Genomic DNA, 252636 nt, shown 5'->3' with positions numbered 1-252636 from the left:
CAAGAGGTTTTCCAGTTTCGCTGTAGCAGTGCAGAAGTGACTCTTCAGCAAGCATAGACTGATCTAATAACTTAAACAAATGGTTGAAGATAAAAACACAAACTATTATACTTACTATTTGTACTTAGCCTATTTGTTGTTTGACTGTATATAACTCAGATTTTATTCCATGCACCCAACCCTTTTCCTCTCTGTGCTTTTTTTATTCTTCACAATTTGCTTAAAGCTTCACTTTTTTACAGATCTTTTTTCTTAGCGTCAGTTCTTTGACAAACAGTTGACAGATTAAAAAATGTCAACATCTTTAATAACGTTATAAACTTGAAACAGACATTTCAAGATCTTTGGTGATTTCCTTGTATCCTTTCAATTGTTTTCATTAGTGATAACAGCATTTGTTAGGCTCTCAGACAGCACTTTTGTCTCCATCACAAGTCTTTCAGGAGGATAGTGTTTGTTCCATTATTCTGCTTGTAAACCAACACTTACCACCTACCGAAACATTTGTGCAAAGGGATACATTCTATAATGGTGATGTAATCTGTCAGTGTCAATGTCAAACTCTTTAGGTGAATAATGCACTCTCCCAAATCACAAAAATGCTTCATGTTTACACCCCAGAACTTGACCTCAATCCAATCAAGCATCTATGGGATGTGCTGGAAAAAATAAGTCAGATCCATGAGAGCAACACCGAAAAAATGATCTTTGGTGCGGAAGCAACACGTGGAAGCAACACAAACTGTTTGCTGTAGAAATGAAAGCTCATATCAGCTGCTGCAAGCTGGCATAAGATGAGGTCACATACAGTTTAGATCGTGATATGTATGTGGATATGGAAGACCGAACAGTCATGAAATATTAATGCATATAAAGAGAAAATGCATTACGAACAGATCAGGCCCACTCTATTCGTTACAACATTGCTTCAGTTCATTGAGGTTTGCAGCATTTCTTTATGCACAGCTCTATCCATTAGAGCACTTGTGTCAGGTTGAGGTCTGGACCTTGACTGGGCCATTGCAACACCTTGATTTTTCTCTTTCTCTGCAATTCTGATGATATTTTGCTGCTGTGTATGTAATCACTGTCCTTTGGCTGTCAGACAGATGGCTCCACACGTATAAATCATCAGTCCTCCACCACCGTGCTTGACAGATGGTATGAGGCGTTTGCGCTGATATGCTGTGTTTGGTTTTCTGCAAACGTGCTGCTGTGCGCTATGACCAAACATCATCCACTTTGGTCTCATCTGTCCAAAGGACATTGTTCTTGAAGTTTTGGAGTTTTCTCAGATACAGCTTTGCAAACCTGAGCCATGCTGCATGTTCTAAAGTCTCAGATGTATCTTTTTTATAATTGTTATGGTGATTATTATCATTGTCGTTAGTATTTCCTAATACATTGCATCATGCATCAGCATCTTAAATGTTTTCCACTTGTGAATAATCTTGCTCAATGTAGAATGAGGAACTACAAATTTTTTGGAAATGGCCTTATTACAATTCTCACATTGATGGGGAGCAGCACTTGTTTCTTCAATTAAATTCAATTGCATTCAATGGAATTCAGTGGTGTTCAATGGTATTCAATTCAATGATACTCTATTGGTCCCTGAGGGGAAATTATATTGCTGCTGTATTCATTGTTATTAAATATATGCTATTGGTATGGATAGATAACAAGCTAAAACACAAATCATGTAGTGGAGGAAGGCATGGTAGATATCTTCTAAGGTTAGCTGATGACTGCACATGCAGCATTGGTAGGTGACGCAGATGAACTCACTCAATAAACAACATGGACAGAACTCACAGCCAACCGTCCAACAACTGGGATGCAGAGGTGCTCCTTTTAAGTGACACCACCATCCGTTGTAAACAAGCACTGTAATCCTGCTCCTTTACTGTTACCTTTCTCTCTGCAGTCTTTCTCTGCTTGTAGTCCTAAAACTGAGTAGGGAGGTCTAAAAAAGTAGAAGTTTTATGCTAATAAAGACAGGCTGATTTGATACTGCGAGGCCTTCTTTTGTAAATATGTGCTATAAAAAGAGATTAACTTCTGTGTACCTGTAAGTTATATAGCTGACAAGAGAAAGTTGTTTGTGAGCTCACTTTGAGAAATATGCCTGTCCAGAAATGTTTGGATGTTTTGAGAAGCCCGAAGAAAGGTTTCCTGTTATTTAGAGCTTATGTAGCATCCTAAATTGGAGGCATGTGTGTAATTGTGACAAATGATGAAACACATCTCTAAATGATAAAAGCGGAGATGGTGGTATCGCTGTTTGAAGAAATCTGGCTGGCCCCGGCGTAGCATGACCAACAGTCTCTGTGAGGAAAGTTCCCGATTTAAGGTTCAAGGTTTAAGGTGCATTGAAATGCATACTATTTTCTTTTAAATGTATTGATCCAGCCACAGAGTATATGTTGCACAGGTCTGGAGTTCATGTTCCAAAAGTTTGTGCCAAAGAGAAAACATTAGGAAGGAGGAAATGATCACTGCCTGAGCCAATGCTGTCCCATTTCTCTACTCGGTTGGCTGCCTTTTTCTTTTGATCATTCAGAGGTTCTTTTTCTCTTTTTTTCCTCTTTCCTTTGTATAATAACTCCTAATGTGTGTTTGCTATTATCAGACTATTATCCTGCTGAATGCCTGTGTGTGAGATGCTTGGGCTGAACACCAGGTTCTGGCCTGCAGACATGACTAGGATCCTGTCTTCGGCCATCACTGAGCATTTGTTTACAGCACACTATTACGCTTACTCACATTTTCAAGGCTGCATTTCTTAAAAGCTTTCATACTTTTTTTGCAAACTGTGGGCAAAACTGACAATTTTCAAATTATAGTCACAAAATCTCTAACTTTTCTCGCATTATCAATCAATGGCCTCAATATAGTTTACTTTAGAAGCAAATTCTGCACGTCCAGATCCTACACGCAGCCAGTCAAAATAAGACACTACTCAGCATTTATCACATTATATAGAAAATTTTAAAAAGTGTAGAACACACGTTGCTCTAAAAGAAGATTACTGTTTTTATTGTTTGTAATGTTGAAATATGTATGTATAATTTTCAAATACAGTTCAGATATTGCATGCCATCAGTGGCTTCTCTCAAAAGAACAGTTACTCAACTTACAAAAATGTGGATGCAGTAAAAACAGTATGTTTCCTGTTGGCAACATCAAGTACAGAGACATCTGTATACAGTAAATGTTCAATAACAATACTGATTATATTAACCACAAATGATCAGCTGAGATTGGGTTGCACTCACTCGTTGTCAGTTCATGAACGAAGAACATGGTTGATGATAGTTTCTTAAATTTCCTCTGAAATCACTATGCTTTGTATTGCTTTTCTATAGAAAACCACTATGCTATAGTCTTTCTCCTCCCTCACACCCAACACCCTTCAGACTGCATCGATCAGTTGTTGCAACCAGTTCTCAACTTGTATGTGCAACTTTTGGACTCTAACCTGATAATTATTATCTTTATCAAATCATTAGCAATAAGTGTGAACAATTTGCAGTCACTGTGAGTAAGCAACTCTCTACTGTCACTGAGTTAAGCTTGTGCCTCTTCTGGTTACCATTATAGTCCACAAGTGCATCACAGAAGTGTAAGCATGTGTTTAGGGTTTTGGAAAGAGGAAGAATTTAGATTAGATAATTGTGTCTAACAAGAAGAAAATTGCACAACAATTTGTCAACACAACATTTCACAAACCACAATGACATATATAACATATATTTAAATCTGGGCCAGTTAAGAAAATAAAATGATCATTTAAAAAACCCTTTCCCCAAAAAACATAATTTCCCATACCAATATTTCAGTGCCTGAAAAATCTGGACTGCATTTGTGTCTCGTGATACAAGTGCAGATTCACAAATGCTCGTCCCCAAGGAAGCAATTGACTCTAGCACACTTTTCCTGCGGCGCCCCCTCAACACTCAGCATTGCTGACATGGGATCTAAAAGCCTTAAGGAGAAAGAGACCAAGGGAAGGCACACATGAAGTTTCATCAGCTCAGTGTTTGTAAATGCTTGTGCAAGTGAGAGCTCTGTAAATGTAATTCCCTCTGAAAGAATAAATGGTATGGTTTTGTATTAGATTACATTGTAAAGCGTGCTCTTTTGTGCCGGCATGCATCCATATGTTGAGCATGGGAAATCAGAGATTGTGAGTGATAGGAGAAACTGAAACATTTTTTAAAAGAGAAGAAAAACTGAAATGCTCTCAGAGGAATACATTTTGTATTGGATTTGATATTAGATCAGAGATAATTATTCCTAGTAGGCTCCTGCTTGACAGCAGTGTATTCTCAAGAAAAGGCCTCACCATCTCTGTGCGGAAAAAGCACTCCGCATTGATCCGTTACTGTAGCTGCAGCCATTGACTCATAGCAAGTTCCTTGGAAGAATTGTGGTATTTACCATGAAAACATGACTCTTAGCTGACATTGTCTGCACTCCATAAACTTACATGTTAGTTTTATTACAAACCAACAAAAAAAATGCTAATCTCCAGCTTTGTGAACTCATGCATTTATATATTTATCTGTTATAAGGGCTCATTTCTGGAAGAATAAAGAAACAGTCCAGACATTACTTACCAGATCAGTGTGATACAATAATCCACTGACACTCTATAGGCCTCCGTGTGACTGTGAGGATTAGTAAAAGCAGCAGTAAATTATTTACGGCCAATTACTTCCAGTAAGGCTTTTTGCAAAAAACATTGCTTGCCAACTGTTTAAATATGCCTGATTTTATTATACGGAAAAAGCTAAAAAAAAACAAAACTCTTCAGATCGTCAAAGCAAACAGTTAGTGAATTAGAACATGATCAGTTAGATAACATGATATGATTAGCTGACTGCAGATGAGCAACTCATTGTGAGTAAGAGAGGAGAGTGGAAATAACTAAAACACATGAGGGAAACCATAGATACAAAAGGTATTTCTCCTGTACAATACAGTCTAATTCATACAAGTATACAGAGTATGATACAATACAAGAGATACTAATTTAAAAGACAAAAATTATTTTTCATTTTAAATGAAAACGAGGGATTTAGATAAGTTATGTTGAATGGTTATGTTCAATAAAAGACAAGGTACATTTCTATGTTGCATCATAGCTCAGCAAAAAATGGAAGAGAAAAGGGTCACTTAAGAAATATCATATCATTTTGTTGATCATTTTATAACAAATACAGTAAGGAACTTACTTATTTAAGGTCATAAATATTTAGCAATAAACAAGACAACAGATGCATCACATTTCCTTTAATTTTGGTGAGTTGTAGCTAAATTGGAAAAAGTATCTTAGATTATTTATATGAAGTGGAGTCTCCATCAAATATCTGTCCTAAAGCGCCCTTAAAGTAATCCCTAAATCCCTGTTTTGGCCTACTGTAGAGATATTCTTGCACAGTAAAATAATTCAACCACAGCTTCTTTCTGCAACCTGGAGTTGGACCATCCTACTCCACCCACATCCAAGTAATGTTAGTTTTGAAGCCACACCCACTTGTCCCTAACCCTAATAAGTCACATTAGATGTTAGATGTAGGCAAATTTGGATGATTCAGATATACTTTAAAAACCCACAGAATAGCACAAAGAAAGTTTTCATATAAATTGAGGAGCCTTGCATGGCCAAAGGTAATAAATCTGTGGTAGTAACAGTACTGAATAGAAAGAGCCATAAATATGAATGTAAATATGTGCTTAGCATCAGCATTTTAGCATTAGCATGATAATCCTGCTGTTCTTACTCCAACAGCACTACCTGCACAACAAAATTCTGGAGACTCTGACAGACTGACTGGTATGCTGCATTATATTGATAATCCAGATCAGTGCGGGCTCTTAGTTATTAAAGGAAATTTATTTGCTTTCTTTTGCACAACTGTTTTTAATTATTCACAATGACATTGTAGTCAGCAGCTTAGCTGTGGTTTAAGGTACTTAGTGTAGCTGGAGACAGGTTACAAAGTGTTACTGCAATTACGACTCCGTCTTAATCTGCATGACACAACACAGAGCAATGGGCACCCACATGAAGGATCAGACAGGCTTAAAACAAGGCCAGTTATAATATCCACTGGATATAGTTGGAGTTAGACAAAATGAATTTCAAATGCTTCAGAATTTTCTTTGGAGTTGTCTGAACCATGACACACGTAAGCAGATTGATATTGTCATGGTGTGTGCAGAGGGATATGATGAGGACCTAAATGTAGGCTCAGAGGGAAGCCAGAGGTTAAAGGAAACTCAAACTGATTTATTTCAAAACTACAACAGAAAGTGCGGCCAATCCGGAACACCTAGAAACTGAACCGACAAAACAAAAACCAAAGTGCCGACAAACTGGTGGAAACTGGACAAACCATGAGGAAGAAGATGAGGTTGTGTTGGCAAGGATCTGACAATGACTGAAAGAGCCCGGGGAGCTTAAATACTGTGGGGGAATTGATCAGTGAGTGACTGGAGCTGAGGATAATGAGGATAATGGACAGGTGTGGCAGGGGAGCTAATAGCCAGACAGGAGGGAACTAAGGAAAACTGTGGTTGAGAAAAAGGAGCAAGAAACAAAAAAGAACTGAGATAAGACAAGACTAACTAACCAAAGTAAAAATAACAAAGACAAAATATGAGATTAACTAAAAACAAACAACTAAAGACTAGACTAATATAAACTAGAAAAGAAATCCTGATAACAAACCAATAACTCAGGAACACAAACAAACTAAGCTTAAACAAAATCCCAACTTAGAACAAGAGCAGAGCACAAAAAACACAAACCAATACTAAACAAATACAAGCAGAATAAATCCTGATACCGACCAATAAAAGACAAGAAAACTGAATAGAAACAAAACACAGAAAAGATATGAAAAACAAAGTCAAAGTCCAAAAATCCTCAAATCCTTAACAGACTTAAAAAATACAAAGAAATGAAAAAAAAAAAAAACTTTTTTGTTTGGGGCAAGTGTTTGTGTGTGATTCTGAGTTCATCTCATAGATGATGCATAAGGAAATAAGATAGAGGTTGACTAACCGATTAGTTGATTAATGGCTTAATTTTCACAGGAACTTTGTAATTAAACTGTTTAGCCTTTTGGGATAGACTGACTTTGCAGTTATCCCTTTTTCATGAGAAGTACCTTATCCTTTACATTTTTAAAGTATTCTATTTTTAATTTTTGTGGCGTACCAGTAACCTTGCAAGTATATCACGTATATTATATGCTCGTGGTATGTGACAAGTGAAGAAACCATTCCCATCGTCTTTTTTCATGTGTAGCATTTTCACTTGTCCCCTGTGAACTCTGAGTTCCCGTTACATCTTGATGACAGAGAAGAATTGTCAAGCCTCACACATGAAACAGGATATTGTTTGTGGTGTAATGTGTACGCATAGACATATAATAGTATGCTCACATACATACAGAAGAACACACTCATCACTCTCCACTTTTGTAACAAAATCATGCAAATAGGAGTTTATGCTTAAGTGAAATGCATGTATTTTTCTCTGACATGTTTTTTTTTTTTTTTTAGACCTTGAACTAAATCCAACGTAGAGTTTACAAAATCAATATCGACTTCTTGTAACATTGCCGACAAGAGGAAATCAAACAAAAATCTGAGAGGAGACCCTAAGACAACAAGTGGGAGAAGAAAAAATGTTGGCAGAGACCAGAAAAATAAGGAGTATCGATAGAAAACAAGATAAGAGAGTGCTATGAGAGCAGATGGTTAAAGGGCATTATTGTGTCCAATTTCTGTGTGATTACAGAGGCCATAAAAATGTGTCTGTAGACTCACCAGTAAAGCACATTTCAAAGGGAAAACCCCATGTTAAGAAAAAAAAGGGAGCTGTGTTACTGATAGAAAACTCATGTTTTACAAACTGAGTTTGGACGACTTTTGACAAAGTTTGATTTATAGTTAATAAGCCCCACAAACTGTTGCCATGACAGTAAAGTTCACAACAACAGCACAGCATATATGACAGTTGCTAATGTTTTACTCTGAACTTTTTTTTTTTCATACAGAGGTACACAAAATCACAGTGACCAGTGGCCACCGATGTGCAAGATATCTCAACTGTTGCAAAATCTTTCATCATATCAGGACATGAATAAGAGAATTTCTAAAAGACACAGGCTGTGTTCATATATAGCTGTTTGAATCTTTTGAAGAGCAATTTATTTGATACTTTTCCATCAACTGGTTTGATGCCAATAAACTGGAATGTATAGTGTTCATAGAGGTGGATGACATAGGCTACAACGCTAGTTCTTGTAATTCAGTAGAAGAAGCAGTTGGCTGAACTAGAAACAAACCTGGTAGAGTGAGAAAAAATATAGCCAACAAAAACTGAGGTGGATATCTACAAGATGAAAATGTAAAGAGCTCTTCTTCAGGAATTAGGTATCAGGACTCATTCATGTGAGTTTATAGTTTTTCTGGCTGGGACCAAAAACAGCTGCCGAGTGACGTGATTTGCTGATCTTTGCCAGATTGGATGCAATTCATATAGTTAATTAATTCCCTTACTGTGCATCAAGACTTTTTAAAAACTGACAAAAACCACCTCAGGCGATGAACATCTTTTGCCAATAATGATTTTTTTGTTTCTATTCAACATTTCTTATTCACTTCCTGTAAATGAGAACAGAGCCAGCAACTAAGGGTTGATGCTAATGCTGACTTATTGCACAGCTCCTTATTGTGAATTTCAGTTTTCTTATCTTTTCTACCTGCTTAGAATGCCAGTCTGGGTTGTACCTTCCTCTTTCCAAGATGCAGAATTTGAAAAATTGTTAGATATGCATCTGAACTATATCTGAAACTGTCAGGGTTTTTTTTTAACAATGAACATGTTGGAGACAGGTTCTGTTGTAGCCCTTGTTTGAAATAGTTGCACCCTGGCTACAAAAATGGAGCCACCATGGCTCAAAGAACAGATGTTTAAAAACAGCTGTTTTTGTTTCAACATACTTAATTGCTTTTCACAGAAGACTAATTCATAATTAGTACCATGGAGATTATGATATCATGGCAGTTCAAGCTTGATTAGATGGATACCAAAAAGAGGAACGGATGCGCACAGACTTGTGTCATAGTTTGTCATTGCTGTGGAGAGATGTCAATAACCTTGTGTTCTCATTTGCAGAAACCTTTGCTGTCCAGTGAGAGTATATACTGTCCTGTCAGTAGTTGTTTTGGTGACACCCAACTGTGAATATGCACTACGAAATTAGCTTTGCTTATTTGATACACAAGGACTGCCTCATTTGACTTTATTTCTATATAAAGTTATCCAGGAACTCAGGAAAAGGAAAATTTGCACAGTGTAGGAGTCAGGCTGTGTCTGAAATCTATTTCTATTTACTTTGTTGATGCAACGCTCCTTTCCACCACCACTGGCCTGCAGTGGCAGTGCACAAGTGTTTGGGTGGCACATGGGCTTCATTGCCCACACGTGAAGTATGGAGAAAAAGGCTCAGCTTGAAGTCACGGCACCTCATTCTTTTGCACTTTTTCCCTCAGATTTAAACCTGCACATATAAAATATTCTCACAATATGGAATTTATATAGCTCTACTGTTCAAATTAACATAATTTACAAACTTAAAAAGCATACAAATTTCATGCAAAGGCCATTTGATAAATCAAATTTGTTATGTCCAAGAAACACATTTATTTTCAAGCTCTGAATCGAGAATAGACTCTATTTTGAAGAGTTTAAGGGAATCCTAGTTTTTTTTACAACTAATGTTAACTCATTTAAAATTATATTTTGACACACAGTTCTCGGGAGAACCTAAACTGTAACACACTCAGGCATTCCTCAAGATCACTTGTAGGTACTTTACAAACAGTTGTGAAGTAAAACAGAACCACAACAGCCTCAGTTGATCTGTAAAATGTAGCTCTGTTGATGTTTTGCACTGTGGATTTTGGTTATGTTTGTGAGGAAACAGTACTAACCACTAACTAGACTCCCTCAGTCACCTTATCATGACCTTATTTCCCATTTCACCACCTCTTCCTTGTCCCTTGTTAATACACCTGATCCTCAGTGGTATAAATTCTTCTCACTTAGCTTTACTATTATTCTCCTGGATTCTGGTTTTCTTGCTCTTTTGATTTACTAATAAGTCTTTCATGTCATTTTAGATTTATATTTGGATTTCCTGCTTTGGACACTTTTGATTTGCTTGTTCTTTTAATAGAACATTCTTCTGTTTCTGTCTCCTCTTTGTTAGTCTGATTCGATTTTACCTTCAAACAAATGTGACAGCTGCTGCAGCCAAACCACTGTTAAAAGTTCACTTGTACATGCTGCCGATGTACTGACAGCTTTAAATTTATAGCAGCATACGATCTGCTAGTCTTGCTTGTTTGGTTTTACTGAGGGAAGTTATTTTAAGCTATAATACTTTGTCCACTGGTTCCTTCAACCACAACATTTAACTTGAAGATTTGAAAAGAACATTTAACTCACTTTCCAAATATTAACGATATCCCTCAGTCTGCCTCCCAGCCAGAGCACAATACTAAAACAACAGTATGAGCTGTAACAAATTATTTTGAATGGCCAAAATCCATGAGCAGTTTTTCTTTTCTACTCCGGGGAACTATTGGTTTCTTATTCAAATGTTGCCACTGAGCTGGAGAACTCATCTGAGGAGACTTTTTTGTCTTAATATTATTTGACAATTATTTGCTATTAAAAGTTGTGGGGGGGTTTTTGCATTCCCGTGGGTTGATTTTCAGCTCGTTTTTAAATTCTTTAATGCCTATAAATACTTAAACTGCAGAACTTACTGATTATTTTTTACAATCTACACCTCAGCTAATATACTTTGTTTTCTGACTATAACTACATGCTGAATTCATTTTCTGCCTTGTTGATGTTGCAAAGCCTTATAATACTTTAATAACTGAGAATAATGTTTGATCTCTTGCTTATGGCAGGAATGTTGTCTCCATACATTATCTTGTAAAATGATTTATTGACTTATGCTGCTGTGCTTTCCTTCTGCTTTAAGCAAGTCAGTTTAATCCACAATTCTAGCGAATACAGTGCATGTAATGAATGCAAAAGGCTGCTTATACCTTAAGCCAAGGAAAAAGAATCTTACAATTTTCATATATAAAGGCCAGGAGATGCACATTTCAAACCTAGAATTCCTCCATGACTCCAAACTACCTAGCTATGCCATCTAGCTACCTCAGTATTCTACCATTATCACGGAAATGTATCTTTTTTGGATGCCAAAATTCATAGAACTAGTAGAGTTCCTTACTTAAATTAACTGTATCAATTTTGTGACAGAAGTTGTTTGCAGGTTCACTCCCCATCACAGATTCAGAATTATACTCAGAAGATTGAGGGGCCAAGTTAACTATTTCATACCGTGGTTGTTAGGGTACCATATGTGCACACACTTAAACCAGAGAGTGCTCTGCTTGGCAGATAAATTATTGCCACATTGACTCTCTCCGTGTCTGCCCATGTCCACATGTCACACTGACATTTTGGCTCCATTGTCAGCAGGACCTGCAAGTTTAGGCTGCATCATAAAAACGCCTTTCTCATCTGCAGAGATTGTTTGAAACTTCACATCGAAGCTTTTTGGCTAGAATTCACTCATTTCTGTTTGCTTGGTTGTATGATTCAGTCGAGCTGATCTGAAATCTGTCCATCATCAGTTCATCGTGCTTCCGATGTTTTAGACCAGGGAACAGCACTCATTCTTTTATGATTTTGAACCTCATTCTATGTACTTGGCACTTGTTTTAATCATTCACTTTTTGCACAATTTCACTCTCTATCTTTTTTTATGTAACAAACTCAGAGCACTTACTTACACGTACAGCTTTACTCTGACTTTAAAGAAAGACCAAAGGTTAAGGTATTAAGGACAAAGAACATTTTCTGAGAGCCTCTTGTTAAGGGGCAAATGAAAATCACCTGACTAAAAAAAAAAATTAGACATACAAAGTTTTGGCAGAATGTCAAGTTTTCATGCACTGCTGTACTCTGCAGCACCATCTGCACAGATATGACGTCATTTAAGAGTTATTGATCGGCACAAGAGACATTTATGTTGTAGATTTAATAATGGATTAAATTAAAAAATGGTCACACTGTATGCAAGAAAATAACAATGACAACAGCAATTTTCTTTTAGAAATTCTGAATATATATTTGATAACCTCAACAGGGGTGAGCTGAAGGCGTTGCCGATGTTTTCACTGTCCGCTGATATTGGAAAAAGAAATGAAAATTTTTTGGGAACACCTAGAAGAGTGTTGCATGCAAGACAGTTTAAAGGAGTACACCTCAAAGGGAAAATAGGCAGAAAATAACCTAAACCAGATTTTAACAACTGTCAAACTTGTCAAACAAGATGTTAATAAACACTGAAAAGCCAATCTTTCCAAACTTTTGCTTTGGATCTTTTTCCTTTATTACTTCAAAACTGTAAACGTTGGAAAGAAAAATAAGTCATCTTGCTTGATACTGAAGACATGCGTCATTAACTTAAATTTTCATGGAAAGCTATCACTCACTGCTTTTCATTTATTTGCTGGGTTGAATGAGAAAATCTGACAGGAATCTGATTTGATTGATTGGTGAAAAAATATGCCAGAAAACAGACTTTCACCCAAAAAGCCACAATAATGTCATGAACAACGCATGTTCATACAAGGTACAAACAAGGAAAAACAAGGAGAAACTTAACATATTTTCATTGCAGAACTCTTAAGCTCAATGTTCAAATGTCGAACAACTACAAGAACAACAGTCTTCCTTATAATGACGATAATGTAAATTTGTGGGAGTTTTTCACACTCATTACATTCATTTACATCCGATCGCAATTATCGGATGAAAGAAAAACATGAGATGAGAACTTATACAGAGGATGTGCGGGTGAAAATCAGTGTTCTGTGAGTTTCCAGGAAAGTAGAGAAGTATGGAACAGATGGCAGTGAGTTAGTGTATCAGTCATTGATATATTATGCCTTTTCTGATCCATCTTCTTTAACTTCATCCAAAAACAAGCATGAACACATATGCAAACACACGCACACCCTTACTGGTCATGAATGTTGTCTCGCAGAGTGTGTAGGGGTGGGAAGGCTAGAGAGAGTGGGAGTTTTTTTTTTTCCCTCGACAAGATTCATGACATACAAGTCATCTCATAAATTCACTCTGTCTCACCGCCCCGTCCACTCCTCAGTAAGAAAGGACATCACTGTGGCATTAGTGTTCCACTCTGTGCTTTCATGGCTTGACGGAGAAGCATTATGAAAAAAATGATGATACAAGGGAGTTCACAAAAGATGTGCAATGACATGCTGGAATTTTAGGGAGTAGCAGCAGTCTTTGTTGTTAATCAATTTCATCGCAGGGAAAACTGTGCTTTGAAGCAAAGGCATCTTCATACAGCCTGCAACAGATTTCCCTAACCCTGAACAATGATTGTTACATTTGATCCCAAATAATGTGTTCAAATCAAGTAGTAAAGGCGGCCATTGTGGGTGATTTTTCTGCCTGTTTCTACTTCCCTGAATTACAGTCAAGCCAATTATAAACGTCAGTCTTCTGCACTGTGCATGTAAACTTGGCGGTCTACGGCACACCACAGCTATTTGAGACGGATATATTTTGAATGTAATGTCAAAGCCAATATATTTTGCACAGTATGAATTTAGATCTTTCATCAGTTACTAATAAAGGTTTGTAGTGTATATAGTGTTGGAGGTAAGGGAAAATAAGAACTTATTTTGCATGATTGTCCTTAGAATGAGGTCACTCTATTAAAAATAAGTTCCCTAGAAATGAGAATGTTGAAGAACTGTAAAAGGTTCTAATGCAAAAAGTGTTAGAAAGCACAATTATTTTTCTTTGTGGTGATCCTACATCACAATGTTGTTGGATCACCACCTGGAATTACATAGACACATAGTTTGCTTTTCCTCTGTATTGGCCCGCTGTGCTGTGCTTGTCACCAGGCACCGCAGTTAAAGTCATGCTCGGTTGAACTAGGTGCTGTTGTTACCTTTGGTCTGAATGTGCTGTGGCTAGTCTGTTCTGCATAAGGAACAGGTTTAGAATAGGAGGAAACTCAGACTGAACTGGACAAAATCAAGAGAACATAACAAAAGCCAGTATGGTATGTAGCTTGCTGTATAGTTAAGAACAAACACCCTCATGGATTTGTCTGGTGTGCAGGGTTAATTTTTTGGAATATATGTTATAATATTATAGGATAATTAGAGCTGCTGTCCCTGTCAATTTTTTTAATAGATACAGAACAGCCAAAGTATATTATGAACACAAGTACATGCTCACAGATTTATGTTACTAAGCTTTATTTCACTGTTGCAGACAAAATTACAACATGCATTACTGATCAAGTCATAGCACCACTGGTGTCCATGGCCTCAAATGTGGTCCAGATGTTCTGGCGTTTGTTTAGGTAACAGAAGAAATGATAAATATCTAGTGCATAATTACGCAGCAGTTTTATGTCCAAGTAGTGTCAGAAATGTAGCAACAGCTGCCTGCCCTTATTCTCCAGTGAGTTTCCCAGCAAACACTATAGAGTGAACGAGTTAACAATCTAAACAGCCTCACAGGCTAAACACTCGGACACTGGCACATAATTAACAGATATCACGGTGGTGGGTAATCCCAGGAGCTAAAAACACAGGTTTGTAGGAAGTGTTTAAAATTATAGGGGAGGCATTTACAAAAGGAAATATAGCTCAATGAATTGAGCAAGACACAATTTCTCATTAATAGCCTCGTAATTGGTGAAATGTTTGCTCTTGTACCCCCAAGTCATTTAGAAATTGTTTTACAAACAGGATTACATCAAATTAGTCAAAGTGCTCATGGTAAATAATCCTTATAGAAACACAAAGGGCACTTTGATTTTCACCAGATAGTTTTTGCTGTAATCTTAATAGCATTAATAGTTACATAAATATATCGTTTGTTTTGTATAGTATTAAGACCTAAATTGCAGATGATAGTCTAAATTCACTGAATGCATCTATTATGGACAATCACAAAGGGAAAGATGTTTAAACAACCTTTTAACATTTCATGTTCTGTTGATTTATCAATCATCTCGTGACTGTCTAATGTGGCTCTGTGCTCGATCATGTGTGACAGTGGTCATTGGGAGGATAAAGAGAATTCCATTAACAGCCTGTGGCTCAATTTAGGGGTTGGACAGTGACTGCATGTTGGCCCTCCTCTGACACAAACAAACTCCCATCTCTCTTTCCGTCTGAGCTGATAGCTTTTTTCAGCAACTTACGCAAAAATTCAGCCAGACACAAAAACTACACTGGCATGGGAGAGCAAGAAACAAAAAGCAACCCTTTGCTTTAATTGGTTTTGTCTTGAAAAAACAAAATAAATCTGGTGTTATTATGGCGTTTTTTTTCCCCGAGCGTTTTGATCCTGATAGATCGAAGCTTGACGTTGACCAGTGAAATTAAGAATATGACTGACGCAGTCACAGACTCCCCAGACAACCCCAGTTTCTCTGCTTAAATGCTGTCAAAGTAAGACACCATCAGATAGAGGGCGACTGACAGTTGTGTACACAAAGAGATGTAATATTCAGGCTCTGTGGAACATAACAGAGCTAAAGAAACTTACTATACGTTAAACCAACAATATGTCATCTTGTCTATGTGTTGAGACGGTTTTATGTGTAGTTATAAAACCTGTCAGCTTTTAAAAGCACCGCCATAAACTGACATTTATACTAAACTGAGTTAGACAGTTTACATGGTAATCAAATGTACAGACATCATAATGATACAATACACACGCAGTAATACTTTCTTCCCCCCAAATTGACCTGCTTTTACTTTCAAGCATTGCAAATTAAGCTATTAAGTTGTTCCGATTCCGAATCACTGCAATATATAATATCACTTCTTATCTAAATAATCACAAAGACGTATCACAACCTCTCTGTTGTCAGGCTCAACATGATGTGTGTCTATTGGTTAATGTCCTTCACTCGCCACTCAATAAAAAAAAATACACAAATAAAAACTGAATCACAGGTGTTTTATTACTGTCTCGTTCAAGTTACTTCCACCACTCAGCACAGTTACATGCACAGATCAGTCGGGCATTGGTTACAGTGTTCCATTTAATTTTCGAACCACCATCTTTGTCGCAGTATATATGCATAGGAGCAGAATCTAGTTATTAACCAAAGTATGCCTGCATCCCCAAGGCTGTGGACAGTAAGAACAATCAATGAAGACATTCTGCTGCCTCTAACCTTCTCTGCGGGAGATCAACTCACATGGAAGTATAGTTACATTTACTGCACAAATGTTGTTTTTGAGTTACTTAAATAGTGATTTTGTCGGATTATGCTGTACTCATAAAATCAAGACCACACATGTGGTGTGATGTGGAGGCAGCTATTAGAGTAGCACTTTGTTTTTTAGCCATATAAGTTAAGATAAGAGATATGTTAGTCCTTGTCACCACTGTCTGTCATGCCAGGTGAGATTATAAAAAGACTGCGGCGTTCCTTGGATTCCCCACCAGTGCAAGCCCAATGAAAAGCCTCATTATTTATTAACGAATAGGTCAAAAAATTGAAGAGGATAAACATTCCACTTTCGGAAGTCAGGTAAATGGCAACTGTTATGAGAAGATGAATAATGCAGTGCAACCAAAAGGAATTGCCTGAAACACAAACATGCAATCACCAAGTGTTTTCTCTGCAGTTGTCACTTGTGTTGTCTGTACATATCTTATAGTGTGTTTTAGTGCTTTTAAGTTGATGGAAAAATGAACACCTTTTTTTTAATCAGCACAAATATTTTTTAATATTTCTACTTCTTGGTGCTTGATTTAGTGACCTTTAATGGGTCAGTTAAAAAAGGCAGATCTTCATTTCAAACTTTGGCTTTCATACACGTTAAAAACAAAAAAGGAAGTTATTACATTTATAGAAGCTGAACAGCAAATTTTGCAGTTCAACTGTCTTCAGTTTTATTCATTTATTCTTATTCCGCAAAGCTAAGTAGACGTCTTGCCTTTCTGATCAGAGAAAAACAAGAGCGGCTCTTCCTACTAAACTCTGTAAACAAGGTGAAGAAACATGCCTCCCCATTTTTAATCTTAGACTGGGTCTACATTTAGTAGAACTGTCTTTTCACCACACGTTCTCTCAGGTTTCTCTGCCTCGTCTCGTCTTTCCGTCTCCTCTTTCCATTCCTGCAGCGCAACTCTTCGCATCCATTTTCTCCTATTCTCTTCTACATAAACAGGGCAATTTTGTGCCTTTACATCAGAGGCTTACATTGTGAGAGCAGAGTGTTGGCAGAATACTCCTGTCACCCAAACAATCAATCTTCTTGACAAACTATTACTTGATAATCCCACTTTTACAAAGCTGAGACCCACATGTTTCTCAGCCATAACAGTAAACATCTATCGTGCTTGAAAGATGTATGCTTCCATTTTTCAGTCCTGAGGAGATGAAAAGGGAGATGTATGAAGTGAAAAGAGAGATAGAAAAGGTCAGGCGCTGAAACACCAACTTTGGATAAGTATTATAAGAAGACAAATAATAAGCAGAAGGTACCAAAATAACCTCACAAATGTTCCTTCACTGAGAACTTATACTTCTCATCATATTTAAGTATGTGTACATCAGTTCTAATATGTCTCCCGAGATTGTTTTAACCACAAAACATATTGTTTGCCTTCCAGTCAAACATGATTGATTTTAAAATAGAATTATAAAAAGATCAAGTTTAAAAACTGTTACACGGTTCCTCTGTTCTGACATGTAGGGGACATGTCTGCTGAGGATGCTTAACAGCACGACAGGGGAATAGTTATGATTTGGGCTTGTGTTGTAGCCAGTTTTGAGTGGAACATTTTGCTGTTGTGAAAAAGAAAGCTGGAAACAGGCATCCATCCATTCAGCCATTCGATTTCAATACCCATTAATCCAATTCAGGGTCGCGGGGGTGTTGTAGCCTTCCATTGGGTGTGGGGGAGAATAGACTCTGGACAGGTCACCAGTCCATCACAGGGCAGAAACAGACATCACATCTCAAAATCGCCCGTACTCAGTGACTGCAAGAGGCATGGCAGAACCTTTTCTCCTACTTTCCCAAAAACTCGAAAATCTGTAAACAATCCTCCAAAGAGCGATTCACAGAAGTTGGCTTATGAATCTCAAAAAACTAGAAGCTTTTTGCAAAAACAATGTAAAAAAACCTCCAAAAAGTGTCAAAAGGTTGTGATACTTACCTCATCCCGACTGTTATTTTGTACCTGTAAAAGATAAAAGCAAAACATTTGCTGAAAATATTGATTTAACAATTACTTTATTTATTTTGGAAATCAGCAAGAGTAAGAGCTTGTGGTTATATTACATGACCTCTAAAATCTGTTAGAATTTACCCGTTAATCCCTGAATTAGTAGGTTGAAGTTCATTTTCTCCATTTGTCTCGCAGACTGTAATGTAAGGCTGCCACGAATGAGATGTTCTCAAAGGTCTTCAGAAAAAAAAGACATCTAAACATCTGCTAATAAAGATTATCTGCCATCTGTTGTTCATAAGATTTTCTTCTCGGATGTTGTTTTCACAGTCAAGAAATTTGAATCTCCTGAAAATCTTTCAGATGAAACAATCTGAGACAGAAAAAATATACACAGCTGGTTTCATGAGCTCATTACTAGACATTGATTCACTTCAGAAGGTTAAACTCACAGAAGTAACCAGCAGATATACTTATGAAATTGTGCTCATTTTTATCTAACAGATTTATGCCCCCTGCTTCAGATCCAATTCACGTTATATGTAGATAAAGGATTTTTTTCAGGGATGTGACAGAGCAGTCATTGTTTTGTTTAGCATAGTGTGAGGTCTTGTGGACTTGATCTTACTTCGTAGCATTGAATCCTCTATGGCTTGAGCACAAAAAGTAGTCTTGTTAATTCTAAATTACTCATCAGGTTGATTTGCAGGTCAGCAAGATGCATTTTGTAATGTTTACTGCAAAGCCTTCGGTAAGGAGAATCATCACATGAGCAGCAAGCTATTAGGTGTGCAATATATTTCCATTAGCAAATGTCATCTTTGATATTTGTAGTATTACGGGTAATGAGTGTTTTTGCTATTGTTTCTTTCTGGATGACTTTCTTTACTTTTAGTCCGTCTGAGTCATCATGTTGCGTCACAGGTTTCAGCGTATTAGGACATCTTTGGCTTATCGCATTTGCAATGACATCCTTCCTGCTGCGTTCATTCATTTGAGTTTTGAAAAGTTAATGTCATGGTTTTCCAACAAATGCTATTATCTTGGAAATTCTATTATGGTGGCGGGTTGGATAAAGCACACAACCAATGTTTTTCTTTGACTAGATGACAAAGAACATCAGCTGCAAGGGCTGATACTGCTATTTATCAGCCATGCATACTTGTAGGGTGTGTGTACCCAGCTCTGTGCATGTGTATGGCTGATGAATGGGTAAATATATCTTCTGAGGGGAGAGACGGCGTCTCATCTGTGCTCATCATTGACTATTCCAACAAATTCTTCCCTCTCTGAAAAAAGGGTTGTGGTATTTTCTTTCTGGCCACTGAGGTCCCAACATCCCTCTTTCATCTCCCCTTTCATCTCCGTCTTCACAGGGCACACACCCTTTTCCGCTTTCGGGAGGTGCTGTAGGTTACTGGTGTTTGCAGTCTATCTTGTAGTGGGAAATTAACCTGGTGGCAAAAATGTCTTTGCAGGGACAAAACATCAGGAAGAGAAGGTCTCCACATCCCTGACGGAAACCTCTGCAAACACGACTGGTGACGCAGGAGGGAAAGACAGAACTTCACCCTTCCTGACAGACCCGCCAGAGACTTTGATTTAATTTGTCCTTTGCAGATGCATTACTCTTTTTTATGCAAACTGTTGTCTCTGGGGCTTTATGGTAGTGTGGTGGTTAGCACTGGCATCTCGGCCTATCTGCATGGAGTTAGCATGTTCTCCCCGTGCACGCACGGGTTCTCTTTGGGAACTTAAATAGCAATCAGGTTAATTAGCTATTCTAAAGCAACCGTTGTAGTAGGTTTGAGCGTGCATGGTTGTTTGTCTTGAATGTCTTTATGTTTGCCCTGTAATGGACAGGCGACCTGACCCTGCCGATTGATGGCAGTTGGGATAGGCTGCTGCCCCCCTGCGACCCTGTTTAGGGTGTATAGATGGATGAGTTTTATCTCTGCATTCTAAACAAATAGAACGGTGTTCATTGTTTTTTTATAAAGCATTAGAACTTCATATATATATGTATATATATATATATAATATTTAAGAAACAGGTCATATTTGTGTTTTAGTAACAACACTTAAGCCTTCTCAGGGGCCTCAATGGGTCCTCTGTGTGCCCAGAAACTCCACAACTATGTGTGGGTGTGTAAATAGTGTTTTTGTTGGTGATGGACTGGCACACTGGCCAAAGCCTACACAAAGTGTTCTTTAACACTGTTGGCTCCAGCCCAGATTAACCTGCAAAGGAAAGATAAAAAGCAAAATGAATGATTGGGAGAGACTGAAGTTGGATCCGGTAAGGTTAAGAGGAAACTTACTGCTCACATGAGTTATGTTTGCTTTCTTTTCCCGAGGCTCAGATAGAGAGAGGAAATTGAGCATTTTTTTTCTCTGTCAATTTTCAGGTTAAAAAGCATTAGAAATGTCCTAAAACTCCCTGAAAAAAAATAGTTAATCATTTTGCAAAATAGTCTGATTTGCTTTCACATATTAGAAGACGAGGGTGTATTGTTTTCATGCCTTTAGAGTAAATATGTTCCCAAGGGCAGCGGTTGTTTGTTTTTCCTGTCAAAATGATGGGAAACAGTGACTACCATTCCAGGTCTTTACAAAAAAAAAAAAAAAAATACCATCAACACCTCTGCAACTGAAAAATTAAACATTGCATTTGTTTCAAGAAATTGTTATGGATAATAGCATAATTAAATAAAAAAGAATGAGAGATAAGATAAGATAAATACAGTGGAAAGATTCAAAATCCCAGGATGGAAAACAGAAAATCCTGTGTTAAGAATCTGATTTAAACAGACAAAGTGGTATTCAACACTGTATGTCATCTTAAGCTGACATACATGGTGAAGTTGAGATATAACCATAGCCAAAAAAGGTTAGCCAACTGTGCATGTAAAGTCACTCGGTGACATTAAAAATACATATTGTGTCTTCACAGGTAGGAACGGAATCAATTAATCCACAAAAACTGATGTGTGAAAGAAACCTAACAAGTTTCCATCATGTCTGTATCAAGCAATTTCATGTATATAAACTGACTTGGAAAAAGTTGATTCAACTACCACTTGTGTTTTAGATATCATACCTATTTCTTTTCATGTTTTCTTCACTTTTTTTCCTAAATAACGTTTTCAATGTTTCTAAAGATTTTTTTTCTATAGCAGCCAACTGTAACTGTAGATTTTGCCTCCTCTGGGTGGGTCATCCTGATCTCACTTCAAGACACTGACCGAGAAACAAAACGGAAAAGCAGTGTGCATTACCCTTTCACTGAGAGAAGAAGACCATGCATTCACCAGTCTCTGCCTGTGGTGCAGAAGAGGAAGGAGTCGTGCTGAGGAAGAGCATCCTATTTTCTTACGTCAGCCAATCATGATTAGAGTATATGTTGTTTAAAAAAAAGAGTAACTGATGATGGAAGATACAGAACAGGATAAAGTTAAAAGCAACTGTTTTACATCTACATGTGCGTAGAATGAGTTCGTCATGTTATAACCCTGATTAGATTAGGTTACTGTGAGGTCAGTAATGCATGATTTATAACAGGATCAATGTGACAGTTTTGTCTGCTTTTTTAAACTCTTTAATCATTTTGTTTTTGGAGACACCCTGTCTGCTCCTTAGTAAGACTGAAACTTCCACAATCCGAAATGAATACATAAATAAACCTCTCGATAAACAAATTCATGTTCCAACAAACACTACTGAAATAAAGAAAAAAATGATTCATGCAATCATTATTTGATATATTGTATAGAAGAGTGAAACAGTCATAATAAGAAATAGCTAAAAAAAATATACATAATGGCTAAGTTATTGCATTCATACAATAATTAATGGATAGGATGTGAAACAAATAGATTCTTCTGTTTGTGGTGTGGTGGTTAGCACCGTCGCCTCATGGGGTGACGGTTCCAAGTTCAACTCCTGGCTGGGACCTTTCTGTGTGGAGTTTGCATGTTTTCTCCATGTATGTGTGGGTTCTCTTCATGTACTCTGGCTTCCCCCCACTGGGATGTGAAACAAATAGATTCTTCTGTCTCAATTTCCACATATATTGTTATGTTAGTTTAATTAGTGTCTCTAAAATCGTCCTTAGGAGTGAGTGTGAGCGTGTGTGGGGTTGTTTGTCTCTGTGTGGACTGGCGACCTGTCCAGGGTGTACCCCGCCTCATGCCCGATGACTGCTGGGATACTGTCTTTTCACCACACATGAAAAGACCCGACCGATGAATCAAGCGAATAGAAAACGGATGGAGGGCCGTGTCCCCCCAGCATCTGCTCCTGGGTGCTGTGAATGGCTGCCCAATGCAGAGGAGTAGTTTCATGTATCTCTCTACATTACAATAAAGTTTCAACTTGACTTGGTGGTACTATTCCTGTTTTTATTAGATTTAGGGATTTATTTTCATATCTATTCCTCTGTCCCTGCATTTATTTGTCTAGTATGTATTTATCTTAGCATTACCCTCCACTTGTTTTCCCAATCTTATTTATTTATATATATTCACCGTTATTACTGAATTTTTTTAATTTAATCATTACGCATTTTGTCATCCAATTAATTTCCCCAAGGGTAATTGTTTCCACCTCTCCTTTCTCTTTCTTTGTTCTTAGACTCCTGTGTGCACTTTTGCTTCATTATGCAAATGAGAGGGCTGTCTTTGCGCTATTTTTACCACACAGTGAGACAGACATACAGTCTTCCAAAAAAACTAACAAAGCATAGGCCCCAGAGAAGACGCAACATGTTGATTGCAGCTTGATTGGCAAAATGCTATAACATTTAGAAGTGCATTTGCAAAGGACCAGTGGAGAGCATACAAAGATCGGTGTTCAGCCCTTTAGTTGCAACATGTTACTCCAGCTGTTTCTTTTGAGTAACACTTTCTTTTCAAGCCTTTTGTTATTGCCTGCCCAACTTTCTTTAGACGTGTTGCTGCCATTATTTTCAACATGAGCTAAAATTTATCATGACAGTAAGTCTCACTTTCATCTATTTGAAATGTTTTCTCTACCAGGATGCAATTATCTACAGATAAGAAAACAAATTTCATTTACATTTTTCATAGTGATAGGTCCTCTTGATGTTTTATCATTGAAATGTACATTCTCATCTGTTTCTGTGAACCTCACTACTCTTTGATTCATGTCCTCTTTATTTGAACAAACTGATCATTCTCACTGCATGTCCTAAGACTCAATACAGGGAAACATGGTTGCATGTAAACGTACTTGATATATTTACTGGGGTTATTACTTAGCTTCATTCAGCGCAAAAAAACTATTATTAGACATTGCAATGGTCGTGGGATTATTTTTCATTAGAAAGAAAAGAGCTAATCATCCAACTTATCTTTACTCATGTTGTTTTTGTGCAGTCCTGCAGAGAAAATAAAAGACAAGAATAGTATCATCATCTCCAGTTTTGTCAATTTTAATCCTAAAGACACATGGATATTTCAAGGACAGGAAGAAAAACCGAGGCCCTTCTGAGACTAATCGATTTTCCTCACATGAAAGAATGCTTGATTTACGATAAATTATTAAGATAAATAGTTGCACCTGCCAAGTCAATCTTTATTTTTAAAATACCTCATTTTAAGCTACAAGCAGCCAACTTGGCAATCTTTCCAATCGAGTTTGTGATATCTTTTTATCATAAAACCACATCACGGATAGTTCACTTTTATAAAGTAAAGGGGGCTTGAGAAGGAAGATCTGGTGTTGAGTGTGTATTTCTAAGTGTTGTTCCTCCTCTTTTCATGTACCATTGTAGCACAGTTACAGCCAGCCAAAAACCACATCAGCTCTCATTAATGTGTTGAACGTTGTGAAAGATGAAAAAAAAGGATTTGATTGGCTGATTGTGTTTTAAAGGATAACATCTGGCTGAGGAACATGGAGGATGAAGAAAGAGAGGCTGGGAAGATAAGGGAGATGGTAGAGCTGGGGGATCAGAAAGTGTCAAGTTTTCCATTAAAATGTAACATTTTCCTCTGTACTCTCTTTGTGGAGAAAAGTGTCTCCTATCTGTTTCAACCGATGAGTCATCATCTTCATCTCCATCACATGTCCAGGATCTACAAGTGTCACATTAGAAGCTCCACGCAGAACATTGTAATTTTCACTTGAGCTCTGAGAATCTGGCTTCATGTGAATCATTCTCCATGTCCACCCCTGGTGACATTTGCAGATGTACTTTCTTCATCTTTGTGTAAAGTTGGGCATAGACTACAATCTAACACTTTGGCTTCTTCCCAACCAGAAAGCCTTTAAAATACTCTCTGTGCTCATGTATCTTATGCACAAATTTAATTGTGAATAGGAAGCAGATGGGGGTGAAGATGGAGGTTTGGGCTGGTCACAACCATCATCCAATTTAGCCAGATACACGGCTATGGCTCATTATGCAAAGACTTTTCAATATTCAGATACTTAACACCTTCAATCAGTGAAATACTCACATATTCACTCTATTAAAGGTCCATACAGATAAGCTTTCCTTATATCAGAGAGAAGAATGAAACCTTTGGTATAATTCATAATAAAGCAGTGGTTTTCATTGAGAGTGACATTTGATGTTATGGGGCTTCTAAAATTGATTTCCACTTATGTAGAGAGCACAAAATAAAACACATACCAAAAATAAAGAAAACGTGACAATATTTCCCAAAGTGCAACAGCAAAATAAAACAGTCAGCAACAACTAGGAAAGCAGTTGAAACCCAGAGGACAAAAACAAAAGCTACACAGCAACTCAGATAAGAGAGCAGAAAACACAACACCAGCAAAGAAAACACAGATCTTTGTTTGAAGAAAAGTTATTGTGAAAGGATTATTAACCAATAGCTCCCTTTTCTCTCTGACAGAACCGACAGAGGAAGTGAAGAGGCATCTTATTCTGACTGACAAAGTTCTGTAATTCATCACAATAATGGGCTATGATTCATGCATTTCAGAGGGAGCACCAAATTGGCATAAGTGACAATGGAGACACTGTCCCTTGAGTGAACACGTTGTCCAGACATGTTTGAGAATGGACGTTAATAAGCGCATTTCATTCAGCAGATCCTCCATCCACAGCTCCATTTTTATGCATCCAGAAATTATTCTCCTCCAGGACTGTGGGACAGAGTGTAAAGTTGACTGTCTTCAATTTCCCTTGATAAATACACAGTTAATGACCTTAGATATTTTTTGGTGTTTTCGTAAGGGTGTTTGTGTGAGTCCACCCATAGATTTATGACATTATGTTGGGAGTTTAACATACTTGGCTGCATCTTTTTGGAAAGATGCAGTAATCTGCCCCTTTGACAAACTGGGGGCAACAGCAGTGTCTTGCTCCATGAACTTAACATCTAAACTATAACATTTAAAATTCTTCAAAATATACAATGACCTCCGATCTCAAATGAAAAATGTTTCATTTTTATGGGCTGCGTGTTTCAACATTTCCATCACATCAACACCTCCGGATCTCTTTTTGGCCGGATCGTGCTTTCCTCCCCAGCACCTCTTTTGTTGCAGTCTGGGTTTTGGCAAAGAAGTGTTTGGGTGAAGAGTTCTGGGTCCATATGGGGGACCAACTTTGTTTCCAGACAGCGAAATGGAAGTCAAAGACAGGACATTTAGGTTGATGAATTGGGTGCACAACAGGACAAAACATGACTTTTGCCACTGGTAAAGACTTTGCGTCCTTAGATTTGTTAGTGTTGTGTCTGCAGTGCCAATACTTACTTAAAAAAAAACAACAACAAAAAAAAACTTTTATTTGAATGCTGTAATGTGGTAATAGCTATTAGGAGAATGCAATCCTGAGTGTTAAGATCCTCTAAGTTTATGTATGGATTCTGAATTATTATTTACTGGGTCAAGGAGGTTTTTACTTTCCCATTATTTGGTACCAAAATTAAAATGACCTTTCCAGTAGACCACCCAAGATGTTAACATATATGAACACTGACTGTCATCTTTTCGGATCTGTCAAGATTCCCCTTTGATTTATCAATAAAGTCTAGGATTATCACTGTGGCTTACACATCTGGCTGAAAAAAGCAGGATTTGCAAACACTAACATGCTGTAATGAGCAGTATGAAAACAACACCAATATTCATCATCAGCCCAGCGTCACTGCCTTTATTTACTGTCTTCGTCATGTAAGGGATTTCTCAAGAACTACATGGCCGAAACAAATGCCCAAGATGCTACTGGATATCTATGATTTAGAGAGGAACCGAACACTGTGGGAATGCTGGCGTATTCAATAACAGTTCACAGTGAGTAAATCGAGGTGGAACTCTAGGGAGTATTACGCTGGTAATGATCTCACCTGAAGCATTAATCCAACTATATCAGTTGATCTGTGTTTTTCCTACAAGCACACACATCTGTCTTCAGAAATATTTATTGATCTCACCTGAAGCATAAATCTCACAATATCAGTTGATCTGGATTTTCTCAAAACTGCAATAAATAGGTTTCCTTCCAAGAATGCACATCTGTTTTCAGAAATATGCTGCTGCATGAAGTGATAACGCAGGATTCCTTTCTAAGAAATGATCTTGTAACTGGAATTCACTTCCTTCTTCAAAGTACACCCTCAGACAAATAGTTCCACATCTTCTTCTCAGAGTTTTCTGACTTTAAAGCAAAATCTCACACAAGCTTCTTCCTGTCTTTGATTTGTCGTCTTTCCCCAGATTCTGATTTATCTCTACGTACTGCAACCAAATTCATATTTTGGCCCCCGTGCTGTGTTTTGAAATTTCCCCCAATGCCTTGTAATAACATTAACTCCTTATCCAGAAAAATCATTTCTCAACATCCGAGAAAAATTGGGTGAGAGTTTTTGAAATAGTAAAATTTTATTTGAGTATTTTTATCAGTAACATAGGGGAATAATTCAAATCATCATTAATATCGGGGTAAATGAGGGGCAGGTCAATTTAAAAACCTCACAATGTCATGCTAGAATTCCATTATTTATCACAATGTTTTCCAGTAGCCAATCTAAAATCTAAGGATGATGAAAGAAGGTGATCATCGTCTCTGTGGACTATAGAAACTGATACAGGCTGAGTGATGACTCACTGGATATGAGTACAAGAGTGACTCATGAGTTCAAGCCCTCTGTGGCTTTTAGTCCGAATCCTGGAGACAGACTGTATTTGATGTAGCATGGAATTCATCAGCTCAAACTTTGAGTGATATCATGTATGTATTGTAAATGTCATATTGTATGACTTTTCAAACTGTTTTTGTCACAAATAAAAGCAAATTGGTGACTGCATTTTAATCTTAAGTGGAAAGTAACTGGATTTATACATTCCCTCTGGGCATGATACCAAAATATGTCTATATAATCATGCATATCACACTGACATATTCATAAGCACACACTGAGTGAGTCATATATCGCTCTGTCTTTCTTCTCTTTATTGCATTACAGACCATGCCCGGTCAGTGTGACTCAACCAGCTGCTATTACACAACACCCCCACCAGGTTAAAGTGCTCGGCACTACAGGGCTTAAAGTAGAATTCGACCCCTCAGAAATGCTTACAATATTCTACAACACAGTCTGGGACAATTTGGGGACTGACTATTTAGGTAATGACCTAATCTCAAGTTGTTGTGTGGGGATGCTACATTTTAGGGGGGCAGTATGCCAGTCGTCCTATAAATCCTGTATTGATGTACCAGTGAGTCAGATTCATATCAAGAAGATTGTTTTATTGATCAGCACATTCTCTTTAGTAAAAAGCAGCACCCTCCACTTAACAAGTGGGAGTGATAAGATGCTGTTGAACTGATACAGCAAATTGTCTCAATAATAACTTAAATAATGCAACGGTTAAGATGGACATACCTTGATATGTTAATGGAATAAGAATAAGGAAATTAGCATGACTTTATATGATACATGCCCATTGTAAGTGTTTTAGTTTGTTTCCTGTCTATAAATCTTTCCAGAGCCAGAATGAGGTGACGGAGCACCTGAGTTAAAGATTATTTCCTTTCGGTGTGCATTCAAGCACCCCCCCACCACCACTCTGTGCAGCACTGTATCTATCTGTTTAATTCCGATTTAACTATTCACAAACATGTTTACTGTGGTTTAGAAATGTGCTCTCACCTGTAAAAGATGCATATGATCCCACTCTGTGAGAGTGTGCTCATGTGAGGATTGTAAAGCTATTAAAAGCTGTTGAACTGTCTTCTAAGTTGAGATCAGACTGCAGGTTCATCTGGTTTTTCATCAATGGTGAGGTAATATGAAACACCTTTAAGATTCAAACCCCAAAAAACGGGTGAAAATATTTGATGTCTTACTCAATCTATATTTAAGCCCTTCTGGCGTGCAGGAATGTACATTCACAACTTTTGCAAGATTTGTGCAAAAGTGGTTGGAACTGCTCTTAATGAGCATAACACTGAAATAAACACAAAGTCCGTGCCAAACATCTTTACCAGTCGATTATACAACCACAGATGTTGAGATCCTCAGCGGGAGCCAAAATAAACTGTATAGAAAGAGGCCGAAAGAACATTTTGACAGAAGGTGGAAAACACTGTCCTCATTTCCTCTTTGTGCTCCAGACACAAACTCACAGTGGCCTATACACCATCTGTTTATTCTCTTTCTTTTGTACAGAATAAAACATGATCTTCAGGATTCACTGGCACTTGGTCTGACATGCAGTACAATCAAAGACATCATGGAGAGATGCATCGCTCATGTCTCTGTGTCAGAGATGTTCTTTATCAGTTTAAAATCGATCTTCACTAAGCAAAGTGAGACATCTGTGAGTTGTATGAATGGCTTGCAGGTGCTCATCTTCAGTGGAACTGCACAATGTGTCACAGGAGACAAAGCATTTTTCAAGCATTAAGACACAGAAAAACTAGTTTATATTTTATCCAAAAAATAAATAAAAATACAAACTAGACAGGTACTGAATGACAATTATATAATAATAATTTCATTGCATAATTCAAAAAGTGAGATGATGAATGGGCAGCTCTAAGGTTTGCTTAAAGGATCTGATGATACATTGCACTCCTTTAACATTGTCCTCCAATAAAAACCTTCAACTTTTTTGTGTTCCATGGCAAAATTTGGTGCTTAAATTACTCACAGTGGGCCTGAAAACAGTCATGTTGTATTCTGGCTATTCATGCAAGCAGCTCCTCAGTTACTCCCGTCAGTCTATCCTGTAGAGCTCAAACAGGCCTATAGGATAGACTGCATTAGTCCACACAGACCAGGGCTCAGCTTGAGGATTAGGTAGAGCAAACTTAGGCTGTGTCCTCATAACGAAGAAATGTATTGACTTAGGAGTACATGAGAAAGAATGATTCTTAAACTCGAGTCTATTGAAATCAGAGATGTTTTAGAGTAAACCCCGAGTGATCCACAATGGTACTGCACTTAAAACGCACTGCCAAGTTGGCATCACTTTTCACACCTGGTGTCTACGTCCATCACCTATGAAGTCTGTTGTGTAGACTAACTTGATATGAATCCGCAGCTCTTCATTTCAACTGGAGGTGTTAATGTACGCCTGACTGATTTTGGAAAAAAGGCGGTATGAAGAAAACATTTGAAGTTTAGATGTAGAAAGTGAAATCAGTTCTTGGGTAAGAATATTGCACTGTGTTTACATCAAACAACCATCAACATGTTACCTGATGAATATGATGCTCTTATCAAATTATACAGGTTTATACAGTCAATCACACACGTAACATGTGGTTTTTATAACTAAATGCTTCAGCCCCCTCCCCCCCATAAAGTTTTGACTTCACAAAACCTGTGTGAACCTAGCCATGACTCACATGTCATATGATTAATCTTTGATAAGCATGTCATTTTCTGGGCAAGGCTCCCCTAAACGTTTCTTAATGCTCCATTAAAACATTTGCACTGTTAAATATTTTCTCTGACAACAACTTACTACATTTAGTGCCCATCTTATCAGTAATGTCATAGCAAACTCTCCTTTGCTTTTGATTAGCCTAGAATCAATTATCTTTCTAAAATGGTCTGGAAATGCTTAGCAAGGGTCAGGGTTGCTTTTTTCCAGGAGTGCTTTTGACACATGGCACGATGGATGTTCATGAAAAATTCCTACCCTTTCATTGACATCTCATGCCAGAAATCGGGACTATTTTGTACGCTTCTCCTCCCTTCATTTGAGCAACTTGTAGATCTAAATTCTAAATCAAACTAAATCTAATTTATATTATTTGAATCTTGTAACCGATTTGACTCAAAGTCCAGTACATCCTGTGCTCTATATTGCACTCCACAACTCTACCTCGTGAATACTGCGGTCCTCTTTGCACACCTCCTTATAACAGGTGTTTTCTCTTTCATCCAAAGTGTTTTCACCCTCAGGACTGCAGCTGACTAGATGTCGTGCAACGCCCTGCTCTACATGACAAAAACGAAAAGCAGCCATGTTTGTGATACATGAACTGGTGAGTTTGGCCGTTTCACACAAACTCACACCAGTCTTTAGGTGAAGAGAGGAAAACAGCCCGCTCAAACTTGGGTGGGTGCTTTTATAATCTTTCACTTATGCATACCTTATGTTTCGGAGAAGTTGAGCTGTTTGCATCAGTTGAGATGTCCGTAAAAAAAGTGGTGACACATGCTTGTGTGGTACACACGCAACGTCTGTGTGTGTTTAACACCTGCTCTTGTGCACCAAAGAGAGGTTAGAGTGCAAGCTTTACAGGCCTAATGTCTTTGGGGGTGATCTATTTTTTTTAGCTGTCAAGGAGGAGCCTCCTACGCACGAGATAGAGACTTGAGTCTCCACACACTCACATCACCACCTTCAACCAAACAACACACCCATTCCTCTTCCTCCCAGTCCTACTTGATAACTTCCAGTGACTGCAGTCCAATCGCCCACGTTCACACTTAATGCATCCTGACAGATGAATGTAGGCAAAGTATGCAAACGTATATCAGATTCATCTGAAAAAACAAATAAGGAGCGATATAGATAAAATAAAAACAGCAGCGCGGTTGGGGTAAGCTGTCAAATCCCGACAGAGATAACAAGTGAAATATGGAGTGCGAGTTGAGGGAAAAGTCTCCCAAGGTATAGACAGCTGCAGGTCTCACGTCATTTAGCCCATGCTGCCGTCTAGTGGAGCACCATCATTCTCACGCAGGGAATTTCTCTGAAGGAATAAAGATAGCTTTATACGTTGCTTAGAAATAAGTAAAATAATAAACAAATAACATTTGCAGACCGGTAGCAATTTTAATTCTGTACTGCCATGGCAATTTCTTTTCAACAGTTCAACGGATACATTTACACTACTGACAATCTCAGTATCTCAGACTCGTGCCCCAACCAAACAGCTAGAGTTGATTTACATTGTGGCTGATGAAGGCGCCATGGCTTTAGAAGAGAGAAAATAGTTTGGTGCAAAAAGAAACTTGTGATTCTACATCAACAAATTCATTTTTTTCAAAAAACCATCCACTGTAAAGCCAGTATTGTGTCCGCGCACAAGCCTTTTCTTGCCTCCTCTGTGACAACGGGGGATGCTGCTGTCTCGGAGGACAGCTGTAAATGTACAAAGAGAGGACTTGAGAAGAAATTCACTGGCTCTTCCTACCCCAGAGGAAGAGGGATCACAGTTTAGAGCTGGATAGTGGCTGGTTGGAGTTCCGCAGAGTGCGTACAGAGAGCTATGGAGGATTGGATCCTGACACACAGAGAGGGCATTCATGAAACATCCCACCTTGCAGGGACCTGCGGTGCCTGGGGACATACTGTCAGGTCATGTTAGAGGGCCAAAAGGAGCGCCTACTGGATTTGCTGTGAGATGCAGTGAACTAGATGTACCCTGCTCAAGAGCTGAAAACAAATGTATTGTGTGAAGTATAATCATTATAAAAGCATTTGTTTCACTTGTGGATGTTACGAATACTTACACACGACAGTGTAGCGACATAAAAAGAGCAATCATGGATTTTTATGGAGCCTCATCAATCATCATTGTGCTGGAGACCAAAACACAGCAACTTCCGCGGTTTTGATTTTGCAAGATGTCCTACCAGCTCTATGCTTTGGCTCTATGCTATGCTCATGTCTGACATGTCAGGGCAAAATGTTACTTCTTCTCTCCGTGGTTTAAGTGCTGCTGTTTTTTTTTGTTTTTTACAGTTTCAAAACAAAACTCAGGGCCTTGGAATCAACAGCAACATAAAATTTATCAAAGAAAGTTCTATATCTTGCACACTTTAAAGTAACTTCAAATACAAAACAGTATGTGTCCTTTGGTCTTCACAGTGCTACTCCAGCATCTTTCAACAGCCACCACCAGAAAAAGACATCCATTCCTAACATTATCGACTCCAGAAAACAATCCTTTTAAAGTCATAAGAAGGAATTTGCTTTGCTTTTCCAAAATTCAGGATTAGCAGAGGAGAGGTTCTAAATTCCTTCAAGCGAAGCCCATGTATGGACATAGGTAGAAGGCTCAGTCACTCTTTTCTCGTTTTTCTCGGCGAGCTTTTCTCTTTAGCTGCAGTGTCTTCAGTTCAGTCATGGTGGAAAAGGTCCTGTACACCCACACCATCTGTCAGAGAGGAACACGAGGACGTACACATGAGTTGGTGTTCACTCTGCACACACCTGCTGTGTGCGAGTGTTTCTGACATTTCATTTGATGTGATAAAGTTGGAGGATAAAGATGGAAACGTACCACAATAATGACTGCATTGAGCAGAAGTGGAATCGAGTAGACCAGTGATATGAACATGCCTTTGGAGTCAAAATACTGGAAATTAGAAAAGTACCTGCAAACAATAATAAAAAAAAAAGTTATCTTAACTACATTACTTGATACACATCATACAACAAAAATACATGTGAACGGATTTCTTACCTCCAGTTCATGGCGGCCAACTCATTAAGATATTCAGCGCTATAAACCAGGCCGACTGTGGAGAGAAGTAACATCGGCTGGTTAACAATGAAAAGTTCAGAATGGTAATATGCACTAATATATAATTACCTTCCCGCTTTCATGCAGGTATCTGATCATTTATCTTTGAGATTAGCTTTTGTTGAACAAATCTAAACAAGTTATTCAGGAATAACTGACACCCAATCTGCTAAAAGTCAGGCTTTGAGCTCATCTGTATTTATCAGCCTTTACTATTAAGTAGTATCTTTTTTTAAATTAAATGGTGGTCAACAGGCCAAATAATAATATGCTTGAGGGGCCTAAAGATGTGCGGTGTCCTGAACCTTTGCAAAACACACTGATACAACAGATACAAATGGTTTTCCATTTTTCAGATAAAAGTGATTTGAATGTCATTTCATACTAAGTTGCAAAGTAGTCAATTAAATAAATTGCTAGAAAGTTCAACAATGATCACGTCACTTTTTCCTCTGTTTAAAATCCTGCATCCATTCAATGTGCGCATTAAGAGTACAAGCATGCAGCGCATTATTGCTATTTTTTTAATAAACTTCCTTATCAAACTAGTAACTAAGAAAGCCTTTCTGCTCGTGTGTTTGGGACATGTGATTCGCTCTGCAAGTTGTCACATACAGCATAATGGGAAGGTTGAAATGAGTTGCAGTGACAGATGCTGCACACTTGAATTATTTCTCGCAAACTGCCCATAATCAAGGTGTACTTCGGATTTTCTGAGCATTCTTAAAACAAGTCCTTGCTACGCTGATAATTGCTGGCATGCTCTGATACACGTACCTATGAGCAGGAAATGACAGATCTGAGCTCTGTAGTATTTGCAGGTCACCGCAGTCAGGAACAAACACACAACGTGAAACACCAAGAGCCCGATAAGCCAAGACTCTGACCACTGCACCTGCAAACCGCAAAAACAGATGCAGCTGTTAGCAGAACTGCTTACTGAACAAAATAAACGCAACGTTTATTATCAAACCCCTCAAAAGTCATGTGGTCTATTAGATGTGAGAGCTAACAGGTAAGCTAAGCTTGCCAGCCTCTCAAATGGGAGGAAAAATATTTACTTACAGACATGAGAAACGTCCATATCGACGTTATCCTCAAATTGCTGTATCCATCGATGGGAATCGAGCTGATATTGTCTACTTTCTGGTCTGTCATCGTCATAAAAACACCAAAACGGACCGCGTAAGGCTGTAGCTTCACTAAGTGTAACGTAAACAATGAAGAATTGCGGAAGTCGCACAATAATGACGTCAGAGAAGAGACCAATCGTGTCTCTCCAAGCATAAAGTCACTCATTAATAAAAAAAAAAGTAAATGAAAAAGTGCACAATTGTAAAATACACAAGCTCAAACTGTTTTCCATTTTATTGCTTTTCTGTTTCATATATTTGATCTATGCTAACATACATCAGATAAAAATTTTAACTAATTTTTATTACATGCCATCTTACAGAAATCAGTACTTCCAAAATCTTTGCAAATAATCAAACTTACAGAAATTCCCCAAATCATATCAAACACTTTAGAGGTCAGCAAATAAGTTGCTTTTTGCGATGAAACTCCTAGTTCCCTTTGCACTGTGCAGGTCTTTATTTTTCCAGTCGTTCACTGAAATTAACTTCCTTGTTGTCTTTCAGACATCTTCAACAAGAATCTCTCAAGTCATTTTCATCTAAAGACGCATTTCATAGACTCATTGCAGTCCTGCTGCAGGTGCCACATGCACATTATCCCTCTGCACACATGCACAGCCCACCCAGATGCCTGATGAAGGCCATTCTCAAAGTGAAATAAGTCACTTGTGGATTTCTCAGTGTAAGCTAATGGTTAGAGAGTGCATTAACAACATGGAGAGTTGCTGCTGAATCTTTATACAATATGTCTCTATTTCTACGATCTTAGCCCCATATAGATGCAGATGTCTTTTTTTTTTCCCCCATGGAAGGCATGAGAACATATACTATCACAACAGACAAATATCAAATGCGATTAATAAAAGACGAGATGAGAATACATATAGAGAACATATCGATAACACTGGAGCATTTCCAATATTTGACAAAGATAACTTTAAAACCTTTGAAGCCATACTGTGTTACAATGTTATTTCAAATACACAAACTTTATAGACATAAAAATCTTTGGTCAGGGTCCTTGGTTTACATATGTGTGTATATATAAATATATATACAGCAAGGCTGGAGGAGATCCACGCAGCTCAGCTCAGTTCAGTTAAGTTCAGGTCCTGTTTCTGCTGGGGTGAAAGTCAGGGACAAAAGCAGCAGCTATTGTCACAGGAGTAGAGTAACCGAAGGCAAAATTGTACAAACCGAGCTTTAGACACTTCCAGGTGGAGCGCAGCGCCTTTCTGACATTCTAAAAGAAGAGGAGAATTGTTAAATTGTTGCCCCACACACTAAAGTCACAATCATATTCAGTCCCAAAGCATTCAGATGATAAATCCTGCGTGAGCTTCCAGTGAGTTCAGAAGAACCAGGTCAGAATAATATTAAGATCTGAGGCAGGACATGATTTCAAGGCTAAATACGAGTTGGTACAGAACAAAAGCACAGTAGGAGAGGAACACTCTGCTCCTGCCTTAAACATAAATCCAGAAGTCATGTGGAGTCCATTGTCTTGTGTGCTCAACACAGGAAAGGACAGAGGAAAGGCCTGCTGCGGAAACAGGAAGTCAGATGTTTAACAAGACCTAATCTCTCAAAGTATGTAAACTGTCTACTAGTTAAATTGACCATAAGATTGTACATATATGCAGGCAATCCTCATTTTAGATTTGACATGTAAATGAACAGATAAACGTATCTAATTGTACCTAGTTACTGCTGCCTTAGTAATCTAGTATTCCTATATCTCATATTTCTTTATAAATCACTTAACATTGCTTATGAATCAGTTTATTATCTCAGAAACTGTAAGGGGTTTCGCCTTTTCATGACTTTATACTCTACACTGTGTTACACATTTCAGTAATTGGTGAGAGCTGAATTAGATTCAGTCTGATAGGCATGTCCTGCCATTTGTTGGGTCTTCCTTCTTAATAGGACTCCGAGCCTCTGGAGTGAGAAACTTTAACAAGGTACAATTCCTAATCTTTGAAGTGAAGGTGAATATTTTCATCATCTTGGTTCAACTTGATCAGATCATATGAAATGTCGCCAGTTTGAATAAAGACTTTTGTTCAGTATTAACTTTGAATCATCAACATAATATTAAGCAGTGTAAATACATTTGCCACATATCAAAGGGGATGTAGTAAACAGACCGCTGATGTAATAGCATTTCTCAAAAATTAAAGAGTCATTAACAGGGAAGAGCAGCCCAACAAAGATACACCCAGCAATTAATGACTGAGGACAGGGCTTTAAGTTCCCTCTCTCCGAGTTGTCTCCTCTGCAGCAGAGACCACACATATGAAGCTTAAAACAACTTAAGTGGGCATAATCTCTGGCCTTAGTGTGACCAGGTCAACATGAGCCCAGAGTTTATGCCACCATGCAGAGATGAACCGGCGCTGGGTTTTGCCATAATGAAAACACATTAATACACCCACACTGACAAAACAGCAGAAAAAAAATTACATTTTTAAGGGCGCACACACACACATGAGTGTGTTCGATACAAATAAGAGGAACACCAACCTTCTTTACTTTTTTGTAGCTCTCTTTCTTCCTTTTTTTCTTCTCTTCTTTTGCTTCATCATCTATCAGTAGCTCATACTTCTCTTGCGCAAAAGCAAAATGCATTTCTCTGGGCCACTTCTCATTTTGCCCGCTGTGCTCAGAAGATTGCTGGCCATCATCATTGGGAGGCTGATCAAGCCTCTCTGAGTGATCTGCACAATCAACATGTCGTTGATACTTTGCAGCACGGCCACTTAAAGTCTCACCTGACGATGCTCCTGAATTCCTGTCAAACAGCCTTGATGGAAGAGATTTGGGCTTCATCTTAAATTCTTACTGCGGTTTGCAGAGATGCATTCAAAGGCGCCAGTTTTCTCAGGAGGTCAGGTATGTTGTCGACAGGCGTTATGTGCATGAGTGGAAATGCATTCCACCGGTCTGATTTGTGTGGGGGATTTGGCACAGAGCCCTTAAAGGTGCAAATCCTTCCTCCTCACTGGGCTGACCTCAGAAGGGCTCAGGATTTGAAGTGGAATGTCAGGGTTAGTGGATGAGGTGTAAAGCTGAGGACAGAGTGGGCCTGTCCCAGGAAACTCAACTGTGGCTATAAACAGTAAAGAGAACCTTCACAATGCCACTTGCAACACACATTGCACTTAATGTGTACTTATTCACCCAAGAAATGACCCGTGGTTAGAAGTAATGTATGCTTTTGTGGTTCCTTCCCTGTGAGGGCTCTTGTGCCCAACCGCCAACACAAATGTCACATCCTGTCATGGAAAAATTCATGAACCGTAGGACACTGTAGTATTCGTATGCTGATTTGTGCTGTGGAGGACGCAGGACAGGCAGCGGGGACTTTTAATGCACCTTCACACACCAGTCAGAATTCTTTCTTGCCACTGACTAATTTCTGCTCTCCAATGGGCCTCTCCTCTGTCGGTCTCCAAAAAGATGGCCAACGTGCAACGCAAACAGGAAGAGGAAGCTTTGAGGGCAGCACAGAAGAGGAAGAACCTTCCAAAAAGCATTCAGAGCCAAGTGTATCCCACAATTCACCATGATCCTCCGTACCAGACTCATCCATTTACTGGCAGTTTGGCAGCGATGCCCCTGTTAGTATGACTTCATACACTTCATCAGTCTTGTTTGATAAAACTTGTTGTAATGCAAAATTAAACTTCTCTAATCTTTGATACATTGTGAGATAATTTTACTAAAAGGAACCTATGTAAGAAGCAGGAGGGAAGGCTCACTTTTGGGTGGAGTTGTCGAAAGTTCGTAGAAGCTTTCCGCAAGTGGGCAAAAGCTAAAAACACTTCTCAGACCAGTGCTTGCTAATGATTACAATATTTTATTTGTAACCGCATTCAGTTGAACAATTCCACACATTTAACACACATACAAAACAAAACACCTGACCATAGTAAACCTTCCTTGGAACTTTAGTGCGCTTATTAAGTGAAGAACATGTGGCTGAATCTATTCAACGTCAAAGCGGTCCCCTAAAAACAGTCGTCACCATCGCAAAGTCTTATCACCTCATTTAATGGTACACTTGGATATTACTGGACCTCATTTTGACGTCTTTGAGAGTCGTTTTGTCCGCGATCTGGATCTTTGAGACGGAGGATGCGAATGATTTTGCTCACTGGAAGAGAACTGGAGGGAAAAAAAAAAAAAGAGAGGATGTGAATGTGCTTTTTTAGGTTGTGTGGACAATAAAGCTATGAATCTTTGCTCAAGAAATGAATTCAACTGGTAAGAATTAATTTCAAGTAAAGATGCATCTGAATGTCTTGCATCCTCAAATGACTGTATAACCAGACAACCAAATCCCCAAAAAGCATTGGGATGACATGCTGCATGGATTGGAAAGTTATTCACATGGTATATTATTAGACAAAGCTGATTAATCACAGGCAATGGCTGCTAGCAGTCAACGATCTTTACCGACCAAATCCTGTGCCTGGGCTGTAGTTTTGACTGTAGAGTGCTGATGTAGCCGTTTCTGTAAAGTGACGTTTGTGCTGGGAGCTTACACCATGGCTCCGAGGTTTTCAACAGCTGGCGTAACCCACGCTACTCTATGGCCAAACGAGTCTATAGATGCTCAGATATGAAAGTGCCAACGGATTTGGTGATTTTCTTCAATTTCTCAGAGTTTTGGGCACAAACTTGACAGCGCCTTGATAGCTCTCATCTGATTATTTGGGTTCACGATTCATCTTGAAGTTGCAGAAAGAAGTCAAGGGTGAAAACAGCTCATGCGGTTCCTCATATCAGTTGTATTTCTAAAGAACTGCATTTTTGCAAGTCAGATATCACATGCAACGTGTGTGTCATCCAGTTAATTTATTCCTGGTAAGTTCCTAAAATCTGGTGCGTGACTAGATATCCGTTTTATAAATATTCGGTGCGTTTGAATGACCAAATAACAACTGTAAATAACTTTGTGTAGGCTGATTAAGTCCTGTCAATGCATCAATGCACAATTGCTCACGTCTGCATCAAGATGCATCTTTGAATCAAGACATTCCCAGAGTCCTAGTGGATGGTGCTCTTAAAAGAAGCCAAGCACAGTGAAGTCACACAACCTTTAACCCTGAATGGCTTAGTCCATCAGAGTCAGTAAATCAGATTTACTCATATGAATATACAGTACTTGAAACAATAAAACACATCTGGGTGGTCCATCTGCCTTGATACACGGATAAATAAACAGATGTTACGTCAGTGGTTACCTCATGTTTTGTGGGGTGAGGAAGATGAACTGTCGGTAGTGCTGACCAGCAGCCACCTTCAGCATCATGTCCATAGATATCCTCCTGTTCACCATGTCCTAAGAAAAACAAAGAATCAGGGACATCATTACCTTTAAATACAGCCAAGTATACGGAGACAGTGCGCATGACATCTTCTTCCCTTTTCTCAAGTCTATTTGTGATTTCTGATGACTATCTCAGATTGCAATTTGGACCTTCAGCATGCATCTACATCCAAACATAAAACATCAATAAAACTGTCGTTACCATGTAAACATCAAATTCGTCAAGACAGCGGAAAGGCGCCTCTGTGATGGCCCAAAGAGAGAGGACAAAACAAACAGTGGAGAAGGAGCGCTCGCCTCCAGACAGAGACCGCATGTCGCTCAGGTCAGCCGTGTTTTCTTGGCCTGGCTGCACCTAAACAGGATTGGAAAAGCAAACACTGTTAGGTCTTGAACAATAAATCAAGTCTGGGAACATATGACTTATGATTGAATGACCATGTGAACAGCAGGAGGATCTAATTTACTAAAAATCTTAGGTGATTCAGCATTTTACACATTAAAATGTTTATAAAAAAAACTCCCACCAAGAGTAAACGGGCAGCAAATCTGTTTTCACTGCTTCTATTAACTATATAAATGAGAATGAATGATATTCATAGTTAATTTTTGTACATTAGGAATGGAAAAATGAGTGTGAAGTGCACTCTGATGAATAAAATGTTCTTACTGAGATGGAGAGGGTTTCATTCTTGTGGTCAAAGGTCATACTTCCACTGTAAGCTCTCTGAGCCAACATGCTATTAAAATAGTATTTACAGCGGGCTGAGAGGAACCTTCAACAACAGGGAAAAGGAACAAAATTATTACTTTTGCAGGTTTACAGGGGAAAAAAATACTTAATTCCTCTTCCTAATTTTCAAGAAGAGTTCGTCAACTTCAGTACACATAAATTTGTGGCGCACCGCTGCTACACGAGCTTAAGGTTCAGCACTTACCTCCTCAGGTCAGCGTAGACCTGGAGTCGGTGGTTCATGACACTGTCCAAGCTCTTGATGAAACTGTTAAGGTTCTTCATTTGTTGCGACATGTTCTTGTAGTTCTCCATCGCCTCTTGGTACTGCCTTGATGTAACAAAGAGAAGCGTGAATAAGGTGAGAGAACCATTTGATATTTGGTGTGGTGGAAGTGCTTCATTTGACACAGAAAAATTTAAAAAATGTACATGGCAGTGTTTCCTGGCAGGAACCTTTAAAATATTTCCACACATACGGCTGAACAATAGGAACCAACATTCAAATCCCTGTATTTCTTGGCTGAATGGTGACAATTTATACCTGTATTTCATAAGAAAGCACTTTGAATTATTATATAAAATGATGTGATATAACTAGTTACTATAACTTACATTACTATAACTGTAAAAACCCTTCCAAATCTTCTCAGAACTTTTTAACTACATGGCTGCTTTTAAAAAAAAAAAAAAAAAAAAGTATTTTTTAATTGAATCACTAACTTGGCAACATTGAGGAGCATTTACAATCAAGTGCAGCTCAGTTTGTGGCTCAAACCAGAGAGAAGGGTGGGAGTGGGCCTGTGCATAAGGATAAATACTCCCAGATGACTTTACAGAGTACAAAGACAGCTTTAAATTATACTGGTATCAATGGTACTGGAAAATTTCATACATTCTTTGAATAAAAATAGCTGTACAAATGAAGACGTTAGTATACCACCCAGCCCTAGTCCAATATGCTCATTAACAGATGCTAGACTCAAAGCAAAATACCTGACGATCTCCTCCCGGTCCCCCTGTTGCTCCTGTTGAGTAGTGATCTTCACTTTGAGGCGGTTAATCTCACTGTCCAGACTCTTGGCTGATCGGCGGACTTCAATACGTTCCGGAAAGATCTTAGTGGCCTTAGCCACAGACGCCTGGATCAAAAAGTGAGAGGAAGCATTCATTTTTAAACTTTAAGGTGTTCAACCTCCAGCTTGGATAAACAGTTAAATCTTAATTACAAAGGCTTAATATCAAAATGAACCTTGCTGATAGATCCCAACATGGCAGAATCTAAAATTGGTTTAGCTAAGGGATGGTCTTAAGATAAAACACATACTCCTCAGTAGAAATCTGACATACCTCCAGTTCCTCCTCCTTTATTTTTAGTTGTGCTTCAAGAGTCTGGATGTTGCGGAGATGGGCACTGCGTTTCTCATCATAATGTTTCTTGTGGTGTTTGCACTTCATCACCTCCTGGTCGGTTTTATTTAGATCATCCTGTGGTGGGACAAAGCAGTCGAGGATAAAACACATAATCTGACGAACATCACCTGGAAGCTGACACGCGATGAGAACTCTAAACAGAACTGAAATGACCAAATGACAGAGATGCATGAAAGTTTAAGTACGCTATAACTATGACACCAGTTTGCTTGTTTTCACATCCAAAATAATTTGCTCACATAAAGGTATGATGTCGTCTTCCTTTTTCTCTCTCACACACTGCATAGCCTGTCTGAGTAATCACAAGAAATACACAGCATGTATGCAAACACCTGCGGCACAGTGCTGTTTGCTTATGGATCTGTTCCACAGGCCGCACAGAGTAGATGAGCAGAGACGTGTGCCTACCAGCTTTGGTGGGATGGTACAGTAAACCGTCTGTCTACAAAGTTGTCACCAGGTGTTTAAATAGAACAAAGCCCATAGCTAAATAAAATCAAGAATTTATTTAGCAAATGGAATATCCAAATTGAACATTGAGGCCCAGCCTTATTTATTTGGCAGGGAAATCATATGCAAACATCATCTGTCGTCAGTTAAAGCTTTCATGCTCATCCTTTTCTCTTCTATAAACTATAGTCTCCATTTAAAGCATTTGCAGTATCCATAATCTGGATTTAATGCTTGCATATATTCAACGCTTCCTCTCGTTCTTCATGTAGGATTATAACATCTAAAATGTTGTTTTTTTTCCCCCCACCAGTAAGATTTATTTACTGTAAAAGGAACAGCATTTACCTTGACTGACTCCGCTCCTTCAGCGACGGTGTTGATTTGCTCTTTGTGCTGCTTGTATTCTTGCTCTGCCTCGTCATAGTCGGCCTTGAGGCCGGCCATCTGGGTCTTTGCTTCCTCGTACTCGGCACGCTTAGCTGAAATCTTTGCAATAACCTCCTGCAGCTCCTCCTCCTGTTAAACCGCAGATTAGAAGACATTTACAATGAGTTTCTTTCTTTCTCTTATGTATATCTGTAGCAGTAAACACATGTGGGAGTACATTATATCAACATTATCTGTACAAACCAGAGGCCTGAGGTCCTCTGACTGAGGCTCTTCCACATTCTGTAGGTCTGTCAGCTCAAGCTGCAACTTTGTGGCCTTGTCCTAGAGCAAATATACAAAATTCATTAGCAAATTATCTCAGTATCAGAGTCAAATTTGATACAGGTGTCCATTTGATGATTCTGCAGCATTGTTTTTCAATGTTCCAACTGATGTTGAAACTGTTTATTTGGGCTTTTTGTAACTAATATAAATGGCCATAATGTTGCGAAAAGAAACAGTATGGGTTTACGGGCAACTTGTTCTCAAAGATGAATGAAACCCTATTTATCAAAGGGAATCAGCTTTTATGTCCTGTAATATCATCTCAGTATCATTGGCGGTTAAATTAACCATAATTTCAAAGTGAATTCAACTTTGCATCCACTGCAGACACAAGTGAATAATGATGAAGTATAGACAGTTACTTTAGTGGTCTTTTGCTCATTGTGAGCTCTTCTCAGCAGCCCATCGTTTTGTTTCATGTCTTCGTCCAATTTCTTCATTTGTTGTTTGAAACGAGCTACTTGAGCTTCCTGGTTCTCCAGCTCCCTTCCTAGGTGCCTGAGACAAGAGAGGACCCGGAAAAAACTGACTGACACTGAGAACATTAAAAACAACCAAAAAAAACAGTTTTATCTGTAGAATGCCATGAAATTAGTCATTTTGTATCAGAGTACCTGGAGCTAATTAATTCTGTTGTTATATTTAAAGAAATGATGCACATGGAAATCTTTTTTTCAAACACCATGACCCTCACCTGATCTCCTCCTCAACATCTCCTGAGAGATATTTTGCTCTGGTCTGATCAGCAGTGTAACTACGGTTACTGAATATCTGATCGCCGTCTTTAGAGAAGGCCTGGGTACAGTTCATGGGCGGATTTCTGCCCTGCATCACTCTTCGAGCCACTGTGCGATCCTAAACACACAGACGCACGCACAAAACGAAATTCATATCAATACATCCCCTTTGAACTCAAAAATAGCGTATAGAAAATATTCAATAAGTTTGATATTAATATGTTTTTGGCAGTTAAGTTAATCATTTTCTCAGACTTTTAGAAACCCCTCTGTGCGCAACGACCTGGAAGCCTACCAAGTAAAACCAGGATGAACCTCAAAGTATTATCTCAGGTGGAATTTTCCATAAAAAGGTTAAGTACAAAATACACATTTAATCGGTCTTTGCTGATCTTTTGAACTAAGTGTTACAAAAAGCATCAACTATATGTTACCTTTATGAGCAAAATACTCTCTATGCCCTTTTGATCGATGAGGCAGTTGGCCACAACTGGGTCCTCAATTTCCAAAGCTTGAAATACAGAGGGGTAATCAGGGTGATTCACACCCCTGACAAGAGAGACAAAAAAAAGAAATCTCATAAACATTTTTTGTAATGTCAAAGTTACATTTCATGCTAATTGAATCTGGTCTTACTTTCACCTCTATTTATCTTTGGCTTGAACTAATATCAATCTATGTTTTCTAACAACATGTTATACTTTAGAAGATGAGCATCTCCAAACCAATCCTGCAGAACAATAAATAAAGGATTTCTAAACCCTTTAAATTGGCACTTTTGGTCTGTGTGTTGCAGTATCGACTAAAACATTGCTAAATACAAAGTGTCATCATTCCTTTTGTTGCTGCAGTAGAGACCTGTAAATAACAATAACAGATTCTATCCAAAGGCATCTTTTCTTTGTCGGAGGCTTTAAAAACCACATCATCAAAATTCAAACAAAGGTTTATATTTCTTGTATAATATGTGGCTGACTTTACCTCCTTCTTGTATCGTGGACATGTGGGAGGAAAGGGCTGGTAACAATAGTAGGCCTACGGCCTGCAGGAAACGCTCTGGCCATGAGGCCCTGCAGCACCTTCTCATCGTCGTAGTTGTCACATGTGAAAGCCTGCAGCTGGCCTTTAAGACATACTTCTACAGCAAGGGCCTGCTCTGGGTCCTTCAGACTAATAAGGTAACCTATAGAAGGGACGGAAATATGAGAAGAAAGATTAAGCAAGAGGAATTCTTTTTGTCACATACGTTGCTCCTATGTTGGACTTCTGGCTCAGGAGGAAGAAGACTGGAAAAGAGCTAAATATGAGTTAAACACCACTTCATGAAAAAGAAAGTGAACTACACCAAGGTGTTGGCATTGTTCAGCTTTCAACAAGAGAAGGAACACATCTTACAACATATTTATCAAGCAAAGTGTTCTGTAATAACTAATAACTGTAATAACATGACTAATAAATAAAAACTTCTAGGTAGTTACAGACTTGGTGTGCCTGACGTTGCTGTGAGAACAGTTCAATAAGATGGGAGCTCTAATGGAAAAGGATTGATCTTATTTTGTCACAAGCTATGTTCTGAGAGTAGTAGCAGCAGGGCACTGTCTGCAGATCTCACTGGTCAGGAGGGAACATACCTGCTAAATAAGTCTGAGATGTATTTGGTGCTAATTTAAGGCTTTAAATGTGAGCAGGAAGATTTTACAATCAAAATCTAACAAGGAGCCAGTGCAGAGTGGCAACCACAGGGGTAATGTGTTCGTTCTTTTTGTCCCAATAAAGAATCAGATGAAGACAACAGAGGAAGCCCAGACAGATACCAGAGTTAAGTGAATTCCAGTAGTCAAGAGTGCTAAAAGATCAAAACGTGCATAAAAAGTGGGTACCGAGTCTTACCAAGAGGTCCTCGGGGTATTTGCTTGAACTGACGCCTTCTGTGAGCTTCTTGGATGGAATCGAGCAGAGCAGGCATTTGCTCCCCAAAACGTCGAAGCCGGTTAGATCGGCTACTCTCCATTGTCCTCAGGTTTATTTTGTTGGCTTCAATGGACCTCTGGAGCACTTCGTACTCTCTCCTGGAGACAGAAGAAGGTTAAAGTTTGATTTGATAAAGAATATTTATATCTTAGATATTTGTACTATAGAGTGAAACCAAGGTATGGATCAATCCTTTCGAACTGGATTTATTCAGCAATCACAATGAGCCAACTGTGTACCAAAGCCTTGTTTTAAGAGGATCTACTCCTCTGGTCCTACTGAGGAGACATTTTATTATTGATGAACAGGAAATCAACAGTTCTGCTGACTTAACATATTCAAAAGAACATCAAGAAATAAAAATTGAATTCACATAGAGACCCACACTTCATAGCCATGAATAGAGGATTTATCCCCCTTTTGCAGAGTATTTCCTTACTTCATCTTTCCTTGTTCTTCTTTGGCACGGCTGTTGGCGTGTTGATACTGATCGATCTGCTGGCCGAGAGTTGAAATCTGATGTTTCAGGTTTTCCAACTCAGATTGGATCTGCTCCACACGCTCTGCCCTCGCCTGGCTTTCTGCACCCGTTGTCTGACTGATGCTAAAGGGAAGAATAGGTGATTAAAAAAAAAAAAAAAAAAAAACACTGGAAGGAGTCCAAAAGGCATAGAAAAGACAGCACAAAACTACGAGAGCAATCTTAACCTACATGGAGAACAGAAGGAGATGAAAAGAAGACACACCTCAGTCTGAGATCTTTTATCCGTGAGGACAGCTGAACTTTGTCCTTTTCCAAGTCCCTGAGGCTGGCTCTGCATCTGTGGACAGTCACCTGGGGCCCACACAAAAATGAAGGATTAAAACATTGGCCATTGACAGAGTTGCATGACAAGCATCTTTGATATATGATCTTCCATACGTCACCAAAAACTAAAAAATGCCAAACGCTATGTATATGCAGATGTATAAATACAGGATAACTATTATTTCGCTACTGGCGGTAAACATGTATTTGGTCGACAAAACTCTGGTCAGTTTAGCATCTTACATCAGGCCATTTGTTGGATCCAGGTGCCCACAAAAGAAACAACACAAACATGTGGACCATGCATTGATCGAACTGACCTCGCTGGTCTTGAGAAGGCCGTTACGTCTCTGGGCCTCTGCCTTGAGTTCAGCACATTTAGGCTGAAGCTCCTGTACTTCTTGGGTGATCCCCTCCAGCTGTTCCTGAATCTGCTTGTATTTCTTCTCTGCTTGCTCAACTTTATTCTGTGTGACGAAATAAGAAAAGAAAAAATGATCAAAAAGGAAGAAGAAAATCAAATAATTAGCATTTGCTGCAAGAGAGAAGCAAATACTGTTATGAGTATACCACAGATGTGTCATACCTTCCATTCATCCACTTTCTCATCATATTTCTCTGTGGAACGTCTGTCTGCCTGCAGCTTCTCCTTCGTTGGCTCAAAGTCCCTCTCCATCTCGGCCACCTGCAACATTTAATGTACATTAATATTTGAAATGACCTTTTCACCCTTTATTGTACTGACACAGTTTCATAAGTGCTGAGGACAGAGTGAAACATGTTGGTATTGTCGACCACTAAAAGGAATTTCTCACCAAAGCCCAAGCCATCTGTTTCTGTAATTCCTCCAGTTTGGTGTGCATTTCATCAAGCGATGCCAAGTTCTTGTAACGGTCCTCTTTCTCCAGGTACTTTCGCTTCAAGTCTTTTAAGCACTATTAAGAGCAACAACAACATGCATGTTCATATAAAGCTTGGTTGAAAGGTGTACCAACTTTAAGGCAAATGGGTATAAATAATGCTATGTGAATGAGTCGATATCATTCTGCATCAATGTAACTTGGAAAGTGAAACCAGTCCATACTTCACTGTGCTGCCCGACTTTATCCTCTGTTACATGCTTCGTGGTTTTGATATAAACAAAGTCCTCTCTCATCTGTTCCAGTTGGGTAGCTTTCATAAAAAACTGCAGGATTAAAAAAAATAAACAAACAAAAAAAAAAAACAGCTTGAAATCTGCTTTCATCTATAGATGAAATCCATATTACAAAAAGTGCTTCATGCTCATAACACAACAAGCTCATAAGCTAACAAGCTCATAAATAAGCTGTGTCTACCATGTTATCTACCTCAGTTGAGCATAGAGGGGAGAAAAAGCATCAAATAGCTGTGGCTGTTCTATCCCTGGCCGAGACCTCAAATTCTATGGCATTTTTCACTTTTAACTCAAAAATTTCAATTTATGGGTAAGCACTCCAAAAAACAAAAAAAAAAGTTCATGGTCTGGCCAATTTAATCAAAAACCATCAAGATATTTCACCCAAAGCCTACTTATATACTTATAGAATAAGGAAGAGGACCACAGAAATGGGTGTGATTCATTCACTGTAAACCTAAAAAGACCCATAAAGAATTCTCACAGGAGGCAGCAGGGGAGAAATTTTAACATGGCAAGTAACTTCAAACAAACCTTATACTTGTCCCCCTCTCCTTTGGAGTGCAGGAAGTATTTGCTCATCTCCTGAGTGAGAACTGATATGGGATTGTTGACCTTTGGAAGAAAAAAAAAAAAAGTAAGACAATCTAAGTAACACTGGTTTATTCTGCACTTACAATACACTATAGTGGATCATCTGTCACACATATGGACAACAACCATATGTGGAATGGCTCAATATGATTTCATATCAGTCATGCTTAAACAATACCCACATGTCTCATACCTGAATATTGAAATTGTCCAGAATGCAAATAAGCTCTTCCTTTTTCGTTGAAATAATCTGACCTATAAGAGAGAAAAGTACATTTATTAATCCCTAGCCAATCAGAAGTAACAAACAACTATGAGGCTTGAGTTATGCAACCAAAAATGTATTACAACTGGTTGTATCAAACTGTGCCGGGGGTTTCTTTGAAAAGAGTTAAAAAAAAAAAAAAAAAAAAAAAAAAAAAAAAGAAGAAGAAGAAGCCCATACGTCTTCATGGCCCTACCTGATTTATTTCTGAGTTTGTAGGTTCTCAACCCCTCTCGTGTTATTCGCAGGTCTATAATGATAGCGGGGCCATACACCTCAGGTTTGTAAGCATCCCGCCCTTTGTTGCGCAGGGTGACCGATACATCAGCCGAACTGAGGGAACAGGAATACACTGTGAATCTATTAACTTTAACAAAACTATAAGAAGGAGATCAAAAGAGAAACACCATACAATTCTACATTAAATGACTTGAAAGTCTTCCTATCTCAAAAAAGGAAAGACAACAGCTGCATTCTCAATAAGCAATGCAAGTCAGCAAAGTAGTCGTGTTATTCATCTAACAAGTCAATAAAATCCTGTCTGAGAAACAACACGACACAAAAGAATGCATTTCCCGTTATGTTTACCTTTCTCCTTCTTTCACAAACCCCTTGAGGGACGATCCTCTGTTTGTAGCCTGTGCATTCCCACCCAAGGCAACTATGAGAGCTGTCAGAATGGCACTCTTTCCACCTGTTACAAGCGGTTTGCACACAGAGAAAGGTTTTTCATATTTCAAGAGGTACAGGGAAGACAAAAAAACAAAACAAAAACAAGTATGACACAAAGACAGTTTACCTACATTAGAGAGTTCTACTTAGATTCATGTAAATTCAACAATTTTAACCCAACATTCAGGTTCAGGATTTTAGTTTTTCATTCATTGCAAATGCATCTGCATAACTCAAGACAACAGGGCTGAAAAGTCACGCAATCATCAGATAAATTTAAGATGGACATCTACAGAGGAAACTATGATGTAGATGATAGCGGAGCAGAATGAGTTCAATGTGTGGTATGAGGCAGAAACAGACAAGGGACAGACTAAATTGACTGTTTGTGAATTTCTGTGAGGGCCGGTATCAAACGGTAGGAAAATAAAAACTAAATAATGCTGCTATGAAAACTGTAGTCGAGTGTATGCCTCTTAACAGGTCACAAAGTAATTTCCATATGTAATTCCTACATTTTCAACTTAGCAAAACTTAAAATAGTTTTTCTTTTTAAATTCATAACAGAATATTTCCAAAAGATATTTTCCATTTTACAACTGTTTCTATAAAAACTGACAAACAACCGTAAAAAAAACAAAAATGATAACCACCACCCTGTGCAGTTAAAAACAAAAAGGCTTATCAAATTAGCCTGCAATGGCTTGATATTGATATGAACCATAAATACAAGTGTATATTCAACTGGGCAATCTGAGACATGATCATAGTGTAGGTACAGTATATACTTATTAAAGAAGCTGGAAATTATTCAAAACAAAACCAGTTCTGTTAATTTCATTTAAAAAAATCATCTGATCATTCCGGCAGTTGAGGAGGCACACTTACTTCCATTGTTGCCAACAACAAAGTTGACATTGGAACCAAAGGCAAATGGACCAAGCAGCGAGTGACACATGAAGTTTCTGAGAGTGATGCTTTCCACAATCCCAGCATCACTAACCACATCACCGGCTAACTGAAACTAAATGCAAGTGTGATACATGTCAATGACTGCAGCACGGTACTGTGTAACACACAAAGGAACGGCCAATGTCTATAATCTTTCGCATTCTAAGGTAATCGAAATCAACAATTGACCGATACGACGTACAAGTAGATACAAAAAAACAAACAAACTAGCGTTTCTTTCTGCAGGACAATGACATTACATACCCGTTTATTCAAAGCATGGTCTTCCTGGTCACTATCAGCAACGGCTCCCTCCTCCTCATCACCCTCCACCGCGGATTTTCTTCGTTTGTTTGGGTTTTCATTGACAGAGGTGCTTCTCCGTTTAGACATCTTGGGCACCCAACGTTTCTTTTAAAGCAAAACGAAACTGAAAGAAAGCTAACACTATCAGTGTTAGCATAAAGCCAAGCCTTAGGCTGATCTTCACACAACGAATATCAACCCAAAAGTGCAACTTGCAAACATTTCCTTCGACGATAACGTTTATTAAGACTTACAAGTCACTAATAACAAGCTAATCCTTGATTATATAAACTGACACTAACTTTACATGAAATTAGCCCCGTTACTGAACTAGCATAGTTGGTAATTATCGCGACATGCTCGAAAGTGAATTCAAACGTTGGCTGAGCTTGTTCTGGCTCGTTTCACGTCGTTATGGGTATCTAAAAAAGAACTCATACTTTAGCTTGCGGTCTGTCTTCTTACCTTGTTTATGAGGCAGTCGCACTAACACAGCTGATACGGAAGACGACCATACTTGTGATCGAATCCGCGCTATTTTCGTAGAAATCTCGCGTGAATAAGCGATACTACTCACCAATTACACTGATGCAACTTACTTTGGATATAGCAAAAATGAAAATAAAAAAAATATAATAAAAAATTTAATAATAAAATAAATAATAAATAAAATAATGAAATAAAAAAAAAACGAATTCTCCTATTTAATGGTAATTTAATTTGACATGATTATAAATAGTTAGATTATAAACAGGCAGCTCCAAAGTGACATGGAAATACAGGCAAACAAATATGACAGAATCAATTGAAGAAGCCTTTTTTTCTGTATAAAAAAAATACAGTGGCAGACATTAGTCCATATTTACATCAATTTGAAGCGGCAGCTGTATGTTTATTTTGTTATATCAAGATAATACAGCTGATTCTACTGCCATGGCTATTCTACTTATAGTGTATATAATGTTTTCTCTACAATCTTCTCTGTCTATGTACAAAAAAGAAAAGTTGAAAATATGGTCCCAGCAAAATGCATTTGTAGTTCTGATGATGTCAGATGCTTTATTTTGGATTTGAAACTATTTGTAAAGACATTACATTTACTACTTTTCCATTGCATTTTAGATGTACAGATTATTTCACACATGTTAAACACAACAACAAGCTGTGCTCAACAGTGCAAAACAGGTAAAACTAAAGAACATTGTTGGCTCCTGAGACTCCCAACGCAAGGAACCTGTTCAGTTTGAACTCAAAGTCAACAGGACATTCACTGGCATGTTTGTAGTTCCCTGTCATCACTGAGCTCAGGTAAGGAATGAGAGCACAGTTTTCTTCAAACGAGGCAAGCTTCTTTTTATACTTCTGGCGGGTGTAGTCTGTGCTTTTGCGATTGAAAGCTATGGAAATGAGAAACACAATCAAAACAAGAACTGTAGAGTAAAACTGATCTAATTTTGACTTGCAGCACCCAGACAATCTGCTTACCTTTTAAATAGAAGCCCACATAAAGGAGAGCCGATCTTTGTAAACTGAGAAAGGGATATTTTGGTTTGAAACACCCAACAGCTGTCATGGCCTTGATCACAGAGACTGCCACTCCCTAAAAAAGCAAAGTCAAGTAAAGTCAACATCACAGCAGCGCACATCAAATGAATGCATTTGGAAATTGTAATAATTGTTAGGCAGGTTTCAGTGTCACTGTGTCTGACTTGTTCCAGGTAACCCAACGTTGGCAGGGAAGTCAAGGGCACAGGCTCACAAAGAGGAGGAACTTTACTGGGCAGCTTCAGGTCCCAGTAGGTTTCAGGAGTCCTTGATAAATGATGTGTGAGCACTAGGTTTCAGTGAGTAGACCAACATTTTTCATAGCATAATATACCATGTAGGTTTAATGGGGAAAACCTATTCGATCCGTCTTAATAGAAATATGATGTGAGAAGCTAGCTCATATATTCTGAAATAAACACATACCTCAAAAACATGTCCTGTTTCTGTTTTGTTTCAAAAATGTAGATTCGTTCTCTGTATTCCACAGCATATTCCATCTTTCCTCGAACCAGAGCTTCATATCTAGAGACAAATTAGACTTTTTGTTAATACAAAACACTGTAATATGTGGTGAAGAATAGATATAATGAAAAGGAAGTTTGTAATTTCTTGGCAACTTGATGTTGATATAAAATAAACAGAATATTAAAAACACTTGTTTTCAATAATAAATGAAAACCTCCCGTAATCTATTACTATGTTAACACCAGTGAAACACTGACATTTAAAGTGTACAATTTTCGTCACAGCAATCTCTTTGCACTGACTTTTATGGGGGTTCTTTGATGTATTCTTCAGACAGCTACCAATAATGTTTGCGTCAAAATTACTTTCTTTTTTGATATTTCGAATTTTCAGCAAAAAAAATCTACCTTTGCTCTCCATCCAGGTACGTCACAGGACAGAAGCCCTTAATTTCAGCTTGCTGTGGGAACTTGCTCTTCACCTGAATCTCAGTCAGCTTTTTTGGCAGCAGGTGGGCTTGTGGGAGAGTGTGCGGGCAGCCAGGTGCCACAAATTGATCAGGAGATAACAGGAACTTCTGTTATTGAGAGAGCATTATTACATATTTTTTCAATGAAAAACGGGGGGAAATGATTAAGTTAGGGTTTAACAAACACTTTAAAAGAAAAAAAAAGAAGTTGAATCAGCTTCGGTGGCCATCTCTAACATTTTCTTACAATTGACCATTTATGCAAATAAGTTATTGCAAATTACAACTGAGCATCCAGGACACTGACCTCTAGATGGTCTTCGCAACACAAGTTGTAATAGTATCCCTTGTACTCAGCTGCGTGAGTCAAGGCTGCAGATTCTGAGCCGTCCACCAGATGGTGATGAAGAGCCAGGCAGACTGGGCAGTATTGGCAAAACTCGCCGAGCCGACGCTCAAACTCTTTGGGTGTGATACACAGCCTGTTGATGCAGGCTGCTTTGCCTATGAAATATATGTATATGAGGCTGAAGGGTTCTGCATGCAAAAATCTGAGTTTTCATAAGCACTGAAACTTACTTAAGTCTTAGATTAAACTCACTCAAACTCATAGTGGTTATATTTGCTCCCATGATACTACAGCAGCACAACACTTTGGTAACCTTGGTTGAGTACATTAACTCAAGCTTTTATAACACTTACCATTTTGCCTCCTCTCCAGGTAAGTGTTGATATATTTCATGCTGATGCTGACCTCTTTTATAATGTTGTTCCAGAGCCACCATTTGCTTTTTAAGCCATCAAGGACTAACCAGTTCTGATATTGTTGCTGGAAGTAATTCCGTATGAACTCCACCTCCTTCTTGTAACTGGAGTTACAAATGTGGAGGATCTCTAAGCTGTCATGCATCAGATGATGCCTACAGTGGTGGAGAAAGGGTGAGTGGAACATATTTAGTTTGTTATATTGCGACTTTAATCAGGTGCCAAATCTGTAATACTTAAAGAACAAGACGTTTAATGTGTGTTCTCTAACTTATTGGACTTCATCTTGTCTGCGAGGCCTCTCTTGAGCACCTCCACTGTATCCAGCTCAAGCTCAATTACTATCATGGGGATGAAGCTCCTGGACCCCATCAGTTCTGCCTGCTTGAAGGTCATTGGAAAGCCATCCAGAATATACCTGGAACATCATTAAAGTAAGAAATGTCTTCATATTCCAACTCAACCTGGACTTAGAGAATAAATTATGTAGAGTTCTTCGTTATTGTAATATAAAAAGAGCTTCTTTTTGAAACACCAAAATGAATGGTATTTATAATGATTTTTTAAAAAATGTGTGAAGATAGTCCTTAATTGCAATAGTGATAAATAGATACAGTAATAGTAATAAACTCTTTGTCTTACCCATGAGTGTTGCAAACCGAGCTCATGAGGGCCACCTCCAGACACTGAATGGCCAACTCATCAGGCACTACGAGGCCCTGGGTGAGATAACTTTTCATCTGGACAGCAAGATCGGTATGAGCCTGATTGTTCAGTACCATACGCATGACACCACCGATGGACAGCCGAGCCAAACCATATTTCTGAGCAAACCTTTGTGCCACTGAAGATGTGAATGCAGAACAAAAAGAAAATAAAGACTGTGAATTGAAAAAAAGGTCAATTTTTAGCCGTATCAAGTCTTACCAGTGGTTTTTCCAGATTTGGGAGGTCCGATGACTGCCATTTTAATAGGGAGCATAGGGGAGGGTTTTGGCTGCTTAAGGTACTTTAAGGGGTTAAGCATGAAATTGTTGCGGTTCTCCTTGGTTGAGAAGAAGTAGATAAACTGGTGCAGGAGGAGGGGATATGCGGTGTTAAGAGGCCACAGCAGAGACTGAATCGTGTCCCTCTCTTTATATTGCTGTATATCAAGGTTGTACAAAGAAAAACATTTTTTATAACAAACTAGTTAAAGGAAAATTGTTTCTTTGTTTCACATATGAATACAGAACAGAGGACACAGGCAAATGCTTGAAATGCTGTCTGAAACTTTTAGAGAAACAGTTGCCATTCCTAAATTATGTCTACCTGGATGGGGTCCCAGCAGCCAAAGGCACTGTGGAACTTGTAGGAGGAGAGTAGCAGTTTGTGTGCCAGGTTGTATGAGATGGATTGGCATGTTTGGAAGAGTGACTCCCTGTTGGTCCACAGAGGCTGTATTTTCTGGTGCAGCTGATTCTGAATGATCTGAAGCTTGCTGGAGGTGTTGATTACTAGTTTGGGTATTTTATGTTCACTCAGTAGTTCCTGATGAAAAAAACAGCACAAATAAGAAACATTTTACAGTCACCGTGGTTACATGCACATTTGAGTCGAGCTACAGATACAGCTCGACTTAGCCATTAACCTGAATGCAGTTGTTGTGAGAAAATGTTTTGTGAGAAAATGTGAGAAAAACGTTCTGCTGATTCTAACTTTCACAGTGGAAGATCACTGTGCATGTAAGTATAGCCAAATTCACTGCAGAGACATTGGGACAAGTTGAAACTTGAATGGTGATTTGGTTAGATGACACTGTGGTTATAAATCACAATTTTATTAGAGCGGAGCAACACTGTGTAAATGCTTTAAGTGACCGTGAGTTGATTTTCAGTCACAATTTCTAATGTTTTTAGCTGTCTGACAAATGAAACAGAAAAATATGTGAAATAAAGCAGCTTTACTGGTAATTTGGCTATATTAGTATTGTATTTACTTGTGCTGTATTGTTTTTAGAAAAAGATGCAACGGTGGGACTTTGGAGCATGTGTGTAGCACCTAGGCCTTGTTTGCAAACTGTATAGCTTCCTGCTATACATACAGGAATGATTCAAGCTCCAACTGCATTATGTGGATGTGCTAGTCTGGTTTGGAGAAACTCAGACAAACACAATCAGGATTTCTTTCTAGATTTCTTTCTAGTGTCATTCAAACATGCTTTCATGTTTGTCCTAAACATGAAACATTAGGGGAAATTATCAGGATGTGACAAACACGTCATAAGTGCCTTAAAGGATTGTGTCTTTGTACCGTCAAAGCTCCAAGGTTGCTTTCATCTGTTCCAAAACGCTCTTCTATTTCCATCTCGAGCCTCTCAATGGCAGCGTCCTCAGTCTCCTCATTCTCCTCCTCTTCATCATCTTCTTCTAAAGGAAATTCATCCTGCAGTATGGCCTCAATCTCATCTTCTATGTTTTCTGCATCTTCGTCTTCTACGTCTTCATCACTACCTTCTCCAACTTGATCCCTTAACTGTTTTGTTAGCAAATGGTGAGTAGAGGGTAATTTAGAGATGCATATATAATAATGCTATGATGAGTGCTCACCTCTGTTTTGGTTTCCTTGTAGTCTTTCTCTGCCATAAGTTCGGCCCTTCTGTTGGAGACTTTCTCCTCCTACATAAAAAATAAAATCTGTTAGATGTTCATATAACCAACAATAGATAATCATATACATCTTTTTTCTAAACCTACCTAATCCAATACATGGTCGCGGTGCTGAAGCCTATCCCAGCTGCCTACAATTATAACTTTCTTACCCTATTTTTCTTGCGCAGATCCTGAAGGAATTTCAGCTGTTCTTTACGATTGTTGCGGAGCTCACGCCAATTCTCAAGGTAGACTGGCAACAGACGCTTCTGAACATCCACTACGTCTACTTCCAAGACTATGACAAAATCAGGGAAAAGTTGTTGGTCTAACATGTACTGGACCTCCTCAGCATCATGAGGGAAGCCCTCTAAAATGAAGCCCGTGGACCTATAAAGGAGAATATCTCAGGGTAAGAAAAAATGTTTTTACTGTACATACATACATACAAAAGAAGGTAGGAAAAATAAGTGAAAAATAGGTAAGTCCAGTTCTAAATGTGAGTGGATCTGTAACTGTTTTTAACAACGGATAAAAGTAGAGAAGGAGCATTAAAGACTGATTTACTAAATGATGACTTAGACTTTTTGGTACATATGTTCATGCCCTTTTTTGGGGGATTTGACTATATACCAAACTATATCAGCCACAACAGTAAAACCAATGACAGCTAAAGTGAATAACACTAGTTATGATGGATCTTGTCGAGGTTTAGTTTATATGAGATACCGTGCTCTTGAGGTGGAACTGTTCGAATAAAATGGAAAGGCATTGGGATTTGCACAATTTTACAGAGACAGAAACTGAATATACAATGCATCACTGCTTGCAATGTATGCGGTTTATTTGGTTAATGTACTGATGCTGAACTTTATTCACCATCAATAGTGCTTACAATGAGCAAGCAAGACTCACAATTGGAAATCGAAGTATTTGTCTGTTCTGACAAAAATCGCTTTTTCCATTGCTTTACATGGGTTGACACGTACCACCAACCGAAGCATTGTTGCAGACTATCGTTGGAATACCTTAGCAAACTGTATTTTCTGAAGGCAGCAACTTGATGAAGTGTCCAGCCACAAAGAAAACAAAGAGAAGTTTTCTTTTAAAGAACAGAATGAATAATGCACCATTTCTATTTATAAGCAAGCATCTGTGGGGTGTGCTGGAAAAACAAATGAGATCCATTGAAACTCCACCTTTCCTCAAGGCTTAAAAAAATCTGCTGCTAATGCTTTGGTGCTTTATATCGCAGAGACTCTTCAAAGAGTCTACATATCGATGTCCAGAAGTTGTTTAGGCAGTTCAGTGTGGACCTACATGGTATGAGGCAGTTAGTTTTAATGTTGTGGCTGACACGTATAAGACACCATTTACATGTTTTTTAGCTAAGTATGAAGCTATTACATGCAGCCAGTTGACCGGCAAGAAAGTTGTTATTGGGGACTTAATGTTTTTATACTAAATTAAAAGACTTTTTTAAAAATTAAACAACAGAACTCTTTCAGACAGTTTAACGTGCTTTAGAGTTGGTCTAAGAGGTGAATTTTGTTACCTTTGGACATAGCTAGAGCAGCTGTTTCTCATTGTCCCAAGTGTTTGTCCAAAGCTAAAGTATACAGCTTCTGGTGGCAGATAAGTCTTCAAGTCTTACTCTCACAGACAGTAATTTAAAAAGTCCTAAATCCTCAAAGATGAGGTTTTCTTTTAAGAAGGGTTAAAGCTGAGCAAGGAGTCGTGGTGTGTACCTGTATGGTTCTTGTTTCCAGTATGGTGCGATAACCATATCCAGAATCTGTGCACTCAGCTGCTCTCCAACAGACAGGTAGGTCTTGATGGCTATTTCCTCTTCAGTAAGAACAACCTCCTGCTATGGAAACATAAAAAAACAAAGACACAAAATTCATTATCTAAAAGCATTATAGTTCAACAAGAAAGTGTTCTCACTAAAAATAAGCAGAACAACAAAACACTGAGAACTGTCCAAGAAAAAAATGTCTCCGAAGCTGACCTCTATGTCATTCGCGTTGTCAGAGTTATCCTCTGTCTCGTTCCCACGTTCCTCCCTGGCTTCCTTAATTTTGGCCTCCAGGTCGTTAGAATCATCTTCTAGAGACACTACCTCATCAGCAAAAGGGACCCGCTTCTTTGTCTTGGCCATGATCAGCATTTGGAGCAGCTCTCTGAACTGAATGTGGAAGAGCCCAAGCTGCTGTGCGAGCCATTCACCATGAGTTGACTTGCCTGAACCTCTGGCACCCAGCAAAAAGATTCGCAAGGCAGGAAGCTGAAATGGATGGGAAACAGACGAATGTGAGAGAATTTCTGCTCATTTAACCACAAACAAGTCTTTTTCTTTGTCTTCATATGTCATCTTGCACCTTTAGAGGCTCATTCTGTGCTACAAACTGTGCAGGGTTTTGAAGGAACGAGTCTCTAGCATCCAGGCTGGAGAAGTAGAAGGTCCTCTCACGGTACTTGGCGGCAATTTCATCTGAACATGGGCACAGGACGTTGTGCGTTTTTAAGGCAACAGGGCAGAAATTCTTGGTATCTCCCAACAGTCTTTTAGATGTAATGTCCCCCTTTAATTTTTAAGAGATTGTTGTTAAAAGTTTGTTCTTTTACATTCTGAAAAGCCTCGTAGCATCACTTTAATGTGAAAACACTTATCAATATACTGACTTCCTCCGTCTCCTCTTCAGCGCCATAACTGTCATTGCTTCCTTCCTCAGCTTTCTCAAGCTCTTCCAAGGCCTCAATATCTTCTGCCTCTTCGTCCTGATCCAACGCAGACAACTCCCAGGACATATACTGAAAGGGTTCTGAAAAGAATGCATGCAAACCAAAGTTTGGAGTAATTTTTTAACTGCATGTGGCATCTAATACATCTGAATGCATTAGATGGAATGTATCTGACTCAGCATGTGGTGAAACACATTGATTTGAAAATATACATATGAGAAATCAAATAACATTAAACATCACTGATTTTTGCACTCACTCTCCATCTCATGGATAATCTCTTGAAGCAGGTTCTCAGGGCTTTTGCTGCTAATCTCCAATACACAGTGGGCGACTGTTAAAACAGGCCACATTTGCTCCCATTGTTTGTCAAACCTTTGCATTTGCAGTTTATACTCATTCATCTCTGGGCCTTCTGGATAGCCAAATTCCCAATCATCCTGTAGGGCCACAGCTTCGAGCCATGCGGAGGTAAGCAAAGAAATATTAGATTTTCAATATTTATCAGTTTAATTCTACTTTACTTATCATTGTATACTGCACAGAAAAGGTATGCAGGATTTTGAGTGAAAATCCCAGAACCAAATGATCTTTTTTTTCTAACCTAAAGTATTCTTAAAAAAAAACTTAATTTGTTGATCTTATCCATGTCCACCAAAACTAATTTTTTGACTGGAGAGTTTTCACACTCACCTTTTTACTGCATATTGATTATATCGATAATTTCCCACTTAGAACAAACAGAACATGCTTTTCCTTTTCTTAGAAACAACAAGCACCTTTTCTAATGTTATCATGCCTCACCCTCCTGTTTTATTGTGTCAGAATCTGCAGGACCGGTTACATCAGACTCTCCAGGATCCTCTGCTAATGGAAATAGTGCTTTAGAAATAATACAGATTAAATTTTGCAGGCTCAAGAACAGTATGGGAATATAGTCTGCTTTATAAACATGTAATACCATCAGTCTCTTCGACAACTGTCTCTAGATTTGACTGTGCCTCTGAGTCTTGGCCGTTTTGCTTTCTTGAATAAAGAGAAATAAAGCACAAAATAACTGCTCAGATATAAGATACTAAACATAAGTAAATAAATAATTCAAAGCCTGATTGCATCTGAACTTACAAGAGTTGTTTTTTCCTCTGAGACTGTTTGTCCTGCAACTCCGACCTCTCGGATTCGTTCACAGGTTCCTTATTCATCTCATAAACTCTCTTTAAAACTGCTGAATACAAAGTGTAATGAAGTGGGTGCAACGTGTACCAAACGGTATAAACACAAAAGGAAATTCAAAGCAAGAAGTGTGAAATACAATTTTCCTACTATGATGTCCATCAATATCTTTGAGACAGAAGATGATGTCCGGCGAGATTCCAGCTTGGTTTAAGGCTTCCATTTGGGAAACATTGTTGGGAAAATTGTCAAGCACCCACCCACTGACGTCATTGGCATCTGAGTCCACTTCTTCCATCTGTTACATCAAATGCATCATCAATTATTTTGGCTTAACAGTAAAATTTACAATATATCGTGAAAGTAAGTCTTGGTGTTATGCCTGTAAGTATGTTTGTTAAATTTTCAATTAAATTCAATTAATTTCAGTTTTATCTATATAGTGCCAAATTACAACAATTGTCATCTCAAGGCACTTAAATAATATAGTCCAATTCAAGCCAAATGGAATTCAATTCATTGTAATCAAATTTTGTGCAGCAGGTTGCACAATCTAATCTACGAAACACATCAAATAGTTTCTGACATATAAGAATTGACACTGTTTAAAAAAAAACTGTGCAGAATCACAGAAGTATAGAGATTTGTAAACAAAAAGGCTCCCATCCTGTTTTAAATGGAAAAAGCCTTTAACATACCACTTTTATATGCTTCCCCAGCACCTCAGGATACAGGTCAATGGGAGATGAAATCGCTAGTTTGGCTTCCTCAAGTGCACTAAGCACCATGGCCTGTACCTCTGGATGATCCTCTGTCACTGAACGCAGCAGATCACATTTGAGCAATGATCAATGAATGTATGCTGCCTAGTGACCTTAAATTACCACCTCAGATATCTAATATACATTTTACATGAAAGAAAAAAAACCTTCTTACCTTCTGCAGAGCTGGTTTTTTTCTGGTTAATTAAAATATCTCTAAATAATCTATCTAATTAGTTCATGACATAATGAGTCACATTTTCACAAGTGTGCACAAATAATTCTTCATACTTTTTGGTATTTTCAAGGTCTTTTTTCATATATAAAATAACCTGCTTGTTGGAATAGGAATTATAATGCAAAATGTGAATAACAAAATGTGGTAAAGTTATCATAAATATAATATCATGTATATAACTCATTAAATATGAAGTTGAAGCTCAACTTGCCTGAATTTTGTTCACCATCTTGCTCCATCTTCATCTTGATTTTCTCGATAGCTGCCTGTGTTGTCTCCTCTCTGATTTTGTCAAGTTGTTCCTGTTCAGCCATTTCTACAACTGGCTTACACAGCTCCTCCGGGTCAAGTACCACTGCATTGTAGTGCTGAGCTAGAAGCTTACATATAGTGGTCTTTCCAGCATGAGGAAGGCCAATAATGGAAGCTCTGCAAGGGGGCTTTGGCATTGGAGGAAGCAAGTATTGTCTGGGGTTTGTGACAAACTTCTGGTAGGCCTCCTGAGATGAAAGGATGTACAGTTTGTCCTGGAAGCTGTACAGTTGAGATAAGAGTTGGTTGACATTTCCATTCAGTTGCAATTGGAGTCACTGGGAATTATCTTTCTCTGATAAGCCTACAAAACAGCACTCACCCTAAAGAAAATTCAGGCCTGCCAGGAATGATCTTGCCCTCCTTCAAAGCAACAGGACAGGTTCGACCCCAGCGGCTCCTTCTCCAACGAAAGCCGGGGACCACTACCTTTTTGCATGACATAATTCTCAGAAGGTCCTCCTGGACAAAAGATAAGACTCCTGGTTTAAGGGACTGTAGTTCAATTTGAAGTGGTTTTATTAGGAAGGGATTGTTTAAATGTAGATTCCACCAACATGTAACCATTTATTTGCTTGTTAGCATTGCTTTGTAGCTCTGACAGTTTGAAGTATCATTTTGATGCATATATGTGAGTTTAAATTAAAATATGACGACTGCCAGACCGTGTCGACGCTCTCTGGCAATTCTTCATCATCACTGTGGTAGAGGAGGACAGGAACAGCAACAGGCTTTACAGCCATGGATTCAAGACGGGACATCACACACTACAGGCAAAAGTAGCAATAAGATAAAGTCAGCCGTCAAAACACATTTGCTGGTGAACGCGCACATTTATGCCAAAACATACAACTGATTAAGAAAGCACTTCAGTCTACCATTTAAGACAACACGCAGTCTAACATAGTCCTGTTAACCTTAGACTTATTGATGCTAACTAAATCAATCACTCATATTCATCAAAATTGACACAAATTTATTGTTTTACCAAATGCAGCTCTTCAGGTGTATTGTTTCCATTCAACTCCAAAAGGTAGAGTGGGTTGTGGTCTATCATGTAGTCCTGAAAATATATTAGTTAACTTCCACTCTACTTGCGAAAAGCTGTTTGAGCAACCGATGTGGGTTATTTAGGATCAGGCTTTGGCCATCTGTAGCCCCATCTTTAGTCCTAGAAACCCCATCTATGTCCATCTGATCAAACATGATGATATTTGTTACTTTATTACCTTAAAAACACAAATAATGGGGTACTAACATATTGCATAAAGTTCAAGAGAATGAATCAATTTGGTCCCGGACTGTAATGTGTAAATAACTGCCCTGATTACACCACCATCACTGTCTGAAAGTTCTCATGTGCCTGCTTGCAAAACTAAAGCAAATACAAAAGCTTTTTGTTTATCTGTGAGCAATTCAGAACTAGCGAAGGCTGACTTACCTCCAGCGGTCTGAGCATTGTATCCTTGAACATGTTGATTCTAATAAATGCATTTCTGGGCAGATTCTCAGGCGTCCAGACCATCTGCTCAGTTATACTCTTTGGAAGTTCATCCTCCTCAGCCTACAAGCAGAATGAACAATTAGTCTGTATCAAAGAAATCTGTGACTTCACAGCTTTCTTGTTTAAGGTTCTACGTTTATTGCTGTTAATGGGGTTAATAACTTGAAAGGCAAAGTTTATAAAAAAAAATCAAGTTTTGTAAAATGGATATGGTGACACCATCATTCATATTAAACATTCTAAAAGTGGGGAGGCTGTGTGGTCTTCAAGGATTTTCTTCTTTTAAGAAAATCATGTGCATACACATTTAAATTTATATATTTCCATTGCTATGGACAGAGCTATGACATAAAGTAATATGTAAAAGGTTAGACTGACCTAGTTGTAACAGTGGTTTGGGGACTATTGTACAACTCCAAAGAAATGGCTTGTTAACCCACTGTATTTCAAATAAAAGTACAACTCAGAATAACCACATTACAACAGTAATATATATATATATATATACATATATATATATATATACATATATATATATATATATTAATGCCATTTCAACCACTATATTCACTGAAGGTATTTCTGCTTCCACAGATAGAAGCCTTCACTTTTTGTCAATATGTATTATCTTAAAACAGTCATTTTTAGAACAGACAAAGTCATTAAATGTGATCATATGGTTCAGCAGCCATTATAAAACCTCAAATGTCAACAAGAAACACTCATATTTGGGTTAGATTGTCCATATTTGTCATTTCTACATTTATGTTAAGTGATAACATAATATTAAGTTTAAACTGATATTTATCAGTAGTAGAGAAATACAGCTTTTCCAAAAAACAAAGAACTCTCACAACACAATATTGATTTTGCTGTGTTAAAATGGTCCCGTCCCTTTTCAAATCATACAGCATACAGTTAAATTTCATCAATCCACCTTGTTTCTAACAGAAAGCACATAATGGGTTTAAATTGTCCCTGGTCTCCGGTAATCTTGATTAGTTTGTTTTTGTTGCAAACACTTAACATGGTAGAAAGCAGTGGAGAACGAAACGACAGGATGAGTTGATTTATGATTTCCTGAAGCAACAGCTGAAGGTGTGGGGGACAAATAGACCTAAGGCTGTTTTATTTGGTTGGTCAGTGATGAATAGTTTTACCATGAGCTCTACCTGCTCCTCCTCATCGTCCACCTCCTCATCCTTGCTCTTCTCCTTCTTGCTGTACACATCTTCACGTTTCCACTGATCCTTCCTGTAAAACCGCCCTGTCACTGGGTTCTGTTTCAAACCCGACAGCCTTTCCACCAGATCCTTGTCTGCACACTTGTGGAGGGTAAATGTTTCTTATTTAGAATTAATACAGTCACAAAACAACAAATCTTTGTCATGATATCAACTGTCATAAAGAAGATAAAAGACAAACTGCAAATTGAAACCAAAAATATCTGAAAAACTACATAAATGCAACTCACAACCCTAAACAGAATAGGAGAATAACCTTGATATTGATGATGAAATCAGGTGCCAGCTTGAGGTTTTTGATCAGCTGAATCTGCTCATGGATTTTCAGACTCTCCTCTGACATAAATGGCAGGCAGCTCAACACATATCCTGTACACAACACACGAATGGCAGAGCAGCGGCAGAAAACAGTGTCAGAGCCCCTAAACTCTGCTTTATTGAAGGACTGCTTGCTATGCAACCATCATCATGCTCATTTAACACATTCTGGTCATTCATTTAAACTTACTGTATTCACACAGTACAAAAACATTTGATATCTGAGTCATTTTTGCATACCCAACCACTTTAGAGAGCTTTATTATGTTTGTTAGGTTATTAGAGTACATGATTTACCATAGTGCTCAACATCAGGGGAGTTAAGCCTGGCGAGAATCAGTTGCAGAACTACATCTTCTGGTACACTTCTTCCTTCAGATAACATGTCCAAGAGCTGGTATTGTCAGACATGGTGGATATAACGGTTATGAAGAGCACACGTAAACACACTGAAGAAGAACAGTGACCGTTCTGTGAAGTGATGCAGAATATGTCACTCACCTTTAAGCCTTCCTTAGTTTTGTTTTTTATGTGCGTGTTGAGCAGGTCAGTATCTGAAAGATTGTAGAAGCAGAAATATCTGAAATGATGCACGTCAAGTTTAAAAGCTAAAACACCTAAAACGTACCTACCATCGATGAGGATACATTTCCGGGACTCGGCAATTATTTGGGCCAAAGTGGATTTGCCAACTCCCTGTCACAAAATGGAAAATATGAAACCGTTTACACTCACTGTACAACACTGTAAAGTGTAAATAATATAAATTCCAGTCTAGTATCACACAGTGTTAGGGGTTAAAATTACAATGATCAGTCAAGATAGTTGTGATCAGTTACATGTAATTTTTGAACCACAGGTAAAAAAAAAAAAACAATATTGGGATCAAACTGACAAATGTTGAGTAGCAGGCTTAGACTGTGAAATTAAAACTTTCAGACTTGCTGTACAGTTTAAAACCATAAATAGACAAGTTATTAAAGAGCAATTTGATGAAAGTCATTTACATTTCATTTACATTTCATTGTTGAAGCAACAGTTAGTTAGTAATCTATGAACTGTTAAATATCAATAGTCGCCTTTCCAACACTGGTCAAGGATATGCGTTTGAAATATCTTTTGAAAATTATTTCCATTGTGTCTCCGTGAATTTAAGAACTTACCGGCCTTCCAACTATGATGAAGCAGGCGGGTTTAGCAAGAAGAATCTGTCTCTCAGCTTCATCCTCTATTAGGTTGTCTACTAAATCCCCCATTTCAGCTTATCGACCGCAAATGGACATAAACAAAACAAAAACACGGTATTGGTACCAAATTTCAGTGGTTAGTGATCAAGTGCCGAAACTTTCATGCTATACTCTGAATTAAGCATAATTACTGTTAATTAGCGTCCTTTTATTGTCTTCAATCCGTTTATGACCCCAGGAACACAGTCTTGGGTAACCCTAACCCTCAGCACACGGTTGCCATAGCAATTCACAAACTTAAGGGCAGTAAATGGGATCACGTATGTCTCTTTAACGCAACGGGTAACCTTTGGAAGTGAAACACCTTTATGCTTATTATCTTTATTTTTTTTTTTATAAATCACGGAACAACTGTAAACTCCCAAAATACGCGGGTGAGAACGTAGTCATGGAAACACGAAACGTCAAGCTTTTGTTAATCGCGTTTTCGCGTCTTCGAGCTTTTTGACTGTGCGAGACATTGTACCACCTGATAGTCGTTCATGACAGTCACCTGACTAAAACAAATTCCTGTTCCATGGTCTTCTTGTATGCTAACTGAATTGACTTGGATAGCCATTTTTACATCTGCATTTGATTAAAACGATCAAAGTAGTCGTTTGACTGCTAGAAGAGATGCAGATTGTTATCCCTGGAGGTTATTTGTAGCTAATGCGGCTAGCTGGTGAAGTTATCGGTGAGTAATGTTTGCTTGGACATCATGAGGGCCAAGATAAGACATGTATTGGAGACAAGTGTTAGATATGTAAACGTTACATTTGTGTGATTCCATGGATTTCTAGATCACGCTTATATCCGGGTTCAAGCTCTCTTGTTGTTTCGTCTGCATTGGGACTGAGAACACCGGAATAAAATGCCTCAGACGGCGGCTATCATCAGTGGGATCCAGAGGATGGTTCTGTATGAAACCAGAGCAGTAAGTCTAATATAACCTTGTCCACTGTCATCGTAACTCTCACAATGTTTAATCAGGCTGACTGTTCTACAAATGACTTGCATGTCATCTCAATCATGTTCAAATACAAAATGGTATGATTAAGACAACTGTGTTCAAGGAAAAAAATATTTTACTAACCCCTCCTTTTACCAACTGCAATTTAAACTGATCATGTCTGTTGAAAACTATCCTGCTCTACTTTGTGCTTTGAGTCTGTAGTTAACACGAGTGACATAAATTACAGCAGTGACCAGCACAGCTGAAGCCTCTCTCAGCACAGGTGGTACCGTCCTGTGGACACACAATGTTAGTGGCAGTCATCACACCTGTTAAAACGTTCTGACTTTTTCTTGTGGCACTTATGTAAGCTATGTTTAATCTACAATTAGATCCACATTAGATTCAACAAAGTAATGAATGGTGAGCTACTGATATAGAGCTGTAAGTACTTGACAGCAAGCACTAGATGGCAGCAAAATATTCTTTGTGATCATTTACTAAGCCATGCATCTGGTCCATGAAGTCAATTTAATAATGATAATGGACAGTAGACATGTAGATTTAGTCGATTTAACTACTACAGTTAAAATGAAGGTGTGATCAGAGTAAGCGATTGACACATTTAGACAATGAGGTAGGAAAACACATGTCACAGTTGAGCTATAATGTCTCATTTAGTATCTGTCTGATCATTTCGCTTAACTTCTCAGACTGTTTGGCTGTTGTGAAAATAAAGGGGCTACTGGGAATTGTAGAAAAGGACAGAATGGCTCTAATGGTCGCAGGCTGTACTAATACATGATGTTCCAAATCAACTTTCTTTACTGGACTGAAAATCTTTGCCCATTTCGTAACCCAGCATGTGAAAAATAATGACTTTAAAGGAAGAGACACGGAAGGAAGACACATATCTCTCTGAACAACGTGTTACAATGTTGCCTTGTGGTCAGATATGTGCTGTATCCACATGAAATTTGAACTGATGACATTATATTGTTCACTCTTTTACAGGTGGTAATATTAAATAGTCTTACATGAATCTCATTCATGAGAAAGCCTCCTTTCACAAAATAATAAATGGTAACTAGAAATGGGTTTGTCTTCCTCACTATCAGAAGCACCTATGCAGGGATCCTTATGGAGGCCTGTGTTATGCAATGTACTGCATTCAATACAGTAATGTATTCAACATTTTATATTGTCTCTTTCAGAGGTATTTTTTGGTTGGAAGCAATCAGGCACAGACCAAACATCGAGTCCTAAAGATTGACCGCACTGAACCAAAGGACCTGGTAATAATTGATGATAAGGTAAGCAGCGAGTTTCCACCAGGCCTAGTACAGTGTCAGTGTATATGCTTATGTAATACAGTACAGTGCGCTTAAGGGAAAATTGTCTAATCACTTAGTCTGTCCCAAGTGTATTGCCTATAAGTGAACCCCCATTTGTCATTCAACTGATTGTTACCAGAATCTGTGGGCTAGTCGTTGATTTGTTTATTCATGTTGCCTGTGATTATGATGATGATGTTTGTTATTATGAAGCATTCATGGTTACAGTTTAAACAGCTCGAGCTCTCAATCCTGCAAACTGTATATTACACTGACCCCATGAAACTATTTGTTTTCCTATTTCAGCGTATCTACTATTGTAGAGTATTGTGTTATATAATATTCACATACTGTTTAATACATTATAGGCAGTAAAAAATCTTATGTCATATCTCATTTTCTATCAATTCACATTTAAAGAATGCTGGGGCTCAAGATGGAATAAATAAGCCGATTAAGGATATATGGAAAGTTTGGAAAGCTTAATTATTTTACATTTCTATGAGCCTATGAAGGCAAAGTTTGGGCGCTGTGTAATCTGTAAAGAAAAACAAGATGCAGTGATTTGCAATCTCAAACTTATTAAACAGTTTGTTTTTAAATCAACAATAGAATGTAGATATCATCTCAAATTCTAAAAGTGAGAAATCTAATTTTACTATAATTAAATTAAACACATCTCAGAAAGTTGGGTGGGACAGGGTCAACAAAAGGTTGGAAAAGTAAGTGATACAACAGCTAGAGCTACATATTGCAACTAATTTAGTTAGTGGGTAACAGGACAGTAGCATTTAAGTGGTACATTAGCATTTAAGTGGCAGAGTCTCTCAAAAGTCAAGATGAGCAAAGGTTCAGCAGTCTGCAAAAAAATACTGCATCTACAAATTATGAAGCAGTTTCAGAATAATATTCCTCAATGTAAAAGACTTTAAATGTTCCATCATCTACAGTACATAATATCAACAAAAGATTCCGGGAATCAGGAGATATCTCTGTGCACAGGGCTGAAAATTAATACTAAGCTGAATGCTTACCAAAAAAACATTCATCCATCCATTTTCTATACCCGCTTATTCCAATTCAGGGTTGCGGTGAGTCTATCCCAGCTGTCAATGGGCGAGAGTCAGGGTACAACCTAGACACCCGTCACCAGTCCATCACAGGGCCACATAGAGACAAATGAGACAAACGACCATCCGCACTCACACTCACTCTGAGGGTCAGAGACACCAATTAACCTGGCATGCATGTAGCCGTAGAAAACCCACACCAAAACACATTTAATTTGTAGATATTTAATGAGTACAGTTCATATAGGTAAAAAAATAACAGGCGTAATATTTTTAGTGAATCATTCACATGATCTGCTGAGGATGATTCTAGCAGAGATAACCACAACCATGACAAAACAAACGGCAACAACAGAAGTCAGTTGAAAGTAACACTGTGAATACGCTCTATGATCTCTTTATCTTTCTCCGTAGCATTTGTATACCCAGCAAGAGGTGCGGGAGTTGCTGAGCCGTCTGGACCTGGGCAACCGCACCAAAATTGGCCAAAAGGGTTCCTCAGGCCTATCCAGAGCTGTGTCAGCTTTTGGCATTGTGGGTGAGTACAGTCCCACCACTTGCCTTCCCAGTGGCATAACAGCAACCGCTGCAGTGCTCAATGATGGCAACGTGTAGCTCAACTCTAAAGTACTTCTGCAGCTTGGTCTGTTGACCTGTTTTTGCCTTTTTAAGAGCCGGAAATGGAAAGGAATTGAATAAAAAGGACACCTGGCAGTATTATGCAGTTCCCTTCAGTAAAATGACAAAAAGTAAACATAAATTGAGTATAAGTATTGGGTCACCACGTGCTGCCCGAGTGCACCTAAGCATAGGTACCACAAGTGTTTTTATGACGGTGGTAGAGAATATCATTCTGAAACATCAGCCCAAATGACCTCACGAGGTCCCAAGTTGATCAGTGCCTGATATCAAGTTAATTTGAATTCATTTTACTCTCAGTTTAATTCAATTAAGTTCAGTTCAAGATTCAGCAAGGGGTCCACAATCAAAGGCATTTCATGAAAAGTAGATCCCCCAAGCAAAGGCTTATAAAAGATTGCTCTTTAGATTTGATAATATAATCTTTCATAATTCGAATAAAGATCAGCATTTTTAGACTCAGTTGCTCCGGGTAACTTGAAATACATTTGTTTTTACTTTATAAACAGAGCAATATATTATGAGGAATAACAACAATCTTTCTTGTGAATCTTTCTTTCATATGAGTCTTGTTCAACCCTAGAAGGCTCTAAACTGTTTCAGACTGGAAACATGATGGAACATCATAGAACAGCCCAGTTTGTCAAAACATGCGTAACCATTTAGATGCTATATTTGCTTCTGTAGACTCAGAACTTCCTTTTGTCTACATGCCAGCTCAGGACACTCGGGGAAACGGGACAAACCAGGAACAGAGGAATGAATGACAGCTCAGAGTGAAACTGACACGGAAATCTAATTTTGTGTGATGATTTAACTGGTATTAGTCAGAGTTTCTGTGCAAACAACATATATGTTGTTCATACATAATGTACATTTTTCACAAAATGCTATGGAGGCAAGCTGCTACATTAAGCTTGCTGTCAAGTTCCTGTACTGAGCTGGGTAGTGTGGTTTTAACCTATATCACTGATGGAGACAAATTAATAAGGAGCAACGGTGTGATTTCTGTGAATGGCAAACTTGATTTTGCTGTTATGCGTCAGGCTTTATTCTTTTTGGACAAAGAAGGCTGATTTCCTTTCTCCCTGTGTTCTGCACAGTGCCCGACAGACCTAATTACAGCTCATTACAATCTTGAGGTTTTTCTTTTGTTGTTTCTCTGTTGTGGCTTTTTGTTTCTGTTGATCCAGTTCATTGAACACAAGTCGCACTCAATTTCTCAAGTGAATCTTGTTCTGTTTGTCTACCCCAAATTGAAAAGAAAAGGCTTTGTCTCATGAAAACTTTGAGAACTTAATCGATTGGTTGACTGGTTCTTTGTCATATGGCGTCACTCGGTGTGACCGAGTGATGGATTTCACACATACAATGTGCAATCAGAGTTGTTGTCCTCCAAACATAAAGGTTGGCTGCCTCTTCCATGTGTCAAAATGTCCTCGGGCAAGACATTGAATCCCACGTGCCCCTGTATGCTCATCAGTGAGCTTTTGCAGAGCAAAAACACTTGATATAGAGTGAATGGGTGCAGAATTTACAAAGAAAAAAAAAGCAGGCTTGTTCAGCTTACACAAAGGAGCTCAAAACCTTTACTTCCAAATGTCAAGTCATGCTGCAAACTGCAAGTCCAAACCAGGGTGATTAACACATATACACAGAATACACCACACATCAGGCTGATGGGGATCTGCAGAACCTTGGTAGAAAGAGAAAGGTATGAGAAAGGGCCCAATTAATTCTGTTAGAGCAAATGACGCTCTCAAAGCACGCTCTCAGTCGTACTGTCAAAAAAAACAATGCAAAAAATTATTAAAAAAAACAAAACACAGCTATTATAACGTGTCCAAATGCTTGTTCCACATTTCGCAACAGTGCAGCCAGTATTTGTTGCTGTATTTCACTGAGAGACACTGATGGATGTACACAAAACAAGCAGCTCTTTAAAGAAATTTTCCTCAAGAAGTAATGTATTAATTTGATTCTTTTACTGTCCGGCAATAGCACATTAAGACACTGTGAAAATTTGTCGCTGTTTATTTCCATAAAATACTACATATTGATGGTATATTTTAAGACTTAATTCGGCATAATTTGGAGGTAACAGATGAGCCAGTCACAGTGACTCTGACCGATTCTGACCTTAACATGTGCGAGGATGAATTAAATACTTGTTATTCCTGTTCCGTCTTTGTTCATGTTATTGAAATTAGAGAGGTGCAGCCATCTAGAGGACAGTCTTATCTGAGAGACCCTTTGCCTGGCACCTTTCCCATTACAGTAAATAATGAGTCTCATTATTATAAGCATATTTTTACTCACTTTCATTTGCCAGTTTTGTCAGTCTGACCCATCTCTTGCGGTAAGAAATTCTGTGAGCTGAGCGGAATTTTCTGCCAGCAACGCCACGAGTAAAAGAATATTAAGTGAGATGTTGAAGTGCAGTTTGCTCTCACATAAGGCCACCGCTCACACACACGCTGGCATGCAGTGAATTATACCTTAGCTGAACATTTTTTGACATATGCGCCCATATTTGCACAACAAAATTACACAGCCCACCCCATTATGCTGCTAAATGGTCAGTAAAGCTGGGAATATTTTACTGAAGTGTAATTATCCTAACATAGATATCTCTGATAAGAGTGGGCGTTGGGGAAAGGTGACTAATCCTGTTTGGGTGGTCGTGTTGCCTCGATGAGATATTTCTAAAAATATATTGATATAATCCATGTCAGAGATGAGAAAGTAGGTCTTTCAGAGATGAAAGCAAATCATTAGCCATGTTGCATGATACTGTCTGGGTCAGATTTGAATTATGTAAGGATAGATGGATTGGATGCATATTGTGAAAAGTGACTCAAAGATACTCTTGATCAACCTGTACAAAAGGAGTTTTTTACTGTTTTGTAACACCAAAACGGTAGCTGATTGGCGAGCAACAGAGAAGCTGATCTAAATATCAACCTGTTCAGAGACTTTCTTTAAAAAAATGTTTTTCTCAAAGACACTCGTGTCACCGCCAGTGAATGAGGGAGGTTCTATCAGTGGTGAAGCACATGTTCCTGAAGAAGAAATGTATTTGATCCATTTCTGATATGAATGTTTTTTTCTCATCAACAGGTTTTGTTCGTTTTCTTGAGGGGTACTACATCGTACTGATCACCAAGCGCAGAAAGATGGCCGATATCGGCGGCCACTCCATCTACAAGATTGAAGACACCACCTTGATCTACATTCCCAATGACTCAGTCAGAGTTACACACCCTGATGAAGCAAGGTATTGTTTGACCTTTTCTCTTACTACTCTCTTCCATTGTGGATTATTTTAAGGGGACCTTTTTAGACCCTGTGGATGTTATCCATATCTTTCATGAAGTGCAAATGCAGTACATGCTGCCAGTATTAAAGACGACCAGTATGTTTATCCTTATTGTCCCGTATGTATGTAATGTTGTACGTTGGTCTCAACATAGGCATTGATTCAAGTCTTCAAAGAAAACGATCCACTCATGGCCAAAAATGCCTTAGATGTTTCTCAGTACAATTACCTCATTGTTTCTGGTGTGCAGCCCGTCCCTTTATAACCCCCACTCACATAATTGCTTTTAGAGGAGAAACAGCACTGGTCTACACTGTCAAAGTTTGTGTCCTCTATTAACAGTGAGGAACTGAATTTGTAACTCAAGACCATAGAGAAGGTGCTCTTAAAGTGTCGCCATGAAAAAGCAAAACTTTAAATGGCTGAAGCGTGGAATAAAATGCAATACAAAAGATGCACAAAAGGTCAGTGAGTTAGACATCTTGTACCCAGACTGGCAGTTGATTCCACAGCAAGTTAAGCAATGCCAGAAACAAAATGTCAAGGCCCTATTCTGAAAGTATCCTGAAATTGAAAGAATCTGAAATTCCTGGGTGCCTGTGGATGAGCACATGCACATTAGGCATCAAAAAACAGATTGTAATCTTCCATGAGAAGGAATGTGATGAAGATGTAACACTGAATGTTGCCACTTGAACTGAAATATCACCAAACATAATGGCTAATGAAGCAAGAAAAGACTTATTGATGCATTCTTTCTCACTGATAAAGACAATTCTATAACAAAACGAAATATTCTGACCATGAAAGGTCTTGTATGTTTGTATTAATTGTGAATCACTGATATAAAAGACGAGTACCTCTGAAGTTGTCCAGCTCCCGTATATTAAATTCATGTTTGCTGACCTGCTTTTCATTTTACAGATATGTACGAATCTTCCAGAATGTAGACCTTTCCAGCAACTTCTACTTCAGGTAAGGCTTTCATCCACTCATCGATTTTCCATTCCCAGTTGACCCCATTTAGGGTCACCGGAGAGCTGGAGCCTATCCCAGGAGCTATGGGGTTACACCCTGGATGAGTCACCAGTCCATCCCAGGGCCAGTACAGAGACAAACAACCTCACACACACTCCTACGATCAATTTAGAATGACTAATTAACATAACATGCAGGGGAAAAAAAAGATGGGGTCCTTCTTGCTGTGAGGCGAGAAGAGTGCAGCCTGTAAGGCTTTCAGCATCTGCCCAGCAGAGGTCTTAGATAGAGTTGTGAAATAGAGGTTGAATATATATATATCATTATTATTAGTTCCATTATTATTAGTATTATTCATTTTTATTGCTCAGAAAACTTCCCAATATTCCTGTAAATAGGGTTTGTACATTAAATTGTAAATAGTGTGAAATGGGAATTGTAATGATTTACAGTCTCTATTACCAGAATGTTCTGGTAAAGTTACAACGCTCTGCTTAGTTAAGGCCTGAAAACATCTCAAAAAGCTTTGTTGACCCAACAAACATGTCATTTGGTGTCACAAGTCTTGAATGTTTTTTTTAAATGTTTTTGTGGCAATTCATTCGGAGCTTTTGTTCAGTAAAATCTAAAAAGATGGGAGCCTCTTTTAGATTGTGGTAAAAGAATCTTTTGGGACTCGTTTTGCATGCATTATTTTTAGAAACGCATGTTTACTCTGGAAAAAGAAAGCGTTTATGGTAACAGCCTAAACGTCTATCTGGCACGGAATACACTTGATGACTCTTATTGTACATGTTAAAAATAGTTTGCAAGTCTATTTCTGGAGCGGTACCAAATTGAAAGTGCATTATGGGGCAGTACAGCCTGTACTTGTTTTATATGTCATTGCCTTTGTGCCCTGCAGCTACAGCTATGACCTGAGCCACTCACTGCAGTACAACCTGACATTGCTGCAGAGACCTTACGAACGGTGGTCGTCAGCAGCTTCCCCTGCTGAGGAAGAGGTGCATGCTCAGAGCAAGCAGGACAGTTTTGACATCTTCGAAGATGAGGGTGTGCCTACACAAGGTGAGCACAGGTTAATCACTGTGACTGTTGCTTATTTTCTCTCTTTATTCTCTTTAGTCCGCAGAAGCACTGCACTCCACTTTCCAACATGGAGACTGCTACAGCGAATAAGACGAGCAACAGAGAATGGATGATAAAGCAAGCTAGAGTCAGAGAGTCAAGTGGATGGATGAGAAATTGAAAGAAATGGAAATAAGAGGCTTTTTGAAATCCTGTAAACTTACAACAGAGCGCCTTTCATACTCAGAGAGCCTATCCCAACTGTCATTGGGCTTTTTTTCCCCTTGATAATGAATGGTTTCAGCCGCTTCCTCGTTTAGTTATGTGGACTTCAGTGTCGTACAGAAGTACTTCGCCCCTAACCAACACCTCGTGCTCATTAGTTTGAGGGGTCCTACCTTTCTTGGCGGGTTTGTTGCGCTTTCATATTCATTTCACTTCCTAATATTGAATCTAAAGGTGGGATATCCAGAGGCTTTGACATGTTTCTGTATCTGTACTTCTCCAGAACTCTTCATTGTGTTGCTTTCTTAGTGGCGTTCCAGTCTCTTTGGCATGTCACAACAAGTATGAATATACAGAGATCATCTTATTTTTAACTAGGTCTGCAAAGGCATTATATAGTCTGTTGGAATGTAGGCAAAAGTTATACAGTCAGAGCCATAAAGAGCAGCCACAGATAGGACCGTATACTTTAGCTGTGAGAAAATCAGGATAATTTAAGGGATCACACAAAAACACCATATGAACTAATGGAAATTGGATTGATAAGTATGGGTATAGAAGAAGAGTGATGCAGCCGAGGACATTCGTAATCTTCATACATAAGATGGCTCGGGCAGCATTTGGGAAAACAATATGTGCAAAAAGACAGCAGCTTTTGGAGAGGTGTGTTTTTCTCAGATTAACCCACGTGAATCTGATGGTAGAGTTTGTGTGTAGAAAGCCAGGAGAATTCTTGCCAGGTTGCGTAACTGATGGACTGAAGAAAGGGACTGGTAACTTCGAAGGGAAAATGTTCCTATGACGATGTCAAGTTGCTGATATATTTGCTAAAATGAAAAGTTTCGATGATCTGCTCTGCAGCAGGTTTTGTCTTCATCATGCTGTAGCCACTGAAGTCCATTTTTTTAGACCTTAGCTTGCATTCATTGATGTTATGTATGATCTGTGTATTGTAACACACTCTTCTCTTCCTTTTTTTATTTTCAGTTTTCTGGCTGATTATTTGGACTGATCCCAGTTTAGCAGAATGACCCAGTGGTTTGATGTGTTTCTGTTTTTCCACCACAGTGGTTTACGGCCTCCAGAACGAGCCGTACTACAAGTACGTGTGGAACGGGAAGCTCCTGGAGCGGGTTAAGGACATCGTGCATCCTGACTGGCTCATGTATATAATCCATGGCTTTTGTGGCCAGTCCAGTATCCTTTAAGCATTGCCAGGACAGTTGTGTTTGATAGAATGTGTGACTGCTGCTTTTATTCAAGTGAATTTGTGATTTTTATTTACATATTTGCAGGCACAATCCACTTGTTTCCATGAAAAAAAAAAGCCATACAAACTGCAGACCTTTTTTGAGAATTTCTTTGGACATGACATTTGTCGGCACTGACTGATTCAACAGAGCACGGAGGAGTGGAAGACGCAGCTCTTTCCTTTCTCTTTTTTTTTTTTTCTCCTTTTGTTGACACTACTCATCTCTCAGCCCCATCAGAGCACGTGGAAGAGCCTATGATTCACCACAAAATTGCAGGTTTTTAGGGTTGTAGCATAACAAATGTGGCGGCAGTGACAAAAGAGTATATTCGGTCAGAATAGCTAGTTGGTCTTTTATTTGCATGTTTACATGTTGTGTACAGGCATTTTTGCAGGGTTTGTTGATTCATACTAAAACTTCAATAACTCTAAGGTACTTTTAATCTGAAGTTTTGACTTCTGCAACTTAGATCTACATAAATACATGAATCTCATCTAGACTTCTGAAAAGCCTCTATTATATTGATGTATGATTTAGTGCTGCTGAGAATAAACAGTCTGATATATGAGAGTTAAAGTCTCCCCTAGGCTGAGGTTTTAGTTTACAGTCGTTTGTCATCTTGTCTGCCTTGCACAAATCACATTAAGCTGCGTAAAATGTTTGCCTTTTTGCTAAATTCTGTCAAAAACAGAAATTATTATTATTTTTTTTTTTATAGTGTTGCTTTATTTTTCAACCAATTATTATTCACAAGCCAGCTTTTGTGTTTTGTTTTTCCAGTGCTAGTCCACAGTGAAGTTAAACCCACTGATGCACAGAAGTACTTTACTGCACAATGCTGTTGTCTCTCTGTTCTGTGCTGCCACAGTTATATGTGTGGGTGACAATCGCTAGAAACTGTTTGGCCTTCACTGCGGTTTTCTGAGAATATGAGAGGTCCCGTGGGTACAATATGATGAGGGTCAGCTGATAGGTTAAATGCAAATGTTTGTAGCCGCTGGGAAGCACAGACGCACGTGTAGTTAAAAGGAAATGCAAGAATTTCAAACCATAAAACAGCAGCAAGAACCGACTTGCCATGTGAAGATGTAGAGATGTATTAAAGCACTTACTGGAGGGCACAGTCTCCCGCTGCCTGCCTCATATTTTCTGCTCATAAGCTCTCTCTCTTTTTTCTTTTCTCCAGACAGTCCAGCCACATGCACACAAGCACACGTGTCTCTTTTCGAGTGAGCAAAAGTTGCAGCTAATCATCCACTGAATAACACACATTCTTCAGTTGAAAAGACTCTGACAAAGACAAGGAAACCATCTGAGTTCAAGTCGGATTGTTTGTTTTCAAATAGAAGGATTTACATAAGCTGTTTGAAAGGCTGCACTTCAGGATTCACTTTTTTGGTTGATTTTATGTTGGAGTTGGTGCCGCTTATATAGATGTCTAAGATTGCAGAGATGTTTTAGTGCCATTAAATTCTACATGTTGCGAATATTGTTATAATATAGTAAAATGTCTCTCTTTTAATGTTTTCCATCATCCACAAATGATCGCATTCTGTTTTTAGTTACAGTTTTACAGGTTACCAACCTTTGTGGACCTGAGGTTGTCTCTAAGAGACGTGTGACAAGTTAGAAATTTAAAAAAAAAAAAATTGTATCTGTGTGTGTATGTATTTATCCAAGTGATGCTTATTGTTATTGCTGCTATTATTATTAGTAGCATTATTCCTCCTTTACCCATTAACTGCAGAATTGCTGATCTATGGTCGACCGGTTCACATCACCCTCATTGCAAGACGCTCCAGTAAATTTGCTGGGACCCGCTTCCTGAAAAGAGGTGCTAACTGCGAGGTAAAGCAGTTTCTAACGCAACTGCTGGGAGAGTAGATGGTGGAGGCAGGACCGAGGCCCATCAGGCTGTTCGAGATGACTCAATTTGATCACAGAGGGTTAATTTAGTCCGCTGAGTCTTTACTCAGTATTCATGAGTGCCTGTGTAGGTGTGTGGTGGGAAGGATGACCTTTGGGTGCAAATGTTTTTGTTTTTTTTTGTCTGTGGCTGTGTTTGGACTCTGATACTGAGAAATGATTGCACTACATTTTCAGAATTTTCTACTGTGGTGAGCAGATAAACGAGTGGTTTTGTAAAACCTGTATATTTGTGGCATATATCCCGATGATCAGTTTTTGCTTTGTGTCAGTTGGTAAACTCTGCTCTTTGTGCTGTTGGTCTGCAGCATTATTTGTAATATAATTAACATGTTGCTTGGCTTTTAAGTAAGTTCTTTATGCATTGAAACTGAAACTGAATGATCGCCTCGGTTTAGTCTCAGAATATGCACCAAATCTCCCCTTTGTTTGCATACAACCTCGCTAACAGGACTTTCTAGATGTTTGCTCATATGTGGAAAAATGTATTCTTTCTTGATCAGGGAAACACTAACTTTTGTTAACCGTGTTCATGGCTCCATTGTAGTTTTCCTTTCTTTTTAAAATTTTCCCAGGGGGACGTGGCTAATGAGGTCGAGACTGAACAGATTGTCCACGATGCCTCAGTTATGTCTTACACCACAGGAAGTTACTCCTCGTATGTCCAGGTGAGAGGTTCGGTTCCACTCTACTGGTCCCAGGACATCTCCACCATGATGCCGAAACCCCCAATAAGATGTAAGACTACTTTAACAAAACTCTCTTTCTATCAACGGCCTTCTTTATGGTTGCGGATGAGAAATGTTCCTCTTTGTGTGATGTACAAATAAACATATAAACTGAGATTTGACATTTTAATAGCTGTATTTATGGGTGTATAATTAAAAAGAGACATTTTTAAACATTTTTTTGTATTATCCACACTTCGCTGCCCATGACCAGAAATAACCCTGCTCGAAAAGGAGAATGATTTCATTAGAAAAACTGCATTAAAAAAAATGGTGGCTTTTATTTTTTTTACCAAGGCTGTTTTTTCACCCTTTTCCACCACTGGCACAGAGATAAAACAAACTTAAAAAAGGAAGTAGTTGAGGGCAGTATAACCCCCTTTTGGGATTCATCTCTGCATCTCTCCTGTAGTCCTATTCTGAGCAGGATAAAAACACAAAACCAGTGGCAGCGGGAGGTGATCAGATCCCTGAGACTGACGAGACTGGAGACTGCTGTGCGTGTCTCTGTGTGTATTCTCTGGAATACATTAGTGCTTCCTTGTTAACAATTCCTGTATAAAATCATAATCTTTGTTCCCGCTGATTTGCCCTTTCATTTATCCCCAGATGACATTTATCATTGTGAGATGCATGCTCTGTGTGTCCCTAAGTTCCATCTGTGCATTACTTTCCACATCGATCTGCTCCCGCTTTGATACTGAAAGACTGTCCTCACCTGGCATTTCTGAAATGATGCCCGAACCTTGCAGCATCAGTTTTCAGCATGTGTGTGTATGTGTTGTCTGACACAGTATGCCTTTGATATTGAAATCCTCACTGTTGATCCTTGTTCAATCATTCATGTACTGTGCAGACGAAGAAAAGAAATCACTAAATTATTCATGTTTGGTGTAGTTTCAAGGGTCAGCAGTTGAATATCAGCTGCATGTCCATATCTGTGTTTTAAAGAAACATTTGAATATTTTAGGAAATTTGTTCTCTTGTCAAAAGGCTAGATGAGAATAGCAGGAACTTTACCCATGGCCTCTTCAGTTTTCATTTCAGGAACCAGAGGCTAAGGAGCAAAAATCCACCTCCCCAAGTTGGGAGATACTTTCGGGATTTGAGTGAATGCAGCCTCACTTTGTCAGTGATCTGCACACAGCTGTTACATGGCAGTGAAGAGACACGTTATTTGTTTTTACACCTTACTAGTTTGCCCAATCTTCCCTTTACTTTAGGCGATGGTGGAAAAGCAAAACTGAATTTCTGAAGTAGCTTTTTCTACCAAGACTTTAATGAAGAAATACCTTTTCTGAAAAGGTCAAAAATGCAGTCTGCAGCTTATTTCCGATAGGTCCATTATTCATATTCACACCGTTTATAACATTAAGCAAGAACTACCTCCCATTTCTATGACACAGGCAAACAGAAAAGTGGCAATTAGTAAAATATATTCAGCATACAAATGTGAACAAAGCTTATTTAGATGAAACGGAAGTTGCAGCAACTGTGGTACATAATGCTTCAAATGTTGAGGTTTTCGAGATGAGCACTCAAGATTAGTCAATTAATAGTGAATCCATACGCAACGCAGTTGTAATATTTATCTTATTTTGATGCTGGCTGACATCCTTTAGACAGCTCTAGGCTCAACCATTAGTCAAGGCTAATGGTTGTATAAGTGTATGAAATGTGTTTATGGCAGCCGCACAAGTTGACAAATGTCATGATTGCCTAGGAGATGAGATGGATGGCTTTCGTTCACCGTCGTCATCATTATCAGCTTTTTGGGCAAGTGGTAGGTGTGGGGCCCCTGCGTGATTTGCGGGTACTTTCCAAAACATCATAGACAACACTTTTACAAGACAAGAGTTGGAGACTAGACTGTTTTTTACCTTTTAAAAAAGACCAGACTGTCTAAGGTACACATGCAGGGTGATTAAAGGGCTTCGCATGTAGTTTGTTCAAAGGAGAACTTGCTACAGTTCCTCTGTGGATTAAAAAAAAGTCTCATTTGCTTTTGTCTCTTTATGTTATCAAACACTTTTGCTCTCAGGGCTCTCTGGGTGCGATCTGTTACAGGACTCATTATTCTTCTTGTAACTGAAGATTCTTTCTTATGACTCTGGCTACATGTCTGGGATCATTGTCCAGCAGCAGAATAAACTTTGAACTAACTAGATTGCCTACATGATGGTATTGTGTGACAGATAAGAGCTGAAACCCATTTCTACCACTGCGTGTTTGTTGGCTTCAGACAGAGGATTACCTTTTATGTAGGATTAGATCCATATTCTGAAGTCATGACAGACTATGTGCATATCAATCAAGATGGTTTTCATTCTGGTAACCGTCTAAATGATTAATATTCAAACATTTTCGGAATAATTTTCTTCTACACTTTGTTTTTCTTTTTTTAGTGGACCAAGCAGATCCATACGCCCACGTAGCTGCCCTCCATTTTGACCAAATGCTTCAGCGGTTTGGCTCACCCATCATCATCCTCAACCTGGTTAAGGTAACAAGCACTTTAAGAAACTCATATAAGCTTTATTGGCTTATAGCCAAATGGCATAGATTTAAATCAGCAGGGGATTTGTAAAACTCTTTGAAATTGTGATCAGTTGCAGTGATTAAGGAGAAATCCAAGGTTTATAGAGTGAAGGTTGAAGCGCAGAGTCTCTTTAAACGTGCCGTCTCATGTTCACATGCACTACACAGTCCAGCGTCCAGTTTAGATAGATACAAATGAAACATTCATGGTAGAATGATGAGACGGAATTATCTGATTCTCTCATTTTCCTTTGCTAAAGAAGAAACTAAAGGATGTAAAAGAGAAGCATCCTTTCCTTAGCATTTAGAGAGTTTGTTCAGCTCTCTTCATCTGCAGTTTGATTGTCCTGAAACTGTTACAAGAAACTGACTGTGGCTGTGACATAACTGCAAAGCTCCCGAGTTTCTTCCTCTAACCTTTTTACACAAACCTTGCTGAAGGACACTTCACAGGCCAGAGTACTTTATGTATAGCATTTTGATAAAAGGAAATCTTCGATCATGTCTCGCAAGGAGCTGCTGAACAACGATTTTGTATGTTGTCAGAAATAATCTTTGATAAAGTCTTTATTTTCATTAGACGGGCATTTTGGTGTGTAGATTATGCATATTTTATTCATGTATCTTTGGATGAAATGTATCTTCCCACAGTGGAATCACTCAACAGGTGAAATGGAGCAAGGTGAGATGTGTAATCTACCAAGCACTTAATTGACACTAGTTGTTGAGATATTATTATCTGGAGAGATTTTCTCAGTGGTTTGTGATTACCAGCTGTTGAAATTCTACCTTTGGTATTGATTTTTGCTGCATTGCTCTGTAAACAAACGTGCTGCAGTGAAGGGAAGGGAACATGCCCCTGCACACAGAAAAAAGGCAAACAAGGATTCCTCCTTGAACTCCTTGTCCCTGTCAGTCACTGAATGCTGAAATAATTCATTTTTAAAAACAAACACGGAAAGGGACTGAGTATCATCAAAGTATGAAGTTAACAAATGCTTTAACCCTTTCTGCCTCAAAATAAAGTGCACACGAGATATCTTTATGTATTTTTTTTCCTTCCCTATTTTCATCCTGTTCTGCATCACGTTAGACCGCTTCGATTGAGCTCATATGATTTGTAGCTTGAATTTCAAGCTCACGTTGTCCCTCACAAGGGAAGCCGTGAGATGAGGGACCAATCACAGGCCGCAGAGGTTCCGCACAAGCCACAGCCATGTGAAATTTGCAGACCTTGGGGAATAAGGGAGGGGACTTCCACCTGTGCGCAGTACACCCTCACGCTTATCCTGGAGAGAAAGGAATTGGAAATTAACCACAGAATCTCCACAGTGCACCTCTCCCAGGTGGGACCAGCAGGTGGCCTGTCAAGTCCGGGAAATATGATTTTATCATAGGCTGCTGCGTTTTTTCCGAGTGTGTAAGAAGGGAGGAGTAAGAAGCGCACATGGCCAAACATGTGATTGTGTTTGAAACAAAGCTTACCTAAATGCAGTCTTATTTGTTTAAATGCCTGGGATAACTTTTGCTGTTGCCACAGAGATATTTTGCAAACAAAAACCTGTGCATGCACATGGAACTGCATCATGCTTCTGTCACTGCACTTTCATCCACCAATTACTACTGCGGTGTGTGCTGGTTTATACCTCCGTGAGCATCACATCTGTGCTTTTGTGAGAGTATATTTGTGTGTAGTGTCCTTGTAATATGTCATCTGTGCTTCGAAGGTGTGACTGCATGTGCGTGTGTGCCAGACTGTGTGATTCGCTCCGCAGAGTGGGTGAGGAAATGTATTGGTAATTTGACTGGCTGCTGTGTTGCTTCATCACCGCTGGATGTGCGAATTCAGATATGAGCTGCTCCATGATGCATGCATGCATGCCCATTATTGCCAAAGGTGATAGGTCCTAAAGGCACAATTGAAAAGTACAAAGAGACTTTAATGGACAGTATGACTACAGATCACAGAGAGTCTTAAGTGAGTGCGTGCACTTTATCAACAAAATAATAATTGTCAGTTATATCCACTCAGTTGCGAAAAATTAGATGCAAGCGCCTCCATTTATTTATGGAATTGCCCCCAATTTAATGTATAAATGCCCACACAACATTCTAACATTTCCTTATTGTATATTTCAGAGTCTCAGCATTTTCCCCCATTGATGCCTCGAGGGAACAAAAAAAAAAAAAAAACAAGCTAGCATTTGCACACCAACCCTCGTCACTGTCAAATCCAGCTTCACACCCTCCTTGATCTGATTCACTATCAGAGCGGGTAACAGAGTGGTGATGATCACTATTTTCTTCTATCCACCAATTCCCCAACGAACCAGAGGAGGTAATTGATATGTTTCCTGTTGTGTCATCAGCAGGTCGCTGTAAGGGCTGCATTCCACGTGGCTGTAAGAAGTAGAGAGGTTGCATTGTAAATAGTTTTTCACTATATAAGATTTTCGTATAGGACGTAAGCTGTGAATATTCACCTATGGTTGGTTGGCTGAAGTAGTTATGTGGTTTGTCACATGTCTGCAGCATCTATCCTTGGTTATGTGCTTGCCATAGCTCAGTCTCTACTTGAAGCCTCTCCCTTGCTTCACGCGCCTTTGTCATCTTTTTATTCATTCTCGGTGAACACACACAGAGGATAAACGACACGGTCACGTTCGACTGTATCAGCTCCTGTTGACATAGAAACCTTTCAGCGAGCAGAGATCTACTGTGACTGTATTCTAAAACCACTTGTGTATTACACCTTGTCAGCTGTTTGATGATGGCAGGCATGTGACTTTGTGCACGTCTCTTTTGATTTACAGAAACGTGAAAAAAGGAAACATGAGAAGATTCTTAGTGAGGAGCTCTACCCGGCTGTGATCAACCTCAATCAGTTCCTCCCTCCAGACCACTGCATTGACTACATCGCCTGGGACATGGCCCGCTACACCAAAAGGTTGGAACATATTTCGCGACATAGTGAGCCTAGCTTTTCTTAAAGGTGTTGATAGAGTTGTGTTTTTGTTGTCAAAATTCCTTTTGGAGAGAGGGGAAAAAAAAAGTCCTACTGATTATGATGGAAAAGGGTATTCTATCATAAGTCAAATTTAGAGCAGTCATAGACTGCTCAACCAAGGCTGAATAAAGCAAAGCCTGGATCTTAATATAGGCTGACATCAAAGTTTAATCACTGCTATATCTTTCACCGTGCAATCATACCAACCCCGTAACATTCTTCGCTTCTTGGCAGAGGGGAATAAATGAAGTTCTTGTGAAAGTTACAGTAAAAAGCTTTGGCCACAAGTCAGTCCATTTGGACTGGTGTGTATTGCCTTTGAAGATGTATTGAATATGGATCATTCAAAGGTGTGCCCTGACGACATTAATGTGATCCTCCATGTCCTCTTTCTTTTCCAGCAAGTTATGTAATGTTCTGGACCGCTTGAGTATGATCGCAGAGAATGTGGTCAAGCGAACGGGTTTCTTCATAAATCGCTCTGACTTCTACTGTCACACCATCAGACCAGATGACAGGTGGGCCTCGTACTCCGAGCTTTTGCCGTGCAGTTGTCTCATTCCTCGTGAAAATGGAAGCAGCTGAAATGGGCATTGTTTGAATATATTTATGCCTTCAGTCAGCTCTTGTGCAAAATAAAGCTTGCGCATTTTATGCTGTTATTTGAAACCAGCTATAAAAACAGTTGCGGATTTTTGAACATGTAGTACTCACACTGGGTCTAAGTTAGAAAGTTTAGCATGTGCACTACCAGCATTACACCAAACCACCATGTTTTCTATATTTCTATACAAGTTCCAAGTGCCATACAAGAGAGTGAGTGACTTGTCCATTCTTGTATGTTCAGAATCATACTTCAATTACTTAATTTTGAAACTCTCAAGATGTTAATTTTTAATGGAAATTCTGCCTGTTGGCAGGTTTACTGCGGAGAGATTTCCGCTAATGAGCTGAGTAAATTGCCTTCCATGTACGTGGAGCCTGCCTCTGCCATTGTCTGCTTATTTTATCACTTTCACTCTTTATAACAGTCATGTTACATAACCTGAGGACTGTGCCACAGACTGTATTTATTAGCCTTTCTTTTGCATTACATAACACTATATCACTCTTTTATGCCCAACAACGCACCGATCCATTGCTCCCATGAAGACAAACACATTCATCACAAGCTATTGTGAAGATGAACAAATCTATTGGTCACATGTAGCCTTCATCACATGAAAAAAAATGGTATTCCTCATGCATATGTTGATGGACAGTTTAACTACTACTATGTCACCAACTTCATGCAACTTTCCATTTTAACCGTTGACAGGTTTTCTTCACAAGGCGACTTCCTTATTGAGACTACTGAACCACCTGACAGATTTAATGAAGCAAAACCTGAAGTCAGAAATGCAGATGCTCAGTATCTGACCCTGACTGGACTTATATTTTGAAATATTATGATTTAAAGAATAGGTAAAAGACATATGCTGGTCTAATATTTGAACCAATAGCGAACCATGACTCTTAGACCTTGGCCCCTTTGACACCTGTGTCTTTCTCTGGGGAAAAATATTGAAGGCTAAAATTGACATAAAGTTTCCTTGATCAAGCACATAATGTTGATATAATGTACTCTCTCACGATTCAGTTAGATTTTAGTATTAACACTGTTTAATTAGGCTTAAGAGAAGCTTCAAATTATATCTCCTGTTCCCTCCTGTTCCCTCCTGTTACCTCCTGTGCCAATGAGGGCCTTTTCAGTACCATACAAAAAGGATAATGTTAGCTGAGGTGATTTTGGGCATCATTTGCCTGAGTTTGTACAAACAGCTGGCAGGGACCAAGTAGAATATGACTGACTGTGGTTATTTCAACTGCTGAGTATCTCTTTTTCACTTTCAGTCTGGAAATATTATCACAGTGATCATGATGATAATCATATTTTCACAGTGTGATTGTGGGGAATGGATGAGGGAATTTGCCTGCAGAAGAGTAGAATCAATAGGGTTTTTTTTCTATGTACATCCTCTTCTAATAGTTTATTCACCTTGCTGAGTTTGATGTTTTTGTTTCTTTTGTTTTGTTTTGCAGGTGGGGAGATCTCGGTGGATACGTTACATCCAGTGGAAGACTGCAAGTATGGGATACTGTGATCAGAACTGGTTTTCATTTCATTATGTGAAGATTATCTTAAGCTATAAACCAAGTTCTGAATTTCTGAAGATTGCAATATGGCGAATAAGATATTTCAGTACAAAAAACGAGGGAAAAATTCAACTGAAAATCCAACAATATCACAACATCGCTTGTAAAACAGTAATAAGTCGAGGAAATGAAAAACTGTTTTCTGAAATAAGACAGAATAAAGAATTATTCAGATATACGAAGGGCTACGCAAGCCTCGGATCCTCAGAGCTGAGGGTTCCTGGCCACCCCTGACTGCCTTAAAGAAGCTAACATACTCAGGCATCACCCAATAGTTTCTGGATTTGTTTTTTGATGCCTCAAGCTTGTTATCCATCAATATTTTATTTACTTTAACTTTTTGTTTAGAAGCTACTCATATATAGGTTTATAGACTTTTATCATATCGGTTTCCTGCTAAAGGTTTGACATTTGATGTACATATATTTTTCTTTTTTAAATACTCGGATGGGCTGTTTGCTTTCGGTTCTGTTATTCCCCTGAAAGCATACTCGTCTAGTTCATATTTGGCTTTTGGCAGTACATAAACGGCTTGTCGGTTAATCCAAACTTTGTTGCTGCAGACCGGCGTGTTACGGACCAACTGTGTGGATTGTTTGGATCGGACCAATACAGCCCAGTTTATGGTGGGCAAGTGTGCACTGGCCTATCAACTTTATGCCCTGGGAATGATTGACAAGCCCAAGCTACAGTTTGATACCGACTGTGTGAGGTAAGGTTCATATATTTTATAGCCACCAATCGCCAAGTATTTGAATGTTTGTTCATGTGTATTGTTGAAAAAAAAAACAACCTCCATACCAAAGAATATATGCTGTTTACCACTCAGTGAAATAGGTACATGTATTTTGGACAAAATTAAAGATATTCCCACCAAAGCTTTAAATCAATATGTGCCCCAAAACTCGCTTTTTCAGTCACAAATCATTTTTCACCAAATTACAAATAATAATTCCTCCAAAACCCCCACTGACCACATAAGTAGGATTGAAAACAACCGAGATTCAGTGACCCTGGTGTTCATATGTGCGTCTCTGTTTTTCATGTGCCTCTCAGGTTGTTTGAGGAGCTGTATGAGGACCATGGAGACACTTTATCTCTGCAGTACGGCGGTTCTCAGCTGGTCCATAGAGTGAAGACCTACCGCAAGATCGCGCCCTGGACACAGCACTCCAAAGACATCATGCAGACACTGTCCCGGTACTACAGCAATGCTTTTTCAGGTGTGTGTTTCACAGACGCTCCCAGGTGCATTATCATTCACACATGATTACTTAGTCATTTTCACCACTGATTTTATCCTGCGAATAATCCATATTGAGATTGCCAAATGGATCTCCCTCTCATGTTACAGGTTACCTAAGAAACTCAGCTTATGCATACACAAATACTGTACACTCTGTACACTGCATGTGTGCAATATGCTGCATAGACAAAAAAAACAGTACAGTTTCCAGGTAAAAAGTATAGATACTGTGATGGAACACAAAGTTTGAAAAAGACAAATTGCACAACCTGCTTAAAAAATGAATATTGCCAATGTACATTAATACTGCATATTGTGCACAAATTATTGGTGCAAGCATGCAGGAAATAATGTAACTCCCATGTTGTAGTTGATAGTTTGCACAGTTTGCTTAATCTGTACTCAGGTTTGTGTTTGAGACATCACAGGTCATCACGATATACCATCCCTTTGAGCCCAAAGCTAGGATGCAAAGTGAATGGAACAGTCTCCTCTTTGTGTTGCTGGGCCTTCTGATTTACACATCAAACACTGAGAATACAAGAATATATGAATATAGGACTTGTATTACTGGTTACTGGATTGTATTGTTGGTTTACTGTTCAAATCCACTGGAATGACAATTGCAAGGTTTTTATGAAATCTTTTAATTGTATTGTTGATTGCTTAAAAAAAAAAAAAAAGCACTTGATAAGCTATGTTGTTACCTTGCTGAGTTTGATGTTTTTGTCAATAGTTACACAACTAGGTCAGTTGTTACCTGGAGACATTTTTATTACAACAATTTGCAACTAGGATACCATTTAAATCAGTTGCTGACTTGGATAGGTCGATAATACCTGCCTTTAAGACTTGTGATAAATATAAATGACACCCTGGTTTGTTGTGAAATTACAGTGTGTCTGTAAGAAAACATGGATGAATGTACTCAGGTCTTTCCATGTCTCACTAGTCACTCATGTTTTAAGTCAGAAGAAACAGAGCTGTACTACTTGACCTACTTCGTCTTCCCGTTTCTTTGCTTTTTCTTCTTGTCATACACTCGATGTTGAAAGGTGGTATCATTGGCTAGTTCGGGAGAGGAGCCAGAGTTGTTTAGCCAGAGTGAAATGTCAAGTGACAAAGGCTTATATGGTGCAATACACACACAAACAGACAGTACTCAATATTTTCTCAAGTGCACACTCAATAATCCCATGACCTACATGAGTTCCCTTGATTTGATGTCCCTGACACAGATGACTGTTGCTCTGCGACTCCGAGACTGAAGAAGAGTGCAAACCTATAGAAAAAACAAGAAATGCCTTGTCTGAGGACCAGCTGGTGTCAACACATTGTCTTACAAGGACACAGTCATAGATCGAGCGAGTAATTCATTTTCATGATGTAATTCATTTGCAAAACAAACTTTGATGTTGCCAAAAAAGGGTCACGCTTCAAAGCCCTTTACCAGTACGTATCAGTTTAATCCATTCATTGTTTCCTTTTAAAAATGCTTTCTCTTGCACCCTGAGAAGCTATGACTCAGTTACTTGAAGGAGTGTGTCACCTAAAAAAGAATCAATCCGCATCAATTACTGATAAAGTGTAGTCTGTTCTCCTCTTGCTGGGTGTGGGATTGCACAGTGGAGACTATAAATGGGGCTCTTAATTCTTAACTCTCAATACAGTGACGGTGATCAGAGACCCGTTTTAGATGAAGATGCCTTTACCAAATCCACTTTTGCCGCAGTCTAAGTCTAAGTTTGCTTAGCCGATGTCCGTCCTTAAAAGAAAAATGGCAAACCGTTGTTCTCCTTGGCATTTTGCTGGAAAAAAGTTTGATGTCTTCAAATAAAGAAGACCAACCTTTCTCTTAGACTGATCTTTAGATAAGAGTCGTAGGCGTACCGAATCTGATTTCACGCTATCGCACATCAGGGGCATCAGTGAAAATGTCTTTAAAACCTGCTAAACTTTCTGCATGATCAGATATCGATTGGAATCGGGGAGAAAAGAAAAACCAAATCCACTATTTAAAAGCCCGAATAATTGAATGTGTATGATAAGTTCTCAGATTTTCTTCCCCTCCTGCACGTCTTCGTTGCAGCCATTGTTTCCTTGGTCGAACAGGATGAGTCCCGGAGGTTGTTTCGTACCGGATCTGAAAATTATTTTTAACTTGTCTGAAAAGAATCCTCTGTTCCAAAGTTAATGACTTCAAATCGCCTGCTTTTTACACTTTATTTGAATAACTGTGCCATATTTACACACGTGTCTGGAAAGGTACACGTTAGTGCTCATTTTACGGTAAATTGTGCATGCTTTTGCATCATTTCCAAACACTCCTCTCTGACTCACAGACGACTCTGACTCTCTGACTCAAAGCATAATTATAGCACATGCTGCCATTTGCTTTGCAAACTCTTTGCAGCAATTGTAAGTGCTGTAAAACTGAATGCTTTAATGAGACAAAATGTCCAATAATTACTATGTGCATTTAATTCCTAGTACATGTTGTGAAACCAGGCTTTTTTTGCCAGCTATTTCCCTTACACGTGTGTATTGTGTTCACGGATCATCCCTGGCTCTTATTTAGTGATCTGCGGAATAATTCTCAGGCTGAAAAATGACCAAGAGAAGAGACTTTGTGGGCATGCTTTAATAGACCTCAATTTAGCTTCTAATTATCTGTTGTGACTGCCGGTGTAGCTTCCACGTGGCTTTACAGGTGGGCGGTGGAATAAATGGCATCTGACTGGGCAACATGCAAAACACGTGCCACCTGCTGAACCCACAGGCGTCGTTGGAGATTATCTTATACAATCTCTTAGCCAAAAATGTTTTAGTGCAGTCATTAGGAGAGCTTTTAGAAGTACCTTTGGTTGTGATGTGCATGAGACACACGGTGAGTTCAGCTTTACCAAGATTTTATTGCTCTGCAGTGCTTTTCTTTGCTTTATGAGTGGCTGGTGAAATGTGTCTTCGAAAGCCTGGAACTTTAGGTGTAAGTTATGTACAAGTGTGAAGTGATTTGTTTGTTTAGGTCACTTTATTTGTTAGCTGGAAAACCACATGTAAAGTGAGATCATAAGCTTGACTTTAATGTTCACGTTAATCATCTGTACTGGGAGCCACTGCACAGAGGCACTTTTGGTTCAAATCTGCTGAACTAAATGCGCGTTATTACGATTCGAAGTTTGTTCTAACAGATGGCCGTTTATGACAGAAAACAATATTCAAAGTCACCGTTTAAGATATTTTAGCATCAAAACAAACCAAAATTGGGAAAACACAGGAATCAAAGGAAAAGGCCATAGAACAAAGATTTGGCTTCAGTGCAGTTCCACACTGTTTTTCCAGCCACATTCATGTCTTGAAGCAGTTTGAGATGCCAGCTGCTATGTGTTATGTTGGTAGATGGGTGGGGGGGATTTATTGATTTTGATGAGATCTGGCCCGTCTGCTATCATTAGCTCTTCCTCCTCTGTCCTGGAAAAGATGGTGTTTTTGTTACTTACTCAGACTGGGTGCATTTGAACAGGAAATATTAATAAGAAAGAAAAAAATGTAGCTTAGTTTTGTGGGTTAGTTTATCTCCCAAGATGTTGACCCTCCTCCTCCTCCTCCTCCTCCTTCTCCTCCTCCCTCTTCACCTAAAGCAGTGATAGGAAAAGCACTGATGATTCATTCGCTGATGCTTTTTTTGAAAAATCAATAGATTAAAGTTGCTTTATTAAATCCTGAACAAAGCAAAGTATCATCAGTGGATGTACTTAGATATCTTAATAAAATACCAACACCACTTCCTCTAAACTGGATGGTTTTAATGGGAATATTTTGTATTTTTGCTTGAAAAATAATTCAAATAGTATATCAGAAAATGATTCCCTGTCAAATGCTTTTGTTCCCTGTATATTCTTTGTATGAAAGGGACTCTTGTCCAATTTGATGGGCTTTTTAGTGTGTTGTGTATGATTAATGTGTTCAACGGGCTCTTTCAGATGCAGACAGACAAGACGCCATCAACTTGTTCCTCCAGGTTTACCAACCCTCAGAGTGTAAGCCACACCTGTGGGAGCTGCCCACAGACTTTTATCTGCATCAGAAGAGCACCATGGCACTTCCCCATGACAGACGCAGGTAAGCACACGTATGTCATGTACACTCGTACACACACACATTTCAACTCACTGACACAAATGTTCCATTAATCTGAAGAAACAAATCAACTTTTACTTGAACGTGCCTGTATACGCAACAAACATGAAATTTATGAACTTTCAATTGCACCCAATGCTTTTGGAAGTGCTCACAAAACTGCTCAGTGTTAATTTTAAGTCCAGGCTGTTGCCTGTTTGCCGAGGCTGTTTACGCAAGTCCAAGGAGTCCAAGTGGTTTCAGTGAAGCCTCGTCAACTTGACAAGGATCGTAGAGTTTTATCCTGAAGGTTTGATTACATGGGTGGTACTCCCAAAGTGAGCTTTTCCGGCAGCTTCAGTATCTAAAAGTTTAAAAAAAAAAAAAAGGATCATGCAGTGGCTCAGCAAAGCTCAAGCAAATAGTCAAAAACGACCAAAACGATAGCATGTCGTTCAATAATTTCAGGAGTGTGTGTAGCATTTGATCAAAACATTGCACGGTCAGTGCACACAATACAAAGGTTTACAGAGCTCATTACAAATTAGACAAAACAGCATTTTTTTCAATAAGAAAATGACCAAAATGCAAATATATTTTCAGCAAAGTAAAATGACAAGTAAGCCTTTGCTGTTAGCAAACCAAAAGCTGTGTATCATAAAGAATAAAACCTCACTTTACCGTACTTGTTAATAGGTTACATTTTTAAGTGTCCTGAAAGTGCTGCGCTGTTAGATTTGATGAGTCCATTTGCTGTTACCCTCGGCACCGTGTGCCTGTATTTATGCAGGACTGCTGTTGAACAGATGCAGCTGCTGAAAAGAGATAGAAGCTGTTTTTCATATATCGGTTGCTACTTATCTGCAGAAAAAATAAAGACCTACCCACCGCTGATGCCAAACAATGGCGGCAGACCTGCATCGAGACGGGCTGCGTGAAAGCTGTGCTTCACAAAGCCGGCTTGCCGCTCTGTCCCTGACTTGGCTCAGAGCAGCACGTCAACTTATAGAAAATATCTTTCTAGGCATTTCAAGGTATGAAAGCAGGGGAAGGAGAAGTGACAAAGATGTAACTGAATTTCTACGTTCAAATAGTCCTCTTTCTGTTGGATGGTGGCTGATCAGACACACATGCATAACGCCGAAGGTTGCAGCACAAAAATGACCCTCGCAGGGAAAGAAGAAACTAGGAAATCTACATTGTCCCTCGTCACTGAACCCAGTTTGTTGCTCAAGAAAATGTACATTAATATCAATGCCCTCTCTGGGCCTGCGCTCATTGAAGATGGACCGAGGTGAAGTGAATTACTGTCATCCGGTTTAACAAGACAAAGTTTTGGAATTCATCTTTGGAGGTGGACCGGGGGACAAGGAAAGAAGAAGAGGAAACGGAACGGAAACATAGAAACAAAAACCAGACAACCAGCTGCTATACCTGTAAAAACAAAACAGACGACAATCCACGGCCTCTGCTGGGAATCCAGCGTTAGCTCTTCCAGGAGCACCTGAAAGCAGACAAGCTGAGAAAAAACAAACAAACAAAAACAAGCACAAGTAGCGGCAATCGCATACAACACAACTGTGGATATAGATAACCTGAAACCACAGGATAACACTTCAAGTGATTAGCGAGCATGCTACTGGGCTAATGTGTGTGTGTGTGAGAACATGCAACACCCGTGGCACAGGACCTACATGATAACCCTGCTTAATTATGAGTGTATAAGTGTACAGAGCCACAATCCACAGCCCCCCAGCAATCAGAAGCAGGCAGAGAAGGCCACAAGACCCAGGCCACCAGCAGCCCCCACAGAGCACAGAACCCAGGAATCCCACCGCAGGGACAACCACGCAACCACCCAGAAGACCGCAGAGGAAGCCCCCGGACAGAGCCCCCATAAGCATAGGGCAACGGCCCACCGACCCCGCCAGGCCCCGTGCACCGGACCAGGTCCCCAGGAGCCCGACCGCCCCCAAACCCCCCGGTAGAGGCCCCACCCAATACCCGAGAGGGCCAAGCGCCCCAGACCAGAGCGCACCTGATCCTCCTGCCCCCCCCCCGGGCAGCAACCAGGAAACGGGGGTGTGGGAAGACCCCTCCCCTCACCCTTCCGACTCTTCAATATTTTCTAATAGTGATCGATTAAAATTGAGGGGCAGCCAAACTTGTAGAACTGGGAGCGCGGCCCTCTGGGCAGCCCACATACCCAAAGAGCCCCGCCCACCAGATGCAAATCAGTGCAAACCACCCCCCAAGACCTAATATTCACAGGGTTTTTTTTAAAAGAAAAGCTGATGTAACATGGTGGTAAACGGACTCCTCCGTCCCAGTTTTTTAAACATGCTTTTGGCTTCACACTCAAAATGAGTATCTATAATAACATTTATAACAATATCTAATAACTTTTCTTAGTTTCTGTAATTGATATCTTGTCTTTGAACTAGTTTCTTGGGTGTTAATTATATGCACAAATTTAATTTAACTTGCATTTTTCACCGTGACCCAACTCTTTCTTCTGAACCGTAATCGTGTTTCATTTCGGGTTTTGACCTAGAATCATTCTGTGCCTGTCATTTCTGTGCCTGTAAGTGAAAATGAATTCGTATTTCTTGCTTTTCTTTCACTTCAAGCACATACAAAAGTTGACCCAGTTTCCTTTCACAGGCCACTAGTTTAAACATCCAAAATGGGTCCAGGTGCTGCAGCCATTATTCTGCGAAATTAGCATGGCTAGAGCTAAATTGAATTTGGCAACCACACATTGCACAAACTAGCGTAAGTAGCACATCACACACTATACTAAATCACCGCGAGGGCATTCATTCAAATTGCTCACATTGAATAAGAGTCTGATGTATTCACATGATGTACAGTAGGTAGTCCAGGCAAGCCCATTTACAAATCTAGGTCGTGCAATGCTCCAGATGCTAAATGCTCTTATGCAAGAGATTGCTACATTTCTATGTCATTTTTTTGTCTCCAGCTACACACTTTGGTGGTCAGAAGGAGTCCTGTCTTACCTTCCCGTTCCCTATGATGAAGGTATCTTCAACACAACTTCGCAGATCACTCTGCAACAAATCACTGTTATAAAAGTCACAGATGTGGCCACTGCAAGTCTAAAAACAAGTCACAAAATTACACTTATTCAAATTAAAGCCGAAACCATTTATTAAAACAACGGCCGTTTTTGACCGACATCACCCTTTAAAAAAAAATGTGATTGGATTTGGCGGAATTTAATGGATTGAAATTGTGTGTCGCGCCTGCAGTGCCCACATTCCGCCTGAACATACAGTGCAAAGTGATGACTCATTTATGTGATTGCATTGGTTACCTCACAGCAATTATGAGACGTAGCTTGCTTTGCGTACTCCTGACAGTATTTGTTTCTCGCGTTCTAAAATGTGGATGTGTGTCTTGTAAAAGTTTGTCTTCGCTACTTCGTCTACTTTTGCTTCACTTTATGTGCAGTCGCCTGTGAGGAAACGATGAAGAAGGTCACAGTGAAGAGAGTGAGCCGCTTCGACGAAAGCACTGACATCTACACAGAATTCTTCAAACCTTACGAGCTCACAGCCTTCGATGACACTTTCTGCATTGCCATGACCAACTCTGCAAGGTGCGCACACTGACATGCACGAGAAAACCCGCACGGTATCGTTTGACATTAAAGGTCTCGCCGGCTCCGGTACATTTGTGTAGAAATTCCAGAACGAGAATGTTCTTAGCAGCTTACCAAACATTTGTTAGCTTTTAATATCGGTACAGGAGGATGCAGACTTCTAATCTTCATTCTTATTTGTCTTCATAAAGGGAATTTATGCCAAAGTCAGTGGGAGTGGATCCAAGTCCGTTTACAGTTCGCAAGCCAGAGGAAACGGGAAAATCAGTGCTGGGGTAAGTGCTACTTTAACTATGTGTGTGACCACACTTGGGATGTTTTTGTTGTGGTCTTTTTTTAAATGTGCAATAAATCCCATGTCACCATGCCCTTATATACACCACTTCATTAGTCATCGTGTTCTCAGGTAACCAAAAACAGCACTCTGTCCTTTTCCCTGTTTTTGTCAAGAGGACACGCTGATGAGTTGTTTTTGTATCCATGTAATTTTTTTTAAATAAAAGCTAATCCATATAAACACTCTACTAGGAAAAAGATTAATCTAAAGATTGTATTCAAGCCACTGACTTCATGTCATGGTGGCTTTTAATCGTTTCCACATTATTGCAGCACAACATGACCCATTGTACACTATACATGTTCTGTGCTGATTCACTCTTCTGCTTTAAAGTTAACTGGTAAGGTCAGTATGTTCATTTTTGAGTAGTAGAAATATAGCTAAATTATTCATATAATTACGGTCTCCAATTTTGTGTTTAATCATAGCTCTCAAATCTAATCAACTCATCATTTTCAGGTCGCAGGGCTATTCCTGCAGGTGATTTGAGCCCATGTTTTACTATACATTGGTAAAACCCTCGGTATTTAAACAATTAAACACAGTTTTGGCTTTGTAAAAGATAGTTATGGTGTCATAGTGCTTACTTATCGAATCTTTAACTTGCAAAATTGCTGGACAGCATCTGAGCATGGAATTGAATGGTGTCTTAGATATAGCTATTGTGGAAGCTCGCCTGTTTCCCATCTCCATGCTTTACCACACCCTTGATGAAAAATAACTACTCTCTTGCAAGTTAGATCCTTCCATTCTTATTGTAGCTTTTATTTCCATTGGTCTGTAGTCTGGTAGTGGTGGTTGATCTCTGGGGAGATCTTTTTCCTTCTAGTGTAACTTTATTATTGATCAAGCAGTTCAGTCGGAGGTGCTTCTGCCTGTGCCACGGAAGACTGTATCTTATTTAATTTTTTCTTTACTATTAATTGGTTAGTCTTAAGGACCAAACAAGAGTTCATCAGGTCATCAGGAGTGTCCATGAATTAACTGCAGGAAAAATAAACTGCAGTTTTGACTCCTCCCCAACAGCCGCGATTGTGATCTTGAGAGCTGAAGTCGGCTGTAAATGAACGGTACTTTCAGCCCTCGTTTTCAACCCTCCATAATTATCCCATGATCTGAAGAAAACTGTTCAAACAGATAACGGGTTGATTAAATTTCACCTGAGGAAAGCAAGTTGACACGATTGTCTTTTTTCTTTTCTCACAGACACATTCACTCTTTACTGTGAGACCAACAAGCGGATGCAGGCTCCCGAATCAATCGTTTGCCAGTGCAAATATGTTGTTATTCAGCTGTGATGATGCGCTTGCTCACCATCAGGTGTTAAAGAAATATTTCACCTGTCAACTTCACCTCCCTTAAAACTTTAATGGTAAAACACACCTGACCCCTCATCACCGGTTACAGGTATGCACACTGGAGGCGGCTATGAGTTCTTTTAGAAGGAAAAAGTTCGACTGATTCCTGCCAAAAAGTGGTGCAAGTAAAGTTTTGAAGCTTTTTCTGCGTTCACCCACATGCACGCATACACTTTGTTCATCCAAATCGGAGTAGCAGGTGGGCGGTGCTTCCGGGGGAAAAGATTACGAACCACCGTTACAAAGCATTTTTATTTTATCCGTGCGGCGAGGCAGAGGCACAAATCTGTGGTTTCGGCCTTAGAGTTGATGATCTTGGCTCTGTTGTGTTGTATTGTACATATGAACCTGCATGCAAATACCAACAAGTTGACCTAAGCTTTAAGTAGTCCATACAGTATCTACTCCCCCACCATCAGTATGAAAACAACAGTGAGAGAAAAAGCTACGGTGAAAACAAGGCATAGTTTGGTTGTTTGGTTGCCATAATTTACCTGTATACTATGGCTAATTGTATGTGTTTTTTACATATTGTGATTTGTGTTTATGTCTGTGGATATTGGCAGCAGCAAGAGCAACAAGGAGGAGACAGTCCTCCAAAGGAAGACAGCAGCCAGCGCACCTCCACCCCCGAGCGAGGAGGCCATCTCTAGCACATCAGAGGACGACTCTGAGGAGGACAGGGACGACGAGGGCTCTGTGTCTCAGCGCTCCACCCCGATCAAACTGCTGACAGATTCTGGGGAGAGCAATCGCATGCAGGAGGTAGGAACCCACTTGCCATGCTATGTACACATCAGGTAAACACTTTTATGACAATATTCAAATGTAATATCCATTGAGATCACATTTAAACACCTCCAAGTGGAACTGAGAGGAGAAGTAGAAAAAAAAAATCAATTACTGTATCACCTCTGGGCCTAATTTTACAATTGCTCCAAGTCCCTCCAGTCATGCAAAAATAAGTAATGTCTTGTAAAACCTTAGGGAAATGTCTTGTATTTTTGGCCTTAAAGGGATTTGCCTTCCACTTTCAATAAGTCACCCTTATTGTATTTCTTCCTGCTCATCTCCCTTAAGTGTTCCACAAGAAATTAGTTCTCTGCTTTTGTTTGCGTCAGACAGAGTCAAGATATCACTTTAATCAGTCGATTCGATAACAACAAAGGCACGAAATGGTGTGGGTTCGTGCTAATGTTGGGTTTACAGAGAATAAACCAGATGATGCTGTGTTAATGAGATTATTAACCGGAAACGCTTCTTCCTCATTGTTTGTCTGTTACTTTTTTTTTAATCTTTTTAGCTTGAAAAGTAATGACATTTCTTCCAAATCCCGATTTTGATTGTTATGTTGAGGATGTGCCTTCGATGCTTTTATCGAGTCATACTGGACCAGAATGCTACATTATCACCAATTCTGGGCATACTCTGCAAACACAGCTCAGAAGGCAGCTGAATATGTGTCCCTGTATGACTCAAAGTTATTTACACCATGAAAATGACCTACTGCGGTGTGCAAAATGATGTTGTTTCCACTGAAACTGGCATCTGATTGAGTCAGCGATGTTGCAATCGGGGCACTGTGGGGTCTCAGCATTCATCATAGGGCATCCTTGAACTGGCTGTGTATTTGAATTTGTTGTCAGTGTTCGTAGTGTGTATATATAGGATCGATCTTACTGACTGGAAACAAATTTGAAGCAAGCTTGAAATGAAGCAAAATTAGAAAATGCTAATATTTACATTGTTCTTACATTGTTTACGTGTTCTTGAGTGAAAGAGAGGATAGGGAAGTGTGTTTTGTGCAATTAAAGCTTATTGCAGAATACTTTTTGTCTTTTAAGACTAAAGATAACTCCTTTAACAAAAATATTGGTCACGGGGAGCGTTTGACTTTGCATGTTTTTTTCTGCCTTGACTATCAAAAACTTAAACAGATACACATTTAATGCATGTTTAGGTAATTAATAATTCAACCAATCGGATCAACAAAGTGAAGCTGGTTTGTAAATTGCCTTTTTTCCAACAACAAGAGATTTCAGAGTGATTTATTTACCCTATATATACCCACCTATCACTTATATACCCGTTTTTCCTTCAATAAAGAATTATTCTCCAGTTCTGAAATAAGTGTTATACCACCATCTCACCCAAAACCCACCTGTAGCTGCGACTGTGGGATGCCAACTGGTCTGAAGCAAACGTGACTCGCTGATGGATTCTTAGGAATCTTGACACTCTTTTCTGTTGAAAAGTGTGCGGAAGGAATTAACATTATGAAGTAATTAATTCCATCTTGCATAACAAGATGGTGTCTCAGAGCTGCTTCCTTAAGAGACGCCTCTCAATATGTAGTTGAGCATATGATGTGTGTGTACATGGTAATTGACAAGTTTTTACAACCTTGTTATGTCTATATCAGTATCTGTTTCACGCCCCAGGTGGACTGGTCGCATGTTTACGTCTCCGATTGACCCAGATTTGTTATGGAAGCAGTGACGCCGAGCACATTAATCAGCACAGGTAGAGGGTCAATGTGTCAACAGGATTTATCACATGCACAAGAACACAGCCTACTCCCTTAATAGCTCAGTTTATAAGAGATATTTTCCATCATGTGTAAGAAGCTCCCAGTGATTTGAAGCTCTTTATTGCAGCTTCCATCCTGTTGCTACAGTTACGGACGCTGTGATGGCTGTCGTGACATCAGCAAGCGCGAGGAGAGGCATTTTTCCCCCTCTGTCCTATTTACATAAGAATAACTGTGATTCACCCTCATTCATGTTTCATTCATGTTCAAAAGTTTCTCAGATGAGGATGGTCGTTGCCACAATCTCGAGCGCTTTCATGGCTGGTGACTCAAATGTGAGGCAACGCAGTGGGAGCTCTGCCTGTTTTCTGTGCATCAGGTGGCAGCAGGGCGTGTGCTCCATAAAAGAGATCCTCATCTGTGACAATGGAAAGTGATGAAGATGTCAGACACTGACCCATTTTTTTTTGTCACTGTTAGTATGTGAAATTTCAAATTAATTATCTTTTTGGGGATTTAACCAGGAATGAAGATGCAACTTGCCAGTTGGCACTTGAGTCAGGGGGGTTGAAATGCTGAGAGAAGATTGGTATTGAAATTGTTTGAGGTATCCTTTGAAGTTTTTTCGCTTGTACAGCTATAAGGTTGACAATTATGTTATTGGGTGAGATTCTTTAACATTGTAAAAAGTTTAGCATGCCAACTCATCTCAGGTCAGCCAGGAATTCACATCTCAGATTTTATAGTTTGAAACCTTGTTGAATGTCTCTTTTGTGTGAAAGAAATCCTAAATGTAAGAGCATGTAGGGATCCATTTATTTTCTCTAAACAACCATTCTTGGAGAATGACTATGTTTGGTTATATGAAGCTACTTAGAAATGCTGTACCTTCACCTTCCATCTTTACTTAGTCAGACAGGACACAGGACAAAAGTCAAAGGTCATCGTGAATAAGAAAGAGAATTCCTTTGTGGAGATGGTAGAACCTTACATAGGGAGGATTTGTGGGTGATTTCTGTCGCTATGAGTGCTATGAGACTAAGTGAGGAAAGAAGGAAAGATGGACATAGACTTATGTGCTCCATGTAAATGTCAAGTAAACACAGGGTTAGCGACAGTAAAATTCAGTGAAAGTCATAGAGGGACTCAGTACGAGTTTGGACCTAAACTCAGAATCAAGTTTGGTGTGCCAAGCTTATAGGATCACTTTCAAGACTTGAGGCTGCCTTTGTTGCCAAAGGTAGTATAAGTGAGTAATAAGTGAGGGCTCTGATATCCTTTAGGATAATTTATTTAATTTTATTTTTTAAAAATTGTCTGTAAATTAGCGGCACATGTGATTTGTCGCCTGCAGTAGGGTGTGCCAAATGATGCCGAAATGTAATTAGATGCTCTTGTGGAAGAGTCTGAAACATCATCAACGTAGGAGGATGACAAAGGAGCCAGAAATAGTCTTAGTTTTTCATATGTATAAAGTAAATGTAAACGTTTGATTAATTGAGTGTGCTAGAGGAATTACAACAGGGCTGTATTTGATGCTCACACTTCAAAAAGAAGGCATCCTCTTTCTCCCCATCCATCTGTTTCCCCTTTCTGATTTGATGTATTGTCCTGCGGCCCTCTGTCTCGTCAGGGCCTTGACAAATGAGCCTGTAATGAATACATGTATTTCGAACTGGACATTCTAGCTCACGTGTTGGGCACACACATCTCGTTCCACTGCCTGCGGGTCTGTCCCTGAGAAATGGATTGAGTGCCAGAACGACACACGACTGCTGAAATATTTAAACATTAGATCATTACTGTGTTTGCCGTGAAATTACACATACTCATTTAGTTAGTCCACCTCAGCGCCAGCTCGCATAGATCTGCTGTGTACGTGGGGGTGTGTGTGTAAATACAGGTTTACTCGTTGTGTACGAAAGCTTTACCGCTGGAGCGCGACTCTCGCCGTAATCTTGGGTTTGTACGAGGATTTGTGTATCTTTGTGATCATGTTTACGTGCCTGTGTGTGTTCACAGCTGCCGCTTCTTGGACGCGGTCCTGTTGCACCCTGATTCATTCGAGCTTCTCTGCAGCTCAGATCAATACAGACACAGTGAAAATTGAAAGCATCACGGTCAGCATATGGCAGCAGTGTCAGAAAATAGTCAGAGAAAAGCCCATATGTGCTGTTATATAACAAGCCTCTGGCTGCTGGTCGGAGGTTATTTGAGGAGAGCAAAGTTTGCATCCAGAATTCATGATGTGTCCCAGGGACCAGGACACTTTAAGTAACTCAGAGAATTACAGCTCTCTCTTTCAAAGTACTAAGACAGCTTCATTTACATCAGTTTTATTAGTTTTCTGGTTGAAAAACAAGTGACTACAGGGCTGCTTCGTAGGATTATTGCATCAACAGTTTCTGACTAGATTTCATCAAGTATCTTAATGGATTTATCAAAATAACATGTCGCACAAGTGGCTTTTCAAATTAATTAATTAATTAATTAGTTTCACTGCCATATTCAGATGATGCTCAGCAATAAAGAAATTTGCCAAGACTATGTACCATGTGGATTCATGCTGCTCACACACACTTCATACCAGCATATAGACGCAAAAACCTTAGGCACAGATTACGCTCAGTGACTCGCAAACACATTCAGTCCCCATGGTGTTTTCCCCATGTAGTTGCATTACAACTTGTAATTTAAATTCATATGCTTTTACATTTCATGTAATACGCCTATATAGAATAGTCCTAATTGTTGAATTGATATTAAAAAAAGAAAAGAAATGCTGTTTTGATAATAAGTCATAAACTACGATCTGATGCTGCCTAGAAGTCATGTTACCAGTTAAATTAGTTTCAACTGTGTGCAGTCTAGATTTCACATGGCCTTTGTGTATATGCATGTGTGAAAGACTCCAGAGTCTGCAGCATCACAAAGCTCAGTGACAACTTAAGTTTTGCATACAGGTCAGGGCTAAAGATCTGGAGAAGTACAGGTTAAAAAAAAAACCATTAGCAAGAAATGGACAGAATGTCGAACCCCAACAAACCTGCCAATAAAGGGCAGACTGACCACCAACTGTCAGAAATGTAGTGTCTCAAGACTTCTTCAATCTATGGGCTTTATGGAGGAGTGGCCACCAAAAAAGGCATTAAAGAAAAAAAACCTTCAAAAGACCAGACCTCATTCTTTTTTGTTTTTGATGTGACTGAAAGACTGCTGCACACCGGCACCGACTGCTCCAATCCAGCTTGAAGAAGCTTGCTGTTATTATCTTTTGAAACGGACAAAAATCCCAGTGAGTGGACATACCAAGCTTTCCACGAAAGCTCTCAAATCAGTCGGCCTCGTTTATGCAGCACTATCTCGAACACCCCGAAAGGCTTCGCAGAGCAAAAGGAAAGCCTGAGAAGCGCAGGCATTAAACAGAAGCAAAAAGTAGATTAGAATGTGTTCACTGTAAAAGCAATATGCAAATAACAGTGAACTATTGGTATAGAAAGCAAGTAAATCATTGTCCTTGCGAGGTTTCTTGATGAATTCTGCTTTAAAACAAATGATTGAATGATACTGCCTCAGTGTGGTTAAGCTGTTTTTGTAAAACTAACTTAAGAATTGATCGTTGCTTGTCGACAAAGGGAAATGTCTTTTTTTTTTTTTTTTTTCTTCTTTTCTTGTTTTATTGATTACGACATGGCCTTGTGATGAATTACATCTGCTAATCATTTATATTTGATTGTGAATAATCCTCATTAGGACACGTTAATGAATTGCATTTTTCATTTAGGTTTTCAAATGTTTCCTTTTTTTTTTTTAGTGCTATCAAAGCCTCCGTTATACCTTCAGAATGTATTATTTTTAAGTGAGTGCAATAGTTTTTCATTTTCTGGTCCATATTTTTGAGCTACATCTTTCATATTTTATTTATTGGTATTCATATACAGATGTATTTCAGTTTTAGTTAATCTTCACATTGAGAACTCGATGCCCTTTTTCCTCTCCGCTTTAACCGCTCTGACCTTTTTAATTTGATCTTCTGTTTATTATGATGAATATATCTCTACAGACAGTGGACACTGCATGCGAGAACCCCAGGAGCCTACTGCTCCTGAACATGAAAGAACATTAAAACACCTCATCAGACACCTACAATCAAATTACTGTCAAAGTTGCTTAGATTACACTCGTTCAGCCACCCTAATTACTGCATCAGTTGTGGAGAAGCAGCTGAACCTGGTGATCTCATCTTTAAGATTTTTATTTCCTGACTAGAGCCTCCTGGTGGTTATCTCTTCATACCATTCATTTCAGAAGTCAAATTTAATCTTCTGAATAAGCCTTTTCATCCTTTTTTTCGTGTCTCGCTCACATTTGCAAATAACCGCTTTTCTCACCTCTTTAGGAGATACCGCCACAGCAAACAGTTAAGGAGTCTTACGGACTTAATCTGGCTGAGTTTCCTGCCGAGGACGACCTGCTCATTTACGAGAGGTAACCGACACAATAGCAGCACGTCCAAGTCTCTTCTATAGAAGCTGTAGAAACACTGGTGTATAATTAAATTAGTTATCTGTGAGAGAGGCTGTGGCTCGTGAAGCTGAGTGAATCGCCCACCAACTGGAAAGTCTGTGGGTTGATACCCTGCTTCTCCGGTCCGCATTTCAATGCGTACATGGACCAGAAAATCTCTATATAAAGGCAGTTTATTTACCCTTTTTTTGCTAGTTACTTGTTCCTCTGCTCGCTCAAGCAGATATCTAAACTGGCTTGACTTTCAGTCACTTGACTGAAAATCAATGCTTGTGGGTTTTGTTGTATTTGAAAAATGATATGGATAGAATAATATATTCTACACCATATTCCAGCCACATTGCCATCAATATAATCAGTTTAGACAACCTGTTAGTCAGAAGAAGTAACTAACACAGTCCTCTGAATACATGTATGTCTTTCCTCCTCCTTACCAGCTGGAGCTGGCGTCCGTTAGTTTCTCTGGCCTGCGGCTCTCTGTGTGCTCTTTGTCCTGCATGTGTCAAATTTTCTGTAAATGGGAGAGCTGCAGTCTTCTGTTCTGATTGCTTGTGTCCCAGGAAAATTAAAAGGTCCTGTTTTATTGTTGGAGATGATGTGCTCAGTGCCCAAGACAGAGAGAGGGCAGAACAAGCAGTTTGAGCCACCCACAGTGACGTGGGTCATTTTGAGAAAGGGGTCAAATATAGTCAAATATACCCTGCTGTGTGCATTGATATTCTAACCTCACTGCTTTTTTTCTCCTCATTCACTTTTCTGCATGGCCTCTCAATTTCATTATGACATTTGTCCCCAGTTTCTCCCACCAATGTTTTATGAATAGTCATCCTTAGACTCTGAGATTGAACATTACTATATGTTCTTTGGAGGCAAACAGAGTGTTTGATACTGTATGATGCTTTCAATGGAGCTTTTTTTTCCTCACACACTGCTTTTCTGAACCTAGAGAGTATAGCTTGTCCAGTCCATATTTCTTTGAAGACTCGATTGCAGGCTGTGTTTTCACAAGTAAATAATAAGAAACTCGGGAGAAGGAATCGTACTGAATTAACTGATTCCTTCCTGATAAACTCAACTGCACCTCTACATTTTACATGAACTACTTAATGACAAAGGGAGACCTATGATAGCTGACTGTCGTGCAGTTTCCTCTTTAGTGACCTCTTACCTTAAGCCCACTGAACATTTATAACGGCATCTAAAGACTGAGAAAGCCATGTCTTCCCAATTGTCGGGTTATTTGAACAAACTTGTGGAGGTTGTGAGGACTCGAGCTCAAACGTAAGACCTAACAATGCTAATATCTTCTGAAATTCCCGTGCAAATTGTTAATTTTTTCTCAAATTGTTAAGCAGATGTTACGATATTTAATTATAATTGAGGTATTGAATTTCAAATTTATTCAAACCACAAGTATCTTTGCAAGTGGTCTCAGATTTTGGACCCCTTAGATGTTGATTGTAAGGCCAATGTTACAATGCAAGATGTTAAAAGCAATTTTTTCAGGATGAATCAGAAACAAAGATTCACAAGCACCTGCGTTTCCCCTTTCTGATGCTTAATGTAATAAAGACTTGTGACTAAGAAATAAAACAAACCACTGTACTTTCTTTGCAGACACCTTCGATGTCTTTGTTTGTATCTAATCCAAACTCTGCTGGTAGGCACAGAGATGATTTAGGCATCGGAATTAGCTCCCAAACTGTTGTGAAGAATGCTGTTCATAAGCTCCAACTGTAGTGGCACATAATAAGATCGAAATTACATTCATTATTGAAGTTGGAGCGGCTCCAAAATGTTAGTTATAGCCAGAGCTCTGATAATCAATGCATTAATATTAAAAACTCATGTGGAACAACCAGGGGAGCGCTCAGCTGTAGCACATTACTTTGTCTTTGTGAGAGAAGAATGACCCACGGGGAAAAATGTGATACTTGACGATGATGAGATCTGAACATCAGAGATCTCAGCAGACATGTTTAGCAAAGAGGATGATATGAAGCTGAAGTGCAAAGTGTTTTTGAGACTCCTAATGACTCCAATTTCATGTTGGCCCTTTTCAGCGGCTGTGTTTTTTTTCTTCTTTCTGCAGGTTTGCACGTCTTGGGGAGAGCCAGCACAGAATGGAGAGAACCGAACGCATCAACTTGGCAAACATCATTTGTTTGTGAGTGACACAAATAATGAAGCATAAACCAAAAAAAAGCACCCAAAAACTCATAATCCTGTCTCACGTGTAATGTTAAGCATTATCATATTGGTTTTTAGTCATCATTTGACCTTTCAGAACACCGTTTAACATATTTTTCACGTTACCTTGGGACAAAAGTAGCTCTAAGTGCTTCTGTGCAAGGCCTGCAGCTGTCTAATCGTCATATCATATGACTAATAATGCTTTCTTCATTTCTTCTTTTTTAATTATGCCAATTCCCACTTGGTGTCAGCCTTCATCCTTCATCTCCGTGTATCCGTGACCCAGCTGGACATAGATGGAGTTTCTTCTTCTCCTTTTTTCCCCCCTCAACCAGAATCAAAGCTTAGAACCACACGTGTGATGGAAATGTGCAGCCGTGGAAACCCTTTTTTTTTTTTTTTTTTTTTTTTTTTTTTTTAATTTTTAATTTTTTTTTTTTAAGTTCCAAAAGCACACACATACCCACACAAAGTAAGCACTGAAAATGCCTCATGAGATGATTCTTTTTCTTGGTATCATGCCATCTTCTGCTTATATCAACATCCCTGCCTTCTTTGCGTCTACTTTGAATGTTTTTTAGGAATTTGTTGACACACACGTTTAGTCCATGCTGCACCTTTTCTCAGAGAATAACGCAAATGAATGAGACAACAAGGGGTTGGCAAATCCATTGTCAGACACTTGTGGAAATAGTATTATTTATTTTCGTTCTAAGCAAATAATGAAGAAAGTAATATGAGGTGATTTTGCTGGGCTTCAGACGATCTGAGCGCACAAAAGTTCAGACCACTCTGAACTGGTATCTACAGGCAGGTTTTAGTCGTGAGGACAACAATCGATGGCAGCTCCCATTCACTCACCTGTTCTGTGTTACACTTGTGTCATCTGATTGTTGAAATTTGCCTCTTGACTTTAAGTAGGTACTTTATTTATTTAGCACACCTGAAACATTTTGTACATGTATAGGCCGCACCAGATTATAAGCCACAGATGTCCACATTGTAATATGAGATATTTACAAAGAAAGATGTTACACGTGAGGACTTTTAAACTTTTGATTAAATGCATATGGTAACATAAACGAATACATACTGCAAATACTTTTTTTTCCGAACAGTGCCAGTAACACCGATGGTTTTAACTTAAATACCTATCAGTAACACACAAATACGTGGCATAAATGCTTTTTTTTCCGAACAGTGCCTGTAACACAACTGGTAAAAAAAAAACAAAAAAACATGAAAAGTCATTGATCGCCTTCTTCATCTTCCTCCTGCGCACTAAAACCATCTAAGTCATCTTCTTCAGTGTCCGAATTGAACAGCCTCAGAACTTCGTCACTCATTTCAGTCTCTTCGTTGTCGCTCTCACAATCTCATCTCAGATTGATCGCCGTAATTTAAAAGCTGCATCATGTGCATTTCTTTGTTTGTTTTCCATGATTATGCTGCCAAAATGTGTTTTGGCAGCATAAAAAGAAAAGAAAAAAATTTATGGTATCTATTATTTATTAGGAAATGCGGGTGTTTGGCCAGAAACCATCTGACATTTGTTAGGTTAGGTCAATGCTGCTTTCATATCTGTGTGTCTTCTGTATATTTGATATCAGATTCAAGTGTCATAATGACCTGGATTAGCTGAAATTAAATTGTTTTTGGTCTTTCAGAGGACGGATCCCAAACACCAAATGCAGTAAAAGGTCCATTGTCTGTTGTAATGGGAACGAGCAAAATCTTATAAATCCAAGCTTGATCTACTAAGACTTACTGCACATCAGCACATCAGACTACTGCAGATTATAAGATGGTACCATCCTTTGGGGATCTTTTAGGACTTGCATAAAGACAAGATATATATCTTGTCTGCACTTAAGGAAAACTCTTGTGTGTTCTCTTGCGTCTGTGCTGAGTAAAGGGAGGTTTAGTGAAACTTTTGTGTATAAAATGTACATAGAACACTCAAAGATTGCATAGTTGATGAATATTGATGCTCCTTTGTAGGTGGGTTAATAGGAAATTGCATGGATAAAAATAAGCAAAGAACATGCAGTTGTTTGTTGTACAAGACGCAATTTAACAGTGCAACACTGACAGGAGACTGCTAATTTGACCTTTCCACCAATCATCCTTCAACAGCCACCTAATCTAAACCAGGTTTGATGCGTTTCCTCTAAGAAAAGCAGAGAACTGTCAGGGCCTACTGTAGTCTAAGACTTATTTGTTAAACATCCTTGTTTATAACATCAGCATGCGAATTGCTGATTTGGACATTGGTTTCTAAAGAAATACATTTCTTGAATTGGTCCATTCAATTTCACCATTGTTAATTTATTAGCCATGCCTTTCTCAATGTTAGCGTATAATGAAAAGATTTTTCACCAATGAAGACTCAACTCGGAGCTGAATTTTGGAGTATAAAATGAGGCTTTTCATAGAAACGGTACTCAACAGGGTCACCAAAAGACGGGCTTTCCTGATGGGATGAAAACTATCTGTCACAGAAGGAACCTGGGCAAGAAATCTATGTTAGTAAGTTTATCCATGTCAGCCCATCACCATCTGCTGTTCTCACTCTGATCACCGGGTCCACTGTGGCAGTCTGTGTTTAAGTTTTTTGGACAAAACGGTCATCATGCTTCTCCAGTGATTTATTTACAAAGTTTCTGGTTATGAAGCATCATCACTCCTCTCTGATAACTCCTGTAACTGGTAACAGTTGTTTGGGTTCTTTTGTGTGCTGCCACATTGTGTCCTGTGTTTGGTATTGTGTCAGCTGGTCTTTCATTGAGTTGTATTGTGCTTTCGAATTCAGCGCCTGAGTGCACGTTACAGTAAGTTTTCTTTTCTTCTTTTTATCCTGTTGAGGGTCAGAGGAGACAAGGTTTTAGAGGCACAGTTTGCTGCCAGTGGTAGAAGCTAGCTCTGCAAAATTGCTTCTTTGGGATTGGCTACCACAAAAAAATGTTCAGCTATTTTGATAGGAAAAAGTAAAAGTTGAGCAATATCATAATCGTAAGGTTTGGTTCTCAGCACTATCAAATTAGGGGCTTATTCTCAAAAGGCCGAATGGCAGATTTGGCACCAGCATCATCCTGATTGAGCAGAGATGTTAGTCTCAGCCTTGTCCCAAGGCTACTGAAAACATTGAGTGTTATTTAAAACTAAATTGTGACAAGCTGTAGCAGCAAAATGCTGTCACCTGTTTATTGCATCAGTCGATATAACAAACTTCTTAGGGAGGGATTTAATATTGCATTGTTTCTGCTTTTTTGAATATGAATACTTCTGAATACACCACCAATTTCTTTACAACCGGCAAAGGTCAGGGCTGTGCAAACAAAGGCAAGAACTGAATTGTTTGGAAAACATTGTTTTTATGATTTGCTAACCTTCCCTTTACCTTCAAGATGCGTAAGAACATGCATTCATTCATTCATTCATTCAGTCTGCTCGGTCTTCTTAGAATATACTAGTAGGTACGCAAAAGCTGTTTTTGCTCTAAAGGGACGTTCACCTTGGGCTGGTGTTGTACATCATTCATCCACGGAACATGCACAACAATTGTGGATTTGATGTTTTTTTTATAGAATGGAAAAAACATCACTTCACGTGGCAGTTTCTCTCTTCTGACAGTGCTGCACGTTGCCGTGTCAATGCACAGGTTGTACATAGTGTGCACGTGAAGGGGGATATTTGTAGTCCACCAAGTGGGTAAGAGCAGACCATGGGTAGCACATATTTTCTTTACCTGTTATTTCTGAATAAAACAGACTGAGTCAAAAGTGGAGGTCTTTTCATTGGAGGATCGTAAGAAGGCCATGTGAATCTTAGGTCTCTTTCCTCTTTCCTCCTATGTCGCTGCCTTTTATCTCTCTGAGCATTCATTAGTTCACCCATCCTCGTGTCGGATCCACAGGTGTGTCAGTTGTTGTGCAATAGTGCTATTCTCAGTTGTTACAAATGTTTGGCCGCAGTTAGGGGTCCTTTAGTCTGATACCTTTCTCTGTGTGGTTCCTTTATTGATTCATCAGGAATAGGCAAAGCTGACTCAAAGTACCGTATATGAATACTGCGACCACTTCCTGTTGAGAAACATCACTCGGGTGTAGGGTGATCTATCTTCCTTCAGTCATAATAAGAGCCTTTGTCTCTTATATGAATTAACATACAGTTGTATATGAAAAAAGACCACTTGATTTCCATGTGTATCTATGTGTAGTTTAAGTATTTTCCAATCCTGTCAGCAGAAACATTAAACATTCAAGTTGGAACAGGGGAAACAAAAGGCTGGAAAAGTAAAAAGGAGAAAAAATTTTAAATCTATTTTGATGCCTGGGATCTTTAGGCTGTCGGGTAGCACTGCATTGAAAACTGTCATAGAAATCACTGCATGGGCTCAGGAACACTGCCAGAAATCATTGTCTCTGCCATTCACAAATGTTGGCTAAAGCTTTATCATGCAAAGAAGAAACCATATGTGAACTTCATCCAAGAAAGCTCCTGTCTTATCTGAGACAAAGCTCATTTAAAATGAACTGAGGTAAAGTGGAAAAGAAGCGGGTATACTACACTTTTTATATATATATATATATATATATATATATCTTTTTTTTTAAGCCGTAGAGCTGCCATCAAATTCAAGAAGGGCTCTTTTATCAAATGGTAAATTGTCTCATTTTCCACATGTTATATGCATTCTGTCTTCTATGATGATTAAATTTGGTTCATGAGATTTCAAAATCATTGCAGTCTTCCTAACCTCAGATCTCACATTGAATGGCCATGTGACACTATAGATATATAAAAAGGAGGCAACGTCTCTGTGTACTCATCTTCTTTATTCCACGTGTGGCACTAACATGAACTGCCCTCCGTTTGGTCTTGTGTATCAGTTTGTTTTTGCCCCAAACCTTTAGTCTCCTGTTGAATTATGTGCTCGTACTGCAGTAAACTTGCTGTTTAGTGTAGTTGCATTATTTATTTATTTATTTTATCTAGAGGCTTCTTCAATTCACCAGAGCCTCAAACAGTCCATTGTCAAGGAGCCATGTGTCTGAGCAGCTTCTCTCTGGGCCCCAGCTGCTGTAGAACTGGCTGACTGAGTGGATGACCTGACAAGCATGCTGTTGTTAATCCATTCTGAAGATGAGGAGACATGCTTTACAGTTTAGTTTCTGAGAAAACAGGAGTAATTCTGCTGTAAACGCACCCATTTGTACCATCCTCTTGTTGTTTCCATTAACAATTCTCTTAATGACTCATCCTCAGCAGCAGTTTTCCACAGATTTGTTGGTCGGATGAAAATATTTTCCTTGATGCTAAAAGAAGCCAGTTCTTGTGCCACCACGTGAGTTGTTCCATCCCTCTCATTGTTTGCATTTTTGTTCCACTTCCTCTCAGAGAGCCAGTCTCCCGCTTCCCAGAAGACAGCATCTACGGAGTTTCCCCTCCCCAGGTAGACAGAGACAGTCGCAATGTGTTCGAGAGCCATGTGCTGACGGGCCAGGGCCAGGTGAAGGCGCTGGGCAGAGAGGACATGTTGATGTACAGGGAGTACATCAAAAACAGATACATGTGAGACGGAGATCTATTACCAAGGTCAAGGTCACGTTTATTTATAGAGCACTTTATAACAACCTACGTTGACCACAGTGCTTCACATAAATAAATAATAATAAAATCCAAAAGATAAATTTAACAAAGAAATACAATCACTGTCAAGAGTGACACCAAGGCTCTTCATGACAGAGCAGTGTTTTGAACTAAGAGAAGGGGGCAGAGCATCAACACAGTCACTGTAATGGCGCCCAAACACTGTGACTTCTGTCTTACTGTCATTTAGGTTTAGGAAGCTGAGGCTCATCCAAGTCTTGATGTCAGTTATACAGGCAAGTAGAGTTTGTACACTGTTCATTTGTCGGGGGAGATAAATCTGAACATCATCAGCGTAACAACAAAAAGACACATTATGTTTGCGGAGAATGGATCTAAGGGGCAGCATGTACAGTGAGAATAATAAAAGGCCTAAAATAGATCCTTGAGGCACCCTGGAAGTTAGAGGTCACTCGAGAAGAAAAATCTCCCAAATGAACTGAGAAGCTCCTGTCAGTCAGCATGAAGGCAGCACCCTTGATACCAACGTACTGTTCCAGGTGTGACAGCAGGGAGCTGTGATCTACCGCGTCAAACGAAGTTGTTAAATCTAATGTTACCATGATGGCAGCACACCCAGAATCAACCGTTAAAATAAGATCTTTAACCAGATTGGAATTTTTCAAGAATGTCATTTTTCTCAAGAAATGATAACAGCTGGATGGCCATTATTTTCTCTATCACCTTTGACAGAAAGGGAAGTTTAGAGATATGCTGAAAGTTAGCGAGGATAGCTGGGTCAAGGCTAGGCTTTTTGATTAGTGGCTGCACTATGGCAGAAGTCCCAAAGTCTGCAATGAAATCCTCCCCAAGTGTGTGAATAAGTCTAACATACCCCTAACTGCCTCCCATTGTTGTGTAAAGAAGCCTAATTATTGAGCTGTGTCCCTGCCAGCACCCCACCCCCACACACAGGATATTCTGCAGGTCAGCAACTCTGATGTGCCCTTCTGTAAGAATCACTGGCCATAAAAGGCACATAACCAAAATATTTGCCATTTTTCCACTATAACATTCGTAACAAAAACCGTGCTGGCATTTGACAAGGGCCTAAGACAAATTATGTTACCTGAGAAATAGCCTCTTTCAAGTTGACTACGTGGGTTTGATTATAGCTGATGTGCCCTTTTGTGAGACTCAATGGGCATCATACAATTTAGATTTGATGAAGGAAGGGAGGGGAAGGGAGTGTTGTAAAAGCTGTGAATGTTGTGGGCGAGAAACGACCATAGATAGGAAATGCCTGGCACGCAGACCCTGATTTCATGTCACAACCAAGGCAACCAAGAAGGATCAGTGCTCAGAAAGCTTTAGCAGTTCTACAGAGCCTGTCGGGCTGTGAATCTGATGGTGGAGATGTGGACCTCGCATTTCAGAATGAAAACATTGTGACCAATTCATTAAGTGATGAGGATGCGACTGCTCCAAAGACACACCAGGAGACGGGTGGTCAAGTATGTCTTTGAGAAGGAGAGTTCAGACACAGAGGCCACGTCAGATGAGGAGGAACACACAACGCACGTCAACCCCCCTTGTAATAAAAAACAAAAAGTTGCAGATGTGGACATAACACCTGGATCCACAGAGATGGCGAAAGATGGCACTTTATGGTTCCGCCACAAAGTTTGAGACTTTTCTGCTCATTCAAACAGCAGTTTGACCTTTGTCATTACAGGCAGCAACCTCAGTGAGGGGTGCAGTGGCTGTTCACAATACAATGGAGACAGTTAGCACCTTGAGAGGAATACACAATTTTTGCAGAGGGGAGGGGGGCATGCAGCAGAAGTGAAAATCTCTGGGCCTGCTCAGGAACTGGAAAACAGGCTGAGCTAAAACAAGCATGAAACGATAATAATAATAAAATGAATGAGCCCACTGAATTAAAACCAGAGCTAAAGGCCGGGACGACCAGAATTTCAGCTTTAGGACACAGAAGATGTTTTACACTTTTGTTTGTGGTTCCAAATGAGGGCAAGAGAGGTTTTGTTGTATAAAGTTAAAAAAAAAATGTTTTCTCCTCCTCCATAGTGATGATTAAGGTAATGGGACATGTAAGACCCACATGCAGCTGTATCTGGACTAAATAAAGAGAAAACAAAAAAAGAGAAGATGGATTTTTTTTTTTAATGTGTTATAATTGGCTTTGTTCTTAGACATTATGTATTCATATTCTGTATTTTACTAAATAAGCCATGTTCCTAGTTTGTTCTTTTCCACTCTGCTCATACTACACCACAGATGACCTTAAATGGTCCAAGACTTTAAGATAGCATAACTAGTCTAAATAACTGGGTCAGATGACGCTTCTCTGTCTTGTCAGACAAACTGATGCACGCCTAAAACAACACACACACACGTTGTTTATCACATCCAAAGAACACGACGAGGATGGTGGTTGGCCTGCTCATGTCACAAAAAAACTGGGCAATTGTACTCTGTCGAGTGTAAGTACAACCAATATGAAATGTTTCCGGATATCGGGGCTCGGCCTGATAGATTTCCTGCGAAATGTTTCGAGTCCAGCGCTGCCATACTTTACATGTGACCACTAATAAATACTTTGTTTAACTTAAGATCCGGCTTGTTCTTGGACTTCCAATGAAAGGCTAACAAATGGAAATTGTGTTTTAATAGACTTTCATCTATCAGTCATTTTATAAATTGATGTCTTAAAAGACTATGAGTATGTTTTGTTTTTTTGTTAATTACATTGGTTTAATTTTTATCACAGCTTTTTAAAGACCGTAGCTATTGTTTATACATATTTTCATCATGTAAATTGATGCGAACAGTTATGAATCTTAAATGCTGGGACCATAACCTGTGTGCACCTGCACAGTTCCATAATGTTTCATTTCACTCTGCAGGAATCTCGAAAAAAGCCTGAGCTTTTATGATTTTTTTTTTTTTTTTTTTTTTTTTTTTTTTTTTTACACAAAGAATTCTTTACAAACTTGATATCTTCTTCCACGGCATGACATTTTCCACTTATTCTTTTTGTTGGATGATATTCAAGTTCATTGTGCCTTTTAAATGATCATCTTTTTTAAAAGTGTCTTAATCTCTGACCCTTTCTTGACACCTTTTCTCATATTTTAAACAGTGGAATTACCACAGTTGTCAAAGTTGCACATTGATTTTATATTGTATGACTATATTTATGAGATGTTATTAATTATTGTGTATAGTACTAAATTAAACTTGCTGTTGCCTGTAAGCGGTCTTTGTTCTTCATTCTACACATACAAAAACAAATATTGTTCCTTTCATACAGCCACTGTAATTGTACACCTCCCTCCACTCACCCACACTCTCTACTGTCACTTCCTCTTTCGCTCAGTCTTTACACTAATTATGAACCCCTTTTCTTTTTCCTCACACTTTCCCTTTTCACCCTCCACTCACACTCTTTTAGTACTCGGGTTTCAACAAAAGGTGTCAGAAAATGTGAAATGTGATGAATGACACTGTAATACGTGTACACATTTGGTCGGTATTCTGCTTGACCACTGGTCTCTGCTTTTGTGCCGCGTGAGTTTGATGATGGAGGAGAAGGGGGGGGCTGGTTTAGCATGCGATGTGATAAAAATGGTAGTGGAATTGAATAGAAAAATTAATTTTTTGACATATTTGAAAAAAACATTAACCTTAGAAATTAAGAAGTCGAGAGGAGCAAATATGTCTAATCGGTATTCTTTTTTTACACTCGAGCACTGCCATGATAATTGGGATTGATAAAGATTGCACTGCAGATATATAGAATGCAGCAAGGACACATAAAGTGACACAGAAGGTCTCTGCGTTGATGGTTGTTATCTTGAGAGCAGTGGAGATGTATGAATGATGTCAGGAGGCTTCAGTGTCACAGCTTCCCTGATTTTTCTTTGTGAAAAAGTAGGATAGCAACAGTGCTAGCACTGGTCCACTGTGATACCAAAATTCACACAATATCAGCCACACAGCAAATGATGAGATGAGACTGAGAAAGGGAAACATTTTAGATCTCAAAAAAGAGCTTTACTATCTGATTATATTTTCTGTACATCTCCCTACTTGAAGGTAAATACGCTGCCAGGAATGCATTGAACTCCTGTGCAGTGTGATTTTAATGTCGAGAGTTATTGATAGATAAGTAGAATATTTCGATCTAAAATAAATTCTTGAGGACGTTTTAGTGAAAATCTGGGCAACAGAATAGAAACTACATGCAACTAAAGACCTACAGCTCTGATCAATGGCACACAAGTTAGAAAGCATCTGTGATTTCTGGCCTAATAGTGAGGAAGTCACGATGAAATTAACTGTTAACATCTGAACTCTCAGTTTGGACTTCTGCGTAATGTATATCAGCATATTTGCACGATGGATTCCTGTAGAAAAGAATTACTGACAGGATAAAGAATGTGAGACTTCACAAAGATGGAGTTGGCTGCACGAAGCTCGATAACCAACTAAACCTCAGCTTCAGCACAGTACCACTAATCAGAGATGGCAAACCATCCTCCTATAATTATTCAATGGACAGTGCTCTTACACAATCTAGCTCTGAAACACATGAAGGCAAGATTTGGCACTTTGGTTATCAATAGAAATCAGTACTTCTGTTAGAATTCAGACAAGGCTGCTTAACAGCACATTTTACCCTGCCTCTCATCTGATGGCAGCTGGGACTCCAATCCCCTCCTCAACCTTGAATAGCAAGAAATGGGTACATAAAATTATTGAATGCATGAAGTGTACTTGTGTTGATTCAAGCTCAGTCTCATCAGATTGTCACTTAATATCTTTTGACTGTCATTATAAGAGAAAATCTTCATACAGCTCCACAGCCTGTAAAAGTATCTATCAGAAAAAATATTTAAAAAATGCATAAAAAATGTTTTTGATTTAGAATCAGTTTTTCAAAAATTACCAGCTGTATTTAAAAGCTGATCTTAATATTCAACTAATCGTTTACATTCAATTTCATTGAAAAAAAAAATGGAATAAGCAAGCTTTTAACAGGTTTAATTATCACAGAATCAAGGTCATGATGACATCTGTAGCAGAGCTGGTACAAAACAGTGGGTCACACATATATCTGAATATGTGACTCCTTCTGTGATGGACCTACTCATTTTGTGGGAGTGGCATTGTGTACACGAAGTGTCTACGTATCCCTACATGAACACAGCTGCTTTTCTTGTGAGGAGTAAGTCAAATCTGGAAGTAAATTGAGGTGTTATGTCCCTGCAGTGTCTCCATCCAGCTCTCACAGGCAGCTTTACTTCCTCTCTCTCCACGACATCCACCCCTACATCCACTTGACTTCTGTCACTTTTACTCTGGGCTTGTTGAGCCATCCCCCTACTTTGTTTTATTTTATTATTTACATTTTCTCTGCCTCAACTCCTTTATTAATGACCTTTTCTCTGCCAATTATCATCCCCGGATTGTGTTCCAGCAAAATATCATTATAAGGGTACTTTTAAATTCACGGGTGAATCACTGTATCTGCCATGTGTTTGTGTCCTAGTGTACAGGAACAGGTGTGTGTGCTTGAGCCGCTCTGCTGTTTGTGTTAGTGGCCTGTCAATAGTTGAGGGGCTGTTTTGAAGGAAAGGAGGCTTTTTATGTAAAGTCCTGTTTTTTCCTCATGTTTTTATGTCTTAAATGGCAGGTGTCTCATTACACTGAAACCTCTCAGCACACATTGTTGTGTGTGAATTAATGCATATATCCACTGTTATTTTTAAGCAGTTGATACCTGGTAGTCCCGACAAAAATAGCACAAAGGTGCTTTGCATTTGGCTCCAGCGGTGTTGTGAATCTCTTTTGAGGTTTCTTTTAACTAGCTTGATTTGGCCATCGAAGATGATATGAAATAAGTTTGAGGTTTATTTATTTTTTGGTCCTGTATGATGATGGATAACTGTTTAGATCTTTGATATGAGTCACTAGGCACTTCATGTGACTGCTCACCTTATGAATAAAGACAACCCCCTCTACAGCTCCAAGCCCACTGACAAAGGATGACCAAACAGCTGTTGCCTAGAAACCAAAACTGGTTACCATATTGCTTTGCAGCTTTGAATCTCCCAACATCTCATCTATTGTCAGCAGATAATTAGTTGAAGTGTAGCATATCCCAGAGTCCTGGTAAATATTCCACTCTATAAAAACTTTAAAAAAAGCAACAAAAAAAAAAACGCAGATGAATATTAAACAGCTCAAAATAAATTTTTTTTCATTTTTTCAGTTTGAGAGACAGTTAGAGCAACTGATAGAATAAGGACAGCACTACCAGCTTCCAAATTATTCCCTGACATTTACATGATGTACCGAATCATGTGAGTCTCGATCACTGGAACCTGAAGTGGGTTTGAAGAACACACCATGCTCTCAGACACTGATCTGTTCCTGCAGAACTTACATACACATTGCTGTCCTGTACAAGATGCTGTCCTGAGATGATAAATCCACCATACCCAAAATTAAATCACTGATTTTTCTAAATCCTGTGTTGGACATATAAGTTACACTTCTCCTGGAGTGTATTACCCTGTCAACCAGTCTTTTTTCCCATCTGTTACACCTAAACCTACACAAATGTTTCTCTACTTGCTTACATTGGCTCAAATTATGTCTTTCTTTCCTCTTTATCTTTGTACCTCTTGTCTGCACTCTGTTAGGGCTTGGAAGTTGAATGTGGCTAAATCCAGGCTAAAGAGGGTCCTATCGGCTTGTTATGCGAGCCCACTTCAAAACCCAGCATCATTGCTGGTATGGCAGAATGTCAGTGCACATGGCAGCAGTAACTACATGGGTCGAATACATTATCAGTGCTGTATGTCCATGTTTTTGGGGAACAGGGTGGTTGTATTGCTTTCAACAAGAAAATGCTAAACAACATTCTGAAGAATATATACAAAAGAATATAAACAAAACTCACATAAAGAAGAACAGCTAGAAAAAAATTGGAGACAAAAAGGCTTCTGCTGGCTCATGGCTCTGTGAGATTAAAGATTCGGGATGCTGACCTGGTCAAAGTAACAATATACCTGCTTAAGTCATATTTACCATTCTCTCTGTCATAGTTTCCAACAATTTCTAGTTCACACTGAAATTAAATTGGCCACTGAGGCTGATAGGGCTGCAAGCATTGTGGCTAAGGTTGAGCTGTAGACAAGTTGTTATCCCAACCTAATATCCATTATACGTTTATTAATTTAAAGGACACGCCTTTTGTTCTTGAAACGATTGCAGTGATTTTATTGCAATTATGTTTGCAATGATATGCAAATATCATAAACAAGAGTTGTTTTCTTTTTCCTGATTGAACTTAAAAAACATATACACTTGAAAATTAAATGTTTTACTGTTTCATGAAAATCCTGAGCTCATCTTGGATCTCATGGCTGTAAAATGTCTCAAAAAAAGTTGGGATGGCGGCAACAAAAGGCACCATAAGAGAAGAGGGGATGCTACATAGTGGTAAACATGGTCCTAAAAGCTCATTTATTAGCTTTAAGGCAACACATGACATGCACTGAAACTCACAAAAAAAAAACGTTTTATTTAAAGGGAGAGAAATTAAGACAAAACAACTCTCCTAAAATGATTGCTGCTAAAATGTAGGATGCAATTGATTTTCTAATTTACATGGCTGATGCACCATCTGAAGCATTTTCAAGCTGTGTCAATCTGTCAGCAGTTCTTTAAGGGTTCGCTTCAAATCCCTCCCAGGATCTTCTGGATGGAAAATGCGGGAACCTTCAGAGAATGTTCCCTTAAGGTTACTGTTTGCAGTTTTGATGCAAGGGAGGGACGAAGAGTCTGCCGTGACGTTACCAGGGTTTAAAGCTCCCCTGGCGTGTCTCTGGTCGCTCCCCTCTAGTCCTCTTCTTCCTCTTACTCCTCGTCACATTCACCTTTCTCACCAAGCTGAACACCAGCCAATGCTTCACACCACTCTTGCCCTAAGTGTGCGTCCCATGCCTGGGAACCACAACAAAATCAAGGGCTTCACTTGAGAAGGACCAAAGAGGCGCGGCAAAGAGGAAACCGTGGCATTATCTCGTTTTGAAATTCATATTTTCACTCCAGGCGAGGGGCACAGATCTAAGCGAAAAGCTCATCCCAAACCATTTTGTCACGGAGGTAGGTATTCTAAACTTTTCAGAAGTCGTCTTCCAAACCGAAAGGTTATGAGAAGTACAAGTTTGTACCGGTAGCATATGGTGTATTTTACTTTAATGTCGCTCTAGAATAGCAGCGTAGGAATTATGAATTAATACCGTGAGGTATACTTTAGGGAACCTATTTTATTCTTTTATTTAGAGGGCACTGCAGAGCATGGAGCGGCTTTTTTTCATTGTTTAGTGGATAGATCATGCAAATATTTCTTTGTAGTTACTTGTTGCCAACCACACTGTAGGTTATCATCAAAGCAAAAAAAATAAATTAAAAATAGTTCATAGACTAACTATAATACGGGCGAAAAGACATTTAATGATGTTGAATTCATCCTTTGCCGTTTTCTGTGAGAAGAGTTGGTGGTGCTTCAGAACCGCGGATAGCTCCGCCATCATCGCAAAGGAAAATTCACCCCACAACGATTATTTTTCTCTGTGAAGTGATTAACTGGCAGTGATTCCATCCTCTACCAATTTTATTATTCTTTCTTTTTTTTTAAAGTTAAGAAAACGTCTTATTGAAAACTGTTCAAAGACACTGAAAACCGGGACATTGAAATTTGGCTTTCCATTGGTTTTGTCTGATGGAAGGCATTCCGTCAGAATGCATTTTATTCTAACGCAGGGCTTTCACATGTGAAAAGCCAATATATTCTTTTTTAAATGTCTCGCTATTGAGCAGATATCAAACGTGGACTTTCTGAACAAGTTTTGCATGACTGTCTTTGAACAGATGGTCTACCATTGATTATAGAGTCCTTAAATAATTAAACAATCCAACTCAGCTGTTAATTTTGATTCTAAATCAATTTTTTGTGTGATTATCTGTACCTGCCATTTGTGAGTACAGTTGCACTTACTGTTGCAGGTCAGTTTAAGCTTGTAAGCACAACTGAATAGAACAACTTAACCCTACCACCTCCACTGCTGTCCTTTTACCTCCTCAAAAAGTGATGAATAACATAATTCATCAACACATTCAACACATTTTTAATTTTACTAATCATTCTACTTGCTCTTCCTCTGCCCACAGGAGCGAGAGACGACAGTGGGGAGCTATGAATGAGTCACTGTTGGTGAACGACTCCTCTGCGACTCCTGTGAATGGACAAGCTTTCCCATGGATGGCTGAGTCTTTGGACAGCAATGGTAGCTTGGAATTCTCCACAGCCCCATTAGAATTCCCTGTCAACCCCTGGGACATTATGCTATGTATGTCAGGCACTGTCATTGCCTGTGAAAATGCCATAGTGGTAGCAATCATCTTCTACACACCCACTCTAAGGACTCCCATGTTTGTACTGATTGGGAGCTTGGCCACAGCAGATCTGCTGGCCGGCATGGGATTAATCCTGAACTTTGTGTTTCAGTATGTCATCTCATCTGAGACCATCAGTCTCATCACTGTAGGCTTTCTGGTGGCGTCCTTCACTGCGTCCATCAGCAGCCTTTTAGCCATCACTGTGGACCGTTACTTCTCCCTCTACAATGCCCTGACATACTTCTCAGAAAAGACACTGCAGTATGTACATTTGATGTTAATAGGGACCTGGGGGGTGTCTCTCTTGCTTGGCTTGCTGCCGGTGCTTGGCTGGAACTGCCTGCAAGAGCAAACCTCCTGCAGCATTGTCCGCCCTTTGACCCGGAGCAACGTCATGCTCTTAGCCACCTCCTTCTTTGTCATCTTTGTGCTTATGCTGACCCTCTACTTCAAGATCTGCCAGATTGTGTGCCACCACGCCCACCAGATTGCCCTCCAGCAGCACTTTTTTGCCACTTCACATTATGTGGCCACCAAGAAAGGGGTGTCCACTTTAGCCATCATCTTGGGGACTTTTGGTGCCAGCTGGCTTCCCTTTGCCATCTATTGTCTGGTGGGTGAAAGGGACTATCCATCAGTTTACACCTATGCTACACTGCTGCCAGCAACCTACAACTCCATGATCAACCCCATCATCTACGCCTACAGAAACACAGAAATCCAGCGTTCCATCTACATGATTCTCTGTGGCTGCTTTCAGGCCAAAGGGACCTATAGGTCCAGGTCCCCAAGTGAGGTCTAAAAAGGTGCTCTTTCAGTGTGTATGTGTGTACGTTTGTGTGTCTATGTGTGCATGAGAAAAGACAGAGCAAAAAGACAAACCATCCTTTGATCATTGACAATCTGCTTACAGTTGACAGTGAATGCTTTACAGACACAAAATGGGGCATGCACACTGTACCTGCACTTGAATTTTTCTCAACACAAGTTAGGGTGAGAGTTTAGAAATGCTGTGAACAAGACTTCTGGTATTAAAAAAAAAAGACTAAACAAACCTGTGAATGTATTTAGATGAAAAAAAAGGAATTGAAAATTAATCTTGCACTTTATTAGGTGTTTTTTCCAAATGCCAAAGCAGTATTGTACAGCTCTCAATGTCTTTAAATGTTTGATATGTATACCTTGTGCCATTTTTCTATTTTGTATTGTACTGTCTTTGATGTCCATTTTGTACAAGACGAATAAAGACATCCAATCCAATTATCACTCCGCTGTGTGTCTCTATCTTTGCACATTTCTTTGAAGGAGTGCACTTCAACTGACTTGTTTTTCTTTCTTTTTTTTTTTTTACTTCCTCTTCATCTTGTGTCAGCTTCTCCCTCCGGAGCACAGGTGGGTCTGTTTGAAGAGACTAATGGCTCACTGAGAAAGCAAATACTTTGCACTGGAAAATAGCTTCAATTTACCCCCAGACACAATCGACTGGTTTTCTCAGTCTCTGTGTGAACAAGAGTGAGGCAAATATAGAAAGATACCTCAAATATGTGAAAACATGTTCCGTGTGGAAAATCTTTTGAGCTGTTTTGCTTATCTCCTCTCCTAGTTCAGTAAGTATGATATAAGCTTGAAGTCAAAACTATGTAGCTTTACTGGCCTCAATAGCTAGTTACAAGAAGAAAAAAAAGGGTATGATGTGCTGGGTACAAGAAGGGTTGTATAGTCTGTAGCCTCAATTCCCTTCATCTCAGCAACATCTCCAGTTATAACTTGGTAGTAAAACAGCTGCATGCACGTGTATGTGTGTGTGACAAATCAAGTGATCTGTAAAGACTCCACAGCAACAAATACAGCAGTTTATCTGGCTGGGGCTGTTTAAACAGGTAGCGGCTGGCATCAGAGTGCCAAATGGGAGCGAGGATACCGTTGTAGACAAGGAGACCTAAAGAGAAAGACTGCTATCTGTTCCTCATAAATGGTTTTACATGCCAGACCGATGCTGCTTTTATTAAATTATTTCTACACCCAGCAGTACATGTTGGTGGTGTTGGTAGGACTAAAACTTCATTGTATGTCTGTGTTTTTTAAATGTGGCAACACTTAAATTACATCTGTAGTTGATATATGTTAGATGAAATTAAGTGATATTTAGCAATGGAAAACTAAACAATAAATACAATAAAAATAAATAGCACGTCAAGTTCTAACTGATTTTTTGGGGGTGAACAGAAAATGTAATGGTGCCCCTTTTTCCTTTCCCCTTAACAGGACTTTCCTGTAATTTTCCTGAAGCCCCTCTTGCGTTTTCTTGGCAGTATGCTTTGTGTTGCTGTCTTGTTGAGTTTCAAAGTTTGGAAATGTTTTTCTGTCAGGGCTGCTGTATGGTTCCAACGAATAAATTTCCCTCAATCCTGAACAGGATCAAGAGAAGCCCCTACTGCAGAAAAACATCCCACAAAATAATGCTACCATCACCGTGTTTGCCTGAGGGAATGGTATTAATGAGGTGACACTTAGTGGCTGGTTTCCTTCATACAAATTGTTGGGAAGATAGATTGTTAAATGTTTGTTTAATCAAATCATTAATTCAAGAAGCCCTTTGTACACTAGAAAAGTACCTTCTGTCATGTTTGTGTTTACAGCTTTAACTGGATGGAGGATAATTTGCTTGGAATTGTTGGTAGGGCTTGATGTCAGTGTGTATAAAAGAATCAGAGGTAACCAAAGTAGAAAATTTGTACACGTTAAACTTTGTATTAAAGTTTGATTCAACTGTTTTTAAGTCATATTCACTAACGTGCAATTCAATTCTAATGAAGTGGCCACGGGTTACCTCAGACAAATAATAGTAATTGTGAACTTTCCAATAAATGACTGGACTAGTGTAAAGCTGCAAGAGATGCCATTGATTCCACAGACAAGCGGCCAAGATAAAATTCACTGTTACATTGAGTTAGATTATGGATTTCTCTAGGTTTTCGTTTGCAAGCACAGTTGCGCTCCTAAAAGCTTCACTGCAGTAAATATTACATTGTTATTTCAGTTCACTGCTGACATTCACAGGTATGTGCTTCAGGTCAGCTCTAGTTATGTAACAAAACTTGATTTTATATTCTTTGTAACTCTTATCTTTTATCTGCTGGGTGGCATTATTCCCCTCAGACCTCAACAATAGCTCTCACACAACAAAACAGTGATCCCTGCTTGTGATCAAGTGTAACAGTCTCCTCTGTGGAAGCTGCCTGCAGTCAGCCCAGGGCTGATGACAAAGTGGGGGAAAGGTGAGGCACGCTGAAGGCCACTAATGGACCGCACGCTGAGGCCGAGCCACTCTGAGAGATGTTTGTTCACCTTGTTTTTTGGGTTTTTTCTCCACCTCAGCAGATGTTGCTTTTGATCAACCACCGAATCAGGCAAAACCCTATTTCTTTACAGGGCTAGAAAGTCAAACACTGAAAAAGGTTGCAGAATAGTGTTAAGAGCTTAAAGTCATAGACTGTGACATTTCTAATGAAAATGGAAGACGATTTGAAAAAAAGAGTGTCACTCTTTTTCAATAGGAGACTACTTCACGTTCAAATAACCATTAGTCAATTACAACCAAAAAATTAAATTCAACAACATTTTGGGGTGGACAAAATTTTATTATGATCATTTGTGATTCACGGTTGAATCAAGCAGCTGTTGTTTGTCCCACTGTCACAAAATAGAAGTTGTTCATATTTCATATTGTGGACTTCCTGTGCCAGTTTAGTCCAATGTTTCTCCCAAGTGTTTAGCTTCAAATGATGTTTGAAGAAACAATTTCCTCTAAGACCTGAATAGCTAAATTCACAAACACTATTTGGGGCAGAGGAAACAACCTGGGACATGTTGTCATCTTTGAAGCCTAGTTTGTGATTTTGTGAGCAAACAACTGCACCATTTGCACATATTCTGCCTTTCTTTTTCAATTTTTGCTCTCCACCCAGATGTGATTTAGATTACATGTATTTTTAGCTGTTAACTGCTATTTTAACAGCTAAAAATACTTTTATACTTTTATAATTTTATTCATGGGCTGGTTACTAACATTCTTGTTCTTTTACATTTAAGCTGAGAGCGGATTAAACCCAGAGATGTCTATACAAAAATGTGCTGCACCACATTTCTAAAAATATATAAATTAATCAGTGATGGAAAGTTCTTACTTTGCTTAAGAAAAAAATGGAGGTACCCATGCTTTACTTGAACTTCCCCTCTATCACATTTCAGCAGAAAACAGTATACTTTCTACTTTATTACATTCACTTGACAGATTTAGTTAGGCTTCTTATTTCTTTAAAGATGAACATTTCAAATAGTGGATGATTTAACAAGCTTCAAACCCGCACCACCTCCCACAGCTACAATAGTTGCAGGCTTATTAAAGCTTATCATTAAAGCTTACTCTAAAGTTTTAACTTCATTTTGATGCTTATGCACTTTTACTTGAGAAGGATTTTTCATACATGCCCTTTTTTAATGGAGAATTCTGATGAATCAATATTTTTACTCAAATAAACTGCTTTTAATCCCATTTAAGAACATTAGTTCAAGTTTGTATGAGGCATTTGTTGAATGTGTGCCCATCATCTCTACACAGCCCTCAGCTGAATTTGTGATGAGTTCCAATGTTTTGTTTTTTCTGAGTCACTTCCACAAAGTATGTTGGCAATTATTGGACCCAAAGGTGGTTCTACGCATTTATCAGTGTTTTTTCCTCTAACAGTTATCTTATCACACCTGGGAGCTGTGTGACACAAGGACTTGTTAGACTTTTTTCTGCCCTCAGTATGTTTATAGTTTTGTCTTGACAGCAGATGGATTTCAGTTATAGGACCACATTCTATGTTATATTCTACAACTAGTTTTGTGAGATAAAAATCATGTAAAACAACTGTCTGTGTCCTCACCTTGGACAAACAGACTCTTTATCATTGCAGAGGCTAATGTTAGCAACGCTGAAATCCAGCTATGGTCCTTCACTTTTATATTACATGCATTAGATCAAATAGAAACTGGTAGCACCGTTTGAATTATGTAATGCTCGGTCAGTGTAAACCTGCGTGGCTTTCGGGGCAATTACTAAAGTACACAGTTGAATGATTCCCTCATTAATAACATTAATTACAATGGTGTAGCAAATGCACTCCAGTGTTAGTCATTAGTTTGATGGAAAATCCTCTGGTGCTATTGATTGTGTAATCGCACAAGCAGCTGGTTTTTACTCCCCTTCTAGGCTCTCATTTCATATTTATGTGAAGGTGATGCCACAATAATTATCACACAGTGGATTGTACCATGATAAACACACACGCTCACATGCACACAGAGCCGTGTTTCCATGACATCGGAGGATAATGCTGCATGTTGCCTTGCATGTATTTCTCTTAAACTTACGTAAAGTACTTTTTTTCATAAAATCTAGTTCTTATAGTACCTATAACTTAGGAACTTGCGTTTTATTTCCATAAAGATAGCAAGTCACCATAATGTTACTGTGTCTGTTAACAGATCTAAGTTCCTGCAACTTGAGCAATACACGCCTACACCCACCGAAAGCATAAAAGCTTTTACCGCTAAGCAGATTTTCTGTATTTGATAGAGACTCTTATCTCTTTGTCAGAAGATGCAATATCTGTGTGTAATTGTGTGTGTGTGTGTGTGTGTGTGTGTGTAGGCACGTATTGGCACAGGACGGCGCCTTATGAGTCTGCTTGTTAGCAGCCTGGCACCTACCTGGATTTGTCATGAGTGAATTACCAGACTGAGGGTGGGTGTGCATGTGCTGCCTGTATGCTGTCTGTAACGTGTGCACAGCGCTCAAGGAGTATGTGAACGTATGTGAGTGTGTTTAGTAGAGTGTTAGAGAGTGAGGCAAAGAGAGAGACAGAGAGCAGCCATAAACCCTCAGTCCTCACCCTCTGCTTTCTTAGAAAAACATTGTGTGACGTGGTCAGTGTGACTAAGGGACATTTTTCAAGGTACAATGGGCTCAATTAGTGTTGTGGACACTCAGCGACATGCTGTTTAAGGTTTGTACTCTTGGAACCAAACTATGTTTACTTTAGAAGTTAAACAACACATAAAAAGGCAGAATGTCTTTTATAGATAGATAGTACTTTAGGTATAGGTACACTGTATTTATACAAGGCTTAATCAAAATTATGCCTGATGATCACTGATTATCCCCCATGTTTTTATTCCATTTTTTAAGAAGTTAAATATTATTTAGTACAGTTGTCGGAAATGCATTAAAGACACCATTAGATTTATTGCAGCACAGACTCTAATTTGGGCCAATTTAGCCACTGCATTATCAGTTCAGGTGAGGGCCAGCTGTGGACAACAGCTGATTTTCTTTCAATTCAATTCAATTCAATTCAATTCAATTTATATAGCGCTAACAAACAAATCTTTGAGGAACATAGTTATCTTTCCTGAATTATCAATAAGTTACAAAAAGAACAAAGGTCCCAATACAATGCTCTTTTCTTAGCATGTAAAAGAAGAAGAGCTACTCAAACAGCTGCATCACTGCGACTTCCTTCTGATGAATGTCAAGTATCTATAGTGACAAAAAATTAATCAGAAACTTCTGTGGTGAAATATAAAACTGGGCGCAAAATCTGACATTGAAAGCAAGATAAAAGTTCATATGCAATTTCTGGTCTTTCGAGTGGATCGTCCGATAAATGGAAGGTTGGCGGTTCGATTCCCACTCTCGCCACTGAAAAGATTGGTGAAACTGACAGCTGGAGGGGCGTCAGTCCATGTCCTTACCCTGGCACAGATGCCCTTGAGCAAGGCACCATACGCCCATGTGAATAGCTCCCCCCGCCGCTCCAGTGTATGGCATCTGTCTCTATGAGTGTGTGACCCTGTGCATGTGTTCAACAGGTGCCAACCTGGATGAGTTCAAAGCAGAGGAGAATTTTCGTGTATGTTCCCTGTAATGTGCATGACAATAAATCTAATCTTAATCTTAATCAGCGTGGGATTGGAGTTGAAGACACCTGGATCTTTTGATCTTTCATTTCCAGTAACACTCAATTGTGAGGTTTATCATTGATGGGCAAGAATCTAATACAGGGTTAACCACTTTGTGGCTTGGTGTGGGAACAATCACTTTATTTTGAAGTAAACAAGACATAGAGGTCCTTGTGGGTTTAACTTAAACTTCTTGGGGAAGCTTAGGTCATTCACCATTTGCTGAGTGATGTTGCATGTCTTCTCTAAGTCTGTGGTGGAGAGTGCAGTCAGCTATCTGTTGAGGTAGTAGCATCAGAGCCAGTGATTCAATCTGAACAATCTGATAAAAAGGGCTAGCCTCATAATGACTGTCTGAATAGTTAATCTAGAACCCATTGACATGGGTCCCCTCCTTGTTAGACTGATGTTGACTGATTTGCCATGAGCTACCTATTAAGGAGTGGAAGTGGATGGGGTGAGGTTTTGTTGGTTCAGAGCCATCGATTGTCTCTTAGCAGATATCAAATTAAATAGATAAATCACAGGGCCCTGCCTCTATCGTGCAGTTTGCCATCAACAGTTGTGCTTTTTGTATCATGATGAGTCAAAATGTTTTCAGTGACACCATCTTTGGTCTTATTCATGGTTCACATTATGTCACCAACTCTGTAGGTGTAAAGTGGCATTTTTCTATAGTGACATGAATCTTAATTTTTAAGTGCAGCTGTTGTAATTTTGGTGTCTGAAGTTCTGTATTTTTGAACCCCCCCCACCACAGAAAATTCTGTAAATGCTCATGATCTTGGTAACCAGGACTGGAGTCAAATCTGTGAGTAATTACTGACTATTTCTAAGGGTTATTGGGATTCGTGGTGTTCTCTGAATGACAGCACAGCTCTTAGAGCTTTTTCTCTGCGTTCATCTGCATATCAGATAGGACGGCTAAAGTTATGTGGCCACCCAGCTGTTGATAGATGAGTCCTGGATAATAATGCTGTAATCCCATAAGATATCAGGCAAGTTAACACTGAGCTTCGCTGCTCGTCTATTCCTCTGTTTTGTTTAAATTCTAAAAGGGCAAGTTTGATAATGTGGTTTATATGGGAAGGGTTTTAAAGATGTTTATGAGTCCTGTGTTTAACCAATAACTGCACTGAGGTTGTTTGGTCTTTGTACTCTTTGGAATAGATTGGAACTTAAAAAGACTCCAAAAAGTAGTTGTCTTAAATGCAATTGGCTACAGTTTCTGCAGTGGGGACACACACAAAAAAAGAGTGCAGAAGCATGTGTCGAGGATTAAGTTAAATTCCACATTGGGTGATAATACTTGATAAGAACATAAAATATGTTCAATATTATACAACATGCCTGTTGTGTGTAGATCAAAATAAGGAGGGAGGGCAGGAAAGTCTCATCAATGCTGTTCCTCATAACATCATTTTGTAATTTGTTTTATTACTGAGAGTGAAAAATTGTTGGGAAAAGTGTGTATGTCCATGCGTGATCAAAGATCAAGCACATTCAGGCTACAACCGAACACCAATTTAAAGTCCATTTCCACAGCGAGGTCAGAATGACCAAAACATTATCTCAGTTATTCTGCTCAGTGACGTAAACCTGCCGTTCTCAAGAAGAGTTCCTTACATTTCCTCAAATGAACAGAAAGAGCATCATTGTGCAGTGTGAAACAGGTCAATTTGACCTGTAAGAAAATAAGACAGTTCAGAAGATAGATCAAAACACAAAAGCTGAATGTGCTGCTTTTTAATGCGGCTGCAGACTATTCACATCCTGTCTGGTGAGTCTGGTTTACTCACCTTACCTTCAGCCTCATTACCTGCCATCAGTTTCCACCGTCTGACATTAATCTTCTTTTCCCAATGCTCTGTGAACCTTAAAATTAGGTTAGTACAAAGTATGGCAACCTTTGTAACATGGCAGCTCAACCCCTCTGAGGCACTTTGTGTTTAACTCTGTCCCTCACCATGAATAACCTCCATCACCCCACTATCCTCCTCCTCTACTTGACACAGCCCTCATCGTCTTTTCAAGAGAACCGTTGGGAGATTCGTCACCTCTTTAACTGCAGCAGTGATGACTAAAGCAGAAATGATCTGTGAAAGGTATATTCAGCCAGGACCAGACTGAGACTCTCAGGATAATGTCTTACATGATTATCCGGGCACAATGACTGAAATGCTTACCATTAGCCCTTTTTTTAAAGCCGATCATTTGAAAGAAATGAGCTTCAGATGCTTTTACTTGTCGCTCAAAAAGCGACATCGTGTTAAATGACTAGAGTGGAACTGCAGAAATGTAGCAAAGTAATTCACATCCAAATGAATGTATGCGCCAAGCCAAGGGATGTGTTGTAGCTTAAAATATAATAAGTCTGAGCTGCTGCTGTTAGTTCCTGCAATGGCAACAGAAATTAAACGGATGCTTGAAAGGACCGAGAATTATGTATGTTAGAAAATAGAAAATGTAGACACTCAAACAGCATTCCTCAATATGTTTACAGTATGCATAACACTGCTTATTTATAACTACTACTCACAAGATATGAGGAGAAACAATGGAAGCCTTGCAGTGGGTTTTATTCAAGAGCTTGGGTTGGATGCATATCACCTCCATTCATGGAAAATATCCAACTCTAAACAAATATCCTTCTAACAGCTATGTAGGGTTGGAAATTAATCATATGGTTTTCATATATGATTAAGGTTAATTGCTGACTTGTCATCTTGCTAACTTCCTTACTGAAAAAGGCTAACCCAACATCTAAATAACCTTTTCCCTGGTGATAGCATCCTTAAAATAACATGTGCTAGCTACCACATACTGGCCTCACGTCTGTCTTGCATAAACATAAACTGACACAAACTGTCTGCAGTGACAAAACAAACAAAATGTCCCAAAATGAGTTTATAGACTCAAACCGGATCATCGGCTCATGAAACACGATCCCCTGTTGCAAATGTATCCACCATCTAGCCTCTAAAATGAGTTCTAACTTCATAAACTTCGAGATTATGAAGCCTTAAATATTCACACCTTTGTCAATGATATTGCAATAATTTAAAAGAGTACTGTCCTTCATACTGAGTAGTTTGATTTTGGCATTTTAATGCTGCTGATAATATGCCTGCATTTTTCAAATTAAAGTTTCAAAGCAATAGAACATGTCTTATCATGATAGTTATAAAGATATAGAAGATTCCAAAGCGTCTTCCACCAGTGATAGAAAACACAGAAATGTTCACAATGCACTGCCGCTGCATACATTTAGACATTAATCATACTTGTTGGAAAAATCTAACTCAGTACAACCGAACCTGATATTAACCCAGATTATGTCATCAAGTGAACCGATCTTACATAATGACATCTGGCCTCACTGTACACATTGGTCCTCCTCTGCATTGAGAGCACTTGAACATCAGTTGTGTCCTTTTTCTAACTAAAGAATATGAAAGCTAACATGAGGTCAGAGTCTGACTTTGACCTCTGTATATTCAAGGAAGAACGTTTGAACCGCCAGCAGCTGACCAAAAGTGAGGATATTTTGTGTATTACACGCAGATGGTTTTGTTTTCACGTTGCTGTTTTATCTAATATGTGTATTTGTTATAAACGCTTACATTTACGTATACAAGACCATCAACACATTACCGAATAAGCACACTTATTCAGGGCCAGTAATCATCTTTTAAATCCCGCACAAGTGTTGCATAATGGCCGTGTTTACATGCATCTTATCTGGGGATGAGAGAATGAGCATGTGGAGGTGTGACGAGGTCTGTGTCAGCGATAATAATGTGTAGGAGGGTGGACACACAAACAATTCCCACCACGATGAAAGATCCCCAAAAGCAGCATATTACAGATTACTCTGATTAAATGGTTACATACCATATTCTTTATTCTCATAAAAGTCTCGTAAAATGGACTAAAATCAACAATGTGTTGTCTGAAACCACACTGACAAACAACAGTGTTGTCTGCGTGGAAGAGGGATGAAATAGCGTAACCCCACAGTCACCCAAGGCCATTTAAACACAGTCCACTTTGCTGCTCTATTTGTCTATTACACATACATTTAGGTAAGGTAGCACAAGTTTTCAATCTGCAAGGGAACTGGGAAAGTCTAGAATTATAGTAATATTAACCTCTTCCACAGGAGTAGCATGCGGCAGCATATGATGACCTCTCTTGAGCCTGCTTTGTGTGTGTGTGTTAGTTTAGTGGAAACTTCTGAGGTTTAGAGTTGTGCATTCAGTTGTAGATTGTGCTCACTTTTGCTTGTATGAGTGTTAGTGCTTGTGTAGATTTGCTTTGGCGGTCTGAACCTTGTAAATTAAACTAAATGAACTCGTATTTGTATGGCATGTAATTAAGCTGTTTTGTCCGCTAAGAGTGTCTTTAGTTTTGTGACGTCATCGTGGCCTTTGATTTGGGCATATTTGTCGAAGAGCGGGATGCTCAGCAACTCTTGAGTTGTACAAAGAATGACCAACACTCTGTTGCAGATCATTATGGTGTTAACTGTTTATCGCAGTCATAGCAACAATGAAAGATGATTCAACAGGGTATCTCATGTGGGACATTTGAGCAGGTGCATTACTTAGGAGTGTTGCCTCACAGCAAGATGGTTAACACAAACACGCTGGTCGTCTTGGGCTTTCTCCGGATTCTCTAACCACGGACCATAGACATGCATTTTAGGTTAACCGGTGAATTAAGCAGGCTGTAAATGTGAGAAGGCATCGTTGCCTGTCTGTGAGGAGTCTGAGACCTGTTGAGGCGATCTGGCCTTCTCTTCCAATGTCAGCTCTCAGCATTTTAAATTGAGGATTAAGTGGGTATAACTAAGGGATGGATGAATCACAGAACCACATCTAGCTACTTCATCATATTATACATAAATCCAATCATATAATGGACAAAACATCACTTAAATGATAGCAGGTAGGTTGTTATATGTGGTATTTCATTACATGGTATATTGTGGTATGAATATATATCATGGGACTCGATGTTTTGCTGCTGATCAACTGATAAAAAAATAGAAAAAAAAGCTGCAGCCAATATTTTACCCACTGAATCAGTTTCAGTCCTTAATGGTAACATGGTTTATGTAGTGCAGACGTGCCAAAATGCTTCTGACTTTGTTCCTTCAGCGACTCATTATGAGCAAAGTATAGAGAATCAGTGTCAGGGATGTTGTTAAAGTTCTCATAACAGGGAGAAGGCCCTACGGCTTTTTTAATTAAACGGCTTCCTACCGACCACATCCTGTCCGTATTAGTGGGCGGGCTCCACCAACATCAAACTTCACACTTTTTGCACACATGAAATCTTATCTAGTGTCGTTTCATCAGCTGTAGTAACTGTTGGTCGAGTATGATGAATTCCAGAAAAGTCCAAGCTGTGACGTGTCGGCAAAATAACTTAAATAGTAATGCACCACAAACAATATGTTCCAAAATGGATACAAAGTATTTAATGTATTCGTGAAAAAGAATGACACACACAAAAAAAAGGGCAAAAAAAAACCAAAACTTGACACATTTCTTTTAAACAACACATTTATGAGTGTTAGGCACGTTTTCCCAAGCTCTTGTTAGGACACAGGTGCATGAATAGCACAAAGTAGTGACACAATAAAGAAAAACATTCTTTTAAGTTCTTTGCAATTCACTCTTACTGTATAAAGACAATCAAATGTATCATACATCAAGTTTACCATGCATCATCGCACATATGGCTGAAAAGAGGACACACGCCTGACACCATGTCATGAAACCTCTCTTTCATATATTGTAATTATAGGCTGCTTTGCGGAGGAAAAGCTTTACATTCAGCTGGTTGATGAGGCTATATGTTGAACGGCAACAAGCTCTTTAAGCACAAACAACATGCTGTCAATACAGACAAAAGATGCTAACTCCCTTCAGGTTAAAGTCAATTATTTGACGCACACATCTAACCAGGAGCCCTCTTTATCGGTTCACATAAGCACATGCGGCATGTTTTGATTTGCAAGATAATTATTAAGCTTCAAGCATGGTTCACAATCCATATATGCAGTTAATGAAGCTGAGGTTGGTTCTGACAGCACAGGGTGAACCCTGCTTTATGGCCTGAAGAGATATTGAAATGGCAATGATGCCATCTGGAGGCAGAGTTTACCCATTTCATCAACACAACTCTTTGGCTTTTGTTCCGCATGTTTTAGTCCTTCCCCCTTTTCCCAATTCCAAATTTTTAGATCTGTGATTGCTTTCCTCGACCTTTCTTCTCATGCGTTCGTCCCTCCCTTCAGAAATGTGAACAGAGGACGCAAGATAAGACACGAGGAAAGGGTTAATCGTTTCTGTTAGGCAAGCTTTAAAGCCGTCTGTGGTAGTGCCTGTAAGAGCTTTATTTTCAATTTACAAAGTGAGATTAACATGTCAGGCTCCCTTCAGACACTGCAGATGCCAAAAAGACATGAGTGTATGCTCGCTTACAGCTCCTACAGCAAAGTTGCTTTTTCCTATTAGTGCATTTTAGGAGCCAAGACTTGTTTTAAAAACGTTTCACTGAGATTGATTTCTGAGTCACAGGATGGAAGAGAATGGAGACAAAGTGGACAAATGAGACGAGCCCCTCGTGTCCAATATGAAATCCTTAACAACATCAGTCCTGAGCTTGTTCCCCGTAGCTTCCCCTGAGATCCTTGGTGGTGTCATGCCTCATCCTCGTTGCAGAAAAAGATATAGTAGAAGAGAGCGCTGACAGCCAGCAGAGCGACTGATAGCAGCATGTTCCTCCTGTTTTCACCTCTTAATGACTCCAGCTCCTTGCCTAGAGACAAAAAACACAAAATTGGCACGAGGGTGAAACGGTACGGCAGACTAAGCCATAAGTTGTTTCTCCAAACAATGTGGCCTAGCAGGTCGGAAGAGACCTTCCTGGTTTTTGTAGTAGTTTAGATGTTTGCATATTGTATTTTCTCCTATTTGCAAAGAAGAAATTATTCAAGAGAAAAGGAAAAACTCATTTCTTGCACATGCTCACCCAGCTTTTGCACCCTCTCGTTCATGATTGCCATTTCATCCTCTAGTTCTTGTCTGTGCAAAAGAGAGGGAGAAAAAGAGAAAAGGCATCGTTATCTGGGTTTTCACTCTCTGGCAGCAAAGTAAGATGGTCGTAGATCAAATCTAAAAACTGGAGGCTATATTTTCTAACCCACTGTGTCTCTCTGGTCTGTCTGTGCCGTCACTGACATTTTGAGACTGTTACAGAGACAAATGAACAACACAGAGTAAAGGAAACAACCACAGATAGAGACAAACCACCCCAGAGATGAGGGAAAAAAACTACAAGCAAAGAGGTAGGGAGGTAAAATAGTCACAAATGCAAGAAATGCAAGAAAACTGCTGACAATACAAGCAGTGACTTGTTACAGATGTTGACAGATGTTAAACGACCACATAAAAATGCCTTTACTGCCTCAGTCTGCCAACTTCAATCAGTGTAAGAGTTCTTGTGGCTTTTACGCACCCAGACGCCCGCTTGGTCAGAATCCCTCCACTGTATCTATGTAAACTGCTGTTTGTACATTTGTTTATGACGCATCAGTGCTCCATCCTCACCTTTCATTTTCAGAGAGCCTCTCCTTCCTGCTCTTAAACTCCGCCCTCTCCAGGTTGTCGTGGCAACGTGCCAGTTTCTCCTCCAAACGGTCAATCTACGGTAGTCACAGGTGAGACATGAAGCGAGGTTAGTGTAACCTGAAATAGACCATAAACCCTGGAGAAGGAGCAGGCGGCACGGTGAATGAATGTCAAGCACCAAAACAAACGTCAACTTCACAGCCACAAGCGAGCAAGTGCAAAGACGAAGCTGAAAATACTGTACCTCGGTTGCGATACTGATTTTCTCTCGCTTCTTCTCTTTTAATTTAGCCATTCTGTGAGCAAAATGAGAACTGATAGTACAACTGGCCAACACTGGCTCACAACTCACGCTCTGACTATGCGGAAATGTTAGTCTTCTTCGCTATATTTACCTCTCTGTTGTAACGCAGCTCTCATTTGGGAGCTTTGGTGCCCCCTGTCTGCGAAATGCGTCCATAAAAATGAACGTGACCTGTGTGCGTGGACGTCGCGTTTTGGGTCAATCATAAAACACAGCCGTTATTACAATAAAGCAAGAGAATTATACACCAAAGAGGTTGCCACCTCCCCTCTAAGTGCACACTTCGCAGTGTTCATATGTTCACGGGTAATTGAATTTAAGGGGTTGTTGTTGGTCTTTACTAATCGGATTATATGACCTAAGAAGACACAACTTGACCAGGAGGTGAGGAAAGGAACGAGAGCAGACAGTCTGCACTGCGTTGGGTCATTTCCTTGTGGGACAAAATGCCTCTTTTTATAAACCGTGACCAAATATTTGCACATCAGGTGCACCTGTTAGAGCACAAACTGAGGGTAAGTGATTGTGTGCGGCTGGTGATGGTGACATGGGGGATTATTGCTCGATATGGCGATTTGAGTTGATTTAAAGCTCCATTTGTGTTTGCTTGTGATATTGTTCGTGGACAAATTTGACTGTATTTCAGAGGAAAGAGGAGCGAATACTTGAGCTGGAGACAGAGAACGCTATCCTTCATTTAAGACTTGCTGAGGTAAGGAGATTGCTGCCATTAATTACATACAGGATTAAGCTTCCATCCATCAATTTTATTTTATTATTTTCTACTAAAATCACCTTATTATTACGTTCATTCACTCGTGTAGAATGATGTATGCATATTTATATATATGATAGATTTTTTTCTGAATTAACTTTATCTTTGCTGATATTTTTGTTGGACTATCTTGCCTCTAAACACCTGAGTGGGATCGTGTGATTATTATTATTTTTATTAATTCAATTTAAGAAGAATGTGAGTATGATGAGCATGACTCTCTTGTAATCTTTTGAAGTGGTCTAGAGATCTCCAGACTTTATGGAGGCTTTCTCACTGTTTTTTCACTAATTCTTAGTTTAATTAGTTTTCAAGCCACTTATAACTGATTTAATTGAAGAACAATAATCATTAGGCACTTGTTTTACTAGCAGTCTGTTGTAAAAGACACATGATTTCTTCCCATTTCTATTGTTGCATCCATGAAAAAATGTCCGATAACTTAATTTCATAGACATTAAAAATAATTTGCACCAACAAGGGGATTCCCAAAGTTGGCATATTTTAGCATGGTTTGCAGTGTGTATGCAGAAAATCCCTAAAATGACTATCTACAGCAGATGACAGTGTGTTAAAAAACCTCCAGCAAAGACCTGACACAGGAACAGAGAGTCGGTCCATTTACTGTTCACTGAAGCTTTGTTAGATATGATCTCCATGGAAGGATGGTTATCAAGAATTCATTCTTAAGGAAGGGGAAACGGGGAGAAATGGCTTGGGTATGACAAATGACACGAGCTGGACTGAAAATCAGTGGAAACAGGTCTTATGGAGAGATTGATCCTCCCTAGAACCTGAACGTTAATGTTATTGAAGCAGTGTGGGATCATCTTGACAGCATCCAAAGAAGAGCTTTGGAAAGTCCTTCAAGAAGCCTGGAGAACTATTCCTGAAGACTATTAAGAAATGACAAGAAAGCTTGTCTAATAGGGTTCAGGCTCTGTAGAATAAAGGTGGTCAAATATACCAGATATTGGCTTTCGGTCTAACTGGAATTTTACAAACTCTATTTTTGCTTTGCATGCTGTATTTCCAATTCTGTTTGTAAATGCTTTACTAAATCACTGCACCTTTTGTTTTATCCTTGTCAGTGTTTAGGGAAACTACGCCGGAACCATGAAGCGGACAGTAAGGCCGAGAGCCGTCGCCTGCTGAAAAGGAACATATCCCAGTCAGCCCTTGTAAAGCTCCACTCTCAGGTCCAGGTACATGTCTGCTTTGTACATGGAAGTTTCTGCAGGTCTGAATGTTAAAAAAAAAAATCCAGGTGCAGGTAATCTGAATACACACACAGCGCACACACACGAGATTTGTCCTGTGTATCGATGGCAGGCTGTGAAGCAGGACCTGAGTGAGGTGTTTGCGGCGTACGTGAGCTTTGCCTCAGAGTTTGAGGAGCAGAGCAAGCTGCTGCTAGAGAAAGTCGAGCAAGCTACCTCTTGTCTGAATGGTCGCCATGGAGATGAACTTCAAGGTGAGTGTCTGAATGTGTGGAACCACAAGTTAACATAGATGTAGCATCTTTTACATCTCCTGGAGGTCACATGTCTGAAATAGCTTTCTTTAGCTGACACTTAAGGTTAATTTCAACTACTTGTTACTGTCGAAACCTTGAAAATTTGGACTTTGGGAGGAATCCTGGGTGAAGATAGATGGAACAAAAGAGCAGCCTCGCTGATTTCCTTTTCTAGAGAACTTTAAATTAACTGTTAACTGTGCAAGTGTTACTTTTACTGTGAATTCATCGCCTCTCGGCGTCCTTGTTCGATCATCGTACAAGTTGGATAATGGAACACGCTGTTGCTTTTGTGCACAGAGCTGAAAATGATGTCTTCATTCAGGGCTGCGCAAACATGTGGGTAGCTTCGCAATTGAAAGAGCTCACATACATCCATATGAAATTTGCACTAGTACAAGTACAATATACAATTAGACAACAGGCATTTGACTTTACACAATGCGAAGCACTGCAGATGAATTGCATGGATATACAAAGCCCCCCATAAAATATGCAAAGTAACTCCGAAGAGCCAAAATGACCACTGATTCAAATGTTTATCAAGAAACATTAAATCTATTCTGATCTGTTAAAAAGAGTTTTTTTTTTTTAAAAAAAATCTCATATGCCACTTTTGGTTTTTAAATCCCAGCCAGTGAGTTTAAGAGCTCCTCAGTCTGAACTTGTTTCAAAAGAGGGAAATGTTTTCTGCCACTCTCTTCCAGTAATTTGCTCAATCTGTGCATCTTTAATTCTGAAGTGATTCACAAGCTACATGCTTCCTGTTTCTCAGTCAACATAATCCTCTCAAGCAGTCCCTCCCCTTCGCTTTCTCCCAACCTGTCCTTTCAGATCAGTGAAGGTGGACAGCTGTTCTGTACTATACAATCCCACTAGTCAGCTGGTCAGCCCCTCTCACACGATTGGTGGAAAGTGATCTTGTCACACACGCCAGTCAAGCTAAGCCTGAGCACACATGCACCATATGTACCATAAGCTGCTTCAAAGAAAATGTATTTTCTTGAGGTCTCTTTGTTGATGCTAGTTGATAAAGTTGGGGAGAAGTGAGAAGTCCAGTTGTTATTTTCTGCTGTTTGCTCTGTTTAGAGGATTTCATTTGTGTATCACTTGGGATTTTGCTTTTGAGTATGTTCTTTTTCTCAGACTGTTGGGTGATGTTTAATGGCTCCACAACCTCTGCTTTGTACTGAGCTGATTAGGTGTCCACACTAAGAATTAGTCACAAACTACTTTTGTATGATGTGTGTACATGTGTGCTCAAAGGTAAAAGACTTGCCTGAATTCAAAGATTTACTCAGAGTTGATTGTTGCATATACAAGCGTTTCATTTGCCGAACTTTAAATTGATTGAGCTGTAGGTTTTTAAGATTGCAATGCATCAGATTTCTCTCTAGAGCTGATCCAGTGTTCGGTGCGGTGTAAAAACAGGCAGATGCACTGGATGTTGAATATCTCTGTGGAATCTCATGATAGAAGACTCGTGTCCAGATCTGCAGGCTCGTGTTGCAGCTTTGGAGCACTCTCTGGAGGAGGAGAGGGAGAGGTGCAGAGCGGAGAGGCAGAGGAGAAAAGAACTTCACAACGCTCTGGTGGTAAGGAGAGATGTTTTAGTGCAAGAGCCTGTGTTCTGTTCATCAGTCAGGGATGACAGATAAACGCAGCTAATCTAACAATGCCTTACGGTTGGTTTTGTTTGCTGCAGGAGCTGAGAGGGAACATCAGGGTTCACTGCAGGGTGCGCCCTGTTCTATCTTTCGACCATGTCCAGCCCTCCGCCTGTGGATCAGGGTTCGTCATCATGTCTCCACACTGTAAAACACAGCCTGAAAATGTAGACATCAGAGCAAATCATGCTGGAAAATTTGTTTATCATTGTCCCTGTCTTTATCAGGCCCGCATCATCAGAAGAAGTAGTCCATACAATCAGTGATGTGAGTTTTACAGGCACTCAAAATTGCTTCCCATTCATTGCTGCTCGTCTGCTGCAGTGCTTTCACTTTGTGTGTTTTTGCAGGACACTGTGATGGTGAATTGCCTGAGAACAGGGATTCCAGTGCAACACAAGATGTTTGAGTTTGAGAGGTAAAACAAAACGCTGACATAATGATGCAGTGTGTGTTCTGATTTTTCTTCTTTTCATTTTGGCAAATGTATTTCTTCTAGGGTCCATGGACCAGATGGCTCCCAGGATGCTGTGTTTGAGGAAATCAAGTCACTCTTTACATCCCTGTTAGACGGGTGAGTGTGCAACGAAAAGCACTTCAAGTACTTCAAGTCATTCCGATACAATCATTTCACAACATGAAAAAAGAACAAACTGAGCAACATGATATGACTGCAGGGCTTCACTAATAGTTGAATATCATCTCTCTTCGTGCTTTGCAGCTATAATGTGTGTATCATGGCATATGGGCAGACAGGCAGTGGGAAAACTCACACCATGATGGGATCCCAGCCGCTGGAGGAGCACTCAGGAATGCAGCAGGAGGCTCAGCAGGGTATTATCCCCAAGGCGGCCGCTGAGGTCTTCCGGTGAGAGAAATGCCTGCCAAATGTTAATAATTATCATAATTACTCTCTTCCGTGGACACCACTGTAGGATTTTGTTCATTAAATGTTTTTAGTGCACATCTAGAGCTGAAACTCTTTTATTTTATTTTATTTTATGTTTTTCAGGCTTATCTCTGAGAAGCCACCAGAGAGTTACACTGTGGAGGTGTCGGTGATGGAAGTGTATAACAACGAGGTGTATGACCTGCTTGCCAAAGATGAGCAGGGAAACGCTGCGGGCCAGCGGCGGGACGTCATCACCACCTCCTCTGGTACCAGCCAGGTCACCTGCCTCACATATGAGTGAGTACATTTAGGTCTTAGGTGACTGTGTGGGTTATATTTAGAGATATCAAAGCTTTTGATTTTTTTTTTTAAAACAGTATTATGCTCTTTCTTTCCGCCAGTCGACACAATTTATTGAGGTCTTAATGTAATGTATGTGACATGCTTTGGTAAAAATTCCACAAAAAGACACCACCACTGCATCCTTTTCAGCCATGAATTTACAAAGTGTAGAGTGAGTCTCTTGATTCCACATTCTCTTCTTTGGAGTCTGCCTCTTTTGAGATCTGCGGTAGTCAGTAACCCATGAGGCACTTTATTACCATATGAAAGCACATACAGTGAAAGCCTGAAAGCTCACACCCAAACACACCAAAGTGATTACTTGACTGGCAGTTTGATTCTCAAATACTTACATTTTCCTCTTCTGCAGTTTAAAGACAGTCGCATCAGGACAAAAAACTCAAAGGAATAAAATGGTCCATGACGGTGCTCCATCCTGCAAAGCTGAGCTGTGAACTGTTGTTAAAGAAAGTTGGAACCTGACTGAGGAAGAATATTGTTTTTCATTTGTAAATTCCATGCCTGAAAGATAAAGTACTAACTGTTTATTTTTTTTTTCTTTTAACATCCTCAGAGGGGGACATTCTGAATATGCTTCTACTTACACATTTAGTAAAAAGGCAACAGAAGAATAGCTATTTGTTTGGGTGTAGTTAATTATTCTTGACCTAAGAACGCCAAACTTTCTTGGAAAGAACAGAAAATAATCAGGTTATTCAATCAAACTGTCAAATCATTTCATAAAGAGCTTCCTGTATTACAGAGAACTGTGAAATTAAGAGAGAGATAATTGCTTCTACAAAAGTGGGGTTATTTAAGCCCCACTTGTGCTTTTTTTCTTATCTTTTATAGCAGGATGTTATTGTCATCTCTTTAAATGCAATTGTCTTTTGTTTGATAGTACAATGGACCACACAAGCAATAGAATTGACAAGAAATCCTTTGCAGGCGAGAGTGGCTGCAAAGCCACATTCAAATAGAAAAAAAGAATATTGACGGCATTTTTAAAAAATGTTAATGAATTTCACTTTGTCTTACAGGCCTGTGCGTAATACCTCTGAGGTGATGCAAATTATCAACAGCATTCTGAAGCTCAGGGCTCACAGTCCCACCCTCATCCACAGGGACTCCTCACGCTCTCACCTCATCGTCACCCTCACCATTTCCTCCAAGAGCCTCGACGCACTCGCCCTGGGTGAGACACATTCGTACAAGCGCTCTCAGAATCGTTTGCGTTTGCACCAATGACACATTTCCTGCATTCTTCACTCTGTCGTTTAGCACGCAGGCTCCAGAGTGCCAAAAAGGACATGCAGGGCTCCACTCATAAGGAGTGTTGGAGTCCACGCTGTCGTCGTGCCAACCCCGCTGCACGCCACTCACCTGACAAGTTGTTTGCAAGCCCCGCCTCCTCTCCATGTCCTTCCCCTTGTTTTTCTCCTTGTCCTTCCCCAAAACACAGCATCTCACAGGCTCCGTTCAGGACTAAGCTGCAACTGGTGGACCTGGCAGGAAGCGAATGTGTTGGTAGGAGCTCAGTGCTGAAGGATGTTCTTTGAATTTGTAGGAATTATAGGAACATAGGTCCATGAGTAGTGTTGGATGCATTAGGTAATAGTTTAACTGGTAAATGAACCCATCCTAGTATGGCAAACTGCAAAATAGGGCTTGAGGTTTTAAAACATGATAATTCTGCAGCTTAAAACTTATATGGCAACATTTCAGTCTAAACAGGCTGACGCCATTTGAGTTTTTGATATCAGAATTTCCGTTGCCATCATTTGGTGTTTATTTGGGTGGAACATGCTGCTTAATGGAGATTTAAATCTGCTCAAATTTAACATTTTAACAAAAGTCTGAAGCATGAAACATGTGGTTATTCCAACAATGAGACTTCAAAGCATATGTTCAAAGTTACAGCTTTCTGTAATTGCCCCTGACCTATTAACTGTTTCACTGAACAGATCAGCTAACTTTCAGTCATCTAAATGTTTGAGCCAGGTATGACTGGAGGTTCGGGTGCAGCTTTGTGGGAGGTGTCATGTATAAACCGCAGTCTCTCAGCTCTTTCCGATGTCCTGGGAGCTCTGGCTGAACAGAGACCACACATCCCCTACAGAAACAGCAAACTCACACATCTGCTACAGGATGCCATAGGTGAGACACAAACTAATGTTCATTCTTTTTAAGGACCAATGACACCTGCTAAGCCACTGGTAAAGAGATATTCCACCTCACAACGTCCTCATCCTGCTGACACATCACACATCCCGACACTGCCTCACTAACACCACTGTGGAAGTTTGTAATTAGATATGAAATCTTTTTATCTCATGTTCGAATTCAAATCTGCTCATGTTCTTCTCCATCTTGTCCACCAGGTGGCGACGCCAAGCTGCTGGTGATGCTGTGCGTCTCGCCGACGCAGCGCTTCATCACAGAGTCCCTGCAGTCTCTTGCTTTTGGCACACGGGCCCGTCAGGTCCAGAAGGAGCGACCCCAAAGAAGAACGAATGCACTCAAAGTTAAGTGACAGACAGTGGAGGATGTAAATCTTTGCAGATGTGGCGGCAAAGCAGATCTTTTAGCGATCATGCAGGCAGAGAGAGAGAAAGAGAGTAGAAGTAGAAAGCGACATTAAAGGGATGAAGGATCCTTCCTTATGGTCGTTATCTTCTTACATGATGCAGCGTTAAGTGTCAGAACTGTTCATTAGACTGTATCTGTGGAACCTTAAACTGAGAAATCAAACGGATAAACCCATTTTCACTGCCTTGAGCAGTAAATATTTCTGTGGTGCGATTATTGGACATCTAAAGACATGTTTTGTTTTTATTAGCTACATTTTGGGTAAAACTAAAAAATACTGATGTATTTTGTTTAAGTACAACTTGGTAGAATTTAGAATAGAAGTTTTTAGCATATTATAAACTTCTGTGTGTAATTAACATGTCTAATTTGGGTTACATAATACTGCATTTAGAACCTACTGATTTCCAATTTAAAACTTGTGTTTATCTACACCAGCATTAATGTATAGATCATAATCTTTGACGGAGCTGCACTGTATGATGCAAAAGCATTGTAGTCTGTATGTGCTCATTTATTTTATTATACCTGCAGCTGCTTTGCCTTCAGACTTTTAGAATAATCGGCTGCAGTTATGTTAGTATTTATACACACTGAACGTGTAATCGCATTTTTTTTGTGGCAAATCTTTCAAAAACCTTGCTAGAGTATAAAACTGTGTATCAGTTTTGTTCCAGCACTTACTGTCAATAGATAATAAACAACAGTGCTAAAGTACATTGTGCCGTCTGTCTAAAACTAACCAATTATGTCCCCTTTATGACTCACAAAAGGCTTTCTATCCAAACCTCTTCTTCGGTGGGGAAGCTGTATGCAGATTGCAGAAGATAACGCGGGGCGCAGCAGTGTTATTTCTAGCTTTCTCTTTTACAGTCACTCGATGGGAGCTGGCAAGTAGAATATTTTTGCAAAAACACATTTCTAGTAGGGGGCTGTAAAACTGTCCGCTGTGGAATCAGAGAAGTACTTTAGCTGTTGATTATTTGCAAAGGCAAATATATTCTGTTGACTCCAGTTTAATATTTCAGTTGAAAACAAGTAAGGCTATTATTCCCTCTAAGGTGAAACACTTGGAAACCATCCCAGAGTAAAATAACACTTTATCTGCTAATTAAATCTTTTTCATCACCTCCCCTTAGCTACACATATTCTCAGCTTTTTAATCAGCCTCCTCCTACCAGCACTCTGCAGACTGCGCTGGGTGTATTGAAGTTCTAATCCATGCAGTCCCAAAGCTGACATGAGCCACCCAGACATGAAAGCTCAAAGGTTTTTTTTAAACTGCAGGCGTAGAGATAAACAGTGACGGAACAAAAAAAAAAAAAAACGAGATCGTAACAAGAGTGACAAGATAATAAACAAGAAAACTCAAGGAGCATCTTTTGTTTGGAGAGATGCGAGGGAAGAAAGTGACAAAAAGAGAGGTGAGAAGAGTGAGGAAAAATGGAAATAAAGGAATGTGAAAGTGTGACAGAACGTGAGCTTTTTAGGTTTGTCTAACAAAGTCAGAGATAATTTCTAACTTGATGATTTATCGTGGGGGTCCGGATGTGGATGATTTGGTCATTTCCAGGATTTCCTCACATGAATTAAGTAAATATCTTCAGTTCAGTGCCTTTAGGTGACAAAGTCAATTCTGAACCAATTAGAATTCTGATGTCAGGAGCAGAGGTTCAGTCTCCACCGAAACGTTTTGGCTCCATTTGTCACGACATAGGACCTGATGATGATAACGACTTAACTTTTGCATCTTACATTTTATCAAATATATGCTAGGAGCTTAGTACAGAGAAGTGCTCATTTTGAAATAAAAGCAACATTTCAAGAGCTTTGCAGTGAGTCTCACCTATGATTTAAGGCAAATCAAAAGTGAAGTAAAACTGATTCCAGCTGACACATTTTGGTACATCAATGAATCTTAAAGAAAGGAAGAAAACAAAGTTTTAGCATGGATTCAGATTCATTTCTGTTTTTATGTAAACTTATGTAAACTGAGTGGGCCCAAAGTCAAACTCAGCTCAACAAGAAAACCATCACCTGTAGAGCTGAAACATGACATTAGATTTTTATTAAGTCAAGCAAACTGTTACAGTCAACAGTTACATAAGTTACATGTTATACAGTATTGATCTAATCCTCTTTTTTTTTTAAACCAGGGTGCCCCCCCCCCAAACATAGAAACAGCAAATCCATACAAGCGCAGGCAAGTAAGTAGTAACAGCACAATACATTCATCAACTCAACGATACGTTTTGAACGAACAATAAGGCAAATAGAAGAAAAAAAAAAGTAATGGAAAAGGATGGCAGACATTTTCTAAGAAATGAGCCAAAACAAGGCATAATGTATCTTCTAGGCCTCAAAAAGGCTGAATCACACAGAATTTCTCTTTCTGAACATCAGCTGCTGCGGTACCAAACGAGGAGAGGCTTCTCGTTAGAGGGCAGGTACACAGTAAAAACGGGGATCCGAGGGAAAAGCTGCCTTCAGTGGTGTTGAATGGTTTGTACCTGGTGCCGGTCATGTTCCTCTGAACACTTAATATTTATCAGAAACAAAAAGAGAGGCAGGAGTTTTGATGTACATCTACAGCTTCAAATCATTTACATTTTGTGGCTAGAAAAAAAATTATGGAAGCCGAGTATCCTAAAAAATTAAAATAATCAATGGCTTAGTGTTTCTTTCGGACATTTCCTAATGTCATCGTGGGCAGAAGCGGCTCCACTGAACCTGGCAAGACAGAAAAATGTAATCTCTTGGTATACGTTTCCCTGGGGTTAAGGTAAGTGGATGGATATGTACACACGTGGTCAAAGCAACTATACGCTCCCCCCCCGATCTTCATTTCAGCCATATAAAAATCATCACAAGACAACACAATCAGTTGCTCATTCTTAGTGGAATAGTCAGTCCAGATAACAATGGAAACAAAACACACCCCAGCTGGTGCTCAAACTTTTCATGTAGAGCTCAGTATTGGAAAACTACTGGCCTGCCAAAACTGTAAATGTTTTTATTGTTTTTCCAAAAATACGATGTAAATAAAAAAAAAAAAAGAAAAGAGAACAGCATTCACTCAATGCCATTTTGAGCCACCAGGTGGCAAAACTATGATGGAGAACTAAAGATAAATGCAGCCTGTCTTCATATTTCCTTCTTTTGAGTTTTTTTTCCTTTTTTTTTTTTTTTTTTTAAAACAACAACATCATCAACGTACAGATAAGAAACTAAATCAAGTGGCTTGCCAAAAAGTTATTTTCATGTATAACGGTAAACATGGGATTTCATCTCAAGAAATCCAGAAGAATAAAAGTTGTGTGGCAGTGCTGAAAAGAATGAGTGAGAAACTTCTCTCGGAACACCATAGACAGACCGACGAGGCTGGACGTTGGAGACTCTCCGCCCAACACAAACCACAACGAGACAGAGATATGACGAGAAAAAAAAGAAAAAAAAAAAAGAACGCTCGACTGAGGAAAAGTGGGCAACAACAATGCTCCTCTTCTTCGATGGCGAGGTTTGGAGTGCAGGGGGTGTGGTGCTGGTGGAGGGATGGGCACCTGACCGTGTTTGTCCTCTGCCGCCAACGCTGCTCTCCCTTTTTACCCAGCCGCCATCATTCCATCCAGTCTCCTTCGTCGAACTCGGACTCATCCTCGGAGTCCGAGTACTCAACGGCAATGCGGCGTGAGAGAATGGTGGCCACATCATTCCCGACTCGCTCATGTTTAGCCTCTTGTTCTCGCTGCTCCTCCACTTTTCGCAGCTGTATGCCTATAGCAGGGAAATGAGAACCAACTTAATCATTAGCTATATTACATAATCAGATACTTAATATACAATTAGGTCCACAAATATTTGGATAATGCTGTTACATTTGCTATTTTAGCTGCTAAAAAAGACAAGATTTCAAATCTCTTACGATGAATATGGGCTTAGAGTACAGGCTCTTACTTTGAGAACGTTATAATCCACACTGACGGGAGAGTTTAGAAATTACAACTCTTACATATTCTTAAATAAGTTAAAGTAAAAGGCCTGGTGTTGATTACAAGTGTGGAGGCTGTTTCTTGTGACTCCATGACCCACCGCTGAAAAGCGCTTTCAGAGCACTCGAGGCATTTGCATTAGGCTACAGAACTAAAACAAACCATAAAATAGATGAAGAGGCTGTTAGGAGTGGATAAATCAGCAGTTTGGTACATACTAAGAGATGCGCTAGTGAGCTCATCGGTTTAAAAAGGCCATTTTTCATGGAGGACATTGGTGGTGGATGACCACAAGAGGCTTTTTCATGGTAAAGACACACTGGTAAAGACAATATCCAGTCCACTAAAGAACACTCTCCAGGATATGGTAATATCACTATCCAAGTCTAGCTAAAAAAATAAAACACAAGACTTCAGAATACAGATGGTCCACCACAAGCTGTAAACGTTAAATAATATGAAAGCCAGATTAGACCACTTCTGAAACAGCTGTCTTTGATCCAGAGCAGGCATCATTACCTATGAAACATGTCTCCTCTCTGATAACCTGGAATTAATTATCATGGCTAAAAGACAACTAAAAGAAGAGTATTATTTTGCACATTATAGCCATAGCCTGTGTAATCTGTGCACTGTTCAGTCCGTATGAATTTCAAATATCTCCCACACGCCTTTCCATCACTTTCATGGTTAAATAAAGGGTGAGAAACATTAACGGAATAGTGACAGATGTGTGATCGACTTGATGCCAACACTTTAACATACTGACTGAGGCCATTAATGTTGCATATCTCATGTCTGTAAAGGGCTATATTTAACGGTTTCACAACTCCACAGCAAGGATGTCTCATTTGGTCAAATTTCTGTCAGTCAGACTCGTCCTTCGCTTCTGTCCTCACTTACTATGCTCGCATCGCTGGTGTGAAGGACGGAGACGCTATGGGAAGACATGAGGAGAGGACCTAAGGATGTACAAATTGGGACAGAACAATGGGCCTAAAGCTAAAACTAAAGGCAGAAAGATCCAAAATCGTCTTAGGAGAGATGCTTTTACTGCCTCCCTTCTCAGATGAAAATTTTTTCTCTGTTGAAGATCGAGGACTAAAAATGGCAAAAAGAAACCTGAAGACAATTTCTACATTTTAAAAAGCTGTGATTTTAACAACCTTATCTCCAGTTTGGATGGGAATACTTAAACTTTTTTCCCATATTCAAGTTACTATTGAAAAATCTTAAATTAGAATATTATTAAATAAAATGGATGACAAAAACAGAAAATTCCTCAGATTTTTGAGACAATCACGACTTAGAAGATTAATTTGAACATTTTTCTTATAAACCGCATGTCACCTTTTCTGATAGCCTCCAACAGGACACTGCGTGCATCGCTGATGGGCGGCAAGTTGGCTGGATGGTGCCTCTTGGTCCCCACATCGTGCATGGTGTGGGGTGGCGGGGAGGCCATGGCTCCTGCTGAAGGGAAAGCTGGCACAGGTGGAGGGCCTGATGGACAGGGCGATGAACTCCGTGCGCCAACGAGAGGCAGAGGAGGTGGTGGTGGGGGAGGAGGCAGGATGGTGCCATCCGACTGAGTCCCCAAGCCTGAAGATTGGCCCTTTTCCAGGACGTGCTGCAGACGGGCCGGAGATATGGAGTGGAGGGGAGGCGCTATGGGCGGTGGGGCTGGGTGGAGCACTCCCGGGGCAATCTGGAGTGGAGCAGGAGGAGGCGGGATGGCCGGAGGCTGCTGCTGGATAGGTAAAGGAGGAATGGGAGGCGGAGGGGTGCCCCGCAGGCCTGTGGAGGGTAAGGGCGGCGGAGGAGGAGGAAGTGGAGGAGGTGGTGGAGGAGGAGTGCTGGAGTTGAGGCCTGCTGTCCTGGCCGGGGACTGAGGTCTGCTGTCGGAAAAACCTGAACTGGAGCTGGAGGGAGCATGAAGACATTATAATTCCATTACAATTATTTTTCTTCACAGTAAAACAATACACGAGATCCACCTTCAGCCTCCCTCTTTTCATACAACATAATGTATGTAACTCTCAAAATTCTTGTTTCAAAATGAGGTGGCTGGAAAAAGTCAGTTTTCAGTCAACTGATGGCATCAACATCCTCTTAATTAGCTAACAAGCTGATTAAATCTTCAAGCACCCATTGTTTGGATATAAAAAAAAAAAAAAAACTTCCAGCTGCTTATGTGTCGTGTGAAAACCAAAAGTTTGATAATGAGGTTTCTGAGGAAGCGGAAGACAACACGCTAGTGTGAAAAAAAAAAAAAAGACAAGACGTTCAACACCAACTGAGCTGCAGGGACTGGTGAAAGATATGCTGCCGGCGGCAGCTTTTTGAAATCGCGATGTTTCATAAGTTGGGGGAAAGTTTTCACTCAGGGACGTGGGCACATGAGCGGTTAAGGAAAGCTGCGTATCAGGAATGACTGTCAGAGTTTAAACTCTACTGTAATTCGCACCTTTAAGACAGAATCTCAACAACGTTGGACACTGTAGCCGTGAGGGTAAAAATAGCCACTAACTAGGACACTGCAACATAAAGGCCGACATGCTCACAATAACGTTTCCTCCTCCGGAGAAAATTTCACTGCAGAGAGAAAGCGCAGTGACAGGCAGAGACGGGGGGGGGGGGTTAAAGTGTGGTGTATTTCCTGTAAGCGCACTTCAGCCCGTGTATGTAATGATATCTCCTCAATTCTCTGCATTTAATGGCAAGTGCAGTTTTTGGGAGGAGGGTGAAGTGAGAAAATGAGGAGAACAATGGCTGCTACTAATCAAAAAAGAAGAGAGAGCTAAAGGTGAGATGAAGACAGAAAGGTAAATAAAACTGACGGAGACGAGAAGTGACCGAAAGTAAAAGGGGATGATGGCTTCAAGGTCAACAACAAAAAATAAATGTAGAAAATATCAATTAGATTTCTCTGGTGTTGCCTTAATCATTCCCTCTGATCTCTCTTACCACTCAACAGCAGAACATGCAAGCAGCTGAAAAACAGCCTGTGATATGCTCAGTGGCCTTGATACGCTATTGATCCTGCCCTTCTCAAAGCCTTTTTTCCTTTTCAAATCTTTGGCTCACAAAATCCACCACTCGATCTCGCTTTCCCTGTCCTTTTCTGGTCTGTTCTAACAGCAAAAGATCCTAACCAAATGGGAAATAAAAGTACTTATATGGCACAGATGAGAAATGCAAAGAGAATGGATAGAATTGTAGTTTTTATGCCTGAGCGCTTGTTAAATCTTAGGTCATGTGTCGTACCCCACCTGATCACAGAGGGTGGCTTGATCTCTCCCAGTGGGTGCATGGGAGGTGGCGGCGGCGGAGGGTCGTGGGGTCGGGAATACATTCTGTCCCCGGTGCGGTTCAGCAGCTCGTTCATCTGGCTGTAGGGCAGTGCTGCCAGCGAGAATGGCCCGTCCAAATGCTCCATGTACAAGGGAGCCCTGAGCGGAGACGAAGATCTTTATCACTTGCCATTAAGCGACTCTGGCTTGGGTTCATGTTTCTGCGGTAACTTTAACATGGGTAAAGTCAGGACTCGAATCGCACATCAAAGATCTGCTGAAGTCATGTTGTAGGAGTCAGAAAAAGGATAAAAGTATGTACATATTTGGGCGGCAGAACTGGGTTTTCCACACCACCATGTTTGGAACCAATGTGACAGACAAAACCTATAAACTAAATATATAAATCAGAGTTCTATTCGCATCTGTTTGAATTTTTACACTATTTTATATTTTATTCTAAATCAAAAATATGTACGAAAATAACTTCAAAAATGTTTTCATAAATCATCTAATCACTTCTGTGCTTGAATAGCTGCTCAAAACTGTCTGTATTATTGGTTAAAGAGAGATAACATAACCCTCCAACATATTACAGACCAGATGCAAAAGAACTTGTTTATTAATCTCAATCATGAAACTCGGCTCGAGAGCCTGATTGCCCAACTCTAGTGCGCACACTCCACTACCTAGTCATCTGAATATAAAGAAAACTAAAAAAAAGACATGACAATGAATGTGGTGTCAAAAGAAGAAGCACTATCAACAGATGTAAAGTCAGAGCAAAGGGTCTTGCAGAGGTACAAAAGAAATGGTTGCATAACAAACAAGACAGAGCAGCATCATCAGCCCACACAAAGACGGCAACAGCAGACTCAACACGACCGGCCCTATGAAGACTACGTCAGCAAGGTCCTCCAACCACGTCAGAGCATAACTGTGATGCGCCACTGCATTTATCTATAGCACCATAATTAGTATATTATAAACAAAAATAAAGTCTATTACAATAAGGGTCACTAAATTCTCATTTCTCTCTTCTTTTAATCATTATCTCCATTAGCTTAACGGCTCCAGCAATGTGTGTATGCATTCTTCCCTTACAGACAACCAAGTTGTGTGCATGAAAAGGCGTTCTCGTGGTTTTGCATAATTTTTTTGCATGATTTGCGTATCTAACCCTGGCACATCGGGAGGTATTTTGAAAAGTTGCAATTTACACATTTATTTTACATTTTGAGAAACATATTCTAACTCGTTAATGTTCCATCATGTTAAGAATGTCTTATCTCTGCCACGGTGTGAGTCTCATCTGTTTAACAGGACACGGTCGTGCTGCACGCGGGTTTTGATTTGAAACGTTTTTGGTTTTTTTTTATGTCCAGTGCCACAGTGTCACAAACTCGATGCTCTCATAGACTGGGCGAGTCTGCCCTTCACTGGCACTGTGGGTATATGTCAATAACATAGAATAAAAAGAATAATCCATTCAGAACCATCTAAAATCAGGCACACAATGGTACCCATTTTCATGAAATCCATCCTCATCATTGCAGTAAAGATTTTCTGTCAGGTGTTTGCGGTACCAAGAACTCCACCAATTTGCATCAGCTCTTCTCATATTACTTACCCTGACTGGCAGGGACATTACTGAACACGAGAGGCTCTGGAGCTTTGAGGCACAAAGTACAATCATTACTTTGAAGCACCTTAATCACTCCTGTTGTGGCTGCTCGTCTTCAGTGGCAGTTAAGTGTAAATTCAAAGAACCAATTCCGTGTAAACTGGGCACAGTTTGTCGTTGTTGGTCTGAGTGATTACATCCTGCTGACAAATCAGTTTGTCCAATCAGAATTTTTAAAGTCTAGTTTAGTGTAGAATAAGTTAAACATTCTGTATTTATGTCCACATGGTTGTGTGCTCATTTTATTCCCTCCATTTGACAGCTGCTTAGGAACTTCTAGAGGTGGAATCAGACTCCCTTACCTGTTGTCGTGGTAACCGGCAGATCCGTTTGCCTCTCTGTGTTTGTCTTCTGGTATGTCCTGGGCAAGCTCTGCGCCCAGTGCCAGTTTCTGCCACTCTTTCTTCCGATCGTGAGGCGCCCGTGGTACTTTCTCTGGCTCCGGTGGACGGTCGATTGCTTTCAGCTGTTGTGGGGCCGGTGATGAAGGGCAGAAAGAGATGATGGGATGGGATGAAATGGTTCAGGGAAAGACACAGAGATGGTGAGAAACACACGGAGGGCAAACGCACAACAGATGATGTTAGAATGAGGAGAAAGACCGTAATAAAAAGACACGAGAGGGAGACAAGATAACAGGTTAGCTGGCAAGTAGATTATTTTATTCTCCAGAAAAAAAAAAAAAAGGAGCTGTTACAGACTATCAGAACAGGTAAACTTGAGATTTGCACTTGAATGTGTTAATTCAAATAGAGACACAAGTAAAGAAAGAAGTATTTTAAGCGTATTCACACAGACACGATCCCCACCACCACGAAATTAAAAAAAATGTAAGCAGAAGGTGTCCCTTCAGACATGACACTCTTTCCTGAAACTAAATTCTGCTAAACACACCTGATTTTACTTAACTTATGCACATAATTAGTTGAGCTAAACAAACACATCTCAGATTTTTGTCGCCCATGAACTCCCTGCTGGGTTTCCTTTAACTTGGAAGAGTATAGATTTAGCTCTTTGCAAATCACACACAAAGTTATGGAGAAGCTGTATAAAGGAAAGGAAATTTTGTACCTTACAAGCTTGAGAACGGGGAGTGCTCATTCACTGACCAATTCAAATTGTTGTACATGTATATATTTGATGACTAAAGCACCGAAGTTAGTAAAGAGGGCAACAGATGCAGTTATATTCATATCGGTCAAATTCTCAGCACTCCCTGCCTCTCAGACTTCAGCATGACTGACTTGACACAAACAGAGTTGTAAAGAAACTGAGCAGAGAGCTGCTGAAGCAGAAATATTTTAAAAATAGTCACTGTTTTTTCACATACCTGCCCTGGAAGGTCTAAGTACCTATAGACCTGATCATACATGCGGGGGTCCTGCAACTACAAGAACAAAAACAAAAACCACAAGAGAAGCACCAGGGGTGAGGGGTGGGGGTTCAAAAACAAAACTCAATACGGCACAGCAATGAGCACAACACCGCTGCACACAGTCAACAGGGACAAAAACAGAGGGGGTGGCGAGAGCAAGAGAGACAAAAGGGAAAGAGGGGAAAAGAAAAACGCTGTTAAACACAAAATGACAGCATGAGCGACGTCACAATGCAGGTAAGGACGCTACGGCACACAGTCCCACACACACACACACACACACACAGGAATAACAGAGCCTAGCGTCATCCCAAACAGAAAGAGGACTGAGGTAGAAAGGAAAAGAGCACCCTGGAATGGGAGGACAAACGAGAAAAGTGGGATTCTGCACGAGAGGGAAACTTTTCAGAGCTACAGCACACACTGAAGACCGACATGCAAAACAAATGCACACACATGCGCTGGTCAACTCAAAAGAGGATGGCAGGTTATTGCAAAAGAAGAAGAAGAATATGATGAAGGCACATGTGCTACGTAGATACACATACAGTATTAAACACCTTACAGTCTTTAATCAAGCTAAATTACCTACCACTATATGCATTTATGTTGAAAAATATCAGGCTTATTCACAATTTAACTAAGAAAAAAAAACATTCCTGAAACATTTTACAGATAAAGCTGATTTATCCTTTTATTGTCTTATTATCAGTAGATCCTGTGGAAAGACAAAGATGAGCAGTCTGTCTCTTAACACTCATTAACTGTATTTGCAGAAGCAGGATGCTATATGAGAAACCGACTAAGAACCTGTCAACTTCGTGGCTTGTTGTTTTCAATTTGTTTTACAATAAAACATGCAGATGAAGAGCTAATATCATGCTCCAAGACCTTCCTCTGCTTGCCCCCCCCCCCCCCCCCCCCGCTTTTCTTTAGGGAGAGGGGTCTTCTAGCCATTCAAATTATTTCAAGAATTCTATGCCTGCAACACTGGCGCTAATCTTTTCTTAATGTCACATGAGTCCTGTAGGGTGACCTAGCCTTCTTATTCAATAACTGTGTGTTTGCTGGTCTTGAAATAAAACATGGCGGCTGATTCAACACAACGTCAGTTGTGGACAGCATTTCCTGTGGTGTGGCTAAATGATGTTGACTTTCCCGTCCACTGCTGCGGCCGGGCCGCAAAGAGCGAGCGCAGCAATAAATCCTCATGCTAATGCACATTGATTAGCTTCTGATTCATAACGGCCCATTGTCCCCCTGATAGGCCCCATTGGCTGTGGGGAGACCTCCATGCTCAAACACACAAGAACACACACATTCACACATGCGCATCGCCTTAAACTCTCTTCGAACACATGTCAACTATATATCACGTATCAGGAATATTCTATCAGTTCCAGGATGGCGCTGAGTCATGAAAACCTAGCCATAAAAATTAACCTCTGACTCCCTGAAAGGATAGTTGCATCAGTGTTGTAACAACAAATGTGACTTTTAAAAGGGATTTGATCCAATAAGAGCAATCAGAGTGGAGGTTTGAATGATGCAACGAATGTGACAACAAGTCTTTGTGACAGGAAATGAAGGGGTAAACAAGCGAGGGAAGTGTGTGTACATGAGCGAAATTGAGAAATCGCGCTTTTCTGCGTTTGTCACATTGGTTATGAATGTAGCTACTTTCATTGAGCTGCATGGCTGTGCTAATCCATCATCTTTCATCTGAACGGACTGGTGCTGGCGCAGAAAGCCCTGCTGTGTGAGTGTTTGTCTGTGTGCCTACACGTAGATGGGCATACCCACCGCAGGTGTGTATTATCATGCGTCTGGTTGGTTTTCTGCTCATGTTTAGTGTGACAGACTCAGCAGAATTGGAGCTACATAACCCCATAAGGGAGGCCTGTAGAGGCATTCAGCCACTGGACCACCCCCCCACTGCTGACGATAACACAATCCACTCAAACAACACATACAGTAACAGTAGTGCTGCTGATCTGTTAGATTTGGGTTGGGCAGACCAATAAGAGGTACTGCTATTTCTAATAAAGACTATTTTGACAGTTCATCTAAAAAAAAAAAAAAAAAAAATACTGGATGTACAGTTACTGATATCCTACATCACCATAAATCGAATATCTAATAATGGTATCAGAATAACAAATGTCCGTCTATAATTTGTGTATCTGTGTTTTAGTATCTGTAGTTCATTCCCACAACTACAATCCAAGGAGAGGATATTAGTATTAACGTTTGACCAAAGAGCTGAAAAAAAAACAAAAAACAAAAGCAATGTGCGGATTAGTCAAAACTGCAGTCTGAGATATCTTAATGTTAGTAAAGTTTTGTAGTAAATGGCTGGATCCCAAATTCCTTATTTCAACAGAATCACATCTTAGAAATACGAAGCTTTACTGATAGTTTACTCTAAATTTAGGAACGAAAACACATTATTTCAGGTTGGGTTGAGATTTCATTGTTGCAGTGAGTTTAGGACATACTTTGACTTTCGAGCAACAAACTTTTATACAGACAATGGCACAGTTGATACAGCTTTGTCTAGTAACAAAACCGTATCAGCTGCGTTATCTTTCAAGTAAAACTAATGAGCTGACTCGCAGTTCGTTTGGATAGCAGCTGTCTGCATGCCGAGCCTTGATTATGTTTACAACTTGCAGGGAAATTACTCCCAAAAAGTAATCAGTGTCAAGGACTGGAAGGCTTTATCCTGAAGGAAGAACTGGGATGCAGGTGTGCTGACGGGGTTGTTAGTAAGGGGCTGAAAGTTGGCAGCTCGTCTACCCGGAGAAAACCGGATGAGTGAGTGGAAAGTGCGGAGGCAGGAGGAGTGAGGGCTGCAGGCTGCTGCACTGGGAGCAGATGCTCTGACGGAGAGGGGAGAGTAGAAGGTTCTTACCTCAGGGGGAGTAAGGAAGGGAGGAGGGGTTTCGGAAAGGGCTCTTATAAGGCTCTTGGGACACACAAGATAAGGCATTTCCAGCTGCACAGAGTTAGATAAAGAGCAGGATTCAGAAAAGAGCGAAAAGCAAAAAGCTGACAGGAGAGAAGACAGACGAAGAGCGGTCCTAAAGCAGTATTTAACATTATTTATCTTATTCCAGCCACGATGAAGAATTCTATGGCATTATCACTATTGTTTTAGTTACTATTGAAACATTAAAACCATCATAACATCTCGGTCTATGGGCAGCAATACCGAAAATGCACCGACTGCAATGCTTGAGTATAATTTTGTCACACTGAGCCAATAAGAAGACAGACAGCTGAAACAGGTTTTCAAACAACTGTTTTGGCTCTCCCCTTTTAGCAGAACTGAACACCTTGCAACAGCTCCCACAGCAGCTGGACAAGGTGTAGAGCTGTTGAAATATCCCCCGTGTGACGTTTACGACTGTTGAATCCTACATTTTCTCATCATGTGTGGCTTATTGTGCTATTCACTTCTATATCTGCTTCAGTAAGGTGTTTAGCTATATTCTAAATCATATAAATCATTCTTCTTTCAGTCTGTTAGACTGGAATCAATCCTCAAACAGTAGCCAGAGTTTGCTGGTGCAAGCAGTAACTCTGTTGTTAAGTTAGGGTGCTGAAGTAATGAACATGTGTAGCAGGAAGAGAAGGATTTTTGTAAATATGACTGCAGTGCACTTAATGACACCTTGTCTGAGCAATATTGACTCTGCATATGGAGTGTTCAATACTTTCAATTCAATACGTTTTTAATGCTGGGATTCACACCAACTTTTTGCTTTGATATTTTCTCCAACAAATTTCTTGGACATGTTGGTGTAGATTCCAGGTCATGGTAATCCTAAGAGTTCGGTTAAGGGCAACTGGACTACTTCCTCTTCTTCTTCTGAACCCCCCCCCCCCGTTAATCCTTTAACGCTTTAGGAGTGTCAGAGGTGAGTCATTCTTCTCTATGCATTAAGCCGTAACAAGGAGAACATTTTAAAGTGGGCCAGTCAAAATAGCTCATTAGCGTGCAACGATTGGCCTCCACTGGCATTAATGAGCAACTGGCAAAAAAAAAAAAAAAAAAACACCACACTTTTTAAATCAACACTTGGCCAATATCACACAACATCCTTGCCTCTTTTGTTTAAGTATTTACAGAGGAGAAAATAGGCTAAACTCTGAATGTCAGTGTATTCCTGTAGGAGGGTCTCTCAGTGCTATAATGAGACAGGAATCGGAGAGAATTCTCCGTAGGGGATCCTGACGCTTGAGAGAGCGCTAAATAAATCTTAGACTCACTGATCTCAAGGAGAGGCAGCAACATTTTCCTCCTCCTGTGCTTGCCAACTTCCTCTCCAACGATTATTTTCTAACTCCATCCCTGGGACCTTCCCAGTCACAGAGTCTTTCCTCTGACTGGCTCAGCACACAGTCTCCTGCAAATCCACTGAGGCCAGCACAGGAGCTAACAAGATTGGGACACTGCAGCTTTCTGTGCTCCTCTCATTTATCACTGGTGCCTAACTGTTGGTGTCAGAGAGCAACAGTGTGTTAAATCTGATTTTAAACTCACTATTAGTCTTGCAGTTGTGTAAGAAAATTGCTGGTGATTAAATAAGTCTTGGATTGCTGTAAATGAAAATATTTCAAGTGGCAGTCTTGCTTTGTTAGTTTCCAGATCTCATCATTATATGAGATTTCTGGTAAATGTGGCCTCTCTTAAACAATCCTGCAGTTTCTGGGCTATTATCTTTAATGATTTCTTCAACATTTCACACACTGACTATTCATGAAATTATGCTTTAAATATTAGGTGGTCTTTTTCTCTCTTCCATCTTCATTTCACACCTTAAGGAAACATTTTTTGCGTTTTCATATTTTCAAGAAGCTCCATTTTCTGCTCACATCCACACTGATTACAATAAATCAATAAATAAATTAAGTTTAATTGAGAGATTTGCCAGTTTAAGCAAAAAATTTGTTTCAGGTTCTGATTACTCCAGGTTAACTGTCCAAAAGGAACGCCTTTGTTGCCACTTAACACACTGATCTCATCCACCAATCTCTGATCTCAAATGAAAATAGATGATTTTTGACCTGACACCTCAGCTGAAATTGGTCTGCTTTGCTCCTAAGTGAAAGGCAGCACTGATCTCGGGTCAGTGAATTAGATCTGTATTAGATTGATGTTTTCTATGTAGACTTAACTGTCGAATGCAGATTGGACTTCCGGTAGGTAAGGAGTGAGTGTTTGTACAGGTCTGAATATCTAACATTCATAATAAAAACAGATCACTATGTGTTGTAATATGGTAGGGCAATGATATCACATTCATTGACTTTCTGTGGTATTCTGCTCTAAGAATGTGGGCATACTTTAGTGTCAAAATTCCTAAGAGAGATGTTTTCTGTTAAAATGTTAGGTGCTCAGAAAGACTGCCTGAGCCAGATGTAGCTGACCATTTTAAGCTGCAAGAAAAATAAATACGAGAGGAAAAAAAGAGGAAGTGGGAGTAAAGAATGAATGACAGACACCGAGTGACAGGTGACGAGACATGTCAAGTCCCTGGCACTGCGTCTGCATGGCACATCATGGTGCATTAGATCTCTTTAAGCATTTGTGTGTGCATCTACGTCCCCCGTGTGTCTGTCCAAATCAAGATTGGAGAAGCAGTTGTTGTTGTTGTGTTAACAGATACACGAAATTCGAGGAGCAAAATGATGAAATGGAAACAATCTGCAATCTTCTGAGTCTTCTGGTGAAATAATGAGGTGGAATACAAAAGGACACGTAATTACAGCCACGCAGACACACACAGAGCACTATGACTGAGAGGCGCATTAAGATGATGCGACAGAACCACTCAAAGAACTAAGCAATCAAGTGTGAAGATTTACACCCCAATTTTCAAACAAACCTGTTTGTGCATTGTACTGTGTGACAGGGCGCACATCGCTCTACTTTCTATCCTTAAGCCTTTCTCTGAGTAATTCTGCTCGCTTTCCACAGACACACACACAACTTCTCCGCAGTGTCTGCACTGATCCTGACTCAGACCATTTATCCACCATGATGGTTACGCAAACCAACAAATATGTCTGTGTAATTCTTAATCTATCCTGCTCTCCCTGTGAATGTCTTCCAGGCCTTTCCATGGGGTCTGTCTGCCTGCCAGTGTGGTGAAAAGGGAAATGAACATGGCTTTACAAGCTCAACCCACCCGGGGCTTTAATTAGAATGAAATCAGTGGAACGCGCTTTTGCTACAAACAGCCACATCAACCTAGCCCTTGGAAGCACATGAGGTCCGGTTACTGTAACAAATTACCTTTCTATTTCATTTTCTGGGTTGAAACAATATTATCATGGCCAAGATATAATGAGCTGATCAATGCTAAACTAACAAACACGGTCGCATTTACCCTCGACCCTCTCAGTTTTGGAAACTTGTCCATCCTGCGCCTTTCCCACAATCATTAAAAACCTCATAACCAACCAATTATATCCTCTGCATTCACATAAACCCTCAGTGGAAAATTACTCTTTTTATTCCTCACTGACATGACTGTAATAAGTTTTGATTGACTGCGAGAGGGAAAAATGGGGAGCTTCTTCCCACGCAGCGAAACACAAGCTGGTGTTGATTAGAGCTCCTGGTGCCGAGGGTGGGAAACCCCTCGGTCTTGAGTAGGGGACCACAGCCCTGCACTTGATGAGGAAGAGGGGCTTTCTTCAGATGTGGCCACGTGTTTGAGTGTGTGTACGTGTGTCTCTGCAGAGGCAGATGCACCGTGAGGAGCAGATGCTCCCATTAATTAGATGTAATGAACACACAAATAATAACTACAAGGGTTGACTGAGGGAAGAGTTGATTTATCTATGAGTGGTGACTCATTAATGCAATGGGCTACATGGTCTGAAGCCAAGCCTGTGAATCTATTAGTCATCCTGTCAGTTAATTCATGTAGGACACGTCAGTCTGTACCTGTGGAAAATACAGGAAGTCCCTTCACTCTCACTTCACTGTTCCTGCTCTCTAAACTCTCTACTCATCACAAACTCTTCAATCTATCTCAGCAGCTTAGAAACAAACCTGCAGTCCTCAAACTGCTGCACGAAGAAGAAATAAATAAATAAAACGTGCACACCCGGGGCCCTCTAGACTTACCTTCTGCTTCCGCCTCTCCTTCCTCTTGTCTTCTGTGTCCTGCAGCATCTTTTCCCTCCACAGGTCAAAGAAGTATGATGGATTGGTATAAAACTTTAGACATTCCTTCCCATCGTCCCTGCAGAATTTGAAAAATACAGAGAAATGGAACGTAAAGGATGAGAGGAAACTAACGTCTGTTGACTCCTGCTCTTGCCCGTCTTTGTTTGCGTTCACTCGACAAATCAGAACATTTTACAATTCGTCATGAATAACAGGAAAGGTGGGGTTATCGTTAATTTCCACTTAAGCCTCTTTTTCTCTCTTTACTGCTCGTTGACATTACAGAAGCCTCTTCTCTGTGGCGAGTGGTCACTGGGGAGAGAACACGGCCGTGATAACAGGCAGGGAAACAAAAAAAGAGAACTCAAACGGATGCAGGCAGTTATCACAATAATATGGTCTCTGTTGATGAGGAAATTATCAAGCCCAAACATGTCTGGAAATGTCATTTCGCATCAAAATGGCGTGTGCCTGAACTGCCCTGCTGGTTTCTTTTCTCTCGTTAGTTGTTTAAAATATATTCAGCTTTACGTTTCATTAGTGTAAAAAAAAAAAAAAACTTGAGAAATTATTTAGACTTTAAAGAATAAATATTGCTGTAGAAATTTTAGTACAAAATAGTATTTTAATAAGAAGCATCTAATGTATTAAATGTGTGTCAAACAGGCCAAGAGTGTGATGCCAAGATTGTTGGTGACTGTAGATCACAAAAAAATTCAGTTTCACAATCCTGAGGATCAGAACTACGCCGCACAACAGGTTGTCCACAAAATGTGATCAACGCTGCCAGCAAGTGTTCTTTAAGAAAGGATTGTTTTATAATAGCCTGCTCAAATTCAAGCAGGTAATGGAAATCATCTCTCCAACTCCATCTCAGATTTTTACGAACAGGGCTGAAGGGCACATTTTAGGTCGCCTCCGACATTCAAAAGAACTACAAAGAAATGTGATGTATCCTGGCCATTCGGGGCCTCCAACTATAATCTGTGTGTAGTTGCATTCAGCCAGCTTTGGCCATGTCTTGGGAGGCAATTATTTGGCAATGACGCCAATAAGTGCAAGCACATAAAAGATGAAAAGGCACATCTTCAAAAGGCAAGAGTGGAAATTTTAATGATATGCAACCCAACAAAGGGAAAGAAAAATAATTCAAACAATGAGATGAGGCAAGGGTGGAGAGACAGCTCCTGCAGCGTATCTGTGGGTGCTCTGCAGGTGAAATGGAAGAGTTTGTGTAAAACACTGTGCCTTGGTATTTTTATATATTCAGAGTGTGTTTGCATAAGGGAAAGAGCTACAGTGGGTGCAGCTGAGAAATAAGAGCGAGGGGAGGCATCCAAGAGAGCCTCTTACGAGTGATGTGGGGGGGGGGGGGGGGGGGGGGGGGGGGGAAGAAGAGAAGATTGGTTGAAGAGGGAACGTGGGGAGAGAATGAACAGCATAGCACCCGAAAGGATTAAAAAGCAGGCCGCATTTTAAATTATTAATCAAAAGAATGAAATCATCATCAGTGATAAACCTAATCATTCATTCCATGAACAAATCAGCTCTGGAAGAGGAGTAAAGTGGTGAAAAGTAAAAAAATAAATAAAAGAGCTTGTATGTATGTACTTTTTTTCATCTGCATGCCTCTTTGCATTAATTCAGTCGGAGACAATTGGTTCATCTCAGTAAACACATTTTCAGAACCATGGTTGAAAACGGGACGCTACTCAGCATGGACACCCTTAAGATGACAGGTGCATGTTTAGACTGTGGTGTACAAGAATGTGGTTGGTGTGTTTTCAAACTTAAGGCCTACACCAAGTGAGAAGCAGGTCTCATTCCCTTTCCTCCCCGTCTTACTCTCAAAGACTTTGTTTTCACGCTGGCTGACAACTTTGACTCGTGTAGTGTTTGGCCGAGTTTCACAAGAACACCAGCTCTCTTCCTTTCCGGTAACAGTGGGCTCCAGAAATGTTCTAGAGACGTTCTGCAGCGGTGGGTTGTGTGAACACGTGTGTCCACATCATTCGCTTTGGATTTCTTGAAGAGATTTTTCCCACTCGGCGTCTTCGGAAAATTTCCCGAACATCAGCGGGTGAGACCATGTATGAACGAAGTGGGAAATATTCCAAAGCGTTTTCACGCCTGTTTCCAAGCGAGCGCGGGTACCTGCTGCTCAGTCGTTCACCTCTCTGCTAACCTGCATGCAGGTGAATATGTACACATACAAGCGTACTGGTATCAACTCAACAAGGAGCCTCATCTGCAATTCCACTGCAATATTTCTGCATCACATCCTGCCTCCTGCACGACTAAACTGCCTGAATTTTCACTTGAAAATCACTGATGTTCACGCATTAAAACAGCAATACAATATGCTTAAAGAGTGGACATTTACAGACATAACTGGTTTTTGATCTGAACTGCAAAAACTTTCATTTTTGGACAAGATGGTGAGCTGGCGCGATATCACCGAAATACAGGTGAGGAAAAGAGAGTAGTTGCAAAATAAAGGGCTCCATCATTCTCTTTACATACTGAGTTTATTCTGTTTTGTGCAAGGGATTCTATTCAGGTCCATTCCCATGCGTGTCGGGGAAGAAACTCTGCGGTTACCCAATAATGTCAACATAACGATCATAATAGAAAAAAAAAAACAGCCCTGTGTCTGTTTTACTGTGTGAGAGCTGGCAGAGTGGAACAGAGGGCGGTGACATGAAGAAAATGCTAATTGAGTTGCCCACAACTTATTAGGTTTCTGTAAATGTAATCAGAGCTACCCAATAAATGTTCATGAGTCGAGTACAAGGCTTGACAGATACTGATGCCAAGGTTTTTTTTTAGTTTTTTTTTAACACATTCGACTGAATCTGTTGACAGCGGCATGTGCTGCTGGTGCCAGGTGGAGTATTCCTTGAAATACATTTATTTCAAAGGCAGAAAGAATAACAATTGTTAACCACCGAACAGTTTTCTTCTGTATGCAGGAACCAAATGAAACAGGAAAAAAAAACCTGTGGAAAAGAATTCTTCTGCCTTAAAATTCTTTATCCACATTTGTACTATCAGACAGGGTGTGTGTCGGAGTCAGGTCACTTCATGGACTGAAGCAGATCAGCAATGTCTGTCATAACTACCCCACAATCAACTTAGAGACGGCCTGATTTCTGTTGGTCTTTTATCTTTTTTTCTTTGTCATTTCTTTTTACCAGTAACGAAGAGCTACTTGATAAGGACGTGTCTGTTATGACATCGGCCTTGTATTTTATTCAGCAGCACATGCTACTTTCGGTTACACGTCAGGTTTATTATTGCACACTTTCACATCCATCTGTCCAAACGCATTTGCATTTATAGAGCTCCAGCTTTCACTTGATGAAAACCTTGGTTTGAGGACGCATGAAATCCCCGTTCACGGTCAGAAATTACCCATGCTCTGTAAGACGGGTGTGTTTTATTCTGTTTTATTTGGAACTACAATCCTCAAATCAGTGTCAAAGTTCTCTGATCTGATAATAGCAGATGTGTTGCAGTATTGCAGAAGTGTTTCACTCCTGACAGAAGAGGGACAGTCAGAGACCCAGATACAGCAGAACACACGATCAGAGCATGCTGTATTACAGGGATGTCCAGTGTCTGCTGTTATCTGTATACCATACGTGATCCAAATTGCAAGTGCAGTTTAAATACAGTCACATGCAGCTTTTTTCTTCTCATTTCCCTGTAATGGGCAGTGAAATATACAGTACATGTCTGAATGAGTCATTTCTTTTTCTGCTCTTGGTTCTATGTGTGCGCACCTTTTTCAGTTATGCAATTGTGGTTGCTGTGCATTGTGTGTTGATTGTGCATCTCTGTGACTATTTCAAAACAGGTCATCTGACCATCACAAAGATGCAATAAATACTATTAGCCTTTAGGGAAACTGGTACCAGCAGTTGAATTACAAAGTGGTTTCTGGCTCAGAGCTTCAAGTCCTGAATGTGCTGGCATGAAGATAGCTCTAATTCGTAGTAGCCCGACAGTGTAAAAGTAGCCAGATTTATCTTTTCTTCCACAGAATGCATAGTTAAGTCTAAGTTGCTACTAAAAGAAAAAAAAAAAAGCATACGCTGATATAGCTATACGCTGTCAATTCACAATATTCATTCATCCCTTAAGAATAATGTTTAATATGACACTGTTTGTGAGAATAGTGATGAGATAAGACTACACGATGAATAAAAGACGTTGTATTGACAGTGTGCTCAGAGATCAGTCCCAACAGCTTTGATCAGAGTAAGCGCACAAACCTCCCACCCCCACGAGGTTACTGCTAACCAAGGTCAAAATGCCTTCTCTGTGTGGTGCATCACCGTGAGCGTCACGGTCTACTGTAAAAAGGTAGGCAGGAATTTAAAACAACCAAATGAGCTGCAGAAAAGCTACAATTCAAACCCATTTCTGTGCTTTGTGTTGGCACAGCAGCAAGTCTCTCTTGGTGCCCATCAATGCAATATGGTGCGGTTATGTTTTTCACTCTCTACAGAGTACATTTAGAAAAATACAGGGAAAGGTCAGCGGCACGAGGAGGGAAAAGGTACAGATGTCAGTAAGTTTGTTCAGACCTGTACGGTGTGAGGATGTTGAGGGGTGGCGGCTGCTCGCAAGTGTGGAAGGTCTCATGAAGTGGGACGGGCAGAGACTTGCGGTCAAACAGCTGCTGGTCCTGAATAGTTGAACTCCTGAAAGCCTTCCTCATGGTAATGTCCTGAAGAGACACTGTGGGTGTGGACAGAGAGAGAAAAAAAAAAGATTAGAAGCAGTAAGCACTTGTAGATATCAAATAAGGTTCTTTGTTAAGTATCTCATGCGTGCTTGTCTGCTGGCTGTGAGGCCGGAAGAAACAACACTAATGAACACAATAATTGCCATCGGGTTCCATCTCATCACCATCATCATCAAAACTGACCCTGGCATCATCACTCAGAGAGTCATAATCAACGTTGCAGAGTAGTAAATCGATTATAATCCGCTAATCCTCCTCCCTTGGGCCAACTCTACATTGTTGTCCTCTCTGGTTCATCTACATTCGCCTTAAGGAAAGCCACATATGATGACTGAGATAAGTTGTGAGCTGGAAATCGAACAGAAGAATGGAACAAAATCAATGCAGCACAGCTGAAGCCTCCACAACAGCAGGTTAGAGGAGCTGTGAAGGGAAGAAGGAAGAACAACCAGGCCAACGCTAACGTTAAATCTGACGAGCAAAAGGTCTTGGAAAGAGATCCAGAACGTTGCAGCTAGATGTGAATTATACATGAGAGTGTGACAAAAGGGTACATTTTATAGGGAGGACTAAGAAGTAATCTTTCTATCACACACATAAAAAAAAAATTTAAAAATAAACATACACAAAACAATGCCACCATAGTCATGCCAAAGGATGCTGCTCAGGACCCATAACAAATGGAAGAAAACTATATCTTAACCATCGCCTTGACAAAATGAGATAAACAGAACCACTTTAATGACCAGCTAGCCCATTCCAATGATCTACATTGCAGCAAAATAGCTGGATAATGGCTGGACTTCCATACCCTCTCAGAGGAGAGAGAAGGACCAGCCACCCGAGGCACTGAAGCATCATCACTAACGCTCTCAGAAAGCCCTGGTTTGAAAAGCAACAGGACAAAGTAAGGAGGCAAGAGACGGGAACATAGATGCAATAAAACAGCATGGATATAACAGAGAAAAGCTCATGGAAATATTCATTATAATAAGTCGAATCAAATAAAATGTGTACAAGGAGGAGAAGAGAGCTGGAATAAATTAACCAATTGAAGAAATACTTACAAAGAAATAGAGAAAAGAAGGAGGACAAAAGAAAGATCAGAGATTAAACCATCATGAAAATGTGCAAGTAAAGAGCGGCACAAAAGAGGCATGAAAAGGAAAAGTATGAGAAGAAAAAAAAAAAGGGAAAAAAAACTAAGGCTTTAGCATCCCATGAGAGAAGTGCAGCAACCTGAGCAGAGTCTGAGGGTGGATTAGGCTTCAAAAAGACAGCATGAGGGAGGAACTACAGCAGCCATTTAGACAGTAAAAACACACACACACGGAAAGAAAATCAGATACATCTGACTGTTCTGTTAGACAAAAATGACCTCAGGAAAAACAAGACATCTGTTGCCTCCTTGTCGGGTTCTAGGATCAACTACAAGACTTTAAGAGTGCACATTAAAAATGGCAGTAACACTTTGTAGTTTCTCTAAACAACTAAACCTGTGATCAGCTTTATCTGATGCCCGAGATCCTTTTTATCCGCTGCTCGCCTCAGCACGACGGCTTGCTTTTCAATAAGCGCTCTGCACTTACATCCACTGCCCTCACGTATTAAACAGCTACCTTTCTTGTTCATCGATTCATTCATTGATTAAATGCCATCCAATTTATGTTGATGATAACATTCATTTGGGAACAAGGCAACATGGTTTCATCAAAGATGGAGGGAAGAAACGTGGGGAGTCAGAGCCAGTGGAGGTAGAATGTAGAAGTAAAACATTTCATGGCACATAATGCTATAAACACAACTTTGGCAAGTAGAGATCACATCTACTGGGGAAAATCCCAATTTCAAAACCGTATGAATGCTTGCAATTAATCATTCTATAGTCTTTGTGTTCTTTTAGAGAAGCATTGTGGAGGGGTGGAAAACTGTCTCCTCAAAACAAGTATTTATTGTTCCTCTGTTTATTGCCCTCTTGTCTGGTCTTTTGTATGTGTGTGTGTGTGTGTGTGTGTGTGTGTGTGTGTGTAGAGCACAGTCCACGTAATTACAAAGTTTTGGGTTTTAAACTGTTGGCAACAGAGGGACCCATTGCACCTTTGTGGGCTGGTGCAAACGATGAATTTTACATAAGACAATCTGTAGGTGGTGAAATATTTATTTCATCATAGTCCACCACGACAAAGCATGTTCCCCACTTTCATTGGTATCGTTTCTGCGGTTCCACTCAACACATTACCACAAGCTGGGCTTTTTCCACACAATTCTGTGAAACCAGGTCGACAAAGCTACTACATAACTACTGCATAGATCTTTTTTAAGTTCAGAATATGAGTAAGAGTGACGGATAAAGATGTGAGAACACGAAGATTGAGGTCATGGCTTAATTTAAGGCCTTGGTGATCCCAATAAGGCATCTCACTTTTTTTTTTTGTCTCCATTCCACAGGAGAGTCGCAGTAAAAGTCAGAAGTAACACAAGGAGCTGATGCCAACAGTCTCCTGCTTACAACTTTACAAAATGCATCCTGGGAGAGTACTATTTTAGACACGGGTGACCCTGCCAGGGCCGGGAGCAGCCAGCAGGTGAGGTTTGAAGCAAAGTGTGCTGACGCCCAAACAAATTGAGGTACTTTGCGGGGCTGTCAGATGATGTGACAAGTAGGTGTAAAAACGGAGTCAGCGCAGAAGTCTATGCCAGATTGCATTTGAGTGCTGAGTGAGGTGGCTTACGACTCAAAAAAAAAAAAAAAAAAAAGCACTGAGAATAGCACACTACACTTAACAATGCAGGAGGAAACTCTCACACACACACACACACAAAGGATCAGCTGCTCACACTATTAAGATGATATCTTAACACAATCTTTAACATCCCAATTACAAAATGTCATTCGACAGATTTCATCCAAATTCATCCATATAGCGAAGAAACGAAGCTAATGAGAAAAAAAAAATGAGAGTTTACGTGTCGTTGATTAAATGAGTATAATAGTGAGTAATAGCAATTATGTTTGTGAACTTGTATTTTCATCTTTGTGACGACCAATCTGAGTTTCACACCTTGTAAAACACGTTCAGTGAGCTGTCTGAGGGGTTAAGACTTGATTTCAGGGTGCAGGCTATTTAAGTCAGGATTAGTAGCAATAATTAAGTTTTGGGTTATGGATGTAGGGAATGCAACAAGAAAAAGAAGCCTATGTATTGTGTGTGTGTGTGTGTGTGTTGGTGTGTGTGTGCGTCAGGCAGCACTAGGTGCTGCAGCGTACCTCTGATGTCAGGATGTGAAGCATCTTATCAGTAAACCAGTCCTGGATAGTTTATCTCTTTCCTTCATATCTTTCACTTCAACAGATACCATCTGGCTAAAACACTTTGACGACAGAGAGGTGAGGAAGTTCTTGTTGCTCCCACACAACTTCAGCATCCCTGAAAGTTTCAGGAAAATTCAATTCTATTCCTCCCTTCCCCTTTTCATCTCCTGTCTCATAGGGATGTAGGTCTTGGTACACACACAGAAATAATAGATAAGAAAAGTCACAGGACATGCTGTCTTTTAGCATGCAGGCATGGTTCTCTCCCTAGTTTTACTTCAATGTAAATGTTGCCCTAAATGTTTCCCTCCTGCAACCCTGACTCACTTTTTGCTCTCCGATTCAGCTCTTCCCATCGCGTCTTGCTTCTGCATCGCAGACCTTTTTTTAACCGCCATCATTCATTTTTCCTCTTCTTGACTCGAATTTTAAATATAAGCTCTCACTTTGCACAGAAAACCTTGAAATAAAGTGTTATGCAACTTGCCCATTTGTTTTTAACACAGAGATGCCTCTGATAATGACAATGAACACAGTTTCGTGTAATCAGGGAACTCAAAAAGTGAAAGCGTGACAGTTGGCAGGCTGCAACTCAAGAGCTGAGACAAAACTGGAACAGAAGTCCAGCAGACAGTTTGTTGATTTGCAAAGATTAATATGTTAATATTTCTTTAATATATTTGCTTCAAAGATATATATTTTTTTTGCTATACCATGATAATATCTAGCATTTGAATGCATTTTATACTGCTTACTGCCTGCATTTTACTGTTTTTTTTTTTCCAATTATAGCTATTCATGCAGTGGAAGAACAATTTTGTCGCCTACACAGAGTATTATATAGAATGACAATGACTGGGCCTTTATTCAAATCACCCTTCCTTTTACTAAAGTATGTGAAAAATGGAGGAATGTGTAGATTAAGTCTGTATATGTCAGAAAAAGAAATCTCCTGAGATACGTTTCTGCTGAGAATCTCTCGGATGTGTGAACCGTACGTCTGTAAACTCAATCATTTGAAATTGGAAATACCTTCAAGCAAATGCCTCACCTTGAAGATCTATTCTTTCAAGATCACAGGGGAAAATAAGATGATAAAGCCTTTTACAATTTGATAAATAAAAAGGATAGATCTTTAAAGGCTATGAATACGTGTATTTCTTCAGTTAGTTACTTTCAACGCCAAAGAACTTGTAAGACAAACCCTAAATACATTTAAAAAAAAAGAGATAGAGGGTTCACAGGAAACAAGAAGGTAAAATTCAATAAAGAAAAAAAAAACTGAGAAAAATGCAAATACCAAATGGTCAATAATCCTTGGGAGAGGCGCAAATAATAAAAGTAGAAATCACATACCAGATAAGTACAGGAATGAACAGACCCGGACAAACTAATAGAAAACGAGGGAAAAATAATAAGACCGTAGAGCCCAGAGGGACCTTTGTGCGGCTTTGTGGCTCTCTATAATGGCCTGCAGCCAGTACAGTGATGTAACGGTGCCATTAAATAGGGGATACAGGACATTAGTTTGGTTGGCCAGGTTGATGGGGGGGGGGAGGCTGACAGCACACAAACAGAATCCATGCAGGAAGGGAGAGCACAGATCATTCAAAGAGATGAGAGGACTGGGGAGGACAGTAAAGCCTGGAGCGGTGCAGAGTGCAGTTGGCCATCTGCAGAGAGCAGCAGTGGAGGCCTATTAGGCTAAGTTTAGGGAGACACCTTTTGAAGGGTCAGGGATGTTCGCAGTGTGTGTGTGTGTGTGTGTGTGTGTGTGTGTGCTCTTTAGGTGTCAGACTGAACATATATAAATTCATGTGATAGATAAAGCCCTTTGACCTCGACCACCAAAGACACTGCGTATATCAATCTATTCATCCCTCCGTGTCACATCTCTGCCTGACCTTTAGCCAAATGTCTTTCATCTCTTCCACCGTGTTCCACCCAGTAATCTTGTGCTCTGGACTGATAAAACATAGCTCACCTCAGTATGTCTGTCCACATCATGTCTGAATTCTGTAAATTTACCACTGTAGTGTATTTGTGGTCTAACCAGGCTGCAGGGCACAGTAATAACAGAAATGATGATTACGAGGTACAGGGAGTATACATAAATAACAAGACGAATACTAAAATTTCACTTAATTTAGAAATGTGACAGAAGGTTAAAATTTTAGGTCTTGAGAGTAAAAATACGGATAGTTTGTTCTCAGGCAACAAAAACAATTAAGTTTACATGGTTGATAAACTAATGAAAACAATACAGGGAAAATATTCCATTTTAAATTTTGTTTGTAGGTAATATCAAATTTCTTTGCTTAATAACACAACATGTAACTTTACCATTTGCAAAAGATGCATCTGCATCTGCAAACCTGCACTTTAACCTGCAAACCTGCAGGTTACATATCTGATAAGGTTGGCAGGCACTGCTATTTATATCAGGCCGGAGTCATCTTTGCAAATGTAGTTAAGAACATAATTTACAGAAATCGTTGCATCGATCATAGATGTTTTGGTTGAAAGTCAAAAGGAAGTCACCGATTACCCCTGGCAGTTGCATCCATCTTGGGGGCTCAGAGTCCAACTCCAGTTTCTGGCATTACAAGAAATCTCTGTGTGCATCCCAAGTGACCACATGTGATTCAATTGCACTTCCCTGCTTCAGAAGCAAATCATTATGCCAGTCTACATCATTTTGGTTTGCAAAGACCAAATGGGTTTTTGTTTTCACTAAATGTACCTCCTTATAAATTAAAGGACAAAGAAAAGATAACACTGCTAACTGGGTCTATTGTCCCACTTTAATATAACTGCAGCGCAAATGAGTTTATGCTTCCTTTTATGCAGATGACACCAGTTTAGGTGGCATTTCAGTGCAGCCCAGAACATATTAACTTTGAAATTACATCAGTGAATATTATATTATTTGGCCATAAGGAGTTCAGACTTCTTTGAAAGCAGTCTAAGCCTTTAGCTTTCAGCATGTCTTAAATGCATCTTGGGTGCATTCATAAATGTACTTCAAGCTGCCGACTTTCGATTGGATCACCCAAGATACACGCTAATGCCAAGTGTGAACAGAGCTTAACAGATCACAGTGAATGTTGACCAAGTCAATAACTCACCAACAGTACCTACAGGTGAAAGACACAGAGATGGATGGCGCCGCCTTGGCAAAAAGCTGACAGTTTCATTAGAGCCGTTTACACTGCAGGGCTTCTTTTTCTGGGATAAGGCACCTCGATGTCCAGATGGTATTGTCTCCCCCTCAGAGCACCTCCCTGCTGCACTGTTGTCCTTATCGTTGTGTAAATAAAATCAAGACACCATGGCCCTGGCTTTTTTAATCTGTACATACATGCAGCCACTGAAGCACACAGGAAGATACAGGGCTTAAATCTGATTATATACTGTTAATTCATATTACAACAAGACGACAAATTTGTCTTTCCGACTTCCTTTCTTTAAACCAAATGATTGAGTAATTCAACATTTCCCATGTTCATTGAGTCATTAATGTCAAAATCTGTTGGGTTTTTTCTCCCACTGACCAACAATGATCAATACTGTGTATAGTTTTGTTTTTCTTTAATCAGGAATGTCGTTTAACAGATTGCAATAAAACTAATTATGGACATTTATTCACCAAAATATATATCTAACTAATGTCCATGAAATCAATCGTTAATATGATTTTTAAGTAGATATGAACGTTTACGTACAATAACGCTGCAACAGTGGCTGCTTTTATTAATTATGTATACCACCCACCTAAAAACCACCTAGAAATATCAGGAAATGTGATCAGAACTTAACTGTGAATCAGGACTCATTTTTACACAAATTGTCCTTTGAGATAATCAGCAGACACATGTGAGGTCAAAAAAAGCAGAAAAAAAAGCAATCAGTTCAAATTGTTGTCACACACACACACGCGCGCGCACACACACATTTGCATTTAATTACTCCTTTTCTCTTTTCTGTTCCGTGATCGTGTCTCAGTTCCTCATGCGTTTCATTCGGCTCTAACAAGGAGTTCAGATTTCCTGATTTCAGACATGGAAAAAAAATAATAAAAGAAAACGCTATAAAAGGCAGCTGACATTTTAAAACACCAAATCCTTTAATTTTTTTGGCAAAATTTGGATAGAAAATGACAAGATTTTATATTTCTAAAATCTTCTGAGGCACTTTGATGGCAGCAGCAGGAACAGGGAAGAAGTGTTGCATTTCCAAACATCAATCACTAAAACTCTACATGGTATGCTTTTTATTTTAAGCGAATTCATATCATAGAACATAATTATATGCACTTTGCTTTGTCATCTTTCCCAGCACAAAACTATCAGCTGGTCACCAAATTTCACTTGGGTCCTTTAATGTTTTAAAGCTTCAAAGAATCTTGTGACGGTTTTCTAGCCACTATCTAGAACATGCTTATTGTGTGCTGCACTCTCCTCCACCCCCCTGACCTCCATCCTCCTATCTTCATCCCTGCACAGTCCTGATTTATGGTCCCATCCCTGCTTGCACTCATTCCTCTCGCCTTCACGCCCCCTTTCATGGCAACCACAAACCCATACGGGCAATTACAAGGCATCTGCTTACAAGAGGAGCATCCACTTGCACAGGGGTGTGCGTTTGGCCATATACGGGTGAGGAAAGGGTGAGGATGGGAGATACAGGGTGGCATTTACGGGAAAGCAAACCCTTTGGCTGAATCCCTCCCACAGCTGTCCATCCTTGTATTGCATTCAGCTCTCTTTGGCACTTAAAAGCACTCCGGGCTACTTTCATCACTTGATTTCACAAATCTTAAATGAGTCATAGGACAGAAGAGGAAGTGTGAGTTTTTCCGTTTTCAAGGCAATTTCATTTGGTCATAAATTAATGTGGAGGAGTTGAACTGAGTAGGAAATCTCGTTACCTGCAGAGGAGGCCCAGAAAATTCTGCGGTACAATCCTTTTACACTCCAGTGCTTTTGCTGCAGTGCCCTGTATTATCCACCCTTTCCTCGATCCTTCCATCTTTCTTACTCTCCTCCCCTCGACTCTCCCCAACACTACTCACTTAAACTGCAACTGAGCTGATTCTTATCCACTGTCTCTCAAGCCAACACTTTAGGCTAGAAGGGGACAGTCGGGATTATTTATGAGGTGAGATAAAGCCATGGACCACATGCACACTTGCAGACACAAGCATAAAGGCTTAAATACGGATTAATAATCACACAATCTGTGTCTTAATAACAGTAACATCACATGGAAGTGAACAAGTAACCTTTTGCCAAAATGCTAAAAACACTAGTTTCCAAAAGTAAATCTATAGATGTTTATCGAAAAAGAAAAACAATGTTTTATCCTCTGCAGGCAACCTTGTGGGCATTTCAATAAGATGCATTGTTGTGTGCATGAGTGCTTGCCCCTCATCCTCTGCAGACAAGACCTGCACACCAGACTTCTACAATTAGATCACTCTCAATTATACAAGTAGCACAGCTAACCTACTTGGAGAGGATGAGGATGAAAGGAGGAGAGGGCATGGGAAAGGGATGGAGAGGAGAGAAAGAAGATGAAGCAGGAAGAGGAGAGGCAAAATGGAGAAGGAAATTGGAAGGAAAGTCTTTGAAACCAAAGAGGGTTTTATTAAACAAGGAGAGGGGTAACAAAACAATCGAAAGAGTCAGAAATCATGAACTAAAACTAAAACAATTTGTTGCCTTGTAAAAAAAAAAAGAAAAAAGAAATTAAAATAAAGGTTCCACAGCCTCTACTCGCATTCTCAAAAGAAGCCATAACCACAGAGTACAACTGAGTGAGCATTTTACTGTCTCTGTCCATGACAAAGAAACAGTTAGAGTAGCATTGTGCAAAGCCGTAAACACACCGCTGACCCATGGGAAATCGATACGGCGCCTCGGAGCGTGGTATTATACTGCTGTGATTTTTTACTATGCACTCGCCGCAGTCTGCAGTACATACACTATCCTGTCATTCTGCCCCTTCCCTTTCAGGAAATCTGGATTACCTGACAGTACACACAGATTATTGCAATCTATTGCAATCTTTTTTTTTTTTTACTGCTCACAACCATTGCCAGAGATCCTCTTCTCACAAAGAAAGTACTTTTATTGGGTGAACGAGCACCCAACCAAACTGAAACTCTCACACAATGTTTCTTCCAGCGTCAAAGGTGTACTACAACTGTGTGTGAAATATGACACAATCTCACAGCTACCCGTTCCTCTAATAGGAACCATTAACCATTGGCAGAGAGGTATGCGCTGTGGAGGAGTAATTGGGGCATGTTAAAGAAAAAGTAATGATGTGAAATGTCAAGAATTAAGAGACTTGACATTTCAAGAGTAAAGTTGAACTTTTGAATGGAATCCAACTATGTTACAATGTACATTATGGCTATAAAGAGAAGAGCGAATGGTGCGTGTACATTTGAGGGGCTACAATACTCACGTTCCTCCTCTTTGGGGTCCAGCTGTGTGACGCTGATGGAGAGACGGTCAACCCGCTCCTGCAGGGAGTTGACCCGGAAAGAGAATGAATGTGCCTCATTGAACAGCTCTCCAAACAGGTCCTCTGCATATTTACCTACAAACAAAAGCAATGCATGTTTCCACATGAACTGTGTTGAATGAAATAGATCTAATTGATCTATGCATTTCAAAATTGTTAAAATTGTTCAAAGCATTTCTCTGTCATTTTTATTTATTTATTTATTTTTTTTATTTAATGTAGCCGTCGGTTATGATTGACAACAATTGACTCTGGAAACCCTGACAGCACGTAACACTTTCTGTGGGTCTTTAAAACTCAGCCCTTTGTCAAACACAATCACAGCAAACCTGGCTGTTCCTCCTCTGTCCCAGCTTTTCCCGTTTTAAAGATGTGTAGTTACTGAGAGCTGCTAAAACGCTGTGTCAGCGGTGACTCTGGAGAACCTAGTGGTGCAGGCTGACTTCTCTAATGAAGATGTGAGTGCCACAGATGTTTTACCAAATACAGCTGTGCGCTCCAGCTTCCGTTCTATTATAGGCCTTCACGTGGCAAGTTAGACGACATTAGCCTCTGTAGATTGAGGCGGTTTCCTGTCAAAGCTAATAATGGGACTATTTGTACAAAACCTAGCATCAGGAGACTTATCAAGTTTACAAATCCTTTACATCTGGTCCAAACTCAGTTTCAGGCCCAGAAAAAAAATTTATTAAAAAAAATACTACTGTTTGAATGTGCTGAAAAGGCATGGAGCCTAAATTTGGTGCATTTGTATTCATGGGAGATTCAAATTTCTAGCTTTAAATTGGAATGCCAAGACTCCATATTCTTAATTTCCTGGAACTCTACGAGGACATGGGACCTTCAACTCCAATATTAATGGTAATAATATAAAACTTTAATCGTTTGGATAAATCCAGACAATAAATCCAGACAAGAAAGTAACTATGAGAACAGGGAAATGAGCACAAAGGAGAGGAGTTTCACAACACTTGCTGCACTAAAACTACGTAATCGTTTTTTTTTGTTTGTTTTTTTACACTTTAAACTTACTTCGGTAACTGGAACTGAAATTTCATAGTCACGTTTTACATGTTGATGGAAAGCATTAATTTATCTAGCTTCTCCGGATAACCGGGAGGCTACCCAAGGAGTCTAGAAAAGGATTTCAAGCCCTACATTCACATTAATTAATTTTCCAGAATAAAAGTCATATTAAAATCTGGCTATTTGATAAGCTAATATTGTTCATATTGCTTTCCATATTCCTATATAGACAACATATTAGGCCTTAATGACTTAATCACCTCACACGTCTGCGCTGTCCATGGTCCTGAACCATTAAAATAATAGGAAACGCAACTAAATTGAAGACTGAGGTCTTATTACATTCCTGTGGAAGTAAATGAAGTAAAGAGATGTACAGTCTTTTTCTAATCAGAGCGAAGCAGGTGAGCAATAAACTAGTCCCCCAATTTATTATACCGCTTATTTTTTTACAAGGAACATAAACGCTAGAGCTGTCCCTTGCAATGATCTTGTTAACAATGCTTTGGTTGTTACTGAAATGAGCTGAATGTGTCTGAATTCACAGTATTTACAGATCACCTGAAGAACTAGCCACTGACATTCCAGCATTTTAAGAACAGCCTTATGCTAATTTGCTTGACCCAAAAAAATTATATCAATTCTAAATCACTGTTTTTGCGCAATTGAGCAATTTTCATTTGTAAATATGTGAGGAAAACTATCCGACTATCCAGTTAGTTTAAAAGATTAACATATAAATGTTTAGTTTTTGGGGGGAGGGGTTAACCTACATTTTTGCACTATGATGTCTGATTCACTTTAAAAAAGGAAAAACAAAAATCACTGCCAATGCAACCATGGCTAAATTTGCAGGGGAGAAGGGCTGTGTTCGTAAAATCAAAAGAAAATACATATGCATGTGTACACGAGACTCTTAATGTTACTGACTGAGGCTGCTGAGCTGGCGGATGACGTTGGCCAAGGAGATGTTAGTCACACACTCCAGCTCATTCTTGATGTTCCTTGGCAGCACCGTGTGGCACAGGTGCCTGGGCTCGATGGTGCGCTTCACCAGCGGCATCCTTTTGCTGCAACACTGCTACCTAAAGGAGTCAGAAACAAGGGGAAGAGACAACAGAGTTTGAGCAGGAAGGGGGAAGGAGGAAACTTTTATTAGTGCTCGAATTCCTACAGATTGTGTGATTTTGTAGAAGTCTACAAGATGACAGGAAATTCCAGTTCTACTAACACAACGCCAGAATGATCGTCACTGAAAAATAAAATAACATGATAAAATAATGGTGGAGCCATGTTGCCTCATTGGTTTCGCACACTAACAACAGTTTGTCCTAAATTTCACTTCTATTTAAGGTCCTTTTAAGCACTTTATCTGCCTATTCAGCCCCACTAATGGCTTTTAATTGTAGTGTAGGGCAGTTTAGACTAAGTTGTATTGCTTTTGCACAATTGTTAAAACACAACAACAGAGTCCATTTTGCAGAAATCAGAATTGCTCCAGTTGATGCTCCCGCTGTTTTACCCGAGAAAAATGTTTTGACCATACCAAAAAGGTCAATATCTATGCACGCAGCACACTTTATACAGCAAGTAATACGTTTACCATGTTAACATTCTTAGTTTAACATGCAAATTTGGACAAATTGGACAAAGCAAAACAATTTGACCTTGTGTGCTGGGAGAAGAGTATACAGATAATCATCCTGAGACAGACTGAAACATCTCATGGTATATACTCATAGTTGTTGACATTCTCACTCACTAACTAACACAACTGTTAACTCATGATGGCACAGGGAGAAAAGTCAGAGGATCTCCAGAGTGCAAACATCATTGAGAAACCATTAATATATGTCCAGAAATGTTCCTTCCCTACACTGATTACTGTTGAAATATTCCACTCTGAGCTGGATTTGATCAACAGCCTATCATTACCATCCACTTGCACCCAAAACATGTCAGAGCCCGTAATGATTTAAACACCATGGGTGTAAAGATGAAATGACAAAAGCATGAAAAGCGTTTGATCGTAATATGAAGAAAAGGAGAATGGTAAGGATTGGAGAGAAAGAAAAGTGAGGATTGCAAGCAAAGGGTTTGATGGTGGAGGAGGGCCTAACACCATCTAGAGCGTGACTCCCTCTGTGACAACACCAGTTAATCATGGTAACAATGTTGTGTCTCTGCTTTTGACTTGTGTTTAATTAAAGGAAGCGCGTGCAATGATGCAGAGATCAGGTGGAGGCCCCATCAGCTCCGGCTGCTTGGCTAGGACAGTTATTAGTCCCAGTTAAAGCATAAACTTTAATTGACATCAGGTGCTTCTAATGTTTCGCTGTATTTTTTGTCTCAGTCAGTGAGGAATAAACATGATTATTGACAGTATTCATGGATATCTAGGGCAAGAAAGGCTATTCTAGGAAGCTGCCCGGCTATGGGATGGTGACTGTGCTGAGGTGACTCATCTTGGAAGCATCTCAAATGGGGGCATTGGAGACTGTAAAAGGAAAACATGCACTTCTCTAAGCCTCTGCTGAAATGGCTAGAATGAGATGTGCAAGCAATGTTTCACTAACACAAACCAAGCACTGCGTCAAATCTCTGCCCACTTGTAAAATAAAAGACACCCTCTCCGAGTTGTATCCGGGCATCTTATATCAGCTTTACACTGAAAGAAACATCCATTAAAAATAAGCCGATGGAATGCTCTCCCGTCGCCAGCATTAGCACGTCTACCCTCAGTGTCTGAGGGATACAAGTTATCTGTCCAGTACACTTGCAGCTCGCAGGGGACAGGTGTGTCACTACATCAACATAAAGGGATGGTGCTACACTGTATCCTATTGTGTTTCTGATAATCACAGTTTACCATTTTTGATTGGACCGCAGGTGTCAGTCCCACACAGCAGGACAGAGAACAAGCTGCTAGCTTTCATGACATTAGGTAAGAAAGAACCAATAAATAAATAAATAAATAAATCTTATCAACCCATCTCGTCTCGTAAGGTTCCATATGAGATGCTACAATTGATCAATTTGTATTTATGCAAAGGAAATATGAGCGGTGCCCTTCCTGGTCACCTTGACCACAGCATTTTGGGTGAAAATTAGTGCAACCAGGTGATTCTTTGCCACATAACCATGGCAGAGAAAAAAAAAATTGAAAGGCAGCCAATGGCAAAGTTTTAATGGCAGAAAAAAAGCAGAGATATAACCAAACCCTCCTCTGAGACTGTTGGAAATGAGCAACCTTGGTCTTATTTAGAAAACAGTGTTCAGCAGAGCAGCAGTTATCTTCAGTCAAATGCATCAATTATTCAATATGATAACCCACAAGCATGATCGTATTTTAAGCATAAAGAAGTCTGAATTAACTTTCATTCAATAAAAATAGTTTGTTGCACAATGGCAAGCCAGAGTTAAAATGAAGTTCAAATTTTGTGGGTGCGAGGAACACGCAGTGAACGGTGAATAAAAAGAAAATTAACATCACTGGAGAATAGAATAAAGAAACGAGTGAATGGAAAGAAAAATGTATGCAGGTTGTTCAGCGGCAGCCGAAGGAAGAAATCGCCAGGACTGCAAAAGTAGCGTTACATAAGATCTGAAGTCCATCAAAAAAAAAGAAAAAAAAAAAAAACATCACTCAGGAACTGTGGTTCAAAGCGCTGCTGCCAAAGTGAAGTTGAAAAAGTTCACTGCAATTGTCTTGGGCCGGTGACCGCAGACATAGACCTTCAATTAGTCTGTGCATGTGAGCAGAAATGTGCAAGTAGGACGAAAGGACGGAAGCAAAGGTGACATCACATCCAATACAAACAACTAAATGCAGGCGTCTTTACTGGGCTTTTTGTTAGTCTGAGCTTCTATTTAGTAATTCATTAAATAAAGAGCACATTTTGCAAAAAAACATGTCAGTGAATAGAGGAAATCGCTATTTTCCGGAAAGTTTATGTCTGGTTGCGGAGCCTGTGGTAAAAGCTGTGATCTTTAAAGATTGAACTGAATGGTTGGCACACAATGACATCTGCTTGAGTGCATCCCTGTGTGACTGGCAGAGATGGCAGCAGCTGACCAGCTGTCAGCCACACATTCCACCAGATCCTACAGGTTATCCCTCAAATCCATCTAGAGTATTCCCCGAAAGCTCTTTCCTCCATTTCAATCCTTTGTGCCACTCAAAACTAGGCAGCAGCTGGTAATCACATTAATTTATATACATAAAAATGCCCATGCCCTTCAACTCTCCACTAAGTTCAATGAAAATGGTCTTGATAGTCTCTGCTTCATCTTGCAATCAAGGAGGCAAACAGCAAAACTGCAACAATTGCATATCTCACTTCTGCAAGACCAGAGGGGAAGAAGTCAGAGAGGAATTCGTTTAAACTGCAGTAAGAAGTGATAGCTTTAGGAACCACTGCATGACTATGATGGAATATGATGAAAGTCTATGAAGGAGACGAGACAGCAGATAATTAAAACCAGGTTTATGTCAGACTAAACACATTAAGCTTCTTCGGCCACTCACTCACGCCATCAACACGTACTTAATAGCGATAAGCTGAATCATTAATGTTATATAGTCCCACTTTAATGCACAAAACTTCAACATATTTCTTCCTCTACTAAGAAGCAGGCTCTTCCTGCACAATCTCAATCACAGCTTTATCACACCACAGCTTTCAGCGCTCTCCTTAAATCACCCGCTTCCCTTTCCCATTTTTTTTTTTTTGTATCTAAACAGATGAAAACAGCGATACGGTATTCATTTACCTTTCAACTTCAAGTTACTTTAGAACAACAGTAAATGCTTCTAGGTTTCTTATATGCAGCAAATCACTGGGCTACAGTGAGAAACTGAGGCAGATAAACAGGGATCCAAACAAAATTAAATCAGTCAATCATAGCTTTGTTTACGACTCTGCCATGCATGCACACTAGCTTATTTAAAAGCACACGCATACAGTTTTCAGTTGGTGTGCTCCTCTCCTCTCTGCTCATTTTTTTTTTTTTTCATCCTCAAGGCTTCTCTCCTCCCCCATCTCCCCATGAAGGAATGTGTTGTTCTCCCAACAACCATCCTCCTACCTAGTGGGCTGTAAGAATTATGTCTGAGGACGACAACAACGACTGGGGAAATAAATACCACTGATGACAAATTAAGCCTACTGACAGCTGTGAAATAAAGATGACACAGAGAGACAATCAACTGTTTTAAGCAAAGGAGGGAGGTCGAAAAGCCCACACAAGTGATACGTCCCCCCCCCCACTCTTATTAATATAATTTTGATAATTACAGTTTTAACGACAGACAAAAACAGACCAGACGATGATGACAAAAATACCAAGCTGCAGTAGATGAAAGAGAATCGTCAGTCAGTCAAAGCGCCACAACGTGGAAGCACTTCCAAATAGGTGTAAGTAATGATATCGACTCTTCTCAAGCGTTGGCTTTTCAAAGGGCAGCTGCTGCTCGTTTTGATGGGTACATTTTTCACTTGTGAGTTATAACATTTTCTTGATATATACGTTGGCACATCATAAGTACGCAAAAAAGTGTAAAGCCTCTCTCTTCTGGCTGCTCTGCCGCAGTGAAAATGTTTTGGGGTGTGATGAATAACTGCAGGATACACTTACTGCCTTATTGATTGGGCATTAAATAAGTGGAGACTTCTGTGCACACGGGAGGCTGATTATCCATAAAAAACACACGCATGAACACTCGGATACGTGCAGCTTTTTCCCCCATTTCCATACTATGACAACATGGCATATGACAGCATTATTCTCAGGGAATTTCTCACAAGTTCCCATGAGAAATCAATTACATACCATCGTGGAGCTGACAGAGAGAGAAAATCACAATGCGAGAACCAGCAGGGGAATGATGGACGCTAATATCAGATCCATTTAAAACTAATTATGTTTGAAGACTAAAAGCTGGGTGCATGAGCAAGATGACACTCACACTTCCTATAAAACTAAAAAAAAAAAAAAACAGTGTTCAACCACAAAGCAAACACAGGATGTTCATGGTGACTAGCGCTGGGACCAATTTGAGCCAGTATAAAAATACTGAAGTGATTCATGGATCGGATGTTGTGTGAAGGCAGAACTTGCCCCCATTAGCCCGTTGCCAGAAAGCGTGCAAGCTCAGCATGTCCCTCCCTTTGAGGTATTTCAGCATAGAAAGAGGGAAAAAAAAAAACTTGTGAGGTGGCAGTTCTGCATTTTGAAACATTAACAACAAAAAAATGCAAAACTCCAGGAAGTCTAAGTGGTTTCACAGAAAAGTTGCACTCCGGCATCATTCTGAATGATCAACCGCTATTTGCTGTGGAAATCTAGATTTCTTGGACAGCAAATACACAGAACTTTCCGTAACAGATGTATAGAACAAGTGTAATAACAGTAGGCGACTTTAAAAGATGCAAAGAAACTGTTTAAAGTATGACTAAGCATAATAATACAATCTTATTTTACTGTTGTGCAGCACACTGATTCAGCTTTGTAAATGTCATGAGTACATGACGATCACCACCTGCCTTCAAAGCCAATATGCGCTTTCAGCACTAGATTTAACAGCTTTCAGAACACCTTAGCGGCTCTTTTCTCAGTCTGTCACACTGTCCCTCCTATCCTGACACAGGTAAGCAGAAGAAACACCTCGGCGGTCTACATTTTAGTACACATAATGATTGGAGAATGGAGTTTGCTCCAAATGTCTATTAAAACTTCATGTAACAGCTGACATATCTTTAGAATCTCTTCAGAGTGGCGGAGAGGACCGAGTGGTCCTCAGAATGCATTCATATCGGCAGAGATCTAAATTAAGGTCTTGGAATTGGAACATAACCCAAACAAGTGGATCAGTGCACCTCTGATTATGATTTTTTTTTTTTAAATTCAACATTCTGAACTGTTCCCATCGCGTTTGTCCGACTATGTGAGGAGAACTATTTTAGCACAAATGGAAAGATAAACCTTATTCAAAAATTGTTAGTAACAAATGTAATTAGAAACTTAAAGAAAAGAAAACACCAATTTGGGGGGGGTGGGGGTAGAAAAAAAAAGTTCAATTAGTTTCTTCTGTAGCACACTGGCAGCATATCCAAAGAATTATCAACCATGTCATTTAAAAATGGATCGTAATTACTTCTAGACGTATTTTTGACAATGCAGCCCAATAGCTGCACTGTGCAACAAAAAGATGATGATGACAAACACGCTGAGAAAATTACACCTTTTTATTTATTTTCAGTTTAATATTCATTCAATCAATGGACCAAATGACAAGAACTGAGGTTTCCCTAGACTTTTCCTACATAGTCTGCTAAGCTTTTCTGCTTTCTTGGTTGTTGATTTGGTTCAATTTTGGTTTTAAATCATTAGTAACGTTTACTGCACAAAATAGTATTTAACACACGGTACCTGTAATTATCTGTCTTTTTCTGCTCCACTTTTCCATCTAGTCTTCAGAGTAGCCAGGCTCTCTTCTATCTGCACACCCCTTATAATGGCTCATTCATCTTGGGAGGTGTTTCGCACTGTCACCGATTACCATGGCAACGGCTGTGGTGGGATGTCATTGGTCACTTTATAATATCCTCAATGACACAGCGGCAAAAAATGTGGGGGGGAGGGGGGAGAGAAGTGTGACAGCAAAAGGAGGGGAATGAATAGGCCACAATCATTCATCAAAACAGCAATAGCTCTTGATGAATAAATGCAATATGAGAAAGCGAATAAAGCGAAAAAAGGGCAGATCAGGGACTGCTAATCCATTGTGTTCAAGCACAAAGCAGGTCGAGGGACGGCACGTGCCAGAAGGGAGCAGAGGGCCTCCAGCAGTGCGGCTCACTCTCCCCAGAACAATATGTCCGACTGGAGGCCCTAATGAATCCTAATAGAGTATTCACTTACTCACAATATAACTAAAGACCGTTCAATATGGTGGAGGTCAAGGGCCTTGTATTTAGACAACTTGGCACACACACCAGGCTCCTGATGTCATCAGCTTGAAGCAAATACACATTTTCGTTTTGCAGAATATGAAAAAAAAAACGAATTACATAAGAACAACAAAAAGCAAAAAAGGGATAACTCTGACAAGACATGAACTCAAATGTCCAAAAACACAACACCCAGCCACCAGTGAATTTGTTCATCCCCAGTTTGCCTTCATTGTCTCGCTCCATGAATCTAGAAAATCCCAAGATGAAAAGAAGCAAGCACCAGCCAAGCAGCAAGGAGGCTGGTTGGAACTGTAAATCCAACAGCTTCTGGCTTTCGACAGATCTTATCATCAACTGATGCAAAGTTCATGGTGTGAATGCAAATTCTTTTTCCACAGGATCGCCATGAAACAGAATCCAACACAAGGTAGAGATAAAGTGTCGGGTTCTGACCACAGGCTCAGGCTTCAGCAGGATAAAGAGTGCAGTTTCATCCTCGTCCCACAGTCCTAGCACTTAAAGCATGAAAATATAATGGAAAACCTGGTGTGATTTGAATTATCTATCATCATATTTTTTTCAGTATTTCCCAGAAGTAACAATAGTTTCTAATGGTATGATTAATTTCTAATATGACCCATACCGTAGCAGAAAATAGAAAAATGGGTTAGACCAATTACAATTATTCATTCGTTTATTCAGTTGTGCTTGCCTCAACACTTCATAATGAGACGGTGAAGGTTTCTCACAGTAATGGCAGTTTGCTTCACTGTCTGATGGTGCCGACTAAAGTCCACAACAGGATTCTTTTATATCTCCTCACATCACGCAATCCCGCAAACCCATAACGGCGATAGTAAATCATTTGCAGCATCTTTTTAAAGTCTTCTCTGGCATCTTTGAGGAAACCTAATTCCGCACTTTTTCATAATCTCAGATCTTCGCCACCATCTCCAATAAAAGCAACTTTAAAAATAGAAGCTTGTCCTTACTTATTGAAAAGCATTGGATAACAACTTGTATGGGCCAATAATTTAAGTATTGCAAAAGGCCCGTGAGTGCATCAATAGCCGTGAATTATTCAACAACATAGACACTCGGCACATGTTACTCTAGGACTTGAAAGACAGCCATAGAGCAAATTAAATTCACAATAACGCTTTCAGCTCCTAAAAGCTGCCTCGATCCCCCCCACTTTGCGATGGTTGCATAACCCTGTAAAATGATTCTACGCATTTTGTCCTTTGTTTAGTGATTCCGGGAGATTACTTTACAACTGTGGGTTTGGGGCGACTTTCGCAACTATGAACAGCTGCAGACATAAAAACGCAGACATCTAATCGGGGAAACTGGCAGAGCTGCAGCAGCCAATGGCAGAGGAGATCAAGCTGGCAAAGCTTACAAAGCAGCTGGTTTAAATCAGCGATACAGATTTGCAGAGCCTGACAGAAACGGCTCATTTTCCACAGAAAACACACAAGAGAGAAAGACAATGTGCAAAATCTATCAAGTGGACCGCGGTTTCCTTTTGCTGGTTTAAAAATGTCTTCTTTGCAAATGCAGAGGTTCAACTGTAAACATCCGTCGTTTTGCTCTTTGTTTTTATCACCCTGAGGTACCTATACGTTTTAAAAGGCTTTCTATCTCTTCATTTTCTTGCTCTTGCAATTGTAAAAATCCCATACACACAAACGACTGGATATGCGTGGAAATCATAGACAAATGTTGGGAAAAGTCGGAGATTTTCGGAATCACTCAGCACAGTTGAGTTGAGCTATAGTTGCATCGTGTCCCACACCGCAACACTTTGGACTGTGTTAAAAAAAAAAAATTCAAGACATTCTGCTGCATCCAACTTTCTTTCTGGGACATAATGGCCAAACAGACTGCACAAATGTTGTCTTTGAGTTACTCCAGTAATGATTTTGTCTGATATTGCTGCGGTTACAAAAATCAGGATTTCACTAGAGCAGACTAACAGTCTGGAAACACTAAAGAAACACCAGAGAAGTTTTTGAACTTTAAACTTTGTGATTCCGACTCGTTTTGAAGTGTGTTGACGTTTGCTGTGCACATACCTGGGCCTGAAATGGCCCTAGAGAGCTCAGGCTAACACACTGCATTTCACGGCTTTGGTTTCCAACCGTGCACCACATCGTTTTGCTTTACGCATGCTGGACATTTTTGTGGGCTTCTGATGGAGTCTTTTTGGCCACTCCAACATATCGAACAATTCAGGCGTACATTTGCAGGGCTCACACAGAGAAAACTGTATGGGGAGAAAAAAAAAAAAAGAATTTCCAGCTTCTCTAGTGTTACTTTAAACAATCACCAAGTTGATCCATTGCTGATATGCCTCGAAGGCCGCAAGTAAGGTATTTGTTGGCTAAACGGTCACCCCCCTGATATGCACATATAAAGCTGATTTCGTGGAATTCGCAACTCTAACCGGCAGTGTTTTCCTCACTCAGCTGATTACACAATGCCAGCTTACTGTGTATAAGAACGCCAGTGATACGGGGCTGAGTCGCCACTGTTTGGCATATGTAAATTACAAGGAAGAACAGAGGCAGGTTAAAGCGGGCGGCACACCAATCGCATTTCCTGCTTGAGTCAGTCCAGTTTGTAGAGGCTCAGTCTAATGGGATCACAAATTATGAAAAAATGAATGAATGAAAAAAAAAAAAAAAAACATTCAATCTAAAATCTAAAACAGAAGCCGGGTTTCCATTGCCGTTTTTGATTCATGTATAGAAGGTCTGAATAAGAACAGGTGAAAGGCAATGTCTATTGTTTTGTTTTTTTGTTGTCGTTTTTAATTCCACTAACATGCACAAAAAAAAAAAAAAGTATACAAACTCACTTTCAGTGGGTTTTTTAATAACATTTTTAGGGAAGACTTGATGCACAGCAGGGGGGCAGGACAAGAACAACACTGCAAATTGCATCCGACTTGGCACAGATTAAAATGACAGGACTCGCAAGCTGTTTCCAGTCTGAGCTGGCAAACAATAAATTCTTGTGACTGAACGGCATCTTCCCAGCTTTATGTTCCAGATATTCCAGAGATAAAAATACTTTCTACAGAGAACCTCTATTCTGTTTTCTCATGAATGTCCACCACAGTAGTTGTTGTTGATTCTTCTCTATGTCCGTTTCTGGTTAAGAAGATTACTCAATCAACTGTATTAAAGCCACTGGTAACATAGCCTTTACTACCACCCCATGACAATGCTACGTAACCGGTTTATTTGCTTCAAACCAGGACATGTAAATGTGTCTCATCCAAGTTTTTTTTGGCTGCTTTTCATAAGATTGCTTCAGATTTGTGTCACAAGTGAATGGAAACATGACGGGACAGTGTAATTTGGACTAAAATCTAATAAAATGCACATATACACAGCACATTTTGTGGAGAGAAATCAATGAGGCAGCAGAATTTCAAATAGCAAAGGCCAGCATGACTACAATACCCCAACACACACAAACATCAAGCTTTGGACCCCAGCACCACCTCCCAACCCACCTGTCACAACAGAACCTGTTGGCAGAGCATATCATAGCATAAACCTGTGTTACTTCCTGCCAATTAAAATTTTGTACCAGCCGACATCCCTTCAGGGGTGAGATGACTGTAGGAACAGACACACACAAGCACACACTACCATGCACAAAACTCATCTCGGGCTAAAAATACACCTGCAGCACTAATGCTGTCAGCATGGGCTGAGATAGCTATGCTAACTAGGTTTGTGGGTTGTGGGAAAAAAAAAAGATACACTGGCCCCCCTCCATTTCCTTTTCTCAAAAGCTGAGTTTTTGACACAACTCTTTGGAGAATAACAGATGTCAATGTGCAAGTTAGAAATCATGCAACTGTTTTGTTTATTTCACGCTGAAGACTTCCTTTATGTTTTTCTTACCATGAACACACCAAACTGTAAAATGACCCAATTATGTGGAGGCATAAGCAGCCATAAAACCAGCCCTCGTTATATTTTTTTTTCATAAAACAAGAAAGTCTCAAGCGTATAAGAAGTTGTTACTGTGCCTTAACAGTGGTCGTCTGTCCACTGAATGGCTGGACACAGCCCACACTGCATTTTGTTACAACAAAAGATTAGATCACTCCAGACATTCATTTAGAAATCCTGCTTTATCTCACATTAGATTACTAAATATTCATGGACATCTGTGTGGCAACATCAATGAGTAAAGTGTCTGCTGAACAAACAGACTCTCACAAGTTTATCTGCTGAGTGCATTTAAACCCACTGGTATGAATAATGAAAACCTGCTGCTCAATAATAAATGTCTGCATGCTTGCACTGTGCAGATGCACTTGTTTGGCCTGTGAGGGAAATTTCATTATACCAACTCCCATGCTGCTCCCATAGATGTGATAGACATGCACACCAACTCAACACTGCACCAACCCCTGTCAATTCAAACAACAATAACCCTAAAACAGACATCTCCAAAAAAGGGAAGGAGATACTTGCAAAGCCAAGGCGATTCAGTCCAGCCACTAAGCCAGCCAGGAGGCAAAGTACATAAAGTGATACTAGCTTCAGCAAATTCTTGCTCCGAGTTTTTGTTAAAAGACTATTGTTGAATAGCTGCTATGTAAAAATGAAGGAAATTACATTCATCAACTGTCTGGATGGTTTTGACAAACAAAGTGGCCATGTGGGGGTTTTCAGTGAGTTGGAAAAGTGATCATATGAAGAGTATATGAGTCAAACCTCTCCACAGTTCCACAGGTGACTCATTGTTTTCTTTTAATACAATGAGTTCCAGATTCTCAAGACCTTCAGCTCTAGGTGCATGTTAGGAAAATATTTCAGAGCTTTTGGGCAGACATGGAGATTGTCAAGACAGAGCAACAAAGAGGAAGCAGGAAGCGGCTTAAGCCTCAGTAAAAAGGATGATGAGGAAGAAGAGGAGGAAGAAGAAAAAAGACAAGAAGCACCAACCAATGTTGCTAAATTCTGGTTGAACAATTGACGCCTGAACGGGAAGACATTGCAAGTACAGCAAGAGGAGATAGTAAGTATGTTATACAATATGGGCAACATTAGACCATGAATAAAAATAAAAAAAGAGAAAAAGAAAAAGATGGGAGCCCAGCAGTGTGTTAAGTGTCATTCAGAGGTGGTCTCTCTGGAATGATGAACATCACTTGTACCTATATACTGTTGCGAAAAGTGCTTTTAAGAGAAAAGAAGATGACAAATGAGATGGGACAGTGTGTGATATGATAAATTAGCCGTTTGATTTCTTACATCACTACTGCCACCCGAACTGCAGTTATTCACTGCACTGGAACAGCCGGGGAGAGGGAGTGCTCTCACTGCCAGACCCTTTACAGAGAATAACAATGCCTACAGTGTATTACACACCGAAAATACAACAGAGACAAACATTTACCAATGCTCCAAACATGAACGATGGCAGATTGTTGACTTGGTATATAAGGTGCCAGGGTCTAGTTTTCACCCATTCTTCAACAGAATGAGAAGAGGTGAAGCATGGGGGATTTATGGATAAATTGAACAAATTAGACAGTGTCCAGAGCAGCTGTGCCCCTCATATAGTCTCTTGAACTTGGGTGCAGTGACACATTATGCATCTGTGCATGAGAAACAGTTCTGGGAATAAAGTTTCTGCAGTGATGGTCAGCTAAGGTGCCCTTGCTGTGGGGAGGCCTGAGGCTGTGCCAGTTGGAACAGAACAGTAAGCCTCAGAAGTGATCAGCGAGGGCTTGATCCAAAGTGCTTTCCAAGTCAGGTGGACTCGGGGTTCTTATACACCAAGCGTCTGTCTCTCTTGTCTTTTCAGTGTGCAACACCATTGGCTCTGCCTGACCCCATCAAACCTTATTTCCACCCGATTCATCATGTTAAATCGCTGTCAGGTCAAGCAATGAGAGAGATCAATCCGATTGGCTGTTCAGTAACTGATCTCTGCAGTACTTTAATGTAACTTTAACAGTTTTTCTATGCTGAAGTCCCTCCACCCCACTTGTTCTTGACGTTGGTTTGGTGCAGAAGCGCTCAAGGACTGCATATATGAAAAAATAAATTAATTAACTTAAAATAACAGATGCAAGTGTACCCCTGGAAGTAGCCAGAGGTTGGTGGTTGTTCTCAGGCTTTCTTCTGTCTGTAGCAACGTTTGCAGACGAGTTCGGCTGCAGGATTTTTGTGACCCGTGTCTCCTGTCCTCTCATAACCCCCACAACAGCTTCCATCTTGTAACTGCACACCACTCAGCTCTGAAAGCCACACTTAAAAAAAATATATAAAAAAATGTTTAAAAAAAAAAAAAATCGCAGCAAAGCCAAATGGTGAGTTTATGTTCTCTATGTAAATAGAAATACGTGATGGGGTGGGGGAAAGGGATGATTCTCTTCAGAGAGAAGGGGGTTAAGGAAGAAAAAAAAACAAAAACGTGATCGAACACATTTGTGTTAAAGCAAATTAAAGCTATCCTTTTTACTGAGGCCTCAGTTAGCCACTTACATATGTCCTTTTGCTAAATAATGATCAAGACTGGTTGGCCATGTCTGACACTTCATCCATGCAGTGAGTGGGGATTTTTACATTGTGGCAGACACTTTACTTAAGGTGTCTGCAGGATTCAATTTGCTATATTTAGATGGAGGCCGAGTGCTGTGAATGTGAGTCCAAACGATCACCGACAAGCCACAATACAGTCCATCCACACAGCTGACAAACCCATATTCCACTTGTCCAAATATGTCCTGCTGCTAGGAAAGGTGGGAAGGGTGGCAGTGTGGCAGAGGGGATGGATAGAAAGCATCTTGTGGTTCTTTTTTTCTTTCTTTCTCTTGCTTATGACTCTGAGGCTCTCTGCTCACCTCCGATTGACACATCTTGAAGGAGAAAAACAAAAATTCCTGCAGTTAGAAAGCCTTTCACAGGTGTATTCTCTCCCTTAAGTTGCCCTACTGCTTACCTCTTATCAGTGGCCATATTTCAAGCCCCAAGTCCTCTTTTCAGTATCAAGTGAGGCTGAAGTGCAAGTGTACGTGTGTGTGTGTGTGAGTGCACAAATGCACTGGCAACAACATCAGAGGGAGACAGAATCCATAGTAGCTGCTATCTGTGCTCCCACACAATTCCATGTTGTCTATCATGGTCAGACAGACTTTGGCCTGCCTGTCGCCCCCTCGTTACTTTAACCCTGCGCTGGTGAGGATATCAGTCATCACGCCCTTGTCAATCACAGTCTCCATGTTGGTGTACCACCAGGTATCTCACTCCTGTTGCAATTACACAAATGTCTGCCTCTTTGCTCTTCAGGTGAAAGTTGCAATACAAATAATTTGGGGTTAAAATCTGTAACTACCTGAGCCCAGTCCTCACACAAGGTTCTTTGAACTCTGCAAACCTTTAGAGCAATGTTTGATCCCAGATAAGAGCTGAAAAATCTCATTTTATTTTCCTATGAATCTTCACCGAGAAAAAGTTTGAAGAGTTGCATGTGCTATTGTTTCCACGATAACTCTGAGTGTGGTAGGGATTTCTCCCCTTCTTAATAACAGTAATGAGGCCACATACTCTTCCAGAAAAAAAAAAAAAAGAGCTCCAGTGGTAATTAAGTGGCAGTACAGACACAAATTTCCCAAACGTGAGACTCTATATGAAACTAAAAGGCACAATATTTCCGAAGTGAGCCTGCAAAAAAAATTCCTATGCTTAATATACGCCACATTTGGACAAATTCTTTGAAGCTCCATGCAACAGCTGCCCCAATCATTCTGCTTCCTCTTTTTTCCTCCCTTACCTTCTCGTGAACTCACTGTCAACCACCCAGACGTGGCTCATGCCCAACGAAGACATGATCTTGACCACAAAACTGGCAGTCGCCATTAGCCTCATTGCAAGCAGTCAGCTCTCAGTGTGCAGCCCTGGTTTTTAAAAACTAGGACAAATGAAGGAGAGGAAAATGGCATACAGTCCTGCAAGAGGCCGGTCAGTGGGAGAGAGGAGCGAGAGAGACATAGGAAGCTTGGGAAGAAGAATGAAGAGAAAGAAATGGAGGGGAAAGGGGGGGGGGTCTGCAGTAGTCCCGGCAGTGAGGCCAGGCCTGTCTGTCAGCACCTATCTGTCCCGAGGCTCAGCTACACAGACCATGCTTCTGCCTCAAGTTGCCACTAACATTTATATAAGCACACACAACAGTGCAGTCACACGTTGACCTTATTCTACACTTCAGGATGGATCCGTGTGGTCTGCAGCTTTACTTTTTAGCTGGAGGAGGATGGCAGTCCTCCAGGAAGCTTATGCCAAGCTTGTTTAACTCCAAACACTGCTCTGGCATTTAACCAGCTCTAGGCTTGATTAGGCAAACAAAGACATTTTACAAGACAGAGTTCTCGGTGCATGACATTTTGCTTTGTATCTCATCAGTGGGACAGTTTGGACTCATTGGGAATGTTCATCAAATTCAACGATCAGAGTGACCATCAGCCGCAATCTCTGAACTTTTCCTTTTGTAGTCTGCTGTAGGAAACTAAATAAGCTCTACCTTCTATCCAGCAACCTTAGCGCCGCATGCCTTATGCCGTTAACTGGATTTATACAGGACAACTTTCACCGCTCTGGTGGATGTTTTTGTCTGCTCTGCACACCCATCAGTGACTGCTGCTCAAAAAAAAGCTCTTCACTGTGCTACTGAATTCATATTTACATTAAAAAGGTTTACAAGAAGGCCGGAAAATCATCAAGTCTTTATGTACTTAGTGTTCAGGTTTGACAAAGTACATCTGTTGCACAGTCAAGACCTGATTTAATACACATTTTCTTCATTCCTCTGGATTCATTTTCACCTTCTGCCTTTAAAAGTGAAGTTTCAAAATGTTCAAATATCCCATATGTGCATATTTAAATTTGAAGCGATACCCCAAGTGCGGATATGCACATATCACAACACCCATATATATGAATAAGTCAGTGACAGACCAAGTAAATGTGAATGCAAATGCATAGAAAGTGAGCAAGTTATATAGCAACACTGTTAACTAGCAAAGAGAAACACAACAAAGTAGGAATTCATCTCAAAGCATGTTAAACATCCGTTTTTATCGTCCCGTTATAAGCTGTCGTGCAAACTGATATGTTACATATTTCAGCTATAAAAACCTCCGATGACTGTTGGCCCCAAAAGCTTTTTGCCATAGTCGTACCGGTCCTTCCGTCCAGGTTGTGGTGTCATTCCAAAGGCTGAGCCAGTCTGTAGCCAGTGTCCACGTTCATGTAGGGCATGCAGTGGCGATTGGCTAGGTCAAAAGGACGTTGCTTAAAGCTCTCTGACCTCCGAGGCAATAAATCACATTGGCTCATCTCCATCTTGCATTAAAAAAATATGACGCAGGATACGTGTGATCTCACAGATGATACACAAACATTCACACATGAGTGAAAACGAATGCCCCGCTGCTACAGATTGAGGACAAAGAGGCGATACCAGTGGGCAGAGAGAAGGCAATATGACTGATGCGTGTGTGGGGGAAAATACAGTGTTTTCCCTCTGTTACATAAGTCTTGACACTTTACCAGCAGCTGTGGGCATGTGTCTATAAATGAAAGACCGTTATGTAAGGGAATGCTTTGTCTCAGACCATTTCTCTTAGTCGAACATGAGATTTTTTTCTTAATATGGCGGAATATTTATGGCTCACAGAAGATATAAACTCTTTCCACTACTTCTGGTTCAGCACTGAACGAAAAGGTTAGAGGATGCACCTTAGCTTAGCTATAAATTCCTTCCAACGACATCTACCATCAATGAATGCATCTTTAACCAGTAAGAAGTTTCTGACCTCTGTGAGACCCCTGCTCTGGAGAACTGACAGAATGGCTGCTAAATAAGGCCGCTACGAGTGCCGTTTTCTTGTTAAAGGATTTAAGTGAGTTTGCCATTTCCTGCTAACCATCAAAGACCAAAGTATGGCGAGCTTGAGAAGCAGCTTAAGCTCGCAGCCTCTGCTGGGCTTCCTTCCAGCACAAATCAGACGCACCGTGTCCTGGGATCTCATGCAAGGCCTAAGCAGAGCTGAGTTCTTGCAGTGGGCTGCAAATGAACAGCCAAACACCGGCTCCTAACTGAAGGCAGCAGTTGTCTGCGTGCACAGGCTCCCCTGCTGTGAAACTGTTGACTAACACAATAGGACACTAAGAGGCCACTTCCCTACTCGGTCTTCTAAGCTGTTCTCTCCAACATCTTTATATGAGCAGCGGCGATGGTCTTGAATTGTTTTAAAGGCCGTTTGTCGTGATTTTTGTGGTTTTCTTTAACTGTTCAGAGCCACAGTGCGACTGTAATCCTAAGTGTATGTTGAAATAGGGGAATTCTCCATGAAGCTGCTCTCATTCACATTCAGAAATTGTGACTGAAAATCAGCCCATTAGGACAAGACATCAACTCGCAGTTGCTTAAAGCGTTTCCAGTCTTTCCAGTCTAGCTGCAACTGCAGCTCGACCAAACTGTGCTTGTAGTGTAGAGTGCAGCATCAATGCTGGGCTCATTACAAACAACGGAAATTAAGCGGAACATAATGTACTGGAAACAAAAGTCAATGGGTCTTTTATTTTCTACTTAATTCTTGTCTCTAATCCTTCAATGTCTTTCCCCATGTACCTTTTCTTTGTAAATCCCAGAACTCTTACTCAGCATAAGTAGAGGAGCAGAGAGGAAAAATGAACACTTGTGAAAATCCTGATGAAAATTCAATGCGTATGTAATTGAATAAAGCCAACGCAAATCCTGACAAGAGGGATTTAAGCTGTGGATGTGATAAACGTGCCTCGTCTCCCACTTTTCCAGCCGCCATCAATCTTCTCGTGCGACCACAACGACCGAGGTATCAGCTCAATAAGAACCAGTCAGTTAAAGAGCGGAAAGAGGAGACTGAGGAGTGGAACGCAGCATCCAAGAGAAGGCAAAAAGCATCTGGCTTTCGAAAAGAGGGTAAAAGGGAAGAGCATGTGTTGTGTGCTTCCTGTCATGGTGAAGCTCAGTGTTTTGCTTCATTTTGAATATTCAAATCTATTCAAATAAAGATATGCTCTAAAAGCAGATCAGTCTGAAGTCAACAGACCGCATTTAGAAACGACAACAAACAAGACAGAAAGTACTTGGGTGACCCTTAGGGACAAGCACATCTCAGCACAACTTAACTGCCAACATCAACACAAAGCACGGACGTACAAATCCACGGCCCACATACGCCTACCTTCAGCGCTTCGGCCAAAACCTTCCAAGGAAAACTGTGTATCCAATTCCCCCCTGGAGTAAATCAAGGCTGCGCTGTGCCGAGAAGGGGATCCGACTTCATTCAGCCTGCCATCCAAACGTACACATGACACCCTGGGAGTGGCCTTAACAGTCCATAGTTTATTCCATTTTGAGGCTCACTTTGGCTTTCAGCTAATGGTCTAAACCAGGTCAGTCACAGGAACTATGGGGCTTCATTTCCCAAATAACCGGCTGTTATGCAATGGCAACATTTTGCACATTTTTTTGGTTTTGACCGTGTTTTCTACTACATGCTGTTAAAGCACAAGCTCTTTGCTGCAGTGATCAGATACAAAATGAAGACAGACTAAACCGTATGAAAGCAAGATTCCTTTTTCAAACACATCTGAGCCATAAGCGGCGTGAGTGACAGGCTTCTTGCAGCAGGTGTGATTCAGCTTGTTCACACCAAGAGCGTTGCCCCATAAGGAGTATGGATCTGCTACGTAACGAAAGGCAAACAGACATACTGTACGAGTGATGCAAAATGGATGAAAAGACTGGGAATAGGTGCTCAGCTTGTGACAGAGTTAAAACATAAATGAAAGGGGATCAACAGAGGAGACTTAGTTCCCACAGTTGAGTACTGTAGGGGGCCCTTTAAACTCAGCTGGAACATCTGCCTTTTTGTCACGATGACAGTGCTACAGGGATGGCCAGACGTGTCTTTTTCAGAGATACCCCGTCGAGAACCTGTCACTCCTCTCCTTCTCTAAGTGAAAAAAAAAAACGAGGCAGAGAAGATGAGGAGCCAGACTGGCTGCTGCTCAAGACATGAAGAAAAAGATTAGGTGTATTAAAAGGTGACGAACACCATGAAAGAGTAGGAAATTAGAAGAAAAAAAAGGTACTTTCTGCATGACATTATGCCGCTATGAACGTGCTAAAGAAGTCAGGCTCTATAAAAAGTCTGAAGAATTTCATTTTCCAACGTAAGATTAAAAAGGTTACACAATACAATATCTGCTGTAAGACAAGATGTTATCTCAGGAGTTGTAGAGGATTACTGGAACGTGGGGGAGAAGGAGGACAGAGTCCCGTTATGAAGAAGCAGATTGAAAGAGAAAAAAGGGGAAAGAAATGCAGAGTGACAGTAGCTGTTAACTACTGGTAGGTGGTGGAGGCAGTGGTAGTAAGACACAAGGAGCACCAGTCAGGCAGGCTAAACTGTGCCCTGGTGTCTCTCTGTCAGACCGGTTCAGTCAGCGGACAGAGGCGGTATTATTAAGCTGTGGGCCTGGCCAAGAGGAAGAACAATAGCTCCAGTGTGCCGGATCCTCGGGAGCATCCCAACAGCTGGGAGATAGGAGGTGCGTCTGTGGCTCCACTAAATGGCACGTAAACGTGAAACTGCACGCTGTGCACACATCAAATTCTGCTCTCTTTCGCCTTTAACAGACTGCCTGGCCCAAGTTCTCCTCATTCTGCTCTTGTTCCCCCCCTCCAAATTACTCCCTCAATATGCCCTGTGTCATTCTTTTGTCCTCCTATAACCCCACTCCACCTCCGAGGGGAATGACAAAAGACAGAGATAGAAAGAGAGATACTGTTCATGCTTGCATGAGAAAGCCGGAGACTGGCAGAGGATCAGAGCAATGTCAATAAACAAGAGAGGTCCAAAAAGCCTCCGCGGGAGGCATGCCAAAACTGTTCTCTCACGGGGGGGGCTCCCACAGAAAAACATGTGAAAGTGCCAACTTTCCAGAAATGTCATCCCTCAAAGCAAAAAGTTCACAGAAAAAAAAGAAAAAAGAAGAGATATGCTCTGTTCTATTGTAGGAATACACCTGTGGGCAATGTCCGTTAAATGGATGCAACTGAGCACCTACCAGAACAGAGGATTTCACGGTGCCATGATTCTGGACCACAGCATCCATCCCTCATCAAACATCCTCCCATCGCTGATAGAGCAGGAGTATAATCACTCCGTTTGTCGGCATCATTTAAAGCCAACTTGCAATCCAGTCAGAGTGGCAAAAGTTGTGATCCCGGACGACCCCTTTGAGAAGTGGTGAGATCTGGCCTGTACGGTGGTTTCTGCTCAGCCAGCTGTGGCTGCGAATGTTACTGTTGCAGTCATTTTATTTGTCGATATTGACAGGGTGTCTAGTGCAAGACCCCCCCCCCCCCCCCTTTCTTCCTAGAAAATAAAGAGCTGATCTGAGCTGACCGATCTCATTCTAAAATAACCAAATCAACCATCGAGTTCTCACATGCAGCCACAATTGCATTTTCGTCCCTATTCGTGTCTCCCATGTGTCATCATTACATACGACAGGTTCTATAAATCAGAGGCAGAGACTAGCCTCACTACTGGATTGTTGCAAGCAGCTGGCACCACAGCGTAGCTCGGCTCTTCTGCCGATGCTTCGCAAGAGAAACCGCTCGTCCCCAGGAACAGATCTTCAGGCCGTTCCTACTTTTGACATCGCAGTTAGATCTGGCAAACCATCAACCCGGCATAGGATCCTGGCTTTGAATTGACATGCTGCGGAAATTATTATGAGCTGCAAGTCAAACATCACACAAGATCATCTCACCGCAAAAAAAGAAGAAAAAAAAAACAATAATTATAACCAATATCTTAAAGTTGTCTCCAGATATAAAAGTGCACTTTTCTTCGATGCACATGAAGTAGTACAAAGAAGGTTTCAAATTTCACACACCGCGGTTTTTCACCCGGCTGCAAGCTACCATCCCTCCCCCCCTCCTCCTCAATATCAGTGTGCAAACCGAGCGGGCAGGAATATACCCTCAGCTCCAGCCCTGAGAGGCGAGTCGGTGCGCTCTTGATGGGGGGGGATTATCAGCATGCTTTCGCCTTAATCATACTGTAACACAAATTAAACTCCACGTTCCCGTTCCGCTTAAACGCATCGAGAAATCGGATACATTGGATAACTACTGATCATTGGTGGGACGCTGCAAATATGCCCTTTGGGTTTCTCACCAACGTGATATTCTTCAGACTGTATGTCAAGACGCTGCAGCGGGAGCTCATGCAGATGTGGAGCTGCGTTTTCTTGCCCACTGGTAGTCCCTTAAAAAAAAACAATAAAAAAAACTGCCCTTTGTTTAATAATTAATAAACATACGATTTGCACTTGTTTTGAAGATTTGACCACTTAGGAATCCTAGCGTTGACAACAGTGCCACGTTTTTTTTTTCCTAACCTATATGCGAGGTTAATGGGAGAGCCCGAGATGGCCATGCAGTGTTGAATTACCAAGACCGCTATTAGTCAAGCAGCTCCAGTTTAAGTCTAATGTTACAACATGGTGAGTCGGTACTTAGGCAGCAAGATGCTGCTCTGTTGACATGCAATAAGGTTAACCAAACGCTACTTAAATCAGATGTCCAACTTGAAAAAGCATGATGTTAAAATAATACCTGATACGTTTGTTAAAAATTCCACTTATTTGCCTCCCATCCTCACTGAGCAGCAGAGCGTGCCACAGTGTCCAAGAATTTAAATCCCCGGGTCAGATCCATGGCTGCACAGTCTCTGATATCAAATGCACTCCTGCTGGAAGAGGCGGCGGCGAGGAAGAATCCAGCCACTATTTTTTCTAAAGGGATTCTCCGCGTGGATGTTGATTCGGTTGACATTAAATCTGGTCCGGTCAAGCCAACCGCAGGTTCCGTAACGCAGAACACCCACCGGATCGACTCCTGTGCTGCATATGTTTTCTTTTGTGATGTAACGAGTGTGGAACGACGCTTATACAGGGAGGGACGTCCCCATGGCAATCAATGATAATGGTATGAACCACTCTATTGTTGGGGCGCGAGAGAGTGTCCACTGCCGATGTGTGCTCGTGTGAGGCTCGCGAGCAGCGCGTGCGCCTGACGTGTTGGCCGTTTATCCCGAACCGTCATGATGTGCTGTCCAATCGATTATCAGGGAACGACGGCGATGTATTTAAAACAGCCGTCACTGAGCATAAAAAGCATTTTATTACACTATAAGTCAATCCCCAGCGCCATGAGTTGATTATTATTTATTAGCCAAATTAGGACTAAGTCCAGTAAAATAGTGTACAGTACAAAGAGGAAGTTTATTGTGACGTGTAGACACCACAAGCAAATATGTTTTTCTTTTTTTTCTTCTTAATGCACTGGTCAGTTTTTAGACTTCAAATACATGTTTTCTGTCAGACTAATGAACTGAAAACTTGTGCAAAAATAGATATTGGTTTGTTTTCTACACTTTTTTGACGAGTGTGCAACTTGGTGCATATGTAGCTCGTTAACACATAATATGTTTAAGCATACAATTTTGAATGTTTTAATAAAGGTTTAAATTTCAAATCTTCAAAATTTTCCTAAATTATCATTATTATTGTTGTTGTTTTAAAGTTAAATCAAATTTCACCTACAGATAGTTTTGAGGTTTACTTTTACACACACATTGGTAAGTTCATATTTCATATTTAGCCTGGCTTTTTGTTTTTCTTTTTGTGTACAAAAATGGCGGGTTGACCAAAAAAAATTCTAGCTCATTGACAAGTGTCCCATTAAATGTTGTAAAATAGCACACCTTAAACTGTTTACTTTAAAACAATTTATATTTGTGTTTGTGTGTAAAAATTAAAAAATTTTCTTTCAAACGGAAGTACCGCCTTCCTTCTTCCGGTGAATTCACAACATTCAACATTCAAAATGTCTGCCACCATCGCTTCCCTCGTTTCGTACGGCAGCGATTCCGACTCAGAAAATGAGTCGGAATCCAAAACCAGTACCGGGAACGTTGACCCGATGGATCCGGACGCTACGGCTCACCTCAAACCGTTGCAGTCTGGACAAACAATGTCTTTGGCTCTTCTTAATTCTGCCCCTGAGGTCGCCGTTAAGGTAAGCTAAGCTAAGCTAAGCTAAGCAAAAGACGCCAGCTAACCTTAGCTTAACGTTGAAGTTAAATAATTTTAGGCTGAATACGTATTTAGATGAGGATAAAAGCAGTTTCATCATGATGTGGAAAATTTGTAGAAAGTTTCAACGTACACGTTTTGTTGTTAACTTTATATTTTGATAGTAGTAAATAAAGTAAATAAGTAAAGTAGTAAAACGGGTAAATTACAGTGATGTATGTTAGCTTACTGGAAGTTAACTGAAATTGTTAGAGATTAACTTGTATAGTAACTGTCTTGAAAACATTGACCCTAATGGCCTGTATCGCGCAGCGTCAAAACTGGTTAGGTTTGTCGTTATAATGCCTTATTATCGTACTAAGGAACCCTTTGCTCTGTTGGTTGCATAATATGTTGCTTCTCAGTTAGAATTATAATTGAGCCCTTCATCTGCTTTTGTATATCTTCCTGTTAGGAGGCTGTCGAGACAGGTATACACTTGGACCCTTCTCTGAAAGAAGTGGCTTATAACCCAACATTTGAAACCATGTTTGCACCCGAGGTAAGTGTGGGGAATTGTTGATCTAACCATACACATGATCGGACATGTTACAGCTACTGTATTAAAAAAAAAAACATAGTCTACATGGTTTACGTTTTCATGCAATAATAAGTACTGTTTGGGAGAAGTACTTGCTTGCAAGAATCTGTCTATGTATCCATCTATCTCCTTAATAAGTGGTATTTTTTAAACTTTCCTTTGATGATTTACAAGTGTCCATAGAATGGTGATCTTTGCTATGATGCAGAATTAGTATTTTACATCAGTGATTGGAAGTTGCTCAATTCCTGAGGCAGCAAATCAAGCCCAACATGTCCGCCACACCACACTTCAGAAATGATAAAAGGTTCTTCTGTTTTTTGGTCTGGGTCATGCATGGCTGTTACTGCAGCCAGATAGTTCAACTTTGTTGAGTGCTTGGTCGGCCAGAAATTCATTCTAAGTAGATTACTCATTTTCAAATTATTTTGATATTTGATTATAAATCCATTGTCAAACTTATAGAAACCTTCAATTTTTTTGAGAGTGCTTTAGATCTAGTTATGACCTATGACATCTAACACATGGAATTATTATGGACATCAAGAGCCACGTGTTTAATCAATAAATTTCACATTAAAAGAAATGGAAATTAAAATTTTGCTGTCAAAGACATCATTAATACAGTGACTAGCGACTTCATTTTTCACTAAGGTTCTGTATCAGTAACGAAAGGCCTCTTTAACACATCCCAGACATTTTCTATGGGGTTAAGTTATGTTCTCTGCGGTCGCCAATTTATGTGAACAAGTGATGTCTCGTTTTGCCTGAACCCCTCTTTCACAGTTTGAGCAGAAATCATTTGAAACACCTGATCATACAGTATTTTCAAGTAGTCAGTTAATTTTTTGAACACACAATGTTGCTGAATCTAGACATGGCCAACTAGATATCATATTTTCACTGGGTTAATAAAATACTCTTTTTGACCATCTGTCCATGCCAAATATGATTGCCACTGAAGTCCTAATTTTCAGATATAGATCAACCAGAGGAACTGTGCTAGAAAAAGCAGTTCCTTGTGAAGCTCCATGAAAGTTTATCTGTTGTTGATAATAAATTTGTATTTTTCTCTCTTAGTTTGGGCCAATTAACCCCTTTAAAACCCAGCAAATGGCTGCCCCCAGGAACATGTTATCTGGCTTTGCAGAACCTGCTCATGTCAATGACTTTATGTTTGAACAGCAACGGAGGACCTTCTCCACATATGGTAAGATTGTCTTTGAATTTTTTCATAGGCGCAAATGATGCAGCCAGTGCACTGACCTATTTGAATTTTGATGATATTACAATCCTCCTTTTTCTGCATATAGGTTATGCTTTAGATCCTTCTGTTGATACACACGAAACCTCATCTAGTGGCTACATTGGTGCAGTGGATGAGGCTGAGAAAAATAAAGGTAATCATCAACAGAAATTCATTTTCAATGTTTCCGTCTACTTCAGATCATTTAGTGACTCAAATATCTGTTGTGTGACGCATTGTTCGTGTAGCTGATAGCTGTTTTAGCTTACTGCTCTTCTTTCAGGCCTGACTGTGTTCGAAAGTGGTGGGAAGAAGTCTGAAAAAAGGAAGAAAATCAAAGGCGGAGATGCAGGGAAAATTGATCATTTCCTTGGTCCATGGGCGAAATATGTGGACGAGAAAGATGTGGCCAAACCGTCAGAGGTGATGTTTTGTTTAATATGCTGTTAAAAATATTAACATGTTGTGGATTGTGTCCATGTAAATGATATCTGATGATTACTTCATTTTGAAGCAATACAAGAAAATGCCACACCATCCAGGTTAAGATCATGAAAATAAGTGTATGCCACAGTATGGCAGCTTTACCAACAAATTTAATTTGCTAATTGCCTTAGCATTTATATCATGTTGCATACAATGCATCTCTAAAAACACAATTTGAGTGCTGTCATAAGTAACCTCATATGCCTCAACTGACTGAAGTCGCCACCCGCACAATTATCAACACTACGAAGGATTTCACTTGTACTCTGTTCCCCTTTAGAAGGCACCACATAGGCATATATTCAACTAGCAAGTTTTGTATCCAGTTGTGTACTGTCTATATGAACAGTAGATGGTACCGTTGGCACCACAGATGCTGCTTACCATTGGCTGAGTGATCTCGTCGCCTACATTACCGTCTTAGGCTTTCATGATCACACCTAACCTGACCTCAGTTTGTTCAGTCTGCCTTCTATATAGCTTTATGAAAGATGATAAATGTTGGGTAATTTTATTGTACAGGATGAGCAAAAGGAGCTGGATGAGATCACTGCCAAAAGGCAGAAGAAGGGAAGGAATGAGGAGGATGCTCCTGCAGAGGAGAAGACTATTCTACATGGTACTGGGGCCTTCTTTGATTTTGTTTGGCAATGGCATTCAGTTAACCTTTTTATTTTAAGTTTGAAAGTTTTCCACTTGTCAAAGAACTGTTGATCTTGTAATTTTCTTAAAGCCTCATCCATGTTTGTAGATTTGTAATTAGTAGTAACTTGCTCTCTCCCCTTAAAAAAAAAAAAAAAAGACACCAAAATGCTGCAGGAGTTTTTTTTATTTTTTTAAACCTGACACATCTGTTTTGCCTTCCCCACAGTTAAAGACATGTATGACTACCAGGGCAGGTCGTACCTCCATGTCCCGCAGGATGTGGGTATTAACCTGCGTTCTGCAGAAGCTCCAGACAAGTGTTACCTGCCGAAGAAACAGATCCATGTCTGGTCTGGACACACCAAGGTGAGTTTAAAGTTTTTTTTACATCAACTTCACCCAGAGTAGCATCTGTTTTTGCTGGGATTTCTTTCTTTGAAATAATTTGAGACACAAAAATGTGTTTGCCATGAGGTACCACCACAGTTTTCTCACATTTGAAGAAAGTTACCATAAGACGAAAAGCCTGCTGTGCTCACACTGTTTGACTTGTGTACATTATTGTTCAGACGCTGTCACCTTAAGAGTGCTTCAGTTGCAATAGCCCGGCAACATCATGAAAAAGTGTAATGCAGCTTTTGCCTTTAAGCTATTGGCTTGTTTAAACTGTAGGAAATGTGACACTACATTGAAAGTCATAACCTTTCAAAATGTGTCATCAGTCGGAACACGCACAAAAAATTGTGGAAGTCGTAGTTAATTGGAAATTTGGCTGATATGGAAAGCTATTGTCAGGAGCTAAAGTTGTATCAAGCGCTATCATGATAAATAGATTATGTCTGTTTGTTTCTAGGGTGTCAGCGCTATCCGATTATTTCCCAATTCTGGTCATCTGCTGCTCTCCTGCTCCATGGACTGTAAAATCAAAGTAAGTAATTGCATCAGGTTGTCAATAAAAGCAACATAACTTTGGTCACTTTTTATCTAAGATGGGGGTAATCATCCTGCTGCTAATGGCTGCCAGCAGGTGCGACATGTGCACCTACGGTTGTTTCGAGCAATGTTTTCAATGTGAGTGAAAAAGCAACAATAAATGCTCAAAGTTTGAGATTTCTGTAGGTTTTATTTGATGTTTGTACCTGCTACTTTGATTTTAGAATATGAAAATGCTTTAAGAAAAAGGTCTTCAGTCTTATTGAGTTAAAACTATTGTAAAACAGTTTGGGAGTAAATCTCCAAGAGTTGGTGTGCTATCAGGTTTTGTTTCCCCACAATGACGTACAAGCACATGCTCGGTTGTGGTTCTGTGTTCATACGTTGTCACTTTTCTCCACAGCTGTGGGAGGTGTACGGTGAGCGGAGGTGTATTCGGACATTTATCGGTAGGTGAACAAAGATCTCATCCTGTGTCTTTTAAAAAAAAAAAAAAGAGTGAAACATTGATTATTTAGGCTCAAAACATACAACAGTGGCTCATCAGCAAACATGCTGACATGAAATCTGCTAGTCACGGCCTTATGGGAAACACCCAGCAGTGGCAGACTGTAGGCTCAGCATTACTGGAGCATCAATGTCTGCTGACCGCTGACAGAAAAGCAGTGTTTTTTTTTTTTTATTATGTATTTATTCAATTATTTTTTTATTAAATTCTATGTGGTCTGAGAGAGTGTTAGGCTAATGCATGCAGGGCACTCCTACTCTTCCCAGAGAGAGTGTGCTGTCGGAATAAAGATTGTTTGCAGCTGTGGTTTCTGCTCGTCAGTTCCTTCATGGAACATGTATAATTCAGCAGCCATGGGTCATAGAGTACAAGGGGTGTGGAGGGCAGGAGACACGGGGTGGTGATGATCAGAAAGAGAATATGTCCATATATATATGTGTGTGTGTGTTTAAATATGAGATATGAGTTACAGCTTTTTCTCTTTCTAATGTCTCTCTCTCTCTCTCTCTTCTGTAAAGAATGTATCACACCTTTGTGTATTATTCAAATTTAACCACACGCTGTAAGAGGAAAGTTTTTTTTTCTAATAGATGCAGCTTGTGTGAATGACCAAAAAAGAAGGATTTATTATTAAAATGAGGAGATGGGTGGGGGTGCATGGAAAAAGTAGTCCTATCATCACGTGTAACATTTTCATGGTTTAATTCAGTCTTGGACATGGGGGAGGGGGGGTATTTGTTTGCTTGCGTGCATTGCTTTCTGTAGTATCTCCAATCCTGTATATACACACACACACACACTCATGCATCACCATCAAGGCTTCTTGCAGCGGCAGCAATGCCTTTGGTCTGCCAGCAAACCAGGTTAGCGAAAGCAAGCTGACGCTAAGCTTCAGTGAGATCTGTTATCTGTTGTGGAAACGGTGTCGTTCCTCAAGCTGGTTTAAAAGGGAGATGTTTGCACGCACAGAAGCCACAGGAACATCACATTACCTACACTGTATGAAGAAGGGCAAAATGGTTTGATCGATTGGGATAAAGATGAGAATACGAAAGTGGAAATCTGTTGACAAGATCAGTGAAGCTTGGAATTCCTGTTTTTATCTTTCCTTTCAAGGCTCGTTTAAAGATTCAGTATCTGGCATCTCCTACATCCCGCTTCATCTTTCCTCCTTTTTATTTTTTTAACCAGATGTCATATACCTTTTAAATGACTCTGATATCAAAGGGAAGTCAGCTGGGGGAGAGTTGATAACATGACCATGGAATATGTAAAGTAAATTTTGTAGCACTTTGTTTATTTGTCTGTACTAAGTGTGTACGTTTCCTTTGTCTTAGGTCACAGCAAAGCAGTGCGAGACATTTGCTACAACAACACCGGGACTCAGTTCCTCAGTGCTGCATATGACCGCTACCTTAAACTGTGGGACTCTGAGACAGGTAGGCTTTGCCTCTGGCACCAGAGAACCTTTTGTCTTTTGTGGCTCTTCAAAATGACTGAATCAATGGAGCTGTATCCCATGTTAATATTCCACTTAATCCTTTGTCACATATGCAAAGCAGCCCAGAAAAATCAGACATTTTCCGGAGAATCTTTGTGGGAGCAGTTTTAAAGTCCTCGGATTATGTTTTTATTCCATTTTCTTGTCAGAATTCTTAATGTGTTAGTTTTACAGTTCAAGTAGTCAGTCACCGGTTTAGTGAGCCTCATCTGCCACCCTCAATGTGAAGTAAAAACATTTAGGTTTACATCTTCTAGTTAAGCTTGTCCTAAATCTTATTTGTCTTGAGTCTACAAGTAGCAGTGACGAATATCATATTTTATTTAGTCACGTTTGCCTCTGGACAGGAAGTTAAGAGTATCAAAGACAACAAATCAGTGGAGTCTCATAATCTGTTTCTTTGTGTAAAATGTTGGGTCTTTCCACTCGGCTCTATTCATCCTAATTCGCACCCTTTTTGAGTCTAAGATTGCTGCTCCAGCAGAGGGCAGAAAAGAGTTAAATACCCCACTTGTTGATGACACAGGATGCCAGTTCCTGTCTGGAGTTTGACAAAGGAAATTCACTCCTTACTTCTTTTCATAATTTCAGTTCAGTTGCTGCAGGTTGCATGTCTTTCCTGCTGTGATACAAAAGAAACAATTTTATCGCTGTTGCACTTAAGTTCTGAGTGAATGAATGCAAGCCATCGTTAGAACTGTAAAACTATCTGGCATGCCAGTCATTTAATTTCCTTTTTTTTCCTCATTCCTTGCCTTTTGTGGAGGGAACATTTCTGCCGCGAGTCTCCCCTGCTGAAGAGGCTCGAGTACAAACAAAATTTCCAGTTTTACAGCCGACTCGTCACCTTCTGTGGAGACTGAGCAATACGGCATCGAAAGTTGCTGACTGTGTCCTTAATTTGTGCACAATTTGAGTGTACCTTTCTTAAAAGCCACTGTCGATTATTCTGGAACTGTGACTTTCAATTTGCCTCCCTCCACAGGCCAGTGTATCTCCCGCTTCACCAACAGGAAGGTGCCATACTGCGTCAAGTTCAACCCAGACGAGGACAAACAGAGCCTTTTTGTGGCCGGCATGTCGGATAAGAAGATTGTTCAGGTAAAGCCCTGCAAGCGATCCAGTGGTGTTGACCAAGCGGATGCATACAGTAATTTAACTTTACACAGCCTGTGCCCACAGAAGCATGAAGTACACTCCTGTCTCATCTTTCGGTGCTCGGGTGTAGTTGTTTGTGATTTAGGCTGACAGGACTACAGCAAGTGATTGATCATGGGCAATACAAGGATAGAAAAGTGGCTAAGAGAAGAACACAATCTGTGATTTAAAAATGGGAAACAATCCTATCTCACCATCAGATAAACAGTGTTTAGAACAAGTAACCTTTAAACCTCTATCAATATATTTATGGTTTATACTGCAGCAACATATGGAGAGAACAAATAGAGGGCAAGAATTTATTTTCACAGTCTGAATTCAATAGGTTTTTCATTGACTTATACGGAGAGTTGTATATCTTTTCTGATCGTCATTTTCTTGTTATATTTGATATTAATATGTGTAGATGGAAATGTAACAGGCTCCAGCTCTGCCCCATAATTGTCAGAATGACCAGTGGTCATCACAGCCTGGCACAGTAATCAGGACGAGTGTTAAATCATGCAGATTTTCTCTGAGCTCTGAGAACAGATGGCTGTTTACCCCGAGGGTCAGATTTAAATAAAAGAGCACAAATGGAACGGGACACAAATGCATCCTTTTTGTTTGTTACTTGGGGAGTGGCTTCTGTGTGGTTTCCTTTTACATTTTTAATTATTTGTGCGTGCCGTTTCCCCCCAAAATATTAACATTTGAGGTCGAGGCCTGTTCGAGTGCTAATTACCGTCATTGCATCAGTTTCACAGCACTGGCCCAGTTTGAAGCTCCTCTCTCGGAGTGCCTCACGCAGTCAGCCATATGATTCTTCTCTTTGCTTGTTTTTTTTTTTGTTTTCTAATCAGCATTTTGAAGCATAATGAAATCCGAATATGTTGAATTTTCTGAGTCGATTTTCTTAACCCTGTTTGTTACAGATAATTGTGTTTACCTTCTTTCTGTCTGTTTTGCTTTCTGCTCCTGTGTGTGTGTGTGTGTGTCAGTGGGACATCAGGACAGGTGAGGTGGTTCAGGAGTACGATCGCCACCTGGGTGCTGTCAACACAATCACCTTTGTTGATGAGAATCGCAGATTCGTCAGTACGTCAGATGACAAGAGCCTTCGAGTTTGGGAGTGGTAAGTACAGTCTGTGTCCCAGAATACACATTTAGACACATTTAGAATACTGATGACTGTATATCAAGTTCCGCCTTTAACAAATGGGTATTCTTGGTGTGCCCTTTGCTCCCCTGAATATATTTTTAATGAAATAGTACACATCATAAGCACCCAGAGGACTCTAATCGAGTCATAGCAACTGTTACAGTCCAATATTCCTGTTTTACGCCAGGATTTTCTTTTTTCCCCCCTCTAAGGGGCAAAACTAAAATAGCATAGAAACTGAATTGGTAAAACTAAAAAAAAAGATTTGGAAGTTACATTTGGCGTGAGGGCTCGCAGGTTTAAATCACCCCAAGCAAGAACTTCCTTTGTTATCATACTAACAAGATAATGTTAGATTTGTGTTTCCCAAGCTTACTTGAGTGTGTCCTACTGGGGGCTTTGTTTGAGACCACCATGAGCAGCTTGCATATGGGCTAAGGCGTCCTGTGGTGGTAAACAAGCCCTGGTGTTTGCTAATAGAAGATCATAAATATTTAAAGACGAGCTGATAAAGAAAGCGTCTCAGGAATTGTTGGAAGAGGAGACGTCCATTCAAGGTCATGTTTTTCCCCCTGTTCTTGTCCTCTGGTCTGTGAAAGAGAGATTGCACTCTTTCAATCAAAGTTAGAGGACAGAAAATGTTGACCATAAAAGATGCAGCTTAAGAGCCACTTCCCAAGAGTCTAGAAAGGACTCCCATGCACTCTTCTATTAGTGTAGCGTGGGAGTAAACGAACAAGCAGTCCATCAGGTCAAAAAGCAGCTTGACTGTCCCTCTTCCTCACATGGATGCCACCTGGCTATAGCTTGGCCTAACCCTCTTGTCTGAGCTGCTACTTGGCAGCAGTAAACTGAATTAACCAGAACAAGGATATTGCTAGAGGGGACAGACGATTATGACGCAGCAAATTTCCAAGCCATTTGCATCATGGTAATCATGATTACGCCTCATGGTTACGCCTACATGTAATTCAGATTCTATCCTTGTTTTCACACCTGCTCAAAAGTTTTAGGGAAAGACGTTATCTGCCATAGAGGTTTATCTGCAGGGAACAGAGTCTGTGTATGCGTTGGAGGGGGATTACAATCAATGCGAAATGTGCCCCTCTGTGCCGACAAAGGGAATTAGCTCTAAAGATCATAAAGACATCATTCAAAAAGCATTGAAAGCGCAGGCTTGGAGAGACATTTGTTATGTTGATAGACTGAGGAGTAGAAAGGATAGAAAGAAGAAAAATGGCAGTGGCATCGATGGAATCACGCAGGCTGGACAGAAAATGTACTCTCTTCCAAGGGCTGGATTTCTCTTGTTCATTAAGACACTGTTAATTCGAATGGTGTTTCTTGACCTCCTCCAAAGATTTAATTTCCCCATCCGGTTGAAATTTGTGACTTCAGTCTCACTGCAGCATGTCTGCCTTTCAAACTAATCTACATGTACCAACTCTGTGAAAATGCAGTTGTTGTTTCCCAACATTATTCTTAAATTTGATTGACATTTAATCGAGCCGTCTGGTATTCATGCGTGTCCCTGGTGGGGGATTGTTTTTCCCCTGTTCCTGTTGGATCTCTCTCCACATGACTTGTTATTTGTGGCAATCGAAAGAGGAGCGGTGCAGACTGTTATCTTTTCTGACTTCAGTTTGGCTTGTGCAGACGTTGGCTCAGACAAGTCTGGGGCCTTCATCGTGTCCAACTGTAGATGCATTCATGAATTCAAGTGTTTTTAATGTGCCCAAGGGAGCGCAGTTGTCATTTCATCATGTCCTTTTTTGGCTTTGGAACCCCCTTTTTCAAGAATACATGTACAAACTCTGTTCAGTTGGATCCAGCTGCCATTCACCGTAGAATGAGAAAGAAATGGTGTTAATTTAAGGAAATGGCAGACTATAACTCTTTAGCACATATTAGATGAAAGCAAGCAGAGGGAGGCAGAGTAAGCAAGGAAATTGGCATGCAGACATGCACAAAGTGCTGTAAATCTGAATTATCTCTTTTAAACGACATAGGATCAAATAGCCAAGTTCCCCATCATTCACAGAGTATGAAAGGGCTGGGGACAGGGTGAAAGAGCAAAGAAGGTATTCATGAATAATTGGCCGCTGGTATCGTCATGGTGCAGCATCAGAAACACATGTCAGATGGCAGGGTGTTATTTACATACTGTAGCTGTGATGGCGGTTATGTTGTTTACCACAGCTGAGCTGCCATAGGCAGTTGAAGTGGTGAACAAACAACGGATTTGCAAATGTTTCCCTTCTTCCAGGCTGCACTCGCTCTCTCATCCACTGTTTAACTTATCTTCATGTGCATTCACAATGTTTTGTGCCTTTTTCAGGGACATCCCTGTGGACTTCAAGTACATCGCCGAGCCCAGTATGCATTCGATGCCAGCTGTGACGCTCTCTCCTAACGGTGGGTAGTCAAATCACGGCAAAACACTCGGGCAAGCGTGCAGTTCAGAGGCCTCGAGGGAGCACAGAACTACATTCCCACACTGAAGTAGAGGCATGCCTTCCAATGTTGGTCATTACTCAACAGAATAAAAAACAGGCCAGGTGCCATGCAGCCACTTCAGTTACTATTCAGTTACTTGTCTTTTTTCTTAAATTCGTGAAGAACTCCACAGATATTATAAAGCAGTCTGTATCTGGTTGTTTTAATGTGACATCGGTTCTGGTCAGACATGTCATTTATGTTCAAACCAATGCGATTCCATTATAAAATAATTTATAGTTTCTGAAGCTTGCACATCTATACAGATGGAAGAGCAAAATCAGAGACTTTCATCATACCTTTTAGCGTGCTGCAGTTTCTCTGTACAGATGTTGTACCATCAGATTTGTATTAGTTGAATTGGATTTATCTTCACACACATTTGTCAGAAAATCTGTCTTCTTCTTCTTCTACTTTTTAAATGAATCCTGCTCCCTGTCTTTGCTGCCTCTCTCTCCCTCTGTGCCCAGAGATGGGATTTCCACTGTTTTGTTCTAATGATGCACCTCCAGGGTGGTCCTTGCTGGTTTTTTTTGGCTGTTTGTTCCAACTTGTAATCATGCTGTTACGGGCTGGCAACCTGTCCAAGTTTTACCCTGCCTCTCACCCAGTGACAGCTGGGAGAGGCTCCAGCCACCTGTGACTCAGAGCAGGATAAAGTGGGTATAGTAAATGGATGGATGGATGGTTTCTGCATTCAATTGGCTGCTGATATTTCGGGGCCTGTCTGCGCACCACAAGCCCTCCGCTTGAAAACTTTTTTAACAATTCTAGCAGATGGAATGTTAGCTCGTTGCCTCTTGGTGCAAACAATGCCTGACCTCTTGTCTTAGCTCTTTTCTCTAGTGTTGGCCATGTTTGTGTTGTTTTTAACAGGCCTGTTTTCAGGTCATTTATATAGAATGTAAAAAGTTGGTTAGCCTAAAGTTCACACCGGTGAGCCTGGTCGGGTCATCACATGTGTACCATGTCATGTTAACAGTGATATAAATTATGTAATTTATATTTATATAGGACCATTTTGACACCAGAATACAACGTTTGCTTTCTTGCCTTTGCCACAAGTCAGAAAGTAGAGGAGCTTTTTAGTTTAAATAAAGTTTTTTTTTAATTTTTTTTTTAAGAAACAACAAAAGAGACTGAGGTTTTATTTGCCAAATGCAAATCATTCTCAGCCATAGGACTATTTTTAGTCTTTGCACAAACATTGGAGCTTTTTAAAGACATTATTTGTGGATGATGGATTTTGTTAGGACACATCCAGGCTTGCTGTTCCCCTTCTTTCTTGTCTTCCTTTACAAATGTAAGCAAACCATCTCCTAGCCTCATAATTAACATACAGATGTGATGGAGGAATTTATCTTTTCGTTTGCTCTCGTGTGGCAAAGATGGTGAATGAGTTTATCTCTCAAAATGTCCGTCCGTTCTTCAAAGGCAAACTATTCAGCACGTACATGTTGAAATTACCATTTTATACTGTATTGACTATATGTCGGCATTGTGTAACAGTTGGGCTGTATATACATATCATCAGACACTCGACATGTAAGGATTAAGATGTGTGATGAAGGCATTTATGGGGATTATGCAGATATGTGATGCAGAAAAACATTAACCCTACTTTGCTAAGCAAAGGCTAATCTGAAGGAACCAGTTTTGTAGTTTCTTTATAGTTTTTTAGCATCACATTTACACAAGACATCAGTCTTTCGCTTCAGTTCTGATATTCCTTTTTAACTGTCTGTTGCAGCCCATTATCTTCAGCTACCATTGAACTCAACTCTTTTGTCCTCATCTGCTCCTTCTCTCTCTGCACCCCCTTAAATTTCCTCTCCACGTGTTTTCTCTGTGCTCTTCTTCCATCCTTTGGGCTCAGTTTATATTTGTCCCAACATGATTTGTTTTCCTTCAGCGCGTGAATAATGAATGTGTTCTCAGTGGGAGACCATTCAGTTTGGTCTCACACCTAAATGGCAGCCAGTCTCTTTCCACCTCACTGAAAGAGTCGGATCTCAACTGCTTTGGGGAAATTGGTCAAGTTGTTTTCATTCTCCTGTGCTTATGTTGTCTTTTTCCACTGATGTTTTGCCGTAGAGAACATAAGAAGAGGGCACACACATCCTAAAACTGTATCTCTTTCTCATTTCACATTAAGAATTTCCATCATGTTCGTTTTAAGGAGTGCAGTGAGTCGTGTAATGCTTTGACAGCGAAGTGCTTCTTCTTATTGCCATGGAACACAAAAGCTGGAACTCTGTGTAAAATGGATCATAACAGAGCAGCAACTGATGAAAAATCCCTTCTTATTCTTCCTTAACTTGTCTAAATATCATCAATTTAATGATGGGTTCATGGCCTTTTTTTTTCTACCCCAAAGTGTCTACCCCAAATTCAAAGTTAAGTTTTTAATTTCCTTTTTCCTTTTTGAAGAATTTTGTCCTTCAGCCATGCTTCTGCCTTGTAACTCCTGTTTAAAAATGTTCGACTCCACCGAATGTCCCTGCAGACCTCAGTAGTTACGCCGTCAGGCTCACAGCTCTGCAGCGGCAGGCAGCATTAAAATACTACCTCAGAGGTCCCAGGGGCTGCTTGTTAAACCTTTGCCTGCACAGAATCATGCAAATGAGAAACAACTATTGAGCTAATAAGCCATTTAAAACTTGGTGCGCTGACTTTTGCAGCTTTGGTGTGTTACATCTGTTGACACAAATTTCTGCTCTGTTTGTATGTGCCTTTAAAGTTTGCGTTAAAGTTCTGAAAGAAGTCTTACTGAAGCTGTTCAGGTGCTCAGCGGTGTCACATTTCCCCGTTATTTACACGTTGCTTGTTTCTAATCCCAGGTAAATGGCTGGCTTGCCAGTCCATGGACAACCAGATTCTCATCTTTGGAGCCCAAAACCGCTTCAGACTAAACAAAAAGAAAGTCTTCAAGGGCCACATGGTTGCTGGCTATGCCTGCCAAGTGGACTTCTCCCCTGACATGAGGTAAGCGTTTTCATTGTTGCTCGTTGTGTTTCTGATGAAGATTAGCCATTCTCAAAGCTCACCAAGTTGATTAAAGGTGTGTAACACATGCTGATCTACACAGAAGAATGAAAATGTGCCATTGTATTGAAACATGTTGGGGAAAGAATAGCGTTCTTCCATTTGTGTGTCACTTATCTGCTTCTTTAAGAAGTAAAACGAAGGGCATGAAAAATATGTGTTATGGAGGGAAAATGGCTAAATAAGGCTCTTTTACAGATCCTCTGTATATATCACATGCTGATCTCATATAATCTCATTCTGTCCTATAAATGCCTCAATTTAATGAGCAACTGAGGGGAAAAAAAAACACTCTAAGGTAAAAACCTTCAAAAGGAGCTAGGGCAGTTCCTAATTTTAGCCAATACAGACATTTACACTTATTTTTCCTCTCCTTTCACCCACCACCACCCACATCTGTGAGCAGGTGTACGAACTTCCCCTCAGTAACCATGGCAACATTGCAACTTCTGAGTAGACTTTAAAAAAAGCATCAATTCTAACACCCACTTTTTGGCAGATGAAGAAGAGGCTCATGTAATTTTAGTAAAGTGCTAATCATTTCACCCTCCTCTGCCTTTTCTCTCTGAACCGTTCCCTCTCTTCCAGCTACGTGGTGTCGGGAGACGCTGATGGAAAGCTGAATATTTGGGACTGGAAAACAACCAAGCTCTACCACAGGATCAAGGCTCATGACAAGGTGTGCATCAGCGCACTATGGCATCCGCACGAAACCTCCAAGGTCATCACTTGTGGGTGGGATGGACAGATCAAACTCTGGGATTAGACCAATCCCGCAGCCTGTATCCGTCTGTGGGGAGCTTTATTAGAAATAATGTGCCGATGGAATTGTTCTGGAGTGAAAGGGCTGGTATCCAGTCTTACTGTAGAGGTGTATTTTTGTATTCTGTCACGAGAGCTCAAAATGTCTCCACGTCTAGTATCTGTACAAATATGAACACACGCAACTTTTAAACATTGTCTCTACTGCCGAAGGAATAAAAAAACCGGGCACCTTGGCATTTTTTTAAAAACATTTTTGTTTCTTATTTTTATTTTACAATGTTCCATAAAGTTTAAAAAGTTATTTCAATCACGTGACCATTTTTTTGTGGAAATAAACATTCTGAAAATTTAACCTTTTTGGAAAACTGTGTTTCCTTGGAAAAAAAATGTTTCTTCGTCTACACTTCAACACAAAACCATAGAAAAAAAAATCATTGTCGTTGTCTGCTTTCTTCATCAAAACGTTTGTCAAGATTACATAAATTGACTTATGTGTTTACTATTTTTAGGTTGTCGGCTCCGTGCAACATTTTCATGACAAGTCTGATGATGTTCTTGTGTAATACAGATGATGCTTGTTTAGTTCTGAGGGAGACAGAAGCCGAATTTCACTTGGTGGACAGTTGGAGTTTGGGAAAAGAAAGAATTTTGCATTTTTGTGCAGCTCTTAAGGATCACTTTTTTATTAAAATGATGAAAAAAGGGCAGTTATAAAGGATTTATGGGTGATTCAGTGTAAGTGGCTCAAACAATTTCCCTAAAATATTCACTTACTCTCAGAGAGGCAGCGTCTTTCTTCTACTTACCCCTTTTTTTTTTTTTTTGACATTGTGCATTAATTCAAATGCTACATTATGAGCTGCCTTGGCTGTTTTAATAGCAGCTGTGACTCTGCCTCTGGGCCAGGCTCAGGCTTTGATGATGGTGACTATGAGTCAGGCTGACCTGCAGCCAGCAATTCAGCCACTATGAGGAGAAACAGAGCTCTGGAGGCAGTGCGTGCCCCTCTACACCGCTGAGGTCATTTCAGGCAAAGAGATGGTGAGCAGCAGGATAAGTTGGTGCAAGGAGCTGTGTAAAAAGGTCCTGGCAGATAGGAGTGGAGTCTATGAGGCCAGCAGCAAACTCGAGCAAAAACATTTCCATCAAGAAGCTATTTAACTCAGGTTAACAGTTACTTTTTATGTTTGTCTCGCACCCTTGAAGGCTTCCACTTCGTGTTCACCCAGCTCAAGGTGTAAACACTGCTGGCGTTGAGAACATTTTTGTGTAGAAACAGATGAGGTTTGGCTGGGTCGCTGTGCACGTGGAACAGGTGGAATTTGGCGCGTTCGAGCTCCTTGAGCAGGCTGAACCAGTACCGCACCACAGATGGGTCGTCGCCGCCCACCTCAAACCCAGCCCAGTGCAGGTGAATCTCTAACAGCAGCTGGCCCACTGAGTCCAATACTCCCTCCAGGACCAAATTCTCCAGAATCTTCCATTCGGCACTCTCCATGTCTGCTTTCAGTACATCCAGCTAGACAAGGGAAAAAGAAGAAAGATGCATGTAATGAATGACTTCTGATTTAGCCCTAAATTCACACTGAATCACGTGGAATTACTGAATGCAAAAGCTATTAAAAGATGAAAAGGAGTAAGTGAAGCTTGGCTTCTGTTCTTGCTGTAATGCTGATGATGGATTGAGCGAAAGAGCTGCCTGACAAGGCTTGCTGTTATGAAGCAGGAAAATAATGCATCATAAGATGAATGTTAATGGAGCCCCGAGGTCATATTTATGTAAAGGGAGTCATGCATGTTCAAAGCTTGGTGCATATTTTCAGAGCTTTGCATTTCTTCTAGGCTGTCCAATACCTGACCATAAGAATTTTAAAGGTCAGACAGGCTTTACTTTGTCGTGTCAAAATATTTAATGTGAGCTAATATTTCTACAAATAAACAGAAAATCTGACACCACAGCAGCATGAATGGTACAGACGGATATGACAGCTGTCATGTGGTTCAGGAGAAATAGTAAAATAAAAGGCCATGTTGAGCTAGCTGTCTGTTAGCTTAACCTGGCGTGTGGACTTCTCCCGACCACGAAAAAGATGGTACTCAATGTACCAAACAACTATTCTCTACATAGATCCCAAAACATTCTGCCACCCTTAATCAGGAAATTTGATTCGGATTTTTTGTCTTGATGAATAGGCTATATGTGGATGATATGCAAATAGCTAGATTCACCTGGAGGCTGCCCTCTTGCTTGCTCTGAACATGGCCTGTGCCAGCAAATCAGACATGCATTTTGTGCAAAAAGACAACAGGTGGCCTTACGTGTCTTTAAAAAGGATTCAAGATACGAAGTAATTAATGATATTCTTAAATCAAGCTGCACTTACTGCATTAATAAAGGAGATCTGTCCCCCCATATAACCTGTACAGACAATGTCAAGTCTTTTTAACCAGTAGGCTAATGGTTTATCTCCTTCCAACCAAAAGTTGTGTAAAGCAGTCTCAGCATTAGGCAACACATTAACTCCATGGGAGGTTTTGGAGGTTTTTTTCCCCATACACAATTGGTGTGGTCAACCAGAGAACCAAACATCACAGCTTAGCCTTGTTGTTATTACACTGGATGTTTTATATGCCCTGCCACTACAGCAGAGATGACAGTTCAAGATATTTAATTAGACATCTATAAGATTTACAGATTTTCCTCTGAAATGATTCAACAACTGCTTAAACCTCAGGACAAAGCTCTTAAAAGGCATCTTGGCAAGGAAATGCAATCGAATCCACCTTGATAGTCGGTGCTGCTACTGAAACAGAATAAAAAAGGATTTTTGTTGCATAGTCATGTTTACTAACTAAAACAACGTTTCTACCATTAGACATGGACAGACAGGTTTTGTGACTAATAAAACACATCTAACATCAACTGATTTCCTAGACCTCAACGAAGCAAACCAAAGAGGGTTCTATTTATCCACAAATCTATACAGATTAACCATTTTAGCATATATGCAGGCGAGTTCAGATTTGGTCCTTAAATCAAGAGATGAGACAAAGTTTAGATGGGCATGGGAAACTTCTAACTAGATTCAATATGGTATTACTGGGCAGTGCTGATAATGTTGTGTTATCGGTTTACTGTCACAATCAATGGTACAGTATGCGTTTCTTTTCTTTAGATAAGACTTGACATCCTGCCAGTGACATTTGTGCCTGAGATCTGAGCTCCTTGAATGAGTCATCTATGCAGTTTTTAAACTAGGCGGGTAAGAAATGCCGCAAAAACTCACATATTGACCTTTCTAAATTACTCTGTTTACTGTCTGAGAGGCTGAGCAAAAGCATTTGAGAGGGAAAAAATCTGCTGCCTGCTCCTCCGGCACACTGCTTACTCCCATTAAAACCTCATTACGAGGATGCAAGTGTGGCTCTGCATTCAAAACGCGGGACTACTGTCCTCTGTAAAACAGCACTGTATCTACAGACTAGTTTCTGTGATAGACAAGGCAGGAGAGGGTCTGAAAAGAAATTAGCCTTGTCCTGGAGATATCATCAGAAAAAGAACAGAAAATAATTGTTTGTACTTCTAAGAAAACGAGTGTCTGTGGTCAGATGAAAAGACATTTTGCGTGTGAAGCAGACACTCTGGCGCCAATCCATGACCGCTTCAGTCATAGTGTCACAATGTCCGTAGGGGAAATAGCCAGTATCTTGGGGGTTCAAGTGTAGCCAGCAGATCTGATTACAGATATCTGAAAACAGATATCTGGGCCTAGACTTCCTGTTCTGTCTGCTATTCATTGTCGGAATGTTGATAAATCGTCAGACAATAGGGTTTTGAGATTGTTTCGTAACCAATTTGTTCTGCTCTGTCCACACAATGGTTTATATTCACAAAATCAGAGCCTGCTCAAACATGATTGGTCATAGTTACTCAAACTACCAAAAGAAACCAGAAACATTCTTGTCTCTTTCTGGAAGACTCTTAATCTTCATATGTATATGTATATATCTGTTTATTTAGATTCATTTGGCACTGGAACAATTAATGTACGTACTGAGTGTGTGTTTTAGAAATTCTTGACTTTGGGATTTCCAGTGGTGACATTAAAAAAAGCACATGGTGACAGGAAGAGGTGCAGACTCTACAGCACAGAATATGCAGCGCACATTTTGCTTGAACTTCCACATCTTTAATAAAACTGTCTTTTAGTATTAGCAGAAGAATTCTAATGATTGAGTCTGTTAACAGCCACAACCTCAAGTGATTTATGGAACTGCCAAATTAATGATGCAATTCAGTTCAGCATCAACTATACCTATACTGAGTATTTGAAGCCAGAGGAAACATGCATGGTATGGATCTGAGTCAGCATCTGAGGACACTGCATGTCCATTTTTAAATGAGATATAAAAGAATCCACCCTGTTATGGACAAGTGACCTGTCCAGAGTATACTCTGCCCAGTAGAAGCTGGGATAGGCTCCAGCCCCCCAACTGTGACTCTGACTAGGCTGAAGTAGGTTTAGAAAACGGATGAATAAATGATGATAAAAGAACCAGGAGAGGGCTGTTACATGCTGCATGGTTTATCTGTAAAATTTAATAATTTCCCTGCCTTTTACAGCCTAAAGTAGAGAGGGTGACAAGAACAAGTAACTGATGGGACTGAAAATAATGAGGAAAATCTATTAGACTGTTCTTTAATCTTTAGTCATCCTTTTATCAGTAAGTTTCTGCAACCACTAAAGCTTGGTTTCCCTCTCACGAAGAAGAGATAAAAAGAAAAAAAGACCTTGTAGCTATAAATCACTCAATCCATAACTGTTTTTATTAGTATGCATGCTATCAAGGGGCTTGGAGAGTGTATGATTTATCATGTATGCAGATCCTTATCTGATGAGGTAGGACACAAGCTCTGGGGAGATTTGAAGAGGTAACATTGAGTGTGATGACATTTATGAGAGGAAAACAAAATTATATATGGGAACATTTTCACCCGGACCTTGAGACAAATAACCAATGAATGAATCATGATGAGTTGGGTTATGCAGAGGTGCACAGGAATGGACCTGTGTTTGCATGCAGTGAATGAGTAAAAAAAAAACATGCAGAAGTTTCAAAGTAGTTTTCCAACTGTGTCAGAATACAGACTTTATTAATCAACCCCAACCACTTCTAGATCTGTGTTCCTCACTCTTACCTCTCTGTGCCCGAAGTCATTTAGGATGGTGGCCAGTTTCTTGGTGTTTGCATACTGCCGTTGGGCGATGATGGCTGGGTTGGGATCCCTCCAGTCTACAGAGAGCCGGTGGAGCCACATTTCTGCTTCCTGTAGGTGAGGCTCCTTCAGGCTAGGATCAAAGCAGTGGACCTCGCAGCCTGAGCCTGCGAGAAAACGCTCCATGAACCGTTCCTTCAGTCCCAACCTGTAAGCCATGCAAGATAAGCAGCAAGGACAAGTATGAAAGACGTTTCATGGATTTTTTTTCTTTTATGTATTCATATCAAGTGAGTTAAGTTAATAAATTAATTATTCCACTAGGGTAGCTTTGCATGATATAGGGGTAAAAAAAAATCTTGTACTGCTTGTCATTCAGCCCTGTTAGTTCAGATCCTGCCTGAAACGGGTGATATAAGCTGCAGGGATCACCTAAGTCCTTCAGATTCTTGCTCTGAAGATCAAAAATGTTCATACAAAATTTTGTGGCGGTGAGCAAATGTGGAGCTCTTTCACTAAAACTGCTGACCTACTGATATCGCTGTTTAAAAGGTCCGCTGGGCTTCAGCGTTATGAGAATGAATCCTTCTTAGCACCATTAAAGGACAGTCAGACGTTTAAGATCAACTTACTAACATTGCCATCTTTAGAGCTGCTAGTTTACATTAAAATGGGTTTTGAAAGAAAAAAAAAAAGACCAAATATTAAAAAACATTCAAACAATAGATAGACAGGGGTGAATGGATGGAAGAATATAACTTATGACTTTGATGCATTTTTACCCCATTCATTCTGAGATAAAAATGTTAAATGCAACAGAGTGCGCAAATTATATCAAACATTCCAGTCACTGTGATCCCAATTCAACCTGCGTGCAATCTACTAAAAAAAAGAATAATTCATAAACAAAGGGAATATACATTTCTGGCCAGGAGATCTTTGATGCTCCTGTTTGTTTTGATGTTTCTTTCTATTATTCAGCACTCTCACATCTCTTTACTTCATGTGTCCTGCCTCTCCATTTCGATGTGTGTAAATCTGAGAAAACACACTCAATCCCGTTATTCTGTCATGGCTTCCTTCCTTTCTGCTTCACATTCCCATCAATGTCTGTCACAGATATTTTGTTTACTCCACCCCTCCCTTCTCCGATTCCACAACTCCCCTCCTTTTCTTACTCTCTTAGTTCTCTCTCCTTATTCCCTCGTGTCTTGTTTGTGCTGTGGCTGAACCCTGTAATCGTGACAGTGGGAGTACATTTCTTTTTCAGATGAGGCACCAGGTTCCCAAATGTATCCCGCTAGCAAGAAGATGAGAAATGACTAGATGTAAGGGATTGAGATGCAACGAGACGTCTCTTTCTACTGCACTAAATATGTCATTGAGAGCTTTCTATTCTCTTGTGGGGCGTTTCGCTTGGAGATCACAGAAGTGACACTGGAGATGACAGAGATGTCTGATAGAGCAGCAGGGGATCAGAAGCCTTTCTGAATTACAATCCTGACACAGGAGTCTCTCCCCTGGTTGGAGCATCCTCCCTCATGGGATTTGTGAGTGAAGGGGCTGTAACACCCTGGGTGAAGGGTTGTACTCAGTAGAATGGAGGAAATCTTCTTCAACATGTGTGTTGCAAGGGTTATGAAAAAGTCCCCGTTGACTATATTGCCATAGCAACCAGATGTGAACGTGTGTATCTGTGATAATTGCTGATAAAAAAAGAAAGGAGCGCTTTGAATCTGCCAGTCCACACACTGGGACTGTGAACCTCGGAGGGGAAACTTGTTAACTTGTATGCAAACGCTGGGTTTACTGATTTTACTTCCTACATTTATTCTTTATGTTTCCCATTTCAACTTATCTTACTATTACTCCCCCATTTTTCAGATACCATGGTCTCTGCTTCCTCAAATTAGCATACACAGGATCCATTAATGATGAGGTGCAGGTATTTTTGTTTGCCCTCCTGTGGTTTAGCCTAGATAAGTGCTCTAAATTTGTTGCTGCATGGCCTTCAGTCTGCAAGGGAGGTTGTCAAAAGTGGTCCAGTTCCAAGGTTATACAAAAGTTTTTCAAAAGTTTATGTGTAAGTCCACCATGAGGCTGAATCATAGTTTAGCTAAACATTGTGCACTAAAAAGAAAATGAATAACTGGCTTTGCCAAACTGTCCTCAGTAGTATAAAAAAACGAGACAGTGCTCAGTGAAAATAATTCCGTTTTTTACTGGATAGAAAGAAGGAAGACCCTGAAGATTTTACCTGCTGAATAGGAGTGGTGGCGGTACGATTAATTACATTAAGAGTTCCAGTGGTTGCTTGCTGCAACAAGACTGAATTGAAACAATTGAATTTCTAATTTATTCTAACCAATAAAAACAAAGATCAATGATAAAACAAGAAGAAAAAACAAGTGTTGTGGCTCAGCTCAAAAACAAAATAGCCACCAGTATCCTGGCACAGACATCCTAAGGTACCAAAACATGGAGCTATATGGTGCAGCCTGGATTGCTCCTGTGTTTTTAGTTCAGAGATTTAGCCAGCGGTGTAGTGGTGTTTGGAGAAAAGAAGGTTTGCTCTTACCCTAAGGAGAGAGAACTAAGAGAATAAGAAAAAGGGGAAACTGTGGACTGCTCTGGCCTTTTTTAAGCAGCCTGTTCAACAAAGGATGAACACTCTGTCTGATCACCACTGACATGTAAAACTATAATTTGTACATCCAAAACTTTCCATGACTGATTTAAAAGCGTAAGCAGCGTGATGGAATAAATGTTAATGAAAGAAGAATGGGTGCTTTTTCAGTCAGTACTGGCCCACAGACTACAGGGTAAGGCAACTACAATACATAATAGGGCATCTTTAGTGGGTCATTTTTTATTTCTTCCATCCATACATGGAAATGGGACTCTTAACATTGGACTACCCATAGTACTTTCAAGTCTATGGGTGGTCCCTTTTGTAAACTGTCTCTTATAACTGATTAGCTGTAGCATGATGAGTTTCACCATTCACAATTTTGAAACAATTTATTGTCAGGAAAGGTGTTTTTCTTCATCTCTCCAGGTAATTCCATTCATGCAATAAAGATATTTTGTTTCTGTATTACTTGAGAAAAACTGCATTTTGGCTTATACTACTCTAATCAATCATTACGCATAATACCTAACCTTCCCACCCCAATGGGTACTCGTCTGAGGCTCAGAGGAGATGTAACCATCTGAGAAAAATAAAAGGCATCTTGCTGCACACTACTGAGCGTGGTGTACACTAGAGTGGATTCAGAAGTGTGTATACTCACTGCTGACTGAATAATAAGAGAGTACACATGTGTATGCCCTGCACTTCAATCATCTTCCAGTACCTCAGAATAATCCTGGCAGCTGTGATCTGCACAGTCAAGCGAAACAGTTTTACTTACGTACATTCTGAAATACAAAGCTGGAAAGAACTGCAATTAGGTTAAAGTTTGAAAGAAATATCAATTCTTTTTATTAGGGTCCAAATGAAATGAAGTTTTCATGAATGATTTTAGCTAATGATACTAATGTAAAAGGACATTTCATTGTACATACCCAGACTTAAGTGTGCGGTTTCAACCTGCATTATAACTCATAAAGCAACTCTTAGGCGGTTTTCGATGATTGTCGCCTCCCGTTTGTCTTGTGCGTACTTGTTAGAAATAAGATTAGAAAAAAGGATTACAATGAAGCTATAAAAAAACACTAAAGACAATGGCACTATCACCCACTGATTAGGTGCTTAACAGGATTTCTTGATAAGAGCTGCAACTGTGGCAAGAAGAACAATTAGTGATACTGATATGTGTGATAACAATAACTTCTTAATTGTGCTTAGATGTGGCATTGAATAGAGCTAATTTTACCACTAGCTATACTGTAAATATTCCTGTTTCTAAAGCAACTGATGATTCATCCTCACAGTCTACAGCGAACATCTGCATTGTTCGCACATGAGAAAAGGAAATAGTGTATGTGTGGGGGAAAAAAAAAAAGACTGAGATGCAAAGACTGGAACTGAGTGTGACAGGGAGATGAGAGAGTTAAGTTTGACTTGAGGAGGTGAAAAGGTAGATAATTGGCTTTCCATGTGGAAAACCATCCTGCAACCTTCCCACTCCACATGCCCTATACACTGACATGCAGCAGACCAGACAGGGAACAGCTGCTCATCCTGCCCAGGCACAGTCATCTATGCCTTGTTACACACCAGGCAAATGAGCCACACACACAAAAATATGTGCACAATTATGCATACCAACAATATAGTTGGTACTTCCTTTAAAATCTGATTCGATGTGCAGCTGTGGACTTCACTTTTGCTTTCTGCGTCTGCTAGACAGAAGTGCATAACTCTCCTGGGAGCAGCATACTGAGCATACCTGGCATAGAGTCAAGAATATAAGGAAGAAGTCAGTGTGTGATGTGCTTTTGTGTGTGTGTGTGTGTGTGTATAATGAATCTAGGTCAGATAGAGGACACTGGGAGGAACTTCAAAGAGTAGTTTGGAGTTAGACTTGATTAACTGTTATTCCAGGACGTTTATTTAGTTACAAAGTCCTCTTTTTCTTTTATATAGAATTTTATTTCGAGGTCAGCCCATTGTTATTGCATTAACCAGAGTTGAGGAGGGACTTAAAGTAAATGAGTTAATTCCAGAGGTCTTTAAGGATCAGCTGGAACAGTAGAAAAGATGGCGATGCAGTGCCATGTAAAAATGCGAGCTGGGACTCACATTTTCTCAAGTTCCTATTCAAGTCACTGACATGCATAAAAACATTATTTTAATGTTTGGTACATGTTTGTGCTGCTTGTATACTTGAGTGTGTAATCTATCAGTCATCCACAGTATATCACTAGACTTCAGTTTGCTAATCCCACATGTTCATGTGTGAACAGAGATTTTTAGGCAGAGGCAGAGGTTCAAAACACAAAAAGCATGTTAAATGAAAACTGTCTCACTAACCGATACGTCACCGCTATGTGGCTTTTCATTTGGTATGCAAAACATCTGCAAGGTTTCGAAGCCCTAAGTACACAGCAAAGGGAGTTTGTCTCTCGGAGCAGACACTTCTTCATGTTGACGGTCTAACCTTTTATTCTGTTATACATTTACCAGCATCTAACATGTTGAAATTTTAACCTAAAATGTATGTTAAAAAAAAAAAAACAAGCTTAAGTGAGTGTTAATTAGTCAATACCCACCCAAACGAATATACCCTGCATCGTTTTCTCTGTATCCTGTGGACCAAGCTGTACTTTGGATCGAGGCACACTACCCAGTCACTGGTGTGTCCACCCTGGGTAGCTTCTTTACCGAGTAGTGATGCACACGACACCTGAACACACACAAAACACACAAAACACGCATGTTTTAAGGCAAAAAGTTCTTGTCAATATCAAAAGTTCCCCAGTATTCCGGGAGTCCTACATTCCAAATATCTTGGCCAAATAAAAGCATTGCACTTGAAGAATGGATGGCTGAGAATTTTATTTTTATTGACTTATTGGTTATTATGATGCTAACACAGTTGCATTCATTTTTATACAATGCAACTTACAAGTCACAATCACATTCAGGGCCAATATGAAGTCTACAGACACCCAACATAGAGACTTTACATCTGTCTTTAAAAGACCCAATACCTTATTGATACACAAATTCCTGTATTCCTGTACACAAATGTACGACCACGTAAATGTTAAATTGCAGAGTCAAATTTGCATTAAGCATTTACAAATTTGGTTTCTGAGAAGCTGGCATTGACTTTATGTGTGCCAATCGAGTCAATAACAGGTGGCCGTTTTACTGACACTCTGATCTTTCAGAGTGTTGAGCATCTGAATGATGAGCATCACTTCCTTGAAGGTTTGCAATAATACAAATTACGGTGACTGTATTTGACCCTCAGCTGGTATGGGTTCCAGTGCTGAACCATGATATGTATACTTCTAATCATGCTGCTTATCTGGGGCTGATGCATCAGTAGCACTGCTCCAGCGATTAAACAAAGACGATAAACAAGGAGGAGAAAATAATTCTCTCATATCCTGAGAGTATAGAGTTGCATTTTGCTTTATTGAATACTTTTGTAGAGTCCTATATCGATAGCCTTTCTGCCTATCACAAGGAGAGAATACCTTGCAGAAAATGGGTTTAATATAGTATAACATACACATTCTTAGTAGTGTGTCCACACCTGAGTCTCTATATTTGATTACAGAAACTTGGTTCATGTATAATTTTTGTTAGCTTCCTTTTCATGAAACCATTGCTAAATGAGAAAATTGCATACAACTTTAGAAGTACCAGTGCCCTTTTAATCCAGTAATGTATAGTCAATAAAATGATTTGCTATAAGCAAAGGCATTGTGCTGAAAATTGATTCTTCAGCACTCAGCCTCACTGTATGCTAAATTCAACCCTAATATTTACCCATCAAGACCCAGCATGTAAGTTTCTTCATTCAGCTTTGCTTTAATGCTTCCTGTACAAACTGCTCAAGTAAACATGTACATACAGGCAAGTTTGGTTTTGTGATGTGCGTTTGCAGTTTTGCAGGTGACTGAGATTTAGCTCAGGAACTGCTGCTCAAATGTTTCCTGCCTGCTTTCTTTAAGCTCTGTCAACTTCAGGAATTCACTTTGCATGAGAAGGAACCATATTGGCCCAGAAGCAATGACATGGAGCTGATAGTCTGTGGCTTTACACCTTTCACGTACAAACATAATAAAATGTGTGCAAATTTGCTGTTGAGTTTAAAACTAAAAATCAATGTTAATGTGTAGAAGAATAGCTGAGAATGGGGGTGTGATTAGTGCCTTCCAAAATAAATTATGGGTATTGGAAGGAAGCCTGTTATGAAGTCACACCGATTGTTGATTCAAAATGAATATATTGAAACTGTGCTTTATCCATGCTTACATTCTGTGGCAATTATCACAGCCTTCTTTATGGCAAGTTCTTTTTATAGCTTTGAAAGAACTGCTTCCTGTGGATTTGACTAAATATCTCTTTCGAGTCAGATAGTTCAGTGACAGGTCAGGCGTGGAGAAACCAGCTGAGTCAACCATTAGACAGGGAATAAAACTTCCCCATTGCTTATTTTTGTTGTTGCACAGAACACAAGAATTGTGCCGTTCATCTGGGGTGCTACTCGAATGAATTTTCGAATTGGAAACCTGTTCCATTATGTCTGTCATTGTTAATGTGCTCCAGCTGAGGGTATTCATCAGCACCACAATGCACAGCGTGCAGTGAGGTGCATTCAAGCGCTAGTTGCCAAGCAATGTTATACAGAATCCAGAGCTGTGAACTAAATGTGTTCATTAAGCATACCTAACAGTGAGAGGAAGGTAACTGCTTGTAGTTGACAAAGCTAACAGGACATTTCCCAACAGTGTATTGCATGCTGTTTGAAAACTCTTCCTCTCATCTGTATGTGCGAGTGTGTGTGCTAGTGTTATATGCACGGAAACTGCTGACTGCTATTGATTGGACAGCTGTGTCGCAGACCATCTCTCTGAGTAACAGTTCCACCAAGCACTGCGTCAGTCAGCATTACAGCTGAGGATGCTGCGATCTCCACCCTGGCTCCTTCCACCCTCGCCTGTCACTGTCAGTGATGGACAGTTCCCTTTCACATCTTCCCGCTAACACGCACACTCATACAATATCTTTGTCTCTTTTCTTGTCCAAACCACTTCCTTCCTCACACAAAAATACACAGTGCATACACACACATACACACATACACACATAATCCAATGCCAATTCATTATGAGCTAAATCTTTGCTTTGTGAAAGATAAAAGTGACACATAGGCATTTGAAGCTGGGTTCTGCTCTGGCTCTATAGTGATTTATCACCAAGCCTATTTCATTACAATTAAAACTGAAGCACATGTATCCAAAAACTTGTCAGGCTATGTTTTTGGATGATAAAAACAAGAGTTCGAAGACACATATTTCAAGTCATCGCTGTCCCTCTATTTCTTTTTGAATTATGATCCAGAACATCTCAATCGATTTGCATTAATTAATGCAGACATAGACCAAGAATAAACCACAGTATTTCATTGATTAAGTCTGAACAGAGGGGCTGTGAGATCCATCTGGATTGTAATCAATAGAATAATGGATTACAGTGCACTGTTGGGCAATACAAATGCTCTGGCTGAGCTGAATGTAAAAGAGATCTGAGTGCAGTTCAGTTATGGGCTGAGAGTTAGAGTCTGATTTCAAAGACCTGTCAACACAATGCAACAATACCTACTTTGTTTATTTGTCAAGTTTTAGTCTTAATGCTACCTTCAAACATCCGGTGCAACCCATAATAAAATGTTTCCATTTTGTGTTTGGGGAAACTACATATTGACATTCTAAAACTATTTGGTGATAATTTTAAACAGTGCATGGCAAAATACAGTTTGTATTTGTAATCTCTGGGTCAAGACGTAAACATTGATTCAAAGTTCCCCCATGAAACCAGCAGCAAAACATCAAGGTTGGTCAATATCCCCATTTAACAACACCTTAGAAATACAGAACAAAATGTGCCACATTTAATACAAAATGAAAACGACCAACCAGGGACCTGTAGGTCAGGAATCAGTGTGTTAAGTTTCAGTCAAAATACTTCTGCTATGCAAGTTCTCACATGAATTTGGATTAAATAGTGCCAAGAAACTACCAATTTCCCACTGTGTGACCCTTTCATTATACTGCTGCATATCTGTTCTTGTATGTATTGCCGTCTCTTGTTTCACTGTATTCTGTTTAATGCTCTTCAGATGAGAGAGCATTTATATCAGTAATTAAAATGAACTCAAATAATCGAATTGAACTCTTAATGCGGCACAGATGAAAACTCTCGTGTCTGTCAGTAAAATACAGTGTTAGCCAGCTTTTCTTATTTGTTTAACCACCATATCAGACATGGTTCAGGGTCAATTGACACCAAACTCTGGAACCACTACTACATTTTAGGATTTGTCTGTTGCAGCCATTGTTTATTGGCTATATGGTCTGCATTTTGTAGATTTTAAATATGCTCAGTCACAAACATAAGCTAAGACTACTACAATACATCAAATAGTGGTTGTTGGTTTTGAAGAAACAGACTCCAACTTAAAAACTATCATAAGTAAAAGTATTACATGAAAGTATTTACACACAAAAAAACCCAAAGCAAATACTAAATGCATAATAAAGCACCCTCAGTGAAGAGGACTTGGTTTCTTTTGGTTATATTTCGCCACTTTTCCAGAATGGTCACATGTTCATGATATAGAAAAAGGAAAAGTGAAAATCAAATAGTCTTTTTCAACAGGAAATGACATTGGGTATCAGTGAGAGTTCAAACAATGACTCACTTGTGGGGCTGTGATGTAGTTGAGGAACCTTGTGGCCTCATCCTCCAGGGACTGATTCTCACTGGCCCATGGCTGCAGATCTATGTGCCAACGTGGAGCCTGTTGGTGAACACACACATGCTAACTCAAAAAGAAAATAGCATAAATGGCAATTACCTAACATCAAAGTAGGGCAGTCGAGTGCAAGGACAATAGGAAATGGAGCTTTATTCTTCTAGATACCAGCCCCTTGAGTATAGCAACTGATGGAACTAGGTCATGATGAGCTCTGTGGAGCAATTTCCCTGCTTCCCTGTAAGTGACAAACTTCTAAAGGTAGTTCCTTTTTCTGTTTCACTAAAATGGCCGCTAATCATACATTTACAATCTCATGTGAAGTGTTCAGCTGTTCAGCTTTAGGATCGCTGGAAAATAAGATCCCATTAGCAGGCTGCTGCAGTTCAGTACTGCTGGGATCACATTTCTGAAATCTGACAGAGCTCTGCTTCATTTCTACTGGAATGTGTCTGCTTGTGATTAGAGCAGAAGCTGTGGGGGTGGTGAGTGAACTGCAAGAGAGGAGGGCAGAATTGTGATGATGTATTAGTTGCTTGCATAATCATTTCTTGGGTCAAACACCATGGCCGTGTGTTCATTAGCACCCTTGGTATAAATTATCCTCAGTGGATGTATGATTGCCAGATTTCCCGCCTGTGATGCTCCACACTGCATCAGTAATGCTCGGGCACTTAAGTTTATTTTAAAATTTCCCACGGTCATGCACAGATCACTCTTGGCTCAAAGTTTTTGGTTTGATCAGTGCAGTGGGTACGTCTGGTGAACAACCTGTAAGAGTAATATCCTTGTGCTGGAATTCAGTCCCATGTTACCAAGCTTTTTTTAAATTCTATTTTTCTTTCTCCTTACAGCTTTTGCATACACAACACATGGGCTCTCCAAAGTTATGACACTTTCATTAATATTCATGTTGCTGAGCTCACAAAAATGCTTTGTGGGATTTTCTGTGAAACTATGGGGTTATGGTCTTGGATAATCTTCCGGATTGTGTGTTGATTAGTTCTTGCAACTTACAGCATTATTACAGTTCATTTCATTATATTCTATTAGCATTCAGACAGTGTAAGTGTTTTAATACAACCCTAATTCCCAAAGTCTCAGGGAGCTGTTTAAAATGTGAATAAAAACAAATCCCATAAACCAACATTGGAATCACAATAGAACATTGGAAACATATCAAATGTTGAAAAAGGGACTTTTTACTATTTCATTGAATTTGATGACAGCAGTACGTCTCCAAAAAGTTGGGATGACAGCAACGAAGGGCTGGAAAAGTAATGTGGTGCTAAAAAGAAACAGCTGGAGGGAATTTTTGCGACTGGTTAGATCCATTGGAAACAGGTTAGTAAAAGAAAGAGCATCTTAGAGAGACAGAGTGTCTAAGTAGTAAAGATAGACAAAGGTTCAGCAAACTGCAAAGAATGTTGTCTACAAATTGTGGAGCTGTTTTGGAATAATGCTTCTCAACGTAAAATTGGGAAGACTTTCAATATTCTACTCCTTTACAGTACATGATACTATCAAAAGATTCAGAGAATCTCCTGACATTTCTGTATGCAAGAGACATGGCCAAAAATCTATATTGGATGCTGGTGATCTTAGGGCTTATGATTTTAAATCATTAAGGTTTTGCCATGGAAATCCATGCATGGCCTCAAGAACACTTCTAGATATAATTTTTATTGAACACAGTTCACTGTGCCATCCACTATTGCAGGCTGAAGCTCTATCATGCAAAGGAGAAATCATATGCGAACATGATATAGAAATTATGATGTCTCCTCTGGGCCACGACTCATTTCAAATGGACTGACGCAAAGTGTAAAACTGTATTGTTGTCAAACGAATCAAACTCAAAATTCTTTTTTCAAAGCATGGATGCCGCCACGTCCGCACTAAAGAAAAGAGGGACTATCTGACTTGCTATCAGCACTGCACATAACCTTGATACTTTTTCAGCAAATGCCTTATATATTTCAGCAAGCCAATGCTAAACTGCATACTGCATCTATTACAACAGCATCGCTTTGTAGTAGAAGAGTCTTGGTGCTGGACTGGCCTGCCTGCAGTCCAGACCCTTTCAGTTGAAAACATTTGGCCCATCATGAGATGCAAAATAGTAAACTGTCTCACATTCAACATTTGATACGTTTTCTGTGAAATAAATGTTGGAAATTGTTGCATTTATTTACATTTCACATGGTGCCTTAACTCTTGGAAATGGAGGTGTACACACACACACACACACACACTGTAAAACATACACTGGATCCTTGTGTGCATTCAATGTACATACTGTAAATTCTGATCTGCTACAACGACAATATCTACTGAACTATTAACACTTGCCTACACTATGTGCACTTCACTGATACAGTATCTGACAGCACCATATGTGTAATTTCTTCCTCCAGTAACGCTGATCTGGGACCTGCCAACACAGAGAATAACCTTCTCCAGAATTACTTGTTGGAGAGCTTGAGCCACTTTTCAGTTCTTAGCATTCAGCCTTAAATCAATTTGCAGTCTGAGCACTTGCAACACTTAATTTCCTTTTCCCTTTCATCCTCCTCCAACATACTACTCATCTTTTGTTTTCCTACTTTTCTCTGTCTATCTCTTTCTGTATCTCCCTCTTCAATGTTTCATTTAAAAATGTCAGTCAACTCTGGTGATGTTGCATGCATATTGTCAGTGCATGCATGTAGTACAGTTAAAACACAGTAGGGTTTGATTGCCATGGACTATGGTTGCTTTAAATCTTCAGCTTCTTACAGGTGAGATTATTCTCCATTAAAAATAATGACTGTGATTCTTATCAATATCGGCTGCATGCTGGCATTTGCCCTTCATTTGGTATAAAAACATTATTATTTTTCTTGTTATATGCTTAATGTGGATGTGCGGCACAGTCAGGAAGAACTGATGTCTGACTTGTGAAATGTGAAGTTAGTTATAAGTCTTAGGGTAGCAATGATGACTAATGGAAGACAAAGCAAGGACAGACAATAAAAATCAACCGCTTCTGGCAGTTGATTCTGGCATTTAATACCTGCTAAAGCATACATTACTATGCATATCTGATGCATGAATGATCTCATGAACAGAGAAAATTTCATTGCCAATATTATAAAGGATAATTTTACCTTTGGACAAAGCTTTATAACTTACTCTTTATGGAAGAGTATGTGCACCCGAGGCATAGCTCTGCAGCAGCCTCTGTGCACATTGGCAAGAATTGCTCAACTAACTTGAAACAGCAGAAATTACAATTTAATTCAAGAAAAATAGAATAAATCAAGAAACAACCATCTGCACTTGCCTAGATAGCCTAATGTAGATTGTGGATGTCATAAAACCCAATAATGCATTTGTAGCAATATAACTTAGAGGATCTGGACAGGAACTGATGAGACGAGGAATATATCATATATTTCATGTTCTATCAAAGCATAATGTATCCTAAAGCTTTTGCAGAATGTATGACCACAGGGAAACAGGGAGAAGCAATTTATAAAATTAAATGTTTCAAGGGAATATAGAAACACACCTTAACTACAAACATAATCCTGCCTCCCTGCAAATGACGCAGGAGCAGAAGGATGATGCAGCAGCCTTTTATGGGAATAAATTATGATAGAGTTGTTAATATTTCTTGCTGATTTTTTCCCCTGATTGGTCCTAAATCTTTGTTGCTGCTGGATCTTGACTGTGCCATAGACTGTAAATAAAAGATGGAATTACATTTGCCTCAAGTTTGGCGTTTGGTCATTGCCACCTTATTCTTTTTTGAACCAGAAGTGGGCATTTCTAAACAACAAGTGTGATACTTGAAACCTAATTTGTCAGGAAATAGTAGTAATAGTCGTAGTAGTAGTAGTAGTAGTAGTAGTAGTAGTAGTCGTAGTCGAGCCATGATATCTATCCAATTATGGTATTATCATCAAAAGGATCACCAGAAACAGAAAGCAGTTGTTAAACAGCTGTAACAGCATGCAAATCATAACTGATATATGGTAAGCTGATGTAGTTCTGATCCAGTTTTATGTGTTCAAATGAACATGAAGTGTGTTAATAAAGAGGTTAGCGTGTCTTTCTGAAATACCTTTATCAAATAAATGTGAAAGTAGACATATAAGTTTGCCACTATTGTTAATGTGCTAAAATACAGATTATGTGTGTCTGGGGAAAAAGAAAAAAAGAAGTGTGAGGACTACATTGGTATCAACAATAATTGACTTCAGCCGATTCTTAACTCAGCCTCCACACACAATATCTGTTGTTCAGGTCTTCAGTAAATTTTGATTTTGACTGCAAATCAAAAATCTCTGGTAAAGGTCACAATCTGACAATCAACCGCCGACAAAAGAGGAAAAAGCCAAAATACCATCCCCAAGCAACACTGCTCCGAAGAGGCAGTAGTGAGGCCTGGAGAAAGAAACACAGAAAGGCTGCACGTTAGCCTGGGAGTCAGTTTACAGGTAGACAAATAACATCTACCTGTGTGCATCCGGGAATTTTGAGAGCTCCCAGAGCGCTCTGTTTCTGATCTGCCCTTTTCATCTGAGCCCTCTCTGCACCACTCAGCTGTCAGGCACCATACATCATCGTAATACAAGGTGGGACTGGGCCACTGATCAGAGGGCAGTTATCTGGGACAGTGGACTCTCTGGGAGGTTTCAGCAAGCTGAGGTTGAGTAAGAATGAAGAAAGGGGAAAGCAAGTAACTAATGGATAAAAAATTTATAGTTTCAACACTTGTATTGTCCTGAAATTGAAATGTCAAATGTTATATTTTGAGACAGTTTTCCTCACAGGCAGTTATTATCAATCTCTTCATTTAAAGTTATTTGTGGAATTAAAATTGGACATATATTTTCATAAATATTTGTGTTGTTCTATGCATGCATTATACAATATATACTCATAAACTCTCAGTTACTGGTGAATCATCAGTGAGCACGGATGAGATTAATGTTAAGCCCTATGTTAGTCAAGCAGCAACAAGTCCTCAGCACCTCAGGGATGATAAAGTGTTAAAGACAAATGAACAGTGCACCATTCAGGGTTTCAGCTGTGAAGACTTAATCCCACAACATCATATGTAATCACATTTCAAGTATGCACATTCAAGTTATTTGCCCTTACATGAATGGCATCAACAATGGAAATGATGGCCTATTCAATAAAGGAAAACATTTGCACATGGAACATTTGAGAAAGTATGAATTTGAATACTGAGAATATAACAAAATGGCAGCAGAGATACAATGAATGTAATAAGCTTAGGTGTCAGTCTAAGCACATCCACTGGGTAAAGTTGAAGAAGTAGCTGAATTATGTGCTGAAAGGTTGCAGGTTGCCTCTGGAAGTGTGATAGCTGAGAGGAGTTCAAGTGTGACCTGAAGAAGAAGTGCTAAAAAGAATCCAAGGCTTTGTTCAACTGAAAGTTATATATGTGGAATAGACAAAGACCTGTAAAGCTGAATGACATGGTTGAAAAAAAAAAATCTTATCAAATTTTCATATACATTTGTGCAACATCTGTGCACTCATAGACAACTTCTTTTGGTGACATTTGAAGTAAAAGTAACTAAAATCCCCTGCTGCAAAGACACATTAATAATGGTTCTCTCCTTACAACTTTGGCAAGTTTTTGCCTCCCGTTTCTTGTAAAACACCATGAACATGATTAACTGATGGGACTGTAATGAATTAATCAGGACTTCTATAGTTAGTCAGGCTTTGAGATTAGTCTGCTGAGTCAAGCATATGACAATCTCAGAGCAGTTCAATTTTCTGATATAACAAATCTTTTCACATGACTACTTGGCAGCAGACTCTGCAACATTAATGGACTACAAGCATAAGAACGGGTGATAAGAAAGAAAACCATTCCAGTATTCACAGGACAAGATTTAAAAATTGATTTCAACTTGAAAACTGAGACAGTAGTTTAAATGTTTATGACCTCAATTTGTCTTCTTTCCATCCAGGCAAAATATAGTTACATAGCATCACAAGACAAATTAATGACTTATTGCATTATTATAATTTCTCTTTGAGATGAATAAAGTGTATTTTTAAGTCAATTTAAAGTAATTTTGTTTAATTTCAAATGGCTTCTCTAAATTGCTCTGGTGTCACTTGAAAATGAGAGGATATTGTATTAAAGTAATGCTCCAAATTCACGTCCAAGCATTTAAAATCTTATATTTAATATTATAAACCTGGACCTGTGCTTTTTTAGTGGCTGTGAGCTTTTTTCAGATTAAGAAACTGTAATTACTGTTAACGTACATATGCAAGTGATTAAGGTATGACAGCCTCCACTACTCCAAAGGCAGAACGTTTGCTTCAGTTTCCCAGCATCAGCATTATAGAGCTATGTTGATCATAAGTGGAGCTAATAATGCAAAGGTCTTGGGGTTTGTTCCCCAGTTGGATCCTTACTGCAAAGCTTCAAGAAATCTGGAAATATGCACCCTTAATCTTTCCATATTAATATGAAAATGCATTCACTTTTGTTCACAGATGAAGTTTAAATTCAGCCCTTTGGCAACACTCACAAATGTATTTTTTTGAAACACAAAAGAGCAAACAACAAACAAATAAAGAGCAGCATTTGATGAAGAGAACATGACGTGACAGATGTCCAGAAAAGAAGAAGAAAGCCTCTACTTTCGGGTTGTGTAGCAGTCAGTGACACTGGATAAATTGTAATTGTAATGGATAATGTGTTTTGTGGATTTTGTGCATTCAATTCAGCGATGACACAACTTTCCTCATTAAATAAAGTCAAACTTCATCAACAAACTGGCTCATATTTAATGTTTGTCTGCTGCAGGGGTTGAATTTTCTTGTGTTCAAGTCAAAAATCAACAAAATATGGGATTTGCCCTGCCCTGCATGTTTGGAAAGAGACGTTTTTGGATCTCTGCCTCGCAGCCTGGGTGTGTGAGAGGTGTGAGCAGCTAGGCCAAGCATGAATAATCCCCGAGGGGGAGAAGGACGGATGGGTGAACATGAGATGACGGGATAAAACAAGAGAAGACTGTCTGCCAAAACCATGAAGGCGTTTGAGAAAAAGAGTGGAGGGAGGTGGAGCTGAAAATGAACAAAGAGGAGATGGAGTGAGGAAGTGCTCCCTTCAGTGAACTAAGAACCAGTTCCACATCTGTATTTTGGATTTACACCAAAACTAAACAAAGTTGATACATTACAGTTAATGACATGTTGGTTTAGAGTGTCAATGGAGACACAGTGTTATCAGGGGCAAGCTGTTATCAGCATTTAAAATGTGACACAGGTCCAAACCAACAGGTGAGCAGTGTCTGACCACTTGAAAGGTATAAAGTCAGTAAGAGGAGGCTGCCAAGTCAGTCCTGTTCATTGGTAAAGAGCCAGAGAGGCTGAGTGCCAGACCAGCTCACTTTTTTTGCATCTGTACTTGCCAGGTTCCAGATCCTGTATAAAAATACCACAAGCAGTGCAGTTGTGAGGTCAAAGCTTTTAGTTTAAAAGTATATTGAATGGCTTTTTTGCAAGTATACACCGTGTTGAAGTTAGAAAATGTTTTTGTGTTTTTTACATGTATGTTTCTGACAGTTTGGGTAAAACTCAATGCTGCCTGATGCAAATCAAGGACAGACACTGTAGTTTGATAAAACAGTTGGTGGATGATTCAGATCAACCATTCTTTGTTTCATTAAAGGTGCTGATAATCAGCAATATGTGCTCAAGTAGCTGATGCTAATGTGAGAATTACTGACATCTGCTGTTTTCTGTTGTGCCTGGTGCGAAATTACATCTTTAACAGGTACAAAGTTATTAAAAAACAATTAGGTGGTGAAATAAAGATAGAAATACAAACATTGGTGCCCTTCACAAATATTTGGTTGAGGTATCTTTGGCAGCAGTGACAGCCTCTAAATGTTCCATGAAGCCATGTAAAAGCTTCTTGCACATGTTTGCAGGCACTTTCTTCCTTTACTCCGTTGCTACTTTTTCTTTGAAACTCACTGGAATCCCTTTTGCGGTGGCAAATTTTTATCTTTATGAGAACATTTTCAAGGTGTTTGGACTTGTTGTTGGCTATTTTAGATCAATACATCTTCAACAGACTGTCTGCTTTCAAAAGAGTTGAATGACATTTTTCTGAAATGCTTTGTTATCTTTTTGTTCAGTCACTTTTGGCATCAGTGCGTTCAGTACCACAGGCAGCAAAGAAGACCCACAGCATTATTTAATCTCTGCCATGATTCACTGTTGGCTGCATGTTCTTTTTCTTTATGGACTGCATTTTATCACATATCAACAAACTGATCTATGGCATTTCCAGGGTATTCCAGGTATTCTTTGGTTTTCTCTGTCCATGGGACATTACTCCAGTGAGACCATTTCGCAAACATTTCCCTTTCATTTTTCTGTATTTTTTTTAATCAGTGGTGCCTGGCTTAGTTTGCTACAATGAAGCTCTTTTTGGCTCAGCATATAGCATACAATCTGGGCTGAAACTACCACTCCAGCTGTTTAAATGTTGTTAAATGTTTTTTCTTTTTAAAACCTGCATCACATATTTCTTCTTAGCAGCAGCAGCTCCAGGAAGCATTTCACAGTGTCTGTCTCTGAAACCCCCTGATATTACAAAATCTTCACCACTTGTCCTGTAGCCTTTGGAATTATGACTTTATTAAGTACATATTATTATTAAGAATCTAAATATTTCTGATGCTCTTGTGCCTCTGCTTTTTTGCCCAGTAAAAACATCACTTGGGGTAAATTAAGAGTCCAAGTTTAGCATAGGTGTGTCTCATTTGTTGTTATTCCTATTAAATTCCTAAAAGAACATCATTGATTTAATCTGAATTTAAAAAACAAAATCTTATTGCACCCTATGGAAACCACCACAACATTGTTGTTGTTTCATAACTTTAGAAAGGTTTCCAGAATAATCTGACAAGTTAAATACAAAATCATTATGCATTTAATTCAGGAGGATTTATAAAGAAACTGAGATTACAGTTATACATGATGATAATAGTTATACATGATCATAATTCTTAGTTTAATGAGTTTATGAATGAGATAATGCATGGTGGAGTAAAGCTAGGATGTTTATTAGCAATTAAAGTCTTTGTAGATGGTAAATATTGTAGGTTACAGTGTCTTTTTTGTTGTTTAAAAGATCTTGATGGTTATCACACATTAATCATGCATAATACAAGAACTGCTAAAGAAAGAAGCTTCTGCTACTGATGGAAATGTAACACTTCTTTCAAGTGAAGGCGTGCTGCATTCACTGTCACATCCAGGAAATCCTTGATGAACATGAACACTTTCTTATAATTTCAGTGCATAGGGCCTGCTGTTTTATGATGTTATTATTGTTTAATAAAGACCAGATTCGGTTTTCTGTCTCTCAGGACCTTCCAACTTTCTGTGTATGAAGCTATTATCTCTGAACCCATTGTAAACATGTGTTTTTACTAAATATATAAAAAAAAGATAAAGACAATAATTTATTGTCAGTTTCGTCTTTCTGGCTGTTCATGAGATTCATTGACTCTGGAACCAGGCTCATCCTTTAAGGATTATCTAAGCATATATCCACACTGCAGGCAAGTTTCATCTAATGGTCAGATCAGAGCTCCTAATCCTTATAAAATCCCTACTGCAATACAAGGTATTCAAAATGGTGAAATTATCGCATGCTGGGTTAAATCAGCTGGTGATAGTCAGTGCCAGAAACTGAAAACTGCCTCACAATAAAACATATGATGAAAATATGATAGGCTTTGAGCACAGTCAATGTATGGTATATATGGGATGATCGCAAAGATTCAGCCTGACTAAGCTCTGGGGGTCTGGCTAATCTAGGAGATAGAGGGACTGACTTTCAGACTAAATGCAGATGTCTCACTTCCTGCAGCGTCATCTCTTTTCCTCTGGCAGGCCTGGCTCATCAAGCCAGCCCAGCTCGCTGCTGGAGTACAGTGAGACACAGAAAGGGTATAACAGAATTAAGGCAAGGGATTACGCTGATATTTCTTTAATAAAGGCAGTAATCTTCGAAGAGTTCAGTCTCAGAAACAGAGAGAGCCCATGGAAGATTGGAAAGATGCATGAAAAGTGAGCTTGAAGTGAAGTGTGTGCATGTGTGAATGAGTGAAGGATCAAGCTTGGCCGCTCGGACCCAAATGATGGGAAGAGAAGATGAAGAGAAGATGTTCTAGATGGTTCTCCTCTGTGCTGTTTCTCAGACGTCAAAACGACAAAACTGTGTGTCTCTGAGACTGTAGTGTGGAAGAAGAATAAAATCCTTGCAACCTTGGATTTCATAACAAGTTGCAAAAAAAGACTAAACGTTAAGACATGTCAGCTAATTAGGTTATGGTAACCTATTGTTGATAAGTAATGTGGTGGAAAAAAATTATATTATCCAAGTAGCGTTAAAGTGTGAAAAGCACTCAGGCAGGTTTATCGCGTAGTTCTTGTACAAAAGAGAGCAAGAGACAGAGTATCTGTATCAGAGTGTACCACTGTGCACGTCTTATTATACCCAAACACAGGAGAAAGAAAAAAGTCTGTGTATCAGACTGTGCAAGCAAACTTCTTCTTATGAGCCGGACGGCCTTGCGAAGTGTGCAAAACAGAATGAACAATGAATAAAATAAATGATTTACTGGGACATCTAGTGCCTGAGAAAAGAAGACCAAGTCTCATAATTAACGTAAACATAATGAGACACAAGCTTAAGGCTAAATAAAAAAATTCCGTTACAGTAACAAAGAATAAACATCTCAAGAGCTCTGTCATGATTCCTGATCATATTTATCAGTCGTAATCTTAAAAAAAAACTGAATGATGGCCTAATAACAAACATAGCCAATCACTCACTCCAAAGCAAGAGTGCGTGATGGTAGGAATGTGGTGTGTAGTGTTGAGTGGTGATAGAGCCAAAGTGCAGTCGTAATGCTTCTGAATGTTATTCAGCGTTGGTCATGCTTCAGCATTCTGTACTTTTGTCACATCTCTAAGCACTTGATATCTTCTACTTTAGGACAGTGCAGATCTGATGCACCTTATGGAATATGGCTGACTCATGGCACTGGATAGGGCTGTTCACAGGGTCAAAACACACAGATACCTAATTATCATGCATCTGGTGAGAAACACAGGGTTTATTATAGAAATAAGACAATAAAAGTAAGATAAATAAAACAAATACTGCTCCCTGTTGTGTTTTTCAAAGAAAGGAGCTGCCTAAGACTTGGTTTGATAGATCATTTTGTTTTCAGTTACCTGACAGCATAACTAAACGGTCCACTTAACACAATAATCTTTCTCCAACTTTCTTGTATAGACAATCTATAAGCATATATACACACATTTTAACCCTGTGTCCTTCGTAGAGTCTTCTGAGTTGTTGTGCCACATGCCATGAACTTAAGTCTCTTTGGTACTGGCTGTTGCCTTGGAAACACACTTTCCCCCTCTGGTCACATCATAGTAACTTCATTCATGTATACATTCATACATCCACTGAGGCATAGATGTTCCTGTCAATCTCTGCATGGACTGAAATGGCTGTACAGGGTATGCAAATTGGATTTAAAAAAAAAAAGAATCGACGGGCACCTCTGGAAACACACAATCCTTTCGTTTGATCACATCTGAACCTGGCTGTCTTGGCCAGCGTCACATTAGACAGACGGAGGTCTTATTGTCAGCAGTTGCTATCTGTGTGTGCCTGTCTTCTTGGAAAATATCCTAGATATGAGATCTGTGTTTGATGCCTTGTTGGAAAGAGTAGAGGCAGCATGCTAAGCACCATATGACACTTACTTCCTGAGATGGAGCTGGAAATACAGATAGCATAACAGGGTGAACACCAGACAAGTCAAAGAAATGTCTACCCTTCGCTGTTTTGTTTTTCTGTATATATATTGATTTATTTATTTCATTTGCCAGTGTGTTGCATGTGTCGCATACATCCTAGCTGCACCAGTAAACAGGAACTGAATGATGATGTTCTATATGGTACTCTATGAATGACACTGTTTTTTGTGAGATTTGCGTGGATCTGTGCCGTCTGCACAAGCACTCAGCTTGTGTTTCTGGTTCCATCTCCTCTGCTGTCATCTTCTCCGTATGTTTTCTATTCTCATAATCATGAATTGCAAAACAAATCAACTACTGCTACCGCAACTATATGGAGTATGTTGAGTGAGAGACAGACACACACAAATATCTTCTTTAAACAGAAACAAAGAAGGTTTTGGGGTTTTTTTTATATGATAAAGGACTTATGTTACAACCAAATCAAGGAGAATGCCAAATGCGACTGAAAAGGCTTTCTGTTTTGTTGGTGAAAAAGTGTCAATAACGGTTTTCAGGTTTTCATTATCCATGTGTGCATGTGTTCGTTGATGGGCACTGAGGTACTAAGACTGGAGCTAGAGCGCCTTATTTCTGAGGTCAATGCACTCATTCATATCAGCTTGGAGAGACTTTCTGGAATGTTCCAGACAAGGCGTCCATGTCTGAAGGGAGTATTGTGCGATCTGTATCCTGGACCTTTTGACACTGACCCCTTCCACCCCCAGTGGGCGTCTTTGTATGATGGCAGTCAGCACACACAACGGGCCGACTGTAACGTCAACATTTTCAACATTCAAAAGTTTGGATAATTCCAGGTATAAGAAATATAAGCAATTATGCTAAGCTCTACTTCGATACACTCTCGGCTGTTTTTTTACACAATATTTCTCTCAAACTTGCAGAAATGGAGTGAATGAATATCTGAAAGCTTTCCTTGTGCTCTTTCCCCCATTGGCACAGATTCTAAGCTGGCCTTGCTTTTACTCAGACTTGGATGCTAATCTCAAATGGGGCAAGTAAAGCTATGAGCCTTTCTAGAGCCGTTTATTTCTCCAGGGTCGTTGGCATGAACATACGATAATGTGCAGTGATAAGATCTTAAAGAAACAAAGTGCTTGTATCTTTACTTCTCCGCTTTGGTTTCATGTACTAACAGTTATTGCACCTTTCTATGCAACCTGCTTTTGAGGTGTTTGTGATCCAACTGTAAGAGCCTATTATACTGCTCTTGTTGCTTAAAATTATCACTCAAAGGAAGGAGGTTTTGCACTTTAAGTAGCAGCTGTGTTTGCAAGTTTAATCTTTTTTTTAGCAATAAAACCCACATGCAGTTACAGAAAGATTGCTGCATTGATGCTCTATGTAATTTTGTGTAAAGTGGGTGTTCTTTGGTACAAAGCGAAAAAAAATGTTAATTGAAAAAAAAGTGAGAAATACATATTCCACACCAAGATGTACACCCACAACAGCTTGTGACTTCTTCTTCACAACACAGACATATCTATCTTTCCAGTCTCTAAGCTTCCCATTTGTTGCCTGAACACAAAAGATCAGCTGGATTAGGTTCTATGGACATGTTTTGTGCACAGGGGGCATAAAACAAAGCTAACTTGCAGAGGTGACAAAGCAGTGAACTGTACAAATTGCCAGAAAAGATGGTAAGAAATTGTTTGATATTCCAAAGGATTAGATGCAGTTTCACAAAAGCAGAAGAAGACTGTGGGTCGAGGACAGTAAAAAGTGCTGATTGGGTCCTGCAAGGCCTGAAGGCAGCAAAATGTCTTTGAGCCCTTATCATAAAACTATCTCTTGTAACAACATATAAAACATGATTATAAGCATCTAAGGATTCATATGGATGCAGGTTTTTTTTTTTTGCAAATATTGTCTTTTTTGTTTGTTTTTTTTATCATTATTTTTCACCATATATATTCGATCACAGTCAACTTCAGCTCCAAAATCTGGGGAAGAAATAGTTTAAAACAAAACACAAAGCTTTCTTTAAAGTCTAAATCTATAGTATCAAACTCTGCAAGCATTTTATGGAATTACTGGTCTTGAGATCTGCAGATTGTTCGTGTAGTGACGAAAAACTTTCATTAAGAGAAGATTTTTTCTTTTTTTCATTTTCAAAAACCCAGGTTGACTCAGGTGACATGTCAGCTTCTCAGCTGTCGAATTCTTGTGACTTTTTCCTCAGATGTCCCAGCAGGAGGTTTAAGATGCCATGAGAACGGACTCTGGTCACACCTTTGGGATTACAGAAGTCAACCCTTCTTTTCTAACAGTCCCCCTCTGTCCCCACCAGTCTCCGATGAGCTAAGCCTCTCAATATTCTAAGACATGACCAAGGTCACTGGTTTCTGCATTTTAAATTCCTCTGAGGCCCAGCACTGGCTGACAGACAGCACAAAATGACTTTTTCAGTCCGCTCCGTTCCCTAACACTGAACTCATTACAGCTCATGAGCTAAGTATTCAATTGCAGTCATAATGTTGCTCATAAGAACAAAAGTATTAATACTTGCTGTGCAAAGAAATGATCAGTCTCCTGTCTAATTGAAATAACAAGTGCATTGAAATGGACGACTCTATCGATAGACTTTAGTGAAATCAGTTATTGTGATATGAAATATTTATGAATTTAATGAAGATTAATTCAGTTTTTCTGGTTATTTTTCTGCCTTTTACAGTATTACATTCATTTTTATAACCTCTGGGCGTTAAACAACTTTTCAAACCTCAGGCCCCTCTTATGTTTCCAGATGTAAAAGATTGACATTTAATCATAGTTACATCCCTGGATGATCATTTCAGTGGGCTGCAGTGAAGTTGTGGGTCAGAAAATCTTTAGAAAACTTGAAGGCCTGTCAGAAGGAATTCAGATGGCATTTTGCCTCGTGGTTATGATCTATGCACTGTGTGTTTGTTGGCTTTGAGATTCAGTGTGTGTGACATGTGAATGGCAGCTGGCCTATCTGGGAGAAATCTCTGAATCATGCTGGCACAAAATTCCAGCACCAAAGTGCTATGCCCACATTCTTGCAGAGCTTTCTCTGTGAAAAGGGATTGAGGGAAGAGAGAAAATAATGAAGTGCATTATGTCAAGCAGTTCAAGGTTAACATTTGATTTCTTCTTTAGTTTGTAGACACTGTGTTTAGCATCTTTCAGTGACAGATATTTAGAGGAGTGATTTAAGAGAAGCTGCAAAGTGAGCGTAGGAGAAAAGGAGGAGTCTCGTCTTTTGACAGGAATCAGTTAGATTTATGAGAAAATATGGTAGATGAAAATAGATAAAACTACCTTTTTCGATGGCTGCCTTAAGCACCAATTTCTGCATAGAGATTTTCCAATGTGGCAAAGTTGTGGACTGAATTTGTTAAACTACAAGAAGCGCAAGTGACACTTTCTACACTTCACTGGTGGGTGAAGATGTTTCCTGTTATTGCTATATTAGATTAGCTACTTTCCCCCCAAAACACTGTGTAAAAAACATGCAATGAGAACCACATATAAAACAGAACAAGTAATTAAGTCTTAAATATAAACGCATTTAAAACAAGAACTATTTCCGTTTGTATTATCAAAAGTGAGGAACATTTCTAATTTTTATTAGAACGGTACATCTCAGCAAACTGAATGCTGAGCAGTGGGAGGCAGCAAGTTACATAACATAGAACAAAAAAAGAGGAGAAAAAAAACACGGGAATTTGAGGGTGAATTGTTCTCTGGCAAACTCAGTCGGATTACTTGTCACCCATCATTACAATTTCTGCAAGAAACAGCCCTATTTGTCCTTATACCCATTTTTCAGGTAAGACTGATCAGGAAAGTATGATCAGAGAACAAAAAGAAGAATCTCTACTCTGAGAGAGGCAAATAAAAACTTGTTGTTGTAAACTAAACAGTATAGAGTGAGCAGATGGGAGATTGAATATACAATTCTTACTGATGCTGATGAGTTGTCAAACACAAGCCAGAAAAAATACTGCTCTACAGGAACATGAGGGCCACAAACCCAAACAGAATTAGACAGAGAAGAACTGTACTTCCTTCAAAAAACAATCGTTCAAGCATTATTTCTATCAAACATCTTCAGAATTTTCTCACTTATACCAACCTAACTTGTAAGACAACTTCTATGGCAAGAATTTCAATGGCAAGATTTGTCTATTATCATATATTCAATGATCCAATGACTCTATGTTTGTCATCACCAATTCAAAACTTTAGCTGGAGAACATGCACGGAAGCTGTGTTTTATATCTTCTTCTCCTGCCTTTGAAATATATAAACATTTATTCCTATGAACAGCAGAGAATGTTAAGAATATTTTCAGAATTTTCTATCACACAAACACTTCACTGCAGGATATCCTTAGTAATGGACATGTTCTCATGATTTGAAATACCCTTAAGTGGTGCCTCGTTTAAGTAAACAATAAGCAGGATGTGATGCTAAATGTGAGCTGCAGAAATTGCAGTTACTTGTTTACAGTTCAGGCCAAGGATGAGTCAGAGATGGGGATATATGCATTTGTGTATGTTAAACCATATGCTAGTTTTTCTCATTTTTTTTGCATTTGGATCAGGTGAATCCAACATCACGACAGACTGGATTAATAACGATGCTGATGCACAACTTATTCTTTCTAGGCACGTAGACATAGTTTAAGTCTTGCTATGTGACAACATCAAATATTTGACGTGACACTATGTCTCCCTCCCACTATGTAGATGTTCAACATTATTAAATTTTTAAAAAACTAAATAAAAGAGGTTATAAGGAGATAGTATGACTCCAGGAGTGTGACAATCATCTCACAAATTGTTAAATTTGCCACAGTTCTTTCACTTTTCTAGCTCACTTTCAATTCTGATTGCTTGCTTCTCTGCTTTACTCTCATTTGGGAACAAGGTTAAAATTGATGTACATGGTTACACATTTAATTATTCATGGTTCCGTTTTCCAGTCATGCCATATGGATGATGCCCTGCACACAACAACAGGCTTGTTGTATATTGCCATCTCCTGATTTCTAACCATGGATTGTGATCCACATCCTCTCCTGCCACTGGCAGTAGTGACAGCAGAGCAGGGATGGAAAGCAGAATTAAAAAATATGATGTCATACGGTGACTCCTCGTGACCCACTGAGCCGCCAGCAGTTGTTTCTTTTTCAGGATAGTTTTTCAGTAAGAGAGACAGAACTTCACTGGAGTGTGCAGGCTTGATATTTTCACTGTGTCAGTGTGTGCGTCACTGTGACTTCAGGCCAGTTGTCTGTTTATTCCTGCGTTAAAATCAGGGGCTGAGTCATCAGTGTATGCAGTTGTCTGCTTTTCTTTATTGTTGTCTCTTTCTCCCCCTCCTTCCCTGCTGTTGTTGTCTGGGCTGGCACATTTTATGTCTGTCTACAATTTACCAACTCATCCTTCTCTTCTTGTCCCACCGGAGAACAAAGTCTGTATGAGGTAAATAATTAAAGATGGTGTGTGTGTAATGTATGTGTGTATATATGTATTTATTTGGATAAACAGCTAAAAAAATTTCCTTTAGATAAGTTATTATTAAGACAGTCCCTGAGGAAGTCTTGCTCAAGCACATATATACACACAGTTTATTCAGGGAGACAGAATTTGTCAGCCACCATCTGTCCTGTCACCTTTTTGACAACAACATCTTGTGGTAGTTTTTTAAAAGAGTTTTGTCTTTGTGAATTATTTCCTGTGTCTTTAAGTTCAAAGCTGAATACCCTTAACCTGTGGATTTTTTTTATACCAACAGCAGAACAGCTGGTGTTGCATTTGAGGACCAGCAGTACCTTTTATATGTTGTCAAATCAAAATGTCATAAATCAAGTAGGTAATGTGAAAATTAATGCATTCTATATTCTTTCTATGATGTGTTGTCTGTTAAAAGCTATGGATCTCGCGTTGTGTTGTATCATAAACTGACACACAAATAAAACTCCATGTCGAGATGCTGTCATATGAAAAAGTAAGCAGTCTTTTTTGTCCAGTTTGGACAAATAAACATTTAACTGTTGTTGAAACGATGTTTTAAAGGTGGTGTACTTAAACACCATCACAGGCACATGTTTTGTTTTTTCAAACTTTCCTTAAACAGGAACTGAAGAGACATGCTATTCTTGGCTACAAAGGTTAGCATTTCCCCTTTTGGTTGCAATAGTCTTTAACATTAATCTATTTGACTGCTCTTCCTTGTACAGATCAAGATGTTTGAGAGTTTTCTTGCATTTGCTTCTTCTTTTTTGTCTTTTTTGTCTTCTTTTTTTGTCTTCTTCTTTTTTATGTTTAGGATTATTATCTTTTTGAGATATCTACTTGTCAAAATTCTGGACTCTTTGGCATCAAACGTTTTGCTGTTGGACTTGATATGCTGAGCCATCTGTCATGGATACATTGACAGGCCTTTGACATCCGCATCACTTTCTTCACAGTAAAATGATCTATTTACACAAAAGACACTTAAATGCCATTGTAATGCCATATATGTATACAACTAAACTTTGTTGAGTAAAGCTCAGGCTGCTAACACACAAAGCAACAAGACACTGGACAAAAAAGACAAAAATGTTATTTTTTGACGGTGTGGGCAAATGCCCCTATTACATGTTTTGCTATGAGTAGGGACTGTCCTTCAAAACATTTGTGACACATGCAGAATAGCAGTCCTGCTTTCAAGCCTTTTTTTTCTTCTGCAATGCATGAATATATGCTGAAAAATGGGATGTAAGTCTAAAGCTTTGACAGGAATAAAGAGAACACAAGGAGATTGAGAATGAGGAACGCGCTACACGGCAGGGAAAAAGAGTTAAAGTGATCTTCAAGACGAGTGCCTAAAGGGAGAAAAGTGAGGGAGAATGTCGGCAGAGGAAAAAGTGGGAATTAGGGAATTTCGTGCTGCAGCATAAAACATGGAATTTTCGTGTAGGCTCCTCCAGGGCATCTTAGAAGACTACATTTTGCGTGAAGAATCAAGGAGAGGGAGCCCATGGTGTTGTGTAATATTGATGATGAACAAGAGTTCATATCTTGTTGCGGTATGATAGCCCTGCAGTGATTTCTGTGGCATTTAAAACTCTGCACGGTTGTTCGTTTGTCTCAAGTTACCATAGCTCGTTAAAGATTTAAAGACAAAAGTGAACAAGCATGTATTTCCCCAAAGGAAAGGTATAAGGAGAAGCAGTGGAGAGGAAAACAGGAGACAAGATCAGGGACGGGCATATTTGATGTGTGTATGTGAACAAGTGTGTACTGATGGTGAAAGAAAACAGCTCTGAAGGGGGAACAACAGGGAGATGGATGGATGGGGAGATCAAATGACAAAATAAAGGCAACAGCAGAGTGCAGAGATAAATCAAAGGGAAATGCTTGAAAAGTCAACAAAACAAAGTGAAATAGAGGTTTACAGGCTGGCATGCCAACACACCCTTTGTAGGTCATGGAGTTGAGCTCCAGGAATTTGTGCAAGTGTGCATGTATGTGAGCACTTTTATATGTGAACAGACATGTTTCCTCCAAGGGAGGCTTTGTTTGAATCATCTCTTGTTGGAAGTGACATTGCACCCATTTGCAGCTGAAAAACGAGGAGTGATTGACTTGCAGTTTGTGTTTAATTTATACCTGTTTAAACTGTAGACATTTGTCTGAAAATTAACACAAGCATCTCTTAGTGCTACAAACTGGAGTGGCAAACCCTCTTTTTCAACTTCAAAGTTTTCACAGGCGCTCATTGAACATGCATTGATTCTGCTGCCTGTGCTTCCTTCATCACTCTCCTGGGATTACCAAGCTTTAAGCCAGTGACTCACAGAGGCAGAGTAAAAGCTCCTTGTTGAGCCACTCTGTCTGCTGCCACTTCAATTTTATATCAGATAACCTTGACAGAATCTTGATCACAGCAATTAAGAACAAAGAGGTTGATGGTGTATTAAACATACCTTTCTGTGTAGTTGGAGGGGTGGGCAGCAGGGTGGCAAAATGTCCTCTTTGTCTTGATCCCTCTCCCCAGCTTGATTGTCCTTCCTCAGAGTGTGAACATGGGATATTCTCCTTTTAATGCCTTTGTCCTGCTCTTCTGCTTCTGCAGAGACCTGTTTCATTCCACTTTGTTGACCCCGGTTGTGATTAGACTGGGTAGGACATCCCAAAGCCAGAGGTGCAGGGGTGCCCTGCCAATCTGTCTCCAGGTAAACATGAATGCACACGCACACAGCAGTGAGCAGAATGCCCAAGCGCAGCAGCAATCCCAGGGTAAGGCGCTCTCTGCACATGTCCATCTGCTACTCTGTCCTCCACGTGTCTCTATCCGTCTTTAGTCCACTGTCTCAGCTAAAAGTTTTGCATTTTTTCTTTGTTTTTTTACCCCATTCTCTTCTCTTCTCTTCTTTTCTCTTCTCTTCTCCTCTACCATCAACACAACAGTGGTAAATTAATGAAGCATGTTAAGAGCACCTTTGCTCATAAACCAACACACACGTGAGTTTGCATCTTAACTATCGTGGCAGTGTGCCTGTTAGTGCTGAGGCTCTGCGAGCAGATCCTGAAATACAATATGAGAGGTCCTCTTTGAAAACTTTGGGAACTCCCCCCTCACACTCGCAAGTCCCACTTTTAACAAACACACACGCCCCTTTAATTTGCTTTCCTTATTCTTTCTAGCAGGCTCACATCACACACACACAGACACACACAACCCTCTGTGGCTCTGCCCCTTTCTTGGAGTTGCTTCTCCCGCCCAGCTGAATCTCAGGTTACTGTGTAAGTCCAGATATACAAGACTGCAGGGCCTGCTGCTCGGCTCCGGGTCCTTGCTGGACTTTCTCATTATCTGTTAGCTCTTTCGCTGAACATGACAGCTCAATCTGCATAAAATTCCACGCATTCATGCTCAAGTCAGATTTTCTTTCTCTTACATGCAACAGACTGAAGATTTAAAAGGGCCGGAACAAGATTTTAGAAATACACGCTGTGCTCCATGATTTTGTTGCAAGCATCAGTTTTTCAGCATGTTTAAGATCTTTGCCAGCACAACTTTGCATTCACAATACCAAAGAAACTAAAACATGTTTTTCATAATTCTTAGCTGAGCTTATATTGTATCTAATCAGTTCATTCCTTGTGAATAATTCTTAAAAACTTCAGTAAAACCAGCCATTGCCATTTCCTGCTTAACGTTGTCCCCTGACTTCTCCCCAAAGAAAATGGGGAGGCAGTCATCACAGATTTTTCAC

General features: G+C 39.8%; 11 protein-coding genes across 15 annotated transcripts; 4 read left to right on the top strand and 7 right to left on the bottom strand.

The window, feature by feature from the left end:
- Nucleotides 1-31644: 31644 nt before the first annotated feature.
- tmem18 (transmembrane protein 18) lies at nt 31645-34607 on the bottom strand. The gene is made up of 5 exons (XM_072362538.1): nt 34431-34607; nt 34143-34260; nt 33306-33360; nt 33123-33216; nt 31645-32996 (listed from the first exon to the last, which is right to left on the bottom strand). Exons 1-5 carry the CDS (start codon nt 34527-34529, stop codon nt 32898-32900), a joined length of 465 nt encoding a protein of 154 aa, XP_072218639.1. The 5' UTR covers nt 34530-34607; the 3' UTR covers nt 31645-32897.
- A 91-nt stretch (nt 34608-34698) lies between these two features.
- LOC140266874 (required for drug-induced death protein 1-like) lies at nt 34699-37567 on the bottom strand. The gene is made up of 2 exons (XM_072361997.1): nt 37028-37567; nt 34699-35744 (listed from the first exon to the last, which is right to left on the bottom strand). The coding sequence occupies exons 1-2, from the start codon at nt 37331-37333 to the stop codon at nt 35607-35609; spliced, it is 444 nt and encodes a 147-aa protein (XP_072218098.1). The 5' UTR covers nt 37334-37567; the 3' UTR covers nt 34699-35606.
- A 776-nt stretch (nt 37568-38343) lies between these two features.
- Nucleotides 38344-51169, bottom strand: LOC140266688 (structural maintenance of chromosomes protein 6). 2 transcript variants are annotated; one of them, XM_072361760.1, is made up of 27 exons: nt 51099-51169; nt 50592-50757; nt 50265-50400; nt 49293-49398; nt 48901-49037; nt 48633-48694; nt 48380-48460; nt 47774-47875; nt 47505-47624; nt 47276-47374; nt 47010-47156; nt 46628-46716; nt 46321-46485; nt 45801-45979; nt 44892-45093; nt 44345-44459; nt 43868-44028; nt 43536-43671; nt 43090-43170; nt 42805-42975; nt 41923-42060; nt 41569-41714; nt 40778-40903; nt 40510-40615; nt 40042-40194; nt 39754-39851; nt 38344-38671 (listed from the first exon to the last, which is right to left on the bottom strand). In XM_072361760.1, the coding sequence occupies exons 2-27, from the start codon at nt 50718-50720 to the stop codon at nt 38575-38577; spliced, it is 3282 nt and encodes a 1093-aa protein (XP_072217861.1). In that variant the 5' UTR covers nt 50721-50757; nt 51099-51169; the 3' UTR covers nt 38344-38574. The 2 variants fall into 2 exon arrangements, with proteins under 2 accessions (XP_072217861.1, XP_072217860.1); XM_072361759.1 differs by lacking the exon at nt 51099-51169 and having other exon boundaries at nt 50592-50766.
- Nucleotides 51170-51690: 521 nt separating this feature from the next.
- ak9 (adenylate kinase 9) lies at nt 51691-66061 on the bottom strand. Its single transcript, XM_072362910.1, has 35 exons — nt 65969-66061; nt 65438-65501; nt 65307-65359; nt 65103-65199; nt 64744-64856; nt 64404-64568; nt 63181-63303; nt 62728-62802; nt 62405-62506; nt 62062-62201; nt 61639-61961; nt 61127-61245; nt 60579-60726; nt 60381-60477; nt 60217-60281; nt 60060-60122; nt 59515-59709; nt 59196-59335; nt 58892-59095; nt 58522-58797; nt 58259-58380; nt 56681-56900; nt 56469-56537; nt 56173-56394; nt 55192-55410; nt 54808-55024; nt 54523-54724; nt 54152-54298; nt 53818-54035; nt 53423-53619; nt 53054-53223; nt 52605-52703; nt 52343-52445; nt 52119-52233; nt 51691-52030 (listed from the first exon to the last, which is right to left on the bottom strand). Exons 1-35 carry the CDS (start codon nt 66059-66061, stop codon nt 51825-51827), a joined length of 5181 nt encoding a protein of 1726 aa, XP_072219011.1. The 3' UTR covers nt 51691-51824.
- A 472-nt stretch (nt 66062-66533) lies between these two features.
- fig4a (FIG4 phosphoinositide 5-phosphatase a) lies at nt 66534-116050 on the top strand. Of its 2 annotated transcripts, none has more exons than XM_072361762.1 (24): nt 66534-66728; nt 66835-66968; nt 68201-68299; nt 69805-69928; nt 73150-73306; nt 74273-74323; nt 75231-75394; nt 76688-76816; nt 78620-78720; nt 79374-79536; nt 81932-82029; nt 84878-85011; nt 85473-85589; nt 87154-87199; nt 87831-87979; nt 88324-88490; nt 92497-92635; nt 95616-95674; nt 96107-96254; nt 96449-96532; nt 98522-98717; nt 104882-104970; nt 107102-107176; nt 112603-116050. In XM_072361762.1, exons 2-24 carry the CDS (start codon nt 66906-66908, stop codon nt 112778-112780), a joined length of 2730 nt encoding a protein of 909 aa, XP_072217863.1. In that variant the 5' UTR covers nt 66534-66728; nt 66835-66905; the 3' UTR covers nt 112781-116050. The 2 variants fall into 2 exon arrangements, with proteins under 2 accessions (XP_072217863.1, XP_072217862.1); XM_072361761.1 differs by having other exon boundaries at nt 98519-98717; nt 112603-116049.
- A 4668-nt stretch (nt 116051-120718) lies between these two features.
- gpr6 (G protein-coupled receptor 6) lies at nt 120719-123471 on the top strand. The gene is made up of 2 exons (XM_072362343.1): nt 120719-120993; nt 122062-123471. Exon 2 carries the CDS (start codon nt 122087-122089, stop codon nt 123089-123091), a length of 1005 nt encoding a protein of 334 aa, XP_072218444.1. The 5' UTR covers nt 120719-120993; nt 122062-122086; the 3' UTR covers nt 123092-123471.
- Nucleotides 123472-134818: 11347 nt separating this feature from the next.
- ccdc167 (coiled-coil domain containing 167) lies at nt 134819-137310 on the bottom strand. The gene is made up of 4 exons (XM_072361826.1): nt 137185-137310; nt 136920-137014; nt 136342-136394; nt 134819-136128 (listed from the first exon to the last, which is right to left on the bottom strand). Exons 1-4 carry the CDS (start codon nt 137233-137235, stop codon nt 136010-136012), a joined length of 318 nt encoding a protein of 105 aa, XP_072217927.1. The 5' UTR covers nt 137236-137310; the 3' UTR covers nt 134819-136009.
- A 380-nt stretch (nt 137311-137690) lies between these two features.
- On the top strand, nt 137691-145016 carry kif25 (kinesin family member 25). Its single transcript, XM_072362594.1, has 15 exons — nt 137691-137759; nt 137891-137956; nt 139111-139224; nt 139352-139493; nt 141027-141130; nt 141241-141326; nt 141430-141469; nt 141553-141620; nt 141702-141776; nt 141924-142070; nt 142215-142391; nt 143477-143631; nt 143718-143963; nt 144438-144593; nt 144818-145016. The coding sequence occupies exons 1-15, from the start codon at nt 137691-137693 to the stop codon at nt 144967-144969; spliced, it is 1797 nt and encodes a 598-aa protein (XP_072218695.1). The 3' UTR covers nt 144970-145016.
- Nucleotides 145017-148223: 3207 nt separating this feature from the next.
- wasf1 (WASP family member 1) lies at nt 148224-201268 on the bottom strand. 3 transcript variants are annotated; one of them, XM_072362329.1, is made up of 10 exons: nt 200849-201267; nt 179109-179263; nt 177093-177227; nt 167145-167298; nt 162511-162628; nt 155322-155378; nt 154294-154457; nt 152287-152466; nt 150365-150936; nt 148224-148799 (listed from the first exon to the last, which is right to left on the bottom strand). In XM_072362329.1, the coding sequence occupies exons 2-10, from the start codon at nt 179239-179241 to the stop codon at nt 148642-148644; spliced, it is 1671 nt and encodes a 556-aa protein (XP_072218430.1). In that variant the 5' UTR covers nt 179242-179263; nt 200849-201267; the 3' UTR covers nt 148224-148641. The 3 variants fall into 3 exon arrangements, with proteins under 3 accessions (XP_072218430.1, XP_072218432.1, XP_072218431.1); XM_072362331.1 differs by lacking the exon at nt 152287-152466 and having other exon boundaries at nt 200849-201268; XM_072362330.1 differs by lacking the exon at nt 155322-155378 and having other exon boundaries at nt 200849-201268.
- Nucleotides 201269-202090: 822 nt separating this feature from the next.
- cdc40 (cell division cycle 40 homolog (S. cerevisiae)) lies at nt 202091-216868 on the top strand. Its single transcript, XM_072361763.1, has 15 exons — nt 202091-202312; nt 202784-202870; nt 203990-204119; nt 204223-204309; nt 204439-204578; nt 205164-205260; nt 205513-205652; nt 206140-206214; nt 206623-206668; nt 208065-208166; nt 209214-209329; nt 210367-210500; nt 212866-212942; nt 215864-216008; nt 216657-216868. Exons 1-15 carry the CDS (start codon nt 202121-202123, stop codon nt 216832-216834), a joined length of 1746 nt encoding a protein of 581 aa, XP_072217864.1. The 5' UTR covers nt 202091-202120; the 3' UTR covers nt 216835-216868.
- A 259-nt stretch (nt 216869-217127) lies between these two features.
- mettl24 (methyltransferase like 24) lies at nt 217128-251976 on the bottom strand. Its single transcript, XM_072361765.1, has 5 exons — nt 251344-251976; nt 231438-231536; nt 227269-227402; nt 222034-222259; nt 217128-218352 (listed from the first exon to the last, which is right to left on the bottom strand). The coding sequence occupies exons 1-5, from the start codon at nt 251680-251682 to the stop codon at nt 218008-218010; spliced, it is 1143 nt and encodes a 380-aa protein (XP_072217866.1). The 5' UTR covers nt 251683-251976; the 3' UTR covers nt 217128-218007.
- Nucleotides 251977-252636: the final 660 nt, after the last annotated feature.

Source organism: Leuresthes tenuis, unplaced genomic scaffold (genome assembly GCF_036924035.1).
Source record: "Leuresthes tenuis unplaced genomic scaffold, fLeuTen1.0.hap1 SCAF_13, whole genome shotgun sequence".
Taxonomy (NCBI): domain Eukaryota; kingdom Metazoa; phylum Chordata; class Actinopteri; order Atheriniformes; family Atherinopsidae; genus Leuresthes; species Leuresthes tenuis.
Note: the sequence above shows the minus strand (reverse complement) of the source record. Positions and strands in the feature narration are given on the sequence as shown.

Excerpts from the sequence above, each read along its gene's own strand:
- mettl24 (XM_072361765.1), bottom strand. The coding sequence starts at position 251,682 with ATGGACATGTGCAGAGAGCGCCTTACCCTGGGATTGCTGCTGCGCTTG. Across the intron at positions 231,537-251,343 it reads CCCTCCAACTACACAGAAAG|GCTCCACGTTGGCACATAGA; the intron begins GTATGTTTAATA and ends GTTCACCAACAG. Across the intron at positions 227,403-231,437 it reads ACTACATCACAGCCCCACAA|GTGTCGTGTGCATCACTACT; the intron begins GTGAGTCATTGT and ends GTGTGTGTTCAG.
- wasf1 (XM_072362329.1), bottom strand. The coding sequence starts at position 179,241 with ATGCCGCTGGTGAAGCGCACCATCGAGCCCAGGCACCTGTGCCACACG. Across the intron at positions 167,299-177,092 it reads GGACCCCAAAGAGGAGGAAC|TGTCTCTTCAGGACATTACC; the intron begins GTGAGTATTGTA and ends CCACACCCACAG. Across the intron at positions 162,629-167,144 it reads AACATCCTCACACCGTACAG|GGACGATGGGAAGGAATGTC; the intron begins GTCTGAACAAAC and ends CAAATTCTGCAG.
- kif25 (XM_072362594.1), top strand. The coding sequence starts at position 137,691 with ATGCCTCTTTTTATAAACCGTGACCAAATATTTGCACATCAGGTGCAC. Across the intron at positions 137,957-139,110 it reads TTCATTTAAGACTTGCTGAG|TGTTTAGGGAAACTACGCCG; the intron begins GTAAGGAGATTG and ends TATCCTTGTCAG. Across the intron at positions 141,621-141,701 it reads AAGATGTTTGAGTTTGAGAG|GGTCCATGGACCAGATGGCT; the intron begins GTAAAACAAAAC and ends TATTTCTTCTAG.
- fig4a (XM_072361761.1), top strand. The coding sequence starts at position 66,906 with ATGCCTCAGACGGCGGCTATCATCAGTGGGATCCAGAGGATGGTTCTG. Across the intron at positions 73,307-74,272 it reads ACACACCCTGATGAAGCAAG|ATATGTACGAATCTTCCAGA; the intron begins GTATTGTTTGAC and ends TTCATTTTACAG. Across the intron at positions 79,537-81,931 it reads GCCGAAACCCCCAATAAGAT|TGGACCAAGCAGATCCATAC; the intron begins GTAAGACTACTT and ends TTCTTTTTTTAG.
- LOC140266688 (XM_072361760.1), bottom strand. The coding sequence starts at position 50,720 with ATGTCTAAACGGAGAAGCACCTCTGTCAATGAAAACCCAAACAAACGA. Across the intron at positions 50,401-50,591 it reads ACCATGCTTTGAATAAACGG|TTTCAGTTAGCCGGTGATGT; the intron begins GTATGTAATGTC and ends ACTTGCATTTAG. Across the intron at positions 40,904-41,568 it reads GACCGGGAGGAGATCGTCAG|GCAGTACCAAGAGGCGATGG; the intron begins GTATTTTGCTTT and ends TGTTACATCAAG.
- cdc40 (XM_072361763.1), top strand. The coding sequence starts at position 202,121 with ATGTCTGCCACCATCGCTTCCCTCGTTTCGTACGGCAGCGATTCCGAC. Across the intron at positions 202,313-202,783 it reads CCCCTGAGGTCGCCGTTAAG|GAGGCTGTCGAGACAGGTAT; the intron begins GTAAGCTAAGCT and ends TCTTCCTGTTAG. Across the intron at positions 216,009-216,656 it reads GACTTCTCCCCTGACATGAG|CTACGTGGTGTCGGGAGACG; the intron begins GTAAGCGTTTTC and ends CCTCTCTTCCAG.
- LOC140266874 (XM_072361997.1), bottom strand. The coding sequence starts at position 37,333 with ATGAAGCCCAAATCTCTTCCATCAAGGCTGTTTGACAGGAATTCAGGA. Across the intron at positions 35,745-37,027 it reads GCTACAAAAAAGTAAAGAAG|AATGTCAGAAAGGCGCTGCG; the intron begins GTTGGTGTTCCT and ends CTCTTCTTTTAG.
- tmem18 (XM_072362538.1), bottom strand. The coding sequence starts at position 34,529 with ATGACGATGACAGACCAGAAAGTAGACAATATCAGCTCGATTCCCATC. Across the intron at positions 34,261-34,430 it reads TATGGACGTTTCTCATGTCT|GTGCAGTGGTCAGAGTCTTG; the intron begins GTAAGTAAATAT and ends TGCGGTTTGCAG. Across the intron at positions 33,217-33,305 it reads TTGGCCGCCATGAACTGGAG|GTACTTTTCTAATTTCCAGT; the intron begins GTAAGAAATCCG and ends TATTGTTTGCAG.
- gpr6 (XM_072362343.1), top strand. The coding sequence starts at position 122,087 with ATGAATGAGTCACTGTTGGTGAACGACTCCTCTGCGACTCCTGTGAAT.
- ak9 (XM_072362910.1), bottom strand. The coding sequence starts at position 66,061 with ATGGGGGATTTAGTAGACAACCTAATAGAGGATGAAGCTGAGAGACAG. Across the intron at positions 65,502-65,968 it reads TCATCATAGTTGGAAGGCCG|GGAGTTGGCAAATCCACTTT; the intron begins GTAAGTTCTTAA and ends ATTTTGTGACAG. Across the intron at positions 65,200-65,306 it reads AAACTAAGGAAGGCTTAAAG|CTCTTGGACATGTTATCTGA; the intron begins GTGAGTGACATA and ends TGACAATACCAG.
- ccdc167 (XM_072361826.1), bottom strand. The coding sequence starts at position 137,235 with ATGGCTAAATTAAAAGAGAAGAAGCGAGAGAAAATCAGTATCGCAACC. Across the intron at positions 136,395-136,919 it reads AGGCTCTCTGAAAATGAAAG|ACAAGAACTAGAGGATGAAA; the intron begins GTGAGGATGGAG and ends TCTTTTGCACAG. Across the intron at positions 136,129-136,341 it reads CGAGAGGGTGCAAAAGCTGG|GCAAGGAGCTGGAGTCATTA; the intron begins GTGAGCATGTGC and ends TTTTGTCTCTAG.